The following is a 227,432-nucleotide window of genomic DNA, read 5'->3' on the forward strand; positions in this document are numbered from 1 at the left end:
CGGATAAAGAACAGCAAAATTAAGACAGAAGAAAAAATAGATCAAAGAAGCAGTAGCAAGGATAGCACAAGAAAATCTTTGGGGTAAATTACCAGAAAAGTACTCAAACATGATTGCTCAGTGCAGTTTCTGAAATGTCGGACACAACTTAAATCTCAGTTAATACGGGAAGGAATGAATGAAATTGTGGGAACACATATGAGCATTACAGAGAGATACTAGAAACAGCCATTGTATTTATTGATATAAAAGCCAACAATGTGCAAAATTAACAAGTAGAATGTAGTATCAGCAGTGTAATACATTAGCAGTATAATTTGTATCTTTGCATATTCAGGTCAATAGTTAGAGTAGGCAAGTTTTGTTGTTATAATCAGAAAAATACAACTCCAAAATCATGGATGGCTAAATCCTATTTCCTCTGGCGTCCTCTTTAAAGTCGAACATTGCATCCATTTCTTTAGGGATAATATCTCTTAGTCATTAAAACATGTGTAACCTCTTACACCTATTAGAGCAAGCAATTACCAGATGTAATACTGCATTTATCTTTTCTCTAGGATCCCAAGGATTTCTCTCTGCTTTCAAAGCAATTTCCTCTCAGAGGATACTATTATTTCATACTAATGATTCAGAGCCCTCACCACCTCCTCAGAACGCAAGGCAAAAATAAAGGGACTATGGCAAATTAACCAGCGTAGGGAGTCAATGACTGTTTCCAATTCCATGTTTCTACTTGAAAAGCTCTCCTTTACCAAGAACTCTCTGCGCCTTTAAAATGGGGAAACTTGCACCCACTTGAAAGTAATATTCCGGGAATTAAATGTTGTGACATATGTCAAGCTCCCAGCATAATGATTAGGTGGAATTCTCCCTTTTCCCTCCCCCGTATCCTTTCCTACCTCCTACCTCCTACCTCCATGATTAAAAAGCTCCCTAACCAATCCGCATTTACACAGATTCTAAAAGAGGCACTTAGGGAATAAATGTCCAAGTGTGGCAGTGATATATTTTATTTAGATTACAGTGTGCGACATTGTGTCAACTGAGAGCTTAGACTGTCAGCTTATTCCTTTGAGAGAGAAGTCATGGGGCATGGGAGGTGGCATGTCTATTATCACCTTAACCCTGAGAAATGTAGTCCCTGCAGGCAGTGGCACATTCTGGTACCAGAGGATCAAAATCCCGCTGAAAGAAGTTAATTTCCAGTGTCCTTAACCTACTCTTAAATCACCACTTTCCACACTGGTGAAGAAAGAAATGTCGCGTGTTTCATCCAAAGTAATTAAAAACACCAAAGCCCAAATTTAAACCTCATACCTATGATCTTCCTCTGAACTTGGAACATTAATTCTCTTTACTCCTCACTTGGAGATTAGCCACACTCTGCCTGTTGTCACCTACTGCTTTTGTACTATTTTACACCTTCTGTGATTTAACCTGGAGCGTTTTATTGTCTGTTCTTTCCAACCAAACCATGAACTTCCCCCACAGCACCTGACATAACGTATTCCTCGTTTAGCAACAGCTCAAGAAAGAGATTGTTTTTTTTTTTAATTTTTTTCTTTAACGTTTATTTATTTTTTGAGAGACAGAGCATGAGCAGGGGAGGGACAGAGAGAGGGAGTCACAGAATCCGAAGCAGATTCCAGGCTCCGAGCTGTCAGCACAGAGCCCGATGCGGGGCTTGAACCCATGATCTGTGAGATCAGACCTGAGCTGAAGTCGGACGCTCAGCCGACTGAGACACCCAGGTGCCCGAGATTGTTTTTCTAACTAATAACATTTTCCATTCAATACAGCATGAATTTTTTAACAGGATGGAGTTGGGTAAGAAAAGACTTAATTTGAAAAATTTGTGGCAAGAGGGGAAGGTTTCACTGCAATAGGGAAAAGTGACCGTTACAATGGGGAGACTGTTCCCACCAGTAGATGTGCAAGCATCTTTGTGTTAGGACACAAAGAGGTTTATGAGGCTGGAAAGAAGCAGGTGTGGAGAAGAGGGGTGAACAGAATGCTTTGGTCTGATAGTAAAGGGGAAACCGTTTTCCTGAGGGGCTGACCCATTCTAGCAAAGGGCTGTTAAGGAGGGGTTGTAAGCTGACTTAGGATGAGGTGCACTGAAGTTCAGCTTGGGAAAAAATACAGAATCTTAACTAAAGTTTTCCTAACCAGCATTTCATTCCCAGTTGATCAATGGGGACACACTAGTTTAGCTAACCATTTACGAAGCAAAGAAAGGGGATTGGAGGGTCTATGTCTGGCCTTGTTACAGGTGTCCCTGACCCACAAGGGGGCATCCAGGAGTCTGATCTGAGCCACATGGGAAACCATGGTTACTGGCAGTAATCTGTTTCTGGAACACAAAGACGTGATTAATTTCCCTGTTTTCCCCCCAGGGCTCAGGCAAGGTTCAGTGTTGTCACAGGATACAAAAAGAAAAGGGGCAGCTTCAGCCCTTTAGGAATTTGGAGACTAAACAAAGAGCCCAGGAAAATTTACACACATAAAAGAAAGAGGCATAATTAAGAAGGAAAGAAGGAAGACAATTAGCATTAATGGATCAGCATTATCTCATTTAGTTCTCTGATGATGCGGCACTACAGTCATCCTGGTTAACAGAGGACAAAAGAGAAGCCTCCGGGTATCCAAGAACTCACAGAAAGGAGGGAGCAGAGCCAACTTTGGATCCAGATCACTGACTGCCAAGGTTATGGTTCATCCGTGAAAGTTTCAAATAATGAATGAGCTCTGGGAAGGTCAGGAAATACCTGGGAGTTTCGAAACTCTGTCTCGTTTACATAGGACTAAAGGGAAACCTTCAGACTTTCGGACTGCAATGAAGCAGAATGGCTATCCCTAATGAGACAGGCCTCAGTGACCATCAAAATTATCTCTATGAGTTTAAATATTTTGGCCAGAATTTTTATTCCAAAGCTTATGAACTTCCCTTTCATCATTATAGAAAAAATAATGTATTTGTTCAAGGACATAAATATTGAGGAGGGAAAGCGTTAACAGTAGGCAGAGAGAGAGAGGGGAGGCAGGCTGAAGCAGCAGCGGGTTTGGGAGGGAATAAAAAGGATGAATTCATTCCAGACCTGCCTGTGGGAGGAGCCATGAGTGTGGCCTCTCACAGACTTTCTGATAAGGTCCCAATAGCTTCTAAGGTTCCAAGCTTCTCCATCATTTGGTTTGCTGAAGGTGAAATCCCTGTCCCAGGGGTAACTCTTTTCATCTTAGGAAGGTGAAGATTAAAAAAATAAATAAATATCCCTACCATATAACCCCAAGGGGTAGGTTGCTGATACAAGACTGATTTTGAGCAAAGGTTTTCACAGTAGAGATGAAGAAGGGGACCAGTAAGCCAGGAAAGGTGACCTTCATCTAAAAGGAGAAGAGGCTGAGTGAGGTGCTGTGCTCCAAACTGAATGTTTGACAGATATATCGGGATAGGATAGGGGAGTCTGGAGAGGAGGACTGGGCATGTACCAGGGACACAGGTGGACCAGAAAAAGAAAAGGTGAAACTCTCCCAGACACCACTTCCTTTCCAAAGGCCCATAGCCTGAATGTGCCCCAGAAGCATGAGGAGTAAATGATACTTTGTAAAGTAGTTTCATAGCAGTTTGTGCAAACTTCTCTCTTAAATATCTCCAAGCCTTTGGGGCACCTGGGCGGTTCATTCCATTAAGCATCCAACTCTTCTTGATTTTGGCTCAGGTCATGATATCACCGTCATGAGATCGAGCCCACGGAGAGCTCTGTGCTGGGTGTGGGGCCTGCTCAAGATTTCTCTCTCTCTCTTCCTCTCTCTCTCTCCCTCCCTCCGTCGCTCCCTCCACCCCTTCCCAGCTCGCACGCGCGCTCTCTCTCTCTCTCTCTCTCTCTCAAATAAAAAAATAAAAATAAAAATATCTCCAAGCCTTGGTCACATTTTATGGAGATGCCCCACTCCAGGACATGTTGCATTCTCAGGTAAAGGAACTAAATTGAGACCCACTTCCCTAAAGTCAGAAAGGCAGAATGAATTACTGAACCACCCACAGGCAGAGAAAATCTAAGGGATGGAGTTGGAGTTCTACAACTCATTTCCTTACCTGGAAATTCTTCTTTCCGACTCTAGTTGCATATTTTCTGAGGAAGTCAAGTCTTAAAAACCTGATCGAAACTGCGTATCTAGGTGTCTCCAAAATGACTTCCTGGTGCTGAGAAACAAAAAACAAAACTCTTTGGAGGCCTAAAGATAAAGATATGGGCAACTTCCCTCCCTCTCTGGGGCTACGGGTGCCTAGAGGTTCAAACTTGGTAGCGAGAAAGCAAAGCCCAGAAGTGAGGGGGAGCGCGCAGGGGTCCCAGGAGCTCCAGAAGGGGCCCTGAGGGCCAAAGACCGGATAATTAAGACAGCAGCAGCCCCGAAATGAATGCCAAAGGCAGGCAGCAAAAACCACCCACTGGGAGTATGATGCTAGAGATTGCTGTCCTCCTAAAACAGGGTTTCTCTTCCCTGGAGGCACATTCGAATCACCTGGGGAGATTTTAACAATCCCAATGCCCAGGCAGAACCCTAGAACAATCTAATCAGAACCTTAGTCTCGTAAGCATTAGTATTTTAGAAAGCACCCTAGGTTATTCCGATCTGCAGCCAGGACTGAGGAATCCCTGCCCTGGGGAGCCATGAACATGTAAATTACAGGGCTTTCTTGGCGAGGCCTCCCAGTTTCTACAGGGAACATAGAGATTTGAGGCTCACTTTACTGCAGTCTGTTAGTAAACCATTTACTAAGGTTTGTGTTAGGGAGGTGGCTAGGTGGGGCATGCTTAGGCTGCGTCTCATGATGTACCTAGCAGACCAGAGCTCTCACAACAGGGTAGAGTCGCTGTACAGGTAACTGACTCGCCAGCACTACTGGGTAGAGAAGGCAAAGCTTCTCTGCTGCGCCACCACAACAATTGTCATTGTTAACGGGCTAACAGCTAGTTAATAAAGCTAAAGTACTGACATTTTTAGCTGTGAAAATATTTTTCTGTGTTTTCTTCTAAGGGCTTATAAGAAGGCTTGATCCATCCCAAATTAATGTGGAGCATGGTGTGAGATAAAGGCCGAGGCTCTTTTTCTTTTCCACGTGGATGTCCAGTTTTTTGGCATCATTTGTGGAAAAGACTTTTCACTCACTGGATTATTTTGGTGCCTTTGTCAAAAATCAGATACCCATATAAATGGAGGTCTATTTCTGCCCATATGAAATGCTTCGTTGCTCTATTCATCAACCATTATTTCATTTTCACATTGTCTTGATTTCTGTAGCTTTATGTAAATTCTTAACCTCCAACATTTTTCAGTTTTTTTTTTATTTTTTAATTTTTTTTTAACTTTTTTTTTTTTTTTTTTTTTTTGAGACAGAGAGAGACAGAGCATGAATGGGGGAGTGGCAGAGAGAGAGGGAGGCACAGAATCGGAAGCAGGCTCCAGGCTCTGAGCCATCAGCCCAGAGCACGACGCAGGGCTCGAACTCACAGACCGCGAGATCGTGACCTGAGCTGAAGTCAGACGCTTAACTGACTGAGCCACCCAGGCGCCCCCATTTTTCAGTTTAAAGAGTACTCCGGATAGTCTAGGTTCACTGCATTTCTGTATATTTGCATCGGTTTCTCCACTTCTACCCAAATAACTCGATTTGATTGTGACTGAAATTTCATTGAATCCATAGCTCAATCTGGGGAAAACTGACATCCTAACCACAATGAGCCTTCCAATCTCTGAACTGGGATGGCTCTGTGTCTTTATTAGTTTCTCTCAGCAATATTTTGCAAAAGTATTTCACATTTTTTGTTAAATATATTCTTAAGGATATTAAATTCCTAAATTTGAAGAATTCCAAAAAATTGTAAATGAAAATGTTTTGTAAGGTTTTTTTGTCCAACCCCTTCAGCTTATTTTTAACTCCCCTTTAGGGCTCATTATATAGTTGCCCACACATGTACTTCTTTTGCTCATATTCCTTAACTATTTTTTTCTCTCATCCTCTTCCTTTTAATGACTTCAGAGTTTCTTACCTGCCTTGTATCTCACTAATTCTTTTGGGTTTTTTTTTTTGCAATTCAAAACATTTTGTGCTTTCTCCCAGCTACTTATTTTTATATCCATTTTTCTTTTCTTTTTTTAAAATATAATTTATCGTCAAGTTAGCTAACATACAGTGTATACGGTGTGCTCTTGGCTTCAGGAGTAGATTCCCATGATTCATCACTTACATACAACACCCAGTGCTCATCCAAACAAGTCGCCTCCTCCATGTCCATCACCCATTTTGCCCCCTCCCCTGCCCCTTCCATCAACCCTCAATTTGTTCTCCATTTTTCTAGTTGATACACCTTAAACTTTTAGCTCTTCTCTACCTTCCTTTTTCTCAAAAGCTACCTCCCTCACTTGTAAACATTTAGCACAAGGGGTGGTATGAAGGATAGATTTTAAAGTGGCCACCATGATACCTGACTCCCGGAATTTATGCCTTTGTGTAATCCCCTCATCTTGAGTGGAATGAGGCTAAGGTAATAGGATGTATGCAATTATATGTATGTGATTACATAATAGTGTTGAACCCATCTTGCTATAATTTCTCCTCCCTTTACGAGCTTTGAAGGAAAAAGGTGCCATGAGTTCTACCATTACCAAAAAATGAATGTTGCCACAGCAATGAGAGACCCTAGAAGCAGATCCTGTCCAGTTGAGTTTCTGGTGAAACCCCAATCCTGATCAACACCTTGATCTCAGCCTAATACAGTTGGGCAAGAAGAAAGACTCAGAGACTAGACTGTCCATCTTCATGGATTGTGTGATCTATTCCTTTCACCCCAGATCAGACCCTGGAATTGCTGCTGCCATTTTTCTGCTCTGCTGTAGCCACAGGCCAAGCAATAATCCACTTGGGGAACGTGTGCAGGAAAAAAAGGCACAACTAGAAAGCTTCCTCTCAGCCTATCCCTGTCCATGGCACCTGGCCCTTGCCTGTTCTAGATTTCCTCTCCCACTTTCAGCCATCATCACATTGTGACCCAACCAGTCTTTGACCCACATCTAGAAAGTTCTCACGGAGAAGTGCAGAGATTGTAAGTGTATATAGCTCAAAGCATTTTCACGAGTGGAATATCCTCGTGTAACTATCACACTGACCAACAAACAGAATATAACCAGCATCCCAAGGGCTCCCTTCTAGTCCGCTCCAGTCACTACCCACCAAAGGTTTCTTAGCTTTTAATTTATGTAAATGAAATCAAACAGTATGTGTTCATTTGTGTCTAACCTCCCTATAAGTCAAAATAACAACTATGAGATTTATGCATTTTGTCGCTGATAGTGTCAGATCACACATTCTCATTGATATATGTTTTCTGTGGTATGAATACACCACAATCTATTTGTCCACTTTTCTGTTGACGAACACTTAAGTAGTTTCCAGTTAGGAGCAACTACAAACAGAGGTGGTCTATTCATCTTTACACTTTTTGATTAACATACGTGCTCATTTATGTCTGGTATTTTCTTAGCAGAAAACTGCTAGGTCATAGAATATGCATATGACCAGCTTTATATTTTTTTTTCAATGTTTATTCTGAGAAAGAGAGACAGACAGAGCATGAGCAGGGGAGGGGCAGAGAGAGGGAGACACAGAATCCAGAGCAGGCTCCAGGCTCTGAGCTGTCAGCACAGAGCCTGATGCGGAGCTAGAACTTATGAGCCGTGAGATCATGACATGAGCCGAAGTCAGACACTCAACAACTGAGCCACACAGCCGCCCCTATGATCAGCTTTAGATAATGATGCCAAGAAGTTTTCCAAAGTGCTTGTACCAATTTACATTGCCACAGGAGTGTATAATAGTTCCTTATCCTACACACCTTTACCAACACAAGATATTTCCCCTCTTTATCATTTAAGTCTTTCTAGCAGGTGTCTTGTGGTGTCACTCTAAGTCCTGTGATCCATTAATGCCTCTCTCATTTCTGTGGAATCTCTAGGGCTAGTTTCAGGTGAGGAGGTAGAAGTCATATGAGAAGTCTAGGTTAGAGAACCAGGAAGCTGATGTGTAGTTCCCATCAAAAAGTCAGCAGGGTTGAGACCCAAAACAGTTCATGTTTTAGTTCAAGTCCAAAGGCTTTTAAAGACCAATGTTCCAGCTCAAAGCAGTTAGAGAGTAGTTCCCTCTTATTTATGGGAGAATTAGTCTTTTTGTTCTATTCGGGCCTTCAGCTGATTGGATGAAGACCACCCACATTAGGGAGGGCAATCAGCTTTACTCAGCCTACAGATTCAAAAGTTAATCTCATCCTTGGGCGCCTGGGTGGCTCAGTCTGTTGGGCATCTGACTTCAGCTCAGGTCATGATCTCGTGTTCCATGAATTCGAGCCCCACGTCGGGCTCTGTGCTGACAGCTCAGAGCCTGGAGCCTGCTTCAGATTCTGTCTCCTTCTTTCTCTGCCCCTCCCCCACTCACACCCTGTCTCTCTCTCTCTCTCTCTCTCTCTCTCTCTCTTTCTCTCAAAACATAAATAAGCATCAAAAAAATAAAAAATAAAAAAAAAAAGAAAAGAAAAGTTAATCTCATCCAAAGACCTAAATATGAGACAGGAAACCATAAAAATCCTAGAGAAAAACACAGGCAGCAACTTCTTCGACATCAGCCATAGCAACTTCTTACTAGACAGTCTCTGGGGGCAAAGGAAACAAAAGCAAAAAATGAACTATTGGGACTTTATCAAGGAAAAACCTTCTGCACGGTGAAGGAAACAACAAAACTAAATCAACAAAACAAAAGGCAGCCTACAGAATGGGAGAAGATATTTGTAAACAACATAGCTGATGAAGGGTTAATATCCAAAATCTATAAATAACTTATCAAACTCAGTACCCAAAAACCAAATAATGCAGTGAAGAAACGGGCAGAGGGCATGAATAGACACTTTTCCAAAGAAGACATCCAGGTGGCTAACAGACACATAAAAAGATGCTCAGCATCACTCATCAGCAGGGAAATACAAATCAAAACCACAATGAGATACCACCTCACACAGGTCAGAATGGGTAAAATTAACAATGTAGGAAACAACGGATGTTGGTGAGGATGTGGAGAAAGGGGAACACTCTTACAATGTTGGTGGGAATGCAAACTAGTGTAGCCACTCTGGAAGACAGTATGGAGCTTCCTCAAAAAGTTAAAAATAGAACTACCCTGCCATCCAGCAATTGCACTAAGTAGGTATTCGACCAAAGGATACAAAATACAGGTTCAAAGGGGTACATGCACCTCAATGTTTATAGCAGCATTATCAACAATAGCCAAACTATGGAAAGAACCCAAATGTCTATCAACTGATGAATGGAAAAAGAATATGCAGCATATATATATTTATATATATATATATATATATATATACACATATATATATATATACATAAATATATATATTGCTCAGCCATAAAAAAAAAGGAATCTTACCATTTGCAATGAAGTGGATGGATCTAGAGTATATCATGCTAAGCAAAATAAGTCAGTCAGAGAAAGACAGATACAGTAAAACCTTGGTTTGTAAGCATAATTCTTTCTGGAAACATACTTGTAATCCAAAGCACTTATATATCAATGTGAATTTCCCCTAAGAAAGAATGGAAACTCAGATGATTCATTCCACAACCCAAAAATATTCATATAAAAATGATTACAATAGTGTAATATAATACAAAATGATAAAGAAAATATAAAGAAAAATAAATTAACCCACACTTACAGTTGAAAACTTTCATGGCTGGTGTGAGGGAGACAAGAGAGAGGAGGGTTATCGTGTAGGACGACTTTCACCGTCACTAATCCAATCACTGCTATCTGTGGGCTCAGTGGAATCTTTTTCTTTTCATGCAACTTGAGCAAGGAATCTATCCAACAACACTTGCTTTTGCCGCCTTTTGAGGATTCCACAAAATGTGACATTGCATTGTCATTAAACAGATTCATCACTCGCACTGCTACAGCCTCATTCGGGTGGTGCTTTTCTACAAAATTTTTAACTGTTTCCCACATTTCACACATCTCCCTAATCTCATTGGCAGTGATGGGTTCCTCTGCCTTTTTGTCTTCCTCCTCGGCAGACACGATCTCCTCCATAACCTCTTGCTGTTTTTCGCAATGCAGAGCCATCAGTTCATGGGTGGTCAGCTCCTGGCCATGTTCCTCCACCAGCTCTTAAATGTCATTCCCTCCAATCGCGTGGTCTTCCCCAAGAACACAATTTCATCAACAACTTGCTGCTCCTGTTCATGAGCAAGACCCTCTAAGCTGTGTCCAAGAACACAATCAGGCCAGTTTTCTCCAAGCAGAATTGAGGGTTCTCTTGGTGACCCCGTCCCAGGCTTTATTGAGGATCTTGAGGCAGTTCCTGATGTGGAAATTATTTTTTCCAAAACGCTCAGAGGGTAAGGTTTGCTCCTTCAGTCACCTTGAAGCATAGCTGAAATAGTGCTTTGGTTTAAATTTTTTTTAAGTTCAAAATGACTTTTTGATCCATGGACTGGAGGATTCGAGTGGTGTTGGGAGGAAGGAACTTGACCTTAATGAACTGAATTCCTCCAGTAAGTCATCTTCAAAGCCTGGAGCATGAACAGGAGCATTATCCATAATCAGCAAGGCTTTGAGTGGCAGATTCTTTTCTAGAAGGCATTTGTTTACTGCAGGACCAAAGACCTCATTGATCCACTCAATGAACAAGATATGAGTGACTCAAGCCTTGCTGTTGGACCTCCACATAATGTTTAACTGGCTTTTCTGCACGTTGCATTTCTTTTTTTTTTTTTTTTTAATTTTATTGTTTATTTATTTTTGAGATGAGAGAGAGACAGAGCATGAGTGGGAGAAGAGAGAGAAAGAGGGAGACACAGAATCAGAAGCAGGCTCCAGGCTCTGGGCTGTCAGGACAGGCCCGACGCTGAGCTTGAACTCATGGACCACGAGATCATGACCTGCGTCGAAGTCAGAGGCTTAACCGACTGAGACACCCAGGGGCCCCATGCACATAGCATTTCTTGAAGGCTTGTGGATTCTTGGAATGACACACAAGCAGGGGCTTGCCTTTGAAATGCCCGCTTTTTTAGCACAAAACAAGAGAATGAGATGGTCTTTCCTGGGCTTGTGACCGGGCATTTAATTCTCTTCTGTAATGTAGGTTCTCTTTGCCATCTTTTTCCAATAAAATGCCATCTCCTTGCAGTTAAAAACCTGCCCTGGCAGGTAACACTCAGGAACCATGAGCCAACTCACAGCCTCTCAGTGCTCACAACACTATGGATGCCACTTCTCTTCTTTAAGTTATCAAACCATCCGCTGCTCGCCTTGGATCCTTCTTCATTTTCTGTTGATGTACCTGGCAGTTTACTTACAAGGTCAGTGTACAAGGCCTTTGCCTTCTTGCAGATAAAGCTCTTGGTCACAGTATCACCTGCTAGTTGCTTCTCATTTATCCAAACCAGAAGCAACTTTTCTACATCTTCCAGAACACATGGCCATTGCTTTGATATTCTCATGACTCCATTTGCAGCATCTAGCCCCTTATTTCTTCTTTCTTCTTTAATATTGTGCACATGGTTGACATAGACTTATAGAATTTGCAATTTCAGCCAATCATATACTTGTTTGTACTTCTCAATCATTTCCTTCTTCTGTAATCACCTCCTTCTTACTGCCTTTCTTTTCAACCTTTTTCTGCACGGGGACCATTGTATACACTTGCACGGATGTTGACTACAGTACAGTATTAATAAACTCTTGTCGTATACTGTATTTAATGTAACTGGCAATAAAAAGGGCCTCTATCTGCAGGCAGCCTGACCTAGAACGAAGCAAAGCATTCCTAAGCTTACTCTTGTATGGAAAAGCAAAGGACTGTCCACAGGTGATTTGAAGTGACAAAAAATACTCTTCTGCCAGTTGTGGGCACCTTCCAGTGTTCTGAAAAATCACTGATTTCTGCCAACCACTGTGGCCTGAGACGAAGCATCAGAGCATAGGAGACAATCACCCACAATCCCACAGCGAGAGAAAGGGAGGGAGAGAGAGAGAGAACCATTGGCTCCGTTGTGACCATGTGACATTAGGCATCACGTACTACTCATATTGCAATACGTCACTCGTTTATCAAGTTAAAATTTATTAGAAATGTTTGCTCATCTTGAGGAACACTCACAGAATAAGTTACTTGCAATCCAAGGTTTTACAGTACTATATGATTTCATTCATATGTGAAATTTAAGATACAAAACTGATGAATATATGGGAAGGGGAAAAAAGACAGAGGGAAATAAACTGTAAGGAACTTTTATTTTTAATATGAAATTTATTGTCAAATTGGTTTCCATACAACACCAAGTGCTCATCCCAACAGGTACCCTCCTCGATGCCCATCACCCACCCTCCTCCCTCCCATCCCCCATCAACCCTCAGTTTATTTTCAGTTTTTGAGAGTCTCTTATGGTTTGCCTCCCTCCCTAACTTTTCTTTTCCTTCCCCTCCCCCAAGGTCTTCTGTTAAGTTTCTCAGGATCCACATAAGAGTGAAAATATATGGTATCTGTCTTTCTCTGTATGACTTACCTCATTCGGTATAATACCCTCCAGTTCCATCCTTGTTGCTACAAAAGGCTATATTTCATTCTTTCTCATTGCCACATAGCACTCCATTGTGTATATAAACCACAATTTCTTTATCCATTCATCAGTTGATAGACATTGAGGCTCTTTCCATAATCTGGCTATTGTTGAGAGTGGTTATAAACATTGGGGTACAAGTGCCCCTATGCCTCAGCACTCCTGTATCCCTTGGGTAAATTCCTAGCAGTGCTATTGCTGGGTCATAGGGTAGATCTATTTTTAATTTTTTGAGGAACCTCCACACTGTTTTCCAGAGGGGCTGCACCAGTTTGCATTCCCACCGACAGTGCAAGAGGGTTCCTGTTTCTCCACATCCTCTCCAGCATCTATAGTCTCCTAATTTGTTCATTTTAGCCACTCTGACTGGCATGAGGTGATATCTCAGTGTGGTTTTGATTTGTATTTCCCTGATGAGGAGCGACGTTGAGCATCTTTTCATGTGTCGGTTGGCCATCTGGATGTCTTCTTTAGAGAAGTGTCTATTCATGTTTTCTGCCCATTTCTTCACTAGATTACTTGTTTTTCGGGTGTGGAGTTTGGTGAGCTCTTTATAGATTTTGGATACTAGCTCTTTGTCCGATATGTCATTGGCAAATATCTTCTCCCATTCCGTCGGTTGCCTTTTAGTTTTGTTGATTGTTTCCTTTGCTGTGCAGAAGTTTTTTATCTTCATGAGGGGCCAATAGTTCATTTTTGCTTTTAATTCCCTTGCCTTTGGGGATGTGTCAAGTAAGAAATTGCTGCGGCTGAGGTCACAGAAGTCTTTTCCTGCTTTCTCCTCTAGGGTTTTGATGGTTTCCTGTCTCACATTTGGGTCCTTTATCCATTTTGAGTTTATTTTTGTGAATGGTGTAAGAAAGTGGTCTAGTTTCATTCTTCTGCATGTTGCTGTCCAGTTCTCCCAGCACCATTTGTTAAAGAGACTGTCTTTTTTCCATTGGATATTCTTTCCTGCTTTGTCAAAGATTAGTTGGCCATATGTTTGTGGGTCTAGTTCTGGAGTCTCTATTCTATTCCATTGGTTTATGTGTCTGTTTTTGTGCCAATACCATGCTGTTTTGATGAAATAAGGGACTCTTAATGATAGAGAACAAACTGAGGTTTGTTGAAGGGATGTGGTTGGGGGATGGGCTAAATGGATGATGGGTATTAAGGAGGGCACTTGTTATGATGAGCACTGGGTGATATGTGTAAGTGATGAATCACTAAATTCTACTCCCAAAACCAATATTATATTATATGTTAACTAACTAGAATTTAAATAAAAATTTGGAAGAAAATAACAACAACAAAAAAAAAAGGAACAAAAGTTAATCTCATCCAGGAACGTCTTCACAGACATACTGAGAATAATGTTTGGCCAAATATCTGGGCACCTCACTTCCCAGTGAAGTTGATCCATAAGGCTAGTCATCATACCATATTAGCCTGTCATCTTGTCTATGACGATTTCTTTCAACTGTGTATACTATTCCATTACATACGTGTGTATGTATATGTATATGTATACACATATAGACACACCCACATGTATGTAATGGAATACACACACACATGTATTTACAGTCATAATATAAATGAAAAATGTATTATTTTGTTTAATAGTGTTTGTGAGTTTCATCTATAATGTGTTGTATTTGCTACAAATTATTCATTCTCACTGATGTATAATATTTCATTATGTGACTACATGGAAATTTATTTATCCAGTTTACTATCAATGAGCATGTGGATAGTTTCCAGTTTGAAGCGTCTCACTGGTGTCATTGTGAATTTTAGGTTGCTTCTAATTTGTTTCTAAACAATATTGCAAAGGCATCTTTTTGAACATCTACTTGTACACACACATAAATATTTCTCTTGGGTAACCACAGATCAAAATAAAAAAAAATGATCCATCTGGACCATGAGTGGAGAGAAAACAACACAACCAGAAAGTTCTCTTTCCACTTATTCCCTGTCCATTTTGGCATCTAGTATTTTCTCTCTCTTCACCCTCACCACATTATGACTAACCAGCTTCTTCCCTTTCCCAGAAGTTTCTCACAGATTCTGTTTTACAAATTTTTATTGAAGTAAAACATATCTATAGAAAAGTGCATACATTTTATGTGTGCAGTGCAACGAAATTCCCCAAATTAAATACACATAAGTAACCCTGATAGAGATGGAAAATTACTAGCAGTAAGAAATGGAATGATGCATTATAGGTTCTGTAATTTCAACTTCACTGGATACTGCCCAATTGCTCTTCAAAGTGACCATGTCAGCTACCTCTCACAGAAGTGAGAAGGTATACCCATTTCTTCTCATCCTTGTCAATACTTGGGGTAGTCAAACCCTAGTTTTCCCTATGCCAACAGGTAAAAATTTTGTGTTATTGTTTTAAGTTGCTTTTCCTTAATTTTTAATACGGCTGGGCATCTTTTCATGTTTATTTGCCAGTCAGAATTTTCTTTACTCATTTTGCTGTTGGTTACTGTCCTGTGTATTTTTTTTTAATGAACTTTTCTGAAGTTTATTTATTTATTTTGAGTCAGAGAGAGAGACAGAGACAGAGCATGAATGGGGCAGGGCCTGAGAGAGAGGCTGACAGAGGATCTGAAGTGTGCTCAGCAGAGATCCCGATGTGGGGCTCAAACCCACAAACTGTGAGATCCTGACCTGAGCTAAAGTAGGATGCCCAACCTACCGAGCCACCCAGGTGCCCCAGTTGTTGTTCTGTTTTGACTCTTTCCCCTGGGAACCCATGGCTTATCCACTTTTCTAGACAGCTCCCTATTTGCTGTCCCTTGTTACTAGACCAAAGTGGATCCGCTCCTTGGTGGACTATAGATCACCGAGAATGATTCCCAAAGTCGGGTCTCTCTGAACAAGGGAAAGCTGGCTCCTTTTATTAGGGTTTAGAATAAATATTCCAAGGGGGATTTTAAGATTGTAATGAGGCTGTGACACTCTCTGGCACTTTTTGAGTCTTCCTGCAGCCATCTTCCTCAAATGTTTCTTTTTCTGTTCCAGCAGGTCATTAGATTCTAAAAGGTAAGGTTGACAGACAGTTCAGAAAGTCAGTCCTGAGTTCAGGAGGTCAGTCCTGAGCTCAGGGGATCAGGCCAGTGCCAATTGCTATCTCTTCAGTATAGACTTAATATCTTCTCATCTATAACTCTCTATATTTTTCTTGGTCTGGAGAGATTATGCTAAAGTTTTCCTAGTCAATTTCACGGGGGCTACAGTTTTTTATGATCATCACTAAACCTGCCTCTTTTAATACTAGGTGTCCATAACCAATGGCCACCTGTATTTGGAGCATTTTCCATGAAAGTAATCAGGCAGTTATGGTTGGTTTTAATACAAGCAGCTTTTGTTGTTTTACACCTGGCTTGTTACCCTTGCTTATGTTAACTTCGTGCCTCAATAGCCATTTGATATTTGATGCAAATCAGCATACATTCCGGTAAAGGGACCAAATGTTTAGGAATTTCTGAAGAGATGAGTTATTATCTCATTTCCGTCACCAGTTGTGGGATCTTGGGCAAGTCATTTCACCCCTGGGTAAATCTCCTCTAGGGTACAGTGAGAACATACAGAAGCGTCCCCTGCCTATCTCACAGAGTTGCTTGGATATCCAATGAAAGAACAAGGTGATCAGAGGATTTACCAGGCACCGTTTCCAGGTACATCACCAAGAGTCATAGCTTATTGACAAACACAGACCCCAGGCTTTTCTGAGAAGTGCCCTGCGAAAATCTAGAATAAATACAAATGTGCTATTTCCCCCACGTTCATTGAAATAATGTACAGGCTACTAAGTAAATGGTTAGGAGAGTATTGTAAGTCAGAAGGCAAGTGCAGCTGAGGCAGATGCATAATTATGATTTGATTATCAGAAGATCCAACACGATCTGAATTAATCAGTCTGCTGTTGAGTCCAAGTTCCTGTACTGTTGAAGCTGGAGCAGAAGTGGGAGTCCATTCTGGAAGTTAAGGAAAGCATAGCCCGGCAGGGAGGCCTGTCTCAGGAGCCACGTGGATCGCTCGGAGTGGGGGGTGGGGGTGTCTCAGACCTGCCCTGGGTCGAGGCCCCGCCATGGGCGGGTGGGACTTGGGGGTGAAGAGGCTGTGTTGGCTACTGGATCATAACTGCTGAGGAGAGAGCAGCACAAGGATCCTCCCTGGTGTCAGGCAGAGCTCTTCAGGGAGGTGGGCTCTGGGAGGGCTCCGTGCCTCTGCTCAGCCGAGCTCCAGCCAGAAGCCTTAGGAGCCAGAGCAGGTGCAGAACTGCAGCTGCTGGCCAGCTCTCAGAGGGGAGCTGGACTCTTCCTGGGCTGCAGGAGCCAGGACAGCCAGGCTCAACTCCACCCGAACCATGCCAGCCAACCTCACGGAGGGCAGCCCCGACTCCAAGGGCTCCAGCGGGACCACGCAGACCCCGGATGCTTCCCCAGCCCTCTGCACCCAAACGATGACTTTCACTGAAGTGGTGGAAGGGGAGGAGTGGGGCTCCTTCTACTACTCCTTTAAGGTAAGTTTCCTGCTTTCCAGTCTGAACGGATTTTAAATGAGACAAGTAGAATTTAAGAGACCCAATTAAACTATCATTGCCAATACTGTGAATGGGTATAGTTTGTTTTCCCTACCGAAAAGAGTAAAAGGAAAAAACAACAACAACAACAACAACAACAACAACAACCAATGAGCTAAGGCAAAGAGTTTTTCATATTGTCTAAGGACCTATAGTGTAGTTTTTTTCTGAATACTGGTCTTTTGTTCTGCTGCTGCTGCTGCTGAAAACATGTGAATCTTGAGTAACATTTATGTTAACTTCATGCCTAAAAGTCTGCAAAGTGGATGATTTTACTCCCCCCCCTTAGATAAAAGCACTTTTAATTAATTCTATAGTAGTGCTTGAAATGTTGCCTGTTTCTTGTAGGGGTTATTGCCGTGAGTTTTCTGCTAGGAACATCAGAGGTGTGGAAAGCCCACATCCCCCAGGACAGTGCCTGGTGCAACCGAAGACGTAAGCAGTAAGGAGGGAAGGTCCATACTCTTATTGAACCTATGCTTTGAACATCAGTGAGAAATAGATTCTTTGATTGTAGTTTGTGGTGCCATCCTTTGCAACAAGTTGCCTCCTAGAACAAAGGAGGAATCCGACTTTGGTGAATTTCACCTTCAAAGCATCCAAGGGCCATACTGAGGAAATGATCCTCATTAACCTAATCCTGTTCCCTCTTTTGCAACAAGATTGGTCAGAAATCAGGCATCTGGAAAACGACAGTTCTCTGCTTCTTGTATCAGAAGGCAGGCCTGTCAGGGTATTTCACACGCTGCCTGAATGTGCATAAAGTGGTGGCAGTAATTCCCAGGTCTCCAACTGGTTTTTTATACCAAAAAGGAAAATACTTCAAAAAAAAAAAAAAAAAAAACATTCTAGCAGTTTTTTTTTTAGTCCTCTGGGTGTTCTTGAAATGATTTAGTTTTTTTTTTTTTTTAACATTTATTTATTTTTGAGACAGAGAGAGACAGAGCATGAACGGGGGAGGGGCAGAGAGAGAGGGAGACACAGAATCGGAAGCAGGCTCCAGGCTCTGGGCCATCAGCCCAGAGCCTGACGCGGGGCTCGAACTCACGGACCGCAAGATCGTGACCTGAGCTGAAGTCGGACGCTCAACCAACTGAGCCACCCAGGCGCCCCGAAATGATTTAGTTTTTACCCCACAAAATAGAATTACTGTAACATCCACCTCTCTACCGGAGCTTTGCTTCTTTGCAAACACTCAAAATGAAACTTTCTTTTTTTTTTTTTTTAATTTTGTTTTAACGTTTATTTATTTTTGAGACAGAGAGAGACAGAGCATGAACCGGGGAGGGTCAGAGAGAGGGAGACACAGAATCCGAAACAGGCTCCAGGCTCTGAGCTGTCAGCACAGAGCCCAACGCGGGGCTCGAACTCACAAACCGTGAGATCATGACCTGAGCGGAAGTCGGCCGCTTAACCGACTGAGCCACCCAGGCGCCCCTCAAAATAAAACTTTCAACAGGGAGCAATCTCGGAAGGCAGCCTCCTGCTCCTCAAAAACCAAGAGACAAAATAACAAAGCAGAGCCTGAACAAGTCACTTAGGCTGGCTCCATGGGTCCAGCCCCTCAGAACCACCTCCTAATGCATGCACACACCCTGCCCAGCTGCCCAGCTCCAAGACAGAAAATAGAAACTGAAATTGGAGTTTGTTGTCATTTACCTTTGACTGAATAATCCCCTTTATGAAATCAGCTTGCAGACCCAGAGATTCTGTCTTGGGGAAGCAGGCTCTGTGCACCCAGGAGACAGACACAGCTCCTTCTCAGTGACACTGCTTCTGAAGCCTCTCTGATATTTATAAAACATGACAGTAAACAGAATGAAGAGAGAATGGCCATTGCAGCAGGGATAATAATTAGCAATACGGCAATACTCAGTCTCCACTGAAATCTCATTGGCCATTTTTTGAATATAGCTCCTAAGGGGATATTTTGAATATTCAGACAAACCCCCCCCCACCCCTCCTCACCCCCCCCCCCCCCCCGCTGGTTCTCTACTAGTGTTTATACTCTGTCCTAGCAACACCATCTCTGGGCACTAAGGAGAATCATATCACTTTTTTTCTTTTAAATCTCCTTCCTTTTCATGTTTGCCCTCAAACACCTGGACCAGTGTACAAGGAAAAGAGGATAAAAGAGAAGAATTGTTTGTCTGGGAGCTTAGAACGTTTCACTTTTGACCCATGCAATCATTGACTAAAACACAGTGATTTGTAGTTACAAGGCAGGTGCTGGTGTTTGTGGGGACCTAGCTTAAATGTTTCAGGGTAACCTTTCCCCAGGGTCCTCTCTGAACAGGGCAGTTCTGTTACATTGGCGATACAGGAACAATGGTGATGCAAACCCTTATTCATTGGTCCTTTGATTTCACATACTTCTCAAGAAGAAAGCCAGAACCGCTCCTCTTTACTGTCTCTCAAACGTGTACTTTTAATCCCCGTTCTCTACCGAAAGCAGTAAATAATATAAAAATAAAACAAATGGTATCAGCAGTAAAAGTAATAGAACCAACAGTAACAGGAATAGCCTTGCATTTCATTTGCTGTGGGCTTTCTTGGTGCCAGGAATCTTTCTAAAGGACTTCTGTGAAGTATCTCCTTTAATTCTCACACACTATGGTGTCTCTTTTCCACCTGGACTTGCCTTCCACCTTCATCTGTGTTTATATAAATTCTACCCACTCTTAAGTCTCCTCTTGAATTGCTTCCTCCTCGAAGCCCCCCTTGACCCATCTCTCCTCTGAGTTCCAGTCGTGCCAAGGAGTGTAACTGTCTTCTTGCCACTTAATCTGTCTTCAGCTGCTACTTCAGTACGTGCCTAGGAGATATCTAATAGTCATTAAGCTCCTTGAGGGAAAGGAATGCTTGATTTCTGTTTCCTATTCCCCAGAAACCAGCACCAGGCTAGACATACTCAATAAATGTTTACTACACAAATGAAGTGTGGTATTCTGTTTCTGTCAACTGCCCACATTTTGTCAGATTGGCTAATAGAAAGCTTGCTTGCTCCGTAACAGAGTTGGGGGAGTGGGTATCTTATCAACCATGACTGCACATGGCAGCCCCTGCCTTGCCTCGTCTCTACGCTCTGTACTGGCCAAAGTCCTTCTCTGCAGGAACATTCGAATCATCCTTGTCTCATTTCTAAGCCAACATGACCAAGGTAAGTTATGGATGCCAGTGGATGGGGTATGGAATTCGTTGTGGTGCCATAGACTAGAACCTACTACTGATTTAGGCCCGAGAAACTGTACTTACCGTGTTGCAGCCTTACTAGTCTCAGCAGTCCTGTTTAGTCCACACACCTGGGCTTCTGACTTAGTTTCCTGCTTAGCCTTCAGGTTCTCCTCTGAACTCCAAAGCTCTCTTGGCAGGAGAAAAGACATCCCTGGGTAGGTATGGTTAGCTTTTCCTTCAACAGGCTTAGACCTTTTCCCTTCTTCCCATTTCCACCCCCAAAGTCTTACTGCCACTCCCCACTGCTCTAGCCTACTCTGCTGTGTAACCATGTCCTTGGATATAGGCAAGAAGGTTAGAGGTGAGTTCGCCACCCCCTTCCTCTATCATTGGCTTCATGTTGCCAATCCTATGTGGTCCTGGGTTCAAGGTTCCCAGCTCAAGCCCCGGTTTCTTTCATAGTTTCTGTTATGCCCAGAATTCGTGATCCCCAAAGACCACTAGGGAGCCGAATCCGATGCAAAAGCAAAAGAGCCTTTATTTGAGCTAGCTCGAGCTCAATCCCCTACCTGCACCGACGCAGCGGTGAGATACCAGGGAGAGAGAGCGAGTTTCAAAAGCACAAAGGTTTTATAGGGGTCTAGGGGCAGTTGGTTAGGTAATGGCTGTGGCCTCAGCCGATTGGCTGGGGAAGGGTTGTGGCCTCGGCCGATTGGCTGGGGAAGGGTCGGAGTCCTGTTACGCAGGTCGCTGGGCGTGTTTTGATCGGGAAGTTTGAATTGTGAGCGGGAGGTTACTCAAGGGGAGGAGGCGCGGTCTGAGGTTTCTGCGATTTTCCCTCCCGGAAAAGGGGTCATGTCGGGGACATAGTCACTCAAGGTGGAGGACACAGAACAAGATGGAGTCGGCTGGCGTAGGCCCGCCCTTTCAGTTTCCAATTTCAGGGTCCCATCCGTTTCACCTCTTCAGCTCCCAGTGATAGCATTAAACTCTACCAGAAATTCCCTAGGAGGATGGGACCTGGCTAATCAGAAAGTGAACGGAGGAGGTGAATATAAACCTGTCCAAGTGGAAGGCAAAGATGGAACTCTTCATTTTGCCCTTGAAGGTGCTAGCAATGCTTCCAGTATCTCTTAATGATGAGAAAATTAACTCAAAGTAACTGGGAGAGAAACCGGTCTGAATGAGTAAATTGGCAAAATTATGAAATAATGCAGATGAACTCATTTTTATTACTCTCAGGTGAGGGAAAAAACATCAAGATTGCTAAACGTTACCTAATGACGATCTTTTATTGAATCTCCTTCAGTAAGTAGTTAACAAATGATATGCCATTAGTCTAACTATTGTTTATATGTAAATGGTTGCCGCTAAGTGCTTGAGGGTGATTGGACATGTTTCCCCCCCCCTTTGTTAGTGCAACCTCTTGTCTACTGTCTTATTGTTAATATTCTTGCTACACCTTTCCTCTTTGAATATAACAATAGCAAATTCTGTTTCAACTCATGTCCTTATCTCACACGAGGTTTTAGCAAGAGCTCAATTGAAAAAGTTTACGAAGACTTGCTTCTTTTCACTGTATTTCGGTTGACAACTCATTTCTAAGAACTTGACCTACCTGGGGCGCCTGGGTGACTCAATCAGTTGAGCGGCTGACTTCGGCTCAGGTCATGATCTCGTGGTCCATGAGTTCGAGCCCCGCATCGGGCTCTGTGCTGACAGCTCGGAGCCTAGAACCTGTTTCAGATTCTGTGTCTCCCTCTCTCTCTGACCCTCCCCCGTTCATGCTCTGTCTCTCTCTTTCTCAAAAATAAATAAACGTTAAAAAAAAAATTAAAAAAAAAAAAAGAACTTGACCTACCTACTAAGTACCAGCATTTTCACCTCAAATGACAGTGACTGTCATGTCAGCTCCTTTTTGCCCGCTGGCCTGAACCCTCCTCTTGTCCTGTCCCACCTGTTGGGGACTTGTTTGTCACCTTCCGTCTTGGATGCCAGGACAGTTGTCACTGATGCCCTTCCTGGAATCCAGGAGCCCTCGGTCCCTGACCTTCCCGTGTGATCTCCGGCAGATGACAACAAAGGCCTGGCCTTCACCTCATGTGTTTGTGTTTGCCCTCCTGTATGGTTTCACTCGGTGCGTTCATTTTCAGTACATTCGTGCAGTTGAACATGTGGCTGTTGGTGAGGAAACGACTACTAGTTTTGCTCACTTAAGTAACTGTTAAGGGTCTGCTATTTCCTGCCTGTTTCTGCTGTGCACACCCAGCGCTACACTCCCCACCCCCTACTGGGTAAGCTCTGCCTCCTCCAATTTTACTCTGTGTCCTTGAGAAAGACACAGCTGCTGCTGGCGGGCTCCTCGGGGACGGGGACGCCCTGCAATTCCCGAGCTCTGGACTCTAGTTTGTGAGAAAGGAACACCTGCTCAACTAAATTTCCCTTCGCATTGCTCACGCATCCGATGGCAGGAGACGTGATCTTCGTCAGTGCCAAGCGAACTCAGAATTGCGGTTTCTCCGCCCCCGAAGGGCTTTCCCATTTTCTGACTCAGGGAAGGTGTCTCGGCTCTCGGGATGCTGTCTCTGTGATGTGTTCACATGTGTGTGATGGGGGTAAGGGTGGGGGTCCGCCCTGAGGAGGGATCCGGGCAAGTCGGCCTCAGTGGAGACGAAAAGTCATTTCTGGCCTTCCGAAGTGGACATCCTTGGTCCAGACCCTAGCCTGGATCCCCATCGGGCCCTCGGGGCTACACCGCGTTCTGAGGCAGGGTACCTCTGTCACACTTCCTTTAGGCACACGGGTGTTCATAGCTCCCTCTTTCCCTCTCTCAATCCTGGCTCAGTTTTTGTGTCCTCCCCTCCCAGCTCCGGGCGGTGGGAAACACAGTGATGTCGTCTCTGGTGCCGCCTCTACCCACGCGACGATCATATCTGTACCACTCCTACCTCATGATAGCTGGGAAAGCCCCCAGAGACTGCCATTCCCTGGTTCCTATACAGTAAGTGGACTTCAGCGCCCTTTTAATCCTGTGCTCCCAAACTCAGAGGGTGTTATGTCTTCCTTGTTTTGTGCTGGTCTTTGGAGGGGGCAATGTAATACCCTCTCATCAGTGTCTACCCTTCCTCACATTCTATACCACTGTTGTCCTCTCTTACCGGCCTTCTCCGTCAGCCTTTCTTTGTGGAGGGGAGGCTGACTGCACTGCGTTCCTCTGAATTCATTATTCCAAGCTCTCAGCTCTGAACGCTCAAAAGACACATTCTCTTGCAAGGGGAAAAGCTATTTCTTTTCAAGGTATTTGAGATAACCTCCATGAGGCATTTTTTTTGAAAGCCTGACTTTGACTTGTTTCTCTCTGCCTACATTGGTAAAGATAATACCCTGAGGCCAGATGGGGTACAGCTCTCTGGCAGCCTGGGCTGGGGAAGGATCCAGCAAAGGGGTAGGAAGGGGCACATCCATTTATGCTTCAAAATGTCACCCTGTCATCCTGTTGATATAGTGGGTAAGAGTGTTTGGAGCCATGTACTCAAGTGGCCAAGAAATGTAACTTCATTCCTCTATCATTGAATCTAGCTTTTCTCTACATCTCAGTTGACCTGATTTCAGAAGTAGCTTAGTCATCCCCAGGTAAACTCAGGCTCTTGAATCTTCCCCATCGTTTTATCGAGGCGTAGCCTTTAAAGCCAGACTGCTGGGGTCAGGTACATGTGCCAGCACTATCTAGCTGCGTGACTTTGAGCAGCTCGCTTCTACCTGTGCCATGGTTTCCATGTCAGATAGATGACACGAACAGTTAAATGTCCTCCAGAGGGCTGCTGTGACAGGTTAAGTGATGGAATGCTTGTGAAGCCTTTCAGAAGAGTGAGTGGCCTAAAGGGTTCAATAAATATTAGCTATTCTATACCCAGGAACTAGTTGTTTCACTCTTTTCCAAAGCTACTTTCTGAGAGATGAGGGGCCACCATTATCTCTATGGAAGAAGCTTTTGAATATTTTAAAAGATACCACTGCAGTTGAAGCCCTTTAGGATAGTTTTAATATGCATTAAGTCCTCAAACAGTGGTGGTGAATTGAGCTGTTTCTTTTCTCTCAATTAGACCATGAAAAATGGAGAGTCAGATATTTAAAGAAGATTCCATTTCTTACTTTATCATCTTGATATAATGTCTACTTTTTATCTAGGCAAGCTTAGTGGCCCAGTACAAGAAGGGCTATTTACAGAGATGGGAAATTATGCCCCATCCAGCAGAAGAAAGGACAGGCTTCTACTGTGGCAAAAAGATCTTCTGGGCCAAAACCACCCAAAGTCAGGATGAAATCATTAAGGAGTAATCCTCAGGGTTCTTGTCTTTTCTTTCTTTCTTTCTTTTTTTTTTTTTTTTATCCTAACTTTGGCAATATTGGTGGCTGCCTTAAAAATGATGGATCTTTTACACCCGTCAGCACTTTATAGTCCACAACATAATTTCACATGATTTTTTTTTGACTTACCATCAGCTCTAGGAGAGTTTAAAATAGCATTCTTGTTTTTTAACCAAAGGTGGGCACGAAATCTGAGAAAAAGTGAAAGTGTGAACTTCCTAAGAAATTAGAAAGAAAAAAAGAAAGAAGAAAAAAGAAACAAGATTCTGCTGCTGATTTTAGTCAGGATAGGTTAGGTTCTACAATAGTAAAAAAAAAAAAATAGGTTCTACAATAGTAAAAAATAGTAAAAATAGTCCTGAATATCTGTGGTTTAGCACATCAGAAGTTGCTTTATCTCTCACATCCCAGTTGCAAGCAGGTCAATTTGTAACTCTGCCTTCTAGAACAAAGTGGTTTCCAAGGAAGAACGCAAACCTTTCCTCATCTGCTCTGCCCTGAAATGGCACATGACTTTGACTCAATTCCATTGGCAAGAATTAATTAGGTGACGGGCATGGGAAATGTAGCTTTATTGAGCACCCCCCGTGTGGGGAGCATAGTGTACTGCTTAAAGTTTGGTTTGATCTTCACCTTCTACAGGACGAAACCCAGATTCTTTGACCTGACCTGAATATGTTCATAACTCATACATCATATGATGTAAGATACGCACATGAACACACACACGTACACAAACACACAAACACACACACACACACACACCACTAGATGTCAGTCATGGAAGGACAACTCTAGATCCTACTTCCCCAGCATAGTGTCTGACACATATTAGAAAAATGGTCAAGAAATACTTTGGTGAACGAAAGAGCGCATCAAAAAACAGTTGGTGCCACGGGGCACCTGGGTGACTCAACTGGTTAAGTGTCTTCCTCTTGATTTCAGCTCGGGTCATGATCTCACGGTTTGTGGGACTGAGCCCCATGTTGGCTCCAGCGTGGAGCCTGCTTGGGATTCTCTCTCCCTCTCTCTCTCTCTGCCCCTCCTTTGCATGTACTTGCTCTCTCACTCTCTGTCTCTCTCAAGATAAATAAACTTAAAAAAAGAATGGTTTGTGTCACAAGTTTATTTGTAATGTCTCAGTAAATTAATGTGAGCATACAAGAGTGGATAGAGTCTTAATCTTTATCCCACATGCCATTGCATTTGAATTTTAAAGGTACTGCAATTTGGGGGAGTTCCTGAGAGCAGCACAAGACCGTCTGACAGGGAAGTGGGTGTAGGCAAATCTTTAGACCCGAAGCAGACAATATGCGAGGTCTAACTGTACTTCTTTTCATGCTGCTAGCTCAGATTCCACACCTCAGGTCTGCAAACCATCCATCTCTGAGCCCCGAGACATCAGGCAGGTATTGGGAAAGGCGGATGTTAACACTCACATCCCTGCTCTCCACTGATGTGTTCTGACACCTGATTATAGAAGTCCAGCCATACAGGTCTTCCGCAAAGTACAGAGGCAAAGGCCACCATCTGTGGACAATAGGACCTGCTGAGTGGGGTGAATGGACTCAGCTCTGTCTACTAGAATCTCAGTCGAGCAGTCACACAGGATTGCTGTCTGCTGCCTCTAGTCACTGCCAGCAGAAACTGTCTGTCCTGTGAACAGTGAGACTACAGCTGCTTTCTTAGGAGAGGACCTTATAGTAGGTACCAGGGAACCAAAAAAGGACGTATCACTGTCGTGAAGGGCTGGTAAACTAATGCTTTAATTCAACAAATATTACTAAAATGACTTCAGCCTTTTAAGATCTTAATCCCTATAGATAAACATAAATATTTCTCAATTTAATTTAAATTTTAAAATAAAATACTATATCTGACAATAAGTCAAAAGCATACATATAATTATGTAGAATACAATCTTTTCAACTATATTCTTTCCCTCCCCATATATCATGTATCCCTTTGCCCTACCAAATTGAGAATCGGATTGGTTTGATGGAGTATTACCTTAGGCACTGGGCGGGTGGGGGTGGGGGTGGGTACAGAGATGAAAGAAACAGGTATCTTGCCTTTGGAAAGATACCAGACATTTAGTCAATAATTATAAAGGAAGAGGTTGCAGTCAAAAAAAGGGAAGAAAAGACGGGGAGGGCAGGCAGGGAGTTGTATAAACAGATTGAAAAGAAGCATTTCTGCATAGAAAATCAAATAGATCTTGTAGAAGACAAGTAGAAGGGAAGCTTCAGGTTTAGATGAAAGAGTTAGGTAAAAAAGACCCGAGAGGGCCATTAGACTAAACAATATATATATATATATATATATATATATATATATATTTTGTATAGACAAGAAGATCTTTAAAGTTTTATTAGCAAAACTGTTAACAGTGAAAACTAATCAGAGAGAGGTTAATCAGGCTGCAGAGTGCTGGACAGATTGTAGGGAGGGGACCTTGGGGACCGAGAATCAGTTATGATGCCCTAACGAGAGGTGTCAGTGCTCAAGCAAGGATTGTCTTATCTGATAGTGGGGACAAAGAAGCAAGAGACCATCATGTCGGGTCACATGCAGAGTTTAGGGAATCAGAGAATGCAGGCTGAGGCAGAGAAGGAAGATGATATGGGGTTAAAATTCGTAAGTTGGGGTGCATGGGAGGCTCAGTCGTTTGAGCGTCCGACTTCGGCTCAGGTCACGATCTCGCAGTCTGTGAGTTCGAGCCCCCCGTCAGGCTCTGGGCCGATGGCCCAGAGCCTGGAGCCTGCTTCCGATTCTGTGTCTCCCTCTCTCTCTGCCCCTCCCCCGTTCATGCTCTGTCTCTCTCTGTCTCAAAAATAAATAAATGTTAAAAAAAAAAAATTTTAAATTCGTAAGTTGATCCCAAAATGTATATGAAAAGGCAAAGGAAATTGAATAGCCATAATAATTCTGAAAAAGTATAAAGTAAGGGGACTCATGCTAGCTGGTTTACAGACTTATTGTCAAGTTCCAGTGAGATATGGAGGGGATGCTAAACATCCAGAAATGGAAAAGAAATAGGCCCACACATACATGGTCAGTTAATTTTTGACCAAGGTAAAAAGCAGTTCAATGGAAACAGCAAAAATAGCGCAGGAACGAGGAACGAGTGGATCGCTACGTGTAAAAAGTGGACCCGTACCCAAAGCTTACACCTTCTAAGATGTAACCCCAAATGGATCATTTACCTAAGTTTAAAACCTAAAATAAAACACCTAGAAGAAAAGACTGGAGAAAATCTTTGTGACTGTGGATTAGGCAGAAGTTTCTTACACACAACACTGAAGACACAAACCATAAAAGAAAAAATTTGATAAATATGACTCTATTAAAATTAAGAACTTCTATAACTTGAAAGATGCTATAAAGAGAATTAAATGACTGGGGTCCCTGGGTGTCTCAGTTGGTTGAGGGTCCGACTCTTGATTTCAGCTCACGTCATGATCTCGCAGTTCGTGAGTTCAAGTTCCACATCGGGCTCTGCCCTGACAATGCAAAGCCTGCTTGGGATTCTGTCTCTCCCTCTCTCTCTGCGCCCCGCCCCGCTCATGCTCTCTTGCTCTCTCTCAAAACAAATAAACAAAAATTTTTAAAAAGGAATACTAATTACATATTAGGAGAAAATATCTATAAATAACATATATATCTAATAGGAACTTTTTATCCAGAACATATAAAAAAATTCTTAGAGCTCAATAAGAAGAAAAAAATCTCAGTTTAAAAAAGTGACAAAAGTTTTGAATAGACATGTCACCAAAGAAAATACACAGATGGTAAATAAGTACATGAAAAGATGTTGAGCATCCTTAGTCATTAGGGAAATACAAAATAAAACCACAGTGAAATACCATCACATACTTATTAGAAGGGCGAAAATGAAAATATACTGACTGTATCAAGCACTGTTAAGGATGGGAAGCCATTAGAACCATCATACATTGCTGATGGCAAGATGGTAAGGACATTTTGGAAAACTTTTTGCCATTTTCTTATGAAGTTAAACATACATTTATTGTATGTTTAACCCCCAAATCCTACTCCTGGGCATTAACCCAAGGGAAATGAAACACATGTCTACCTAAGAGCCTGTATGTCAATAATTACCCTGCCTTCATTTAAAGATGCCGGAAAGCAGAACAACCCAAACATCCTGCAGCTGGAGAATGGATAAACAAACTATAATACACCCATTCAGTGGAATATTACTTAGCAATAACAAGGAATAAACTTACAGATCTACAAAACAACACAATGGATTTCAAGTGCATTATGCTAAGTGAAAGGAAATCAGACTCAAAATGCTACAGACTGTCATGATTTAATTTACATGTTATTGTTAAAAAAAAAAAATGAAACTCTAAGGACAGAAAACAAATCGGTGGTTGCCATGGGCGGGGAGTGGGCAAAAGCTACACTACAATGAGCACAGGGGAATCTTTTTGAATGCTGGAACTATTTCGCACCCTGATTGTGAGGATGGTTACATCTGTCAAAACTCACAGAACTGTACACTCATAGGGCGAATTTTCTTCTGTATAAATTATACCTTAATAAAAAATTTATTCTCTAGAGATTCACATCGTGAGTTTAATTTTCAACCCAATGTGTTTCATTTAATAATCATAAATCCCCAAGTGACAGCATAAGGGAAGTATAGCTGAAGCCCCAGGAAGACCCAAAACAGGATCTAAATTCAGAAGATTAGTACAGAGTTCAAGATAGATGAGTCTCCAAAAGCAGCAAATATGCATCAAAATGGACAGAAAGATGAAGGTCCCACTTGACACGGGTCTTTGCTCACACGTCATCTCCTCAAGAGTCTTCTTCAACTTCTATGACATTATATCACACATCCGTGTGTGAAACTATGCTCGTGAGGACCAAAACTTCACTTTGTTTGATCCTGCGTCTCCAGTGTCCGCAATCATGCTGGCCCTGATGAGACCCTCGGAGAGTCTTAAAGAGTGAATGGACTCTATTGTGGACTTAAGATAGGTATAAATATCAACAAAGAACTCAAGGCACAGCTCTACGAATGCTTTTCTAGGGTCTTCTTTATTCTACTTTACAAGTAGACATCAACCATTAGCCGCTTAGCATGAATCTTAAGTCTGTAATAGCTAGTGCTGGTGAGAAATAATGATGAGGCTTCCTAATTTTGGAGAACATCAACAGATTTGTGAAAGGCTTTGGATGAAACTGGAGAAGGCAAAGGTGTGCTCGGGAACAGACGTTGAATGGGCAGTGCCGTTTGGTTGACCCCATAGCTAATCTCAAATCCCTTCTCACGTTCCCAGCCAAGTACTCACTGTCCTAGTGTCCCTTGCAGTTAAAAGTAATTCAGTTTGGGAAACTTAATTTAAAAAGCCTGTGAGATTTCTGAGAAAAAGTTTCTCCTTTTCTGATAAAAGGAGAAAGATACGGCTGGCATTTTATTTTTTCCCTTCTGTCTGCCTTGGATTCTGACACAATGCATGGAACTGTGGCAGCCACTTTGTGACCGCAAGAGAAAAGCCAACGCAAGTTCGATGAGTCAAAGACAGCCGCCACCTAACTTCAGATTTCTTATTATATGAAAAAAATATTTGTTTAAGTCACCGTTAAATGGACTTTCTTTATTTTCGAGCTGAACAATTTCCCAATATATACAAAAACCAAGTGCAAAACTACATGTTTGGAAGACAGGGCCTTGAAAAAGGGCCACAGAGAATCAAATAGACATTTCATTTCTTTTGTTCCACATTTGGTTGGTACAGCGGCTGGCTATGCTCAGTTTTTCTCATCCTGCTATTATCCAGATTACGAAGGCATTGAATAGAGTTTTATAAACATTGATTCAGACTGGATCGTATGTATCTGAGTAACTACGAAAAAGTATCTCCCCTTTCTGAAAGAAAAAAGCTTAAATTTTTCAGACTGATTCTCCACGTTTCGGATAATGACAGTGTTATTCACTTGTGCAATTTTATGAAAAAATACTGAAAGCACTTTTTAAATATTATCTTAAAAAACTACCCAAAACATTAAGTCGTTTTTCATGACAGCTCAGCAAGAGGAGTTTCTATTCTTCCTAAAGTGTGAGGAATCATATCCTTTCCTGACACTTTAAAACGACCAAGAAGAGTGTGAGACATTAGCTCTGGACCCTGAAACCAATTCCATACTGTGCAATCCGCAACACCTCCCAGAGCTGCTCTCCCCTCATGTAGCTCTGCTGTGGGAGCAGAGCAACGACTACTTCACTGCAGGATGCTGAAGAAGGGAAGGAGCCCATTCTCATGTGGAAGATGGATTTTGGGGGAGAGAAAGAGGAAGGCAGTCATGGAGGAGCTCTACTCATTAATCTCCTATGAGGGTGCCCGCAAACTGAGAGTGGGTGAGTGGCGAAGGCTGATGACCTTCCCCTTGAAAACCAGCCTCCCAGACTCTCCACCACCCAGATTCTCCACCCACCTGCACTCTCCACTCTCCAACTCTCTATTCTCCCAGATTCTCTACTCACCCTACTCTCCACTCACCCAGATTCCCCACCCACACAGGTTCTCCACCCACCCATACTGTCCACTCTCCAACTCTCTCAGATTCTCTACTCACCCAGATTCTCCATTTGCCTACGCTCTCCACACTCCCCAATTCTCTACCCACCCACACTGTTCACACCCCCAGATTCTGCACCCTCCCACACTGTTCACACTCCCAGATTCTCCACCCACCCAGATTCCCCACCCACCACACTCTCTACCAGGGTATTCCCCTAATACCAAAGGTAAATAAAGCAGAAACTTCCAGGGATTCCTCCCTTATTTATGTTTCATTTTTGGAAGGAAAGAGACAGTTCTCCCACAGATAGAAGTAAGTTGTTGAAGAGGAATAAGAAGGAAGCATAACCTTGACACAAACAACAATCAGTTAGGCTTTCCCACACTGTCAAGAGCTATCTTTCCCTTCACTATCTCTGCTGCCTGCTCTCATACCTGCCTGCCCAGGCATTCAGCTTTGACCTTCCATGCTCTGCCTTGAAAACTTTTTTTCTCCCTCTTTTCCCTAGTCCTCCCTCCATCTAAAAACATTCTTCCCCAACAAGCTGATTCCAAGTATCAGCATAAAAGCCTTTCTGAGTAAGGGAGTTCTTTCCCAGCGGTGTCTCTCCCCACAGCGCCCTTAACCTTCCAAGGCTATTTGCATTTTAAAGAGCATTTTGCTTAACATAAACAATCCCCTACTCTCTGAGCATCCTGGACCGAGATAGTGAAGATCACAGGGTCTAGAGGAGTTGTTAGAGCTCCTTGAAGAATTGACAGCAAGGGGGAAAAGGGCTCCCCTTAATTCTTCTTTTTCTGGCTCCCAAAGGCTATTGCCCAACTCCTCTGCTGGGCTGGAGCCCTGATTCACCCAGGCCTGCAGTGTTCCGACTCTGCACCTGATAAGAGGTCTCCCACGGCACTCAGAATTCTATTCACGTACAGATATCGAGCCGAAGTCTTTGCTCAAGGACCATTATTCACAACTCATAATTTAATAAAAAATGAAATGGAATATTGTTAGGGCCCGAACGCAAGTTTCCTTCCTTTCATCTAGTATTGTGGACTATTGCCCTTGGCAACACATAGCAATCTATGCAAATAGAAGATATTCTTTCAACTGAGGATAAATTTAATTTTCTTTCCAATGCATTATTTCTTTTTGAGGATTTTTTTTTTCCTAGGTTGGGATAAAAATGCAAAAGGTATTCAAGAATACAGACACTACTTGCCCAAGATAAAACTTAGGATAATTTATTGAATGCTACCCGCCAAGCACTTTGTTTTCTCCATCAATTATTTCATTTTCTCCTTCATTACTCAGGTTAAACTAGGTTATGCGGTGGTAGCAAGTAACCAGGTATTATCAGACAACTAAAATTATGTTTATTTCCTGCTCATGCCACATGTTTATTATGGGTTAACAAGGAGCCCCTGCTTATTGTAGTTACTCAGGGACACAGGCTGACGGAGGCTCCATCTCAACACAGGCTGCCATGATACCAGGGCTAAAAGACAGACAGAAAATGTGAACCCTGTCCTGGCTCTTATAGCTGCTACCCAGAAATGACACATATCACTTCTGCTCACAATTCATTGGCCAAAGTCAGTCCGCGGTCAGATCTGATATCAAAGGAGAAAGGAAAGAGCATCCTCCCTCTGGGAGAGGCAGGGGCTGTTGGTGATCAGAACTGTGTGTGCAGCTCCTGTAACTCTGAAACAGGCATTATTATCCTTGATTTACAGAGAGAAAAGGTGAGGCTCATAGAAGATAAGTTCACAGAATAATCAGTTGTCCAAAAATGTGAACCCCATCGGATCTGGTTCAGAAGCACATGCTCTCTGCACCGTAACAGAACCCCACAAAGATGTTCCTCAGAACTCTAATTATGTGGACCGTGGCCAACAAAGTCTGGGAAAATGCACATATTATATATCACCATATATAATGTAGTGGCCTATTTAAGTTTCTGAGAAGTCCTACAGTAAAGAAAGCAGTTTAATTTTGCTTAATCAGAAGTTCCCAAATTTATCTGACCACAGAATATCATGATGTTACCTCTAATAATATGCCATCGAGACAATGGTCCTGGAACACACCTGAGAAAATTCTCTACCAAATCATGTTCTCTCCCCATGGAACCTGCGGAATAACCTAACAGAATGACCTGTTTGGGCAGATGAAGCCCAGAGAGGTAAAGCCATCTTCCCAAAGTCACACAGTCAATAAATGGTAGAGACAGGACAGAATTGTAGTCTCTAGATATCTAAGTCAGAGCTCCTGGTTGGCTTGTGGAAGGATCGTGAAAATACAAGAATCCCTTATAAACTGGAAAGTATTAGTCAACTTTAACATAGCATTAATTCTTGAAATATATAAAATATTTGAATAAATGAAAAAACATGTGGGGCTTCAGGATAGGAAGGGTAAATTGTGTGAAGATGTCAATTCCTCCCAAATTACCTTATAATGTCTAAAATAATTTTAGCCAAAATTTCACTGCGATTGTTTTATTTTGATAAAATAATTCAAAAGCTTATAAAAAGCAGGTGAGAAAAATGAAGAGATTTTTAATATAAATGCTAATGAGGAAGAGGCATTTTTCCCTATCAGCTCTTAATAAATATACATCTGCATTAAGCAAAAACATTTCAGAAATAGCACAGTAATTGGCATCAATAATAATACAAATTTGACCTAAACATAAAGTTCTTGTGCATTAATGAACTTAATACTACAAAGAAACTACAAAAATTAGTAAGAAAGAATGCATATTTTAGCAATAAAAGTAGAAGGTGGGTGGGTGATGATTCTTATATCACATAAGGTTATAAGATCGATTTCACTTGGATTTTGAAATGAAGTTTTTACAAAATAGCTAGAAAAAAGCGTAATTATCAGACTGATTTTGGGATGAGCAAGAACTTTCTAAGTTTAAAAATAAAAATTTAAAGGGAAACAAAAACAGAAAATTATTTGCAACAGATCTAAATATGTTACTATTATAGCTAATAATAGTACATAATTGTGTGATGAATATAACATGATTAAAGCCTTTAATATATAATGAGCACATAGGAGGAAAAGATATTTCTAATGGAAAAATGGGCAAAAGAAATAAAAACAATTTTAGATTAAATGCGGAGCTAAAAGAACATATAAAAAATATTGTCTGCTAGTGTCTGAACAATACAAACTTAACAATGAGACATATCAAATTGGCAAAGATTAAAGAAAAATACTACGTAAAGCATGTGACAGTTCTGTAAAACTGTTAAGAGAATAAATCAGGGCAACTGACATGTTTTCTGGAGAGCAATTTGGTAATACACCGCAAGCCTAAACGATGTATTGCACTGCACTTGGACTTAGTAATTCTGCTTACAGGATTGAGCCATAGGAATACTAAAGAAATATTCACAGAAAGTTTAGACATGGGTTTATGTATTAAGTTGTTTTATTCACTATGTATCTGGTAGTAGAAGAGTAAAATAATGATCTAACCACAGGATGGAGTATTATGCACCTATAACAATCAATCATTGTTTTCATTCAATGCTAAAGCTTTTTAAAAATCACAATTAACTGTATATATAATATATTCCAAGTTTTATAAGCTACGTAGATACATACTGAGAAAACATGGAAGGAAATATACCAAAATGAGAAAGTGAGAAGTTCTCTCTGGAAGGTGATTTTTGCCTTTGGTAAGTATTTTACTAAATTTTCGACAGCAAACACCTATTACTTTCATTATCAGAAACAACAAAATAGTCATATAAAATACTCTATGCAGACTTTTAAATATATTTTGCACATTGCATTTCCATAAGAGCAAATGAAAATGTCTTTTTCTGCAGAGAAACCTTAAGGGAGGTTCTAAAAGGCATCTGAGAGCAAGACACCTTTGTGACAGCAAAGTATGCCAAAAAGAGGGAAAGATTCCAGAGAATGTACTGGCCCCTGAGACTCACACGTGGAAGGGTCTGGGGAGCTGCCCGTGTCTCTCTAATAATGGCCCATGTATATGAGGGAGGGATGTGGTCTTGAAATAATTAAGGTTATGCGCTTTTGGAGCCACAGCCAGGCTCTGGAATTTAGTGGGATCAATGCTGCGATTCTCCCTTTTCATTTCTTTCTTTCTCCTGTCTCTTTTCACTCCCCTTAGAATTTCTCTGCACTCCAACCCCCAACTGAGATTTTGATAGTGGTTTCTGGATTATGCATGCAGCCTGTGAGTTATCTGTTCCTTTGAAAACCCACTTTTCCAATCCTGCATCATTTTTCTATCGTTGTTGGGATGGGCTGAACCACTAATTGTTCTTGAACTTCCATGCTAAAGAGTAGGAAGGTGGTTTAGACAGGGGCAGGCATCGGGCTAGAGGACCAGTCTCTAGGGGACTTGTCCCTGCTGGGGTAACCGAGGCTCCTGGGTATAAACCCAAGGTGATATGGCCAACTCCACCAACACCCAAGAGGTTCAGATAGGAGTGATGCTTGCAGCTAAGCAGGTAGTTACATCTGTAGGCCTCAGATAGGTTCCCACGGAATGACTGACAAGAGGTGGAGGGACTAGTGTGTGACCCTGGGCAGGGAAGGCTTGCAAGACTCAGATAGCATGTAGGAGACCCAGAAATGCAGACAAGGGAATTAGAGGACAAATGGAAACCAAGGCAGATGAGTAGCTGTATGAATTGGGTGCAAAGGTAACTCATTAGCCACTTATACTCTGTTGACCAACCACTCAACGTAGGTGCCCAGAAACTGAAGTCACCAGGAGTTCAGGATGATCTCCCTGGAATCCTCATACTGGGTGACTCTCGTGCCCCTTTCTATTACCCATTCTCATCTACTCCATATCCTGGCCTCATGTCTGCCCCTGCTTGTCATCTGCTAAGTCCTGCCAGTTTCTTTTAGCTACTCGAATGTGAGATAGACTGGAAACTACAGATTGAAAATATCAGAGTCTGAACTGCAGTGGGCTTCCAAGGGGAAGGGTTCCGTGGACACTTTCCCCCATTTATTAGTACCTCCAGAACAGAAAACAAGTTCCCGGAGGCTTTTTTAAATTATGTGGATCAACAAGAAGAATAGTTTTTGGTATATTACATAGTAATTACTTTAGTTCCTACTACATTATAGAGATTTGGACCTAATTTACCCAAATGTTAGTGTTTCTTTTTAAAAAAATTTAATGTTTATTTATTTTTGAGAAAGAGAGAGAGAGAGAGAAACAGAGCATGAGCAGGGGAGGGGCAGTGAGAGAGGGAAACACAGAATCCAAAGCAGGCTCCAGACTCAGCTGTCAGCACAGAGCCTGACGCGGGGCTCGAACTCACAAACCGTGAGATCGTGACCTGAGCTGAAGTCGGACACTTAACCGACTGAGTCACCCAGGTGGCCTCAAATGTTAGTTTTTTTTTTTTTTAATATTTCAAGGGTCTGGAGCTCAAATAGCAATTTAAATGCTCATCTCAGTTCTTGGTACATAGCAGGAACTTCATTTGTTTGTTCAACAAATATTAATTACGACCTGGACTTGCAGCCCAGTGGGTTTTCAGATGATTTCTAATATCTGTGGTGTGGTATATTATGGGAATTCAGATGGAATCCCAGAGTTTAATTGCCCCAAAGCTACCAATACACCCTATTTGTGATTAATCGAGAGGTCCTCTTGTGAGCCAAGAATGAATCAGAAGAAGGGACTCACATTGAAATGAATGTGGGGCAGTGGTATTTCTGTTGCTGGTGGAATTCAAGCGTTCACCAGTAACCAAAAGGCTGAATCAGACAGTCCCATGCAAATGTGGTCCCATGCTACCAAACCCTGATTGAAATGAGAACAATTAGGCAGTGGGAAATTAACATTGTTAATTAAACATGAAATATAACCCATGGCAGTAATGATAAAACACTCCAGAGCAATAAGTAACCCTTTCTTGTCAGAGTAGAAAGAGCTGATGCAGTTATTCAATACGTCCTGGAGGCTAAAGTGAGAAATAAATGTTAGGCAGTGAATCACTTCCCTGTGCAGTCCCAATTTGAAGGAGATAAAATTGTCTTCTGTCACTCATGATGGTGGTGTTGAGAGATAGGGCAAAGGCAGTTCAGACAGTGAAGACAATTCTAGATGGAGAATTTATTTTCCTCTTGGTAGTAAGTTCTCCTAACTCAGGACAAAGATCTAGCTAGAATGTACCTGGCCCCATTTTTTAAAAAAAAGTTGCTTTTCAGGACACAGGTCCAGTTTCTCATTATTAAGCCTTCCATTGCTCTGTGACCACACTTAATGTTCATAAGTGGCCCCTATCTGTCCTACTAACCCGAGAGTTTTTACCGTCCTCCTTCACTTACACTACTGCTAGGCATTCTACTCTTTCCTTGGCTACTTCTCATTTTTTCAGACTCGGTTCACATGTTAATTTCTCCAAGATATACCTTTTGGCCAACCATGACTAGTGTCTCCTCCAGTTCTATTACATGCCCCTTATTTGGAATTCTACAAAATCTCCATTATAGTAGCTCACACTTTTTTTTTTTTTTTTTTACATATATGCCTCCACCATCAGACCGTGAGTTCCTTATCTTAGCCTTCCTTCCTTCCTTCCTCAGACTATGTTGAACTTTAGTACTAGCTTCTCAATAAATGTTTGTCGGAATTGATTATACAGAAAGCAAACCAGTATGTTTGTTTTCACAGCAACACAATTTCAAGGACAGTTTTCCACTTCTGGTCTATCATTACTACACCAACATATATATGTATGTGTGTATGTACATATATATGTATATATGTATGCATGTGTGTATGTACATATATATGTATATATGTATGCATGTGTGTATATACATATATATGTATATATGTATGTATGTGTGTATGTACATATGTGTATATATGTGTGCATGTACACATATGTGTATATATGTATGTGTGTGTATATACATATATATGTATATATGTATGTATATGAGAACCAAGGTTCTCGAACCCCTTAGGGCAAATGCCTTCCCTTACCCACTCCCCCCCCCCCCCCCCCCCCCCACCAAATATACTACAGGAGTTCACAGAATGACTCTTGGTTCACAACACTTTGGGACCATCTTTGTGCACAGCCGTGCTGTCAACTTCAAAAGACCCAGGCTGTGGGAATACCTCCCCTCTTATTCGCGTTCTCTATTCTTCCAGCAAGAGGCCCCTGTCAGTTTGTCCCACCAGCCCCTAGTAAGAGAGTGTCCTGGGCCCCTGTTAAAGTGATATGAAAGTGATATGTGATATATGTGAAAGTGATATAAAGTGATATGAAAAGCTTTACAGAAAATTTAAAACTTGAATTAACATCCGCACTTATATGTAGCTTTCTATAATTTCTTGTTTTTGTAACAGTAACTATTTTAAAAGTTTTGCCATATATTTTCTCATAACTGAGTAGTAGAAATGAAGGCTATCCTGGGTAATCGTACATGGAATTCCTGTAGCTCTGGGTAAAACAGTTTGAAAAGGTGAATGCAGATAGGTGGTGATGATGATAATAATTCAATTGTATTTGCAAAGGTGTCTCTCAGATGGCTACTGGGAGGGTGGTGAAAATGCAGAGGCGGCTGTGGGGGAGAGGCCAAGGTGTACACCCTGGAGCAAGCCCAGTCCTACCTCTGAGCCTTCTAGTTGACCATTTCCTGGCAGTGCGTCTGAAGCAGCAGGTGAGGTGAGACATGGGGAGAAGTTGGCACAAACTCCTGAATGAGAGGTTCCCAACTGTGCAGAAATGGCTACTGCCCAGGGGTTTCTAGATCCCCTGAATGTGTCTCATTCCTCAAGTCTAATCAAGCAGCTTCAGGAATCCAAAGCTTTGTAGTCTGTTCCTACCTGTCTCACTTTAAATTGCGTGCTCCCTTCATTGCCTGGTGATTCATCCTCAGTGAAATTAGACATTTTCAGATCTTTGCTTGATATTTGCAGCCTACCTAAGCAAATTAATTGGGCTCTGAGCAGCCTCAGAGCTTGAGTGCTGTGAAAGACAGGTGGCGTCTGAGTCTCAGTGACAGGGGAGCAGAGTTTCTTTGCCTGCTCCCTGAGAACTGAGGCTGAATCATAACCCGAGACTTCATTTCCTCCCCTGGGAAGTAAGATATATTTGCTCCTTCCTGTGTCTGAAGGATTCATCTTCAACATCGCAAAAATAACAATAGCCATAAAATGAACCATGAAAATGTAAGGGGTACAGAAAGTTCTGTGATTCCTGGGACAGATGATACAGCTACATCTTGTATGATATTTATGATTACAGTTGTGTGGAAGTCATACACTGCTCCAGTGTCCATCCATCCAAGCACATACTGAGCACTGACCTTACACTCAGCCCTGTAGGACACAGTCATGAAACTAACCTGAGCCACTGACAAGTTTTAGGTCAGAGAAAAATGAAGATCTGTCTTCCAACTGCAAATTGAAAGTAAATCAGGTGACTTCACCATCTCTGGCCCCAAATTGTAAGAGAAAACCACTATAGAAGCAGGGCATGCACTTTTCAGTCAAGTAAAGCTGTGTTCAAATCCCAGCTGCATCACTTATGAACCAGATATCCCAGGCTACTAAGTTTTATTTTTAATTTTTTTAATGTTTATTTATTTTTGAGACAGAGAGAGGCAGAGCATGAACGGGGGAGGGTTAGAGAGAGAGAGGGAGACACAGAATCCGAAGCAAGCTCCAGGCTCTGAGCTGTTAGCACAGAGCCCGATGCAGGGCTCGAACTCACGGACCGTGAGATCATGACCTGAGCCGAAGTCAGACGCTTAACCGACTGAGCCACCCAGGTGCCCCAGGCTACTAAGTTTTTGAGCCCCATTTCCTTACTTATAAGATTGAGGACAATGATGTCTCATTGGTCAGTTTGTGATAATTCCATGAGCAATATGTAAAGCTTCTCAAATGATAGTTGGTAGATGACAATCAATCAAGAACAAACACTTATAGTACATCTCCTATACATGACAAACTAAGTGAGTCACATGCTAGATTAATGTGATTCACTCAAATAATGTTAGTTTCCATTCACCCTATAATTGTTAAAGATACTTTAGGCTTTTTTAAAAAAAAATTCTGGTTTCCAGGACTCCTCTGGAAAAGTGGATCCCCATTCCTTGGATTTGGATAAATCGTGCTTTCTCCTCCAGACAAATCTGACATATCCAGCATTAATTACTATCACCCAACTAAATGTATTTCCTGAGATAATTCCCATTTCAGATAACCTGTTCTATTATACTTCTAAATAACCTTTCACTTGTCATTAACTGTGTATCCATCCGACAGATATTTATTAAGCACTTTCTACAGGGAAGACAGAATGCCGGCCTGGAGTGGTGCCATGGACCTAATGCCTGCCCTTAGGGGCGTCCTTTTGGCCTTAGAAGCCTATTCTATGGAGTGAAACCCCAAGTATCAGCCCTGTGGCAGCACCAGCATCATCAAGTGAAGGTTGCAATCCATCTCTCTAAATCCCTGCTCTTCATCTTCTGATCTGCAAAGAGATGACATCACTGCACGGCCTCATGACTTTGAATTTGAAAACCAATTAGTCATGAGCCTAAAACCACATAGCTGAGTTGAAAACACTGTAGTCTCTAGTCACTGCAAAATTTCAAATTCGCCGGTTAAGCATCTGGCTGGAATTTTGCCTCATGTGACCACTAGGGGGCATTTGATCCTCAACTATATCCTGCAATAGTTTTGAGAATGGTATTAGAACACCATCCCTATCTGGGGGAAGGGGGTCTGGGTGGAGAGCTGGTTGGGCTCAGGTGAAATTCCAATAGACTGTAACTGAAAATGGCGTGAACAGGGTGAATTCAAGCATCGTCCTGAAAAGGTTGTGAGTTATTTATAAATGACTCCTCAAACCTATGTGTAGTATAGGAAACTAAGGAAGGAGGTAAACCAGTTTTTACTGTGCGTATACTATGCATCAAGCTGTGAGCTAGAAGTCTCCGTTTTCATCATCATATGTATCCATCACAAGTATCCTCTGGCAGAGTTTATCTTTATCTTCATTTTATAAATGAGAAAATAGACTCAGATTGTCACTTACCAATGTAACACACATCTAGCAAGTAACAAAGAATCTGATCCCAGGTCGGGCTGGTTTCGAAGTCTACCCACTTTTCTACACATCACTCGCCAGGTTGTGACAGTCAAACGCCCCTGAACTTGCTTCCTGAATTCCCATTGTCGTAATTTTCCAAATCCTCATATTACCGTGGGATTTGTGTGGGTCTATGTGTCTGTGCACACATGGGTAAGAACACTATGAATAAATGATCCCACAAGTAAGTGTTTGCATACTTAATACCCCTTGTACTACTTGACTGAAACAGGATTTAAACTTGGCCGAGCACAATTTATATACTCTACATGTTTTATTTTCCCTTATAATGCCAATGCCTTATACTATAGACAATTAATTGATTTTGAATGAATTAATAAACAAAGAAGTAAACATGGCTTTTAGGAAGACTCCAGAAAGCAAGGAGGGCTTTGGGGAGGTGGGGGGGGGGGGGTGTCTTCTTCCATCTGGAAATTTCCTGAAGCTTCTGAGGTAAGGTGAGATTGTCTTCAAATAGAGAACACTAAAGCAAGAGCAGGGGGCCTAATTTCACAGGACCTGCTCAGCCTGCCCTGTAGACATCATCCAATCCCAAGGAGAATAGACCCTGACCGGTTTACGGAGAGCCTTGGGTCTACCAGCCCAAAACAGTTACTGCAAGCTTCTAAGAAAAGGCTCAGCCAAGCTAGCACTGACTGTGCCAGCCCTCCTGAGGCCTGACTTCCAATTCACTGATATATCTAAGCAGGATAATTTGATTTGCAGTGTTTGTCACTCTGTGCTCCCAGCAGAACAGATCTGAGCTCCAAGCCTACTTTGACGATATTGGATGCCTGGGTCGGAATTGTGCAGCACAAAAACAAAGAAAACAGCCGCCCCATGCCCACTGAGAGGCCGGAGGTCTTCCAGTATGGAGAAACTTGATTTCTGGAAATCGGAACTTTGATCTCAGCAGCGTAATCGGCAATGTGCCACATGAAAAGCAAACTGTTTAACCACTTCAGTGCTGTTTTTCTGGAAATGAGGCCTGACCGTACTTACCGCAGGCAGTAACTAACGTTATGTGAGGAAAGGAGAGCGTCAGGAGAGAGACATTCTGGGAAAAAACGTTAACTTCTAGTTCAGATTTACCTGAGTTCCGTTGATTAAATCTCCTCATCCCTCCAGTTCTCATCCAGAAGGCCTTCAGAGTACAATTTTAGTTGAAAAAAGTTCTGTGTCAGAAGTAGAAAACAGAGAAGGTTGACCCTACCTCTGCAAACTGGGAAGAATCCCTATAAAGTAGAGAGTAGGTAAGACATTCTGAGGGAAGGGCAGACAGATTCATGGAAGGGCAGACAGATTCACTGAAGAGTCTCTCCCTGGAAAAGCAATGAGAAGAGTCTGGCCCCAGGGGAGTCCAGAGGCTGAGGTGGGGCGAGTTTCTGTGGGAAGTTCACCGAATGCTGCAGACTCCATGGGGGAGACACGGAAAGCAGCTATCATCCAGCTGAGGGATGTGGGCAGCCGACCAGGGCCATAGGTGGTGCTGGTGAAGACGGAGACCCAGTAAGGAAAACAGCCCTGTATCCACCACCTTCCTGACACTCAACCACTGCCGGCAGAGAAACGTACCTCCTTCTCTGTCTGCTCCGAGACTTTGCTCTCTGCCCACTCACCGTGGAGATCTCGATTCCCGATCTGGCAAAGAAGCATCACAAACATTCTGACTTCTTCCTTTCTTCTTCATCTGAGGCTAAAAGAGTTTAACAGAAATCATCTCAGTACTGGACAAGCGTGGAAATAACCCCCCACACTACCATCGCCCAGGCTGAGAAGGTTTGCTGGACAGGACCCAGTGTCCTATAATTTGTAAAAAGGAATTTCTTGAAGGCATCAAAGCGTTTTTCCCTGTGAGACATTTCCTGAAAGAAACAGGAGAAAATCTTGGAAAATCTCTCATTTGTATTCTCAGCGGGGCTTGGCAGGACTTTGTGTGCCCACATCTCCAACACCACCAGCTCTAGGGGCTCCTCGTCTTTTCCTGAATCATAAACACCCCACGACCCCATCACCCTCCCTGATAGCACACTATATTAGGACCATATTGGGGACATAGGTGCCTCATCCCCCACCCTGGCCCCCGACTGTATCAGCTCTCAGCCTCACAGTGGCAGTGAGACCTTGTGCTAACAGACGTCTAAGTCATCTAGTTTCTTACGTTGGTCCCCAAGTTGCTCTAAAGTTTTAAAAGGTAGGTCCTCCAAGTTCAAACCACCTATTTATGCTCTACGACCTACCTGCTAGCTGCTGAAAGGGGAACATCATTCTGGTACATCAAAGGCTTCCCCTGCTGTGTCTGCTCCTGACAACTGCCCATCTATCTCAAAGGAGAGAATTCTCTTCCAAAAACCACTCCCTCACTCCACTCAGACTAACCTTTTTCATAATAGTTTTCACTCTTGATGCTTTCTCAATGCTGTTCGTATCTAGACTGCTAGAGAGAAGAATCATCCAGAAGAAGGTGACCCTTCTGGTTACAAAAAGACCAGAGAAAAATCTGGAACCTGGCACTGATCAGAGACTGTTCTCATCAGGGGAGATGAAGTAAGCATGCTGGAGGTGGGGTATTGACCACCTGTGCCCTTCAAAGTAGCCCTTCAAAGAGGTCATCAAGCCTGTGGTCTCCCCATTCTAGTTGTGCAGCCAGCCCCCTGGCACTGCCACTAACGCTATTCCCCCTACTCCCACCATCTGCATTCACTCCCGACCTCTGCCCAGGGCCCCAGGAACCCATCTGTAAATCTGCGATGGAGGACCTAAATATCAGTATTACAAAGTGCAGGACTGAGGGACATGTGAGCTCCAGCCTGGACTTCTGGAAAGGATAGGGCTGGAGGAGAAACCATGAGAAAATGCCCGGCCCTGGAACCCAGCAAAGCAGGTGTAGGTTTCTACGTGGCAGCCCCAGGGAACCCCAGTGATGCTTGGGGAGAATAGGGGCTCAGAGAATGGAGCTGACTCAGTATGCTTCCCAGCTCCCTCCCCTCCTTCAGGCTAGAGGCTTCCCTACACCGTCACCTTATTTTGTTTTGGCAAATCTAATCCATTTCTTTTCATTGAAATATTTTACTGCCCTATATGAAAGTACCACCTTTTATGTAGCCATTTCTCCAACTGACTGAAAAAAGCAATATGCACAATACATAGAGAGTAGAGTACATATCAGATTGCTGTCCACACACACAAAATACTATTTATTTGCTATGGGTATATGTGTGTGTGTATGTCTGTGTGTAATTGGAAAGATAATGTAATCAAAATGATATCTGCCTTCTGGGAGAAGGAGTTGATCAAGACAGAGAGTAGTAGCAAAGGGGCTTTGAGCTTTATCTGAATTGTTACAATTTTGTAATTAAGTAATCTCTACACCCAATGTGGGGCTGGAACTCATGACTCTGAGATCAAGAGTCACGTGCTCTACTGAGTGAGCCAGTCAGCTGCCCCTGAATTGTTATAGTATTTTTTTTTAAAGAGAGAGAGCAGGGGAGGGGAGCAGAAGGAGAGACAGAGTCTTAAACAGGCTCCACACTCATCATGGAGCCTGACGTTGGACTCAGTCCCACCACCCTGGGATCATGACCTAGGCCCAAATCAAGAGTGGGACAGAAGCTCAACCAACTGAGACCCCAGGCACCTCTATAGATCTTAAAGAATTAATCCATCTGTCACTGCATAACTTAAAGTTAATTTAATGTAAGAAAAAGTGCTATTGTGATGCCTCAGATATTTAGAGTGTATTAAGGTTCTCCACAGAAAACACAGCCAATGGGGAGAGAGAGAGAGAGACTTATTTTAAGAAAGTTGCTCACGTGATTGTGGGACTGGCAAGTCTTAAATCCATAAATGAGCCAGAAGGCTGGAAACTCAGGCCTGATTTCTATGTTTCTCAAGGAATTCTTCGAGAAATCCTTCTTTGGGAAACTTCAGTTTTTGCTCTCAAGGCTTTCAACTTATTGGATGAATCCCACCCATATTATGGAGGGTTATTCTGCTGTATTTAAACTGTAGTTGAATGTAGATGTTAGTCATATCTACAAAATACCTTCACAGCAACATTTTACGTTACTGTTTGACAATTGGTCATTGTAGCCTACCCAAGTTGACACATGAAATTTTACCATCACAATGGGTATCTTCAGGCTCTTCTTATCTTCACCAAGTAAGAGCTGCACTTCAGATTCCACTATTCGTATGCATTCTTACCAGCATTCTGCCCAGATCCTTTGGGCTTATGTCTCTTGGCTTTTGACTTCAAGCTTGCCTCTGGATCCTCTTGGCCCCATGCTTTCCACCCATGGCCTTGCGCTGCTTTATTCTTGTGTCCAGGCCGCCCCAGTGCCCTGGGCCTCTGCTTATTCTGGGCCATAGATTTTAAACAGATGGAAAGCTTCACTTGAAGAAATCATGGAAAATTCCTTGCAAAAGACTTGGCATTTTAAATGAGTAGCATTCCTCATTTGTCTGTTATTTACTATTTATACATTACTCCGTGGAACTTTAATATTACTGTATTATAAAATTCTGTCAAATGAAAAAGAATAAAGATAACCCATAATCACACTACCCTAAAATAACCCATCTTAGCATTTTAGTATACTTCAGTCTTTCTTCACATGTAGAATTTTGCAGTTATAATCATACCGAATATATAATTGTATCATGTTTTTCAACTTACCATTATAGTATAAGCATTTTTAATGTCACTACATAATCTTCCTGGTCCTCGTTAATAGTTACATAATCGTTCACTGAATTGAAGTGTTTCACTTACTTCTCTTGTTATCTTTGAACAATTAGCAATTTATTCTTACAATAAATATCCACATCTTTTCTATCATAGTATTTTTTTTTCACACCTTGAATTCTTTCACGTAGACTTAAACAATTGCTTGGCCAAAGAATATATATACATTTTGTTGTCTCCTGATGTATATTTCCAAATAGATTTCTTAAGGTTGCATCAATTTCCACTGCTATCATTGTAAATAAGGACCACTGCATCTCTGTTCTCTTGATGGTAGAGCTTTGACAGGTGAGGATTCAACACCAAGAGGAAGACATTCCAGGAACAAAGCCTGAGATTTGCATTCTGTAAAGTACCCTGGTCCTCACTAGTACACTGGTTTTATGTTGCTTTGTTTCTCACAGACTGAACAGTTGATAACTCTGTGGGTCCTGTTTGTTTTCACCATTGTTGGAAACTCCATGGTGCTGTTCTCTACGTGGAGGAGGAAGAAGAAGTCAAGAATGACCTTTTTTGTGACTCAGCTGGCTATCACAGGTAAGTAACTGTGCGGGTGGGAGAGAATAAGCTGTGTGCAAAATTCCTATGGCTCCTTGCTTTCAATTCTTTTACCAATAGAAATGGCATACTATCGAGTCCAAAAGGCATTGGCAAATTTGAGACTGATTTCTACAGGGATAAAAAAACCCACGTGTGAATTTTTCTTTCAGAAAGTTTTAACACATCTGTACATCCACAAGACTCCATTATAAAAATAATTCACTCTACAACACACTTGAAAATACCATTATTAGTGCCACCAAGAGGTTCTCTAGGGTTCCACCCTTCCTCTACGCAGCAGCCTCCATTGTTCACTAAGGTGATAGTACAATATCATACCATATTATGAGCTTAAAGAATGTATCCTAGGGGCACCTAGGTGGCTCAGTTGGTTAAGCATCTGAGTCTTGATTTCAGCTCAGGTCATGATTCAGTCCCAGGGTCATGGGATCCAGCCCTGTGTCAGGCTCCACACTGAGCATGGAACCTGCTTACGATTCTCTCTCTCTCTCTCTCTCTCTCTCTCTCTCTGTCTCCCCTCCCCCACTCTCTCTCTCCCTCTCTCTCTAAAACAAGAGAAAAAAGAGAATATATCCCAGAAAATGGACCAGAATCATCTGTATTCAATAATAAATGTGAAGTCTCAAGTACTTTGCAGATTTATGTCTGTGGACATTGCTTTGGAAATATAAGTTATATGTAACACCACTGGTGGGCACAGTATAAGGACAGAAGATAATATCTGGGATCGGGATGTTTAAATGTGGATTTGGGAAAATGGCCAGTATAGTTGAAGTGTGAATGCATCACACTTAAAGGGTGAATGGTGAAATATTCTCAAGTTTAAAAATGATCTGTGAAATAAAGACTCCCACAGAGATGGGTAGAGTCCAAATTGGTAGGGGTCATGCTCGAAAGGAAAACATAATCAAGGAGAGAGGCCTATTCTACAGGCCAAAGAAGTGAGTGGACAGATGGGATTCCTAGAAGGTCCAGCCTAAGACAGGCTTGGACTCCTGAGCTCTGGGAACAAGATGGCTGTGATATGACTTTAATTTGAATCAGACTATAGGGAAAATGCAAAAAAAAAAAAATAAAAAAAAAATTAAGTGCTAACAAGAAGCAATGGTAGATGACCATCAGAATGGGCTGTTTGGTACATTTCAACCTGTGCTATACTCTCCATTGCAGCACTGGCTGTGGGGTTTAGTCTTGAGCCACAATACGGGAAAAATATGGCACCATAACTTAGAGGAGAAACTTAGCTAAACGTTGTTGATAGCCTGACATTCTCCCATATCTTCCTAAAAAAAGTGTAGCAAGCCCATCTGCTTAAGCTGGGCTACAGAGACCAGGATGAAAAACAAAGGCACTACTGAGAAATACAGACATGGGGAGAGAAGTTTGTGTCACAGAGGTGATGCTTATGATGGAAGAAAACTCCTTCAATCTTTCCTGCAAACAGGAGCCACACTTTTCACTCCTGACTGTAGGAATAAAGGATAATCAGGATCATCCAGCAAAAGCTGAAATGCAAAATCCCTGGATGAGGATGTAATAACTTACTTTCATTAAATTTCCTTAATTACTGTGTTGTAACCCACATTCTACAGAGATGTGTGTTTTTTTAGAATGTAAGAACTTAGAGGCGGCAAGGATATCAGCTTGGAATTTAAAGTGTTACAAAAATAATCAACAAATGAATCATTGAAATATCACCATCTATTGTTAAGGAGAAAAGTTGTGTATTCTAGTCTAATCCATAGTCTGCTGTATAACCTGGGCTTAATTTCTCACGAATATTCATGTCTTTTTTTAATTTGTTAATTCTTTCTGGAAAAACTCAAGGGGTCAGATCAGGGCCATTTTAAGTGAAGAGTTCTCAGAGAGGAAATTTTGCCAAGGTTCTGAAAGTTTAGAAACTGAAAAATGTAAAATAACCGAAGCTAAAAATACGATAGATGGGTGTAGCAGCAAATTAGATGTAACTGCAGAGAAAATTATTAAACTAGAATATAGGTCAGAAAATAATGATCAAAGCATGAAAAAACAAAAGGATGGAAAATTCAGACAGAAGGTAAGAAACATATGGGCTCAGTGAAAAGGATTCCCACAAAAGGGTAAGACAGAATGGACAGAAATAATATCTCAAGATATAATGACCAACAGTTTCCCCAAAACCCTGAAAGACATCAAAACTCAGGTGCATAAAGCACCATAAAGGTCAACAGATCAGAAAACAATCAAATAAATATAAAGAGAATTGAAACACATGAAAATGATGAGATTAAGTAAAATTCCCATATTGAATTTGAATTGAGAAAGTATGTGTGTCAACTCATGGTTTATCTCATGTTTTAAAAGAATCCTTATCTTTTAAAGGGTACATACTGAAATGTTTGCAAGTAAATTGATAACACATCTTAGATTTGCCTCAAAATAATTTGAGGGCATGGTTAGGTAGGGATATCAAGGACAAGACTGATTTTTGTTGGCGCTTGGTGGTGAGTACATTGGATACTTTGAACTTCTCATACTATTCTCCTTACTTTTACATACATTAGAAAAGTTTTAATAATACAGAATTTAAAACAAAGAATAGTGAAAAAAATATACGTGATAACAATGAAACAAAATAAAGGGATTTGGGGAGTTAAAGAACTTTAAGTTCCTTGAATTGTTTTGGATGTAGTAAAAGCATTAATTTGTGTCAGATATTAAGAAGTCAAGGGGTATATTGAAACCTATAGGGTAATCCCCAAATTATAAATATGCATAATAGTAGCAGTTGAAAACATGTAAAGTGAAATATTTAAAATATACACATACATATAGATGTACATATTTGTATATAATATGCATGTATTCCATATAATTAATCTAAAAGAAATTGAGAGAAAAATATCAGAATTATTAGAATAGGTAGGGCAAATAAGCTGATACATGTCACCTCAAATATATTGGTAATTGCATTTAGTGTAAAATAAGATGGTCAGACTAGATTTAAGACATACCTACTTTATAGGGCGCCTGGGTGGCTCAGTTGGTTAAGTGTCCAACTTCAGCTCAGGTCATGATCTCATGGTTTTTGAGTTCGAGCCCCATATCGGGCTCTGTGCTGACACCTCAGAGCCTGGAGCCTGCTTCGGATTCTGTGTCTCCCTCTCTCTCTGCCTCTCCCCCGCTTGTGCTCTGTCTCTCTCTCTCAAGAATAAATAAACATTAAAAATAGTTTTAAAAAAGACATACTTTATTTAATCTGCTTATAAGAGATGTATACCTTACAAATAATGATACAGAAAAAAATAAAATTAGAAGGAAAGTAAAAGAATGAAAAATAATAAAACAAGGACGCACAAACCAAAAGATAGCTTATGAAGCTATATTTACATGTCGGAAATCCGAATATTCACTGTGCTTCTCATAGCTCGGGTGCCCACATCTTTGTCTTAGCACTTGCTTTAGGGGAACAGAGTGAAGACAAGAGGACTCTAGCTCTATTAATGTTCTTTTTGGTGATGCTGATTGTAGTCACACAGGTGTGTAGCTTTGTGATAATTCACCAAGTTGTATAATTATTTGTGCACTTTACGTAGTTTATATCAGTAAATGTTTTATTTAAAAAACACAGCTCCTCAATATAGAGCAGGAGTTGCAGTCTCAAAGGCCTTCAGAAGCAAATGTGTGAAAGAGCCCAGGGAAGGGACAGGCAAAGGTGGACACCCAGGGGAACTGGAGAATGCATGCCCCACCTACAGGCATTCAAACTCAATTCTTGTCAAATGGGATACTAATCAAACAAACCACTCTGGCAGGCCAGATTTGTCCTAAGGGCCACTGGTTTACAACTGCTGTTATATAAAATCTTAAAATCAGAATTTGAAAAGCTTGCACCATTATAAAATTCTAGCCCAGCCCATAGTATGAATCCCATTTTCAATATGTGAAGGGAACATCAAGCTTTTTGCATGGGGTTGGGGAGAGTGAAAGCAAGATGGGGAGCTTAACATTTATAACGGTTTAGATAAGTCACATGTTTGTCAAAGTTTTAAAATGCATTCTCTTGCGGTACCTGGGTGGCTCAGTTGTTTAAGCATCTGATTTTGGCTCAGGTCATGATATCACGGTTCGTGAGTTCAAGCCCCGCATCGGACTCTGTGCCGACAGCTCAGAACCTGGAGCCTGCTGCGGATTCTGTGTTTCCCTCTCCCTCTGCCCCTCTGCTCCCCTGCTTGCTCCCTCTCTCTCTCGAAAATAAATCAACATTTAAAAAAACTCTTTCAATAAAATAAAATAAAATGTGTTCTCTTGCAAGTAAATGCTATGTTAGGGCTTTTATTATAACTTGAAAATTATAAACCATTATATGGAACTACTGAAACCAAAACATTGAATCATTATATGCCTCATGAATAATAATAATGCAAATGAAAATATAAAGGAAACTTCCCAATGAAATCAAGCCTAATCCATATAACCCAGTGTACGTGATTATCAGATGACCAGTAAGATTAAGGAGAAAAGTCAAAATCAGCACACATTCGTATCTGCCTATCACTAAGATTTTTCCTTCAGAGGAACATGTACCAGGCTTCTCTATATGAGGAAACATCAGACAAGACACTGGCCCTGTCAGGGTGGTATTAAAGCAAAGGCTGCTAGGTTAACCTCCGCATGAATGACTTGTTCTCACATGAAGATGCTGCTATTATTAGTGTGTCCCTGTGAGGCCAAGACATTTGCATAAATGTAGCTAAAATCTTATAGGTGTTTTCCTCTTGGCATCAAGAAGGGGATGTCTTAGTCTGCCCAGTGTGCCACAACAAAGTACCACAGATTGGGTGGATTACACAACAGACACATATTTCCTCATTGTTCTGGAGGCTGGGGATCTGAGATAGGGCGCCAGCATGGTCAGGTTCTGGTCAGAGCTCTCTTGCTGGCTTGCAGGGGGCTGTCTTCTCACTACGTCCTCAAGTGGACAGAGAGAAAGCAAGCTCTCTGGTATCTCTTCTAATAAAGACATGAATCCTATCAGATCAGGGCCTTCCCCTTATGCCTCATTTAACATTAACCCCTTCCACAAAGGCCCTATCGACACATACAGCCACGTCCACATCCGAGCTGGGGCTCTAACATATGAATTTTGGTGAGGCACATTCAGATTATAACAGAGGGAAAAAGCTAGGTGTATTAGAAGATTACAGGTGACTCGGAATGTGTGGAACATGGTATGGGGGGATGGAGGTCTTGGATGAAAGAAATAAGGTGTGGCCATAAACAATAAATGGGAGCTTTGGATGCCTTGCTAAGATGTTCAGGCTTTACCTTGAGCTTATCCTCTAGCATGCTAGCTTGGTTCAGTCCACCATCGCCTTTTATGCAAAAGTCCCAAGGTGTAAGAATGAGAAAACAGATACTTAAATTAGCCCATGGCCAGGTTTTGCTGGTAACAGGGGAACACAATAAAGCAAGGAAGTTGAACTTCTTTTCAAGAGCGTGATACAAATGTTGGGCCACAGAGACCCTGATTAAAGAAGCAAATGAAGGGGCGCCTCAATGGCTCAGTTGGTTAGGCATCAGACTTTGGCTCAGCTCATGATCTCGTGGTTCATGAGTTCAGGCCCCGTATTGGGCTCTGTGCTGATGGCTCAGAGCCTGGAGCTTGTTTCAGATTCTGTGTCTCCCTCTCTGTCCCTCCCCTGCTCACACTCTATCTCTGTCTGTCTCAAAAATAAATAAACATTAAAAAAATTTTGTTAAAGAAGGAAATGAAAGCAGTACAGGTCAGAAAAGTATAGAGACAGTGGAGAGTCAAGGAATGACAGGTGGCCACACAGTCTTGAGATGGGTTTAGTGAGAGCCCCTGAAGAAGAGGCCTGGAAAGCAGCGAGTGTGTGTTCAACAATCAAGGTATCCTCTGGTGAATGTTACAGAGGTGATATAACTCAGTGTCTCCCTTGTATCGGGGAGCTAAAGTGGAGTCACAGAGAAAGTCATTAGCAAACAGGGCCACCATAAGAGAAGCTAAATTCTATTAAATGCTCACCATGTACCAGGCTACATACTAAATGCTTTGTGTAGATTATTTTCTTTAATCCTCACAATAGTCCCATGACCTAGCCCTGCCATAATCCCCTTTTTACAGGCATGGAAATTAAAGCTCAAAGATATTCAGACCTTGCCCTAGGTCATGCAGTGAGGGTGGACAAAATATTCAAATTCAGGTAGTCTTTCTTCCAATCGTGAGCTTTTAATCATTACAGAATGGGCTTCCCAAGAGGCCTGTGTGTGGGTGAGTGATCCGTGGGCATACTTAAACACCTCAGGACAATGGGAAGCTGGTTGGATGGAGCAAAATGGAGAGCCTGGTGCCAATGTATTTAATAAATGAGGGAAATTGGCCAAGCCAGAGCATAGAAGTCATTAGAGGCAGGAGAAGATAAGAGCTGAATATAAACTTCAAAGGATTTTGAAAGTGCTTGTGATAAAGTTAAAACTATCTGTATCTGACCAGTTGGCTGGATTTCCAGTCTGCACAATGAGTCCCAGGACCGGAACTAGTGACAACTGCCCATGCAGGATGGGACACCAGGAATCCTCCTGTCCCATCCCAACGCCTTGCAAACCTGTTGACATTGGCTAAAATGTCTGTCACAGCATAACCAGTTCTTGGACTTCAGTTAAAGTTAAAATACTCTGAAAACATAATCCACGTTTCACTTTGCTCGTTGCTTCCCAGTACGGAATGAAATTCTGAAAGCTCATAGAAAGAGAAGGGCCCTGAGGGCAGTGGATGGCAGGGAGTGGGGAAGTGGCCAGTGTTATTGAAGACAAACTTCACCCATTTCAAACTTTTCTATTTCTGATCCCTTGGGGAATTTACATAAAGGCAAACCAAATGTGATGGTTCCAAAGTTTAGGAAGAGCTAGATCTGGCAAATTTTTACCTTTCTATTTTAATCAACATTCTGAATGGAGATATGATCTTTTCAAAGTATTCTATCAACCACTGTATAAAACCCCTCTTTTAAATTCATAAAAATGTCCACAAACTCACCTCTTTGGGTGAGCATTTTGTTTTGCCAGTGTTTTAGGTTATTCAGACTTGGGCTTGAGTCTCAGCAATTGTACTTCCTAGCTCTGTGCCTTTGGAAAAGGCAATTTCTCTGAATATCAGTTTCCTAATCCAAAAAGTAAGGATACTTCTCAGAGTTGTGGAGAGGAGTAAATGAGACGATATCAATGAAGTGCTTAATACAGTGCAAGGCACATAGTAATTGCTCAATAAATGCTAGCTGCTAATGTACCGCTATGGTTGTTTCATTCATCGAAATGAAATGAATGGGATGATTAATTTAACATCCTTTGAGTCACTTACTAAAAGAGTGAAAGTTCTGCAAAAGGCCTGAAGTTCATTGCAACCCTCAACTGCTCTGCTCTTTTATTCAGGACAGTATACTTAGCTCAGATGTGCCTTTGGCTCTCAAATGTTGCTTTGAAGGATGGCCAAAGTTTTTCATATAAACATATTCTTAAATCATCAGATTCAACCGACATCATAAATGGCACAAATATTTGGAAAATAAATCCAAACATTGTACCTGGCTTTTTTTGAGGGAGAAAAATGTGCTCTAATACTTATTATTTGGTAAGGCAATACTAATGCCATTCATTAAATAATATTTCCATCATCACTCACTTGTTGACATTAGCCACCTACTTAGCGACTCAAGTAGGCTTGAGTGATTCTTTGAAAAACTTTTGGATTTCCATTTCATCTTTCGTTTATTTAGTTGGTAAATCAGTTGGAATTAAATTCAGTCACACAAGCATAAAATCCAGATAATAGCGGCCTAAGTGTATAGGGATTTATTTTTATCTTATGTAAAGAATTCTTGAGGTGGGCAGTCCAGGGCTCATATTGTCTTTCCACATCACCGGGAACCATGTACTTCTGTGTTTCTACTCTATTAAAGGACTTCCATCCCCAAGGTCATTTCATGGTATGGAGCGTTCTTGGTTCAACATGGCTGCTAGAACTCCAGCCATCGTGCACAAAGTCTAGTCAATAGGAAGGAAGAGGGGAGGAAAGAGGGAAGAGAGGAGGGTCCATGCCAGCTATCTGTCTCTCTCTTAGCTGACATTCCCAGAACTCACACCCATTAATTTTTGCTTGTGTTTCATCAACCATCTCTAAATGAAGAAGAATAAATGCTTTTGTTGGTTTTTCACCTGAGTCCATTGGCCAGAATAAAACTAGATTCCTTTTCATAAGGAAAAATGAGAGAATAGAGGTATGTGGCAGTCTCTGGTATAGCTTATCTTCCATACTTTAATTTCCATAGAGAACTGAGAAGTTTAGACAGTGAATCTGTTTGACTAGCTATTCCTCTGCTTTGAGAATGCCTCCTCCAGAGTGTCATACTATCTTCTTCTAACCTTTTATCTTGGCACACTCTCCGTGTACTACATTGACCCTTTGGATGATTGTCCCGTTAAGTCGATAAAATCCTACTGTTGACTGTGTGCATCCCTCCCACCCAAGTTTTGGCTTTTATTAGCAGTTATGCAATGAATAGTCTCATGATTAAATCTTGTGAGCATTTATTTATTTTTTTATAAGAGTTTATAGAAGTGGACTTCTATGAAATAAAGACACTCTTAAGTCTTTCAAATTGGCTGATGTCCTTTTAGTTCCCCCAGGACTAAAAGATGATGGAAAATGTCATGAGACAAATGCTCTAGAAGCCACCAACATAGATCCATACTGAGTCTTATTTAAGAAGGTCCCTGAAAACAAAAGCCTTGCTGATTGCACTAGTTATAGAGTCATACCCAGTTCCTTGAAGGCAGGGGTCCTCTCTGTTCATCTGTTGATGATACTTATGTACCTATTCAAGTATAATTTGCTTATTTAAAAGGGAGAATTTTCTTCTACTTTAGCCAGTGTATTGGAGAAGAAACTTAATTTGTCTTTGTCTTCCACAATAACTATAGCAGTACTCATACATTTGTGAAAACAAAGAACACATCATTTATCAGAAAATTTGAATAGAAGTATTTTAATTTTGCATATCTATGTTTTTTATTGAAGTATAACTGAAATATAATACCCTATTAGTTTCAGGTGTACATCATAGTGATTTGATATTTTTATACATTACAAAATGATCCCCACTATAAGTCTACTTACCTACTGTCACCATACAAAGTTTTTACAATGTTACTGATTATATTCCTTATGCTATAGTCTATATTCCTATGACTTATTTATTTTATAACTGGAAGCTTATACCTTTTTAAAATCTACTTCACCTATTTGGACAGGCCTCAGGTCTTCCCCACTCTCGTGACTGACAGTTTGTTTCTCATATTTATGAGTCTGTTTTCTATTTTGTTTTGTTGGTTTGTTTTGTTTTTTAAATTCCACATGTAAGTGAAATCATTAAGGTATTGGTCTTTTGCCTGATTTATTTCATTTAGCATAATACCCTCAAGATCCATCCATGTTGTGTAATGACAAGACTTTATTCTTTTTTATGGCTGTGTAATATTTCATTATATACAGATAGAGATAGAGATAGAGAGAGATAGATATAGAGAGATCATATATAGATATATATAGATAGATAGATAGATCTATCTGTATATAGATCTATCTATGTATATAGATAGATAGATCTAAATACAGATAGTTAGATATAGATAGATAAATATATAAAGATGGATAGATAGATAGACAGATAGATCTCACATCTTTATCCATTCATCTATTGATGGACACTTGGGTTGTTCCATAATATGGCTATGGAAAATAATGCCGCAATAAACATAAGAAACATAAGGATGCACGTATCTTTTTGAATTAGGGTTTTCATAGTCTTTGGGTAATACCCAGTAATGGAATTCCTGGATCATATGGTCATTCTATTTTTAACTTTTTGAGGAACCTCCATACTGTCTTCCACAGTGGCTGCATCAGTTGTCATTCCCAGTAACAGTGTATAAGGGCTCCCTTTTCTCTACATCCTCGCTAACACTTGTTACAGCCAGTCTGACGGGTGTGAAGTGATACTTCGTTGTGGTCTTGATTTACATTCCCCCAATGATGAGTGATGTTGAGCATCTATTATGTATCTGTTGGCCATCTGGATGTCTTCTTTGGAAAAATGTCCATTCAAGTCCTCTGCTCATGTTCTAATCACATTATTTGTTTTTGATGTTAAGTTGTGTAAGCTCTTTATATATTTTGGATATTAACCTCTTATCAAGATATATCATTTGCAAATATCTTCTTCCCTTCAATAGGTTCCTTTTTTGTTTTGTTAGTTGCTTTCTTTGCTATGCAAAAGCTTTTCAGTTTGATGTGATCCCATTTTATTTTAGTTTTGATTGCTTTTGCTGGCAAATCCTGGTCCAAAAAAATATCACTAAGACTGATGTCAAAGAGTTTACTGCCTGTGTTTTCTTCTAAGACTTTTATGGTTTCAGTCCTACATTCAAGTCTTTAATCTATTTTGAATTTGTTTTTGCATATGGTGTAAGATAGTGGACAGTTTCATTCTTTTGCATGTAGCTGTCCAGTTCTCCCAACACCATTTATTGAAGAGACTGCCTTTTCCCCATTGAATATTCTTGCCTCTTTTGTCAGAGATTAATTGACCATATATGAGTAGGGGGTTTATTTCTGGGCTTTCCATACTATACTATTGATCTGTGTGTTTTCATATGTTTTAACTTACTTCTTCTCCACATTTCAGACCCCTTCCAAAAAAACCTTAACTAATTCTTTTCTATAAATTCCATTAGGACCTTTGGTTATAGGATTAGTCTTAAGAATGGAAGGAAACCAGAAGCTATTAAAGCTGCTATTTTGGCACATTCTGCAATTTTTAGCACTTCCATTCTAACAATTTTCTGGATGAATTTAATGACTGTTTATATCTTATGAGCTAAAGTGCCAATTAAAATTTATTAGTCATTTATCATCTTCAAGACTGACTTGTCTGTTTTATTCAAACGCAGTAAAGAAGAGGAGCTAATGAGAATAACTCCCATTGAGTTCAACAAAGGAAAGATAGAAAACATATTTTTTGGCACACATTCAAATAACTTCCTTTATCTGATAGGGCCAAATCTTATCATATTAGTATAGAAAATTAGCTGTGCCTCAAAGCACTTCTTGGAGAGCAACTTACTGATGAACTAAGGAACTCTCCACCCTCAAAACCCTCTGGTTAATTATCTGACAACAGAGAAAATTGAGAGGTTCAGCAAGGCAAGAGAAGTGAGACCAGGGGTGTTGAGGTGTTCAAGGTCGTAGGTGGAGCTCACTATGATCTGCCTATGCCTATTTCTTCACTTTTTTCCTGTATTTTTGAGTTGCATACTTAATTCATTTATTTATTTTAATTCTGCGTATTCATTTACTTTTAAAAGTTTTTCAGCTTCATTGAGATAAAATTGGCATACAACATGTAAGCTTAAGGTGGACAAAGTAATGATATATGTTTATACTGTGGAATGATTACCACAGTAAGTTTAGTTAATATTCATCACCGCATATAGTTACAATTTGTGTGTGTTAAGAACTTTCAAAATCTACTGTCTTAGGCATACACACACACATACACACACACACATATCCCTTTCATCTGTTAACAAACACAAGTTGTTTCTGAGTCTTGGCTATTATATATAATGCTGCCATGAGCATGGGGGTTAAGATATTTCTTGAAGATGGAGATTTCATTTCCTTGGGTGTATAGCCAGGAGTGGAATTCCTGGATCATATGGTAATTCTATTTTTAATTTTTTAAGGAACGTCCATACTGTTTTCCAGAGTGACTGCACCAGTTTGCATTCCCACCAACAATGCACAAGGGTTCTCTTTTCTCCACATCCTCGCCAACATTTGTTATCTATTATCTTTTGATAATAACCAGTTTAACATGTGTGAGATGATACCTCATGGATGTGATGTGCATTTCCCTGATAATCAGTGATTTGAGCATCTTTTCATGAACCTATTGGCCATTTGAATACCTTGTTTGGAAAAATGTCTATTCGGGTCCCACGCCCATAATTTAAATGGATCATTTCTTTTTGGCTATTAAATTGTATGAATTTTAAAATATATTTTGACTGGACTTGCAGACCTCTCTAGCGATCTTTTTTTCCTCCCCTGGAGAAACTGTAGGTCCAAGAGGGGTCCTGTTGATGCGGTGTTGTGCCTTCCTGAGTGAGGGGTGATGCAGCCAGAGTAAATTTACTCTTCTTACCCTTCTAATGCAGCCCTTCTTGGCCTCTGTGTTCCAGCAGGATGCTTCATAATTGTATCTTGTGTATGGACAACTGCTAGTTTGTCTTCTTGTGAGGGAGAAGTCAGGAATAACATGTGTTGCCATATTGATGACATTACTTGTAATTCTCATTCATAATGAAAATGTTAAGACTATGAATTTTTTCTGAATTCATAAATTTGTGTATGACATTATGTTACTGTTTTCATTTCCAACACTTTAGTTTTGAAGTTTTTATATCTCCTTTCACACAATAACCATTTGGTGGTTTGGGGGTTCTTTTTATTTTTATTGTCTAGGTGACTTTCTATTTTCTTTAACATTTTATAATTCACATTTGATGTTTTTGCCTTGCAGTCAAAGAGTATTTTTCGGAAGGATCCCTGGTTTTTGGAATTTATTAAGAGTATCTTTGAGGTCTAACATGCAATCATTTCTTTTGAAAAATATTTTACGTATACTATAAAAAGTAGGATATAATGATTAATGTTGTTGGGAGTAAGAGAAAGTCACCTGAATGAGAGCAAGCGATAATTGTTTATTCAGAGCTTGCTAGAGCTGGGAAGTCCACCACCATCCTTTCTGTTGGCAGAGACTCGAAGATGAGCAGAAGGGCGGGAAAACTTTATATAGAAAAAAGGGAAGGCTTCAGTTGTGCCCTCATGGGAGGCTACTGGCATGGGAAGCCGTAGGCAGGTTAAGTGGAAGCACGGCATCCTATGTCATTGGGTAGCCGTGCATATTTGACTTTCTCTCTTTGGCTCTAAGTTGGAAACAGGGTCAAAAATTAGAAAAGTTGTCAGTTTTTAACCAAATTCTGGCTATTTGGAGTGGATTACTACAGTGATTATTGCTTGGCTTTCTGGACCGGTTGCTACAGATAGATAATAAGTTGGCTTCCTGGGCTGGTTGCTGCAGGTTGTGGGTCAGATTTCTACGTTTATATACAGTCTGATCATTGTCCATTTGTATATTCAGTCTCTCAGTGTGTTCTTTGTGCTTATCTTTTTGAATTTTCCCATATTAATTATAGCCTTCAAATATTCTTTATTTTCATGTATTTCTTATCTATTTGATACGTCATGGGTAACTAAAAGCACTGTTACAAACTTTCATACTTTCATTTTCTCCTAATATTTTTTAATCAACATTTATTTTATAAATTTTAACATTTGATTATTTGGCTCCTAAAGGCTCCTGACTAGTATATCTTTAATATAGGTTTGTGTGCTTAACATCACACACACACACACACACATACACACACACACAATCCTTTTAGTTTCGTTATTCACTTGGCTCCAAATTTATTTATGTGATATTAACTTCATCTATTTTATTTGTATTGCATTTATTTGACAAACACTGGACCAAACATTTTAATAAAATATTGTCTTTAAAAATGTTTTTATGGCCTTCGTCTTCCATTTTGTGTTGATGTTTACAATTATCAACAAGTATTTCTATGTTGGAATGTTTTGTGCTCACCAGCAGTTGGTTTCCTCATTCTTGGCCCCTGTATTTGATAGAGCTCACAGTTTTCTGAAGTACTTTGAGTTATGATTCCTTCTCCTTTCGGGTTTGGTACCTGAAGAGGAGTCTCAGACACCTGGCATTTATGAAAAAGTCTTTCTCTCACCTTCTCAACAATGACAATATAGATGGGGGGGAGAAATTTTTAACTCACAGCTCAGATCTCCATAGATGTTACTCCATAGATTCCCGGCAATATATGTTACAAAGGAGAAGTCTAAAGTCAGCCAGGGATTTCTTCTTTTATAGGTTATCAAATTTTTGCTTGTTTGTTTCTAGATTTTTTTTTCTTTGTGGTTCCATACCTTTTTCTGGTTATATCTATTTATTGGTCTATTTGATCAGTTCTGCTCTTGGCCAAGTAAGCTCTTGATCTGCAGATTAAAGTGATTTCTTAGCTCATTTTATTTATGTCTGAATATTGATTATCTTCTTTGTTCTGATCTTCTGTTCAGGAACGCTAACTATCTGTATGTCAGTAACTCTGGTTTTTCTTTCTTATCATTTAAATATCTTGGTCCTATTCCTCTACATTTGGAAGAACTATTTAACCTTTTCCTAATCACAGATTTGATTTTGATTCCATTATTAGCAGCATTACCTCTACTTTTTATCATTTCTGAACTCTCTTAGAAGTTGTTTTTCCAACAATTAGTTTCAAAATATGTTTTATATTGCCTAGTGCCTTTCATTTCTGTCAATTTTTAGTATTTCTTTTTTTGGAACTCATTTAATATCTTATTGGTTCCTCTCTCACCTTTTATGCCATATTGTAAAGTATTCCTAAAACACACACACACACACACACACACACACACACACACAAAATACACTGCTTAAAATTGAAGTACATTTCTGAACTAAAGTGTTTTTTATGTAGCTTTTTTCTGATATTTGTGTGCTCTTTCCTGCTTAATACCACAAAATCTTTCTACTCCATGACTCACTTATTCCTCCAAAAGTTGCCTAATTGGCTAACATCTGAATAAATGCACATGCTTTTCATTTAGATTATTGCTACAGTGGCTACACAATGCCATCATTGTTTCCTACTCTGAAAAGAAAAGGTCTATGTTTGTAAAGAAAATCAGTTTCTTTTGAGCAGGAAAAGAAGATATTGTCCTATCACTATGTGAATAATTTGACTAAAAAGAATGAACTCTTCTCCTACGAAAGCTTTTCCTTCTTTTGTATTTCTTTTTGTTCCCTGCTTTCATGCCACCATTAGCACACTGGGTGACCTGGGAAAGGTACTTACCCTCACTAAGCCTTTGTTTTCCCATCTCTAAAAATGAAGATGTTAGCTGGTTGAGCGTAAGAGGCCAGAGTGATCTGGTTCTAGTAGCCCTGTGCTTCTAATCAGAAATGCCCAGTTGTAAAAAGTGAGAGGAACTTTTACATCTTTAGATAATTGTTTAGTAATTAAACGCTTTTGCTGTAATGAGTGCCGACACCTTTATGAATTAGCGCCGTCACTTCATAATGGTAGTATCTGGCTTCAGGCCCACATCGAAGGAAAACGACCCATGGAATGCGGTTATAAGGTTGACTCGCTCCCCTGTTGCTTGCTGCCTCGGGTGGGGGGGCGGGGCTTTCCAGATCAACATTCTACAATTCCATACATAGCTTATTTATTCCTTCCTTCCTATGATCATTCAACAAATATTTATTAAGCATTCACTATGATGGAACATGGTTCTGGGTGGTAAGGGCACAGTGGTGTATTTGGTTATAAGTGAGAGTTCAAACACTAATGCAAGAAAGAGGACAACTTTTCTTTTGTCCATGAAAGAGTCAGTGGCAGAATAAGCCTTGGGCTTGATTTGTTTTAACAATCCAGCGGTGCCACGAAGGACCCTCTCTCTGATATGGTAGAAGGCATCACCCCCTAAGCTTTGTTCCCCATCCTGGTTATGGGATGCTGTATTTGCTGGGGGTGCTGTAAATACCACAGATTGGGTAACTTAAACAACAGAATTTTGTTTTCTGGAGTATGCTGGAGGCTGTAAGTTCAAGAGGAAGGTGTTGGCAAGTTGGGTTTCTTCTGAGGCCTCGCCGCTTGGCTTTTTGATGGCCATCTTCTCCTGTCTTCACATGGTCTTTCCTCTGTGTGTATGAATGTCTGTGTCTTAATCTTTTCTTACAAGGACACCAGTCACATGAATTAGGTCTCACTCATATGACCTTATTCTACCTTAATTATTCTTTAAAAAGCCCTGTGTCCTAAGTTCTTTACAGATTTTGGATATTAACTCTTTATCAGATATGTCATTTTCAAATATCTTCTCCTTTTTCACAGGTTGCCTTTAAATTTTTTTTTTAATATTTATTTCTTTTTGAAAGAGACAGAATGTGAGCAAGGGAGGGGCAGAGAGAAAGGGAGACACAGAATTTGAAGCAGGATCTAGGCTCTGAGCTGTCAGCACAGAGCCCATCGCGGGGCTCGAACTCATCAACTGTGAGATCATGACCTGAGCCAAAGTCAAACGCTTAATCAACTGAGCCACCCAGGCACCCCTGTAGGTTGCCTTTTAGTTTTGTCAATTGTTTCCTTGGCTGTGCAGAAACATTTTATTTTGATGAAGTCCCAATAGTTCATTTTTGCTTTTGTTTCCCTTGCCTCCAGCAATGTATCTAGTAAGAAGTTGCTATGGCCAAGGTCAAAGAGGTTGTTACCTGTGTTCTCCTCTAGAAATTTGATAGTTTCCTATCTTACATTTATGTCTTTTATCCATTTTGAATTTATTTTTGTGTATGGTGTAATAAAGTGGTCCAGTTTCATTCTTCCTCATGTTACTGTCCCGTTTTTCCAGCACCATTTGTTGAAGAGACTGTCTTTTTTCCATTGGATATTCTTTCCTTGCTTTGTTAAAGATGAATTGACCACATAGTTGTGGATCCATTTCTGGGTTTTCCATTCTGTTCCATTGATCTGTGTGTCTGTTTTGTGCCAGTACCATACTATCTTCATGACTACAGCTTTGTAATATAGCCTGAAATCCCTGTGGATATTAATATGTGCTACAGTTCTTATTGTAACTGCCAAAATATTCTTATTTATGCGGTTTAAATAAACCCAGTAATCTGTGCTGTGAGAAAAAAAAAAAGCCTTGTGTCTAAATACTGTCATATTCTGAGGTACTGGGAGTTAAGACTCCAACAAATAAATCTGTGGAAATACAATTCAACCCATAGCAGAGGCCTCCTAATGACCCCTGAGGAATATTAGTTCACATGGGTGGAGAAAAACTATAACTTCCAGAAGGCTTCTTAGAAGTATAGGAAGGCACTCTTCCCAGTAGTGTTTGGCAAATGTCTTCATGCCCTTCACTGACCTAATCTGACCTATAATCCCTCCCAAGAGAGACACACTAAATCAGGGTCACTAGTGTGATGCTCTGTCCTTTGAATCAAGGATGTGTCATCAGGCCTCATCATGACTGTGTATCCATCCTGTCAGCCAAAACTCATGGAGCGTCTATTAGGCACGAGGCTTGTGCTAAGTGCCAGGGATCTGGTAGTGACCAAACACGCAGCGTGTGTGGCCCTGTGGAGCAGAAGCCTAGTGCGGACGCAGGGAGGGGGTCTCCAAGAGCAGCTGCCGATTCTTACTCTGATTGTATGATCATGAAGCAACCTTGTGATGACTTCAGTCCCTCGAACAGGCTGTTATCAGAAAATTGAGTTTTGGTGGTGGCTGTAGATCAGAAGCCCAATTTCTGGACCTGCTTAACGAAGGACTAAGCCACACACCCTGGCAAATTCACCCTAAGAAAGCCACTCTGTAAACCTCCTGGGAACAAGCAGAGGCCTCCTCAGAGACACCTTTCTGCTTGTTGCATACGGTCTTTTAAGGAGAAACATTTTCTTGGGCTTCCTTTCTTTTTTCCATTTACATTTTTCTTATCTCTTCATTTTCCCCTCTCTGTCTTCCCCCGAATGAGTTTGTCTTGACTTACCTTGAGTTTGTCCAGATCATCTCTTGTTAATTCCTCATCACCACTGCCCCCTCTCTAGATTTTCCGTAGAGTCACAGGGGAGAAGCCTACATTTCCCAGAATTGTTTTTCCTGTTTGCTGCCCGGTCGGATCCTGCCACTGAGGAGCACACACAGGAGATGTGAAAGATAAAAACAAAGGAGAGGTCATTATTCACTGGTGGCGAGTCATGAGCAGATGGCAAACATGAGATTATCATCAGTGCCTTGTAAGCTAGGTTTTGGAAGTTTCCTGATTTATTGGTGCTTACAACAATTCATGAAGTCTTCAGAGACTCCAGGTTAGCTCCTGTAGACCACCTGTTGTAGTGTTACAGGGAGCTAAGATCAAGCTTCCCGGAACCCTCTTATGTCTGTAGTTCCCTGTATCCAAGACCCTTTCTACTTGGAATTCCTAGGAAAGCTACTTTCTGCTCAAACCTGACAAGTTTGATAGGTCTATGGGGGGAAGGACTAGTCCCACCTGTTTTGGCACTCGCCTCAAGACCCTGAGACTAAATGTACAATGACCTCCCTTGGGAGAGAGGAGATAAAGCAGAGAAAGGAGAGAAAGGTATCCAGTGTCTGTGAATTGCCTATTTCTGAATTCTACTATTAGTGACTAAACAGCCTTCTGAACTTCCTATAGTGGAGTCTCAAAGGCCATGAATAATCAGAAGCTTGAGCCAATAAGATTCCTTTAGCTAATAAGAGAAAGGCCTTTCTGCTTGGCCTGATATTAGATTTTTGAGAGGCTATTCTTGATCTGTGGCCCGATTCAGTGGGAGAAATACTAATTTGGGATCTACTGTGCACAAGGCCCTCTGCTAGAGCCGGCAGAGAAGAGTAGCATTAGTGGGAAATAGTCTTTCACTGGGGGACTTATGTATAACAGGGAGATATCAAAGTTATTAATTGAAATGACACAAAGCAGAGGAAAATGTCATGGAAAAAATTACATAAAAGCAAGAGCTAAGACATTTTCAAAGAAGGTGAAATTATATTCTCGTAAGAGAAATCAGAAAGGCTTTTCAGGGAGAGATGGATCTTAAAGGGTAGGTAGATTTCCCAAAGAGATAAGCCAGGAGTTATTCTGGCCTAGAAAATAGGAGAGCAGGAGGTGTGTTGTGTTCTCAGAATATGGCCAGTAGGCTTGCTTGGCTAGAAAACAGGGACTCCATAAAGGAGGGAGGGGGTTTGTAAATATAAGCACTAGAGATACTTCATAGCATCCAACGCTAGTAGTTTTCAGTCATCCTGCAGGGAAGAGTCAAGTCCAAGAGCACTTAAAAAAAAAAAAACAACAAAAAACCAAAACATTAATGTCCAGGCCCCACACCACAGATTCTGATTCAACTGATCTGGGGCCAAATTGAGATATGAGTATTTTTTTCAAAGTTCCCCAGATGATATTAATGTGCAGACAGGGAGAAATACTAAGACAATACTCTTGAAATAACCTAGCACAAAACCTGCTCAAGCAATGTTAGCTTTTGTTCTCTGCTGTCTTTGCTTAGGAGATCTGAAACCTGGCCCAGGTTTCTTTGAAGAGCATCATTTTCATTGCCCTACAGCTGCCTGGTGGATAAGACCATAGAGCCCTCTTCTCGACACTGGCTGAACATTTTACTCAACAGGGACTTTGCAAAAGCACTGATGTCTTGGCCTACTCTGACCAATTAAATCAGCATCTCTAGGGTGGGACCCAGGCAACGATATTCTCCTCATTAATTACTCCACAAAAATCCACCACGTGATCTGATCTGTTTCCCCCTCATAATCGATTTGTATACTATTTCAGGTTTCACAATATGCCTTGTATTATAGCTGCTTGTTTATATTATCTCTCCCACTGTGTTGTTAATCACTGGAGATCAAGGATTATGTTTTGTTTCATTTTGTTTTTATACAATCTCTTTCCTCTTGCACTGGGTACCCAGCAAAGTTCTAACATATGGCATATATTTAAGTAATATTAATTTAACTAATTGTCTGAAGCCACAGATACCCATCTGAAAGGCCCTGATTTCCCCGTTCTATGTTTCCATTTACATTACTTGCCATGTTTTCTTTTGTCATTGTTTTGCTTTATGTCCTTTCTTCACATTGTAGCCAGAGCGATCTTTTCAAAATTCAAATCCATCACCGAAGCTTTCTGGTGGGTGTAAAAGTAAACATACAATGAGATGATTAACACGCATGTCAGTTATGTTTGATCTATTTTTGTGTATGTGAAAGGCCTCCACAATTTATAAAGGTCCCCAGTGACTCAAAAGTGTACCTAAAGTTAATGTGCTAGGGGTGGGTTGGGACAGGAGCTGGAGGGTAAGAAATCAGGGCACTGGGGCATCACCGGAGGCTCTGAACAGGGGAGCAACTTAAACAGAAATGTGTGTTAAGTGTATAAGCCAAAATACAGCCTGTGGATACAAGGCGACTTAATTACTTCTGAGAGAGTCCTTTATTCATTTCTCAAAGGACTATGTAATCATCTCAGTTCTGTTTCCAGTTTCCTTCCTTCTGTAATGATTTTTTTCTCCGTTCACTTGCCCTGATAGCCTTATACTCATTTGAGTATCTGTCAAAGGGTCACATTTCAGTATATTAATTCTCTTGCTGAATGTTACAGCTTGAATTCCCATCTGCTAGTTTTATTAAAATCTAAATGGGGGAAAAAAACCCTCTACATTATCTAGGAGATGCATGTGAGCAGCCTGGCCCCATTAGCTGTCGTCTGCAGGGGAAATGGATTGCGAGTGGGCGTGATTTTAAGGACACAGCTCTTGGGTGGTTGTTACGAAGCACAGACTGGGCAGGAAGGAGACCTCCCTGATTGGTAGTTACCATCGCTGGTCCCCAAAGCAAACAGAGTCTCAACTGTCAGACCTACCCTGGTGGGACAATAGAGTACAACTGTGAATTTAAAAATCTAGGACATCATTTCTTTTTTTTTTTTTTTTTTCTGAATGATTTTTCATCTTTTTTAAGAACACATTTGTGGTTTTGCTAGCACAGTCTCATGATGTAGGGGGAAAATGCCCAAAAATATTTGAGAGAAAAGATAAGAAAATCAGGTTAAAATGTCAGATGGAGCTGCCTCTGGGATTTCTCTTATGTGGCCCATCCTTGTCCCATCTCCAAATTACAACGTCTAGAAGAAAAAACATATATTAAGACAATTAATGATTTAGCTCAAAGGCAGTAAGAAAAAATCTCCAGGTGCCAGAGATGAAGGGCAAGTACTGGGGCCAGAAAGCTCTGGGAGCTGAAGCCTTGCAGAACACAGTGAGGATCCAGAAGCCATGTTCAAGAGGTGGGTTTTCACATCTCTGTGGGGAGGTCAAGGCTCCAGGGCAAAAGCACAGATCTGAACTCCCTGAATAAAGCCTGGAGCTGGGGAGACACTGCACCATCCATGATTAGGAAATGGAAAATTGCTCTGCTGGCTGGGAAGCCAGCCATCTGTCCCAGGCTTTGTCCCAGGCCCCTCTGGATACAGGAATACCCTCAAGAAACAGGATCTCAAACCCACTGTGTCCCACGTACCAGGCACAATGTCCACTGGACACCTCCAGGGAACATCATTCCCACAAACAAGTGTCCCCTTTTCTGGTCATTGGTTACTGTGTCACACACAACCCCAAGTGCTAGTGGGTTAAACATCAGTTTATTGCCCCTCATGTTTCTGGGGGTCAGGAAATCAAGCGGGACACAGTGAGGTAGTTTGTCTTTGCTCCACAATGTCTGGGACTCAAGTGGAAATGGTTTATTTTTTGTTAAATTTTTTTATTTAAAAAAAATTTTTTTTTAATGTTTATTTATTTTTGAGACAGAGAGAGACAGAGCATGAACAGGGGAGGGGCAGAGAGAGAGGGAGACACAGAATCTGAAGCAGGCTCCAGGCTCTGAGCTGTCAGCACAGAGCCCGACGCGGGGCTCGAACTCACGGACTGTGAGATCATGACCTGAGCCGAAGTCGGACGCTTAACCGACTGAGCCACCCAGGCGCCCCAAGTGGAAATGGTTTAAATGGCATGGCTGGCATGTTGATGCTGGCTGGCCACTGGGAAATTAACAAGATCTTTCAGGCAGGTTCCCCAGCTCCTTCTCACACGACCTCTCTAGAGCTTTCTTGAAGGTGGGCAGCGGGGTTCCCGGGAGCACCTACTAGAAGCTGCCAGGATTCACTTGGCTCAGGCTGAGAAGTTACAAAGTATCACTTCCGCCACTTTTGATTGATAAGCATGAGTCACAGCCCAGCCAGGATTCAAGAGGAGGGGGGTATTTCAACATGAAACATGGCTTGGGGGGCTAGGAGGAGAGCATCTTTGGAAACTGCTAGAATTGGGCAATGTGCCAGGACTTGGCTAAGGCTATAGGAATCTCTGCATAAAGCCAAATAGAAACACGGGTTCAGAATAAGACAACTCTGGTGACCTTCAGAAGTAACCCTAAAAATTGCCTCATAGGACCTCTGTGCATTAGACCACCTACCGAAGCTCAGAGTTCCCAAAGAAGATAGGTCCCCTGGAAGGTGAACGTAGAGGTAGATGTCCACTTAGCAGAGCTGGGATGTGAGCTCCAAGGCTGATCAAATGGAGGTCCACAGGGTTCTCAACCCAAGACCCAGTCAGTTGTTTCGACCAGCCTCTGGAGAGAAACAGAGCTGGGATCAGGGCTAGATGGGTAGGTGGGCTACCTAGTGACTTTAGCTATGCATCAAGGAGTGCCATAGAGACCAGGAGCCAAATGAATGAAGATGTGCTATTATTCTGAAGGAAATAAGACCACTTGCATGTCCGTAAGAAATGGTACTAGGACCACAAACCTCCCATCTCAGGCAAGCAGCAGCCATCTCTGAAAAGAAGCCTCAGGCTGGAACAATTCACAGTGAAGATGTGTGCTCTGATTAACACGAATGACAAGTCCCATTGTGCTCCTTCTCTCTGGAGGAAGATTAATTGAGGACACCTGATGTGTGAGAGAGAGAGAGAGAGGAGTCTGACTCTCAAGGCAGAGGTCCTGCCTTGTGGCAGGTTCCCCTCTGCCTGACTGATGCTTCAGAATAGAGCAGAGATATAACGGCCTCATAATTTGGGCTGCTTGAAAGACAGCAGAGAAAGAATACCTAGTTCAGTAAAATCAAGAAGCTCAAGAATGTAAAGGCAACTCTGTCCCAAGCCAGCGGTGCTCTTGGACTAAGCAAATGGGAATTTCTCCCAAAGAAATCCTCTTTTTGACAGCCAGTCAGACCCCTGGGATTACATAGGCACCCAGACTCTGAAGCATTCAAAAGAGTCAGAAAACCCTCATATTGGAGCCTCCACCAGGGAATTGTCAGTCAGCCTTACAGAACATTCTTTGTGGCCTTATCTTAAACTTGTGGCAGAAATAATGCCGTTATGTTCACTATGTTCCATTTCGTGCCCATCCTTTCTGGATGGGGCCATGTAGTTTGTTCAGGCCAATGAAGTATGAACAGAAGTGGTCGTGTCACTTCTCAGCTGAAGCCATGAATAAGTCTGTCTGCCCCTCCATTATTAGTAATGAGTGTGGAGGCCGTGTGTTGAGGCATCGGGTTCTTTAGATCAGAGTAGCCTGAATTCTCTCCATTTGGAGGTTGTTTCCCGCTGCAGGCTGCATAAGCCCCAACTATTCTGTTAGTCCAGAGACTTGGTGGGCCCATCTCTGCAGCTCCAGGAGCACCCCAAAGCTGGGACCCCTGCAGGTGGCGGGGGCAGCACCTGGATGGGAAAACTCCGTGTTCGGCTTGAGGGATGTCAGTGCAAGCAGCCCAGGGAGGTACCGCCATGAGAAGAGAGGTGAGTGACAGAATGAGGGAAGTGGCATTGGTTAAATGCAAAGAAGGAGGCATAGACAACCTGGAAGTAGAGGGAATGGCATGGCGGCCTCCAAAATTTAGGTACCAGGACCTGGTACAAATTGTGCCTGGGATCGAGCTGTTTGGGACTCATTTATTAACCTTTCGGTAAGAAAAGGAGGAGAATGTACATATTGACAGCTGGTTCCAGAGACAGGGCTCCTGGTTCAAACCCTGGTTCTCCTGCTTTCTTTGGGGAAATCTTGCAAGATATTTACTTGATTTCTTTCTGCTCCAATGTCCTCACCTGTCAAAGGGAGATTGAAGCAGTTCCTTTTTCATGAGGTCAGTACAGGAATTACATTAAATCACGCAGACACGTATTTAGCACTATGTCTGATTCTTGAGTCCTAAGTAAATGTTAGATATCATGATTTAACGGGGATCCTTCCAAGCACTGGGCAGGCATCCCTACCTCTTTCTTTACCCCTTCTTCCCCTCTAAATGCCTAAGACAGGCCAGTCCTCCCCCTACCCACCCCCCCTGCTGTGCTGTTCCTGGGAACACAGAAGTGCACTGTGGAGCCTCACTCTGGGATGGGGACATCACGGCTTAAGGGCGCTAATTCCTTTCTGTATGTCCCAAATCTCTGACTTGCCACCCTCCTTGTGTGCTTTACGCCAAGACTAGGGTGTTCAGGAGAAGATTACACGGAGCCTTGAAACGGCTGTGCTGGGAGCGAGGGCTGCTCTCAGAGGGAGAGAAGCCAGACAATTCCCTCCTTGGTGTGCTTTGTTGGACACCAGAAAATTCCCACTGCCAGTAACATTATATCACTCACTCACTTCCCCATGTCTACCATTCCATAAATTAAGATATAACCATTCGGCTAAAATATAAAAGTTCCAGGGAGAAGACATGTACTAAAACCTATCAGTCACATATACCTTAGTAGAAATTAACTTCTCAGATTTCTTTCTGAAAGCAGCTTAGGTGAGTGGGGAGATGTAAGAGAGGATGAAAAGCCAGAGGATTTGAGAAGCAGCCGGGAAGACAAGGAATGCAAGTGTGACCCCTGGGAACCCCAGAGACTCTCCCTGGGGAGGTACCGTTGGTGCAGAACTTCTTATACTCTTGCTCTGAATTGGCCGTGCCCCGAAGTGAGGCATACACTCGAAAGCCCAGCGGTGCTCTCAGGGTCTCACCATAGGGAGAGGCTACTTTCGCACCCTGGGGTTGCAGAGTACAGAATGGTAATCCGAGGAGCCCATTAGACACAAAATGACACAGTCCTGCTTTGAATCCAAGGTTGTCTGACCTCCAAGCCCATGCTTTTCCCAGTCCTGCTGGCTAGGGTCAGCAGAGAGCAGAAAGAAGTGGAGGAAGGAGTTTGCTCTGTGAGTTTATCCTGAGCCCATGGCATGTGATAACCATGCGAGGGTGGATGAGCACTCGATACCTAATAACTGCCTGGGGAGGAGGGGGTTATACAGTGAGTGGGAAATGGACAGTCACATGGCTGGTTATCAGAGGGCTGGAGTCAGGATAAATGCTCTCAGAACACATGTACTGGGTATGCAAACACCACCCTGCCCCATGACTGCCCCTCTTGGGGGAGAAAGGGAAAGGAGGCTTTTTCCTCTCCTTTCATTCCATCCTGTGCTTGGCATAATTTGCTGCAAGGCTGTTTTCTCTCTCACGACTTAGTGAGGAGAATGGAGTCAGATGGTTAGCATGCTAGATTGTTCAGAGCTATATTGAAGCAGCAGGTGACCTAGAAAAGAGTGGTCCTAGGAAAAAAAAGGATAACGCGCCGTCCCTGGATAATGATGACATTCTGTCTCTATGCACTGTTAAGAAGTTTCAGAAATATGAGAAACAAGAAAGGGATTTTTCATACAGTTGGCACCTTACTAAATAAATATATATTTCCTACCTGATTCATTAATGAGGATTTTAAACGTATTCTCATACCGCTGTCAGAGTATGTTCCTAAATCACAGACTGTTTCCAATCTCTTATGCCAAAAATCGAGATGGACCTCCAGTTCAGGATTGTGCCTGTCTCAACAACCCCCCATGCAACCTGTCCCATTTTCTCACTTAAAAATCATGGGAAAAAATGAAAACTCCCATTACTATCGAAAACCACCCATGACAGACAATCTAATGTCAGAATTAGAGGGGAATTGATGCTACTTATAAGGCAGATGGGGTGGCATTGAGAAACACCAAGCCAAGGAACTCTCTAGGCTATACCTAGATTCATTTTGCAAACCCCAGACTGACAAAAAATGCAAGAAAGAGGGAGCATCTGTGGCCTGATGACCCTGATGACCCACTGGACGAGGAGAAGTTCATCCTTAGATACTGCCAGGCTGCGAGGCAAGGGAAATGGACTCATCCCCCCATTAACTACTTTCTGGAAAGGAATACAAGTTCCAGGGGAAAAATGGGCAGGATGTAGGAGTGGACTCGCGATACAAGGTGATGTTAGTCCCACAAGTAAAATGCTAGGTACGTGAGTTTACAGAAGTCCTCTAGTAACAGTACCACATTGAGAGTTGTATGTGGTTTGTGTGTGGGGTGTGTGTATGTGTATGTGCATACTAGTGTGGCATGGTATGTGTGTGTGTGTGTGTGTGTGTGTGTGTGTGGTGTGTGGTATATGTTTATGCAGGAGTTGTATGTGTGTTGTATGTATGCATATGTGTATGTGATACAAGTGTGTGATGTGTACATGCATGTGTGTGCACATGTGTGTGCGCATGTGTGTATACGTGGCATCTGTGTGGTGTGGTGTGTGTATGTATGGCATGTTGGGGGGGGTGTGTGTACACCTAATCAAGAGTCTTAAAGAATCAGGTGACTGAAGGAGAGGGAAGACTTCCCTTAGACAAAGAGCCATCAGAAACTTGGGTTTGGCATGGAGCTGTGCCCAGTGACCTGGCCTCCCAGTGCATTTCGGGAAGGGGTATTTGCTCACCAGATGCACGGACAAGAGTAATTCATTTGCCATATCTGCTTCTCATCATCAAATCTGAAAAGAAATCTGGTGTTTTCCTGAAAAAAAAAAAAAAGGAAGTCATCAAATAATTTAGAACTATAGAAGCATCCTTTATACCAAGAAAAAGGAAACAACATCTGGAAGACTCAGAAGAAAAAGATATCTCTGGAAAATATGTACCTCAGTGACTAGAGAAAAAAAAATCTTTCAAGGAAATGTTTTGGTGTCATTTAAAGATGTCAGGAGGCCTAAGAGGGAGCAGTAGCATAAGCAGGGCGAGTAAAGAAGAACAGGGTGATAGGAAAGAACCCCCGGTGGGGGAAGGAACCCCCAGAAAACACCTGAGGCAACAAAAAAAAAAAAAAAAAAGATCTCCTCAGTTGCCAGAAGGACAAAAGTGAGAAACCTTTCCAGAATGACAAGGGAAAGGATAAGGAAGTCAAAACAAAGTAAAAGGAGGTAGGAAGGGAAGACGGCAAAGAGTATTCCTGGAAGAGAAAGAAGAATAAATGGAAGAAAAGCAAAATCAAGACTGACACGGAAGAAAGTCTCCCTGAGCTTAAAGAAAGGGGAGAGGGAGGTATGTGTGCACAGGTTCTAGGGGCTTGTCATTTCTAGACACAGTAATTGAAAAGACATGCTGGCTCACCTCCACTGCCATCGAGTCACATCTTAGCAAAGCGTTTTTATGCATTCACTCAACAAATATTTATGTGTAGTTACTACGATTATAAAGGTTAAAGGAAGGTCTCCAAATTTTAGGTAGAACAAAATTGTTTACTTACAATACCTCCAGTGACTTCTGATATCTTCATGAAAGCAAACATAAGAACACTTGGAGAAGACTTGTAAAATTTTTTTTTCGTTTTTTTCAACATCTATTTATTTTTGAGAGAGAGACACACACAGAGTGTGAGCAGGGGAGGGGCAGAGAGAGAGGGAGACATAGAATCCGAAGCAGGTTTCAGGCTCTAAGCTGTCAGCACAGAGCCTTACACAGGGCTTGAACTCATGGAGTGCAAGATCATGACCTGAGCTGAAGTCCGATGCTCAACCAACTGAGCCACCCAGGTGCCCTGAGACTTATCAAGTCTTAAGGGAATATTTCATGGCCCAGGGACTTCAGAGGCTGCCAGGTTACCTTTTGTGTGTGAAGGTAACAAAGTGGCATATGCAGATATGCAGTAGTTTAGAAACCACGGCAATAATATAGAATGTTTAAAAATAAACTTAAAAAACTTAAAAACTTAAAAACTGAAATTCCATAGCCAGTGGAGAGTTGAAGCAGAACTGAAGACCTGAGATTGAAGAAGTTATGTTATAGAAGTCCTGAAATTATTAAAATAAACATAAATAATTAGTACATATGGTTGTCAATTGAAAATGTCTATCAAATAATATGTCTGAAAAAGAATATATATAAATGTACACACCCTCAACATAACAATTCTATTATAATTTCCCAAGAAATTATTTAAGAATAGGTGTAATGATCTCTAAACAAAGATATGATTTACAGTGTTAATTATAAAGTGAAAAAAATTAGAAAAACAACAGTGTCATTGGCTGTAGAAACAATAATCTAAACCTATAATGAAATACAATAGAACAATGCAGATAAAATCCATTTATAGGAGAATAAGGTGTGATATGTTGTCGTGTAAAAAAAAAAAAAAGCAAGTTAAAACCCAATATTTATAGTATAATTCTACTTTGGAAAAAAATTAACATATGCATATAAATAGAAAATAAAGTCTAGACATCTCTGCAATTAAATGTTAATAGTTGCTACATCTGAATGGAAAAGATTTTACACACTTGTTATTTTCTGGTAAATGTTGGTTTGTTTTGGCTCCTCTGGATTTTCTAGTTTTTCAACAAGTTACATGTAAGAGACTTAAACAAGGCTGTGACATATTCGATTTTCAAGGGTAGAGACAGGATTGAGGGCCAGGATGAGAAACACAGTAATGAAAGCAAGTCAGATGAGAAATGGTAGCCGTCCAAAGCCAGACAGTAGCAGGGGAGATGGACAAAAATAGGTAGACTTGAGTGATTCCAATGACGAGGGACTGATAAGGCTGGAGATTGGGTAGAAATGGGAGTGAAGCCACAGATAATTACTGTACAGTTCAGCAAGAAATCATGTCTCCTCGGAGCTTTAAAGAAAAAGGAAGAGTCAGCCAGATCTCTGGAGAGGAGGGGAGGACCATTTCAACCAGAAATGTGGGTCCCGTTATTTGACCTGTTTCACGGTGGCCTTTCCCAGCCAAATTGCAAACACACCGAATCTGAATGAGCATTTTCAAAGGGAGAGGAAAGTACTGCTCCCTCAGGAACCCCTCAGTCAGAGTGAATCCATCCATCTTGGCTGAAGCAATCCCCAGGCGATGCCGCCCCAAGCCGCTTTGCAGAACAGGGTTATTCTCTGCTGAGCGCCTCATTTACTCCTGAATGGAGAACTCCTGGGAATCCTGCATCAGCCAAGCACAGCACAGTTTCTATTTCTAGGAAATAGCAACACATTTGACCCCGATGACTTACAATAGCAGAACAATGTCCCATTGCCCAGTAATAATCACCGTGACCTTCATTGGGACTGGTGTTGTTTCCCCAAGGACCTGCTCCAAAATACCATCCGGCAGATCGGAGGGCCTGTCAGCATGTGAAGACTCATCACACTGACAGGTTCCCTCTGAGGACTCCAAGAGCCTGAGGATTTGAGCAAAGCATCCTTTATATACAGAATGAAGAGGGTGCCAACTTATAAATGGCACAAAATAAGACGGCCTGCAATTATCTATCTATGTTTAGCAGACTTTTAAAGTACGGATAGGTCATTGGGATTGCTGTTTCAAATCATGGAAATTCTTTATCAAAAGACTTCTTCAGTTGATCTACTCAACATTTCTTACGATATAGTGTATAACAATAATAATGATAATAATCATAATAAAATAATGTGAACATTTGTTTGCCAGGCCCTATTGTGAACATATCTCATTTTACCTTTACAACAATCACATGAAGAAAGTAATCTAATTTCTATAGATGTCAGAGAGAAAATGTATCCATTGGGTTGAACCAAAACCCACCCATGTCCCACATTGAAGAATTAGGCTTTTATTTTAAAGAACATGCTATTATCAAGAAAGCCCCAGTATAGTTTCACTTTGACCTTTGTCCTCAAAGTCCCCCAAACCTGAATTAGCAGATTTCTCCAAAAACGTAATTACTGTTGACTTCCTTTTCATCACCTCCTATAAGTAGACCTGGAAAAAATGGTGTAGCTAGCATAAAGGAAAACCTCTAAATAGTGTGGCCGTATTGCCACAGAAACCAACTCAGAAAAATAAACCCAAGAACTCCAGAGAAGGAAAGCATATTATATAAGTTTTTCCCTAGAGTCTGGCAGCCTTTGTTCATGGTTGGATATAAACTCATTCAGTTCTACCCATAAGCCCACACAGCTTCACTTCCTGGCATCTGTTCTGTGCTCCCAGGAGCTGGGAGATTTCTTTCTTCTGATAAAGTGTAAAATGTTTGCAGGAATAAGGTATGCTCAGAAAGGGAGAGAAAGCAGACAGCATGATTCAACAGGTCTGGTGGGACTGGGAAGCTGTTTTTTTTTTTTTAACACCCCCCTCGAAGTTATTCTTATGCAGATGGTTTTGGAGCAAGTTTTCGAGAATCTCTAAGTGGGATATTGATGGTAGTATGCACCTAGTGGTTGGGAACTTGGGAGTTACAGAGCATGGGGTCAAATCCTAGCTCTCTATCTCACCAACCAGGTGAATGTGGCAAGTCAATTAACTACCTAAGTCTCAATTTTCCCATCAATTAACTGGGGATGATCATAGGTGAAAATTAATGAGATGGTATATATATATATATATATATATATATATATATATATATATATATATATACAAATATATGTGTAAAGTGCTTAGCACAAGAGTCTGGATTACAGTAGGCAATCAAGAAATGGGAGTAACTATTATTATCATTATAGTATATGAAAAGTCTAAAACAGTACTGTAGTATGCAAATGACAGAAGTGATTAAACACAACCCCCCAAATGTCTGTGGTTGATGGGGTTGGATGAAAGAATGTCTAATGGTAATAGACAGTGAGTGTTATCAAACTACCAAATGGCTGATACATTCAAATCCCATTTTAGAAAGGAATAAAAAGGGAGGGGGGATCTGAAACCCAGAGTACCAACTGCCACAAGGTGACTGCCATAATTTTCATAACCATTTCCCGAAACCACTCATATTCCAAAAAGAGAAAGCACTTGTGGGACTAAAACTGAGTAATTAAGATGCTAAAGCCAAAAGAGGGTGTCATCATCCATGTCAGTCATAACTACACTTTTGAAGAATCTGCTATGTCCACTCAAGGACACCAAATCCTCGGCTGGGGTTGGCTCCTTCTATCCTGACAGCCACCCAATGGTAAGTGTTGGTTTTATCTCCAGCTCTGACAGAGACTATTGAGGATAGAGATTAAGAAGCTTAGCTAGGCTGCACACCTCATAGGCAGTGGAACCAGGTTATACCCAGAGCACCCTCACAGTAGAGTCCCTGTAATGAGGGCAAAGCCCAGTGGAGAGATGGTTTCCTGAATTATGCCAGCTAAATGCTGTCACCAGCTTATTTAAAAAAAAAAAAAAAAAAGGAAGGTGGTCAAGAGAATGAGAAGACAAGCCACAGACTGGGAGAAGATATTTGAAAAAAAAAAAAAAAAACCCATCTGAAAAAAGGCCTATTAATCAAAATATACAAAGAACTCTTAAAAGTCAATGGTAAGAAAACAACCTGATTTTTAAAATGGAAAAAGGCCTGAACAGACATCTCACTAAAGAAGATACGCAGATGGTAAGTAAGCCTATGAAAAGATGCCCCACATCCTATGTCATTAGGGAATTGCAAATTAAGACAACCACGAGTTACACTGTCACCTTTCAGAATGGCCAAAATCTGGAATAGTGACACCAGTGACGGTGAGGATAGGGAGCAACAGGAACTCTCATCCGTTGCTGGTGGGAATGCAAAATGGTACAGCCACTTTGGAAGACAGTTTGGCAGCCTCTTACAAGACCAAACATACTCTTAACCACACAATCCAGCCATTAGACCCCTTGGTATTTACTGAAAGGAGTTGAAATTTACGTCCACACAAAAAGTTGGGTATGGATTATTGTAACAGCTTTATTCATATTGCCAAAACTTGGAAGCAACCAACATGTCCCTCAGAAGGTAAACAAACTGTGGTAAATCCATACCATGGAATATTATTCCATGCTAAAAAGAAATGAGTTATCAATGAAAAGATGTCAAGGAAGCTTAAATGCATATTACTAAGTGAAAGAAGCTAATCTGCAAAGGCTACATACTGTGTGATTCCAACTCTATGACATTCTGGAAAAGATAAAACTATTCTATTTTAAAATTGAACTGGAAACAGAACAAAGATCAGTGGTTGCCAGGAGTTAAGGGAAAAGGAGGGATGAAAAGACAGAGTACAGAGGATTTTTAGGTCAGTGAAATTATTCTGTACATCATTGCAGTGGTGGATACATGGCATTGTAAACATTTGTGAAAACCCAGGGATTATGTAACATCCATAGTTAACCCTAACTAAACTATGAATTTTGCGGAATAACATAACAATGTGTCAATGTAGGTTCATCGATTGTAACTAGACCATGGCTCTGGTGCAGGTTGTTGCTATTTGGGGGGTTGTGATGTGAAACATGGGTAGGGCGTATCTGAAAGCTCTGTACCTTCCTCTCAATTTTGCTATGAACTTAAAATTGATCTAAAAAACTGAAATCTGGTGGTGTTTTTTGTTTTTAAAAGGAAGTGGATGATGAACTTCAAACACATGCACACTGTTTTTACAATTCATTGATGGATAGTAATCTCTAAGGGGGCAAGAAACATGTTTATACTGCTTGCTTTATTCTTAACTTATTTTGAAATAATAATAAATTGGAAGGAAACTGTAGAAGCAGTAGAGAGAGATCTTCTGTACCTTTCATCTAGTTTCCCCAGGGTTTTTTGCATAACTTTAATACAATGTCAAAATCAGGAAACTGATGTGGGCAAAATGTATGTGTTCATGTGAAAATGCGTGTAACCACAACCATGATACCTTGTTCAAGTAAGTGCTAAGGTAGTCAATAATACTGTGAAGTAACTCAGTGAATGAATAAGCAAGAAGCTGAATGGATGCCTGAATCTATAACATAAATGAATAGCACATAGTTCTTATAGTATAGGCTCAGTCAATCTCACAAATCATTTTATTTTTATCTTTATAAAGTCTGGATCTAAGAATTGCTTATAAATGCACGGATTGGGAGCCCACCCTCACACTATTAAAGAGTCATGCCTTCCGTTTCAAGCTGGCTAACTGAGCCAGCATGAGCTTTACATGCACTCCCCAGAAACATTCTTGTTGAAATAATATAACAAAAATTTCCTGATGACAGGAAAGAGTGCTATCCATGTGGAAAACAAACAAAAAAACACACAATAAAACAAAACAAACAAACAACAACAACAAAAATCTTTCTCACCAGATTCATAGCAGGTGACGGGGAAAGGCTGCACGTGAGAAAACAGGAACTAGTAAGTGGAAGGGATACCAATCAACAGTCCATTCTCAGTCCCGGAGCTCCGAAAACCAAGAGCTACAAATAAAAGATATTCTGGGTACAAGTCATGGAAGAAGTGTGCCAGACCCAGTCACAGAGCATTGGATCATGGTGACCTCCCAGTGCATACTGGAGGCAGACTGCACTGGGCTGGGGGTGTAGGAGAGGGGTGCACGAGGCAGAGCCACTTCTTACCTGGAGTGGTGATGCTAAACGGAGCCAAGTGGCAGTGCCTCAGGCCCTGACAGAGCTCAAAAGCTCTACAGGGGGAGCTGGTACTTTTACCTTAGTCTCTAAAAATAAATGGATCTCGATCTGGCCAAACGGAACTGGAGAAAATTCTCCCTCAATTTTTGTCTGCTCACCTAAGCTTTTTCAGGAACTACCCCGGTATACAAACAAGTGTGACATTGTTTGTGAAAGAAATAAACTCAGCTCCAAGGCTGGTGTCAGGGAAGAGGCGCGGGAAGAACTCCTCTGCTGGGCTTGAGACCATGGCAGCTACAGGCACCGTGTGTCTTCTCACGGGAAGCCCACTGGCCCGGAGACTGCGGCGACTTACCGAGGTCTCCGTGGGCCTCTTCTCGGATAAGAGGCAAATAGGAGCAAAGAGAGAGCATAAAATATCTGTAAATTCCTCATCAAAGTCCCCTGTGTTTAGAAAACATTTTTGCTTGCTTTTTATATTGGCATTAAACACAAGGGAGAAACTTGCTCCTCTGTCTCCCAAGAGAAAAAATAAACAGTGAGACCCCATTTCACAGTGTGCCCACAGTTTCCCACCTGGGGAAATTGATCAAGGTATCTAAGTGCCTCCCACCAACCCTTTGCAAGAACTGTCACCTGTGTGTCCTGTTAAAGGGTCAGCTCTAAAATCTTCTGGGCGCACCATCCTCTCCCAGGGTCCCAGCTATGCAAGATCCTATCCTGCTGAGGGCTGTGGAGGTACAGGTGATCTCTCAAGACTGCTTAATCTTACACTTAAGAGGGAATAAAGGAGAAGCAAAACCTATTGACTGATCTCTGTTTGCTTCTTTGTTTCCTGAAATTTCCATCTTCTTGTGAATAAAAGAGTCAAAATATGTTCGATCCCAGAGAAGAGATGTATCCCTGAACTTTGCAAGATTTAAACATCTTGAAAAAATATACTAGCCTCTGATAGAAAAATCAATGAACACATACAAAGATTCTGCAGTTCAAAAGGAAACTCTCTAAGGAATTTAGCTAATGCAATCCAGTAAGAAAACAACATAATAAAAGATGTAAGTGAAAAAACAATGAGTGAAATTATCAGTTTGCAAATGATGTGACTGTCTAAGAAGAAAATGCAAGATTGTTTGGAAACCCATTGGGCCTAATAAGAGATTTAATTAAAGTAGCTGATTATAAAACCAACAAATATAAAAAGCAATTAGCTTTCCTATATAATAGCAATAACCTATTAGAAAATATAAAAAACCCTGCAGATTACATTTTCGTAGAGCAACCAAAACATGAAATGCATGTGAATACACTTTAAAATAAATGTAGTGACTTACAGGAACAGTTAACTAAGTGACATTTTAAAAATTTAGTAATTAAAAATCCAATTCAATGTTTCTGGTCAAAAGACGCCACCTTAAAGACTCCAGTTATCCCCAAATCAAAATTTTAGTTTCATGCAATTCAGGTGAAGACTCCAAATAGATTTTTAATTTAAAACTAGCAGATATTATTATTTTTTTAAGTTTATTTTTTATTTTTTGAAAGAGAGAGAGAGAAAGAGAGAGAGCGCAAGTGAGGGAGGAGCAGAGAGAGAGGGAGAACTAGCAGGTATTATTTTATTTTTATTTTTTTTTTTTTATTTTTTTTTTTTTAAATTTTTTTTTTTCAACGTTTTTAATTTATTTTTGGGACAGAGAGAGACAGAGCATGAACGGGGGAGGGGCAGAGAGAGAGGGAGACACAGAATCGGAAACAGGCTCCAGGCTCCGAGCCATCAGCCCAGAGCCTGACGCGGGGTTCGAACTCACGGACCGCGAGATCGTGACCTGGCTGAAGTCGGACGCTTAACCGACTGCGCCACCCAGGCGCCCCTAGCAGGTATTATTTTAAAGCACATCAGGAAACATACACTTTTGAAATTTTCCAAGAAGTTTTCTCTGTTTTTTTTAATGTTTATTTATTTATTTTTGAGAGAGAGAGAGAGAGTGAGGATGAGCTGTGGAGGGACAGAGAGAGAGAGAGAGAGAGAGAGAATCGCAAGCAGGTTCTGCACTAACAGCAAAGAGCCCGACACAGGGCTCGATCTCACAAACTGTGAGATCATGACCTGAGCCGGAATCAAGAGTTGGAAGCCTAATTGACTGAGCCACTCAGGCACCCCCCAAGAAGTTTTCTAAAATGAAAACAATAAGTAAAACGTAGCTGCTCATCTTAAAACAAGTCTGTGTTGGCTTAAGATTTGAAAGTGAAGGAACAGAATGAAAGGCCAGAAACAAATCAAATATCCATAAGACTTGACGATATAAGAAAAGTGCTTTTGAAATGAATAGGGGGCAAGGGGAAGATGACTGAATAAACAGTTGGCAGGATGCATGTGCTGGGGCTGACTGATGCTCCTGCCTCCCAGCACATACTTAACTCTGTGCTGCCTGCAGCTCTTTGGGCTTGCTCTTCCCTCTGACTTGAACAGTCTTCCACCAAAGCTGTTCCTGGTCTCTGCTCAGTGTTCCCTCCTGAACGAGGCCTTCCTTGGCCTCCCTAAGATAGCACCCTGCAGGGGGTTTGAGGGATTTCCAGGCCGATCAATGAAAAAGGTCTGACCAGTAATGCACACAAGCGTTATTTAGGGGCTACTTTAACAAGTTTCCATGTGAGGAAGCTCTTCACATCAGCATGATCTAGAGGCTATGGTGCAAGGTCACTGCTCAGAAGCAGAGGAGGTCAAGCGGGAGTAGGATCAGGGAGAGGTTTATGTGTCCAGATGATGCCACTCACTGGCACCAGACAGCTCCAAAGTTGACAGCATCAGTTTGAGGTCTATACACCCCCAGAATTTATCTTATCTGTGCCTAGCAGATGTTGGACACAGTTTCAGGGTATACAAAGCAGGCAGGCTTTCAATGGCTAAATGTCTGTTACTTGGGGCTGTATTTAAAATAATTGGATGTAAAGTTTTGGTTTTGGTGCCAGTGGCTTTTGAGCTAACAGATCTCAGTCTGCTGTGAAGAAATAAGCAACCTAGGAACCAATAGAGAGAGGCCATCTCTTATTTATATAAGGTACTCCCATCCCATGCTCTAGTTCCTTACCCCTTTCATATTTTGTTAACACTTATCACTCTGTAACACTATAATCTATATTTACTTGGTTTTTGTGTTTATTATCTTTTTTTTCATTAGAATATTTTACTCTATGAAGACAGGAACCGTATCATCTTTGTTCACAGCTGTTTACTCAGTGTCAAAAACAATTGAGTGCAGAGGTGCCTGGGTGGCTCAGTCAGTTAAGCGTCCGACTTCAGCTCAGGTCTTGATCTTGCAGTTCGTGGGTTTGAGCCCCATGTCAGGCTCTATGCTGACAGCTCAGAGCCTGAAGCCTGCTTCAGATTCTGTGTCTCCCTCTCTCTCTGCACCTCCCCCGCTCACACTCTGTCTCTCTTTCTCTCTCTCTCTCAAAAAATAAGTAAACATTAAAAAAAAGAATTGAATGCCTGAACAGAATGGTAGGTCAAAAAGCGTTTGCTGGAGGAAGGAAGAGAGGAAGAGAAAAAAAGAAAGGAGGTATACTTAAGTAAGCCATAAAGTAAGTTAAATGTTCCAATATAAACATGAAATTGTTTTTAGGAAAAAAATTTCAATATTTAGGGTGAGGAAGGATTTTTTCTAAATGTGAAATCAAGGTAGAAATTATTAAGAAAGGCTAACAAATTTGACTAAAATATATAAAATACCAAATTTAAATTATAAAGGGAAATTTAAAAAATAAAATTATAAACTGATTAGAATATTTACAATATGAGTAATATTTGCATAGCTGATAACCAGTTAATTTGCTCACCAAATAAAGACTTTTGACAAATTAATAAGAAGAACATAAATACTTAATATAAAGAAATAAACACAAATATGTGAACAGGTAAAATACAAAATAGAAATTCAATTTTACCAATAAGAAAACTTTAAATGTTAAATGTTGCCACTAAGTAAATAAATGCAAATAAGAATAACAAGGAACTACCATGTTTTCCTATTAAGAAAAGAAAGTAGGTTTCAAGAAATTGGTAGGGCATCAGGTCATTTCTTCTTAATGAAATCCAAAATGGCATCAACAAAACATTAGGAAGTTTTTATTTCTGGGTCATATTTAGCTTTTCGGTACTTTTTAATTTTTCAGAAATACATAATTCTTACATAATAAAAAAATTAAGTATACATAAAAAATAGAGAGCCGTGATAAACCTTGGCTCCTTGGATGGGCCAATCCTGAAAAATAATGCCTCAGTACTGAGAATCGCCTAGGTCTGTTGCACCTGTCAGTAGCACGGAGAAGAGTGTGATTTTTTTCTCTGCTTTGGATGAGAACCGGGGGGTGAGGGTTAATACTGCACAGATGGATCTTGAAGTCCCACTAGAGGTTTCCAGGTGGTCAGTGGAGGAAAGGAATATAGGCAGAAGAATAGAACGTGCAAAAGGAGAGTGTCACAAGACAGGATGGGGCACAGTAGTGTCATAATAAAAACAAGCGACATGTTGACTTCTCACTTCCCAGAATTCACAAGTGCCACCAAAAGTTTATCATGTGCAGGGCTCAGGTTGAAGTTCACCTCACAGGTTACGGGTAACAGACAGAATTCTCGATGAAATTTGCAAAGCAAGCATCAGTAAAAAAGAGCGTGTTTCTCTAACCTCTCACCCTGGCAAGTGCTGGGGCAAGTCTCGAGTGTACCTCCCAGGAAAGAGAGCCAGCTTCTCTAGCTGTTCACCTCTCTTATTTATCAAGGGATAGGGCAAGTTCTTCAGCGATGGGGAAGGGAATCATGGTGGCAAGGAAAGGACTAGCACTAGGCAGGGTGGTTTAGATGTCAGTTGTTAACTCTAGTTGTTTAGGAAAGCCAGCCGCCTGCTGGAGACCCAAGAAGTTGAGTACAAGGGAGGCTCCATCTCCTGGCATGGGAAAAACCCATTGTCTCCCATGGCTCAACATCCGGGCAACTCAGTGAGCATTCCCAGGGTTGCTTTTAGACTCTTCTGTTTATCCAGACCAGGCTCCTAGGGTGGCTTTTGGACTATTCGGGTACCCGTAGCAGAGGTCCACGATGTTTCAGTAATATTAATTTTACTGAGGCTAAATCTGAATGATCCACAGTATAAGATTACTGTGCACAGTACATCACTGAACTAGCGAATGAGACTAGCTGACCACCCAGAAGTCACAGGTCTACTAAACATCGTTTTGTGTCTTTATCCACAAATACACACGCACACTTTTACAACGAGGCTGTTCTTTTGTAAAAAGTGGGCACAAAAAGGGTGTCAACTGCCAATTCTCGTGGTGGCCATAAAGAGTGAGAGATTATGAGTTCTCGGACAGAAGAAAAGAAGGTGTGGGTAAATGACAAGAGAAATGTTAACTCACCTATTTGTTAAAGTTTGAATGATAATGAGTATAGCATTTAGAAAGAAGAAAGGGTGATTCGGGAATCTGTTTTAATGACTGCCCGAACCAATTCAAAAATTGCTCATGCAGTTAGAGATACAATAAATGAATGGTCAAATGGTGGTGAACTTGCAGTGTTAGCAGGTGTCTGACTCTTTACAGGAACCCATGCACAGCAAACGTATCGTTAAGGCTTTGATGACATGTGCTGAAAAATAAAAGTTGGTTGGAAATTTTAGGAATTATTTTTTCCTTTGCAGAATTTAGATAACAGGGTTTTGTGAGGAGAGGGCTACTTAATCCCACCTCTGTACAAATGTGGACTCTACTGGAATACATAACCCATTCATCATTCTTGGTCAGTGTTACTATAGAAATGTAATGCAACATTGTGTGGAGGTTATTTTTGTGACAAAATGTACTGTTATTACTATTTAAATTACCTTAGTTCTGCATTTATGGAGTCAGGGAAGTCACATTTTTTTTTAGTTATAGCATACCACACTGTATGGAAAGAAATTATGTGACATCTAAGAAAATAGAGTGTCACAACTGCCTTGAGATATTTTTCTTTTGAATACCAAAGACTACTTTGGTACTCCCATAGGATAAACTGGGAGAGGAACAGCATAGGTGTTGATACTGAGCAGAGGGAGGTGGGTAGCCCACTGTGAGGTTGTGTTTCCAGCAATGCACTTAGGTTAGAATCGCAGAAGGGTCACAATCATGAGAGTGACAGCGTCGGATAGGTTTCCCTGGAAACCAATTCCCCCAAAAGATTTCCCAGGAAGTGGTGTGGAGGACAGGTTGGGAAGGAACCAGACTGGGAGAGTCAAGGTGACAATTTAGGAGAATATTTTCATAATCCTAAAAAGATGATAAGGATCTCAAGTTAGTCTCCAGTCCAGTGGTTCTCAATGCTGGCTGGATATTAGAGTCAGTTGGGGAGCTTTTGAAACTGCAGATTCCTGAATACCATTCCAGATCAATTACATTAGAATCTCTGGGAGTGACACCTGGGCACCAATATTCTTCAAAGTTCCCCCAAATGATTCTGTTGCAAGATGAGAGTTGAAAATGCCACTGCAAACCATCACTGGCAATAGATGTGGATGTTTTCAAAAAAAATTCAGGAGGTAGAAGTTGATGATGACTGATAGAAATGGAGGAACAGGAAATATCTAATGTCAAGGTGCAGGTCTTGGACAGCTTGGAGGATATGGTGACACAACACTCATTAAGATGGAAAATATGGAGGACCTTCTCAGAGCTAAACACATTTCAAGCTTTGAATATACTACAACTTACAGTCACTTCAAAACCTAGCCTGTCCTACAAACCTACAACAGCAAAGAAAGCCTCTAATATTTGAAAAATATTTTTTTCAAATTGGTTGGCTAGTGTTAGGAAAATCCTATCCTCTCAACAGCCGCAAGAAAAAATGGCTTGACTGTAGATGCCTGCTCTCAAGGAAGATCTAGATAGTAAAATATCAATATTTCGTCATGAAGATTTTGATCCTCTCTGGGATCAGATTTATCATTTCTTTAAGATTGAGGTGGAGTGTCTCCTCAGAGTGCACTCTTTGCAGAGTGCAAATTGGTTTAAATGGCCATGATGTTGCATAGAAATTATTAGATTTCAGTCTTCTTGAAAACCAATGTCTACCTGCAAGTATGTTCTCTTCCATCTCCTGCTGGCATTACCTGTTTTCTCTTGCTATTCTCAACCATTTAATGGTTGTATTTTCCTCTTAGGCAGGATCTCTGCACAAAGGACCCCAGCAGCACAAGGCGTATATTATCCTTAGAGCTAGTAGTTAATTACTATGACCATGGGTGAACTCCTCTGACTGGCTATTTCTGGGTCATGACTCCATCCTTGGTAGGAGGAATGGAGTTAACACCACCTAAATCATGTGTATTGAGACCTGGTTGGGGAAAGGATAATTGAGATACTGTCGTCAGCAGAAATATATGCAGGGCAAGCAAAGCAACAGGTGCCAGGTAAAACTTCAGCGAGCCTCCAATTTTCCATTCCTTTAGGCCTCACCAGAGTCCGTCCCATGAACCCCAGGGATAGTCCATGGGTTACTATGTTCCTTCCCCAGTCTCTATGGTAGTTATGGCCATGCTTTATGGGGAGGCCCCGGAGGTTTCGGAGAAAAGACCATTCTGGAAGAAAGAGCTAAAATGAAGGCCAGCTTGTGCCATTCACAACAGGGCTGTCTCTCTTGTTTCTTATCCCAGAGCCCCTTATACCAGAGTTCCTCTTTTCTATTTTGCTGACTTTGATAAATGAATAAATGAATGAATAAATAGATGAATGAGTGAATGAACATATATTTGGATCCTACACATATGTTCCCCATAAATGCCACTCCAGCCTTCCTTCTTCCCTCCAAAAAATAAATTGGGTGATTATTGGAATAGAAGAGCTGAAAAAAATGAAAGTGCTTTACCTCAGGCTCTTGAGAAAACAAAACAGATATCTTGTGCAAAGTAATGCTTAATGAGTTAATTTCCAAAAGCCTAAAACACAGCCTTAAAAATGTTCTTTTAAAAAAAATAGCAGTTAACGTTTTGATAATCTACCCTAGGGAAGTCATCTAAAGCTGCTGATGATGCTTTTTGCAAAGAGATTTTTATCACAGGGCTATTTATAACAGCAGAAAATTGTAAACAACTTAAATGTCCAACATTGAAGAAACAGCTAACATATGCTACCTCCCCTCAAAGAATATAATGTACCATTAAAAATAATGTTAATAATAAATTTGTAATGGTATACAGAAATTCTCATAAAGTAAATGAAAAGCAAGATAAAGAACTATGTATGCACAATGGACTTCAGCTATATAAAGTAAAGCCTTGCACAGAAAAAAGAATGTGGAAAACTGTTGGTGGTAGTGATGATAAAACATACAATCCTCCTTCTCTCGCAACTTTCTACTTTTCTCTTGCTTCCATATTTATGGTAAACATAACTGACGTTCAGTTCTTCAATGACATCTTCATTGACCTGTCAGAAGAATTTGACATAGCTAATCACCCCCTGCTCCCTGAAGTGCTTTCCAAGCTTGCCTTCCAGAACAACATACTCTCCTGATTTTTCTCCCACCCCACTGGTTCCTTCTTCCCTGTCGCCTTTCCCTGTTTCTCGTTTTTTCCCTGATCAATTAGTTTTGGGTGTCCCAGAACTTGGTCCTCAGACCTTTACACTTTCCTAGCCACACCCACATCTTTGGTGATCTCATAGAGCAGCACGACTTTACACCTCATCCATATGCCAATAACTTACCCATTTGTATCTCCAGACTAGACCTCACTCCTAAATTCTAGACTTGAATATACAACCCGACTAGACATTGCCACAAAAAGATGTTCAAACAATCCATGCCCAGAGCTAAATTCCTGATATTCTCTCCCTACACCTACTTCATTTGGATCCTTTCCCATCTGTATCAGTTTGGATTTTGTCTATCAATTAAAGTCACTCTAAGTATTATAGGAATATAGCAGTTAAATGGGTACTTTCTCAAATGTTAATAGAGCTGGAGGAATGAAGACCAAGAAGCCAGATGGTTGAGGTGTCGGGAGTGGCTCAGTCTGTTAAGCATCTGACTCTTGATTTCAGCTCAGGTCATGATCTCATAGTTCGTGAGATCGAACCCTGCGTCAGGCTCTGTGCTGACAGTGTAGAGCCTGCTAGGGATTCTCTCTCTCTCTCCCCCCCCCCACTTGCACTCTTTCTCTCTCTCAAAATAAATAAATAAACATGAAAAAAAAAACTTTAAAAAAGAATCCAGGTGGTCAGTGAAAGATCCCCCAAAAGCCAGTGGTTCTCAAATATTCCCTTGAGTACAGCAGCAATTCTCAAGTTCTCTGGCAAAGCTCCCACCAACTGTCTCAACTGCAGAAGCAAAACAGTCTCTTTCAAAAGCCTGAGAAGCCACTGTAAATCTTGCAGCTGCCTATACATATGCTTTCTATGGCCTATTGACAGAATGGTCTCTCCTCTTTTACTTCTCAAATTTCACATTGAAAATTGTAACCTGGAACAACATGGGGAAGGAGAATCTAGAAAATGTGGTTCCTAGAAGTGTGATATCTAGAAAACATGGTACCATTTCAGTTGATGGCAGTACCACTCTTAGAGCTACTCAAAAACAAAAACCTCAGAGATATGTTTGACTCTTCCTTTCACACTCCATTTCCAGTCTATCAGGAAATTCAGTTGTCTCAACCTTCAAATATATCCAGTAATGGCCACTGGAGTGTAAGCTCCATTAGAGAAAGATGTTTATCTATTTCATTCACTACATTTAGAAGAGTGTCTGGCACATAGTGGGCCATTTAATAAATATTCGTTGAATGAGTGAACTAGTGATACCACACCAACTCTCTTTTGGTTACTATTTGCATGGATTTCCCCCCCATCCTTTCAGTTTCATCTTATTTGTGTCTTTGAATCTAAAGTGAGTGTCTTTTAGACAGCATATAGCTGGATAATGATTAACAATTCTGTACCTTTTGATTAGACAGTTTAATCCATTTACATCTAAAGTAATTACAAGGCAAGGCTTCTGCCATTTTGCTATTTGTTTTCTGTTTATAGCTTTTTTGTTCCTGTATTCTTTTGTTACTGCCTCTTTTTGTGAATAATTGATGTTTTTGGTGTATAGTTTTATTTTTTTTAGTTTATTTTTTTCTTAGTGGTTCCCCAGGGGATTACAATTGGTATCTTAACTTTGTAGCTGTTATAATTCGTATAATCAGGTTTGAAAATTAATACCAACTTAGTTTCAACAGTATACAAAAACTTTGTGCTTTTACATCTTCATTCTTTTTTCCTGTTGCAAGTAACAAATTACATCTTTACACAGCACATATCCATTAACATAAATTTGTCATTACTGTTTTATGCAATTGTCTTTTTTTTTTTTTAATTTTTTTTTTCCAACGTTTTTTATTTATTTTTGGGACAGAGAGAGACAGAGCATGAACGGGGGAGGGGCAGAGAGAGAGGGAGACACAGAGTCGGAAACAGGCTCCAGGCTCCAAGCCATCAGCCCAGAGCCTGACGCAGGGCTCGAACTCACGGACCGCGAGATCGTGACCTGGCTGAAGTCGGACGCTTAACCGACTGCGCCACCCAGGCGCCCCTTATGCAGTTGTCTTTTAAAGCATATTGAATGAAAATGAAGAGTAACAAACCTGAAATATAATATACTAGCTTTTATATTTACCTTTGCCATGAATCTTACTGTTCTTTATTTTTTCACATGGTTTCTACTTGCTGTTTTGTGGCCTTTCATTTCAGCCTGAAGGACTCCCTTTAACATTTCTCCTGAGGCATGTTCATGGCTGAAGAACTTTTCATTTTTCATCTTGGGATATCTTAATTTCTCCTTCATTTTATTTATTTATTTATTTATTTATTTATTTATTTATTTATTTATTTATTTATTTTAGAGAGACTGAGTGTGAGCTGGGGAGAGGCAGAAAGAGAGGAAGACACAGAACCAGAAGCAGACTCCAGGCACTGAGCTGTCAGCACAGAGCCCAATGTGAGGCTTAAATTCACAGGCCATGAGATCATGACCTGAGTCAAATTTGGATGCTTAACTGACTAAGCCACCCAGGCACTTCTGTTTCATGTTTTTTGTTTTTTTAAAAAATATTTTTTTAACGTTTATTTATTTTTGAGACAGAGAGAGACAGAGCACGAATGGAGGAGGGACAGAGAGAAAGGGAGACACAGAATCGGAAGCAGGCTCCAGGCTCTGAGCCATCAGCCCAGAGCCCGATGCGGGGCTCAAACTCATGGACCGCGAGATCGTGACCTGAGCTGAAGTCGGACGCTCAACCGACTGAGCCACCCAGGCACCCCTTCTGTTTCATGTTTAAAAGCTGGTTTTGCTGCATATAAACTTGACTGACAATTTTTTCTTTCAGCACTTTAAATATGTCATCCCACTGCCTTCTGGCCTCCATGGTTTCAGAAGAGAAATATGCTGTTAATCTTATGCAGGCTCCCTTATATATGACATGTCAGTTCTCTTGTGCTGCTTTTAAGATTCTGTCTTTCTCTTTGGATTTCAACAGTTTAACTATAATGTGTCTTTGTGTAGATCTCTACAAGTTTATCCTGCTTGGAGTTCATTGGGATTTTTGCAAGGGTAGTGTCATGTCTTTCTTCAAATTGGGGAGCGTTTGGGCCATTATTTCTTCAAATATTCTTTCTACTCTTTTCTGTTTCTCTCTTCTCCTTCTGAGATGCCCAGAAGTGAAAGATTAGGGTTCTCTCCAGACTTGTCAGAGAATTCACGCATCCCTGAGCCCTGCGTGTGACCTTGATTCACCTGTATTCATGGGTGCTTTCAGCCTTTATTCCCCCAAATATCTTCTCTCCCAACCTCATCTTTCCCAGGCTTTTTGATCTCTGTATTGCTTTGTCCCTATTATTATTCTTTGGTCCATACTGCCGTATTCAATACCTTTGTCTTTATATGTTTTCAACAAGTACCACTTGGGAAGTGTTTCAGTCCTGAGAACACTCCAAGCCAGGTGAAATGAAGGCACACTTTGTACCAGTGCTTAAAGGGAGCTGCTGGACAAGTCAAAACATACAACCACAGCTCTTTGAGAATGAGATTTGTATTGATCCCTGTGGCAGTAGCAACCTGCACCAGGAATGTGGTGTCTTTATGGCCATTGCTGATCTGGGGACTAGGGTATGGAAGGAAGGCAGTGTAAAATGTTGTAGCACTCTCTTACCACAATGCAGCAAATTCTTAGGCTTTCCCCTGGTTGTTGTAAGTTTTTTACTATATTTCAGCGTTCTTTGAAAGTTGATTCTGAGAGTTCAGGGATTTCCTTACTCTACCATTTTCAGTAATACCACTTCCACTCTTTTCTGGCTTCTTAAGTTACTTAATTTACTTTCATACTTATTTCTTTTCTAATATAGGCATTTAGGGATTATAAGTATTTCTCAAAGATACTTGAATTTCCTCTCACAAGTTCTGACAGCTACTGTTTTCCTTACTATATCATTATGATTAATTAATCTATGATTTTTATTATGATTTCTTCTTGGACAAATAATTATTTAGAAGTATGTTTTTTAATTTTCAAAAGTACCAGGGTTGTCTAGTTATGTCTTGGCTATTGTTAGCTTAATGTCTTGCATGTTTTGGATATTTTGAAATTGGATGAAACATGACACATGGTCTAATGCATATCAATTTCATAATGTGCTAGGTGCCTTCGAAAATATGTGTTCTCCAGATCTGAGGGGCATTACTTATATATTTATATCAGGTCAAGTTTGTTTATTGTATAATTCAAATCTTTTCTATTCTTAGTGATTTTTTATCTACTTGACCTATAAATAATTAAAAGAAATTGCTAAAATCTGCAGGTATGGTGGTAGATTTGTCTACTTCTCCCTATAGTTCTATTATTTTTTATTTTATTTATTCTAAAGATTTAGAATTCCTACATCTTCCCAATGAATTAAACTTTTAATCAATATTCAGTAACTTTTTATCTTCAGCAATGCTGTTAGCCTTTAAGATTTTATCTTGTATTGATGTATCTATAGCATCTTTGTTTTAGTTAATATTTGTCTGATGTATTCTTTTTTTAAAACATTTTGTGTTTTGGGGGGTGTCTGGCTGGCTCTGTCAGAAAAGCATACAACTCTTGATCTCATGGTTGTGAGTTTGGACCCCAAGTTGGGTGTAGACATTACTTAAATAAATACAACTTTAAAAACACACAACATTTTGTATTTTTATGTTAGGTGATTCCTTTTTCTTCTTTCCTTAGAGCAAGTACTCATGTGCCTAGTCTTTTGTGCAGTTTGACTGACTGCCATAAAGGAGAAGTGGGCCTTAGATAGAAGATAAGGGAAAGCAGAGGAGGTGGGAAGGAGTCCTGAGGCTGGGTGACTTTCTTGGAGCCTGGCAAGGCTTCAACAAATATTTGTTGAACCACCAAAGTGAATGTTTATGGCCAGGTTTTCTTCCTAGCCTTGGCCTTGGAACCAGATAAAGTCTCCTCATGACTTTTTTGTGTTTGAAACTCTAGGAGTTGCATTAAGAAACCCTGATCTCCTAGGCCTTCTGTTCATAATAGACACTCCATTTGGTTTGTGATTCAAAACAACACACATGATTTCCTCATCCTAAATCTGAAATACTGTCTGAGAATTGTGTGAGAAATTTAAAACCCAGACTTTGTCAGTTTTCTTATATCTGAGGATTGGTGTCCTTCAGTTCCAGAAAATTCATAGCCACTATCTCTTTGAATAGTGCCTCTTTTCCTTTCTCTTTTTCATCTTCTGGAACTCCAATGAGATTTGTGTTGGACTTTCTCATTCTATTCACTATGGGTTTTAACTTCTCTTTGATCCACCTCCTTGTCTTTATTGCCTTCAGGGTGATTTCTTCAGACCTATCTTCAAGCTTACAGTTCTCTATTCATCTGGTTCTAGTCTTCTATTTAGCATGTTTATTGAGATTTTAATTTTAATTGTTACATAATTTCTCTTCATTTCTAAAAGTTCTATTTTGTTCTTGTTTTAATATATCTGCTCAGTTACAGTTGCCTTTTAATCTCGTCAAATTTATAATCCCCTGCTTTAACATTTTTTAAAGGTTATATAATATAATACTGGTTACTTGATAATTTCCAATGAAATCGCTGTACACCTATTTTCTGTGTGTACGCAGATGTTTATGTTTGCACAGAGGAATTTTCCAAAGGCCATAGGACACTCATGAGAGAACGAGAGTCAAAAAAGGCAAATAAAGTCTTAGTATTACTATGAAAATAGTTTTGACCTGATAGACCGAGGGTCTCGGGGACCATGAGGGGTCCTCAGATGACACTTTGAGAATTGCTTTCCCAAAGTGTCCGTTGCTTTAATGAATTATTTTTCTCCCGTGCATCCAGAATTACCCTGGGGAAATGCCCTGGGCAACTTTGGGAAGGTATCAACCTTGGGTACATTGAGAAGATGAAAACTCCAATCATGTGCCTTAAGGCTTCATTTTCTCTGGAACTCTATTTGAGAATGACTGCAAGCAAGTTTTTAAAAAATCGAATGTAACCGTATGATGTTTTTGCTCCACAACCAATGTGTTCTTCCCCCTCTCCTCTTTAGCATTTCTATCGCTACATAATCCTCCATTTGGACAACTATATCATGAGGCTTTTACTGCCATAACGAAGGTTTATTAAAGGAATGTGAAAACAAAATAGTCTACTTCTTGGCTTTTGAATTTCAAGTGATATGGAAGAAAAGCTGAAAAGCTAGACTACCTGGATCCAGAAATGGGAAAGGGTGAGGAGACACGTGCAGGAGACAAGAGCCAAGACATCAGGGCATTGCTGAGAAGGAGACCTTGAGCCTTGAGCCACTCCAGGACAAACATTAGGGGGATATGGGAGGGGAACTACAAGTCAGAGAAATTCAAGGGCAAGGGGATCTATGACCCACATTCTCCAGAGGTAGTCCAGGGAGTGAGTGAGGGGGGTTCCCCCTCCCCACAACCCAGCACTGAAAGTGAGAAGAAATATCTGTGTGGGTGTGTAGGCAGAGAGTCTGAAATAGCCACATGCAGTCTGCAGAGACTGCCCTTATCCTGGTGCAGGGACAGAGGAATGTATTCTGAGCAACCAAGGAAGAGAGAGCCGGTGGCCTAAAGGGGCCATGCAACTGGAACAAGGCAGCATCACTTTGATCTGCTGATCAACCAAAAGCAAGATGGGATTGAGGACTTCTTAGTACACGCCAGTGAGTATAAGGTAAGACACCTAGGACCAGACGCCATGCACACAGGCAGGCACCCATACACACACACACACACACACACACACACACACACAACTTAATACTGCATAAGTTTTCTAGAACTTAAAGAGGACTACAGAGACAGGGGAAGAGTAAACACTTAATTGACTGCAATTAAGTTTTCGACATCCAGCAGAGTAGGAGTTCACACTAGCAATTAATTTCAGGTTTAGAAGATGAAGAATGTTATTTTTCTTGTACACTACAAACAAAAGTGTAACAAATACTCAGATCCCAGGATGCGTTAGCTGCCGTGACAGGCAGGAGGAGGTGGAGAGGGGAAGGAGGGAGGGCATGTGGGCACCGCTGCCCGGCTGCTTCCCTTCTATGGGGGCTGCATCACAAATGAGGCTCATCGTGGCTCTAGGCATGTTTACTACTCAGCAAGGCTCTCAGCCAGAGAACATAATTGATGTGCACAGAGCCGGGCTGTTGCAAGCTCATGGTGCAAGGGCCTCTATTTCAGAGAAAAAGGAATTGGGCCTCTGCCAGTCATGTACCTTTTATGCTTTCATGTGGGCATCAGTCAGACCCTGGTTTCCGTCAGACAAACCAGGAAAAATAAAACTGTCAGAATCCAGGCACGCTCTTTATTGGGACTGTTAGCTTGGTAATGGAAGGGAATGTTATTGCTCTAGGCATTTGCATAATATCTATTGATCAAGCCTCCTCCACGCTCCTATTCTTCATGCTGGGTTCTGGCAGTGGGGGAGGATTGTTTGGGTCTCACATCACACTCTTCACACTCGGGCCTGGGCGCAGTCACTAACACAGTTCAAGAACAGGGCCGGAAGTCCCCTTGGTGACCAAAAGAGGCAGCCTCAGGCTGGGGCAGCAGTGTGAGATTGGGAGTTGAGGTGGCTGGGCTTTATTTACAGCTCTGCCTCCAGCTTGCTGTGTGACCTTGGGCAAGCTGCCAGCCCATTCTGCTCCTGTCCGCATTCCACACTGCCTGGAATCCCTCCATTAAAGAGTTCCTCCTGGGCCAAGGTTTGATGCCCCCATTAAAATGAAAGTACTGTGGAGAGCATAAGTGGCTTCAACCATTAGCCCTGGAAAATTAGCTGTCAGTTAGATTTGTTTGCAATGGAGAGCCCTTTACTTCTGGTGGGCTGAAATGGGGGCGAGAGTGGGGAAGAGTAACTGGGGTGTTGGGACTCTCGTGCCTGGGGGTGGGGTGGGTGACATAGAGAGGGGTCCTGGCGAGTCATTATGGAATCATAGACACAGGTCCGGGAGACACAGCTTGGGTCATTGCATCCACTGCGCCTGAATCCCTGTCAAATGGATGGAGGATCTTTGCATAATCCCCTCTAATAATGGGGATAAGCTACTTCAAAGCTCCAAGATATTACTGAGAAAAGGCCCTTAGCCAGCCACATATTAGTCTCAAGTTGAATGCTTTTCCCAGGTGATAGCCCTTAAAGGAATGCCTGACAGGCACACACTAAGGTCAAGAGTGTGACCTTGAAACTTCTAGATAAATAATATCCCATCCCTCCTCTGCACGGTGTGCAACCCCAACAAAGCTGAGCCCCCTTGTGGCCAGTCTCAGCCTGATGTCGTGCTCCAAAGAAGCATCCAACTTCAGTCTTAAAGGAAACCTCTCAGGATGTGGAGAAACGGGAACCCTCTTGCACTGTTGGTGGGAATGCAAACTGGTGCAGCCACTCTGGAAAACAGTGTGGAGGTTCCTCAGAAAATTAAAAATAGACCTACCCTATGACCCAGCAATAGCACTGCTAGGAATTTACCCAAGGGATACAGGAGTACTGATGCATAGGGGCACTTGTACCCCAATGTTTATAGCAGCACTTTCAACAATAGCCAAATTATGGAAAGAGCCTAAATGTCCTTCAACTGATGAATGGATAAAGAAATTGTGGTTTATATACACAATGGAGTACTACGTGGCAATGAGAAAGAATGAAATATGGCCCTTTGTAGCAACGTGGATGGAACTGGAGAGTGTGATGCTAAGTGAAATAAGCCATACAGAGAAAGACAGATACCATGTGGTTTCGCTCTTATGTGGATCCTGAGAAACTTAACAGAAACCCATGGGGGAGGGGAAGGAAAAAAAAAAAAAAGAGGTTAGAGTGGGAGAGAGCCAAAGCATAAGAGACTCTTAAAAACTGAGAACAAACTGAGGGTTGATGGGGGGTGGGTGATGGGTATTGAGGAGGGCACCTTTTGGGATGAGCACTGGGTGTTGTATGGAAACCAATTTGACAATAAATTTCATATATTGAAAAAATAAAAAATAAAAAAAAAAAAAGAAAGGAAACCTCTCAGATGCAATGGCATTTATCCGTGGGGATAAATTGTAAGAAACCCAGAAAAGTGTCTTAAAATTTCTCTCTACCCATCCATTTACCTCTCCCGAAGTCTCCATCAGCTGCTCAGAGTCTCTTCATTGTCTGACTCCTAGGCTCTCTCTTCCCCAAATTTCTTCTCAATCCTGCTAAGGAAAGAGGGAAGGGGATAGAAAGGAAAGTAAGGAGAAGAAAAGAAGGAAAAGCTTACATTATTGCTATGTTCCAAACACTTATGATATTTAATCTTGACAAAGTAAGTATGTATACTTATCTCGGGTTTTTTTTTAATTTTTTTTAATGTTTATTTATTTTTGAGAGAGACAGAGACAGAATGCCAGTGTGTTGGGACAGAGAGAAAGGGAGACGAATCTGAAACAGGCTCCAGGCTCTGAGCTGTCAGCACAGAGCCCAACGCGAGGCTCTAACTCACGAGCTGCGAGATCATGACCTGAGCTGAAGTCGGACGCTCAACCGACTGAGCCACCCAGGTGCCCCTACTTATCTCAGTTTTATAAGGTAGCAACAAAGACCCAAGGTGTCTAAGTAAGTTGCCCAAGGTCACAGAGCAATTAAGTGGCAAACAAGGACTATGTCACAGGCCAGACCCAGTTACACTCAAAATAATTCATATCCTCCTGAGACCTGGAGAAGCAAGCCCTGGGGACCCAGGCATGGGATGTAGAATAAAGCAGAAAGTACAGAGGTGACAAGATGCTAATCACAGTTTGACCCCGATTATAAAACCTGCTCCAATTGAAGTTCAGTTTCATCTCTTTAGAAGGTTTCCTTTGTATTCCAAGTCTGATGAGAAGTCCGCACACTAAAAATGGAGATTTGCTGAACATGTAAAATTCAGGCCCTTAGTTAAATCTTTTAAGAAGACTCTTCCTGGGTTTGCCCTTAATCTTTTGTTTCCATCTAATTTTAGTGTCTAGAACTTGACTAGGGGAGTAGAGAAGGCTGTTATGAGTCTCATCCATGAGTCTGTCACAGTCCAGTTGGAAAGACTAGTAAATAAAATGACACCCTAAACGATGAATGGCGATGGGTGCTTCATACTTCCATGCCGTCACGCATGCTGCTCTCTTGCTGTCATCCGTCTAGCAAAGCACTGCTCAGTCTTTGAGATACAAAGCTCAAGGGGCACCTCGGTGAAGCCTACCTTGTCCTCTGGGCTCCTACCCTAGCAGAGCTGATCGGTCACCCCATCCTTTGTACAGATACCATGCAAAAACGTGTTAAATTATTTTACATGACTCCCTTTGACACCAGAATGTGAGCAAGTTGAGGACAGGGATGGGGTTCTCTTCCTCGGGGGATGTCTAGCACATGATATGGTATGTGAAGCCTAGTGGGCAGCAATCGATAATTATAGACTGATGATCACTTAAAGGAATACTAGATGAAATGGTACAAGTCAGAGTCTGCCCTCCAGGGGCACATGGGGGGAACTCCATGCAGAGGTAACCTTCGCAGTGGGTCTTAAAGGGTGACAACATCTGGGGTTGTTGATGCTGCCAAAAGTGCAAGAGAAAGTCACCAGTGGGGAAGGTAAGACAGAATAAAAAGTCCAGAAATACGAGGATGTCTTCCCAGGGATTTCATGGTGGCCTGATTTCAAATATCCCTTCCTGTTGTCAGACACTGTTACAGCTTCAGAATGAGAGAAGATGGATGTTATTCAGCATCACAGATCGGGCCTAGTGCTCATCAGGAATAGGCGTGCGAACAGGGCTGCCCAAAATGATAACTGGAGTTTGAGACACAAAGAAGGCATGAGGTGACAACAACCCAACACGAAGAAGAAGGCCCAGCCACGTTGAAGCCCTTAAATTCACTTTGACAGTTCAACCAACATTTGCAGAAATCTTGCCAGGGCCAGGAGGGTTACCCAACATCCAAGCGCCTTCCCAACCCCTCTGCTCTCGTTCCTTCTCCTGAGGTCTGTTTTTTGTAACAGCTGGTCAACTGGACGTAGGGCTAGGCACATCAAAACTTGCTTTCAGACAGGATTTTTAGGGCAGTGAATATACTCTGTGTGATACTATCTATAACGCTGGTTCCATTTTATTATATATTGGTCCAAGATCCTGGGACATACATCATCAAGAGAAAATCCTAATGTAAACCATAGACTTTAGGTGATTATGATGCGTCAGTATTTTCATTAATGGTAACAAATGTACCCCTCCAGTGGGAGACGTTCATAATGGAAGAGGCTGTGCATATGTGAGGGCAGGGGGTATATGGCAATTCATTGTACTCCTGCTCAATTTTGCTGTGACCCTAAAACTGCTCTAAAAATAAAGATGTTATAAAATAACACAAAAACTTCCTCTCAGGAAATCCAAAGAAAGAACGAAAGACCCACAATCTACCCATGCAGACACGTTCTTGTACATTCAGTGACCAGCTCTGGCGATTCTGTTTGATGGTAACACTTGCTGCTTCTAAGGATGGAGTTGAGTGAGTGGAAGTCAAGAGTAGGTGGAAGGTGGCTTTCTTATTTTTAGTTTTTATTCTTCATATTGAAATATGAAGTCTAATCCTGTGCACACATTACCAATATCAGTTTAATGAATGTTCACAAACTGAGTATACCTATGTAACCAGAACCCAAATCAAGAAACAGAGCACCACTGGTTTCCCCCGATCTCCTTCTACCATCTTCTAGCCCCCACCCCTCACCTCCACCAAGGGTAATCCCAGAAGCAGAGGAGAGCTTCCCCTCATTATATATTCCAGATGAAGCCTTACAGTAGGCATGCGTTTTATGTGTGGCTCCTTTGGCACAGCATTCTGTTCAAGAGATTCGTCAACATTGTTGCACATATTGTAGACCCTTCACACTCTTTATTGAATGGCTCCACTGTATGAATATAGCACAATTTATTTCTCCATTCTACTCGTGATGGCCATTTGGGTAATTTCCAGTTTAAAGCTATTATGAATAGTGCTGCCTTGAACACTGTGAGACATCTATTTTTATTATTTGTACTGCTTGAATTGTGTATTGTGTGCTGGTGTTACTCTAAAAAATGTTTTAAAAATACCTCCCAGGCCATTTTAGCTGGGATCAGAAAATTAGCTTCTTCCCTACTGACAAGTAGGCAGAAAAAAAAAATACTAATAATGGTTCCTATTTACTGAATGTTTACTCAGCCAACTCTTCGCAAAACAAAGAACTATTTACGTGTATTTTCTCATTTAATCCTACAAATTGCCTGCGCTATGGATGTTTTCATTACTCCCATTGTAGACCTGTGGAAACTGACCCTGACGGAGGTTGCATGACTTGCCCCAAACCATAGTGCCCGTGAGTGGAGAAGCCAACACAAAGCAGGTCCCTGCCTCCGGAGCTTGTGCAGTCAGCCTCCACGTCCGCTGGGCAGGGCTGGGGGTTCGGGGACCTGTCAGACAGTGGGGAGGTGGGGCTCAACGGCAGCAGCTCCAGCTGGCAGCCTGGCCCAGTGCAAGAGTAGGAGTTGTTCTCTCTCCCGCCTTTGTGTCCTCATTAATCAAATCCTTTGAAGATGAAAGAGAGTGAGATTGGATTTTTGTTAAGATGAAAGGAAGGAATCTGCTCCCATCTGGTACCTTCAAAACTCTCCTATGTAAGCCAGCAGGGAGCCCTTCAGTGCAACCTGTCTGGCAGTTTGAAAATTCCCCAAGAATGCCAGAAAAATTTGGCAAAGTCACAAGCAATCTGGATCCACCAGCACTTGGGCATAAAGGAAAGATCAGGGGTCTAAGGTCTGCAGTAAGGGTCGGCCAGCTTTATCTAAACATTTTAGGCTTTGGGGGGCCATATGATCTCTGTCTCAGTCACCGAGTTCTGCTGGTGTAGCAGGAAAGCAGCCACGGACAATATGTGAGCAAATGGGCATGGCTGTGTTCCAATAACCTTGTGGATACTGCGATTTGAATTTCATATCATTTTCATGTGCCACAACATGTTTTCACTCTTGTAATGTTGTTCAATTATTAAAACATTTGAAAAACCATTCTTAGTTTGAAAGCTCTACAAAATCAAGTGGCAGGGTCTAAGTACCTGGGTGTGAGTCCTGGCTCATGTGCTTATCATTTGTGTGGCTTTCAACACGTTACTTAAATTCTTATCACTTCATTTCTCTCTTGGGGAAGTGAGCAGAGCAGGGACCATGCATTCAAAGCCTCCTTTGTGACCGGCACCGAGATACATGCTTTGTGTGCTTTACTCAATTTAATCTGCATAATGACCACAAGATACAGAAATTATATTATTGCCTTCCTTTGGACAATTACGGTGACGGAAAGAGATTATGTGTAAATTATGCCTGACCTGGTCTCCACTGTTGATGGAGGTTAATCCTTATCACATGCAGAAGTCCGTATGTTGGTTCAGTGATAGTGTCCCAGCTTCTCTAAGATTCTGTGATTTTTCTGAGTGTCTATAGTCGTCCTGCACCTTAGACGCAATCATTTCATCTAATTAGAATTATTCTATTCAATTAGAAATCTATAAAAGTCCAATTTACACTCCAAATTTCACTGAACCCAAACTTGAATGCAGACTCTCAATGGTCACTGATTCTATTTATGTGTAGGGTAGAGAGTTTGGCTCAGATACACTTATACAAACACTGCATTAAATAAACTAATGCATGTTAAATTTTTTAATGTTTATTTTCGAGAGGGAGAGACAGAATGCAAGTGGGGGAGGGGCAGAGAGAGTGGGAGACACAGAATCTGAAGCAGGCTCCAGGCTCCGAGCTGCCAGCACAGAGCCCTATGTGGGCTCGAACCCACGAACCATGAGATCACTACCTGAGCCAGAGTCAGACGCTTAACCAACTGAGCCACCCAGGTGCCCTTAAACTAACATATGTTAAATCCCTCACGCAACGCCAAAGGCGGTCAGCCAAAAATTTGTCTCCACCCTCTGCCCAGACTCAGCTATTTTTGGGGAAAAGGGAATGTCACTTAGAAAGATGAGGCCAAGGCCTTATAAAATGCACTGGAACTAACAGTCCAAGGCAGTAGGGTGTCCAGTGTATGAGTACTAGCTCTGAAGCCCAGGCAGCTCTCTTATTCCCAGGCTGATCCCTGTTTCTGCCTTAATCAATCACCCACTAGGCTAGGCATTGCTCTCATCTCACTGTGCTATTCTAGTGACCAACCGTGGCCCAAATCCTCCAGCTTTCTTCTGGCCCTGTGATTTGGTTCTGCTCCCTTCCTCTGCACGCTTGCTCCTATCTTCTGTCCCCTCTGAGCTTTGGCTCCATTCCCCACTCAACACAGACAACTCATTTTTGCCCCAATATATTATGCCACAGCTCAGACTCTTTTCGATAACTCTGACCTTGAACACCTCAGCTTGCCTTGTAAGTGATTCTCAACTGGAGGCAGTCCTGGGGCATTTAGAAATGCTTGGGCATTTGGAACTATCACACAATCCAGGGATGCCACATTTTCTGCAGTGCACAGTACGGTCTAGCCCAACAAAGAATTGCCCCATAAACAGCATCTTTGCTGTTCAGCAAAACAATGGCCCTATCTCCGAACCTTCATCACAACTAGTATTTCTTGGTGTTCTATTCTCTCAAGTATTGGCTTGGTTGTATTCACCTTGTGAGCCAATCAGTTAATTTAATTAACACTGTCTTCATAGTGGATGCCAAATGTAGTAAATTAACTAGATAAATTAACAAGCATGCATTATAGAAAATAACATAGATGGTCTTTACTATAGATCAAGTTTAAACAAAGGCTGAGCCTCCTATTTATCAATTTTTTTCAGAAAACTATCTTCCAGAAAATTGGGTAGGAGCTCGGGACTGGGCTAGGAGCTAAGATCTTAGATTATGCAGAGGCAGCCTTTAAAGACTCTCTCTAGACAATGAATGGTCGTGCATCTCTTCCTGCCCTATCTCCTGTTGCATGTTGAGTTCTTTGGGAGACAGATGCTGAAACAGAATTAAGCATGCAAAAATTGGAGGGGATATAACATTTATGAAGAGAAAAGGGAAGAAGAAAGATTATAAGAGGACCCATTGGAATATGATGACAACCTTACAGTTTCTACCAGCTCACTGTAGGACTCCCATGTTGGATGGAAATGACTAGACCCTTCTACTCACACCTTGCCCAGTCCTTGGCAGAGATTGTACTACTAATAGAGTGATCTCAACTAGGAAGCTGGGACAGACCCCGAGGAATCTAACAGCTGGAGGATGCCAGAAAACCACACTCTCCACAGTTGGACAGTGAGGTTTTTCTTCAAGAGGGATGTGAGCAGCCTGTCTCCATGTCTGCCTCACCTCCTTATGTGTAAGTCTGCCCCTTTTTGCAGCAGGATGAAATGAGAACCAAATATTTCTAATTACAATTTACAACTTTCGCGCCAACCTGCTGCAACTCAGCTGCCTTTGGGCAAGAACTGCAAAGAAAAAAAAACCCATTAAAAGAATTCTTCTCTTGGATAACTGCAAATGGAACTCCTCCCCTTCTCTTGGATTTTTAAAAATGCAAGACCATTGATGGGATGGATGGAAGACCATTCTTACTAGGAAAGCAAACTCTCAGTAAAGGAGGAAACAAGTTGTCCATGTCTTGTATTTACACCCAGAGTCAGTTTGATCCTCACGTTGTGCAATGGTGATGATGTACTGTCATGCCTCCAGAAGTTTCTCCCTAAAGTGGAGTGAGGAGGAGAAATGGCAGTGACTCAGTGCCTTATTTGTCCTCACTTCAAGGAAACGTATGCTCTTGCTGAACCTGATGTTTACACATATGAATATAAGAGTTCTTCACCACCCAGCAATACCAATGACCCACACTGGCCAGTTGGCCTCAAGTGTTGAGATTCTTGCCTTTGCACACAATGGAAGCAGACAATAGGTTTTAGGATGACTTGTGTTCCTTTAATCAGGCACATGATTTTTATTTGTTCAGTGGACCAATGGAAAAAGGGAGGCACTAGCGACATTCATGACTTATTAAGACTAACTGAAAATCTCAGGAACAGCTTTCTGTGAAGGGAGTGGTCTGATGAGAATGGATGTGATGGTTATTTACCTAATTGAGCAGTAATGACTGAGGTGCGGGCCACTTTCCCAGGATTAATAAAGAGCTGGGGAGTTGACAGTTTGGGCCATTAAGCTCAGCCTGTACTTAATCTTGGTGAAGGGCACAGTGCCAGGATCATATTAGTATTGCAAAATGAGTCTAAAACTTAGAAACACAAGAACTTACCTTTTTGAGAAATAATTTTAATTGGCAGTTAAGTACCTGACAGGTTGGGTAATGCAAATTCCATCAATAAACAAGTTTTTACATAAAGTCTTCAAATCTCGTTCCATTTAGAGAGTCCTTAAGCATTTGGTTGTTAAAAAAAAGAGAGAGAGAAAGAGAAAGAGAAGGACTCTTAGCAATATCAAAAACGCTTTCATGTGCAACCACAAGCAATTACCACCTCCCTTGCTTTAAAAACAAAACAAACAACCACACCAGAGACGTTGAGTTGAGCTGGAAGCGTTGTATACCCTGGAGATTCACTGTTGACATTGCCATCTACAGTGTCCTCCAGGAAAATCGAAGCACCTCTCGTCCATAACACCATAGCTGAAGCTAAAATAACCTTACGTTGTCAGAAATGTCAAAGTCATTGTTAAAATTGTTTGTATTCAGTAGTCCTGTTATCCAGTGCGACAAATGCTCATGTGCTACTCATTTGCCAAAAAAAGTTACTCGGCTTGCTACGTGTTCATTATTCCTGTAGTCCTGCTTTGTAAGGGAAAATATGAACATCAGCTGAGAGCAAGGAGAACCTAAGAAATGGTGCTTCAACTCATTCTCTATGTAGGTGAATCCCTCACTAGCGGCCTTGCATTTTCAAGAGCTTTGCAAATCTGTTCAGTTGGCCATTTCCTCCTTTATCTCACAAGTACTGAGTATCTCACAAGACACCCTGGAAAAAGATGAGGCTATAAACATGAGTGAGGCACAGCCACTACTAATTGGGAGCTTACCATCTAGCAGAGATCTCAGAATCTAGAGAGCTCTTTTAGAATTCTGCTTGGGGATCAAAATTTCCAACCACATTCCTCCTTCCAGCATCTTGACTCCAAAATCATTACCTTAAGTAATGATTACCTTAAGTAATCATTACATTACTTTGAAGGACACAGTTAATGGGACTCAGTCTGCTCTGTGAAACCACATCTGCTGAGGCGGCCAATCAAGCAACAACAGTGATAATGTCGCCATTCATTTACCAGAAAGTTACCACGCTCTTACCATGTAATAAGAAGATGTTAGGGTCTGGAGACATGATGGCACATTAAAAAAAATCTTTATATCTCATAACAAAATTAGAGAAAAATACAAAAAATAAATGTGTTCATGTGTTATGGTACTTTGATGGTAAGCTAGGGAGAGGCCCAGGGGAGGTAATCAACCAATCCCAGTATGTAGAAAAGGCTTCATAAAGGTGGTAACCTTGAACTAAACCCAGAGGAGTTAGGATATCCTTAAGCAGAGGTGCATAAAGAAACTCCCAAGCGAAGGGAGCAACATGAAGAAAGGGGCTGGCAGAGTGAATGGCCAGGAATGGTCAAGGAACAGTAAGGGTCTCCCATAGAAGGTCTGTTGGCTGCATCTTCTTTATGCTTTACTGGACTAACCAACAGTCTCCATCCTTCACACACCCTGACTAACTAGCACCTACGACTAGCAGGATAGTCCCTAAGAAGCTGTCCATTTCTGCTCCCACTACTTAGGTTATAGGAGTCACAGGGGTCTGTTCCCAAACCAGTTTATGCCAGTTGTTCTCATTATTAAAACTATATAATGGACATAAACAACATGAAAGGGTTGTTTCTGGGAAAATTAAGTTGGATACATTGCAAAGACTTTTTTTTTTTTTCCTGAGTCACTAAAAGAAGCAATAGAATTAAGCACAGGGAATGTAACTATAAAAGAATGAAAAAGGATTATAAAAATCTCTACAATGAGATTCTGCCTCAAATTGCTTCGCTGGTATCTCAAGTTTTCCAATTTAAAGAAAACAAAACTGGAAATCATAAAAGATGCATTATGGATGTATTTTCTGCACACAAAAGAAAGATGATGCATAAAATCAAATAAAACTCTTGGCCCTACATTAAAGAAATGGATAAATACATGCACATTAATGTTTTATATAAAAATGTTTTAAGATGGTGTTGTGTGTGTGCTTCCTTTTTTTAACCAACGTTTTGATCAATTAACCAGCTGTCGGTATAACTGCTGGTTGAAAGGGTTTCCCTTATGGTATGAATTTGTAATAGGACCAGAAAAGATCAGACCTAAGAGGTAGGCAGGAGAGCTCCAAAAGTCACAGTAGGACGATTTGTAGTTTATACTGTAGAGCAGGAGGTGGGGGGGGGGGGGGAAGCAAACTGTAGCCCTCCCACCAAATCCAGCCTGCAGCCTATTTTTATAAACAAAGTTATTACTGGGACACAGCTATGTTTGTTCAGTTAGAGGACAGTCTATGGCTGCTTCCACTCTACAGTGGCAGAACTGAGGAGTTGTTACAGAGACAGTGTGAAGGTATACATGAGGGTTTGGTTTATGCCTTCAGGAAAGGTATGAAATCATGCCCTCCTGCCCAGTTACCTCTCAACAAAAACCTTAGGCCACTGTGTGACCAAACACTGTTGCCCCAGAGCACAGGGGAATACACAGAAACAAACAATAAAAAACCCTCAACTCTTGGGGATGGGGGCATACAATGGCTGGCCCCGGGTACCACACCAATTCCAGGAGAAGTCACCTACTACTAGGGGAAGGGCATAAAACTCTCCCACACAAGACTCACCACATAGATATAAAGCAGAAGTTCGACAGTCATGGTGGAGAAGCAACTGGAGTGCTGAGAAGGTCCCAACCCCATGGCCCAGATGCACAGGTGGATATTAGAGGCTGAGCTCAGGCAAAGTAGAACCCTCCAGCCAGCAGCTTAGCAAGCACTGAGCAACAAGAGGCAGCAGTGTTACAGGAACGCAGATGCAGATGAGGGGAGAGAATGGATTATTAGAACACCCCACGCCCCAGCTCCCACCATCAATGAACACTCAAAGAGGAATTTGAGGCATAGGGGTTGCAAGTGACCATAACAACAACATCGGTAACCAGTAGGAAAATGCAAATTGAAGCTAGGGCCTTATAGCCCAACAATCTCACTCCTGGGTATTTACCCCAGGGAAAAGAAAACTTACATTCACACAAAATCTTATACGTAGATGTTCGTAACAGCTTTATGTGGAATTGCCAAAAACTGGGAACAACCCAAATATAATGAACTTATTATCCTCCCGTATTCTCAAGAGGCACCACCATCTCCCATGAACACCCAAGCCAGGACCCATAATACAGTGTAGACTTCTCTCTCTGCCTCCCATTTAAAACATCTATCACTCAGTCCCCAAGTCCTTCTAATTTTACCTTATAAAGTATACCTCAAATCTGCATCCTTCTCTATATCTCAATTCCTATTTGACATACCCCAGGTACTACTTATCTCTTTCCTGAACTTTTGCACATTTCCCTAACAAGTGTAGTGTAAAATGTAGCACTGGACCTCCCAAATTGATCCCCCAACAGTAACTAAAGAAATCTATTTGAAACAGGTGTTTGAACACATCAACATTCAATTGCTCCCACAGTACACAGGGGAAAAAGCGCAAGAGTTCCTTTAACTGGCACCGGAGACCCTAAATGGCCCAACTCTTGTCTCTGCAGCCCCATTTCGTGCCGCTTGGAAGCTCCTACTTCAGACTTCAGCAACTACAAACTGATGTTGTTTCATATACACAAGCCACGGAATCTCTTACCTCACTTTTTCTCGTCACAACTTTGCTCATGGTGTCATCCCTGTCTAGAATCAGTGTCCTTCACCCCCTTTCCATGTGACCCCTTCATATTGACCCTTCAGGGTTCAGTTCAGGTGTCCCCTCTTTCTTGATTTCTCCCCACTCCACCCATATCTGTGCTCCAACTAGGAACCCACACTCATACTTGCAAGAAGCCATCAAAGGGGCAGTAATGCCTGCAGGGAGCCTGTTTTGGCTTTTCTGAGTATTTCAGCTTCCTAGGATCTCTCACTGAAGAAATTTCAAGAAACAGGAGTAATAGTGGGGAAGTGATTAAGACTTTTAAAGTGCATCCTTTGTTCCCAAGGTCCTGTTAATTACCATTTAAGAAAGGTTTATTTGCAATGTATTCAATTACTTAGGTAACTAAGTAGCTTTTTACCGATCAGATCCAGCAGCATTTGCTTAATAGCAGCAAATGCTGTGGCCCAGGCTTCACTGATAGTCTACTCCTAGATATGGGCTCATTAAAGACTGAGCTCCAGGAGAAAAAAAGAAATGTTACTGGGGGTACAATATAATTGTTAATGTATCACTTCAGTTCAGAAAAACATAAGTTTAGGGATTTTCCCCATTATTCTTTATTTAAAGAATACGTAGGGGTGCCTGGGTGGCTCAGTCGGTTGAGCGTCCAACTTCAGCTCAAGTCACGATCTCACGGTTTGTGAGTTCCAGCCCCACATCTGGCTCTGCACTGAAGGTGCAGAACCTGCTTGGGATTCTCTCTCTCTCCCTCTTTACCTGCCCCTTCCACGCTCGCTCTCTCTCTCTCTCTCTCAAAAATAAATAAATAAACTAAAAAAAAAAAAGAATATGTAAAACAAAAGAGAATATCCAAGGAACTTCAATTGGCCCAATCCACTCATACATCCAGTCCATTCCTGCCAGGAAACCCTTCATGAGATTTCTATTAATCAGGTCATAACCCACAACTCTCAAGATGTTTCTCAAATCTGACCTTCTCAGAACTTCTCTGATTTCTCTAATCTTTGACAATTTGTTGTAGTTCCCATGTGCTTGTCCATGCTCTAATTGTCACCTACAGAGAAACAAAAAGGAAAAGACAGACAGGCATAAGACTGGGAGGGCCCAATACCTTACATGACAGACCCTACCTTGTGAATGGTCAAAGGAAGCTCCTGGAAAAAAGAGGACATGTCAGCTAGATATTGAAAGGTAAATAATAATTCAACAGATTGACAAATGGAACAAGGCAATTTCAAGAAGACGGAATGCATGTCTGAAAACATGAATGTGTGATCACTATGGTGTTCAATATAAAAATGCCAGGTGGTTACTTAGCAAGACGTAAGTCTTAGCAAGTCTTTACGCTAAGTTGGAAGCTCAGCCTTTATCTTGTTTACAATACAGATCCTGAAAAGGAAGATTTACCATCACAGTTCTCTAAAGGTATAGAAGCAAATCCTATGGGTGGAGTGACCCTACAAATAGAGTAGGCTGAGAGAAAAATCAGGGCAACCAGGACAGGGAATGAGGGCATGGGAGGAAGAATCGTGCTTGTATATTGGTCTAGGGATTAAAGGAAAACAGATAGAACAAGAATTGGGAAGGGAAGGGGAGGGGAGAGGAGGGGAGGGAAGAGGAGGAAAAAAAACAGTGTGGTGAAGACTAGACACTAACATCCAGTCTGGGTTACAAGTCTGACTTCAGCTGTAACTTGTTACACAATCTTAGAAAACATTTTAATCACACGAAGTTTGCCTATCTCTCAAATGAGGAATTTATAGTTTTTTGTTAGATTAAAAAATCTTGAGATACTTTAAATACTTAAAATATTGACAAAGATATAGTGACTGCTTAGTAACATTCCTTAGGATCATGCTCCGTGTCGTACAGAAACCTGGATTGAGAGTAATAATTCTCCTTTGAACAATGAAGCCAACTCTAGTTACATGAGATGTCACCATGGGGGGAAGCTGGGTGATGGGTACGTGACGACCCTCTGTGCTATTTTTGCACATCTTGTGAGCTTTTAATTATTTCAAAACAAAAATTGATTTTATTTATTTTTTAAAAAATGTTTATTTTGAGAGAGAGAGAGAGAGAGAAAGAGCGTGAGTGGGGAAGGGGTAGAGAGAGCTGGAGAGAGAGAATCCCTAGCAGGCTCCATGCTGTCAGTGCAGAGCCCCATGTGGGGCTCGATCTTACCCACTGTGAGATGATGACCTGAGCTGAAATCAGGAGTCAGATGCTTACCTGACTGAACCACCCAGGAACCCAAGTTTAATTTTTAAAAAGCCATAAATGCCTTTTCCAAACCATAGAGACAATTTATTTGACAAATACGTTCTGAGCACCTACTATATGCCATCCCCTGCTCTGGATGCTAGCCTCCCTTCTGTTCTCATTCTCCAGCATGCACAGAAGTAATTAATCAAGTGACAGTGCCATTTTCAGTTTTTGTTACTCCTCTTTAACAGAAACACAGTAATAAAAATAAACCATTGGAAATGAAATCATGAGCGGCCTACTCCAAAATAGGAGTTTCTTTTGTGGTTTAGCTGTTCAGCTTTCCGAGAGCCTGAACTCAACCAAATGGATACCCTTCACTTCTAAGTAAGGTTCTGCCCACTCTTCTGTCTGAGCAGAAATGCACAGAAACCACAGATTCTCTCCCATAAAACCTGGCAGTGTTTCTCAACAAAGGCAGGATTAGAATGTTGATCTGAACAGTTTCGTAGAGGGTATAGTTCGTATGTCATGCAGGACAGAGTTGACACTTGCTTTATCTTTGTGCAGCCTGAAGCCAGGGTGTGTGTCTTCATGACCATACTAAAGCCTCGATTTCAGCCCCCACGCACCCTCCCACCACAGCAGGACAGAGCAGTCTACAGCCTCAAAAATCTGCACAACCCTACACTGAGAGCCTGCTGCAGTATGCTTAGCACATCTAGCCCCATTCACTAATTATCTACAGTCAATCATAAAATAATGAGTAAATTACCTGTGTTCTACCCATCCTCTTCTCTTCCTTCACTGTATAAACCCAGCTCTGCCTCCATCAGCTGATCACAGCCAATTACTCTGACCACAGCTGTGACTTCTCTTCTTGACTGCTAGTCCCTGGACCAACGAGTCCAAAGTGTCTTCGTGTCAGCCATCACTTTCAGTTCGAGGGGACCCTTGCTATGACCCCCGGCAGGTTTGCAACTTCCTTTTGGGACTAGGACCTCCAGCCTGCAGAGCAGAAAGGTATACACAGTGCCCCCCCCAGGGGTTCACTGGGAGTAATATGCAGTGTGACCATTCCCACCTCTACCCCTTGGTTCTCAGGCATATGTATATCTCCTGTTAGTGACACAGCACCATAAAGAGAGTTCTGATTTAATGCATACGCAGCATTTTGGAGGATGGGATTCCATGCTTTCAGAGTATTGCCACTAAGCTGGCACTTTGTGCCTTTACTAGTGCATCCCAGTGCTCCAGGAAGACAGCTGTGCTGGGTGGCACACTGTGTGACATAAATAGATTCTATGATCCATGGTGCAAGCCTATATCCCCTCCACAATGAAGTGGGTTTCCTGATCAGATACTGTGTTATGCGGGATTCCATTCTAGTTGGGCAATCAGAAATCCTCTAGAGATTGGTGAATGGTGTTGACTACAACTCAGAGGTCAGGGAAAGCATGTTCATACCCAGAACAAGTATACGCTGGGAAGATGGACAGCTGGCCCTTGCAATATTGAAGGGTCCAGTGTAGTCAGCTTGTCACAACGTAGCTGGTTGGTCTTCTTAAGAAATAGTGTCATACTGGGGCTCAGCGTTGATCTCCACTGTTGGTAATTCAAAGACATTCAAATACAGCAGTAGCTAGATTGGCCATGATAAGGGGTAATTCATCATGTTGTCCAATGAGTAGTCTTGCTGTCTGCCACTATTATGAGGAAGCAGATATGGAGTTATTCCAAATGCTAAGTATATTAGTATAAATTAAACATTCAGGGAATGGGGAAATGAATAATGGAGGGTCTGCAGATCTAGTGAACCATTCCATTTCAACTAGGATTCTATTTGTTACCTGGCCCCAAAGATTCCACTCTTCTAGTCGGGCCAAAATGACACTCAGGTCTCTAGGTATCATGTCAACATAGAGCCTGTGCCTCAGTACTCAAAATGTCTGTATATTCTTCTTTCCCCAGTGTACAGTCACACAAATAAGTGACCATAGGTCCCTTTGGGGAAGGACTAGGAGAATTATTACAGTGCAGCCTTACCATGTATAATAAGACCAGGCTCTATGACCACCTTTCCTACATCCACTCTAGCATAGTTGGAAGCTTCTTTGTAATGCAGGTGCTCCTCTCACCAGTACATTCTTGATGAGTGATGTGTCTTCTGAGTCCTTCCATGGAATATAATTCTCTGGTGGGTCTTCTGGCTTTACATAATATATCCATTATAGCATGCACACTTTACTTGGCCTTTTTATTTTTATTTTTTCTACTGTCTGCCGGGGCAACTCAGGCATTTCTCTTTTGCCTAGGAAAGACCAACACTTTCTCCAGACTTCTAAGAGCTACCCTGGCAATGAATTTGCCTTGCCTCTTGGGTCTTTGACAGAGTGTTATATCCCATGTTCCAAGGAAGTGACTCTAAGTCAATGAATTCTTACTTATCCTGTTTTAAGTACCAGCCCTATCCATCAATTAGCAGAGAATCCCTATAGCACTGTTTCGAGAATGATTCTGGATCACATGATCAATTAGTGATATGTCATGGAAGGGTGAGAGGGAGCTTCTAGACATATATTTTACCATTTCTGATATAGATATCTACACAACTTTCAATCTAAGTACAGAAATGAGTAAAGATAACCACAGGAGCCTAAAGTCTCTGACTTTGGTCTCAAATCTTGGCCTCAGTTCCTCTGTTGTTTAGCCAATTAAGTTAATGAAATTGATAGATCATGCACTTGATTTTTTCCAGGCATAGATGTTGAAAGGGGAAAGGAGAAGAAAGAAAAGAAACCTGGAGTGAAAGTGGAGTGCTGTCATTGCTGGTAGGGAGGTAACAAGAGGTCGACATTATAAAACAGTGGGTACAAGAAGAGGGATTTTGAGGGGCTTCTTAAAGATAAATATTTTCCTTTTCTCAATTTTTCCCTTATCGATCCTCACACAGTCCTTATTTTGGTACAGATCTAAACCCCCTTAAAGCTCCTCTTCTGTGACTTAAAAGGTCAACTGTATGGTTACCAAAATCATTTTAGTCATTACCAAAATCCTTCCAAGGTGGTTACATCTGAGTGGTAACAAGACCTAATAATAAAAGTCAATGAACTCCTGCCTTGCCTTACTTTTCCTTAATGGCCACCTGATAAATCAGAAGGAAAAAAAAAAATCTCCCTAGGAATTCATTTCTATTGTGGCAAGGCTGGAAATTTGAAAGAGACTAAAGTTAACCACTTGCATGTTTTTGTTAGACTCTTTCACAGGACTGGTTAACATCTTGACAGATATCATTTGGCGATTCACTGGAGATTTTATGGCACCTGATCTCGTTTGCCGAGTGGTCCGCTATCTGCAGGTATGTAGCCCTTTAAAAATATGAGGCGGGGCGCCTGGGTGGCTCAGTCGGTTAAGCGTCCGACTTCGGCGCAAGTCACCATCTCGATCTCGCGGTCCGCGTGTTCGAGCCCCGCGTCGGGCTCTGGGCTGATGGCTCAGAGCCTGGAGCCTGCTTCCGATTCTATGTCTCCCTCTCTCTCTGCCCCTCCCCCATTCCTGCTCTGTCTCTCTCTGTCTCAAAAATAAATAAACGTTAAAAAAAAATTTAAAAAAAAATATGAGGCAAAGTGACAAGTAGTTTTTGGAGTCTTCACAAGGAAAATAATATAGAACTCAACACTTCCACACAACAAACTTATCACTTACTCCTAGTTGGAAGGATAAGCCAAATTGGTAAGATTTTTAAATTTTTTTTTTGCTAAAAATAATTAATATATAAAGCAAACATAAATAAGCATTAATAAGAACATAAATATTCACATTTTAAATTGGGGGGGGCGGTAAATATGAAGGACTTTGACATATTCTGGCTTTCTTGGTCCATTCAAGCTACTGTAAAAATACCACAGAGTAAGGATCTTATAAAAACAACAAACATTCATTTCTCACAGTTCTGGAGGCTGGAAGTTCAAGATCAGTGTGCCAGCAATTGTCAGGTGAGGGCCCTCCTCCAGGTTACAGACTTCTTATGGCAGACGGAATGAGGGAGCTCTGCCAGGCCTTGTTTATAAGGGCACTAATCCCACTCATTCATGAGGGCTCCACCCTCATAACCTAACCACCTCCCAAAGGCCTCACCTCCTACCATCATCACACTGGGCATTCGGATTCATATGAATTTTGGTGGGATACAAACATTCAAAGTTCTTTTTTTGTTTGTTTTTTGGTTTTGGTTCCTTTAATTTTTTCCTCCTGAAACTAACACAACACTGGCTACTGTTCTTTTTGAAAAACTGTGACAGACTGTCAGAAAATAGGTATCATCTCTAGTTGTTTTAACTTGTGGTGCCTGTATTACCACCTAAATTGGACTTTTAAAAATATCTATTGGCATTTGAATTTCTTCTTATCTAAATTGCCTACTATCCTTTTCAATTTTTTTATAACTGGGATACTTGGTTTTTTTTTTTAATATTTATTTATTTTGAGAGAGAGAGAGAGAGAGAGAGAGAATCCCAAGCAGGTTCCATGCTATCAGCACAGAGCCACACTTGGGGCTCAATCTCATGAACTGTAAGATCATGACATGAGCTGAAAATCAAGAGTTGGATGCTTAACTGACTGAGCCACCCAGGCATCCCTGGGATACGTGCTTTTCCTTAATTATTGCTAATATCTATTTTTAGATTAAAGACATTTATACTTTGCCTGTTGAATATACTTTAATGTAAAAATTACTAATGCAAATATATATGCATAAAATAGATGGTACAAAATATTACATATTTACCATATACATATATTATATTGTTAATACACCATATATGTACATACTATGGATTAAGGCACTTCAACTAATACAGAAAGAATGAACTGTTTCATAACTGGCGTTAGAACTGATGTGTTCTGTTTCTGAGCTCTTAAAATTATTTTCCATTAATAATTTTTATTCTGATGCCCATATTCCGGATCTAAATTATTGTAGCTCTAGAGATGTAGAGTACATTTCTGGAAAACCTTATCCCACAGTATTCCACTTGCTAGTAGGGTTTTTAAGAATCTTCATATCTATATTCATCTACAATTTTCATTTATTCTATCATTTTCAGACCTTGGAAATAGAGTTACTCCATCCTCAGAAAATGAATAGAGAATAGTTACAATTAAAAATCTTTGGGGTGCCTGGGTGGCTCAGTCAGTTAAGAGTCCAACTTTTGATTTCTGCTCAGGTCATGATCTCATAGTCCATGAGTTTGGCCCTGCCTCAGGCTCCATGTTGATGGTGCAGAGCGTGCCTGTGATTCTCTCTCTCTCTCTTTCTCTCTCTCTCTCTCTGCCCCTCCCTCACACTCTCAAAATAAATCAATAAATTTTAAAATAATAAATAAAATAAAAATCTTCTGTGTTCTGAATATAATCTTGAAAGTTTAGTAGATGTGAAAGACCCCTGATTACCATCTGGAACTGGTATTTTCTCAGGGGTTATTTTTTAAAACATATTTTAATTCCTTATTGAAAAAATTTTGCTTCCTTGTAGATAAATGTTATCAATTGCTTACTGTGGCAATTGCTGAGAAATAAATTATGCCAATACTTAGTGTTAGAAGCAGGGATATAGTTGAACTAAATAGCTCTCAGTTGAAGTAAACTAAACTATCTATCAAATTGACCTAATTGGCATTTACACAACACTTCATCCAACAAGGCAGAATACTTATTCTTATCAAACTCACATGGAACATTCACCAAGGGAAATTACATCCTGGACCATAAAATACACCTTAACAATGTAAAAGAGTGGAAATAGCACAAAGTATGCTCTCAGACCAAATTAGAATTAAACCAGAAATGAGTAACAGAAGGATAGCTGGCCAATCTCAATGTTCTAGGGGATTATACCCACTCTAGGTAACATGTGGGTCAAATTAAACATGAAAATACAACTTATCATAATTTGTAGGACAATAAAAACAGTGCTTTTGGAGAAATTTATAGCATTAAATTCTTGTATTAGTCAAGAAAAAAGACCTAAAATTAATAACCTAATCTTCTACCTTAGGAAACTAGAGAAAACATACAATGTATACCTAAAGCAAGTAGAATTTTTTAAATGATAAAAACTAGAGCAGAAATTACTAAAACTGAAAACAGTAAATCAACAGTGAAAATCAATGAAACTATAAGCTGGTTCTTTGGAGAGATAATAAAATGGATAAACTTCTAGTGACAGTAAACAAAAGAAGAGGGTTGGCACAAATTGTTAATATTAAAAATGGAAGAGGGTTAATTACTACTGATCCTATAGATTTTAAAAGGATAATAAAGGAATGTTATGAACTATATGCCTGAAACTTTGATAATTTACTTGAAATGGACCAAATCCTTGAAAGACACAATCTACCAAAACTCATATAAGGAAAAATAGACAAGATGAGTAGGCCAGTATCTATGAAACAAATTTAATTAATAATTAATAATCTTCCGAGAAAGAAAGCACCAGGCCTAGATGGGTTTACTGGTGAATTCTACCAAATATTTAAGGAAGAAATTATACCAATAAGTTGCTAATTTTTCTAGAACACAGAAGCAAAGGGAATGTTTCCTAACTCATTCTGTGAGTCCAGCATTATCCTAACATCAAAAACAGACAAAAGAATTACTGGAAAGGAAAACTATAGACCTATATTTCTTGTGAAAATAGATGTAAAAATTATCAACAAATACTAGCAATTGAATCAAAGTATTTATAAAAAGAACTACATACCACGGTCAAGTGGAATTTATTCCATGTATAAAAAGCTGGTTCGACATTTGAAAATCAATTGATGCAATCCATTATCTCAAAAGACAAAGAAGAAAATGTATATGATCATTTCAATAAATACCAAAAAATCATTTGATAAAATCCAATATCGATTCATGATAAAAACTCTCAGTAAACTCTTCATGGAGGAAAATTTCCTGAACTTGATACAAGAACATCTACAAAAAGCTACAGCTAACCTCATACTTAATGGTGAGAAACTGGATGCTTCTTTCATAAGATTGAGAGCAAAGCAAGGATGTTCACTCTCATTACTCCTTTTCAGCATCATACTGAAGTCCCACTAACTCAACAGGACAAGAAAAATAAATAAAAGGTATACAGATCAGGAAAGGTGAAATAATATCTTTGTTCACATATGACAAGATTGTCTATGCAGACAATCTGAAAGAATTGACAAAAAACAAAACCAAACAAAACCACAGAGAACCTATGGGCTTATTAAGTGAAAATAACAAGATTACAGAATATAAGATTAGTAAACAAAATTCAATTGTGCTTTTATATGCCAGCAATAAGCAGTTTGAATTTAAAATGAAAAACACAATACCATTTATGTTAGCACCAAAAATATGAAAGCTCACGTATAAATCTAATAAAATACGTGCAAGATCAGTATGAAGAAAACTACAATACTTAATCAAAGAAATCAAAGAATATCCAAATAAATGGATAGCTGTTCTATGTTCACAGAAAGGAAGTCTCACTATTATTAAGATGTCAATTCTACTCCAATTTATAAATTCAATGCAATCCCAATAAAAAGCTCACCAAGTTATTTTATAGATATAGACAAACTCTAAAATTTATGTGGAAAGGTGAAAGACACAGAATAGCCAACACAATACTGAAGAACACAAATGAAAGACTGATACTATCTGATTTCAAGACTTACTATAAAGCTACAGCTAAATCAAGACAGCATGATATTTGCAAAAGAATCAACAAATAGATCAGTGGAACAGAATAGAGGTCCAGAAACAAATGCACACAAAAAGTCAACTGATCTTTGACAAAGGAGCAAAGACAGTTCAATGGAGAAAAAACAGCCTCTTCAAGAAATACTGCTAGAGTCATGGGATATCCACATTAAAAAAATAATAATCATCTAACTACAAACCTTACACCTTTCAGAAAAACTAACTCAATATGGATCATAGACTTGAATGAAATATGCATGCTATAAAACTACTAGAAGAAAACATGGGAGAGAAGCTAGGGTACTTAGGATTTCTCAATGACTTTTTAGGTATAACACCAAAAGCACAACCCAAGAAAGAAAAAAAAATGAAAAGTTTGATTTTATGAAAATTTCAAATTTCTCTGCAAAAGACATTGTTAAGAGACAGAAAAGACAAGGCACAGAATGAGAAAAAAATGTTTGCAAAACACATACTTGATAAAGAATTTGTATCCAAACTATACCAGACCTGGATGCCTAGGTGGGGCTCAGTTGGTTGAGCATGGGACTCTTGATTTTGGTTTAGGTCAGGATCCCAAGGTCATGGGATCAAGCCCTGTGTTAGGCTCTGTGCTGAGTGTGGAGCCTGCTTAAGATTCCCTCTCTCTCTCCCTCTCTCTCTCTCTCTCTCTCTCTCTCTCTCCCCCCCCGCCCCTTCCTCCCTTCACTCTCTCTCTAAAAAAATGTATACACACACACACACACACACACACACACACACAGACCTCTTAAAACTCAACAGTAAGGAAACAGCCCACTTAAAAATAGGCAAACTATCTGAACAGACAGCTAACCAGAGAAGATATATAAATAATGAACAAGCATATGAAAAGAAACATTATATGGCATTAGGGAATTGCAAATTAAAATGAGAAAGCACTACATACTTATTAGGATGACTAAAATCCAAACAACTGATGATACAAAATGCTAGTGCTGTTTGTAGGAGTGCAAAATGGTACAGCCATTTTGGAAGATATTTTGGCAGTTTCTTAAAAAATTGAAAATACTCTTGGGACACGTGGGTGCCTCGGTTGCTTAAATGTCCAACTCTTTATTTCGACTCAGATCATGATCCCAGCATCATGGGATCAAATCCCGTGTCAGGCTCTGTGCTGACAGTGTGGAGCCTGCTTCGGATTCTTCCTTTCTCTCTCTTTCTCTCTCTGTTTCCCCCTCCCCTGCTTGCACACACACACTCTCTCAAAATAAGGACATAAAGATTAAAAACAAAGAGAAAATACTCTTATCATGCAAGATAGCAATTGTGCTCCTAGATATATATCCAATTGAGTTTATGGCTTATGTTCACACAAACTTGCACAAGAATGTTATAACAACTTTACTCATAATTGTCAAAAATTGGTAGTAAGATGTTCCTCAAATGCTGAATGGATAAAAAAAAAAAAACTTTGGTACTTCCATATCATGGAATACTATTTAACAATAAAACATAATGGGCTATCAAGCCATGAAAAGTCATGGGGGAATCTTACATGAACTTTGCTAAGTAAAAGAAGTAAGTCTGAAAAGGCTACAGAAGTATGATAACTATATGATGTTCTGGAAAAGGGAAACTATGGAGACAGTAAAAATATCAGTGGTTGCTAGGGATTTGGCAAAGTACAAGGCATTTTTAGGACAGTGAAGCTTTTCTGTATGAATCATTGATAGGGGACATTATTCATTTGTCAAAACCCATAGAACTATACAACACAAGTATGGACTTTAATGGTAATGTATTGATATTGGATCATCAAATTTAACAAATGGACCACACTTAAGATGTTAATAATGGGGAAAAGTTGGGGATGGAGGTGGAAACTATCCTTTTTTCTATGAATCTAAAATTGCTCTAAAAAATAAAGTATATTAATTTTTTAAGTCAATCCAGGGATCCTCCTTTACATGAATCCAATCTGGTATTTTTCTAAATAAAATTTTTCTAAGTTTGCTGCATTTAAGTCTCAACTTCTGTGCAAGATTTTCTTTGGTTTTATATTTCCTAGGTCATTTTTGTCAGAATAGAGGGGTGGGGTAGTGAGAATTCAGACATATGTCCTCAATCTGCCATCTGTTATCCAAATGGTATCCCATATGTTGTTGATGTGTAGAATTTTCATTGTTGACATTTATGAATTGACTATAATTGTACTTTGATTTCCTTCTTGACTCAAGTTAATTACAAGGGTGTTTAAATTTCCAAGTGGTATTTAAAAAAAAAATAACATGATACTGATTTCAGTTTTTATTGCTTGTTGTTTTAAATATGCAAATTATATAAATTGTATAATTTTGAAATCTATTGAGGGATTTTTTTTCTTGGTAGTTTATTTTATGATCAATTTTTGAAATGTTGCCTAGATATTTTACAATAATGTGTATTATTTTTAAAATGTGTTTAATTATTTCTATGTATTATTGTGTTTTATACTTGGTAAGTCTTTGAACATTTTAGTTATGCATGTTTAGTATTATGTTACTTGTTACATATAAGTTTATTAATATTCTGTCATCATTATGTATTGTATCAATAAAAATAATTCCTTTGTCCCATGTAGTACAGTTTGCTTTGAATTTAATTTGTCAAATAGTAGTATTGTAGTAAATGCCTTCTTTTGATTTTAGTTTTTCCTATGCCTTTGGCCATCACTCTATTTTTAAACTTTGATAATAATTTGGACTGAGAGGCTTATTTTCAACACAGTATACAGTTAGATTTGTGGAAGGGTTTTGTACATAGTCTTTGTTTTAGTCAAGGAGTTTAAGTCATTTATATTTATTGAGACAAATAGTGTTTGGTGTTATTTAAGTCACCTCATTTTAATCTTTCTGTGTTATTTTTTTTATTTACATGTTTTTTTTCCTTCCTGCTTGGTTGTTAATTGTGGTAGGCTGAAAAATGGCACCCCCAAATCCAAATTCTAATCCCTGAAACCTATATATATTACCTTATACGGCAAAAAAGGACTCTGCAGATGTAATTAAGTCCAGGAATTTGAAATGGGGAGATTATTCTGGATTATCTTGATGAGTTCAAGTGTAATTACATATATCCTTTATTAAAGGGAAGGGGGGAGATTTGACAAACAGACATAAGCCATTGTAACCATAGACTCAGAGATGAGATTGGTGTGGCCACGAGTCAAAGAATACTGGCAGCCACCTTCAGCTGAAAGAGGCAAGGAATGGATTCTCCTCTGGGGCTTGTGGAGGGAGGGTGGCCCTGCCAACACCTTAATTTTTGACCCAGTGTAACTGATTATGGACTTCTAGTCTCTAGAAGTGTAAGAAAGTGCATTTATGCTGGTTTAAACCATGAAGCTTGTGGTGATTTGTTACAATAGCCGTAAGAAGCTAATAAATTATTTTCCCCCCTTTTATTTTATGTCATAGCTTATCTTTAATTTTTAAATGTAATATGTCTCTATCAAAGTAAAAAACAACAGAGATGTCTAAAATGACCAAATGGAAATATATAACATGATTTCTTTCCTTCTACTCTCTCTTCTCACTCAATTCCCCAGATTTTTCCCTGGAATGTTTCCTAACTATATTCATAATGATGTTGTAAACATTTTGTGGGATTTGGGGGAACTCATTGCTTACCATAGCTATTATTATTCAATCCCGTCCCTCTTCTAGAGTTCTTAATTTTTAAACAATGCTCAGTCAGCAGAAATATTTCCTCAAGGAAGATTTTTCAGGAGATTATGTGATGTTATACTTTCTTTTTTTATACACTTAAGAAAACTATTCTGTGCCTTGGCACAGAAATGATATTTACAAAATTCTTGGATCATAATTTTTCTTTCAAAACTCTGAACATGTTTTTATGCTGTTTTCTGGCATTTATTTTTGTAAAAAAGAGGCATGACAATTTGAGATGCATTTCTTTTATGTAACCTTTAATTTTTTTTTTACCCTCCCTACATGTTTGAAGACCCTTGAAATTAACTACTCTTTTTGACTGTCTGAAAGTACATCTCTTTGTGTTAACATCGCCTACTCCTCCAGCCACTCCTTATTGTGACCTTTTTCATCTTGCTTCAAATTCTGAACTTGTGTTGGCAAGTTCCTCACGGTCACAGTCACTCAACACAGTCAAAGATGGCTGAGATTCTTACGACCTTCTCACCAAGACGTTCCATCCCATAGAGTTCTGCCCTTGGGAGCTTTCTTTCTCATATTCCTTCAATGCCATCTCCTATGCTGTGTGTGGCCATCCTTAATAGTTCTGAATTCATAGGTCACACGTACAAATCCCACTTTTCTCTAAGAAGACTGTTGTCTAAATTTTTTGGTTAAATTTGGCCAAAATTCTTCTCCCTGTCCATATTGCATCTTTTTAGCAAGAGGAGAATTTCTTCTTATATCCCTCAAGAAAGCCTTCAATCTTTAATCAGAACTCCCACCCTGTGGCACCTTCCACAACATTGGTGCCAGGACGCATTTGCGGTGGTGTTACACAAATAAAAATAATAGAGAACAATAACATAGTTGATTGTTATTTTTCTGAATGAGAGAAAGAACAATAAGGTATAAATTCAGACAAAAGTTATTACCAAAGTCATGGTATTTCTATTTTGTTTTTAGGAGAGATTCAGACACTCACCCTTAGACTCTGGTCTTTGAGTTATTCTTCCCTGCTCTGGAATTGATCCAAAGGTTACAAAGCAGAGATATGACTAGACTCTTGGTATAAATAAGACTCAAAGTTACCTGAAAACTTTCCACCTTGATCATTCTTTCAGAAATATTTCATTTAATTACATTTTGATTATGCTTTTAACATGAGAGATGTTAACCTCTTATATCCCAATTTCCTTCTCTGCAAACTATGCAAATAACACTGTACTCAGGATAATTAAAGGGCATGAGTAAGGCTAATAAAAGAGAGGGTGGGAAGGAGGAAGGGGGGGACCCAAGGACTGGCCTTAATGAACAGTTATACCAGAGAAGTGGAGGAGGAAGTGAGCTCTGAGACTGTCAATGCAGATGATGATAAATGATTCTAAACAGCACATGGGCTCCCAGAAACCAGATCCCTTCCATTGTCTCCCAACAACTCACACTGATAAAAGGCAAATGAACGTTTGTTTCTAATTATTCTGGAATGTCAATTGTGGCAGGGAAAATTAGGTTAGCTTTAAAAGTCAATTACAAACAAATGTACCATGCAAATGTCAAGAGAGACTGATCCTGAGATGTGGAGTCTCCAAGAAGCCAAATGAATGAGTGAGGAAGGGTGATCTGGAAGCATTCTCCACAGCTACGACTAACAATGACAAGTGCAGCACCAAGAACAGCAATCTGCTTGTAGACACAGGGAGTGAATCATTTCTCTCCCTCACCCAAACTTCATCCTTCCCTAGGTTTGGTGCGCAGGTTTCTCAATAGCACAGAACATTCTTCTTCCCATTGTGTGGATTCCCTCACTTCTATGAAGTCATGCACCCCCTCTCGTTTCTGTCTTCAGGTTGTGCTGCTCTATGCCTCTACCTATGTCCTGGTGTCCCTCAGCATAGACAGATACCATGCCATCGTCTACCCCATGAAGTTTCTGCAAGGAGGTGAGCTGGCTCAACCAAGCACTATTCTGTAAGAAATCATCCTTGGGTGAGAGTGGGATTGTTCTCACTAATATCTTCTATGGTTCTTTTCCTCCCACTTTCTCCTTCTCTGCTTTCTTTCTATTTAATGGGTCTGATTGTCCATAAAGATGTAGAAAGAGAGGCAGAATGCCTGGGGAAATGCTGATGGTTCCCACGGATGGTCAAGAGCTACTAGGGAAGGTAGTTTGCTGGGCCCACTTTGTGACCATTTCCCTTGACCCTAATGCCTCTGGCCTCTTCCTTTAGAGCAGTGTTGACACATACACCTCTCCCAAGAAATGAATATTCCCACTTCAACTTGCTCATTTTCCAGAAACAAGCACCTTGCCCTCTGTACTCCCAAACCATAGAAATAATTGGAAAGATTTTTTTAATTCATAACAATACTGGAAACAAAGAAAATTCTCCTTGATCCAGTGATAGTAAGGAATCCTTAGGAGGACGCAGATGGGTCAGAGGGAAGACTGAATCCACACGGTTGCCAGTACCCACAGGCTACAGTAATGTGGGTGAAGTGTTAAGATTGTGTAAAGGCCCAGGGCAGGAAGGACTCAAGGAAACTAACGGGTGATTTCTGGAGCACAACAAGGAGGGTTGATCACTGCATGTTTCCTTTCCCTTTGGCCTCCCCTGCCCTAGAGAGGCAACAGGGATGGAGGTCTCTTCCTCCTAATCGTGGGGGTGTTGGATTTGGAGAGACAGAGTTGGGGGTCTTAGGAATCAATGAGTCCTTGGAGGGGTGATGGGTACCTAGTCATGAGACTAATTATCCATTACTCTGCCCATGGGCAGAGCTTACTTTCCTCCATGACCCCTGAAAGCAAGTAATAACCCAATGTTCAGTGACCCATACCACGCTTTCCCAAGCAGCCCATGAAAACTTATGAAATGAAGAACCTAATGTGAAGAACCTAATGTGATTGCACCTACAAAGATGAGGTGCAATCAAATATAGAAAATGGGACAAAAGTCAAAACGTGGCAAATAGATAATACTTTAAAATACCATTCTGTGTAGTTTACAACTAAGAAAGCAAAATGAACAGAACAAGCAGAACGTTAGAATAAGTAGAATTAATGTCATCAGAATCTATTGAATATATCAGATAATATTGGCACATGTGCCCTTTGACATAGGAATTCTACTTTTTGGTATCTTCTCTTGACAAACACCCACATGCATGCAAGTATGCACACATATCGTTTATGGTAATGTTGCTTAGAATAGCAGGGATTCCCTCGTTGGAGGAATGGCTGGCTAGCCTATGTAGAAGTTTCAGTAGCTTAGATTTATTGATTGCATACTATATTCCATTCACAATTCTAAGCTCTTTATGAATGTTAGGTACTTTAATTCTTACAACATCTCTGGGAGATAGATGCTATTATTATCTGAATCTTATAGTCTGGACAATTGCAATTCAGATAGTTAAAGTAACTTGCCCAAGATCACACAGCTGGTAGGTGTAGGGGCAAGGTTTGAACCCAAGACAGCATGGGTGTCTTTGACTACCATATATCCTGACTCTGAATGAGGCATTGGGATAGCAATGGATAGTAAAAAAAAAAAAAGAAAAGAAAAATAAAGAAAGAAAAGAAAAGAAAAGAAAAGAAAAGAAAAGTAATAAGCAATTGCTTCCAAGGACACACACACCAAATAGTGCTCACTCTGGGGATGGGATTTGGACTAGTCATAGTGACCACAGGGACTTACATACAAGAAGGTATATTGATGTGTTGCGTGCAGTTAAAACCAATTTAAAAATATAATTTACACCTGTTTTAGGCTTTTTCTAGGGTTGTTTTTCTTTGTGTGTGTGTGTGTGTGTGTGTGTGTGTGTGTGTGTATGAAGGTACGTGACCACTACTGAGCTTTCTAGGCACTACCATTGCCTCAGTGATTATGATAAAGAAGGAAGCAGGGAGTGAGATGAAGGAAAATGGGGAAACATTTTATGCTCTATACGAAAGTGTGATATACTTATTCATTCATCTATTTATTTACGCCCAGTAGGCCCCAGGAAGGTTTGAGTGGGGACATACAAAAAACACATACACCAGGGTATTTCAAAGTGCAGAAATATGAGTGAAGGGAAATCATATAAGAAAACATGTGAGAGGTGTCTCAGGATGCTTGGCAGAAGGTGGAGGCTTAGGGAATCCATAGCCAGAAGGAAAACATGGTCAGTTACCCATGTCACCATACTCATTAGATTAAAAAAAAAAAAAATCAAATGTTTAGCTCATGGAAGATATGACGAGTTCTAGGAAACACTGCAATATTATGAACAGTGTCCTAAATTACAGAAAAGGCAGGAATGAATATCACAGTGTTCTGTTAAAGATGTAAAGCAATTTATTTCCTCACTACAAAATTAATAGAGGTTCAGTGTTGGGCACTTAGAAAATAATCATCTCCAATGGCTTCGGGGAAAGATGAAAGTTGGAAATCAACACTAACCGTTTTCCCTTCCTCGCTGACAATTCCTCTGAAGTCATGGAAGAGCCATAGAAATCGAGGACACTTGGGGTGCCTGGGTGGCTCAGTCTGTTAAGTGTCTGACCTTGGCCCCGGTCAAAATAGAGGAGACCTGGAGCTGGGTGGGAGCCAAGGAAAGAAGCCATCCAAATCCCAGAAACTTCAAGGAATTCCTAGTACACATGGGTGCCACATCCCCAGGAAGGCTGTATGGCTGTGCAAGAGTTTGGGGAGAGTTACAGGTGAGAACAGGGAACCCGATGCTAGAGTCTCTTGATGTCACAGCTCATTGGAATTTAAGGGCAGCCCTGAGGGGCAGAGCTAAGGGTTTACGTGACTGAACAAAGAGAAGACAACAGAAAGCAATTCCCCACCAGACAGCACACCTTTGTGGAGAACAGGAGCAGGTGGAAGCCACACAGAGTCACATGTGGCTTTGCAGACACAAGGCAATGACAACTAAAGCAAAGGAAGGAGAGGGGAAGGGGAGGCCACATTTTACTGATTTTTTTTTAATGCTTTTTACTAAAGTGGTAGTTTCCTTAGCCAGCCACTCCAGAGAAGTTGACATTTCAAGGCCCTTTAGGATAAATAAATATAAGAACAATTAGGAAAACATCTGTTAATAATGAAGAGAAATATGTCATGCCAGATATTAAAACATAATATAAAAGTTTGATAATTTTAAAAAACATGATACTGAAACCAGAATAATGTATGGAAAGCATATGGAATAATGTCAATTAGAAAAGAATGAATTACTCAGTATATGGTGTTATTATAGTTGTCTAGCCACTTAAAAAATATTAGACTGCTATCTGCCACAGCTAATTATAAAGTAAATGCCAGTTGGATTGAAAAAAGTAAAAATTTTAAACTTGAAAGGGGATGAGTATGAGTAAAACTTTTTTTTTAGTTTTGGCAAGAGAAAGATCTTCCTAGGAATAACACCCAAGGCAGAAACAATAAGGGAAATAAATGTTGTTTTCACTACATCAGAACTTTAAAACTATTTATACAAATAATAAATATTGTACACATACTTAAGAAGCAAAATGACAAGTGAGAAAATATTTGTATACAACAGACAAAGGGGTAATATCATTTTTGTAAAGAACTGTGGCAAGGATAGAATAACATACCAATAGAAAAAGTGGGCGAAGAACATGAACAAATTATTAAGAAACAAAGAAAAATGAGCAGACCATATATAGAAATACTCTTTTGGACCACTAACTAAACAATTGCAAGAATTAAACATTTGGATATGAAATCTTACCAATGAGGTAACAAGAGTTAGAGGGGGAATCTTCTCCGGGTTGGGAGGGTATAACAAGATAGTCGTGTCTGTAGACTTCTGGCGGGAGCCATAAGTTGTAGACACTTCTGGGAGAAATTTAATAATATTTGCCAAAATCTGTTTCTAAGAGTTTATCCTAAGGCAATAGCAGTACAAAGAGATACATATAAATTATTTGTAATAAAAATAATCAGAAGCAATTTAAATACTTAATAAGAGGCTATGGATAAAATTGCAGTTTAGTGTAACCATTGAGGGGGGGGGAAATGTATCAGTGCTTTTCAAATTACATTTCACACTCTGGGCCCGGAGGGCTCATTTTGTAGACCTGCTCCCAGACAGGCCTGGAACCTTCTGGCTGTCACCTAGCCTCAACCTGAGCTACCCAGGCATCCTGCACTGGGCCCAAGATAAAATTAACATTTGATGAAAGGCTTTCACTGCCTGAAAAACTCTGAATGCCGCTTGTGTAGATGTAGACATGAAAAGATGTCATAAAATTTTTTGACAAAAGATTTTCTTGACATGACAAGATGGTCATAAAATTTTTTCCAGGGAAAAAAATTAGGTTGAAAATCAGCATGTATATTATGTTCTCATTTTTATATGTGTAATCTATTGTATTATATATGAATGCACTATCAAAATTTAGTCTGGCTATTTCTGGGTGGTGCCACCAAGGACTTCTTTTTCTTCTCTTTGCTTCCATTTCTCTGCTAGTATGTCTGTAATTATCATGTGTAACTTCCATTGCTAAAAACAAAGAAGGTAGAGGCTTCTACCTTTTATGATGCATAAAAGGTAGAGGCTAAGACAGAAGTACAGAATTGGACAAGAGCACTTTGAACAAGAAGCTGCCTTCCTATGGGTAGGAGACACAGGCAACTTTGAAGGTAACAGAGGATGGCCTACCTAATACCCAGACTGCATTTCATCTGTTCTGTCCCTGAGTGTTAAGCCCCAAACGGTCACTCTTTATAGCAGATGGGCTCCGCTGATCAGAAGGTCAACAGTCTTACCACTGCTGTGTGTTTGCTGGTGACACATCTGACTGGGGACTTCCCGGTACAGCCCAGCACCTGTATGAGAAAAGTAATTCCAAGCATGTGCCCTGGGTGGACTCTGGGGACACATTTTTAGTACCTTGGTGGAATTAATTCTAAAGCATGGTTTCCTATTCTTTGAATCTGATTACTTCCTTGCCCATTCCTTTCACAAGTGAATACATTGTTAGCCCGTCAAGGGAATCTGAGTGGGGCCCAGGAGTTGCTGATCACTCTTAAAAGTCCAGGCTCTAGGACCTACAGAAGATAAAATTTGAATTTTAACCAGTGAAAGAACAAGAGCATGCAGGAACAGTTACTAATGCTGTCGAGGTCTGCAGAAACCCAGCAGGGATCACATCCCTCTGATCAAGAGGAAAAGCCTTCCAGCCATCTCACTTGCTCTCTCAATCCCATCCTGCTCTGTGCTTATTTCCTCACCAAATTCCCACTGCTTTTTCTACCCAGAGCAACTTTCCTCTATTCCTCCAGGAACCAACTCCCTTACATTGTCAACCACATCACAATAGGTTCCCTCCACCCTCTGCCTCCTGAGATCCCTGGTCCTCCTAACATCTCTGAAAAGGATGCTTCTCATCCTTCCTTCTGAGAACATCAAGGCGTGGGGGTGGTGTTGACATTTTCCTACCTCCCTGGATCACTTCTAGCTCCCTTCTCCTCCATTACTGCATGTGCACTGGTCTGTTCCTTTGATGCTCATGTTACCATGATTGCCTTCTACAATGTTCCCTCTGTCTGACCACACAGCCATGCTCCTCGCCCAGTGAAGATGTCAGACACTATTCTCAGTCTCTTTCTCACCTTTCATACTGTCCTCATCTTGGGTGATTTTGATGTCTACATGAACAAACCATCCAACTTCTCTTTCCTTTGAGCAGAAAAGCAAGCCAAGGTCCTCATCATGATTGCCTGGACCCTCTCTTTCCTCTTCTCCATTCCCACCCTGATCATATTTGGAAAAAGGAAACTCTCTAATGGTGAAGTGCAGTGCTGGGCACTGTGGCCTGACGACTCCTACTGGACCCCATACATGACCATCGTGGCCTTCCTGGTGTATTTCATCCCTCTGACAATCATCAGGTAAGGGGCCAGCAGTCCAGACCCATGGATTTCCTGGTTCGCCAATTCCTGCTCTCCTTCCCTACAGGTCTTTCATTGTTCCTGGTGTCCTTGAGGGAAGTGGCCAGACCACAAAATTTCATCTAAACTTACTGTTTATCAAGCCCAACTTCTCCAAAGTAGAGTGAAAGAAGGGAACTGATATTTTCTGAGTATGTACTATGGGGCAGGCATTGTGCTAAGTGGTTAACAATTGTCCCATTAACCACATTACAACTCTATGAAAGAACTACTGTTGTCTGCATTTTATGTGTGGCAAAACTCAGGCTCAGAGAGGTCAAGTAATTTACCCAACATGGCACAGGATTTAAACATGGGTTTTTCTGATTTCATGCCTGTTCTTTCTCCTATAGCATGTAGTCTTTCAAATATAAGACATAATGCCAGTTTCAGAGACCTTATAATTGGAAAGATAGGCAAACTTGAAACAACACTGAGCAAAAAAGGAAAAAAAGGCAATATACACAAAAACTATGCTAGAAAGTGTGGGCAGTGAGGTCAGTTAATGGCAGGGAACACTTGCTGGAAGCCACCATTGAAGGAGAGAGGAAAGCAGGCTCCCTGGTGACTGGGGGTTAGAGTAAGTGTGGTGACAGGGAAAGGGAAGGCAGGCGGTGTCAGTAGGGGAGGGGAGAAGTTGGCAAAAAGCTCTTTCTGGTGGGGTGAGGCTCGATTATAAAGGGCCTTAACCACCAAACCATAGGTGGTTTGTCCTGCAGCCAATGGTGGCCACTGATGGTCTTTCAGCAGAGAAGACCACAGCCACCTGGAAAGGCAGGGTCTCACTAGTCATATGGCAGGATCGCCTCTGACAACGTGGCTCTGTGTGGGTGGATGAGATGGGATTGAGGGAGACGCTGGCATGTTGAGTGTGTATGTGGCCAGGCTGATCCTGTTTTGAGTGTCCTCAAGCTTGCCATGGAGCGTCCCATAATTTCTCCTGGTTGAAGGAAGATCAGCCTTTGGTTTCGGATCATATAAATAATGATGCAGTAAAAATCTTTGTATTTAAATTTATTCATGAGTCCCTGATTATTCCTTCAGATCCCATTCTAGTGGAATTCTTAGATCAAAGATGATGCTCATTTCAAGACTTTAGATGCATATTCATAAGCTGCCCTATAGAAAAGATGTATTCCTGCCAACAGCAAAAAAGAGCTCTGATTCTTCTTCCCCTGACCCAATGGAAGATGACATCACTTCTTTATTAAACCTTTGTCAAACATAGAGGTTGTGAAAAAGTGTCTTACCGGGGCACCTGGGTGGCTCAGTCAGTTAAGTGTCTACCTTCGGCTCAGGCCATGATCTCACAGCTCATGAGTTCGAGCCCTGCGTCGGGCTCTCTGCTGACAGCTCAGAGCCTGGAGCCTGCTTCCGATTCTGTGTCTCCCCCTCTCTCTACCCCTCCCCTGCTCATGCTCTGTGTCTCTCTGTCTCTCAATAATAAATAAATGTTAAATTAAAAAAAAAAGAAAAAGTATCTCACCATTTTAATATGCATTTCTTTGATTATTAATTAAGTGTATTAAGTATTTTTCAAGTGTTTTCTGATATTATGGGAATCACATATTCTTGCTCTTTGCTCATCTTCAGTCTCATAAAATCCCAAAGCTGGAAAAATGTTATTCATCACATAGTCCAGCCCCTGAATTTTTCATAAAAGCAGGCTTAAAAGAAGCAAAATGACTCACCCAGCATCAGAGGTGGAGCTGGGCAGGATGGTGATCCCATAGCCAGCCCAGCAGCCTTGCTGAGGTTGGAGATTGCCCAGTCATCTCTGCTGAACTGACAAATTGACGTCTACGTTATTTCAACGTACTGCCTCCTTTCTACCAAGTTGAACTTGGGAGGAATCCTGAAGGAAAGATGAAGGGTATTTAGACAACCAATCAAAGGTAAGTCATAGCATTGTTAGAAAGGGGCACATGGAAGAGGAGGGCGACTAGTCGCAGGGGTGAGCATTTGGGAGGAAGCGGCTTCCGCCGTCTGTCACACAACTGACACATCGATTTCAGTGGCAGTGCATGTCCTTGTTCTCTCCTGATTGATTTCCCATCAGTTCGCGAAATCAGTCAAAACCCCTGCTCAGCAGGGTGAATACAGTATGTGAACCACATGGCTCCCACTGCACTGTCTGGCCAGATCTGTCACGCGGCTCTTTCACTGTCCCTAATCTTCCCCCATCAATTCAAGCTGCTTCTTCCCATCAGGACCTCTCAAACTTACCTGCAGCCCAACTTGTGTGTTCTTGTAGTGTCCTTGGAAAAAGCTAAGTATAATTTGATGATGAAGGGATGATTTCAAAAGCAAGTTTCACTCGGCCCTCATCCTTCTCCTTGCTCCCTAGCTGTGGTAGAACGATGGAGATTCAGAGTGACCTCCCTCCAACCTTGAGCTTCTCTGAAGGGTTTCCTATCTGCTCAATTAGGAGCTTCACTCTTTCATGGTCAGGCTCCTCCTGTTGAAGAAAGAACTTCTCTCAGGGGGATGTGGCTCCACCCCATCAGCTTCTCCTCCCTTCTTTTTTGTTTTGTTTTGTTTTTTAATTTGAGAGAGAGAGAGAGAGAGAGAGGTAGAGGAGCAGAGAGTGGGGAGGGAGAGAGAATCCTGAGCAGGCCCCACACTGAGCATAGAGCCAGACTGGGGGCTTGATCCCATGACCCAGGGACCATGACCTGAGTGGAAATCAAGAGTCCAGTGCTCAACTGACTGAGCCACCCAGGAGCCTCTTCTCCTCCCTTGACACAAGACCAGGCCTAAATGGAATCTCGTGAGGAATTCATTTATTTATTGTTTTCCAGCTAGCTCCTCGGATAACTTGTAACAATTTCATATCTCTCAGAGCTAAAGTTCACCGTTGTTGTTTTCAGTTTTCCTTCTTAACCACGCTGTGGATCCTTGCGTTTGATTCTTTTGCTTATAGTTCTTTTAGGTAAAGTTAAACTTTCAATTCCAAGCTTAAGTAGACAAAAGAAACAACTCAAATAAGATGCTCGTTCACTTTATGAACCATGCCTCATGCTTCATTGTTCTTCAGGCATGATACACACGTACATATATATACATATACATACATACATACATACATACATATATCCTTACCAAATTGAGAGGCAAAAAATACATATGTCATTGTTTTAACTTGTGTTTTTTTCATTACGGATGAGATTTTAAAAATTTAATATGTACATTATCATTTTTTATTTTTCAAGTAAATTACATATTTTATCCTTTTACCCATTTTTTTCTCAATTTTATTTTGTTTTCTCTCTTCTTTATTTTCAAAGATATTCTTTAAGTAATGAGCTTTTCATGTTTTCAATCATTGAGGATATTTCCCTAGTTTGTCATTTGCCTTTTCATTTTGAATATAGTTTTATTTTGCTTTTGGTTGATATGACTGACATAATTATGAAAGGGGGAGACAGCATGAATTAAAAAAATCAGAAATGAGAAAGTCTTGGGTGCCTGGGTGGTTCAGTCAGTTAAGCGTCCGACTTCAGCTCAGGTCATGACCTCGCGGTGAGTTCGAGCCCCGCGTCCAGCTCTGTGCTGACTGCTCAGAGCCTGGAGCCTGCTTCAGATTCTGTGTCTCCCTCTGTCTCTGCCCCTCCCCTGCTCACACTCTGTCTCTCTCTGTCTCAAAAATAAATAAAAACATTAAAAATAAATAAATAAAAAATAAAGAAATGAAAAAGTCAAATGAATAAATTTAAAAAGTTAAAAGAATCATAGGAAAGCATATGCAAAACTTTGTATAAATGCAGGAGAAAATATGAATGAAATGTATATGGCTTCTCTCTAATACACCCACGTCTCACACTGTCGTGTATGCACATTTACTCATGCTTTTCTTTACATTGTTGCCTTCCATTTCTTTCTTAGGAAATTGCCTCTTCCACATACTTATTTCTACTTTGATTTAACTTTAAAACATTTTTTTAAAATTTTTTTTTTAACATTTATTTATTTTTGAGACAGAGACAGAGCATGAACAGGGGAGGGTCAGAGAGAGGGAGACACAGAATCTGAAACAGGCTCCAGGCTCTGAGCTGTCAGCACAGAGCTCGACGCGGGGCTCGAACTCATGGACCGCGAGATCATGACCTGAGCCGAAGTCAGCCGCTTAACCGGCTGAGCCACCCAGGCGCCCCAAAACATTTTTTTTAATGTTTTATTTATTTTTGAGACAGAGAGAGACACAGCATTAGTGGGGGAGGAGGAGTGAGGAGGGAGACACAGAATCGAAAGCAGGCTCCAGGCTCTGAGCTGTCAGCACAGAGCCCGATACAGGGCTTGAACTCATGACCCATGAGACCATGACCTGAGCCGAAGTCAGATGCTTAACTGACTGAGCCACCCAGACACCCCGATTTAACTTTTTAATGATTTATTATTTTAGTTATTTGAAAATAATTTCTGTGCTGGGAGTACATTAAAAATGTCACTTTAAAAAAACATATTTGGGGGCGCCTGGGTGGGTCAGTCAGTTAAGCGTCCGACTTCGGCTCAGGTCACGATCTCGCGGTCCAGTGAGTTCTAGCCCCGCGTCGGGCTCTGGGCTGTTGGCTCAGAGCCTGGAGCCTGGTTCCGATTCTGTGTCTCCCTCTCTCTCTGCCCCTCCCCCGTCCATGCTCTGTCTCTCTCTGTCTCAAAAATAATAAAATAAACATTAAAAAAAAATTAAAAAAAAAAACATATTTGATTTGATTTGACAAGTGCCCCAATAGCATTTAGTTTTGATGTTACATATGAATTAGAGATCTAACTTGAATTTGTTTTTTTTAATGTTGGTCATTTGTCCCCACACCTTTCACTGAATAATCTATCTTTTCTCCATGGTATGAAACAGCAATTCTATCATATGCATGTTTATATTATAAATACTCTCATTGTTTCTGGGCTTGTTAGTCTCTTCAGTTTGTTTTTATCTTCTTTTTTCTTTATCTTGAGAGATATTCTTTATACAATAACCTTTTTCTTTTTTTACGAGTTGCAAATATGTCCCTAGTTTGTCATTTGCTTCTTCATTTTAAATATGGTTTTATTTTCAGTTCATCGTAATTGCCATAATTAGGAAAGGAGAGAACATAGAAATAAGTAGGTTAGGTGCTTTTTTGCCACTAATTCCACATTGTTTTAATTATTATAGCGTTATATACATTTAATATCTGTTAGGACAAGATGGCTTGTCTTTCTCAAAGGTCCCCTGGCTATTTCAAGGGAGTTACTGATGTTCTTCCCTTCACGCACTTCTCCAGCCAGAACAAACAGGGACGTCCCTCACTCCTCTCATGCCTGTGCCTTTGTGCACATCATTCCTTGTGCCTAAGCACTCCTCCACACTCACCCTGCCTTGCTTCTGGAAACTCACTTCACATTCTTCATTTGTCCCTCCACACACCAACTCCACACAGAGCTGCTGCTGCCAGTCATGGGCCAAATAGTGCCTCAGCTGTTCACCCATAGCCTCCAACCTCAGCTCGTCCCTGTCGCCATAAAGGCTTCATGGTAGTGTAATCACCTGCTTGTGCGGCTGTATCTCTTGAGTATAGAACTTTGTCTCTTAATTTCTGGATTCCAAATCCAGCACACCATAAAGGCCCAATGCACAAACTGCCCCAATCACAGGACAGAGATGCTGTGTCACTCTCTCTCTCTCTTACACACACACACACACACACACACACACACACACACCTATCATGGAAATTTCTGGCTACTTAATACCTAGATCAGTTTCTGGCATATGGCAGATCCTTCATTAATATTTGTGAAAGGAAAGAAGGAAGGGAGAAAGGAAAGGGAGAGAGGATGAAAGGCAGAGACGGGGGGGAAGAAGAGAAGAAGGAGTTATATTGCCTGTGGCAAACTTTCAGGAGAGCTGTGTATGAATAAAGATTTAGCTGCTCTGCCATTAATTAAATCAAGCCTCCCAGGACTTGAAATCACAGTGACTGACAATAAAGGCAATACAATGTTTTTCTGGGTCAACACAACTCCTGTTATTTTAAAATTTACTTGACATAACTGTCTAACTGTTGCTGGGAAGGTTATTAGCCCTGGTGTAATTGCTTTAGTTTAGCTGTGGTTATTTTCTTGTGACTTAATTGATTTCTCATTCTTCTATCATTTTTATCTCTGTGACATAAAGATAGAGGCATAAAATATCCATGGCCAACGACTGCAAAGTAATAAGTGGAAAAAAGCACATTTGTCATAGAGCACTGATTCGTGTTACATGAAAAAAAATCCATTTATTTCGCTTGGGGAATGGAGTTCAGACTGTGGGAAAGCCCTATGCTAAGGTTGGTACAGCCCAGTAGAGTTCATGGCTATGGTGGGTAAAAGGACCCAGGGGCTGGCCAGCACTGTCCCTGGGCATGAGGTCCAAGGTCAAGGAGAATGACCCATGATATTAGTAAAGGAAGTGATATACTATATGGTGTTACCTGAGGGGTGGCAAGAGTTATACCTTTTGAAAAGGCATTCTCACGAATTTGCTAGGTTAGGGTAGATGTTTGTGATGGGCTTTCCAATATCCATTCCACAATAAGCTGCTCATGGTCGCCTCTCCCCTCAGTATGTGAATAGTTTGGGAATGGCCAGGTGAGCAATCGTAGCCAATGAGATGTGAGGGAGTGTTTCTGACAAGCTTTTGGGAAAGATTTCCCCATTCTTAGGGAACAAGCCCAGGAGAGCACAGCTTCTCATCTTCTGGACATTGCTGTCTCTGCATTGACACCTAGAACTGCTGTAGTCTGACTCAGGGAGACACCTACACTGAAAAGAAAAGAGACAGGGATGGAAGGAATGCAGATTTGACCCTCTGAAGTTACAATTGCGGAAGATAAGAAATATTCTAATTTCTTAGAACAATTTGAGTTGGGAGTTTTCTGTAACTTGCTACAAAAAGCATCCTAACTGATACCCAACTGTCCATACTTGCTGGTTCCAGACATCAGTGAATTCATCTGAACTACCAAAGTCACCAGAGTGAACTCTTCTGAGAAATCTCAGTTAATTCTGTAGTGCCGAGTGAGTTAATAAAGGCATTCCTTTGACTTTCTCTGTCCAGGAGCCCATTAAACATGGTGTCAATGGATTGTGTATATCAGGACTCTCACATTTTTCTTAGTTTCTTAAGTATCATGCTCTTTCTACATTCTCCCCCCAAAGTTACTTCTGCCTTCATGTCTCCCAGAGCCCAATGACACAGTCCCTGACTCCTTGCCTCTTCCCACACATTAGTTATTTCCAGAAATACATGTAGAGCACCCAACTTCTGCCAGACCCTGGACCAGGCAAAGGGGAGAAATGACAAGACATACATCCTGTTTGAATTTAAGAATCTTCTTGTATAACAGAGAAGGCAGCCAATTAAGGAAGGTGTTGTAGCAGTGTGATGAGTGCTATGGTAGGGCAAATAGAGAGCCCCCTTAGGGGATCCACAGCAGAGAGGCTAAGCTGGTCTAGGAATCAAAGAAGTAAATAACTAGAACCATATATAGTATGCGTGACCCAATACAGCCCCCAGAGGAGGCTGTGCACCCTCCTTAACAAGTTTGTTAACAAGTTGGTTAACAGTCCTTGAAGTCAGAGGACCCAGGCTACAGTCCCATTTTCTAGTTGTGTGAACTCAGACAAGTCACTGAATCTCTCAAAACTGAAGTCTGACCCCCAGAACAAGTCAGGGCCCTTATTATATACTCTTGTGTCACCCTACATTTTATCTCCATATGATTTTGCTCCTTTATAATCATTTATTACTGTGTCCTCATTTTATTATCGTCTATCTCCACAAATACAATATGAGCTCCATGAGGGGTAGGACTCTTTTTTCTGCCATGGTATCCACAGTGGCTCAACAGGTGCCTGATACAAAAAAGTGCTCAAATGCATATAGTGGAATGAATTAATTAATGAAGGAGAGAGACACTTTCAACTAAGGAGTATTCTTAAAGCCCCTGCCGGGAGAGGAGAAAAAAAGGCCTATCCAGTGAAGCACCAACTCCCCCTGCCTGTCTTCCCTATGCCTGACCTCCAGCGAGACCTTTAGAGCACAATTCAACACCATCCTCAGACCCCAAAGGTGAGGCAGAGATTCAGCCTTAGGCCCCGTCTGACTCTGAAGGCGTATGGCTCCAAGATTGCAGTGGACATCCATCAAGTCCCCAGCCTTGTGCTGAGTCCTGCAGGGGTCAGGCACCTGTAATCTGAATGGGGTGCTCTCATGGTGTCTCAAAGGAAGAGCAAAGGTTTTGTTCTGTTTCCTCAACACTTCTTACGCATAATCCAGACTCAGAACTAAGGAACCGGGTTCAGGTATCCTCCTAAGAGTCCTACAAGGTTTTCTCTGGCTTAGGCTTTCACTCTCCCCTCACCATGAGCTGCCTCTATAAAGGAAATGAAATAAAATGGGTCTGTGTCCAGATAGTCTTCCATAAAATCAGGAACTCCACCTGCCAGTTACCGATAAGGGATACTTTCTTCAATCTAGGTGATCTTTCAGTTTTCAGGTTTCTAAGAAGCCTGAAGGAAAGCTGCACTTGTCAAGAGAATGGAAATAGATTGAAGACATGGAAGAAGTTGGACTAAAAGAATGGAGATGCTATTCTTTAGCTCTCTTTCTACAAATGGGCTATTTATAGGTCTGCTGATCTTTAGGACATGACCACCATAGACAAGAATCAGTGTAACCAGTGTTATACTATCATGGAAGCCCCAAGGAAGAGGGAGCTAATTATCACTGGGGAACAAGCACAGCTCAGAAAGGTTTCATAGCAAAGTGAAATACAGAGAATAGGCTTAAAAATGCATTTCAATGAGAGAGCAAAGCGGATGCTGACAGATGGAAGACACTGGAACTCAGATTCACCCAAAGTCAACTACATGTGAAGCATGGAGTCAGGGTTAGTTTTGTTGGCCTGCCCTATTGGCTGCTCCCATCACTGATATGGACAAATGTCATTGAGAGACAGTGGGGTGGAAGGAAGCAGGATGATGATGATAAGGTAAGGAAGGCAGAGGCAGATTGTGGGAGGCTTTGGATGCCCTGCATAAGAGACTGGATACCATCTTGTAGGAATGTGGAGACACTGGAGTGTTTTAAGCCAGAGAATGACTCTGTGTCCCAGAGCCCCACCTTGATGGTGGCATGGACATTCAAGATGGTAGCTGAGTAGAGGCATTGGAAGATCACCATAATCAGGCAAGAGGTCACAAGGGGTGCTCATTTGGGCAGCACACATACTGAAATTAGAATCATACAGAGAAGATTAGTATGGCCCTTGCATGAGTATAACATGAACATTCATGAAGCCTTCTATACTTTTAATGAGTATAGAGATTCACTTAGGGAAGATGATAAATTCTGGAGATGGATGATGTTGATGGTTATACAATGATGTGAATGTACTTCATGCCACCACACTGTGCACTTAAAAAGGGCTAAACTGGTAAATTCTGCTATGTTTATTTTACCACAATAAAAAAAGTTGTCAGGGTACCTGAGTGGCTCAGTTGGTTAAGCATCCAACTCTTGATTTCAGCTAAAGTCATGATCCCAGGGTCATGGGATCAAGCCCTGAGTCGGACTCTATGCTGACAGTGCATAAGTGCAGAACCTGCTTGGGATTCACAGTTTCTCTCTCTCTCTCTCTCTTTCTCTGTCCCTCCCCTGTGTGTGAGTTTGTTCAGTCTCTCTCTCTCAAAATAAATAAACATTTTTTTAAAATTGTCGAAGTATAAAAAAAGAGGTTGGAAGGATCTGGATTGATGCTGAGGAGCAGCAAGGGAGAGGAAGGAACAAATCATGGAGACATTTTGAATGGAAAGTCCACAGAACTTGCTGATGAAAGAAATGAGGAGGGAGAAGGAGACAAATATAATTCAGAGATTTCTCTGATGCATGACTGCTCTGCTCTGCTCTGAGAAGTGGCCTGATTTGGGTAATAAAGGGACACCCTACTTATTATTATTATTTCCACTTGCCTGATTGGTCCTATGTAGATTAGGTGGGGATGACTTAGTCTTAAACCGCTAACACATAAGACCTTCCTTAATTTTCCTTTGTGTATATGGCAGGTGGTCAATGAATATTTGAATTATTAATTGACATAGCACTGAGGTTGCAAGTGTAATACATAATTAATGTTTCACAGTGGTTGTAGCCTTTCCTTATATTTCATTTCCTGGGGAAAAAGTCTCCTTGCGATAACAAATGTCCAACTTAGGGTAAAGAATAGACTCACAAGTAATTTTTTTCTCATTTCTTCTTTAAAGTAGACTTACAAATTCCAGAAAAATCCCTGGACAGGTAGATGAGAAGGAGAGGGGATGCTCGAAAAAGGTCCCAAGCTCACCTGGAGCATTCAGAGGAGTTCAGTGAGCAAGAATAGGAAAAGCAATAAGGAGCAGAAGGTTTTAACACAGTCATTAATTAAGTTATATTGTAAAGATCACTAAAAACAATTAGTGCTTTGTCAGCTACTGCAGACCAGAGCTCTGATTTTGTTTTAACCAGTGATTCTCAGGAGGGAAATTTGTGCAGTTCTAAAATAAAGAAATGCTTGACACCTGGGTGGCTCAGTTGCTTAAGCATCTGACTTCGGCTCAGGTTCAGCTCTCACGGTTCATGAGTTCGAGCCCCGTATCAGGGTCTGTTCTGACAGCTCAGAGCCTGGAGCCTGTTTCAGATTCTGTGTCTCTCTCTCTCTCTGCCCCTCCCCCACTTGCACTCCGTCTCTCTCTCTCTCTCTCTCAAAAATAAATAAACATTTAAAAAGATTTAAAAATAAAATAAAATAAAACAAAATAAAGCAATGCTTTGTCCCAAAGTTTTTGTTGAGTTTCTTAATATATTAGAAACAACTAATAACTGATTACAGTATAAATTTTTATATTCATTAAAGGAGACAAAAGATACAAAATTTGCTGATGCTTTTGAGTCACTTACACTTTGCTTTCCTGTTAGGTATTGATTATATCATGCGAAAGTAGATGTGATATTATGTGAAAAATGGAAAAGAAAGAGGGAAAGAAAAATGGCATTTATTGATTGAGTCTCTGCTAATTTCCAAGCACTGTGCTTGGCATTTTCAATGTTGTCACATTTGATCCCAAAAATCTCATAAGAAGTTTGCATTATTAACTGCATTTTAGTGTCAACAGAGTGTGTTAGTTGGTGCGGGCTGCTGTAACAACAGACAGACAGACTAGGTGGCTTGTAAACAACTGAACTTTACTTCTCACAGTGCTGGAGGCTGGAAGTCCAAGATCAGGGTGCCAGCACTGTCAGATTCTGGTGACAACCTTCTTCCACGTGGCAGACGTCTTGTTGTGTCCTCACATGGCAGAAGGGGCTAGGGAGCTCTGTGGGGTCTCTTTGATAAGACCACTAATCTCATCCATGAAGTCTCCACCCTCATGACCTAATCACTTCCCAAAGGCTCTACCTCCTAATACTATCACTGTGGTCGTTAAAATTTCAACATATAAATTTGGGGGTGGAGATACATTCAGCCTCTATCACTCAGTGTATTGCTTATCTATTGCTGGGTAACAAATTATCATGAACTCAATGACTGAAAACAACATATATGTATTAGCTCCAGTGTCTATGGGTCAGGAGGCTGGACATGGCTTAACTGGGCATGTCATCAAGGTGTCTGCCAGGGCCGGGATATCATCAGAGGCTCAACTGGGGAAGGATCTTCTTTCAAGCTCTCATGGGTTCTCGGCAGAATTAATTTTCTGGAGGTGTAGGACTCATGGCAGCAACAGAGAGAGACACTAGCAAGACAGGCACTACGCTTATATGCAATCACAGACATTATCACCTTCGGCCCACTGCACGGATTAGAAGTAAATCACAGTTCTCACCGCATTCAAGGGGAGGGGATCTCACAAAGGCATGAACACCAGAGACAGGAATCATGGGGCCACATTAAAGAGTGTCTAAGGTCAAGGTCATACAACTAGCAAATAGCAGTGCTGGTTACAAACATAAATCTTTCTGACTCCAAACCCTGTGTTTGGATTCTAATGTCAGCTATTCTTCAGCTATTTCTCTAACCACCTGAGTTACCTTGAGAAACCATTTCACTTCACCAAGTCCTAGCGTCCTCAGTTAAAAAAGAGGTAGCTGTCATCTTCTGGGATTCTATAATCAGCAAGGACAGGGACCAGGCATGGTGTAGAGACCCCTCCCTCCATACCTCACACTCCGGGACCTGTGAGTCCTCCTGTCTCTGTGTCTTCACTGTAGGAACCCACCAGCCATGTTAATATTACCTCTGCTCCTTTCCACAGTGTCATCTATGCCATTGTGATCAGAACCATTTGGATTAAGAGCAAAGCCCACGAGACTGTGATCTCCAACTGCTCTGGTAAGTCTCTAATCCGAATTACCCAACTCTTGGGTAATTTTGCTTCTGCAGTGTTTTTTGTTTGTTTGTTTGTTTTGTTTTTTTGTTTTTTTTTCCGGCAAATATGAGCTTGCGCTTTGCCTGAATACAATAAGCCTGCATTATTCTATCAGGATTCAGCCAGCAGAGCAGATCCACCAGAGGCTCTCCCAGTAGGTACTGTCTCTTCCAGGTGGCCTCCCTGAAAACTCAAAGAAGGAAGGAAGGGGGGACTTTGGGGGCCATGATCCAAAGCCCCCCCCCCAGTTTCTTAAGCCTGGCAAAAAGGAACACCCTGGAGGACACTGGGGTGAAAAGACAGCTGTCCAAGGAGCACACATTCAGTGAAACATGAGGATAGACATTTCTATCTGACTTAAATTTACAGATGGAGAAAACTGCTGTCTATCCACAGAACAATCCTGGACCCTAAGCTAGGCAAAGAATGGCCAATTTCACCTCAGCATGAGCCTGAGACCACCTGCTACATCCCTTCCCCAGATCCTGCTGCAGTAAACCTTGATGCAGAACACCTCCCCCATGGCAGGCACCGGGACCTGAAGGCCTAGCCTGCCTCCCAAGCAAATATTACTGGACCTGATGGAGACCAACCTGGAGAGAACTCAGTGAACCAAGTTCACTTTGCCAGAAAGAGAGGGGCAAGGGCTCCTGGTTTTCCATTTATTATAATGCAACTAGTTCTCTCCTCAGGCTCCCCACCTCCTCCCGTTCCTTGTACACACACACATCCCTTCACACACCCAGTCTGTCACACACACACTTACGCACTCATATGCACTCACATCTACATACTCACCCACATACGCTCACTCAAGGACAGCAAGCTAGAACGCAGCTACGTGGACTATGAAGAGTTGGTTTCTGTTCTAGATGTGCCACTAAGAGTTGTGCCACCTTGCAATAACCTCTCTGGCCTTCAAGAGGTTAAGATAAGGGGACAGACTAAATGGTCTCTAAGTCTACCTCTTTTCAGACTTTGAGCCATTACCTTTACTGGACCGAGACCACACTCATCTTCCTCCCTCTTGAAGCTACTTCTTCCAGTGAGAAAGTCACATGGATTCCCAAGTGGGCACTGACAATCTGTGTCCCTCTCTCTAGAAGAATTGGTAGAGATGTGTCAGTGTTAGTGTCTTCATCTGAATTCAGTTCATTTCTGCTGTGTTCCCCACATGTCAGCAGTGCTACAAAGGACCGGGAATGCCAAATGAGTAAATGGCACGATTCCTGGCTAGAGGAAGCCTGTTCTCGTGCACTGGGTTTCAGCTCCGGCCGCACAAGGGATTGCCTGGGGATCTTTTCAAATGCCCCAATGCCAGCTACCACTGCCTGAGAGATTCTGATTCACTTTGTTTGGAGGGAGGTCTGGCATCATTACTTTGGAAAAGCTCTTCAGATGATTTTCATGTGCAACGAGGTTTGACAACCTCTCATCCAGTGGGAGACACAGTTATAGGCAACTGACTCCCACGATGATTGACGAGAGTAACCCAGAGGTGTGTGCAGGCTGCTTGGAAATTTTCCGCCCGTGAAATACCTATCGTTCAGCTCGTAGCTCATTCTGGCCTCTACACAGATCCTCCACACAGACTCCCTCATGCCAGTCTAGTCTCTGCAGCCTGGTTTTTCTAGAAGAACAAGAGCCGTTGGGAAGAAAACACAAATGCATTCATTTTATTTATTGTGAGTGGCTTTGGTCAAAAGTCAGAATATTTGTCTGAAAAAAGAAAGGAGGAAGACATCCTTCCTCTATCAGGTATCAGATAAATATATTAAATACTATAACTGTTGAAACAGTTATAGTAGTTAATTATTTAATTATTAAGTACTTAATTACAGAAACATGTAAATATCACTTTTTTAAGTATATTAATATATAATAAATAGAATATGCATGTGCATGTACATATAGATGATAGCTAGTTGGATAGATAGATAGATGATAGATAGATGATTGAAAATGTCAGGAAGGACAAACACTAAATGTTATAGTAACTATCTCTGAGTGGTAGAATTTTATCTTTCCTTCCTTTTTTTCTTCCTTCCTTCCTTCCTCCCTTGCTTACCCAGGGGCTAAAATTTTCCATGATTACATACATTTTATAATATAAAGTAATAGCCCACTGGCCCTTTAGTCTGTATAAACATCCATCATTATGCTAGCTGTGTATATGAGAAATTTTTTAACTGTCAACTCAGCCCCCACAAAAAATTATCCTTTCATGCACTTCTCTAGGTAAACTTTATGCTTGAACCCTGAGAGACCCAATGCTGAGACTGTGTAGATAGATGATAGATAGATAGATAGATAGATAGATAGAGATCTTATACTGATGAATATCTAAACATTCAAAACTTACATTCTCAGTGAATGGGTAATGACCAAGATCAGATATATCTGGATATATAGGTAGTATCTAGAAGCTACAAGCAATAAGGAAGCTCCCAGAGGCTGATATGAGAGATAGAAAAAGTGCCTCTGTCTGCCCTGAGCTATCTCCCTTCTGAACCTTCCATGATGCCAGAAATTCAAACCAGTGGAGTCAGTCACTTTTCCTTAAGGTACTCTCTCCAGGAGGACCCAGCAGTACATTTGCAGCCTGGTTTGAGCAATGTGCATGCACCACACGAGCATATACTGGTCAAGTTGTCACTTTAGAGTGCATGACCCCTGTTTGATGGTGGACAGATCAAGTGTGGTGGGACCAGAGGGGTTTGGAAGGTCCAGAGCTTTGGGTCTAAAGGGGGACAAAGTAAAAAGGGGGATATCTTAGTCTGTTCAGTCTTCCCTAACAAAGTGCTTAAACAACAGAAATTTATTTTATCACAGTTCTAGAGGCCTGGAAGCCCAAGATCAGGTGCCACTTGATTGTGTTCCTGGTAAGAGTTCTCTTCTGGTTTGCAGACGGCTGCCACTTCCTCCCTGCTGTGTCTTCATATGAGGCAGGAGATGAGAGAGAGGGAGCCCATGCTCTCACCTGTCTTCTTATAAAGGCACAAATCCCATCCTGAGGGCTCCAGGCCTTCATGACCTCATCTAACTCTGATCACCTCCCAGAGGCCCCATCCCTAAATACCATCATGTTGGGAATTAGGGTTTCAACATATGGATTTGGGGAAGACACACACACTTAGTCCATACAGAGAGAGAATTGAGAAAAAAAAAAAAAAAGACACCGTGGAAGTAACTGAAGACCAACGAAATGAGAATAGACAAACACTATTTATCCAGAGCTTGCAAAAGAGCCATATGGGTTGCATGGCATGGCTTGCAAAAGAGCCATGACTTACATTTTGGCAGAGACTCAAAAGCCAGTGGTAGAATGGGAAAGCTTTATAGTGGAAAAAAAGAAAGATATCAGGTGTGCCTGGTTGGTGGCTATTGGCCTGGGAAGCTGCAGGCAGAGCGAAGTAGAAGCATGACATCCTGTCTGATTGGTTAGGGGTGTGCATTTGGCTTTCTCTGGTTGGTTTTACGTTGAAAGCAGGGACAAAACCTGAAGAAGCTGCCAGTCATTAATCAAGTGTTGGCTGTTTGGCATAGAGTGTCACAGGTCTTACTGGCCAGCATGCTAGAGATACAGGTCTGACTTGTACATAAGAAGGTGGCTTTCTGGTCTGCCTACTATAGATAATGGACTGGTTTCCTGGCCTGGCAGCTGCAGAGTATGGGTCAGAGTTCTGTTTTTATATTTGATCTTGCCATGATCCATTTGTTTATTTGGTCTGTCAACACAATCTGACGAGACAGCGGAACAGACAGAACATCTACTGCCAGTCACTTCGCTAAGTTCTTTCCATGCGTTGTCTTCCTGAATCCTTACACAATGCTGCAAGGGGGCATTATCGTCTCTCTTTTACAAATAGAAGACAGGCGTGCAGGTTAAGCCCATGTGATTGACCAGAAAGCCTGTGTGTCTTCCCACTGTATCAAGCTGCCTCTCAGAGGAAGGACACTGCAAAAGGGAGGTGGTAAATGGCTAAAAAAATGCTCAGGGGTGCCTGGTGGCTCAGTCAGTTAAAGTGTCCAACTCTTGATCTCAGCTCAGGTTTTGATCTCAGGGTCGTGAGTTCAAGCCCCACACTAGGCTCCACCCTAGGTGTGAAGCCTACCAAAACAAATAAACAAACAAAATAAAAACAAAAACAAAGCATAGAGTGAAAAAAATACTTTTCCTAATTAAAAAACCCAAGCACATGCTCTGTGGCGTGGCTTTTGCCTTCAGAGTGCTATTCCTGTCTTCTCTCCTAAACTGTTTCGTTTTGAAGTATTTAATATCTAAAAGATGGCCGCTACGGGTGCAGGGCTCAATTTTATTTAGGTAGGTGAGGTCTTCCTGTGCTTTCAGATGTAAATCAGGTTGGTTTAAACCCCTGTCCTGTGATTCTTGCCAGTTCCAGGAGGCTGGTATGTCCTTGACCCCTAAGCTCTCACATTCAACGACTCATCTCGTAGGGTTCTTCTGTTCCCTCCGCTCCTGGCCCAGAAAGCATGGAATCCACATCATTTTCCTTGAGTTCATCACTCACAAGAGTAAATACAGCAAATGTTGCCGGAGGTTCGAGGTGATGAAAGGTTTCTACATCCCCTCAGCTGCCCCACCCCTCCCCCTTTCTCATTAGGTCTTTCACCACTATGGTTGAGCTCTGTCTCTCTCCAGAATCTCCCATATCTCCCTGCTACTAGATTTTCCAGTCCCTAAGTTCTTGGCTTCCCCCGTCTTCCAGTCTTTGAAATAGTACAATGCCTCAAAGTGATCAGTTTTCCCACTGATATACAGTATGCCATTACCCTTCCCCGAAGGTAGAAATGGTGGCAGTCAATTTTTATTCTCTAATACAAGTTTATATCTCCATTACCTCTATTTTCTAGTTGTCCATTATCACCACCATGAGCCCCTTCTGGAATGAGGAGCAGAGAGTAGTATCAAAAGCCTGTATACTCTCTGTATCTGATTCATAAATGGAATTCACCTGATTTTCTTTTGTTTTAAGTTTATTTATTTATTTTGAGAAAGAATCAGAGAGTGAGCAGGGGAGGGGCAGAGAGAGAAGGAGAGAGAGAATACCAAGCGGACTCTATACTGTCAGCACAGAGCCCAACGTGGGGCTCCATCTCACAAACTGTGAGATCATGACCTGTGCTGAAATCAAGAGTCAGTCACTTAACAGACTGAGCCACCCAAGCGCCCCATGATTTTTTACTTGTCATTACAGCCAAGCAGCTATGGAGATGGCCAGTAAATAGATCTCCAGTGGTGTTAGCAGGCCAGGATTATTGCTCATCAACAAGGGGACATCAGCAATGATTAGTGTGAACAGAAGCGCACTTTATAAATATAGGTTGCAAAATTCAATCTATCACTCGTTTATGAACCACTCTTCTTACTGGCAAATATGTCTATTTTCTCTCCCTCAAAGGCTGACAGAAAGAAAAGGAAAAGCATTTTTTAATAAATGATCTAAATACTTTCCCAAAAACAGGTGTAGAAGGCAAGAGGTAGAGGAGATAAGATTTTCAATCTTGTAGCTTATCTTTCATAAACAGACATGCTCTTGATGCCCAGGGGTATCTACTTCTATAAAATAGAACATTTAACTGCAGAGGGACAGGAGATGTGGGGGTGCAGACACAGCATGGATAAAGTAACATATCTACATATAACTGCATCTGGTCATTGTGGCTTGGAAGATGTGATACAATCCATACTATAGCCAAACTGTATGTTTCAAATTAAATGAGGCACAAAGAGGTGGAGAAAAAAACTTTGTATTAAGAACTGGGTTAGACTCTTATTCATTTCTAGCCAAATGAATTTAAGATAAGCCCATTAACTGCTCTCAGTACCTTTTTTCATCAGTAAATGTAGGTAAAACGGCTTCTCTACAAATAACTACATTTAGCAAAAGATGTAAAGAACTTCATGCAAAAAAAAAAGTATAAATATATAAAAAAATGGAGCTTATAACAAGTTCATGGGTAGTAAAATTCAATAGCCTAAAGATGTCAGTTCTCCCCAACAACATATAGATTAATGCAATTCCTGTTGAAATTAAAATAGGACATTTTATTGAGCTTGACAAACCAATTTTAAAATATATGTGGAAATTTGAAGAGCCAAGAATAGTCAAGACACTCCTGGAGAAGTAGAACAAAGGGGGGGGGGGTGTTACTGTATTAAATATTAAAACTCATCATAAAGTCAGAGTGATTAATAGAGTGTGGTATTGACACAATACAATAGACAAGTAGAAAATAAAACAACCCCAAAACAGAATCTACAGATATATGAGAACTTTATATATGTCAGAAGATCATAGGAAAAGAAATAAAATTAGGTCATTACCTCAATTTATAGGGAAAAAACAAATTCCAGGTGAATTGGAGACTTAAATTTTGTTAACTTTAAACAGAGCAAAAAGCAATTTTATTTCAGTAAAAAATGAGTTTATTTATAAATAGCAGAGAAATTGCAATTCGGGACAAGCAAGTTATGATGAACCTTAGGCCAGTCCAAAGAGACAAAGGGGAGGTGAGATTTTATTAGGTTTTAGGAGGATGCTGTGGAGGACTGTTCTGAACAAAAGTTCATTTGAGAACAAGAGTTCCAGGTGGTGGTTGTTTCTCATTGACAGCAGGCGGTGGTTGGTGCTTTGTGGCTGGGGCAGGGAGGTACGGATCTTCCTTACTTTTCTTTCTTTCTTTTTTTTTATGTTTATTTCTCTTGGGGAGAGAGAGAGAGAGACAGAGTGTGAGTGGGGGAGCGACAAAGAGAGGGAGACACAGAATTCAAAGCAGGCTCCAGGCTCTGAGCTGTTAGCACAGAGTCCAATGTGGGGCTCAAACTCACCAGCAGTGAGATCGTGATCTGAGCCAAATTGGATGCTTAACCAACTGAGCCACCCAGGCACCCCTTCCTTACTTTTCTTAAAGGCAGGAATTAAATTCTATGTGCAAAGTGCCCTCCCTTGTCAAAATGATTGTTTCTTCTTTCTGATGGTAAGCAGGCTGCAAGGAGTGGTAAGTATGTGAGCACCCCCTGCAGGGCTTGCCAACTCCATTTTAAGTGAGGTTTCCTTTATTTTCACAATATGTAAAACTTTTAAAAGAAAATGTGGGGTAATACCTTTATGCCATTGGGATAAAGAAGGATGTATTAAGCAAGATCCAAAATATGTTAAATCATAAAAGAAATGATAGATAAATTTGATTTGTTTAAAAAGTTATTTAAAAAGTCAAGTTACAAAGTGGGAGTTATTTGCAACACATATATCTAGGAAAGATTAGTATCCACGATATATGAAGAACACCTAAAAATCAATTTATAAAAGAGTTTTTTAAAAATAGGAATGAAATAAATAAGTTGCAGAGATGAAAAATTACAACGTAGGGAATATAATTAATAATAACCTAATAATACTGTATAGTGACAGATGGTGACTGCACTTATCGTGATGAGCACTAAGTACTGTATAGAATTGTTGAATCAATATGTTGTTCACTTGAAACTCCTATAACATTGTATGTTAATTATACTTCAATTAAAAAATAGGGGGTGCCTGGGTGGCTCAGTCAGTTGAATGTCCGACTTTAGCTCAGGTCATAACTCATAGTCTGTGAGTTCAAGCCCCGTGTCAGGCTCTGTGCTGACAGCTCAAGTTTATTGATTTATTTTGAGAGAGAGTGAGAGAGTGAGCAGGGGAGGGACAGAGAGAGAAGGAGAGAGAGAATACCAAGCAGACTCCATATTGTCAGCACAGAGCCCAATGTGGGGCTCCATCTCACAAACTGTGAGATCATGACCTGTGCTGAAATCAAGAGTCAGTCACTTAACAGACTGAGCCACCCAAGCGCCCCATGATTTTTTACTTGTCATTACAGCCAAGCAGCTATGGAGATGGCCAGTAAATAGATCTGGAGCCTGCCTCAGATTCTGTGTCTCCCTCTCTCTCTGCCCCTCCCCTGCTCATGCTCTGTCTCTCTCTGTCAAAAATAAATAAACATTAAAAATATATATATAGCCACAACAACAAAAGATAAATAGAAAAAAATGAGCAAGACATAAACAGGCATTTCACAGAAGGGAAAAGAGGAATGGACAAAAATAAGATTCTCAACCTCACAGATAATTAGGAAAGTGCACATTTAAACCTCATTTGGGTACAATTTTCTTCTAACCACAGGATTAGTAAAAATTTTGATATCTGATCTTTATTTATTTTTTATTTATTTTGAGAGAGCAAGAGAGTGAGAGCAGGGGAGGGGTAGAGAGAGAGAGAGAGAGAGAGAGAGAGAGGGAATCCTAAGCAGACTCCATGCTGTAAGCCAAGAGCCTGATTCAGGGCTTAATCACACAAACCTAAAATCATGACATGAGCCAAAATCAAGAGTTGGGCACTTGGGGTGCCTGGGTGGCTCAGTTGGTTAAGTGTCCGACTTCAGCTCAGGTTATGATCTCACGGTCCATGAGTTCGAGCCCTGTGTCGGGCTCTGGGCTGATGGCTCAGAGCCTGGAGCCTGCTTCGGATTCTGTGTCCCCCAATCTCTGCCCCTCCCCAGTTCATGCTCTGTCTCTGTCTCAAAAATAAATAAACATTAAAAAAAAAAAAAAAAGAGTTGGGCACTTAATCAACTGAGCCATCCAAGCGCCCCGTACTGTTTGATCTTTTAAAGTGTTGTAGGGGCGCCTGGGTGGCTCAGTCGGTTAAGTGTCCGACTTCAGCTCGGGTCACGATCTCGCGGTCTGTGGGTTTGAGCCCCGCATCAGGCTCTGGGCTGATGGCTCGGAGCCTGGAGCCTGCTTCCGATTCTGTGTCTCTCTCTCTCTGCCCCTCCCCCATTCATTCTCTGTCTCTCTCTGTCTCAAAAATAAATAAACGTTAAAAAAAAAAAATTAAAGTGTTGTAAAAGATAAAGAGGTCATGGTTTATTTAGCAATATCATTCTTCAAAAACTTAGTAGATTTGTGATATATTTGCTTTCAGTGAGTTTCATGTGCCAACAATCATGTCCAAAAAGTCTTTCTTAATAGAATTCTCAGGTCTGACTTTCTTTGTTTTCTCATGCAATCCCTATCTTTAACTTAATGGAAGCTAGTTTGAAGCCACCTGAAACAATAGTGGGGAGGCCCCATCCTTAGTCTGATCTTTGCCTTGGGAATGATTCTAAATGGGCCTTTGCTTGTTAAAACTTCTCAGAGTTATAACTTAACTTGCGGATGAGGGTCAGCTTCATTGGCATAAGTCTTGCACACTTAGAAGTTGTACACATTTGCTTTAATGCTCTGCTCACATTTTCCTCTTGCACTAGGTCAGGTAAAGTGTGTATCTGTTACTATTAGGGACTAGAAGTAATTGATGCTTACAGCTCTATGAAATCTGAAATTGTAAGACTTTCTTTAACTTCCTTTCATTTTTACCAACCAACTCTTGTCTGAGTTCATCTTTTTTTTTTCTTTCTAATATCTTGCTAAACACATCTGGTAGCAATCAACAGAGACTATTAACATTCTGTTTACCAATTGTGATGGTTAATTTTATGTGTCAACTTGAATGGACTAAGGGATGCCCAGATAGCTGGCAAAACACCATTTTTGGGTATGTCTGGAAGGCACTTTTGGAAGCATTTGAATTGGTAGACTAAGTAAAGAAAATGCACTCACCAATATGGGTGGGCATCATCCTATCTTCTGAGGGCCTGAACAGAATAAAAAGGCAAACAAAGGGCAAATTTGCTTGAGCTGGAACATCCATCTTCTCCTGGACATCAGTGTTCCTGTTTCTCATCTTTGGGCTAGGACCAGGATTTACATAATTGCCTGATTCTCCAGCCATTGAGCTCAGACTTACACCATCATCTCCCCTGGTTCTCATTCCTTGGATTTGGACTTAATTATACCACCAGCTTTCCTGGTTCTCCAGATTGCAGACAGCAAATTGTGGAACTTCTCAGCCTCCATAATTTTATGAACCAGTTCCTATAATACATTTCCTCTTCTATGTATTTGCTATTGGTTCTGTTTTCTGGAGAGCCCTGACTCCTACACCAACCTTGTCCCATGGGCTCCAGGCTCCGTAGGCACACAATTTGACTTCCCAGGCATCATATGTGAACATTGTAGCAAATGGATCTCTAGTGTCCCAGCTTCCAATATCAGTTTCCTTGCCACCTGCTGCCTACCCACTAGGCCAATACCACATATTTTAGATTTTTGTTATGATAGCACTGCATATGAGATACCAATTTCTGTTTCAGGTAAGGAAACATTAGATGCACTACCAAAGAAACCCCCAAATACAGTAGCCTTAACAAAGTAGAACTATGTTTCTGGTTTAATTAAAGTCCAATTGACAGTAAAGTTCAAAGGGAAGGGCACTGTTCCACAGTCATTCAGAAACTCAAAGAGATGGAGATTCTGCCACACTTAACAGATTGCTGCTAAGGTACCCCTCCACATCAACATCCAACAGTCAGGGGTGGGAGGAAGAGAGAGGCAGAGGAATATTCAGGTGGTTTATCTGAGCCAGACCTGAGAATAGTGTATATGGATTCTTCCCATATTCCCATAGGTAGAACTTAGTCATATGACTCCACCCTGCTGAAAAGAAAACGATTTGGTGGACAGTTAACCTGTCTCTGCCACAATTATCTTAGTTCTGTCAGGGTTCCTGGTTCCACCTGAGCTGAAGAGCTGAGGAATAGACCAGGATGTGAGGTAGGTTAGTTAGGTTAAACTTGCTCATATCTAGCTATGACCTCTGGTTTGTTAGAGGGTCAAAAAAACAAACAAACAAAAAAACCCACAAGGGAAGGTAGTAGTCAAAATCCCACAGCTAAGCAGATGAGGCCTAATGTATGAAAAATATTTAACATTGAGGTTATATTTGTAAATAAACAGGACATCAGTGATCAGAAATCAAAAATTAATTTCAAATTTAAAAGTTTTACAAATCAAGCCTAACTACAAAAAACTTTTTTTAAATCAACCTGAAATACATGGAATTCCCAACATATGAAAAAATATTTATTTAAAAATATCACCAGGTAAGAGTTTTGAGGGAGGAGCCAAGATGGCGGAGCAGCCTGGAAATTCTCAGCTTCTCTCATCCCTTAAATGCAGCTAGATAAGCACCAAACTATTTTGCACACCTAGGAAATTGATCTGAGGATTTACACAACAATCTGCATAACTGAGCCACAGAACTGAGCAGGTACCCAGCGCATAGAGGTGAACTGGGGGAGAGAGAAGCCATGGAGGGTAGGGAGCTGTTTTTGCAGAGAGTGGACAGAGAAAGTGGAGAGAGTGCAGTAAAAGCACTCCCCTGGAAGTACCTGGAGAGAAAGAGAAAGAGCAGAAATACTCACAAGAGACTGAACAAGAAAGGGAGAAAGAAGAAAAAGGTTTCAATGCCATCAAAATAACACCAGCATCATTAACAGAGCTAGAACAAATGATCCTAAAATTTGTATGGAACCAGAAAAGATCCTGAATAGCCAAAGCAATCCTGAAAAAGAAAACCAAAGCTGGAGGCATCACGATTCTGTACTTCAAGCTGTATTACAAAGCTGTAATCATCAAGACAGTATGGTACTGGCACAAAAACAGACACATGGATCAATAGCATAGAAGAGAGAAGCCAGAAATGGACCCACAAACATATGGCCAACTAATCTTTGACAAAGCAGAAAAGAATATCCAATGGAATAAAGACAGTTTTTTCAGCAAATGGTGTTGGGAAAACTGGACAGCAATATGCAGAAGAATGAACCTGGACCATGTTATTACACCATACACAAAAATAAACTCAAAATGGATGAAAGACCTGAACATAAGACAGGAAGCCATCAAAATCCTCAAGGAGAAAGTAGGCAAAAACCTCTTTGACCTTGGCCACAGCAACTTCTTACTCAACATGTCTCTGGAGCCAAGGGAAACAAAAGCAACAATGAACTACTGGGACTCCATCAAGATAAAAACCTTCTGCATGGCGAAGGAAACAATCAGCAAAACTAAAAGGCAACCGATGGAATGGGAGAAGATATTTGCAAATAACATATCAGATACAGGGTTAGTATCTAAAATCTATAAAGAACTTATTAAACTCAATACCCAAAAATCAAATAATCCAGTGAAGAAATGGGCAAAAGACATGAATAGACACTTTTCCAAAGAAGACATCCAGATGGCTAATAGATACATGAAAAAATGCTCGGCATCACTCATCATCAGAGAAATACAAATCAAAACCACAATGAGATACCACCACCTGTCAGAATGGCTAAAATTAACAACCCGGACAATGACAGATTTTGGTGAGGATGTGGAGAAAGACAAACACTTTTGCACTGCTGGTGGGAATGCAAACTGGTGCAGCCACTCTGGCAAACGGTATGGAGTTTCCTCAAAAAATTAAAAATAGAACTACCCTACAACCCAGCAATTGCACTACTAGGTATTTATTCAAAGGATACATGTGTGCTGTTTCAAAGGGGCATGTGCTCTCCAATGTTTATAGCAGTGCTATTGACAATAACCAAAGTATGGAAAGAGTGCAAATGTCCATCGACAGATGAATGGATAAAGAAGATGTGGTATATATATACAATGGAGTATTACTCGGCAATCAAAAAGAATGAAATCTTGCCATTTGCAACTACATGGATGGAACTAGAGTGTATTATGCTAAGTGAAATTAGCCAGAGAAAGACAAATATACGACTTCACTCATATGTGGAATTTAAGATACAAAACAGATGAACATAGGGGAAGGGAAACAAAAATAATATAAAAACAGGGAGGGGGACAAAACATAAGAGACTCTTAAATACAGAGAACAAACTGAGGGTGGCTGGAGGGGTTGTGGGTGGAGGGATGGGCTAAATGGGCAAGGGGCATTAAGGAGGACACTTGTTTGGATGAGCACTGGGTGTTATGTGTAGGGAATGAATCACTGGATTCTACTCCTGAAATCATGATTGCACTATATTATATGCTAACTAACTTGGATGTAAATTTTAAAAAATAAATAAAATAGAGAGAGAAAAAATTAATAAATAAATAAAAACATCACCAGGTGGATTTCCTTGTTACAAACAAATCACCTGCACTCATAAATTATAAGTCCATAGATGGCTCCCTCCTCCGGCCAGGAATAAATTCTGTCTCATTTAAAAATCCCAATGCACCAATTGCTCCTCCTTCAAGCTCTCGGCATGTAAGAACAAAGGGTTCCCAGGGGCTCTGCAAGGGGCCTGAAGCGAGGGGAAGTAAAGAGCAGGAACTGGCCCCTGAGACACTAAATTTACAGTGTGGGGTATCCAGGGATGCATGCTTGAACCAAAACTGCCTAAGGCAGCATGACGCTTCCAGTCCGAATCTCATGGACCTGCTGCCTCTAGGCTACCCCAGCTACTAATGCTCAGTGATGGCTGAATTTAACTGCTTTTTGCTCCAGCTCAGCGCCAAGGCCAGGGTAGAAATAATCCTTTTATCTCTCAATAAAGGAGAATTACTGGCATTTTGTAGCTCAGCTCTCTTTGAAGGGCCATCTTGAGAAGCTGGAGGCTTTGCATTTCCCTGAGTAGTCAGATTAAAGACGCTTTTCCCTGATCTCATTGGGAGATCAAAGGGCAGGTAGTTGATTATATTGGCATCCAGTTGCCCCCTGGAAAGTACTGCAAGTTTCCATTTTAAAAGGGTTTCAGAGTCCAAATGTCATGCTCAAGAACTTTTCTGAAAAACAAAGTCTTCAGAACCATATTGTTTCAAAGCCAGCTGTTACTCCAGCAAATGGGAATACTTCGAAAGGATATAATTTGGTCGGGTGTATTTCTTACTTGCCTCCCATGGGTAAAATCCTTCCGGGATAAGTTTTGGATGTATATAATTCCTGTAAACAGATAACAACATTGTATAATAGACTATCTAAATGTAGTAATACCTTCTGTTCACTTCCATAAAGGTGGTTCATATTCCTCCTGAAATACTGTTAAAATTTTACTCATCTCAAGTAATAAGAGAATTGATATTCTCAGCATAGGGTTGACACCTTAAATACATTATTTTAGGTCAATATTCAAAACTCTGACTTTGGTGTTTATGCCTCATTTTTTAAATTGGGAAACTGAGGCTGGGAACAGTCAGCATTTTGCCTCAGGTTGCACAGCTGGTAATTGGTAGAGCTGGAAGGTGTAATCGGTTCTGACCTTGAAGCCTATATCCTTCCCAGGATACCACCTTAGAAATTAGGGTTTTTCAACCTTGACACTACCGGTATGTGTGGCTGGATAATTCTTTTTTGCTGTCCTCTGCATCTTAAGATGTTTAACAGCATTCCTGGCCTCTACACACTAGAGGCTGCTAGCAGCCTCCCATACATCGAGACAATCAGAAATGTGTCCAGACATTGCCAAATGTAACCCTGGGGAGTGATATTGCCCGTAGTTTAGATCCACTGCTGTAAATGCTTCTGAAGCGTTTGCTTCCTTCCACCACTGAAGCCTTGTGGTTCTGTGAAATGCACAGAATAATTGGAAGCCATAATAGTACCTGAGAGTGGCCTTGCGAGGTATACATTAAGAAATAAAAAAAATCAATTATAATTAGCATTTCAGTTTATTGCCCATAAAAGAGACCCTTATTCCTATTATTCCTGATAACAGTTTGTTCACTCCAGTGAGTAAATGCTCACACTGTGAAAAGACTCAGAAGCTTCAGAGGCTTGCGACCAGCTCAGAAATTCAGACCAGACTCCTCTTGAAGACATTTCAGGTCTCCCCATTTTGGCCTCAGTTTTCCCCACTCCAAAGCCAACATTCTTTCAGGCTCCAGCCAAGTGAGGTGACTCCACCATGGTCCAAATACATCCGACATTTTCTTGTTTCCGTGTCTTGGCTGAGGACTCCCTCTGTTTCATGAGTCTTTCCTGCCCCCAGCTCTACCTTTGGAATCTCTGCATCTGCCCCGCAGCCTCCTCAGCATCGTGGTGGGGTCCTTATCTCATGACAGGTGTGCTATGCTGTTTGGATTGGGCTGGGTTGGACTGGAGAGGGGCTAGAATAAGAAGTGCAAATGTAAATTTCACACCAGTTTCCATGGGTTTAAAATAAATTTCAAATGTGGAATCTGAACAATGTAGTGAGGACAAGCAAGCACAGCAGTTGGTTTCTAGTATACAACTGTCCTGCCCCATGTGACAGGGGCCCTGGGTAGGCTTTTGACCTGGACCACTGCCAGGGTTTTACCCATCGAGCCCTAATCAGTGGCATCCCAGGGATGTGTGGGATTGGCATCCCATCCTCACTGAGGGTATGCTGGGACAGGGCTGTGTGCATGCAGAGGAAGGGCACCTTTTCCCAGTTTTTACAAAGGTGCCCTATTGCCTGGCAGAAGCTCTGACAATAAAAACTCCTCCACAGCATCAATGGACCCTGTGTCCAACACCTCCAATCCCAAAGTTGCCATCTACACACTCCTTTTACTAAGAGCTATCTCTCTGAACTCTGTCCACCCTAATCAACTTTAATTTTACCACTACTTTTTAACGAGAGAGAGGTTTATATTGATTGATTCAACAAATATTTATTAATCATTCACTAAGCTTAGAGGATACAGGAATGTAAAAAAACCAAGTCCTTGCTTCCATCAAGTTCATATTCTAGTGGATTCTTATATTTATCCTTCATGTATTTACCATCAAACAATAGCCCACATAGAATTAAATTATAACCAGGCTCCTACTTGGGACAGTTTTTTTGTTTTTTTTTTTTTGTCTTTGTTTTATTTTTTTTAATATCCCTGGCTTGAGCTTTTGTTGAGAGTGAAGTTTCTGAGTTAGATGTATGAGTTAGTTTGGGGTAACCATTCTAAGACAATGGTTTCACCCTAAGTTGCTAACGTGACTAGATGGGTATGTTAGCATTGCCCCCTGGCCAATTCCAGGTTTGAAGGCTAATTCCAGCTTCCGATGACTCAGGGCATTCAGCCATGACTCGAGAGAATCTGGATGTCCCGATGCATTTGCATTTTATATCAAGTTGCAAACAGCAGTTTCCAGCATCCGGCCCAGAGCCGTCTTTACTCTGAAAATGTCCAGGAGGTCCTCCTGGGAAGAGGTGAGTGGGATACAAGTGGTCCCGTGACAGCTGTGGGTCTAGCCTGTGATGTTCCTGTTGGCAACAACAACTTCATTTCACACTGCCCTTTTGTATCTACAGATGGAAAGCTGTGTACCAGTTACAACCGAGGGCTCATCTCAAAGGCAAAAATCAAGGCCATCAAGTACAGCATTGTCATCATTCTCGGTAAGCAAAGTCCCTCTTTGTGTTGTAGAACTGGGTGAACATTCCAAAAGCAAACTTGCACCTGGGAGCTGGTAGTGGAGAGCCCACGCAAGAAAGGAATTTGTCTGCAGGCACTGCCAGCTTTGTCTGACTGGAGTGGAGCATGTGGAACTTGCCACACACCATCTGCATCTCCTTTAAGGGCAGACATTGGTGCCTGATGCCTCCCTGTATGACTCAAGTAGCCTACCAAGACCATGGGGTGGATAATTTGGAGAAAGTCGATTAAGACATAATGAGCTGATCTGAAATCATTATTATACTACATGTTAACTAATTTGGATTTAAATTAAAAAAAGAAAAAAAGACATAGCTAGCTGGATGATGTTCACCATACCCAGTTGACCCAGTTGCATTCTCTAACACGTACTCCCCCTGGAGCTGAAGTATATGGGCAAAGTAAACACAGAAGTGACATTCCATTTCTTCTGGATATATAACTGCAAAGTCACTACAAATCTCTCCCTAATGGTCACTTTACCTTCTCCCCCATCATCCTATCTTCTTTCCTTTCCTTTTCTTTTCCCTTTTCTCTTTTTTTTTTATGTTTATTATTTTTGAGAGAGAGAGACAGACAGCAAGCAGGGAAGGGGCAGAGAGAGGGGGAGACACAGAATCGGAAGCAGGCCCCAGGCTCTGAGCTGTCAGCATAGAGCCCGATGTAGGGCTCAAACTCACAGACCACGAGATCATGACCTGAGTTGTAGTCAGCTGCCCAACTGACTGAGCCACCCAGGAACCCCTTTTCTCTTTACTCTTAAGACCAATAAAGTCACCTCACCTTAGGGGGAAAAAAAGGTATTTCTAGAGCACATAGTATGTGTCGGATGGTATGTATTTTTCGTTATTCTCAAACCATCAAAGCTTCCTCCCTCTTACGCCCTCTCAACTAATGACCTTGCTTCCTATTTGACTAAGAAAATACTATATCAGAATAGAACTCCCTCACCCTTGGGGCAGCCCGCCGGCCAAGCAGAGACCCCGAGTCTGGCTTGCAAAAGCGGAAGGGCCGGACGGAGTGTTCTGACAGCAAGTGGGACTTAATATCTGGAAGGTTATAAGTTAACAGCTCTGCTCAGAGAGTGGGAAGGCTGGGGGACAACGGGAGGGAGAGTTGTTGAGCCCCGGGACAATAGAGCTCAGCTTGGCGGGGAACAAAGGTGCTCACCAGCGCCATCTCCCCCACCCATCCCCCAGCCAAAATCCCAAAGGGAACCAGTTCCTGCCAGAGAACTTGCTTGCACCGAGCAAACACCCAACGCCGTGCTTCTGTGGATCCAGTGCTTCTGCGGATCCATCCCTCCGGCAGCAGGTCTGACTCCCTCCCGGTGGCGCAGGGCCCCTCCCAAAATGGATCACTGAAGGATAAGAGAGCTGAGCCTGCCCCTCCTGCCCCTGTGCACCTTGCCGATCTGCCCCAGCTAATATGCCAGATCCCCAGCACCACAAGCCTGGCAGTGTGCTAGTAGCCCAGACGGACCATGCTACCCCACAGTGAATCCCGCCCCTAGGAGAGGGGAAGATAAGGCACACACCAGTCTGACTGTGGCCCCAGCGGTGGGCTGGGGGCAGACATCAGGTCTGACTGCAGCCCTGCCCACCAACGCAAGTTATTCAAGACAGCACAGGGGAAGTGCCCCCCAGTCCCGCACCACTCCAGGGACTATCCAAAATGATGAAACGGAAGAATTCCCCTCAAAAGAATCTCCAGGAAATAACAACAGCTAACGAACTGATCAAAAATGATTTAAACAATATAACAGAAAGTGAATTTTAGAATAATAGTCATAAAATTAATTGCTGGGCTTGAAAACAGTATAGAGGACAGCAGAGAATCTCTTGCTACAGAGATCAAGGGACTAAGAAACAGCCAGGAGGAGCTTAAAAATGCTATAAACGAGCTGCAAAATAAAATGGAAACAACCACGGCTCGGACTGAAGAGGCAGAGGAGAGAATAGGGGAACCAGAAGATAAAATTATGGAAAAAGAGGAAGCTGAGAAAAAGAGAGATAAAAAAATCCAGGAGTATGAGGGGAAAATTAGAGAACTAAGTGATGCACTGAAGAGAAATAATCTACACATAATTGGTATTCCAGAGGAGGAAGAGAGAGGGAAATGTGCTGAGGGTGTTCTTGAAGAAATCATAGCTGAGAACTTCCCTGATCTGGGGAAGGAAAAAGGCATTGAAATCGAAGAGCCACAGAGAACTCCTTTCAGACGTAACTTGAATTGATCTTCTGCATGACATATCATAGTGAAACTGGCAAAATACAAGGATGAAGAGAAAATTCTGAAAGCAGCTAGGGATAAACGGGCTCTAACATATAAAGGGAGACCTATAAGACTCGTGACCGATCTCTCTACTGAAACTTGGCAGGCCAGAAAGGAATGGTAGGAGATCTTCAATGTGATGAACAGAAAAAATATGCAGCCGAGAATCCTTTATCCAGCAAGTCTGTCATTTAGAATAGAAGGAGAGATAAAGGTCTTCCCAAACAAACAAAAACTGAAGGAATTCGTCACCACTAAACCAGCCCTACAAGAGATCCTAAGGGGGATGCTGTGAGACAAAGTACCAGAGACATCACTACAAGCATGAAACCTATGGACATCACAATGACTCTAAACCCGTATCTTTCTATAATAACACTGAACGTAAATGGACTAAACGCGCCAACCAAAAGACATAGGGTATCAGAATGGATAAAAAAACAAGACCCACCTATTTGCTATCTACTAGAGACTCATTTTAGACCTGAGGACACCTTCAGATTGAAAGTGAGGGGATGGAGAACTATTTATCATGCTACTGGAAGCCAAAAGAAAGCTGGAGTAGCCATACTTATATCAGACAAACTAGACTTTAAATTAAAGGCTGTAACAAGACATGAAGAAGGGCATTATATAATAATTACAGGGTCTATCCATCAGGAAGAGCTAACAATTATAAATGTCTATGCGCCGAATATGGGAACCCCCAAATATATAAAACAATTACTCACAAACATAAGCAACCTTATTGATAAGAATGTGGTAATTGCAGGGGACTTTAACACTCCACTTACAGAAATGGATAGATCATCTAGACACACGGTCAATAAAGAAACAAGGGCCCTGAATGATACATTGGATCAGATGGACTTGACAGATCTATTTAGAACTCTGCATCCCAAAGCAATCGAATATACTTTCTTCTCGAGTGCACATGGAACATTCTCCAAGATAGATCACATACTGGGTCACAAAACAGCCCTTCATAAGTTTACAAGAATTGAAATCATACCATGCATACTTTCAGACCACAATGCTATGAAGCTTGAAATCAACCACAGGAAAAAGTCTGGAAAAACTCCAAAAGCATGGAGGTTTAAGAACACCCTACTAAAGAATGAGTGGGTCAACCAGGCAATTAGAGAAGAAATTAAAAAATATATGGAAACAAACGAAAATGAAAACACAACAATCCAAACGCTTTGGGATGCAGCGAAGGCAGTCCTGAGAGGAAAATACATTGCAATCCAGGCCTATCTCAAGAAACAAGAAAAATCCCAAATACAAAATCTAACAGCACACCTAAAGGAAATAGAAGCAGAACAACAAAGACAGCCTAAACCCAGCAGAAGAAGAGAAATAATAAAGATCAGAGCAGAAATAAACAATATAGAATCTAAAAAAACTGTAGAGTAGATCAACAAAACCAAGAGTTGTTTTTTTGAAAAAATAAACAAAATTGATAAACCTCTACCCAGGCTTCTCAAAAAGAAAAGGGAGATGACCCAAATAGATAAAATCATGAATGAAAATGGAATTATTACAACCAATCCCTCAGAGATACAAACAATTATCAGGGAATACTATGAAAAATCATATGGCAACAAATTGGACAACCTGGAAGAAATGGACAAATTCCTAAACACCCACACTCTTCCAAAACTCAATCGGGAGGAAATAGAAAGCTTGAATAGACCCATAACCAGGGAAGAAATTGAATCGGTTATCAAAAATCTCCCAACAAATAAGAGTCCAGGACCAGATGGCTTCCCAGGGGAGTTCTACCAGACGTTTAAAGCAGAGATAATACCTATCCTTCTCAAGCTATTCCAAAAAATAGAAAGGGAAGGAAAACTTCCAGACTCATTCTATGAAGCCAGTATTACTTTGATTCCTAAGCCAGACAGAGACCCAGTAAAAAAAGAGAACTACAGGCCAATATCCCTGATGAATATGGAGGCAAAAATTCTCAGTAAGATACTAGCAAATCGAATTCAATGGCATATAAAAAGAATTATTCACCATGATCAAGTGGGATTCATTTCTGGGATGCAGGGCTGGTTCAACATTTGCAAATCAATCAACGTGATACATCACATTAATAAAAGAAAAGATAAGAACCATATGATCCTGTCAATCGATGCAGAAAAGGCCTTTGACAAAATTCAGCAACGTTTCTTAATAAAAACCCTCGAGAAAGTCGGGATGGAAGGAACATACTTAAAGATCATAAAAGCCATTTATGAAAAGCCCACAGCTAACATCATCCTCAATGGGGACAACTGAAAACTTTTTCCCTGAGGTCAGGAACACGACAGGGATGTCCACTCTCACTGCTGTTGTTTAACATAGTGTTGGAAGTTCTAGCATCAGCAATCAGACAACAAAAGGAAATCAAAGGCATCAAAATTGGCAAAGATGAAGGTAAGCTTTCACTTTTTGCAGATGACATGATATTATACATGGAAAATCCGATAGGCTCCACCAAAAATCTGCTAGAACTGATACATGAATTTAGCAAAGTTTCAGGATACAAAATCAATGTACAGAAATCAGTTGCATTCTTATACACTAATAATGAAGCAACAGAAAGACAAATAAAGAAACTGATCCCATTCACAATTGCACCAAGAAGCATAAAATACCTAGGAATAAATCTAACCAAAGATGTAAAAGATCTGTATGCTGAAAACTATAGAAAGCTTATGAAGGTAATTGAAGAAGATTTAAAGAAATGGAAAAACATTCCGTGCTCATGGATTGGAAGAACAAATATTGTCAAAATGTCAATACTACCCAAAGCTATCTACACATTCAATGCAATCCCAATCAAAATTGCACCAGCATTCTTCTCGAAGCTAGAACAAGCAATCCTAAAATTCATATGGAACCACAAAAGGCCCCAAATAGCCAAAGTAATTTTGAAGAAGAAGACCAAAGCAGGAGGCATCACAATCCCAGACTTTAGCCTCTACTACAAAGCTGTCATCATCAAGACAGCATGGTATTGGCACAAAAACAGACACATAGACCAATGGAATAGAATAGAAACCCCAGAACTAGACCCACAAACATATGGCCAACTAATCTTTGACAAAGCAGGAAGGAACATCCAGTGGAAAAAAGACAGTCTCTTTAACAAATGGTGCTGGGAGAACTGGACAGCAACATGCAGAAGGTTGAAACTAGACCACTTTCTCACACCATTCACAAAAATAAACTCAAAATGGATAAAGGACCTGAATGTGAGACAGGAAACCATCAAAACCCTAGAGGAGAAAGCAGGAAAAGATCTCTCTGACCTCAGTTGTAGCAATTTCTTACTTGACACATCCCCAAAGGCAAGGGAATTAAAAGCAAAAATGAACTACTGGGACCTTATGAATATAAAAAGCTTCTGCACAGCAAAGGAAACAACCAACAAAACTAAAAGGCAAAAACGGAATGGGAAAAGATATTTGCAAATGACATATCAGACAAAGAGGCTAGTATCCAAAATCTATAAAGAGCTCACCAAACTCCACACCTGAAAAACAAGTAATCCAGTGAAGAAATGGGCAGAAAACATGAATAGACACTTCTCTAAAGAAGACATCCAGGTGGCCAACAGGCACATGAAAAGATGTTCAACGTCGCTCCTCATCAGGGAAATACAAATCAAAACCACACTCAGATACCACCTCACGCCAGTCAGAGTGGCCAAAATGAACAAATCAGGAGACTATAGATGCTGGAGAGGATGTGGAGAAACGGGAACCTTTTGCACTGTCGGTGGGAATGCAAACTGGTGCAGCCACTCTGGAAAACAGTGTGGAGGTTCCTCAAAAAATTAAAAATAGACCTACCCTATGACCCAGCAGTAGCACTGCTAGGAATTTACCCAAGGGATACAGGAGTACTGATGCATAGGGGCACCTGTACCCCAATGTTTATAGCAGCACTCTCAACAATAGCCAAATTATGGAAAGAGCCTAAATGTCCATCCACTGATGAGTGGATAAAGAAATTGTGGTTTATATACACAATGGAGTACTACATGGCAATGAGAAAGAATGAAATATGGCCCTTTGTAGCAACGTGGATGGAACTGGAGAGTGTTATGCTAAGTGAAATAAGCCATACAGAGAAAGACAGACACCATATGTGTTCACTCTTATGTGGATCCTGAGAAACTTAACAGAAACCCATGGGGGAGGGGAAGAAAAAAAAAAAAAAAGAGGTTAGAGTGGGAGAGAACCAAAGCATAAGAGACTCTTAAAAACTGAGAACAAACTGAGGGTTGATGGGGGGTGGGAGGGAGGGAAGGGTGGGTGATGGGTATTGAGGAGGGCACATTTTGGGATGAGCACTGGGTGTTGTATGGAAACCAATTTGACAGTAAATTTCATATATTGAAAAAAAAAAGAACTCCCTCAGCCTTTCACCTTCACATTCTTCCACCTATCTGCCTGTGTACGATGTGCTCTTTTCTCCTATTACTGTGGATAAACCAACACTGCTTCTTTCTAAGCCCAAAATGATGGCTGGAGCCCTGCATCCCATTCCTTGCTGCCTCCTCAAGAATTTTGCCTCTCTGGGTATCTTTCCTCCATGACAGGCCTCCCCTCACCTGGATCATGTGCACGTAAATGCTGTGCAGTAGCTCCCTCAGTGAGCTCTTCAGAATAGACCCGCTTCACCACTCTCTCCCCTAGTACAACTCCTCCACAGTTTACCTCTCATTCTCTGGAGTCTGTTTCTATCTCTCTTCTGTCCTGTTACTCCTGAAACCACCCTCACCAAGGTCACCAAAACCTCCAAAATGCCCAGTGTCGATTCTCAATCTTCATCTTGACTTGTAAGCAACATGTGATCAGGCTCTCCTTCTTAGAACACCTCCTTTGCTTAGCAATCATACTTATGATTTCTACTTGAGATCTTGATTTGCATTTCCAACAAATTCATCATACTCAGCATGTCAAAGTCTTGGCATGTTCTTCTCCTCCTCCAGAGTAACTCTTCCCCCCATTTGTCCCCATTTCAGTAAATGACACCATCTTTCACCCGGTGTCTGCATCAAAAACCTAAGGGCCATCTTTCTGTCATTATTCTATTTCTCTGACATCCTGCATAACTAGCACATCAGCAAAGCCTGGAGGCTCTACATCCAAGATAATTCTCAAACCCAATCATCCTTCGCTATCTATACAACTCCTGGCAGAGCCTCCACGAATTTCTGCCTGTAACATTAGAACTGGTCTTGTCTTATTCCTTTTCTGCAAAACAGCCAATGTGATCTTTCAAGATTGTAAACCAGGTATCATCACAATCCTGCAAACCCACCTCTGGCTTCCCATTACATCGGAATAAAACCCCACGTTTTTACCATGTGTGATCTATCGCTCAGCCAGGTCTCCAGCCTCATTCCCAGGGCTCTCCCTGTTGCTCGTTCTCTCCCACTTCTGTTGGTCTTCTTGCTATTTCTTTACAATGTCAACTTGTTTGCACCTTAGGGACCTTGTGTTGTTTCCACCACCTGAGAGACCCTGCCCCCAGATGGTTGCCTGGCTCCCCCCTCACATCATTTTGTTTACCAACGGTGCTACCTCTTCAGCCAGTCCTCCAGCACAAGTTGTAAACAGCCCCCCTCGTCATTATTCTGCGGTATCTTTCTGCCTATTCCCACTTCTACCTGACATTATATCTATTAATCTGCATTTTGTGTATCCCCTACTGGCTTCAATCCATGAGAGCAATGACCTTTGCTTTGTGTTCCTTATATTATTATCACCAAAGCCTTAAATAAGATCCCACATACACTAGGTGCTTAATTAATATTTGCTGGGAACAAATGGATTAGGATATGCAGGAAGAAAAAGGATTCTTTTTATTTGGCTCAAATACTACCCTCCCTGCCCTCTTACAGCTCCAGGAGCTCTGAGAAAGCATACCTCTCATGGAAGCTGCCTGTCAGCTCACCAAAATGGTCCATATCTCACCTTTCTGAGACACAATTGCAAAATGCCAAACAGACCACACGCAGTGTGACACAGCCAGTAGAATAGAGGCACAAAACAGCACTGCAGGCCGACCTGAGGATAAAGCGTATATAGCCACGGGGGCTCAGAATCCTTTCCCAACAGCTTACAAAGTAAATCAAAGATTCTCTTGCCTTCCCAGACAATCAGAAACACAGATATACCTCCCATGGATGTTGAGTCAGGAAATATATGTCACACATGTGTGCCAGAGCCAACATAATTATTTGTAATCAGGAACCATATGCCCAGGCCCTGGGGGTCCTTTAGTCAGAGAGCAGAGATGCCCACAAGAGGGGCAGCCCATGTTAACAACCCAGTCAGACCAAAGCAGCCCTTCCTAAAACACATGTTTTGTAAGGCCCCTTTACCTGAAATGAAATGTATAATTAATACCACTTACCCAACATAAGTCTTCAAAGATCAATATTTAATAATACAAAGGAGGACTAGAAAGAAAATAATTTATAATAAAACCATGCAGATTTCAATATGTAAATACTTAGGCACAGCTACCCTAGGAGAATAATGAAGTAGTCAGCTAGATGTATTAACAGCTACAAAGGAAAATCAGTGCAGGTGTGTTTTCATGAAGGCACGAAAATAAAGCAGTATTGCTGTCAGGGACCTGATTTTCCGAGCAGGTAAACAAATCCTGCTCAAGTTCCAAATTACAGAAAGTAATCTTTCCTCCCTTTGCAAGAGAATTGCATTTCTGGAAAATACACTATTTAGTACAAATATTTGTGTTCATATATAAAATAGAGTTAGGTTTCCAGAGTTCTGGAAATTATAAACAGAGTGCTCTGCTACATAAATCAAAGGCTGTATGGGACCTGGGTCCCGCAGGAGGGCTAGTATCCCTGGACACCCCAGACCCCTTACCCCCTCAACACACACAAATCCATAAGCATGCACATTTTCAAAATGCTCCCAAGAGGCACTTTTGCCCCTCCATGCCCCAGAACCACTGTTCTAGGTCAATGCTAAGCTCAACCACCAGCACCCAGAAGGCTCAGTGGTCTTGGTGTTTCAATTGCTCCTCTTTAATACCTTGCCAAGGTCTGGGGAAACAAACACATGTCAGTTGAACAGTTTCAGAAGAAACTGCAAGCAGATGGGGAAGGAAGCCTGACTTCTCTGAGGAAAGTCCTATGGGTGAGAAAGCGGGGAGAAGGAGGGTGGAGAGGGTGTGACAAGAAAGCAGAAGAGCACATCTCGGTGTCTAGTCAGCCTAAGATTGTTTACCTCTGTGCATGTGGAGATTGGTCCAGTTCTCCAGAGAATGAGGAGAGAGACATATATGCAAAGAGAATTGTTAGAAATTGGCTTAGGATCTGCAGAGCCAGGAGAGCCCATGGTGTAGCTCCAGTCCGAGTCTGAGTGTGAAGGCAGGAGAAGAACAATGTCCCAGCTAGAAGATAGTCAAGCAGACAGCACAATTCATCTCTCACTCAGCTTTTTGTTCTATTCAAACCTTCTGTGATTGAATGGGGCCCACTCACATCGAAGAGGACAATCTCCTTTTCTTAGTTTACCCATTCAAATGTTCATCTCATCCAGGAACACCCAGCAATAATGTTTCCCAAAATATCTGGGCACCCCCTGACCCAGTCAAGGTGACACATGAAGTTAACCATCATACTCTGGATCTCTGTTTACCACTCATTTCCTCTGAAGATGTTGAGACAAACAGAATCAGGGGCTCACACACACCGACTGACTTGGAGGGGGTAGAGGGCAGCTGTTTTCTGGAGTGGCTAACTTAGAAATGGAAAAGAAAATTAAGAACATTGTGATGAGGCCAGACGTTGCTCTGAAAACATTAGGCACCACAACTCTCCCCTGCCGCACACTAAAACCAGAAATCACTATCTGGTTAATATGCTTCCTGTTCTTCTGGGTTGTTTTCTTTTAATAGAATCTCCAAAGAGTTTTGCTGGTTTTCCTTCCACATGATACAGGATAAGAGGCTGAGGCCATGCCAAGCCATTCCCAACCTTTCCATGAAGACTGACAACAATGGTCAAATCAAACGCTCCCTTTACAGACAGAGAAGATCCAAGAAATTCCCTCAACTTTAACAATGTATCTGTGGGATGTGTATACATGCATGTGTACATGTGTGTGTGTGTGTGTGTGTGTGTGTGTGTGTGTGTGAGTAAACATGACATTAATGTGAACACACACAACTGTCCTAAATATTTCTGAGAGATCCCAGGGGCTAAGGAGCCTCCTATTTGGAGCTCCAGTTGAGGGCGCCACCGAAAGGCCCCTGGTTGTGATCTGCTATGGCACTAATGGCTCTCTTCTCCCCAGCCTTCATCTGCTGTTGGAGTCCATACTTCCTCTTCGACATGTTGGACAATTTCAGTCTCCTTCCAGACACCGAGGAGCGCTTCTATGCCTCTGTGATCATTCAGAACCTGCCGGCTTTGAATAGTGCCATCAACCCACTTATCTATTGTGTCTTCAGCAGCTCCATCTGTTTTCCCCATGGGTAAGGGTCACTACTGCCCGGGCCAGCACAGATGGCCATTGCACTAGGACACTGACATGTGTCTTCTCTTTCAGTGCCTCCTGGCAGGTATAGATGAGATGCTTCAGGGTCAGAAAGGTCTTGCTAGTGTGACAAATTCAAACCGAGGCCTGGGCCATTGTCCATGCTCTTTCTCCTATAACCACATCACCTCCTGTAGCAACCATCTTAATCAGGTCACACATAGAAGAGCTTTCTTTTGTCCAAAGTTTCTCTACACTAATTTCTCTACACTCAATACAATGCTGTGGTGATAGCAGGATCCAAAGCCTTATTATCATTTTACAGATAAACAAATGAAGGCCCATGACCTTAAGTAACACTATTGAGGTTATCTAAAAAATTAGTAGCAAAGCTGAAATTAGATCCCTCCCACAACTACTCAGCCATCTTGCTGTTTTTCAGCTGTTTTAATGCATGGGCTACAGAGAATAGGTAGAGATATCCATAGGAGATAAAATAATAAAGTGGTTTAAGGCTTGGGTTTGATGTCAGTGGCCACAGTTCAAATCCTGCCATTGCTGATTCATGGCTATGGATAATAGATGTGGATAAGCTCAATAACCTTGAGCAAGTTATTTAACTTCCATAAAACTCAGTATCTTTGCCTATAAAATGGGACTAGAAGCAGTGCCTACCTTTCGACCAGTGATGTCTCTGTACACTGGGCTCTGGTGCTGACCAGTGGGAAGACTGGGAGTGGGAAGGAAAGAGGGATATTACATGCAAAGTGCTTAGTCCAGTGTTTAGTCGTCAATACATCCTCCATAACTATTATGGTTTAACTTCCTTACTTCTCTTTTCATCAGGTCAAATTATTTTCCCTCTCTGATCTATTCTTTCTCTAGGCAGCAAACATCACGGGATTCCAGAATGACACTCCGGGAGAGAACCGCGAGGCATGAGATGCAGGTTCTATCCAAGCCAGAATTTATCTAGACTCTGGGACAGTAGTATGGCTAGTCTGAGCCCCATCAGCAGTGCTGGGTCCGTCTCCACCTTGGGCACGTGCATGGAACTTCTCCATTCTGCTCCTTTGCACAAAGCAAACATCCCAATGAGTGTGTATCTCCTGCGTCAGCAAGTATTGGCTAATGTGAAGTCACCAACTGTTCATGTCAGCCAGGAAAGATCCTCCCTCCTCCCCATGATTCCCAGCCCTCCTTCCCACTGCTCAGCACCAGAACCCAATGAACAGAGACATCTCTGGCCCAGGATCAAGCTTGGGCAAGCAGAGGGGACTAAAGAAGCATAGTTGTGTTACGAGAGTCTTCTAATTACAACTTCGGATGTAAATAAAAGACTTGTTAAAGCTTAGATTGTCCCCCCATCTTTGGATTGGCTGTTTAGTAGTTGTAGCCCAGAAGATATCTGTCCTCAAAATGCCAACAAATTCATTTCCAGGCATGGCTACTTTGTGTCTCCTCTGCAGATAGCCTTGGTTTGTAGTTGGGTGTGTTGGCAGGAATCAACCTCACAGTACTGTTGTATGAACAAATGATTTGTCAAAAGAACCCAATGCTGGCCCTCCAGAGGAAAGTTATAATCGAAGGGTGCTTTCACTGATGGGAGAAAAAAAAACAAAACACTAAAAAATCATGGGCCCCAGATTTCCAGTCTCTGAGAGTTGGGACCCGGGTCTCACATATCTGAGGCTCTCTGAAGGCCCCTCCCTTTGCATTCAACGTTTGGGCCACTCTGGGCTCTGTTCCTCATGTCGCAGGGACCCTTCTTTCCCTTCCATGAACCCTCTCTCATTAGCTGGGAGCTGAATTCCTGTGGCTTTTCTAGGCGCGGTCCTGGTCCCAGAAGCTCTATCATTTTTGCATATCACAGCCATTGTCTATCTAACACCTCGGCCAGAAAGTGCTGGTGGGGTTTATTTTGACAAGTCTGGAGTTTGGTATTTATAAGCATAATCCAAGTGAAATATGACTAAATGTTTTCTAGTCAATTTTTGCCATCAGATTTTTTCATAAGTGGAAATGGCATAATTTAATTTGATTATATATACACCCCACCCACGGCTGTGGAATGTGCGTGAACTCCTTATTTTTAGCCTCACATACATTCTTGACATTAAAATCTCCTTGGCAAAATCCTCCTTCCCAGAATTATTCTGAGCTTAAGTCTTTTTTTTTTTTTCTTGGCCTACTGCTAGTGGAGTCATTAAAATGTGCAGTATATTTTAATAGCACTCCATTCCTCATTATGGTGTCAGCCCAGCAACTGCATGTTTAAGGTCACAGTGGCATTTTTCCCGCAAACTCTCTTATCAATTCTGTCTGACCTTAGGGAAAGTATCTCCTTGGGCAGAAATCAGACTCTTCAGTCACTCTCTCTCTGAGAATAATTCTCTGAATTGAGTAGCCTGAATAATCTAGTTTATGTCTACACAATGGTTTTGAAGACTGCCTCCCCTTCTGTCCAATCAGCTAAATGTGAGCAACCCTGAACACTTTGAGCGGCTGAGAAGTACTTTTCAACATTTCATTCTCAATCAAGATGTGCCACAAAAGAAAAGACCCGCAGAATTGTTGCTAAAATCGCTGCCTGCATGGAAGCCAATTAACAGAGCAAAATCTGGCAGGTGTCCGGGATGGCAAAATAGGAGGCCTGGGTTCTCCTGACAGATGCTTTCAATCTCTGTCAAGTCCTGGTCTGCAAAAGATATTAGATGTCTACATCATCTATCAGTGGAGTCTGACAGTGAAGGAGAGAGTAGAGTGAGGGGCTGTGTGCTCTTTAGAAACTGGGAATGTGATTTTGTAGTTGTTGTAATGCGGTGTATCTCATTCCCTGAGAAGACTGGACATCAGTAAGATAATGATACATGTTGCTGCAGGATAAGCTGCCTTTATTTATTTTTTTAATGTTTTATTTTATTTCTGAGAGAGAGAGAGAGGAGAGAGAGAAAGAGCATGAGCAGGGGCTGGGCAGAGAGAGGGAGAGAATCCCAAGCAGGCCCTGAGCTGTCAGCACAGAGCCTGATGCAGGGCTCAAACCCATGAAACACGAGATCATGCCCTGAGTCAAAGTCAGAAGCTTAACTGACTGAGCCACACAAGTGCCCCTGGAAGATGAAAATGAAATGAAACTTGCTTTATATTGCTTTATATTGATTGGTGTGGATTCTGGAATCTTCATCTCCATGTTATCTGCTAGGCTCGGGAAAATACAATTTAAACATGAGAACATTGGTAATTTACTAGTCTTATCACCTCAGACAAATCATTTAATGTCTTTGGGTATCAACTGCCCCAATCTGCAAGATGGGAACAGAATAAGGCTGGAGCAGAGGATCTTATACGTTCTCCATAGATACGGTTCTGAGACTGAAATGGTTTAAATTGTACCCAGAGAGTCAGACTTTTTGCAATCCTTTACCCATGGGCCTGGTGACTTGGTGACTCAACACTGAGTCATTTGCCCTTTAGAAGGTGTAACTTCACTATCTATCACTATGATATCAGAGAAACATCATTTCCTAATCGAGAAATACAGTTTGAGCTCCTGGAGAAAAAGACAGCTTTGGTGATGTGATGTCACTGTCGGTAGCTTTGGATGCCCAAATGGGGCCAGAGGAGTCAACAAGGGGCTTTATGAAATAAAGATGCTCACTTCTTACACCGAGAGGAGGCCTGTGGTTACATTATCACATAGCTCCAGGCCCAGGTGAAAATTTAGGATAAGAAGAGTAGGTGTGCTCAATGTATTTAGCCATGCTATAGAAATAAGTGTCTCCACTTTACTGAACTAAATTAAACATGAATGGTAAAAACTTCTCTGCTTTCAGGGCTTGTGTGAAGCATAATTTAATTGAAGTTTAATCTCGCCAAGCAACATCTCTCACCATTTTTCCTCCAGAAAGTAAGTGGCAACACCTTTTTAATGGCTTTAACTTGAAATTAATCATGAGAAAAAAAGCATCCCTTTAAAAGCAAACAAACGCGCAGCATAAACTGTCTCCCTCACTTCAACAACTTTATACACACATATGCAGAAATGACTTTGCTTTTTTCCTTCTGCATGCATGGTGTGGAAAGGGGCCGCAAGGAAACAGGAAAACAAAGATACTCTCAGCAGGAGATAGAGTTATTCTGTACTTCTAGAATCATCTTAGGTGAGATACAGACCTGGTGGCAACTGCACATCTTTTATCATCCTCTGAATAGACCTCATTTTATATGCAGATCTGCTCGTGTTCCCTACAGCTTTTCAATTGCATTTGATTAAAAAGAGATAGCCCTGTTTGGCACCAACCTCCTTGCTTGTGGAATCGTGAGGAACCCATGCCTCATTGCTCTGCAATTGCATTTTTAAAATGCATTATCCACAACAGTGGATTAACTGGGCTGGTCCGGTTAACATTTTAGAAGTGCAGTTCTGCGCTTATAGAATGTTAAAGTGGATGGAGGCTTGGCTGTCTAGTCTCATGGTTTTCAAACTGCTCGGGGATCCTTTAAGAGGTTCACAGGAGGTGTGACTCAGTATTACCATTTGTACACACAACAATAACATGTCCAGAGAGAACTAAATGTAGTTAAATTGGTTAAAGGTCCTTGAATTACCTGGAATGAGAGAGAGTAGAATGTACAGTACATTAGACATCGATACACCCAGAATGCATGCTGTGATTTCAAGAATGCATGTTGTAAAATAATAGAAATGAAGCGGTATAAAACTTCTAAGCCAAAAAAGAAGAAAAACTGAATGACAAAATCTCTTAAGCAGTCTGAAAGAAGGCAAGAAAAGAGAGTAACATGAAGAGCTGGGACAAATAGAAAGCGCATAGGAGGATGGTGAGGATTTTTTATGCAAATATATCAGTAATTGTAATAAAGGTAAGCAGATAAAATGCTCCAATTAATAATCCAAGACTGTCAGGCTGGATTTTTTTTTAAAAAAGAAAACAAAACAACACGCAGAAAGTTTGAAAGTAAAAGAATGGACCAAGGCATTCCAGGTACCCGGTACCAAGAGAAAGCTGGTGAGACTATGTTAGTAAAGACTAAATAAACTTTAAGGAATAAAGCATTTATAGAGTTAAACAGGGACACTTCAAATGATAAATGTTTTAATTCAACTGGGTGGTATTTTAATTCCAAATTTCTGTGCATCTAACAACATGGCTTCAAATATATATTTTGCAAAGCTGTCAAAATACAAAATAAATAGGCCAATATATAGCCTCATGGGGAATTTTATCACGCTTAATTCCAGTTATTGAAGCAGAAATTAGAAATGATCTGGATAATTTGAACAACGTCAGTAACACATGAAGCACGTTACCCTAACACCCCAGAATAAACAGTCTTCTAAAGCACATGTGAAGCAGTTATAAAAGTTGACCCCGTGCCAGGCCATAAAACAAGCTTCAAAACCTTTGGAAGACTGAGCTCATACAGTCAAAGAGTTTCTCTGATCACGATGCAATTATGCTAGAACAATAAGTAGAAAATTGCCATATGTTTGGAAATTAGGAAACATACTCCTCAATAACTTATGGTCAAAGAAGAAAGTATATGGAAATTAGAAAACAATTGTACTAAGTGATAATGAAATTATATATCAAATGTGTGGGATACAGATAAAATAATGCTTAAAAAAAAGAGGAAAAATCTAAAGTCAATGAACAAATTAAATTATCTGTCTCATGCAGTTAGAAAAAATCACCAAAATAGCACCCCCCCCCCAAAATCTAAGGAAATAATAGAGCAGGAGTAAAATTAAGGAAATAGAAAATAACTGTAATTTAAAAGATTCAACAAAGATAAATTTCTGCTCATTGAAAAAAGAATAAAATAAACTCAGGTAAGATTAGTCAAGGGGGAAAAAAAGAGAACTCATAAATAAGCAATATCATTTTTTTTAAAGGATATCACTGTAGGTCCTGGAGCCAATAAAGAGATGATGACAGCATATTATGATTAAACTCATGCCAAAAAAATTGAAAATATGCATGAATGGGACAACTTACCATAATGGACATAAGAAGAAACAGTAATCTGAGTAGTATCATAACTACTAAATAAAGAATATGTTTTCATTGGTAAGTTCTACCACCACTTAAGTACAAAGCAACTCCCAATTTTACAGACTCTCCAGAAGACTAGAAAAGGGGTGAGTTTTAAAATTATTTTTGAGACTAAAAATACTTAATTCCAAAATCCTACAAAGATTACAAAAAGGAAAACTACAAGCCACGTTTTGTCATGAAAATAAATACAAAAACTTGAAATAAGATATTAATAAACCAAATCCAGAAAAAATATAAAAAGAGTAACACTTGTGACCAAATTGCATTCATTCCAGGAATGCAAAGTTGGCTTAACATTAGAAAATCACTCAATAACTCATTACATTAATAGATTAAATGATTTATAATAAAGGTAGAGAAGATGTTTGATAAAATTATTTGACATCCAGGCACAATAAAAAAATCTCACAGACTTGAGATAAAAAGAAATTCCTAACTAACTCTAAATGTTACATACGAAAAAATCTAATGATGAAACTTTAAAGGTGTTCCCTTTAAATTAAAGAATGAGTTAACATGGCTAAAATTAACAACACAGGAAACAACAGATGTTCACGGGGATGCAGAGAAAGGAGAACACTCTTACACTGTTGGTGAGAATGAAAACTGGTGCAATCACTCTGGAGAACAGTATGGAGGTTCCTCAGAAAGTTAAAAATAGACTGACCCTATGACCCAGCAATTTAACTACTAGGTATTTACTCAAAAGTATATAAAAATACTGATTCAAAAGGGCACATGCACCCCAATGTTTATAGCAGCATTATCAACAATAGCCAAATTATGGAGCGAGCCCAAATGTCCATTGACTCATGAGTGGATAAAGATGTAGTGTGTATATGTGTGTGTGTGTGTGTGTGTGTGTGTGTGTGTGTGTGTGTGTATGTACAAATGTATATATATACATACACACACACACACAATGGAATATTACTCAGCTGTAAAAAATAATGAAATCTTGCCATTTGCAACAATGTGGATGGAGCTAGACTACATTAGGCTAAGCTAAATAAGTCAGAGAAAGACAAATACCATATGATTCCATTCATGTGGAATTTAGGAAACAAAATCGATGAACATAGGGGAAGGAGAAAAAAAAAGAGAGGGAAACAAACCCCAAGAGACTCTTAACTATAGAGAACAAAGTGAGGGCTGATGGAGGGGAGGTGGGTGGGAAATGGGCTACATGGGTGATGGGTATTAAGGAGGGCACTTGTTGTGTTGAGCACTGGGTGTTATATGTAAGTGATGAATCACTAAATTCTACTCCTGAAAGAATGAGTTAACAATGCTAGCATCATCATTTCTACATTTCAACATTGTACTGAGATCCTAGCCAAAGCTACGAAGCAAGCAAAATAAGATAAAAGGTATAAGGATTGATAATGAGTAATAAAAACCAATATTATTGCTATAAATATATAATGGAAGATTCAAAATAATATGTGGATAAATTATTAGAATTAATCATAAGTTTTAGTAAGGTAGCAGGATACAAAATCAATACGCAAAAATCTGTATCATTTCCACATAATAGCAACAAATAGAAAATTAAACTTTTAAATTATTATCTATTATAGCCTTAAAAGATGAGGTTTCCAGGAACAAATTTATAAGATGTATATAAGTCTCTATGGAGAAATCATAATATTACTGAGAGATATAATATGTAGAAATAAAATGTAGAAATAAATATATAATGATTACTGTTTGGAAGACTGAATATCATAAAATTATTCTTCTCCACTGATGTATAATATGAATACAATGGCAATCAAAGTTTCAACAGGAATTTTGTAAAACTTGACAAGATAACTCTAAAAATTTATATAGAAATGCTTAGTCAAGACACTAAGCAGAAAAAAAATGGAAAACCTTGATGAACCAGGTACCAAACCTTATCATAAAGCCATAATAATAATAATAATAATAATAACAATAAAAACATTGTGGTATTGTCTTCAGAGTAGACAAATTAGCAAATGGAACAGAGAAAGAATCGAGAAGAAGATGCTCACATTTGGAAAACTTGATTTATTTCAGAGTAGCATTGCAGAGGGATGGAGAAAGGATACTCTTTCAGATACATCATACTAGCACAGCTGGGTGTTAACATGGGAAAAAATTAAAATGAAAACCTAGTGAATTATATGCAAAATTGGTTCGAGGTGGATTATGGATCTAACTGTAAAGACAAAACAACCTTAAGGAAATAATGTAGGACAATGGCTTTAAGATCTCTGAATAGGGAAGTAGCTCTTAAACAAAAAACAAAAACTATAGTTTGTCAAGGAAAATAGCGATACGTTTGATTAAATTTAGAAACTCGGTTCACCAAAAGCCATCATAGAAAGGGTCAAGAGAGCCTTAGAATGGGAGATGATGTTTGTAACACATAAAACTGAGCAAGATCTAGTATTTAGAATATATAAAAGCTCATGCAAATCAGTAAGAAAAGACAATAGAAGAGAGACAAATGGGCAATACTTGACTTCAGGAAAGAGGTGATCCAAGTGGCTGGTAAACATGTGTAATTCAATACCATCAAAAGTCAGGAGAAAGTGAATTAAACCACAATGAGAAAATAATATGCATCCGCTGGACTGGCAAAAATTGAAAACGTTGACAGATATCGAGCCCTGGTGAGGTCACGGAGCATCAGAAATTGTCATTCTGTTTTGGTGGGTGAATAATTAATACAACTATTCTGGAAAAATATGTGCCTTTAACTAGTAAAATTAAGGATGCATATACCCCATGACCTTGAGATTCCATTCCTGAGTGCACATACCACAGAACAGTGTAATTATGTGCACCATGATACAAATGAAAGGATATTCATAATAGTATTGATTGTAAGAACCTCAATTGGAGACAAAACAAATGTCCACCAATGGTAGAAGAAACAGATTATGCTGGATCTCATACAATGGGATACTTTATAGCAACAAAAATGAAAAAAAAAAAAAAACCACAGCTGCTTACCACAATATGAAAAAATATTTTAAAAAATAACATAAAAGATAAAGAAGATAGATACCAAAAGATACTATGTATCATTTGATTCGTGTAAAATTCAAAACCAGTCCAAATTAAACTGCCCTGTTTGGGGAAGCACACATAGGTGATACAAATTCTAAGGCAAAGCAAGAAAATTACTTTTTATAAAAGCCAAGGCCAGGGCACCTTTGTAGGGGAGGGAGGAAGAACTCTCTTTGAGAGGGGGCATGCAGAAGAGGGATGGACAGGCTATATTTCTTGCTCTGGGTGGCAGTTACATGCTCTAATTACTCATTAACCTGTATATTTACGTCCTGTGCACTTTTATGAATGTGCATTATATTTCACAGTACACAGAATTTCTAAAACTGTATTTCAAAAAGGCTTTTGGAACAATTATTCTGGACACAGTGCGGAGAGAGGAGCCAGACTGGCAACAGGGAGGTGATCAGTTGTGTCTCAGTTCCATATAAGAAACAGCAGAGATGGCTGAAAGATCCTTCTGGGTTCCTTCTCTGCATTCAGAGCCAACATGTATCATTAGCATCAAGTAATAGGGATATTGGATGCCAACATTTTTCAAAATCTGCAGAAACATCTTGGCTCCTTCACAGAGCCTTGGGAGTCAGTTCAGCAGAAATCAATATTCATCTTCTGTTCTCTTCTTGTCTGTCTGGGGGTCTGGAGTACTTCAGCTCTTCCCATATCCTTCCATATCCTTTCCCAAAGTCTCCCTCTCCTCCTTGTCCCCATCCTTCCTGCCCTTCTTCATCCCACAGGGCAGAGCAGATACACAATACACCGGCTAAGATGTTACCCAGAGCTCAGCTGAATGCAGCATTCCTTGAGAGATTTACATGTAAACTGGGAACACTGAAGATGGTGATATCCTAACCCCAAAGAACTAATCACCAAAGGTAGGCACTTGAGGCCTGCAGTAGGTAGCTGGGAGAAATATTTGGGGCCAAAATCTTGTAACTCACACATCCCCATAACTACCTGACTGGCTTTAAGGAGGCTGATCAAATGGTCCCAAACCTACCTCACAGAAGTTAAAAAATAAAAAATAAACAAGTACAGATTGCTAGATCTCCAGCCCCAGAGATTTTGCCTCACTGGATTCTGGGCAGAGCCTGGAGATCTGTATGAATACCAAGCAACTCAGGTGGTTATGGTGTAGCAAGTCTGTGCAGCCCTTCAATGCGCCAGGATTTAGAAGCGTAAATTTCTCATGGCCGAAGTGTGCAGGCTCCCTTTGCTTCCCTCCATCCAGTTGCTCTGGGACCCACCTGAGGACAAACGTGTTCTCCTAAGAGTCCAACTTTCTCAGCTTGCAACTCTCTGTATATCTGTTAGATAAACCCAAGACAGCTCAATTTCTTCTTCTTTCTACTCTGGATTAAATGCATTTTTCCCCAAGAAGACAGACTTAATCTAAAATAGTTCTGCATCCATGTAGATACCCAAAAGAGAATCAAGTGGATAAGTATGGCCGTGTATTTATATGATGCCTGGACACAAGGAAGGATGCTTCCAAAGAGCAGTCTGGAGAGATCTAACAGCATGTGGGTGTGATATCACATCAAAGCCCTCTAGAGCAGGTTTTCTTACACTTTTTTTTCCTCAGGACCCCTTTATGCTTGTTTATGTGGATTATACTCATTGATATTTACTGCATTAAAAATTAAAAGTGAGAAAATGTTCAATATTTATGGATTCATTTACAAGTAACAATAATAAGCTCATTACATATTAACCTAAATATCTTTTATATGGAAAGCAACTATATATCTCCCCCAAAAATAATTAGTGAGAAGGGTGACATTGTTTTAACTTTTGCAAATCTCTTTAAGTTTGGCTTAACAGAAGACAGCTGGATTTTCATATCTTCTGCATTCAATCTGTTGCAATATGTTGTTTTGATGGAAATATATAAAGAAAATCAGGCTTCACACAAATATGTAGTTAGGGGGGAAAAGAGTATTTTAATCTGCTTCTGCACTCAATCTGTTGTGCTATTACATGCCATGTAACCTCTGGAAAATTCTGCCATACCCATAAGAGAATGAAAATGAAGAGGGCAAATAGCATCCTTGTGCTGCTGTGAAAATAGTTTTGACCTCACACATCACCCCCTGAAAAGTTCTCAAGGACATGGCCCTCCAGCCTCCAGGTTCTCGACCACCCTTTGAGGACTGCTGCCTGAAAGAAAAACAGTGTTGATTTGCTTGCCAAGAGCATTGCTATTACCACTGTCTTGGATGCAAATCAGACGCAGGGTGGGGGTGAGGGGGGTAAGGTAAGGGACCATGTGCATCTGTTTGCAAAGCTGGTTAAAGCATAATCACAGGCAGTTCTGATTGAGGCTCCCAGACAACACCTCAGGAGATGATCCAGCCTGTCTCTGCTGGGGCTGGGCTCCTAGTCCTACCCATACGAGCCCCTCAGTGCATGTCCAGGACTGGGGACAAGTGATTGCTTAGACTGAGGAACACAATGGCCGATACTCCCCTCAAAAGCTAGGGGTTCTGAGTGTCGGCAACAAATAGCACTCCTTGTTGGCTCAAAGGTGCTTGCTGAGTGAGGCTGACTCAGAACTGTAGCTGCCCAGTCCGGCAACTCTGGTCCCCTTCACTATTCTGTGTTTATACCAGCTTTTACCACCTTCTGATATACTATGCAATGTACTTATTGGTTACAGTTATTGTTTATTAGCTGCAGATCCCATGAGATAAGGATCTTTTCTGTTTCATTCACTGTTGTATCCCCAGGACCAGAATGGTGCCTGAAATAGAGCAGGTGCCGATACATATTAGTCTTATGAATCAAGTGGTAAGATTTACACATGGAAGAGCAGAGGAGAACCTCAGCTTCCTACAAGGAGCCTGCACCCAGGAGAAGGGGAACGCTGAGCCGAGCATGCCCAGTTTCTTCTTCCCAGATTTGTGACACAGATTAGGCCATTCCTTTTTCCTTGGGTGATTGAAGGGCAAACAAATAAAAGTTGGGACTGTGACATCTCCACGTGAAAGGAAACGTCAGGAATAGAGAAGCATCCACTGTGACTTTCCTCAACTGTTTGTTCTCAATCCGTCTGTGCTTAATTATTAAGCTGTGGTCAGCCAGAGGGTGGCAATACTCAGAGAAGGAAATTGGACGTTCCGTCAAGACCTCTCTGCTCCTCCTTTGTCAGGCACGCCCCTGGTGTCATCCACTGCATGTAGGCCCTTTATCTCCATACTGCTTTTCAGCTCCAAGCCCACCCTTCATGTCCACCTTCCATTTGGGGCTGGGACTCTGCAAACCACATTTCCCAGACTCCCTTGGCAGTTGGCTCTGTTAGGTAGGGTGTGGCAAAGGGACATGGGCAGGAAACTGGAGGGGAGAACGCAACTGGGGAGAATGGGGGGCTTCCTTTCTGTCTGAAGCACCAGCCTCACCATCTCCTCAGTTATTAGCAATATCCAGGCTGTGCCTCTCCTGAGTTGCATGGAGCTTGGACCCTAGCATCTGTGCTGGGGGCCCAACCTCCTAGGATGACTCCTCCTCTTTCCTTTTGTTCCCACAGTCTCGGGGATGGTAGCAGCTTCCTGTCGTTATTCGTATCTCTGCTACTCTTCCTTTTTGCTCTTTCTACCCTCCCACACCTGAGCACCCAATTCCCTGCATTGAGTCCCCTCTATCTGAAATGCCTGTGGTGGCTCCTCTTGCCTGACTGCATGGCCCCAACTGGTACAGCTCCTTTGTAGATCCTGCTGGGACCACTGGTGAACAAGTTAGAACTGATCCCCAGAGGGCTCTTATGTGGGTCAGAAAATCTTCATTAATTAAATTTACTACACTGCTGGAAATTCATTCCGCATTCCATTTCTCTTTTCTAGTTATGTCTTTCCACATGTTCTCCATACATCCAAGTTCACCCAAAACAGTCCAGGTTCATGCCCGTTGTTGCAACTGAACTCTCAATAGAGCCTCCTTTCTCTCTCAAAACTATCCTAGTTTGGGTGATAAATTACATGGTCACTCTAAATACAGACCATTATATGTTCTGCAATAAAATCAAATGATGTTAAGATACTCCAGCAATAAAATACCAATTACAACATGCTCCAAATTTGAATATCAACCCCTTCTCATCATGAATTTTCTAGGAAGGAATTAAAGTTCAATGATTAAGTTAAAGTCCAAAGATATTAAAGTCCGAAGGATTTAAAGTCCAAAATCATATTCTCTTCCCTGTGTGATTTAAGGTTCAAAGAAAATTAAAATCTAAATCTCCTCCCAATTTGTTATTCAACTCCTACGTTCTATTTCTCAGTGTTCCAAGGCCATGCACCAAATGTTGGAGTTGAGAGGCCCAAAAATAGCCTCTCTCTTCCCCATGAGAGCTTTGAGCAGATTATAAAGCAAAACAAAGGATGACAGAAGGTAGAATAAAACACCCTTATTACAAATAAATATGGCTTGTACCTACAGGCAAGAGAACCTGCTAATAATGAATTCTAGAATGAGACTTCATACAGCTCCTGCTCATCGCTATCTGCAGCCCTTCTCTGAGGCACGTGGCACTATATATTTCTCAGCCTCTCTTAGAGGTAACTCTGCTCGTGAGTTTTGCCCAGTGTAAAAGTCACGCACACCCTCCTGGCATGATCCACAAACACTTGCTGTGAATTTTCCTTCTCATGTTTCCCTTCCCACCCCCATCTGCAGGGGACTCTGCAGGGCTTAGAAAAGGGAGCAGCTACTAAATTTCCAAAAGTTGTTTCCTGCAGCACTTAGGTTACCCCCTCTCTGATCTACCCATTCAGTTCTGGGAAGTGCTGACCCAGGATGGGTTTTCCTACAGCATGGAGTTAGCTTGCTTCAGTGAGACAGAGAAGCAGAAAAAACTTTCTGCACCCTGTAGACAGCCCAAGCCCGAGAGAAGGAGAGTGGGGCTGAGCTGAGTGTGCTCAGTACAGTTTTCTCAGGTTCAAACCAATCAGATTAAGACCACCTGGCAGGAGGGGGCCTCTTTCCAGAAGCTAAGATCATTATACCTTCTTGTGGAAGGAAATATCTGCCCATCAAAAATGTGTTTTCTTTTTGTACACCTCTTGTTTTCATCACTGACATCTTTCCTTTGCTCCCCATCCAGATTCTATTGTCTCTTTCCTAAGACACACACTCCCACCCCAGCCTCCTTAACAGGTGTGAAAAAGAGGGCCATTGCCTTTGGTTCTCTCCAGTGATTGGCCCATGGAAGCCCAGCCAAATTGTCCTCTGGGCAAAGCTGGAGTAAAATTAAAGGGAAAACAATGCTTCTTGACCACCCGCCTCCCTACCTGCTCTAGATTCCAGAATCCACAAAGGGTCATGTTCAGCAGACATAACAGGAGATTCTTGGCACATTTTTAAAAAGAATGGTAGCATTTACTTACAAATCACCAGGCTGTTTCTGAGGGAAATTTGTGCTCTCAGCCACCCCCAGAGTCCACCTTCCTGGGAACCACCTTTCTTATGCCTTTACTTGAAATGGAAACAGAAAAGCCCAGATCCTCACCATAGCAAGAATATATGCTGGGATTGGCCCACTTTAGTGTACTTGCCATGCCCACAGTCCCTTCTGAGGGACACTGTCCTGCACAGCACTTAATGCTTAGGCCAAGATTTGGCTTAGTGCCATGTGACCTAACACCTCCTAGCCAAAGCAGATTAGACGAGGAAGACCTCCAATCCATGGGGGCTCATCTACACACTGACCCACCAACTATGGCCAAGAGACTGAGCCATTTAGTGGGAATTGAAACCCAAAGTTCACGGTATAAGATTCAAACAAGGGAGGTCACAATGGACCATCTCAAACCCATAAAACAATAGGACCCAGCAGTAAGCAGAGGAAATGGACTGATAGAGAAAGGACGATGATATAGTTGTGCAGAGAAATGCAAACAGAGACAGGAGAGGGGAGAGAGAGGGGCGGAAATGGAGAGAGAGAGAAAGGGAGAGAGAGAACACAGTTTGGAGGAACCCATCCACAGAGATATCTTGGACCCTGACAGTTGTTCAATTCCTTCCATGTCTATCCTTATAATAACTTCCCTTTTCCTTGACCTGACTTGAGCGCATCACTGTGTCTTATCTGACTAGAAGAATTCATTTCCATAATTGTGTTATCAAACTGTGATGAGTGATTCCCTGGAAAACTATGCTCATATGAGCTTCTTCCTCTTCCTACCTACCTGTCAGATGCCTTGAGCTATAAACTTTGGGAAGAGGCTGTGAATAAATAATAGAGAGTTTGGCAAGATTGGTACTTTGTGAAGAAAGGAGAAGAAGACAGGTGAATTTTTATGGTATTCTTTAGCTTTCTACAAGGTTTGGGGGTTAGGGTAAAATAAAAGTCACCCACAGAAAATCCATGCCACACTGAAGACTTCTCCAGGTCACATGAAGAAATAAGGAAGGTTTCTTCAAGGACATCATCGGGCTGGTAAAAAATTAGTTGACTTTCCCTTACTTCTAATAAAGAGAGAACTAAATCATGTCCTCACTGTCATCTTTCAACCCAAGACAGATACTGATCCTTTCCTGCTGTGGGATGTTGAGGCCTGGATGAAACCCTTCCAAGCTAAGGTAAAGAGGCTTTGTGTACAAAAGCCCACAGACGTGAGCTTCGGTAACGTGGAACCCAGAACCTGGATCCATTATCAAGACCAACAAGTGTCCCCAAGAAAGAGGGCAGTTGTCCTGACAGAGCTGCAAGGGCCAAGAGGCTTAGTGGCCAGTTTCCAAAGCAGGGTGAATGGGAGGAGGGAAGGGTGAAAGAGTTTAGCTCCAACCCATGCCCCGGAGGGAATAACAGAGTGGCAAGTGGGAAGTTGGCAGATGTGGATCCCTACATGAGACAGGAGATCCTGGCACTTGACAACTCACAGTGCATCTTCTGTCCTCATCTTCAGGAATCGCTTGGGGTATTTGGGGCTACTAGGCCAGATCGGCACGTTCATCCAAGAATGTAGGTCTATGGGGTGCCTGGGTGGCTCAGTCGGTTAAGCGGCCGACTTCGGCTCAGGTCATGATCTCGCGGTCCGTGAGTTCGAGCCCCGCGTCGGGCTCTGTGCTGACTGCTCAGAGCCTGGAGCCTGTTTCAGATTCTGTGTCTCCCTCTCTCTGACCCTCCCCCATTCATGCTCTGTCTCTCTCTGTCTCAAAAATAAATAAAAAAACGTTAAAAAATTTTTTTCAAAGAATGTAGGTCTGTGGACAATACTCACTTGCCAGTACTATTTCAGGTCCTACTGGAGAAACACATCCAAGTCCCTGTGACCACACCTGTTATAGCTATAGACGAGTGGCATCTTTCTTCCTGGAGATTTCCCATATATTACCTAAAGAGCAATAATGATGATTGATTTTGATCTGGAAATAAGAAAAGGGTCACTGGGAACATTAATAGAACTTCTTTCAGAAGCAATATCTTTTAAGAAATTCTAGGGGCACCTGGGTGGCTCAGTTGGTTAAGTGTCTGATCCGACTTTGGCTCAAGTCATGACCTCGTGGCCAGTGGGTTCTAACCCCACGTCGGGCTCTGTGCTGACATCTCAGAGCCTGGGGCCTGCATCAGATTCTGTCTCCATCTCTCTCTCTGCCCCTTCCCCCCTTTCCCTCTGTCTCTCTCTCTCAAATATAAATAAAACATTAAAAAAATTAAAAAAATAAAAAAATAAATTCTAAAACAAATGGCTCCCCCTGCTCAGTGTTCTCCTTACAGCATAGTGTTCCCAGCCTGGGTTCCAGGATAAATCCAAAACAGTCTTACATCCAATAAGAGAGTTCATTTATGAAAAGGAGACACTCTGAGATCTGTGGAATAAACTAATGAGGCATGTCTACCCCAAATGCAGAAAGTTCAGCCAGTTTTACTAAAAAATTTCCAATCTTTAAAATGTATAACTTAGGAAGCTATAACATATTGAATTATCTTAATCCTCACCAAAACAAAGAAGTTAGTGAGGAAATTGAATGCAATGAAGCTAAGACTGACAATTCAACTAGTCAAACAGCCAAATAATCTGGTGTACATACTAGAATGTTATTAAATAAACCCCTGGTTAGTTTCCTTTATTAAAGAGCGAGGAGTCAGCAAGAGAAAGATTTCAGAAGCCCAGGGGGTAAGCCAGGAGTGAAAGTGAGAGGGAGTCTGGAACCCCTTAGCATCCTCTACTAGAGAGCAGCTACCCCTGCAGCACCCAGGACAGCACCCCACACGTACTCCCTGGCCTATCCATCTCTGTCTCTCTCCTCCCTCAGCCTGACCTAAGTAGCTCTGACCCTGATGGGGAGAAACCAGACTGGAAATTTCAGTCTCCCTGACCACTGAGAGTTGAGGGAGTAACACCAAAAGTCAAGGAAAGGAAATGAGGTCTGAACATACAGCCAGCCATACTTGGCACCCAGCAGATACCCTCGCAGGGCCGGCCACTGGGCACAGCAGCAGCTCACTTGTACAGCAGAGGGGTTGGCAGAGGGGGAGCCTGCTCTTGGAGTAAGAGAGAGAAAGCATTTGCACTAATGCAGAGCTGCATGTGCAAGCTGGGTGTGCAAACGTGGCCCAGTAAGGCACGTCTTGTTCTCAGAGGAGAGAGGCGTCGTGGAGTATTGTAGTCACTCGTGTCTGTCCCCTGAGCCAGCCTCCATGGACTCCAGTTTAAACTCATCAGGGCTGCTTGTCACCCTCTGTCAACATATGGCACAGAGGTGCCCCTGGCACTAAAATCACCAAGGCCTACATGCGGGGGTCCAGAACAAGGAGGGACCTGTGTGCAATACCACGGCTGCTCAAAGGCAGCAGTGGCTCTGGGTGGGGTTGAGACAAACCTCCTCTGAGGAACTGGGAAGACAGTGCATGAACAATTCGAACAATTCACTCTAGCTGGCATTTATGGCAGGGTTCCGTGACAACGAGTCCCCATGATGAGCATGGAAGAAGACTGTCTGTCTCGCCACCCCGCAACACGGGGCTGAACACAAGGCAGGAGCAGACAGATCTGTGGCTGGGTGACGCCCTCTGGCAACTGCAGGGGAGAAAGTGGCCTTCGTTACCAGGTGAAGGCAAAAATCAGGCAAACGGACTGGACAATACAACAATTCAAGTAAAACAATTAAATAATTCAAGGCGAGAAAATACAGGCCCAGTCATTCACAGTGCTTGAAAGTCATTCTTCTAAAATGTAAATTTGGTGACATCAGATCCTGTTTAAAATCACTGCCTTTTCTCCATTCCAGCACACCCTGCCTCGACTCAGACCTTAATTAACTAGTTCTTGGATAATTGCAGTAGCCTAATGGACATCAGCTGTACCCTGCCCCCTCCTCACAGGCTGCCTTTGGGGACACGCTGTGAACCTTTCTTAGGGAGTGGAACTGGCAGGGTGTGGTGCATTCGTTGGCAGGCAACAGAAAGCAACATCTTTCTGAACCTGAGCTCCTGATTTGTTCCAAGTGCTGTGGGGGATGCTTTCTTAGGCTTCGTTTCATTTAATTTCATTGTCGCATCCTCCAGTGAGGCAAATGTCAGTATCCGCATTTTACAGACAAGGAAAGTAAGACTCAGAAAATGTACACAAAATGGCAAAACCACCTAGCCATCAGTGGGGTATGGATTTTGAGCCTGGGCTTCCCGACATCCTGTCTCAGGAGTGTGGGCCAGCAATAGCATTCCCCTGCCCTCCCCGCGCTCCACCTGCTTCTGGCTCCTCAAAGCCAAAAAGTGCAACACTAATTGATCATGCCCCCAACGTGTCTTCTCCGATCTGCTGTGTCCTATGAGCTAACCAACCCTCACCATCACCTTCTGTCCTGCCTGTGCACCCTCTTTCATCCCTCTCCCCCACCAGCCCTCCAGGACCCTGGAGTTTACTACGGCTCCATACGCCTTTTCCTGGGAAGAGATGAATAGACCCGTGTTCCTGTCCCACAGTATTTCTGAGGAAGGAGGTGGGGCCCGGGCAGGGGCTGTGTGAACAATGGCTCTTATGATAGGACTTTCAGGACGGGGTGCAGCGTGGCTCCCTCACAATGCCTTGCATTTTGCCTCTTAATCATCCCCTGGCCTATCTGGCTGGTTCCGGCCATTGAAATCTGGTAACACCCAGTGATAAAGAGCCATTGTGCTTCTTTCCTGAACAGAACTGGGCTGTCATTCCCAATGCAGATAGGAGCTTTGCCGAGTCACTCAGAATTTGCAGTGCCACTCACTATCCCCACTGGTCCTTACTCTCCCCTAACAAAGCAGCCAGGTGTTGCCCAGAGCGTGAGTGCCACAGCCCAAGGCCTCCAGGCAGCGCTGGGGCTTGATGCCCTTTGGAGAACGGCTTGTGTGCTTCCCTTAAAGTTGGGATCTCCGGGCCAGTCCAGGATGGAGAACAGACCGGTATTAGAGCTGCAGGGCCAGCTCTCAGTGGCTTGCTTGCACTTGTAGCCTGTGGTCTCACTCCTTGAATTAGACCCTTGAGTGAAGGGCAGCAATGCTTCCTGAATGATGTTATTACCCCTTCAAACAGGGCTTCTCACACTTGAATGTGTATAGCAATCACCTGGGACCCTTTGAAAATACAGGTTTGGATTTGGCCTGAGATTCTGCACGTGGGTCTGGGACCACGTTTTTCTCAGCCAGGCTGAGAGGTTTGCTCGGGCCCCCAGTGGCGAGGTGAGAGCTGACTGTGTGAGGCTCTGAGGGAGCCACTCGGCTGGCGCTGGTCAGGACGCCAGCTGTCCTCCCAGCAGACACCCAGACGGAGCAGCATGGGTCCAGCCCCGGGGAAGGAGTTGAAGAAAGAGGATGAAAGAAACCATCAGAGAGGCTCACAGGAGAAAACATTTTAAAAAGACCCCCACAGTGGTATTAGTTAGAAGGTGAAAAACAGCGGTCAGGGGTGACCTATACGTGGTATGAGGAGTTCCCAAAATGAGTTCACACACAGAAGACCCAGGCCTTATCCATTTCAAGCCATCTTTCTTCCTTCCCATCTTTCTCCTTTCTATGTCAACTCCAGGAGGCCGACTCTGCGCCTCCCTCAAGGAGAGAGCCGGGGAGGAACTGGTCAGCCGCCTTCCTGGGCTCCTCTGCTCTCATCACGTGCCACAGGTGGCCCTGTGCCCGGTGCCACTTCTGACTGCTTACGACAGCTCACGGTCACTGGTGGCTCTGAAAATGGGTCACAGCAGTCCGGGCTGTGTCAGAATCACCAGGGAGGCTTATAAAAATGCAGGGTTCTAAACCTAGAAATTCTGACGCAGTAACGTACGGGAAAGAGCCCAGGAATCCACAAACACATGTAAGCTCCCGAGGCGATGATGAAGCAGCACCAAACCTGTAGTAAAGTACCGATTTCCGCTACACAATACTACTATCCAACCGTTAAAAAGGATGTTAACAAAAGGCATTTAAATACCAATATCATAAACAGTGTAAATATAGATACATCTATACTTTGTAGTATATAATAGCGTAACTCCAGTTTTGTAAATACACACACGTCTTAGATACACAGACACTAGGTGGCAGGGTGAGAGGATCATAGGATTTTCCTTTTTATTCCTTTCTCAATTTTCTAGATTTTCTACAATAAATACGTATTTGTTTTGTAATGAATGTGTGTTTTTGTGAAGGCCGGGGAGCAGATTATGACGTTTGATGTGGGTTTCCCAGAAACGTAATGCCTCCCAGAGAGGTGTGCTGTTCCTTCCTTTTCTTCCAGAGAGAGTTCACCAATGTCTGCTTCAATGTACTTTTTTTGTTCTGACTGGTGAACTTCCTGGCTGGCTTTTGTAAAGGAACACTCATTTCACTGCGGTAAATAAATAAACTTTTTTTTTTGGTTTAGAATGTTTGCTTTTTTTTTCTTTGTTTTGTTTATTTATTGAGGGGGGCGGGGAGAGAGAAAGAGAGAGAGCACGAGCAGGGAGGGGAAGAGAAAGAGGGAGAGAGAGAGAAAATCCCTAGTAGCCTCTACACTCAGAGCCCAAAGTGGAGCTCAATTTCATGACCTGAGCTGAAATCAAGAGTCAGACCCTTAACCGACTGAGCCACCCAGGCACCCCTCACCTTTTCTTTTCCTTTTTTTTTCTTTCTTTTCTCATTTTTTTTGTTTGTTTGTTTGTTTGCTTGTTTATTTTTTGTGTTAACAGGAGTTAAGGAGGAGATCAGGTACCTGGGCATATATTCAGGACAGGACTCCAGTCAGCAGGAAATGGCAGGCCTAAGCACGAAAACTGAGACTAAAATCAACATGGCAGTGAAGAGGGGTGACTGTGGCTGTGGGGAGGCTCCTAGGCTCCCCCCGACATACTGAATCCAGAGCCCAGCCATGCCAGGTCTGGGTCTGCTATTGTTCATACTGGAACAGGAAGTGGGGAGGATCTGATTTGTGTCCAGTTTCACTACTTACTGGCTGTGTTTAACATTGGGTACCCAAAATAAATGTTTTTCATCTCCATTTCCTCGCCTGTAAAAGGGGAATAGCAAAACCCACCTCCAAGTCCTAGTGATAACTTAAAAGAAGTCTAGTATGGTATCTGGCACAACAGAGGGCCCTCAGGAAACACCCCTTCCATGCCTTCAAGATGGCTCAAGTCAGGGGTGGGCATGAAATTGCAGGTGGTGGGCACCAGGGGTTCCCTGGGAGAGCCTGGGAGCAGAAGGGCCCAACAAAGCCCAGTGGAAGGGGATGGGGTTGCCATGCTCTTGCTTCTGCACAACCATCCAGGACAGGCTCATGCAGCACAAAGAGCTCACTGAGAGGCTTGGGCGTCCTAGAGGCCCTTCCTTCATCATGCTTCTCTGAGCCAGGGAAGTTCTGGGTTTCTTTGGGTGGCTATGATTCTGGTTTTCTGTATCACTGTGCGTTCCCCCCATACGACAAAATATCAATAGCACAGAAAAGAAGGATGAACCTTTTGATTTTCATTTTCTTGAAGATACAGAGGATAATCCCATCCATACTATCACTTTCAGCATTAACCAAGATCTCGTTTTGTGGAATGCAAAATGGAGCAATCCAAGTCTACATCCTAAGTCAGAATAATCCTTCATTGACAAATATGGTGGACTACTGGCATCTCAATCTGCATGACAATAATTATGGATGTGTTAATGGCATATCTACCCAGAAGATGGGGATGACCTTGGGTTCCCTTGTCCCTACATGTGTGACAGCACAGTCTAGAGACAACAGGCAGGTGGGGTCAGGGAGACCATGGAGCAACACACCTCTGCTCCACTTCTGGTCTCACAAGCTGGGCGACAGCCTGTGCCTCAGTTTCTCCATTTCTACAATGAGGCTAACTAGCACCTTCTTTGAAAGGCGGCCATGTCTCTGGCACAGAGCACAATGTAGATACTCAACAAAATCTTTTCCTGCCTGACTCCTTTACTGGAAATTCCTGCAGATTTGATTCCAGTTAAGTCTCCAGGGCATTAAATAATATCTCTCCCACTGATTTCTGAGGGGTACAGGCACTCTTCACTGTATAAGCATGAAGTTCATGAACCTTTCCCTGGCCAAGCCCGAGCCTTGTGAGGGTCCTCTAGCCTGGGTTTGTAGCATCTGAGCCCACAGCTCAGGCAGCCTCTGCCACTGGGTGTCCTCTCAGAAGATGGGAAGGGGGCTCTTTAGATATCCTTTCTCTAACTTGGGCACCCACCCCCACACAGAGCATTTGGTCCTGGGGGCTGTTTCTGTGTTAAAATGTACTCAGGATTTGTTTTAATCAGGTTTGGTAAGACAATCATGAAGGAAGAAGTTTATGCTCACAGATCCCAAGAAACAGGAAACACACCATACCATGCAGGAAACATGGAAACAATACTGTCAGTCAGGAGGCAAAAGAGGTGAGAAGGGAGAGCGTGGCTCAGAGAATTTATTGGGGTATTCCTGGGAAAGAAGGGGCGAGACAGGGTAGGTGCACTGAATAGCTTGGGATTTGATAGTTTGAATAATCTTGGTGGGCTCTGGGCTATAGGGGTGGTTGCTAGTTGTCCCATGAACCTGACCCTGTGGTGCTCTGGGGTAAGGGGAATACTGGTTTGGTGTGGGAGAGGTTGATGAAAGTGATGGTTGGGGATGTGGGCTCCAGATTGGTTGGTTTGTGTATCAGAAATGCACTCTCAGGGGAGTCGCTTGCTATCTGGAGGAATTTGCCAGCCCAGGGAGGGACAGTCTTTCCAGAATAAGGCCCTAAATGCCAGAGCATCAAGAACACAGAACATTTCAAAAATATAGGCAATACATAACAATTTTAAAATATAGCAAATCAACCCTCAAAGATGCCACTCAGGTCTTCAAATGACACAGAGCAAAATCAATAGCAGCATAGGAAGTCTTGTATATTCCAGACAATCTGGTGAGGTGGACACTGACTTCAATGCTCTTCTACCCTCCTTTTTACATGATGATTATCATAATTTTAATTCCAACTTTTACAAAGCACCTTCTCTTATACATTTTACTTCATTTAATCTCCATAACCATTCTATGAAATAAGCTGTTGGTCCCCATTTGATTCATAAAGAAACAGTCCACAGGAGGTGTTGGGAAATGCAGAGTGAAAAATAAGGGGCAAGCTAACATGTATTAAGCTCTTCTAAAGGCAAGGTGGCATTATCCTAATTTTACAGGTGGGGGATTCAGAGGCTCAGAGAAGTTTAGCTGTCAAAGCTGGGAGCTGAAATGTCCCTAGGTTGGGCATTGAAACAACATTGGTTTAGACATCCAGATGGCCAACAGACACATGAAACGATGCTCAATGTCACTCATCATCAAGGAGATACAAATCAAAGCCACACTCAGATACCACCTCACACTGGTCAGAGTGGCTAAAATGAACAAATCAGGAAACTATAGATGCTGGCGAGGATGTGGAGAAACGGGAACCCTCTTGCACTGTCGGTGGGAATGCAAACTGGTGCAGCCCCTCTGGAAAACAGTGTGGAGGTTCCTCAAAAAATTAAAAGCAGAAATACCCTATGGCCCAGCAATGGCACTACTAGGAATTTACCCAAGGGATACAGGAGTGCTGAGGCATAGGGGCACGTGTACTCCAACGTTTATAGCAGCGCTTTCAACAATAGCCAAATTACGGAAAGAGCCTAAATGTCCATCACTGATGAGTGGATAAAGAAGATGTGGCTTATATATACAATGGAATACTACTTGAAAATGAGAAAGAATGAAATCATGCCATTTGCAGCAACATGGATGGAACTGGAGGATATTATACTGAGTGAAGTAAGTCAGTCAGAGAAGGGCAGATATCATCTGTTTTCACTCCTGTGTGGATCTTGAGAAACTTAACAGAAGACCATGGGGGAAGGGAAGGGGGAAAATAGTTACAAACAGAGAAGGAGGGAGGTAAACCATAAGAGACTCTTAAATATAGAGAACGGAGGGTTGATGGGGAGTGGGAGAGAGGGGAAAATGGGTGATGGGCATTGAGGAGGGCACTTATTCAGATGAGCACTGGGTGTTGTATGTAAGCCAATTTGACAATAAATTGTATTTAAAATTTTTTTTAATTAAAAAAAATATTCCTTATATGGAAAAAGAAAAGAAACAACATTGGTTTGATCTAAAAATCCATGTCCTGGGGCACCTGGGTGGCTCAATCAGTTGAGCGTCTGACTCTTGATTTCAGCTCAGGTCTTGGTCCCAGGACTATGGGATCGAGCCCCGTGATAGGCTCTGCACTGAGCTTAGCATGGAGCTGGCTTGGGATTGTCACTCTCTCTCTCTTCCTCCCTCTCTGCTTCTCCCGGTCTCCTGCATGTGTGTGCTCTCTCTCTCTCTCTCTCTCTCTCTCTCTCTCTCTCTCTCTCTCTCTCTCTCTCAAAATAAATAAACATTTAAAAATAAATAAAGATAAAATAAAATAAAACCCCATGTTCTACCTACCACATTAATTGATTCAACTAATAAATAGTGTTTAACTCCCATATGTTCCACACACTGTTCTGGATGCTGGAGATACAAAGCTGAGGAAAATAGATATGTTCCCTACTCTTGGGCTACTTACAGAGTAAGGGGAAAGCTGTCAATCAGCCAAAGAAAATGTAAAATTAGAACGGTGCTAAATGCCTTGAGAGAACACTTTTCTGGCACTGTGACATCTGAACCAGGAGCCTGAGGCCGGGATGCAGCCTGGGTTGGGTGCTGAAGCTATTTCCTGGCTGGTAATAATCCCCACAGGGGACCAGGGCAGTGCAGCCCTCCTTTATAAAGCCCACTGCTTGACCCTTCATTGCCCACCTTCTCATCCTGCAAGTTAGCTGTCCTATGACCACTCCAACCAGATTTCAGCAATATTGGAAGACATGGCAGAGAAGAGTCAAAAAATAAATTGTTAAAAGTCTTAAGAAAATCCCTGGGACAAGACCCTCACCCATTCTCCTGCCTGAAGAAACTCTCCTTCCTCAGGAAGGAGTGACAGTGTTTGTTTCCAATACAAGACTCAAAGACTCTGGACTTCTCTTCTTCAAATTTTAAAAAATATTTACTTATTTTTGAAAGGGGGGGGGAGGGGCAGAGTGAGGGAGACAAAGGATCCAAAGAAGGTGCAGAGCCTGACACGGGGCTTGAACTCACAAACTGCAAACCATGACCCGAGCTGAAGTCGGATGCTTAACCAACTGAAAAACCCTGGAACCCCCTCTTCTTCAATTCTGACTGAAGGGGTCTGAAGGGATGATTTTTTTGAAAGGGGGGGGGGGTTGCTGGAAAGTTCCCTTGCTCTTCAGGGGGAGCCACAGGAAGAGACTGATGTCTGGATACAACCAGTACCCAGGGAACAGAGCAGAGAGTATGACCTGGGTCCTCAGTGCCATCACTGAGCCACAAAGTCAGCTGTCCCTGAAGCTGCCTACCTCACCACTTCCTGTGCCCTGAGATAATGAAGTCCCCATTTAAACCAGCTTGAGATAGGGCTTCTGTTTCTTAAAGATGAACATATTTTAACTGATGCATAATAATAAGCTTTATTTTTAGTATCATGAAGATTATTTGCAACTTCATGGAAGCAAAGTTATTGATGTCTTCTACCTGGATCAAAGTTATCTTTTTAAATATTTTATTATAATTCCTCATAAATTAAAAATGTGTGCAAATCCTAGGTGTGCAGTTTTATGAATTATGATACTAGGAACACACCCATGCAACAACCTGGGTTGGACCCTAGAAGAACAGGGAAAATTTGGAGAAACAGAAGTGAAAGGCCAGCCAGGCATGACAGGAAAAAGGAGCTATAAGAATCAAAGTCCAAAGGTAGGAGCTTCTGAGATGGACTGGAGAGGATATGAGAATACAGGCTTAACAAACTGAGTCATTAAGATAAAAAGTATCTACCTAGACCCATTCATTAGGTGAGTTCGAATAGACCTTTCCTACTAATGGGCCCAACAATCAGGGGTGCTAGATACCTATTAGGCATATAATGAGGAGGGATCCAAGAAGCACCAAATGTAAAGTGAAGGGCAACTTAGAAAAACACAGTTAGTATGACCATATATACTTCCTCACTCTGTCAGCTGAGGGGGACTAGAAGAAATGACACCCTAGTGGCAATGAGCACATAGTGATTTATAATACCATCTTCTAATAAGAAAGAAAGAAAGAAAGAAAGAAAGAAAGAAAGAAAGAAAGAAAGAAAGAAAGAAAGAAAAGCCAAGTCTCCCTAGAGAAATGGCTGATTCCAGAACCAGGACAGGAAATATACAAGACGAACCTGGAGCATCTCATAGTGCCAGAAATAAGGAAGTCCTTGGGCAGGAAAAAAATCCCAGTGATGGGGCTATCAAAATGGGAGCCAACTGAAAGAGCCACCCTATGGCCAAGCTGGAGTAATTCGAGCAACAAAAATAAAGTAGTGTTGAATCATAATCTACAGTATAAAATAAATATCAATGAGTCCATACTCAAAGAAAAATGATTGAATAATAAATAGGAAAGAAGAGATAAATCTCCCATGCAGAAGAATTCTAAATAATGTCTGTAGATATTTCACCCTCAAGGGTGTGCAGTAGAACGCCCGTCTCTTAAGTGTGGGCTGCAGATGGTGACTTCCTTCCAAAGAGCACAGTAGGAAAACGGGAATGGATGAGTAGAGGAATCTGACAAACTACCTCAGCCAAGTGGTCAAGGTCAGCATCAACAGTCATAAATCATATCGATAGCATTCACCCTTGGTATGATGAAATGAGACTCCACTTTACCTCTGTGTCTACATCCCAAAATTACAAAACCCCAGTGTAATCATGAGAAAACCATCAGACAAATCTTAATAGAAAGGTATCCTGCAAAATATTTCACCAACACTCCTCAAAACTGTCAAGGTCATTGAAAACAAGGAAAGCCTGAGAAACTATTACAGCCAAGAGGAGCCTAAACAGACATGGCTACTTAGTTTCCTAGGGATGCTGAAACATCCCCAAAATGGGTGGCTTAAAACAACAAAAGTTTATTTTCTCACAGTTCTGGAGGCTGCAGGTCTGAAATCAAGCTTGGCAAAGCTGTGCTCACTCTGAAGCCTCCAAGAAAGAATCCTTCCTTACTTCTTCCAGCTTCTGGTAGCCCCAGGCATTCCTTGCCTTGGGGACACATCACTCCAATCTCTGCCTCCACTGTCACATAACCATCTTCTCCCCATGTGTCTTCTCCCCTTGTTATAAGGACACCAGTCATATTGGATTAGAGACTACCCTACTCCAGTGTGACTTCTTCTTAATTACATCTGCACCAACCCCATTCCCAAATAAGGTCACATTCACAGGTACTAGGGATCAAGAATTCAATGTATCTTTTTGAGGGATGTAATTCAACCCATAACAATCCCCACACCAATTGTTATCTCCATTTTACCAATGAGAAGCCCGGACTTGGTAGAGGAAAAGCAACTTTCTCAAGAGCACATGACTAACAGAGTGTCAGAGTCAGGTTTCTAACTTAAGTCTGCTGGTTCTCAAGCACGGGTTTCTCCATTACATCATATAGTCTTTTTCACCCGAGACATCCCTTCCTGCCTCTGCCCTCATCGTTCATCCTCTTTAAGTTACAGATGAGCAAACTGAGATCTAGAAAGGGGTAGGCATTTGCCCAATGTCGTACAGGGAAACAAAACAGGCAATAAATTTTGAGGTTGAGACTTTTAATTAATATATTTCAATTCAAAAATGCCTAGTAAAAATCTGACCAGTCAGCCATGTGCAGAGAGAGAGAGAGAGAGACACAGAGAGAGAGAGAGAGAGAGAGGAGCTCTGGAAGTTGATAGGCTCTGGATCAGAAGGTGCCATGTTCACAATAAAAGAGTTGTCCATGGCACTGAGTTTTCAGTTCCTTCTGCAGTTTTCCCTCCCATGCCACTCTTTCTCTAAATAGTGACCTAGAAGAGAAGAGGACAAAGCAAAGAAATTCTTAGAACAGGTCATCTGTCTCCTATAATCTGTCAGAAGTTGGGGCGTTGTGGGTCTCATGGTGCCCCCAACAAGAAGCCCAGACTGCAGATGCATAGACACACGCTCTGTCTTCTTTGCCTGTAAAAGTTCTGTGCCTTTTTCTGCAAGAATGTCAGGGCCATCGTTATCGGCACCCACCTCCGTGATTGATTTTACAATGGCTGAAGCTATGATGAGAGGCTGGAAATGCCACCACAGTCACTTATCTCCCTTCCTTGCCGATGGCCAATAACTGGGCTGGTGTAAGGTGGTGTCATGGGTTGAAAAACGGTCCTACAAATATATCAAATTCTAACCTTTGCAACTTGCGAATATTATAAGGATAAAGGGTCCTTATTGATGTGATTAAGTTAAGGATCTTGGCAGGGGAGGATTATTATGGATTATCAGGGTGTGGGCTCCAAATGCAATCACAAATGCCCTGAGAAGAGAGCACAGCGTGAGGTCACAGAGAAGGGGAGAAGACAATGTGACCACGGAGGCAAAGACTGAAGTAGCACAAGTCAGGGAATGCCAGCTGCCACCAGAAGTGGGAAGAGGCGAGGAACAGATTCTCCCCAAATCCTCCAGAGCACAGATAGTCCTACTGACACCTTGATGTTCACCTACTGATACTGACTTTAGACTTCTGGTCTCCAGGATGATAACAGAATAAATGTCTGATGTTTTAAGCTACTAAGCTTTGGGGAATTTGTTATAGCAGCCTCAAGAAAATAATACAGTTGATAGATTTATTCCATTACCAAGTGGGAAGAACTCTTTAAAGCCAATGTAGGTTTCCTGATTTATACTAATCATTGCAGGAGTGAGATGCTATCCCATGATGCCCATGTGCACACCTCTGCAGAAATGAAGTCCACCCAAGCCCTGGGTTTCCATCTGATTAAGGAAGAAGTTAGAGCTAAAAGAAGCCAATATGCAGTGTAATTATCTCATTTCTCAGATGAGGAAAAGAAGATCCAAGGATGTTATTTAGCTTGTCCAAGATCAGTTAACCAGTTCCTAATGAGTAAAGCTACTTGAGGTCTCTAGACCTAGTGCATAGCACTGTGCTACACACACACACACACACACACACACACACACAAAATTGGGTCACAATGACAAGAACACATTCAATGAAGTAATGACAAAAATAGGAATAAAAGAATCAGGATCTAGGGAAAATATGATTAAAAGATTAAGATTCAAGCAAAAAAATTAACAAAATACACAGACTCCTCAGAGCCAACACCTTATCTATAGTTGAGCTTCAGAATAGATGAAAGGAAGGAAGGAAGGAAGGAAGGAAGCAAGCAAGCAGGGAGGGAGAAAGATAGAGGGAGAGGGAGGGAGAAGGGGGGGGAGAGAGAGAGAGAGAGAGAGAAACAGAGAGAGAGAGAGAAACAGAGAGAGAGAGAGAAAGAGAGAGAGAGAAATTTGCACAGGACGCTGAGGCAGATCTTTCCTCAAGGGATTTTTTTTAAGGGGGAGGGAGGGTTGTGTTGAAAAAGGATAGAGGAGCAAATGAGGAATTGCCAAGGGACACTGCAGCCCACTGAGGTGGGTGCTTACAGTGTCTGCTCGCTGGGTGGCCAGGGCCTTCCTCCTGCCCTGGTGAGAGGAACAGGTGCAGGCTGCGACATCACTTGAGAGAGGAGCCTGGAGAGGTTTGAGAACTCAGATGGCCCCTGGCTCTTCCCTGCCCGGTTTCCTGAGGCCACTGCCACTTCCCTGCAGGAAACTAAGAAAAGGATAGGGACAGTGACTGGACCAGGAGGGAACCCCCGCAGGGCACCTCGGAATTTAAGTGGGAGATCCCCTCCCAAAGGACAGATGAGCTACCTAAAGGTTAGTTCCTGGCTGACTCCTTTCCCCACCTTCTTTGCTGGATCACTCCCAGCAGTCTTCCAGCATCTTCCAAAGCAAACGCATCCCGTACTGGCCATCCATGCTCCTCCAGCCTTGGCCTCACTGCTCTCTTTTCCCAAACCACCTTAGAGACACCCCGCATTCACTGCACATGCACATCAAGCCACTGAAACTGTCCTTTCTCCCACAGGATAAACACTTGTCCCTCCAGCTCTAGGGAGGGCTAAAGTACTTTCGTTGTCATATGAGACAGGGACCGTCTGCAGAAGGAGGCAATTTCTAGACACCCGGACTGCTCACTCATCCAGCCTGTGTCTAATGAAGCCGGTTGGCTGTTTGTGTATCACCTTTTTCTGTGGTCTGTCCTGGCTACCACCACCTTCAGCTCCAACCTGAGCTCGGGCTCCCAGGATCCTGACCTTTCTCCTCTGGTCGGTTCAGCTGTTGTCTCAGGTGCACAGCCTGCCCTTCTGGAAGTGGTCTCCTGGTGCCCTAAGCAGTGACTGCCTCCACTGTCCCAGAGACAGCACTTCCTAAGTGGAAGCCTTGTCAGCACCCCCCAGGGTTCCTCATTCATTTTCAAATCCTTCCGGGCAGGTCTCTCCTTGAGGCATCCCCACTTCTGTGGGACAAATCTCTCTGGTTCCCCAGGTTGTCCCAATGTGAGGAACATTGAACTTCCTTTCTGCACCTGCTCATCGTGTCCAATGCTCTGCCCACAGGACAGAAGGAAGCATTGTGACCTCATTCCTGTTCACACCTGCTGCCCTGAAATTCTACCTTCGGCTTCAAGAGATGGTCTACTTCCGCCCTTCTATTATAACACTAATGTGTTCAACTTCCTAAAACCTGTAGAGCCATGATGGGAGTTCTGGAGGAAATGTTCCATTGAGGAGAGCCACAAGGAGGAGAAGCAGAACACGGATAAGAGAACCCAAGGTTAGAACCAGGGAACTGGCACGGCCCAACGTTCCGGTGTTTAAGCAAAAGAAGGGAGAGAAGGGGCTGCAAAGTCACTTGGCAGCAGGGGAAGATGAGCACCCTCAGGTGCAGGAGAGAGAATATGGGGAGTGGTTAGTAAAGACCTAAATACACAAGCAGAGCCAGAGTTGCCCTCGGACATGGTACTGGAGCCATCACGCTGATGGAGGCATTGCTGGGCCGGATGGGGCAGGGTTTGCTTGTGGTCTCCTCATCTTACCCCACCCGCGGCAGTCCTCCTGTGCTATCCTGGTCCCGGAATCCTGCACCTTACATGGTGAAAGGGAGTCTGCCAACATGATTAAGTGAAGGGTCTTGGGATGGAGAGATTATGCTAAAATATGCAGGGGGGTGAGTGCAATCACAGGGGCCTTGTAAGAGGGAGGCAGGTGGCTCAGAATCAGGAGGAGAAGGAGGAGGAGGAGGTGCGAATAGAGCAAGAAGTTAGGAGTAGAATACAGCCCACTTCTAGACTCTGAAAAGACAGGAAATAGATTCACCCCTAAAGCCTCTAGAATGAACACAGCCCTGCAGACACCTTGCTTTTAGACTTCTGACTTCCAGAACTGTAGAAGAATAGATGTGTGTTGTTTTAAGCTACTGAGTTTATGGTAATTTGTTACAGAGATAATAGGAAAGGAATACACTTTTGTGTAGTGCAGGGAGGGTTGACAGGTGTGCATGGGGAGCTCAGGACTTTTGTCAAAACTTCAGGGGCCAAGATATGCTGCAAATGGCAACATCAGCACCTCCTAAGGTTCCTCTTTCCACCCCTGGGTCATTCACCCACTTAGAAGAATGCTCTATATGTTGCCAACAAGGTTATCTGTAAAGGTGGCAAGGTCAGGTCCACCCAGAGCCCTATGAAATCCTCTTCCCAGTACTGCATTTGTTAGGGCCAGTGAGGCTCAGCTATTCTGCCAGCCGTCAAGCTTATTAACTGAAGCTGTCTTACCCTGTCACTGCAGGGACACTAGGGGCCTGCTCTTATTTCCTGACTCACACCCAGACAGAGCAAAGGGACCAGGGAGAGCAAGTTCAGGCAGACCACGAGGGTGCAAAGAAAGCACTTCTCCAGCCCAGACAGCCCACGGGGCCAACACCAGCAACACCAACATTGTGCCAAGGCCCCTGCCAACCGCGGATGGCATCCCAGATGCTTGCAAATTGAAGGCGAAGAGATGGGAGGCCTCTGGCTGCCCGCAGGCTCCATTTCCCCACTCTGTGTGTCCTATTCCCTTAATAAAAGCAATTTCCAAGCTACTTCCCTGCAGAGCATTAGCATAAACGAGCTCAGGCAGTACCATCCTGATTCTTTCATTTGAAGCACATGCTCATTATAGACTTTCTTTCAAATAAATCATATTGCTGGCTGCAAAGGAGAATATTTCTCTGGGCCCACATGACAAGCCAGCAAGAGACAACAGCACCGTGGTCTCTGTGACATGCCAGGCACTAGGGCCTTACTCTCAAAAGCTGGAAAGGGCCTGGATTACAGCTACATTCCTACTGAGTTCCGAAACTAATACCACTGATCCACAGGTGCATCTTCTACAGGGAACATTATATTGCATGCACCTGCCCTACCTGAAGACAGCTAGAACATGAGGCTGTGGGACAGCAGGGGCAGGACAGCCACTGGGCCCTGCAAGGCTGTATAAGGCAGTCGTCCCAGGCAGAGGTGAGCCGGCACCAGAGCACAGAGCCTTCTGATTCCAAAGCCAGTGCTTTCTCCACCAGCCATTCTGTACCATTACTGGTAACCCCAGTCCTTGTGCTGGAGGCCCCCAAATTCCAACATGCCTCCTACAAGTAAGTATAAGTCTCCAATAAGCTATTTAAACTCATGTTAACCATTTTTCCTACCTAGTTTTCCAACTTGGTACAAAAGACCAGAAAATGGTCATTGATTGGTCACAGTCCAGGGCACTCAGGCATGCGTGCCCACCCTGCCCCTTGTGGCAGGCACGCCTGGGTAGAGCCTCCAGCTCTGTGTGAGCCCAGCCTGGGACCCTTCTCTTCCACCTTCATTCTGACTATAACTGGGCAAGAAATTTAGGCTGCTGTCTTGAATTTTCTGGGAAGAAACTTCAGTTAGACTGGGAAGTCTAACTCTCTCTTAGACTCCTATATCTGTACTGAGAGTTGTTACATCTGGCACTTAATGAAGGGGCATGCAGATTTCCATTTGGCTATTAATCCTTGTGTGCAAGCCCCTCACCTGATAGCTACACAGGGAGGCAGGTGTGATTGAGCCCAGACTCCCACAGCTCAGGAAATAATGTCATTGGAGGTCCTATGGCAGGCCCTGGTGAAGAAGTAACTGTAACTGAGGGCATCTGGGGTGGCTCAGTCAGTTAAGCGTCCAACTTTGGCTCAAGTCATCTTACAGTTCGTGGGTTCAAGAGCCGCGTCAGGCTCTGTGTTGACAGCTCAGAGCCTGGAGGCTGCTTCAGATTCTGTCTCTCTCTCTCTCTCTCTCTCTCTCTTTCTCTTTCTCTCTCTCTCTCTCTCTCTCTCTTTCTCTTTCTCTCTCTCTCTCTCTCTCTCTCTCTCTCTCTCTTTCTCTCTCTCTCTCTCTCTCTCTCTCTCTCTCTCTCTCTCTGCCCCTCCCCTGCTTGCACTATTTCTCAAAAATAAATAAAAAATAAATAAAAATTTAAAAAAATTTTTAAAAAGAAGTAACTGTAACTGGAAGAGAATTACAGGTCTTGAGCAGTCCACACTTAATTCTCTTCAAATCATATTATGGTATTTGGGAATTATCTAAATGACTTGCAACTTGGCCTTGGTAAGGCCAGTAAATGCATTTGATTTAGGGTTGGGTTGTAGGACAAGGGTCCTCTGTGGTAGGCAGAACAATGGCCCCCAAGGATGTCCACATCTCACTCCCCAAACCTACAAACATGTTAGGTTACATGGTGACAGGGAATTAAAATTGCAGATGGAGCTAAGGCTGATAATTAGATGACCTGAGATTATCCTGGTTTCTCCAGATAGATCCAACATAATCACAGGGTCCTTAAGTGAAAGAGGGAGGCAGAGGAGGGAGAACCAGACCCCTGGCACCTGAGAACCTAGCCTGCCATTGCTGGCTTTGAAGATGAAGGATGGGAGCAACAAGTCAAGAAATGCGAGTGGTTTCTAGAAGCTGGAAAAGGCAAGGAAGTGGATCCTCCCTTAAAATCTCCATAAGGAACTCTGCCCTGCTGACACCTTGATTTTAGCCCAGTGACACCCATTTTGGACTTTGGGCCTCCAGAACTGGGAGACAAAAATTGTGTGTTGGTTGAAGCCATTGTGTTTGTGGATACGTAGAAAACCCTGTCAGAAACTTTGTTTCTCAACCTCAGTACTATTGACACTTGGGACTGGAAAATTCTGTTGTGGGAGCAGTCCTGTGAACTGTGAGATATTTAGTAGGATTCCTAGCCTCTACCCACAAGATGCTAATAGAGACCCTTGCCAAAGTTGTAACAACCAAGAATGTCTCCAGACATTGCCCTGAGTGGGACGGAAGGGGGAAAATCACCCCTGGCCCAGAACAGCTGTTCTGAACCCTCCATGGTTATTCATTCTAATACACACGTTGTCCTCAGACACATTGGATTCTGTTCACTGACCTTTTCTATATGGATGCTTCTGGATGAGGCCTTTGATGCCAGCTGAAAAGTAAGTGCCTAGGGAGATTCCACACAAAGCCGTCATCAGTCTCTGACACCTCAGAATGAGTTTCCATTATTTCAAGCAAGCTGAATTGATGGGGAGAGGAAAAGGGATCTGAATGTGCTATTAAGTAAAGAGGACATAGAACGAACATCCAGATGGATAAAAGACAGACTGCCCACCCCATGCAATACTCTTTATCATTCGAGCTGGACCAGAACATGCACTTGAGTAAGATGTAATTTCTGCTCTTAGGACCTCACTGTCTCATAAGGGAAACTTGTGTGCAGTTTTTTTTAAAAACGCTCAATAGAAACCAAAAGGACTATAAACACACTATGGTCATGTATTCTGAATCAGGTATCCATGCCCTGGGCACAAGCTTCAAGAACGCATAACAGTAGGACCAAATATTTTAAATCAACACTACCTCAGAATATGGGGCCATGCCACCTGTAAAAGGCATAGGCAAATTGCCACCAGAAGTTTCCAGGGCAGAGACCTAGGTATGGGCAAGAGGGGGAGGGAACCACAACCCATGTAAGAGAAATGTGTGCACAAAGATGAAGGATAGGAAAGCATATGGCACACTATTTGGAATTAACCAGCAATTCCAGATAGATGTAGCTGTTTGAAGATAATTCCAAATATACATTATTAAACTTCAAAAAATAGATAAAACAGAAATGATTTTTATCATTTCTGGGTTAGGTGTCTGGCTCTTGAGTTCAGCTCAGGTCATGATCTCACAGTTCATGGGATTGAGCCCTGCATAAGGCTCAGCGCTGACAATGTGGAGCCTCCTTGGGATTCTCTCTCACTCTCTCTCTGCTCCTCCCCTGCTCATGCTCGCTCTCTCTCAAAATAAATAAATAAACATTAAAATTCTTCAAGGGTAGGCACCAAGGATTTAACCTGGATTCTTCTCTCTCCTAATCACCTATGGTGTAACTTTGAGCAAGGCACTTCTCTGTGCCTCTGTTTCCACATCTATAAAATGGGAATAGTAATGTCTGCCCTCAGGTTCATTGAAGGAGTCGTGTATCTGTGTGATGCTCTTGACAAAGTGCCTGGACCATGCTAAGTGCTCTATAATTGTTCCTATTAATATTATTGGAAGTATTATTGTTAGTGCTCAAATAATGTCACCAAGGCACAGGCACATACTGCCTGGGGCAGACTTGGGGAAGGGGCACAGCCATGGCCTGGCACACCCCAGGGGCAGGCACCTGGTGGGGCACGGAGGAGAGTCAAGCCTCCCTGGCAATCAGCGAAGGGTGACTGTGTTTACAACCTCACCCGTGTGCTCTGGGGCTCAGACTGGAAGGCACTGCATGTATGACACAGGGCCCATCTGCAGAGCTGGGGCCTTCTCAACCTGCAGCCCTGACAGCTGTTAGGGACTGGTGGGGCCTGTCATGGGCCTAGGGTGTAAATGCCTTTGAAAAAAGGGTCTCCCCTCAGCTCCAGCCAGTTTTCACATGAGAATGTTAGCAGATCTTATTTTTATTTATTTTTATTTATTTGTTTCGAGAGAGACAGAGATGGGAGTGAACAGGGGAGGGACAGAGAGAGAGGGAGAGAATCCCAAGCAGGCTCCGTACTGCCAATGCAGAGCCCAAGGCGGGGCTCCGAACTCACTAAACCCTGAGATGGTGACCTGAGCAGAAACCAAGAGTCAGACACTTAGCCAACCGAGCCACCCAGGCACACCCAGCCGATCTTATTTTTAAGGAAAAGGTGGAAATCAGAAATTCTGTGGGGAGATTCCCAGTTTTAAAACACAGTGCCAGATAAATCAGCTCATTGGTCTGTGAGTCAGATTCAGCCTGTGGGCCACCCTTGTGAGACCCCAGGTTAAAGGCTTACGAAATCATCTTTCTTGACATACCCTGTGATATGAGAGCACCACCAGCAAGGAGTCTGGGTAGTTCTCTAGTAAGACTGACGAATCCCGGAGGAAGAAGTTATTTCTGACTTTCCTCTGGAAGAATCTATATATTGATTTAAGTAGCACTACTACCTTAATACCACTTTACCGCCACTTTACTGCTGCAGCTGGCAGCTTGCCAACCTCTTCGAGGCCAGGAGGATGGGAGTCACTCGTTATGTCCTCACCCTCACAGCCGATCCACGACCACGTCCGAGAGAAGGGCTCGGGTCCATATCTAGTAGGTCTGCCACTCCCACTGACATTTAGGCAATGCCATCCTCTTGGTTAAGCCCTGTTGATGCCTCCTCACAGATCCTCACGCCCCCACCTCACCAGGTCATCCTGCACACTCCACTCTGTCCCATTCAAAGCACGCATTGTGTGCGCTTGTTTGACTGCCTGCCTGGAACCACCCAAAGACACTCTATCGCTTGCAAGTAAAACATCTGAGCCCTTGGCATTACATACACATCCAGGCAGTGGCGAATATTTATGTGTGCTTGAGTATGGGGGGCGATGGGAACGGTAACATCAGGCAGGATCGATATTCTGAAGAGCCTTGAACGCCGTGCTGAGTTGCTGGCGGCCTTGTGTAGGTAGGCAGTGGGGAGCTACGGAAGGTTGGAAGCAGAGAAGAACCCTTGTGTGGTCAGCATTTTGTAAACCTCAACACTCTGTTTGCTTCTTTCACGACACTTATCACGGTTTGTAAGTATTTTCCTGACATTTATTTTTTTCCAAGTCTCCCATTAAACTTCAAACTATGAGAGGGGAAAAACCCCATGTGTGCTGTTCACATTTATTTCTCTACTACCCTGTAAGTACCTGGAGCATAGTAGAAATTCAATAAAAGGTTGTTGAATAAATGGGTAAACAAATGATGAATGCAGGAATGAATGAGTAGAATTAGCACAAAATTAGCTATAGGTCCCATTCAATCCATACCCCACCATTCCTGTTTGTATGTAAGATCCCTCAGAAATATGTCAAGATAAAATGTGTATTGTGGTGAAGCTTTGCAATGCAGGATGAAGCAGCAGTGACTAGACATTAATGATGTGCATTTTTATTCAATAAGGCAAAATGCAGAACAGCCACCAGTAGGTAATTAGAGGAATAAGACCTTCAAGAGTGCTCATATGCCATAATTAATTGAAAAATCTGCTTACTGTTACCGGGAGCATAAATGCCAAGATTTGGTATTCAACTTGGTCTATATGCATGAAAGATCAAGAGAATTAGCAGCAGTGTTTGTTCAGGTATGCCTCCTTTTAATTCATATCAATCAAGTTCTAGAACAATTTGGACATACGCTAAAATGTTATCAAGGAACTTCTTTGGGTAGTGACATTTCCTTGATTCTCCAAATTTTCAGTAATAAGCCTGCATTATTTTAAAAATCAGAAAAACAACAAAACCTTAAGAAAGGATTCCTAGGAAGGAAATCAATTTATTGTGTGTATCAGCTGAGGCCCTATAATTTTTCAAACATTTTGGTCCTTAGACTCATGAATTGTTAGAGTAGGTAGAAATCTTGCAACATCATCTCATAAAGCTCCCTCTTGTTTCACGGGTACATTTTTGACTACACGGTGTCCCTCCCCCTCTAGTGTGATTCTAACAAAACTGTCAGTCATGGGGATGGGGGATGGAGGGGAGTGTGGAGAGACTGAAAAACAAGATCCATGCTAAATAATCAGAGTAATTTAGATCATTTCCCTGGAAGCAGTAATTAATCTGGCAGTGTTCACATGACTCAAGAGCCCATTTAAATTACTTATGCTTGGGAGAGGATCATTCTCTTTGTCTTAGCCCTCATGTCAAGGAAAGACCTCGGTCTGGAATGATTATTCAAACCTTGCGTAACAGATGTGCCTGGCCCAACTCCTTGGACTTTTCAGAAAAAGTGTTAAACTAATTAATAACACTTTTGGCTGAAGGTTTGAATTTACTTTCTGTCACACACACCAGAAAGAATTCTTAATAAATAGCCACCCATGACAAACACTATTTGTTTATTTTAATTTAATTTAATTTAATTTTATTGTATTTCATTTTATTTTATTTTATTTAAGAAAGGTAGACTGCCGTATTCAGTGCCTCATTTGAATGTTTCTGGAGTTTTGAAAGCTTGCCTATATTATGTTCTTCTGCAAATGGACATTGAGGGCTTGATTAGAGGTTCTAACAGGGGAGCCTGGCTACTCATATATCCTTGACTGAAGAATGATTTTCCCCTATGGGTGTGGTCGTTCTCTTTGATCAAGCACACAGCTTTGGGAGGTATGCACATGCAGCAGTTAGGAAAGAAGGGGACACCTGTCTAGACAGCTAGAGCAGCCAAATCAATCCTCTCATGAATGGGGCAATGGATGTCCCAGCCAGATCATACTCTTAACCTGTCCCCTTTATTAAGTCTCCAAGCAAGATGACTCCAACACATTCCTGGGTCTCCTATTTCAATGATTTTTTTTTTTCTAATAGTGAGAGTAAAAAAAAATCATTCCTTATGTTCAAATTAAACTTTCTGCTATAATTTTAAGTTAAAGACTTCTGCCTCCACCTGAGATAGAGTAACAAGAGTTAGATTTATCTCCCTACTGAAATGACAACAACAACAACAAACAGACCAAATATATGAAACAGATTAGTCACTGGATGTTAGGCAGTGAAGGACAGTGATTGCTGAGATGGCTAACTAATAAGGTGAGCCCTATCACTGCCACAGATGAACTTGAAAGAATTTACAGTCTGCAGCCTAAGAAGGGGGAAGCCAGATAGAGCCTGATGGACTCTGTGAATTGAAGGTCTGGAGAAAAGAAGGGAGCTGGAGCTGGCAAGACAGGGTACCAAAAAAGGAGAAAACTGCACAGTGAGTGGTCTGTAGAAGGTCCTTCTTGGGCATCCAGCACAGTATTGAGCAGCAAATACATTTAAGGAAACTACACGCTGCTGGGGAAAAACCATCTGGAAGGATTGAAGAACAGAGCCCAGTGCTCACACAAGACTGTGAATAGTTCCTATTCCTACCAGGCAAAGGGGAAAACACATAACTCATGGCACACTGGGGAAAGTTCCCAGGGAAGCCATGCTTCGGTAGTAGGGAATAAATAGTCCTAGACTGAGCACAACACTGAGCCCACCAAAAAACATCACAAAACAAGAGCCAAAAAGATCTATTTCAAAGTAACTTAATTGCATCCCAGAACAAAGTTGAAGGATATTTATAGGGATATAAAAAATAATCAGCACTAAACAGGATAAAATTCACAATGTTTGGAACCTAATCCAAGATCATCAGATATGTAAAGAAGAAAATATGACCCACAATGAGAAGATCAATCAATAGAAACTGACCCAGAGCTAACACAGATAGTAGAACAAGCAGAGAAGGACATTAATAATTCTTCAATAAGCATTTATTATAACTATTCCAATATGTTCAAAAGTTATGTAGAGACATGGAGAATATTTTAAAAAGACCCAAATGGAACTTCAGGGGATGAAAACTATAAGGTCTAAGAGGTGAAATACACTCCATGGCACCCAGAGTAGATTAGACATTTCAGAGGGAAAGATTAGTGAACTTCAAGACACAGCAATAGAAATTATCCAAAATGACACACAGGATGTAAAAAGAATCCCTCTTCTCTTCTGCGCCCCCAAATGAAAAAAGAATCAGTGAGCTGCAGGATAATTACAGGCAGCCTAAAGTGTAGGTAGTTGGAGTCTCCAGAAGAAACATTAGAGAGAGGGGTGTGGATAGAAAATATATTCTTTTAAATGAAGAAATAATGGCTTAAAATTTCCAACTTCAGTAAAAATTATAAACCCATGGATGAAAAGAGCTCAATGAAACCCAAGCACAACAAAAACAAAACAAAACCTATGAAGAAAATGACACCAAGACATATCACAATGAAATTGCTTAAAAACAATGATAAAGGGTAAAGCTTTAAAATATCCAGAGAATGACAGGTTACATACAGAGGAACAAAAATAAGAATTAGAGCAGGATTTGGTGGGAGGAGCCAAGATGGAGGAACACCATGGAAGTTTTTTGTGTGTCTCGTGCCCATGAAATACGGCCGGACCAACACTAAACCATCCTGCACACCTAGAAAAATGATCTGAGGATTCACACAACAATCTGCACAACCTGAACCACAGAACTCAGTGGGTACGTGGCGCAGAGAGGTAAACTGAGGGAGAGAGAAGCCGCGGAGGGCAGGGAGCCGATTTTGTGTGCGGAGAGAGGACGGAGACGGGGGGTGGGGGTGGGGGGGAATACAGGAAACGCACACCCCCAAAAAGCAGCTGGAGAGAAAGTGGAAAAGTGTAAACAGCCACAGGACCAAACTAAAAAGGTAGAAAGGAGAAAGGAAAGGGTTTAACTTCCATTAAGACTATAAACAGGGGATGTGCAGACTGAAACGCCGCAGCTCCATACCTGGTGGTGCTCTGGTGGGAAGGGCGAATCCCCAGGAGCAGAGTGGGGTCCGGGCGGTCCTCGGGCCACACAGGACAGGCGGTTCCCTTGCTGGGAGGACATCTGGCGGAGACTGTGGCTGCCCACAGTCACAGAGACCCCAGCAGACCCCAGAGAACAACCACATTTGCTGGTGCTGGAACAGGGTCGTGGTGAAGCCTGATGCCAGATGTGTGTTGTGATTTTCCATAATCCCCGAAACGCTGCTGCTACACTGTCTCGCGAACTTTTTCTGGGGCGGGCTGGCACCCAGCCACAGTCTCCGGACATCCGCAGCAGCACGGACCGCAAACGTTCCTGGGTGCAGCCAGCACACGGCCATTGCTCGGTGAGACCCTCTGCAGAGGGGCAGAATGGGTCAAAGCCGCAGTCCCTCAAAGTTAGGGGTGAGGAAAAAAAAGCCGCGCCGGAAACAAAACTCAGGAGGGAGGTGCTGCCTGGGGCTTGGTCACAGACTGTGTAAAAACAGGGAGTGGACGGAGGCTGAAGACAAAGGATGGGTGCGCGATTGCTGATCCAGGAAAAGTTTCAATACTAGAGACTGGGTAGCTGAGTGACGCCATTTTAACCGCTCCCGCGCATGCGCATACACACCTACAAGCGCCACCACAATCTACCCCAGTAGGCTAGCAGCGCCATCTAGTGGAGAACGGAGCCATTACACTAAGCCCCGCCCAACCGGGCCAATCAGTCTCTCCGCCTGCTTAGTTTATGGACTATAAAGTGCTTCATAGTTTGACTTCTAGGGGAAAATGAAGTAATTTCAGTCGTACTTCAATCTGTTCACCAGTCCATCTATTTAATTTTCTTTCTTTTTTTCCTTTTTTCCTTTTTCTCTTTTTTAATTCTTTTCTCTTTCTTGAATACAGAAAGAGAAAAAAATTTCATTTTTATTTTTAATTTTTACTAAAATTATCTTTCTTTACCTTTTTATACTATATTTTTTGCTTTTGTGTAAATTTTTTCAGAACATTTCATCCTAAAGAAGCGAAATATACATTCTTCTCCAGTGTACATGGAATGTTCTCCAGAATAGACCACATACTGGGACACAAATCACCCCTCAACAAGTACAAAACGATCAAGATCATACTGTGCATATTTTTCAGATTACAACGTTATGAAACTTGAAATCAACCACAAGAAAAAATTTGGAAAGGTAACAAATACTTGGAAACTAAAGAACATCCTACTAAAGAATGAATGGGCTAACCAAGAAGTTACAGACAAAATTAAAAAGTTCATGGAAGCCAATGAAAATGGTAACACCACAACCCAAAACCTCTGGGATGCAGCAAAGGCTGTCATAAGAGGGAAGTATATAGCAATCCAGGCCTTACTAAAGAAGGAAGAAAAGTCTCAGATACACAACCTAACCTTATGCCTTAAAGAGCTGGAAAAAGAACAGCAAATAAAACCCAAAACCAGCAGAAGACAGGAAATAATAAAGATTAGAGCAGAAATTAATGCTATCAAAATCAAAAAAACAGTAGAACAGATGAATGAAACCAGAAGCTAGTTCTTTGAAAGAATTAACAAAATTGATAAACCACTAGCCAGTTTGATCAAAAAGAAAAAGGAAAAGACCTAAATAAATCAAGAATGAAAGAGGAGATATCACAACCAACACAGCAGAAATAAACACAATTAGAGAATATTATGAACAATTATAGGCCAATAAAATGGGAAATCTGGAAGAAATAAATTCCTAGAAACATATACACTACCAAAACTGAAACAAGAAGAAATAGAAAATTTGAACAGACCCATAACCAGTAAGGAAATCGAATTAGTAATCAAAAATCTCCCAAAAAACAAGAGTCCAGGGCCAGACGGCTTTCCAGGGGAATTCTATCAACCAAAAGTTTAAGGAAGAGGTAACACCTATTCTCTTGAAGCTGTTCCAAAACATAGAAATGGAAGGAAAACTTCCAAACTCTTTCTATGAAGCCAGCATTACCTTGATTCCAAAACCCGACAGAGACCCCACTAAAAAGGAGAACTACAGACCATTGCCCTGATGAACATGGATGCACAAATCCTCAATAAGATATTAGCCAGTTAGATCCAACCATACATTCAAAAAATTATTCACCACGACCAAGTGGGATTTATACCTGGGATGCAGGGCTGGTTCAATATCCACAAAACAATCAGTGTGATTCATCACATCAATAAAAGAAAGGACAAGAACCATATGATCCTCTCAATAGATGCAGAGAAAGCATTTGAAAAAATACAGCATCCTTTCTTGATAAAAACCCTCAAGAAAGTAGGGATAGAAGGCTCATACTTTAAGATCATAAAAGCCAATACGAAAGACCCAGACCCAGTGCTAATATCATCCTCAGTGGGGAAAAACTGAGAGCTTTCCCCCTAAGGTCAGGAACAAGACAGGGATGTCCACCCTCACCACTGTTATTCAACATAGTATTGGAAGTCTTAGCCTCTGCAATCAGACAACACAAAGAAATAAAAGGCATCCAAATCGGCCAGGAGGAGGTCAATCTTTCACTCTTCGCAGCTGACATGATACTCTATATGGAAAACCCAAAAGATTCCACCAAAAAACTGCTAGGACAGATTCATGAATTCAGCAAAGTTGCAGGTTATAAAATCAATGCACAGATATCGGTTGCATTCCTATACACCAACAATGAAGCAACAGAAAGAGAAATCAAAGAATCGATCCCATTTACAATTGCACCAAAAACCATAAAATACCTAGGAATAAATCTAACCAAAGAGGTGAAAAATCTATACACTGAAAACTATAGAAAGCTTATGAAAGAAATTGAAGAAGACACAAAAAAATGGAAAAAGATTCCATGCTCCTGGATAGGAAGAACAAATATTATTAAAATGTCGATACTACCCAAAGCAATCTACATATTCAGTGCAATCCCTATCAAAATAACATTAGCATTCTTCACAGAGCTAGAACAAATAATCCTAAAATTTGTATGGAACCAGAAAAGACCCCAAATAGCCAAAGCAATCTTGAAAAAGAAAACCAAAGCAGGAGGCATCATAATCCCAGACTTCAAGCTACACTACAAAGCTATAATCATCAAGACAGTATGGTACTGGCACAAGAACAGACACTCAGATCAATGGAACAGAATAGAGAACCCAGAAATGGACCCACAAACGTATGGCCAACTCATCTTTGACAAAGCAGAAAAGAATATCCAATGGAATAAAGACAGTCTCTTCAGCAGGTGGTGCTGGGAAAACTGGACAGCGACATGCAGAAGAATAAACCTGGACCACTTTCTTACACCATACACAAAAATAAACTCAAAATGGATTAAAGACCTAAATATAAGACAGGAAGCCATCAAAATCCTTGAGGAGAAAGCAGGCAAAAACCTCTTTGACCTTGGCCGCAGCAACTTCTTACTCAACACGTCTCCAGAGGCAAGGGAAACAAAAGCAAAAATGAGCTACTGGGACCTCATCAAAATAAAAAGCTTCTGCATGGCAAAGGAAACAATCAGCAAAACTAAAAGGCAACCAACAGAATGGGGGAAGATATTTGCAAATGACATATCAGATAAAGGGTTAGTATCCAAAATCTATAAAGAACTTACCAGACTCAATACCCAAAAAACAAATAATCCAGTGAAGAAATGGGCAAAAGACATGAATAGACACTTCACCAAAGAAGACATCCAGATGGCCAACTGACACATGAAAAATTGCTCAACATCACTCATCATCAGGGAAATACAAATCAAAACCACAAGGAGATACCACCTTTACACCTGTCAGAATGGCTAACATGAACAACTCAGGCAACAACAGATGTTGGCGAGGATGCGGAGAAAGAGGATCTCTTCTGCATTGTTGGTGGGCATGCAAGCTGGTGCAGCCACTCTGGAAAACAGTATGGAGGTTCCTCAAAAAACTAAAAGTAGAACTACCCTACGACCCAGAAATTGCACTACTAGGCATTTATCCACGGGATACAGGTGTGCTGTTTCAAAGGGACACATGCACCCCCATGTTTATAGCAGCACTATCAACAATAGCCAAAGTATGGAAAGATTTTGATTGCCAAAGTAATACAATGAAGTATTACTTGGCAATCAAAAAAGAATGAAATCTTGCCATTTGCAACTATGTGGATGGAACTGGAGGGTATTATGCTAAGTGAAATTAGTCAGAGAAAGACAAAAATCATATGACTTCACTCATATGAGGACTTTAAGAGACAAAACAGATGAACATAAGGGAAGGGAAACAAAAATAATATAAAAACAGGGAGGGGGACAAAACTGAAGAGACTCATAAATACGGAGAACAAACAGAGGGTTCCTGGAGGGGTTGAGGGAGGGGGGATGGGCTAAATGAGTAAGGGGCGTTAAGGAATCTACTCCTGAAATCATTGTTGCACTATATGCTAACTAACATTTATTAAAAAATAAAATAAAATAATAAAAAGAATTAGAGCAGGATTCTAAAAACTTAAAAATAATAATAATAAAAAGAATTATAGCAGATTTCTTCTTGAAAATGTTGAGAGCAGAAAGACTGTGGAGCAATGTCTTGAAAGAACTGCACTGAAAGAAAGCCTGTGAACCTGGAACTTTTTACTCAGTAAAAACATTTCAAAACAAGGGCCACATAAAGACGTTTCAGTCATAGGAAGACTGTAAGAGTTCATGTCCAACAGACTTGCACTACAGGAAGTGAGAGGAAGTCCTCTTTGTGGAAGGAAATTGATACTGGATGGAAATCTGGAGCTACACAAAGGCAAGAGGATCACCGGAACTGATAAAGCCATGAGCAAACACGTAAGATTCATTTTCTTACTATTTAAGTTTTAAGTTGCTCTTCCTTCACTTGGGTCTCAACGACCTCCAACACTTCATTAAAGCCCTTCCTATAAGTGAAGATGAGTCACATAGCCTTTTACACATCTCTCCTAATTCACATCCCCATTTCCACGGACTTTGATTCTCATGGTCTCGCTCTCTGAACCACTAGGACTTGTGCTTTTCCCTCTTCTAGCTTCTCCCCACCTTCTTGAGCTATGTAACGAAATGTCCAAAACAAGTATCATTCATACCAATAAAGCCATTAAATGGCTTGTCTGCCACCTGTTCCACTAAAGGGCTTTTGATTGCTTATGAAAACTTGCACATTATCCTTGTCCTGGAAACTTGTGGTGCATATTGGCATATTAAAGTTTTAAATAAATGAAAAGGTCGGGGAGCCTGGGTGGCTCAGTCGGTTAAGCATCCGACTTCAGCTCGGGTCATGATCTCACAGTTTGTGGGTTCGAGCCCCTCATCGGGCTCTGTGCTGACAGCTCTGAGCCCAGAGCCTGCTTCGGATTCTGTGTGTCTCCTTCTCTCTCTGCCCCTCTGCAACTTGTGCTCTCTCTATGTCTCTCAAAAAATAAATAAACGTAAAAAAATTTTTTTTAAATAAATGAAAAGGTCATTACTAAGGCAACCTAAGTAATTCATCCCAGCATTTCCTCCAACTTACTGACTACAGGATCCTCAGAATGCAATTTGAAAATTATTGATCCCATTCAATGTCCTTAGTTTATAGATGAGAAAACTAAAGTCCCAAAAAGTAAAGTAATTTGCCCAAGATCACACAGGGTGTTAAAGCAGAGACTAATACTTAAGTCTTCTGCCGGAAGCCCAGTGTCCTTTCCTCAGCACTTCATCCAGAAACCTTGGGAATCTTGAAAACTTCCTTAGGAATGGCCTGTCCTTCCAAGACCAACCTCATAGCTTTCAACTTGGCCTTTCACTGTCAAGTTTCTTTCCCAGCATAAAACTCTGCAACTCTAGGACTCAGTGGATGCCTGAGCACTTGGACAGAAATCAAATCTTCAGATCATAAGCCTCTGCAGGGACAGCAAGCTGGTTGTGAAAGTGCCATCTGAAAAGACAATGCTGTGCATTCTCGGAGGTGACGATTCTACTTGGAATTGGCAGCCATTTCTCTGTCATCACTTAGTCATTTTCCTGTTCAGCTCAGAAGGCAGCCCTGGCTGTGCTGGGAGCGACAGATGCTCTGGGGAGCAGAGCCCGGCCCATCCTACCCAACCGGCCCCGCTTTAAGCAAAGGCTGAGTGAAAGGGGCAGATGTGGAGCCAGACTATTTTGACAGGGGATTGATTTCTCCCCCTTCTCCCCAAAAGCCTTTTTTTCCCCTCTCCTTATGTTTGGATGAATTCTTCCTATTCTCAACGAAAAGCGAAGAGGTACAGCAAGAAATCATCCCCCAGGGCTTGGGGAGACACGTGGGAGAAAAGGCACAAAAAGGAAACCTCAAAGGTTTTCAGCGCTGGAAATGGTTAGTGATCAGATCCACCCTGATTGGCTCATCCCACTGGGCACTACGTATGATTAAGGTAAGGGAAAGGTGGACTGATGTTAGTTTTTTTTAAAGCTCTCTGCTATTGGAGCTTGATAGAAAATTCATTTCAAAGAGACTTCTGATCCTCTGGTTGGGAAAAAATAACCTAACAAACATGTTTGCTTATAAACGTGAAGTCTCCTTGGAATAGCTAACCCAGATGAGAAGAAGAGTAGACAAAACAACCGAAATCAGGATCTCGAAGAGATGTTGGCCCTCCTGGGCTCGCCGCATTCATAACAGCCAAGGTGTGTAACAAGCGGATTCTTACCACGTGGTCTATACATACAATGGAATATTATTCAGCCTTAAAACAGAAGAAAATCCTGCCATATGTGGCAACACGGATGAACTGTGAGCACATTATGTTAAGTGAAATAAGGCAGCGCCAGAAAGCCAAACACTGCACAATTCCACTTACATAAGGAATCTAAAATAGCCAAACTCCTAGAAGCAGAGACAGGAGTGGTGGTTGCCACGGGCTCGTGGGAGGGGAAGTTGGGCATCATTAATCACCGGGTATGAAGTTTCTGTTCTGCAAGATCAAGTTCGAAAGTTCTGCCTCACAACATTGAGCCGATCGTTAGCAGTTGTGTGTTGTACGTTAAAAATTTTGTTAGAAGGGCAGAGCTCGTGTTAAATGTTCATACCACAGGGCCAAGGAAGGAGGCTCAGCTGGTGAAAAAGTTCCTGGGGTAGAAATGGGGCCACGATGATTAGCACCGCTGTCACCCCTAACCTCAGGGGAAGCCCACAATGTGCCACATCTTTTGTTAACAGTGTTTCGGGGGGCTTTAAAGCACTTTTCAGGGGGAGGGGGAGAGAGGAGCGATAGGGAAGAAGATGCTGGTGTGGTGGAAAGGCCAACATGATCAAACAATGCGTGTGACAGGATTCGTAGACTGAGTTTATTCTCTTCGTTTTTTTTTTTTTTTTTTTAATGTCTATTTATTTTTGAGAGAGAGAGAGAGAGAGCACATGCCAGGGAGGGGAGGGGCAGAGAGAGGGAGACAGGAGATCTGAAGAGGGCTCCAAACTGACAGCAGTGAGCCCGATGTGGGGCTTGAACTCAGGAACTGTGAGATCATGACCTGAGCCGAAATCAGATGCTTAACGGACTGAGCCAGTCAGGCGTCCCGAGGCTGAGTTTATTCTTGCAGCGAATGAAAGATTGAGCACAGAGAGCTGGCAGTAACCTGCTCAAAAAATAAGATCTCATTTAAACCTCACACCCAGGCTATGAAGAATCATTATTCCTATTTTACAGACGGGAAACCAGAATTGGACAGGTATACTGGGTTGCCTAAGCTCACTCAGCCTTTTCTGGAGACTGGCAGAACCAGGCTGCATAACTTGCTCTGACCCACTCCGGCTCATGTGCTCCTGACCAGTCTGCTTTTGATAAAACTTGCACACCCCTGAACTTAATTCTGGATCCCTTGATGGTAGGGCAGTGTGACGTATTTATTTTGTAGTGCTGTCCCACTGCCTGAAATCCAGCAGGTGGGTACTCAATATGTATAGGCTAAATTGCAACACCCAACCCCCCCGCCCCAAAATTAAATCCTACAAATTATCGTGGAGAATATTTTCCATAGAGCTCAGAAGTTAATTAATTTGCCTGAGATTACATAGCTGGAATGTGATCCAGGTGTGCCTCAATAAAACATTTACTGAGGACCCTCAGCCAACCTCCTAGTGGCCCTGTCAGGGCATTGCAAATCTCCACAGCCCGCACACCTGTTCAAGCCAAGGTGAAAGGTCCCCGAGGAGGAGCAGAGGAATGTCACTGACTCTCCATGGGCAGAGAATGTCCTGCCAATTCTTTTCCACCGAGGGTAGGATCCCAGAGTCAGGGCGGAACAGCAGGCAATGGGAGGCTGGGTGAAGGAAGAAATCAATAAAGGAGTCAATCATTCATCCAAAAAAAAAAAAAAAAAAAAAAAAAAGCTTTGCACACAGACTGTGAATGATAAAGCTTCCCAGCTTCAGGAAATTGATTCTGGCAAAAAATCTTTGTTCAGCTCGATTGTCTTTGTTCCCATAGGGATCTCTTGGTGATAACAAAACTCTGCGTGTCTGGAGGAAACAGGAAACAACAATAATTGTTTTGTTTGCACAAATGCAAAGTGGATGTCTAGTCATCTGGAACCAGAAATAAATTTGATTTGAGTATCAAAAATAAGAAGGAAAGAGCACCAAGAAGACACTTACCTAGAAACCCCAATGTGCCCTTCTACGTGCCAGCACGCCCGGGAGGTGCAGGGCTCTGGCTCTCCTGCGAGCAAATGTGCTGCCTTCTGCCTGGGTGTGTGTGGGGTTGATGATGTCACAGCATTTCAGCCTCCTCACCTGCTGCCATCATGGGTAGCAGGTGAAGGAGGCAACGGGCATCTATCATATACTCTGACTACAAAACTTTTACATGCAGTACCTCATGCATCTTCTAACAGCCATATGAGACTGGCATGATTTCCTATCCCCGTTTTACTCAAGGGGAAATTACGCTTTCCAGAGTATAACTGACTTGCGCTGGCTCATAGAGCTAAGTGTCAGTGCCTGGATTCCAACCCAGCTTCAATGTATTCCTGAGCCCATGTTCTTCCCACCTTACCGAGGTGACCACAGTGCCTTGGACCCAGACAGCTGCTTTCTAATTTCAGTTCCCCTCCTGAGTACTGGTGTGAACTAAACAAATCACTTCCCCACTCAGGGCCTCAGTTTCATCATTTGCAAAAAGATGTTGACTTCAAACTTGCCAGTCAACACTTCCTTCTAACAGTCTGTGGTTTTATTATCCTAAGTGGTCACTGCTGACTTTTTGAATGAGACACCTGTTTCCTTCATCCCTCTAGTCCCTGCATATTGAACTGAGAGGGTCCATCGTGCACCAAACCCCAAGGGAAAGCCTACTTACAAGTTGTGATTGCCGGAGAAATTGAGGATTTCTTCCCAACTTCCTGCCACACCTACTGGAGATTGTTCTTTTCGTGTGTATTAGCATCTGACAGTGTCTACTTGTTATTTTCAATATTGAATACTCATAAAATGTTTAAAGCATAAGTAATTATAATAAAGTTACATCCACATATCCACTACCCAATTTCAGAGATCATAACCTTCAACTTCAAAGACCCCAGTGAACTCCTCCTCCATCCCATCTTTTGAGAAATGACCACTCGTCTAATTTTGTATTTATTATTCATTTGATTTTCCTTGTATTTTGCTGCTTCAGGCCCTTAAAAATATAGTTTAATTTTACATGTTATTGAACCTCTGCAAATAAACTCACATCGCATGCATTCTTCTGCAAATTGGATTTTTTTGGCGTAATAATATTTCCCTGGGAGTCATCCACATTGTTGCATATTTACGTATTCGGTAAGACCCTACTGGATGACTATTCCTAAATGTCTTTATCTAGTCTACTATTTATTCCAGATGCATGTTCAAGTGACGTCCTGGTTTGGGGCTATTATGAACACTTGGCAGTGACCTTCCTAGACAAGTCTCCTGATGCATGTGTATAGGAATTTGTCTGGGGTATATGTCTAAAGAATAGAGAAGCTGGGTCATAGTACGTACATTCTCAAATTTATCAGGTTATGCCATTTATTTCCAAAATGGCAACCTTCCACCAGGAATTAAGGAAACTTTGTGTTTTTCCTCCTGTTTCCCAGTACGTACTTTTTTTTTTAACCAATGTTGTGTGACAAATGTCATCATTATGGCTTCATTTTGCATTTCCCTGATTATGAATAGTTTCTTTAAAATTATGGCCCATTTGCATTTCTTTTTCTGTGAAATGTCATGTCTTTGGCCACTTTTTCTAATGAGCTCTTTGTTTCTTACCACTCGTCTGAGTTCTTTATTCTGGATACTAATCTTTCTTCTGAATACTAATCAAGTGCCTTCTACATATCATGGCTAGGTTCACTTTCCTCATTATATCTTTTAGTAAACAGAAGTTGTTAGCCCTAGTGAATTGATTGATCCTTTCTTATACAGGTTTTTGTTTCCTTTTGTTTTGGAAGTCCTTTGAGGAATTCCTCCTTCAGGGCATGAAGATATTATCCTATACTGTCTTCTAGTATACCCTATACTTCCAGCATACTCTCCTACTTGGGTCTTTCACCTATTTGGAATGTTATTTTTATGTATGATGTGAGGTAGGGAAACAATTCATTAATTTCCTTGTAGATAACCAATTATCAGCCTCACTTATTAAATACGTGCACCTTTGTTCTTGAGCTATCCTCGTCTCTTTTTATGAGTTAATTTGTATATCCTTGTGCCAATGCTTCTACAGCTGCCGTGATAAATCTTGTTATCTGGCAGGGGAAAAAAATGCCCCTCTCTCACGTCCTTCTTCAGACTTGTCTGGACTATTCATCCAGAAGAATTTTATATTCAGATTGTCAAGCTCCATAAAGAGCCCTATTGGTATGCTGATTAAACTATGGGCCAATTTGAGGAGAATTGATATTTTTACATCTTATGTTCCACTTATTCTTGGGTTCTTGTTTGCATCTTTGTTCATGCATGTAATAGACCTGCAATTTTCTTTTATTGCATTAACCCCACTCTGCTCTTGGTATTCCTGTTTACAGTCACCTAAAAAAATGGAATTCTCTAATTTTCTATTCTCTGGATGTTTGTGTAAGATTGGAATCATCAGTATCTTGAGTGTTTAGTAGAACAAACTTGTAAAACTCTCTAGGTTATGCTGTTTTCTTTGAGGGGAGATGTTTCTTCAAATTATTAATTCAAATTCTTTGCTGGAAATAAGATTGTTCCCAGTTTCTATTTCTTCTTGGATCAGTTCTATTAAGTTGTAGTTTCCTAGGAATTTAACCATTTATCTAAGTGTTCACATTTACTGACAAATTTGTTCATATCTTCCTGTTATCTGTTTACTCTTCACAGCTTCAGTAATTTGCCATTCCTAATTTTTTTATGCCTTCCCTATTTGGTCTTGATTCTGAATGATGTCAAATAACCAACTTTGGCTTTGTTGGTCTCTTTTATATTTCATCAAGTTTTGCTTGTTATTTCCTTTCATGGGCAGAGGAAAGGGTGTGCTCCTGTTTTTGCCTGTATTTATTACATAGATATTTGAATTCATTTTTAATGTGTGCATTTTAGACCTAAAAGGAAAAAAAAATCCCATACCTCTAGACCTGCTTTAATTACACTCTACAAGCTGTTTGTGGTATATAATTGCTCTATTTTTTTCCTCAAATTTTTACAGATTCTTCAATTCATGAATAACTTAAAATTTATTTTGTATTAATTTAAACAAAATTTTTTTTAATGTTTATTTATTTTTGAGAGAGACAGAGACGGAATGCGAGTGGGTTAGGGGCAGAGAGAGAGAGGGAGACACAGAATCCGAAGCAGGCTCCAGGCTCTGAGCTGTCAGCACAGAGCCCGACGCGGGGCTCGAACTCACGAGCCGTGAGATCATGGCCTGAGCCAAAGTCGGTCGCTCAACTGAGCCACCCGGGCACCCCTGTATTAATTTTTAATGTAAGGGTTTTTCAATAACTTTTTTGCAAAGTGCTATTTAGTTCTACATATAATCATTTTTTTCGACAAGTATTAAGTACTCATACATGCCAGGTATTGTTCTAGGTGCTTGGGTTCCCTCAGTGAACAAAATCGACCGAAAATTCATGGCTTTCTGGAACTCATGCTCTGTTGTCAATTGTTGGCAATGTCTCAATGCTTAAATAAAATGTGTATTCTTCATTTGTTCGGTGCAGCTGTTTTATAATATGACCGTTAGATCAACACTGCTTTTCCTATTACTCAAATTATGTATATCTTTACTTTTTTTTTGGCCTGCTTATATATCAATTTTTAAATGTTTATTTATTTGAGAGAGAGAGAGAGAGAGAGAGAGGCAGAGAGAGCAGGAGAGAGAGAAGCCCAAGCAGGCTCTGCACTGTCACTGCAGAGCCTGAAGTCAGGCTTGATCCCATGAAGTATGAGATCGTGACCTGAGCTGAAATCAGGAGTCAGATGCTTAACTTACCAAGCCACCCAGGCGCCCCTATAGCATTTCTAAGAGAGGTATGTTAGAATTTCCAGGTGTATTTGTGAATTCATCTATTTTTCTTGTTTTTAATTACCACCATAGGAGGCCTATCCTTTTAGAAGACAAGAAAACTGATTTTCAAAATAAGAAACATGTCTTATCTCATGAAGTTTGTAAAGATGGAGCCAGGATTCTAATTTAGCTGTCTCAATTAGGACAATATTGTATTACTGTCATTTGTCTTGTCTAATATCCTCATCCAGCAGCAACATATCAATCTCTCCCCATTTTTAGAAATTTCCTCTGCCATACTTTAACCAAATTCTTAATCAGAGTTCTCTGCTTCCCGGCCAGCAGTGAATATGCCCAGGACCAGCCATTATAGTATCTTAAGCCACACAACCTAAACCAGGCCAATAAGAGGCTTCTCTCTGGAGACAGACATATCTGTCTTTGCCATATTGCTATCGAATAGTTACTCAGTTACTAGCCGCGTCTGAGTGTATCAAGGTACCTAGTGAGAATATGTCTTGTGGTTAATTTTTGTTTTGCTGTTTGTCAAGGACATTCTTCTCCTATATATGATATTAATCTCATCTGAAGATGTTCTGAATGTCCTTATTTTTGATCTCCACAGCTATAGTACATACTCTTCCGTTTCTTACGGTTCAAAAAATAACTTTTAGTGCCATATGGAATTTGCTGCATTGTTGGACAAAGCACGATTTAAAAAATCATTAAGCTTTTCTACATGCCAGGAACTGTATTAGGAGGCACTGCAGATTCCGAATGGAGTAAGACAGAAGTCCCGTCTATAGGGCCACGGTGTAGTAGAGAAAGTCATGTTAAATATGTGGAATAAACACACTGAGTTACAGGAGCACGGGCAGTGGGGGCAGTTCACTCAGCAGCAGGCCCTCAGGGAAGGCTTCGCAGAGGAGGGGACACGTGAGTTGCATCTTTCAGTTAAACTGATCAAGAAAGTACAGTCCAGGGAAAGAGAAGAAAGCATGATTCTCCGCACTAATATTACACTGTCAGTGATTCGGAAAGGAATTTCTTTTCACTTATTTTCTTGCTCTTCTATTCTCATTTCTCACTGACACTCTAATCCGGGTTTATGAATATGTGGCACATAGGCTGCCCCACTCCCACCTACCCCATGGCAGCTATCTCTACCTGAACACAGAATCTTTTCCTTATGGAGTCGACTCAACACGATTAATAAAGTAGAAGTAGGCCCTCATCATTAATAAAAGAGAGTGGATATGAGAGAAACTTGCTGACCGTTTCTAATTTCGTGGAGTGGAGGAGACACGGAAAGGGTGGATCCGGAGGTGAGGCAAGGAGGCCAGGTTCTAAAATGTCACTTGGGCATTTTTTAAAGTTCCAAATCGTAGGCCACACCGTAGACTGATCAAATCCCAAACTCTGGGGGTGGGAGAAAGGATTCAGTAGTTCTGAAGCTCCCCAAGTAATTTCCAATGTGCACACAAGTTTGGGAATGACTGCCATAAGGGGGCTTTGTTAGAAAAAGTCTAATTCGGATTTAAAGTCAGATCTAAAGGGTTGAAGAATGACCAAACTGCACTTCCTAGGGAGGATGTTTTAGGGCAAGAGGGAGGCCTCAGAATCTGGCCTTGTCAAGGAGCAGATACCAAGAGTGAAGACCCGAGGGGCGTGGCCAGTGTGCAGGGCATCGTCACCCAGGACAGAGCCAGAGATGTGAACTGTGCCCACAAAACTGAGCTGAAGGGCTGGACTTCAGGCACCTTTTCTTTTTTTAAATCCCTTTTAATGGCCTAATGCCAAATCTACTTAAAAATGGCCATCTCTTGTTTTCATTTCTTTCTAGAAATGGCTGAGTACTAAAGCTTTAGGGCAATCAGCATAACAACTGAATGAGCTTAATTTCGCTACATTGAACTTTCTCTCAAGGTATTAAATTTGCATACAGAAAAAGCCCAGGTACTTAAAAATCAATGAAATGATATTATGTTGAATTAAAAAGTACATGCCTGCGTAAACATAATACTTGGTAGCACTACCATTTATTTGAAAGTCATTTTGACAACACATTGCTTACTTAAAGTAATTAAAATTTTGAGCTAGAGATAATTGAGCACAGAGAATGCTCCTTTGAAAGCAGACCCAATATCAATTCCATCCTAATCTCTTTGCAAAAAAAAAAAAAAAAAAAAAAAGAAAAGAAAGAAAAGAAAAGAAAGAAAAATCTACCTTTTAATTACACTACAATGACTCAAAATCTAACAGGAAAAAGTCTTCAACTTGAACATTCGCTCAGAATTTTAAAATCTCTCTCATGAGAGGAAAGGTAAAAGGAAAGAGCTTTCAAGACCTTTCTATACCTTAATGTCCTTTTCGACTCCAAATGTAGAACTGTATTTGTACTGATATAGTACTGTGAAATAAAGACCAATTCAAGAATGTAATGAAGTTTAAAAGCAGCTTCTCTTTTTCTGCATAGGGAACAATTTTACTGATTTCAATTAGAAGCTTCTAGTTGGGGGGAAGGAGAAAGGGAAGGCAGAAGAGAGAAACAGGTGATCCGTGACTCAAAGCTAGTTCTTAACTGCTCTCTAATAGAGGGAGAAGAGTGAAGATTTCTGGGGCCAAAGGTAATAAAGTGAAAAATGAAGTTTTAAAATCCACACACATCACTGAATTTATCCATTTTCTTCTAGACAAAGTAATTTTACAAAAAGAAGTTCGATTTTAAAGGATTTCACTTTTTCCATCTCTGAACTGAAAAGAAACAGTTTATGGCTTCAAAATATTTAAACGATCATAAGCCACCTGCTCAGCAAACACAATGTGTATTGATGTTCTGGTTAAAAACTACCTTATCTGTTCTTTGCTCCTTGCAAGTTCTGTTGAAAGCAATGCCCCCTAAAAGACAAAGAAGAGGCTCTACACAATTCAGTTTCCAATATAGGGACCCTCTAGCCTGTCGGGGTGGGATAAATGCTGTCAAGAACGGAGCGCCCTCTAGAGGCCAGTCATCCAAATAGTCTTTTGCAATCCATTAGAGCAGCAGTTCTCAAGTACGGTCCTTGGACCAACAGCATCAGCATTACTTGAGAAATGGTTAGAAATATAAATTCTGGGGACTCACCTGTTTAATCCCCCTTGAGTTATAAAGAACAGAAATTCATTTCTCATAGTTCTAGAGGCTGAAAGTCCAAGATCAAGGCTCCAGCTAATCCAGTGTCTGATGAGAGCCCATTTCCTGGTTCACATATGGCACCTTGTAGCTATACCCTCACAACGTGAAAAGGTCCAAGGGAGCTTTCTTGGAATTCTTTTACAGTGGCACTAATCCCATTCATGAGGGCTCCACCCTCATGATCTCATCACCTCCCAAGTGTCCCACCTCCTAATGCCATCACCTCGGGTGTCAGGATTTCAACATATGAGTTTTGCGGGGGACACAAACATTCAGACCGTACAACCACCTCAGGTCCTCAGGTCAACTGAATCAGAAACCTCTGAGGCAGGGTGCAGCAATCGTTTTAACCAACCCTCCAGGTGATTCTGATGCCCACTCCATTTGAGAACGCCGCATTCCAGTGAACACTCCC

The 227,432-nt window shown here is 41.6% G+C and overlaps 2 protein-coding genes and 1 non-coding gene across 11 annotated transcripts; 2 read left to right on the forward strand and 1 right to left on the reverse strand.

The window, feature by feature from the left end:
- Nucleotides 1-17,059: 17,059 nt before the first annotated feature.
- Nucleotides 17,060-170,899, forward strand: NPSR1 (neuropeptide S receptor 1). 2 transcript variants are annotated; one of them, XM_007078568.2, is made up of 9 exons: nucleotides 17,060-17,215; nucleotides 46,651-46,783; nucleotides 114,257-114,360; nucleotides 124,266-124,359; nucleotides 130,122-130,323; nucleotides 142,675-142,751; nucleotides 159,007-159,093; nucleotides 169,741-169,921; nucleotides 170,809-170,899. In XM_007078568.2, exons 1-9 carry the CDS (start codon nucleotides 17,060-17,062, stop codon nucleotides 170,897-170,899), a joined length of 1,125 nt encoding a protein of 374 aa, XP_007078630.2. The 2 variants fall into 2 exon arrangements, with proteins under 2 accessions (XP_007078630.2, XP_015391411.2); XM_015535925.2 differs by lacking the exons at nucleotides 114,257-114,360; nucleotides 124,266-124,359.
- On the forward strand, nucleotides 139,591-139,697 carry LOC122236771. The gene has a single exon (XR_006215023.1). It is a non-coding gene; the product is annotated as a U6 spliceosomal RNA (small nuclear RNA).
- On the reverse strand, nucleotides 152,453-201,169 carry LOC122234189. Of its 8 annotated transcripts, none has more exons than XR_006211981.1 (3): nucleotides 200,685-201,090; nucleotides 186,260-186,373; nucleotides 157,426-157,843 (listed from the first exon to the last, which is right to left on the reverse strand). XR_006211981.1 is itself a non-coding variant. In XM_042969760.1 (3 exons), exons 1-3 carry the CDS (start codon nucleotides 201,083-201,085, stop codon nucleotides 198,311-198,313), a joined length of 672 nt encoding a protein of 223 aa, XP_042825694.1. In that variant the 5' UTR covers nucleotides 201,086-201,169; the 3' UTR covers nucleotides 198,178-198,310. The 8 variants fall into 8 exon arrangements, 3 of the variants coding, with proteins under 3 accessions (XP_042825694.1, XP_042825698.1, XP_042825706.1); XR_006211978.1 differs by lacking the exons at nucleotides 157,426-157,843; nucleotides 186,260-186,373 and adding exons at nucleotides 198,178-198,413; nucleotides 200,041-200,209; XM_042969760.1 differs by lacking the exons at nucleotides 157,426-157,843; nucleotides 186,260-186,373 and adding exons at nucleotides 198,178-198,413; nucleotides 200,041-200,211 and having other exon boundaries at nucleotides 200,688-201,169.
- Nucleotides 201,170-227,432: the final 26,263 nt, after the last annotated feature.

Source organism: Panthera tigris, chromosome A2, assembly GCF_018350195.1.
Source record: "Panthera tigris isolate Pti1 chromosome A2, P.tigris_Pti1_mat1.1, whole genome shotgun sequence".
Classification (NCBI taxonomy): Eukaryota; Metazoa; Chordata; class Mammalia; order Carnivora; family Felidae; genus Panthera; species Panthera tigris.

Coding starts and splice junctions, on each gene's coding strand:
- NPSR1 (XM_007078568.2), top strand. CDS start 17,060: ATGCCAGCCAACCTCACGGAGGGCAGCCCCGACTCCAAGGGCTCCAGC. Junction 17,216..46,650: donor CCTTCTACTACTCCTTTAAG/GTAAGTTTCCTG, acceptor TGTTTCTCACAG/ACTGAACAGTTGATAACTCT. Junction 159,094..169,740: donor CAGCATTGTCATCATTCTCG/GTAAGCAAAGTC, acceptor TCTTCTCCCCAG/CCTTCATCTGCTGTTGGAGT.
- LOC122234189 (XM_042969760.1), bottom strand. CDS start 201,085: ATGAGGTCACAATGCTTCCTTCTGTCCTGTGGGCAGAGCATTGGACAC. Junction 200,212..200,687: donor GCCAGGACAGACCACAGAAA/AAGGTGATACAC, acceptor TATCCTTTTCTT/AGTTTCCTGCAGGGAAGTGG. Junction 198,414..200,040: donor CCACCCAGCGAGCAGACACT/GTAAGCACCCAC, acceptor CTTCTCTTCTAG/GTCACTATTTAGAGAAAGAG.